Source organism: Xenopus laevis, chromosome 4S (genome assembly GCF_017654675.1).
Source record: "Xenopus laevis strain J_2021 chromosome 4S, Xenopus_laevis_v10.1, whole genome shotgun sequence".
NCBI classification, from domain to species: Eukaryota; Metazoa; Chordata; class Amphibia; order Anura; family Pipidae; genus Xenopus; species Xenopus laevis.
In genome coordinates, this window is record NC_054378.1 from 79498860 (window position 1) to 79787217 (window position 288358).

General features: G+C 39.5%; 5 protein-coding genes across 10 annotated transcripts; 2 read left to right on the forward strand and 3 right to left on the reverse strand.

Moving 5' to 3' along the window:
• Positions 1-5073: 5073 nt before the first annotated feature.
• Positions 5074-11825, forward strand: arpc5.S (MGC83272 protein). Its single transcript, NM_001094415.1, is given in 4 exon segments — positions 5074-5248; positions 6862-6934; positions 8312-8488; positions 10460-11825. Coding segments are annotated over 4 exon segments (453 nt in total). The 5' UTR covers positions 5074-5108; the 3' UTR covers positions 10523-11825.
• A 16099-nt stretch (positions 11826-27924) lies between these two features.
• Positions 27925-69887, reverse strand: smg7.S (SMG7 nonsense mediated mRNA decay factor S homeolog). 5 transcript variants are annotated; one of them, XM_018260966.2, is made up of 23 exons: positions 69681-69887; positions 55693-55724; positions 55106-55223; positions 53477-53609; positions 53210-53381; positions 48672-48743; positions 47605-47755; positions 47381-47516; positions 45918-46080; positions 44214-44370; positions 41816-41886; positions 41187-41247; positions 39993-40112; positions 38254-38680; positions 37977-38121; positions 36819-37177; positions 35451-35822; positions 33379-33528; positions 31036-31113; positions 30759-30918; positions 30484-30654; positions 30230-30387; positions 27925-29573 (listed from the first exon to the last, which is right to left on the reverse strand). In XM_018260966.2, exons 1-23 carry the CDS (start codon positions 69707-69709, stop codon positions 29460-29462), a joined length of 3549 nt encoding a protein of 1182 aa, XP_018116455.1. In that variant the 5' UTR covers positions 69710-69887; the 3' UTR covers positions 27925-29459. The 5 variants fall into 5 exon arrangements, with proteins under 5 accessions (XP_018116455.1, XP_018116454.1, XP_018116457.1 ...); XM_018260965.2 differs by having other exon boundaries at positions 31036-31116; XM_018260968.2 differs by lacking the exon at positions 33379-33528 and having other exon boundaries at positions 69681-69886.
• Positions 69888-77971: 8084 nt separating this feature from the next.
• Positions 77972-118606, forward strand: nmnat2.S (nicotinamide nucleotide adenylyltransferase 2 S homeolog). The gene is made up of 11 exons (XM_041561510.1): positions 77972-78272; positions 94489-94577; positions 96601-96668; positions 100203-100281; positions 106105-106231; positions 107124-107204; positions 113874-113918; positions 114022-114098; positions 114793-114894; positions 115851-115918; positions 116542-118606. The coding sequence occupies exons 1-11, from the start codon at positions 78188-78190 to the stop codon at positions 116642-116644; spliced, it is 924 nt and encodes a 307-aa protein (XP_041417444.1). The 5' UTR covers positions 77972-78187; the 3' UTR covers positions 116645-118606.
• A 16592-nt stretch (positions 118607-135198) lies between these two features.
• Positions 135199-224568, reverse strand: lamc1.S (laminin subunit gamma 1 S homeolog). Its single transcript, XM_018260970.2, has 28 exons — positions 223728-224568; positions 171870-172174; positions 171325-171455; positions 171046-171212; positions 168417-168605; positions 164247-164364; positions 163129-163227; positions 162863-162999; positions 161150-161272; positions 158814-159003; positions 157765-157877; positions 156001-156222; positions 155440-155628; positions 154652-154897; positions 153492-153645; positions 152673-152815; positions 152279-152457; positions 151652-151808; positions 151056-151261; positions 150770-150849; positions 149460-149597; positions 149064-149208; positions 148486-148635; positions 146866-146980; positions 140107-140306; positions 139177-139335; positions 138989-139088; positions 135199-138084 (listed from the first exon to the last, which is right to left on the reverse strand). The coding sequence occupies exons 1-28, from the start codon at positions 224101-224103 to the stop codon at positions 137828-137830; spliced, it is 4788 nt and encodes a 1595-aa protein (XP_018116459.1). The 5' UTR covers positions 224104-224568; the 3' UTR covers positions 135199-137827.
• Positions 224569-258390: 33822 nt separating this feature from the next.
• On the reverse strand, positions 258391-285399 carry LOC108715635 (ATP-dependent RNA helicase A protein-like). 2 transcript variants are annotated; one of them, XM_018260971.2, is made up of 28 exons: positions 285248-285399; positions 284541-284669; positions 283575-283715; positions 283148-283256; positions 282400-282524; positions 281586-281734; positions 277971-278017; positions 277747-277883; positions 277431-277520; positions 277178-277339; positions 276998-277072; positions 276505-276696; positions 276282-276423; positions 276122-276204; positions 275407-275563; positions 273948-274048; positions 273455-273668; positions 273049-273143; positions 272862-272935; positions 271730-271882; positions 271291-271451; positions 265545-265656; positions 265088-265249; positions 264882-265009; positions 263525-263754; positions 260995-261110; positions 260090-260290; positions 258391-259789 (listed from the first exon to the last, which is right to left on the reverse strand). In XM_018260971.2, exons 2-28 carry the CDS (start codon positions 284649-284651, stop codon positions 259498-259500), a joined length of 3759 nt encoding a protein of 1252 aa, XP_018116460.1. In that variant the 5' UTR covers positions 284652-284669; positions 285248-285399; the 3' UTR covers positions 258391-259497. The 2 variants fall into 2 exon arrangements, with proteins under 2 accessions (XP_018116460.1, XP_018116461.1); XM_018260972.2 differs by lacking the exons at positions 281586-281734; positions 282400-282524; positions 283148-283256; ... (1 more) ...; positions 284541-284669; positions 285248-285399 and adding an exon at positions 279907-279964.
• Positions 285400-288358: the final 2959 nt, after the last annotated feature.

Genomic DNA, 288358 nt, shown 5'->3' on the forward strand with positions numbered 1-288358 from the left:
GCAGGTTTAAAAAGATCATCTGCCAATGAATCAAACAGGAGCTCTTTTCAAGAATGACCAATAAAATACTGTACATGGCTGTCATACACTCACTGTCCTTTCTAACAATCATTTCATGTATGGTCACCTGTACACTTTTTATTTATTTGCTAGCTTATTTGTCTCAGAACATGGTTTTAATTAGGATGCATGGCAGCTACAAAAAGAATAACAGTGAATACCCACCCAAATAGCAGGCATACCGGTGAAATTCTCTTAGGTAACACATTCCCGGTAAACCCCACTGAGCTATATCCTGTTGCATTTGATTCTTTAGCTAACATTTTTAGTGACTAGTATAGATAAAATTACACAGCATTAGCTGTTTGATCAGTTAGGTTCTCTGCACACAGCCTTTTGGTTCATTTTCAACGAATCTCGAAAAATTTGTGGTTTTCCTATATTTCTAAAAAGCTCTAAAATTTTGTGCAAAAACCACGAAATTAGGGCTATAGAAGTCAATGACAGCTGCAATTATCATAGTGGACCAGAGAAATTGTCCGAAAAACTTAAATGTTTTCCTATTTTTAACCACCTAGTTTAGCGCTTTTTTTTTGCTCGTACTTTTTATATTCGGATCTTTTAATAAATTTAACAACAATCATGATTTAGAGTTTGTGAGTTTAGTCTAGGTTTCCAAAACTCGTCAACAGCAGAGCAATATAGTAACAGATGCAAAGGAAAATGTGGGGGAGTACAGAATAGGCAATTACATTGCAAAAGTGCTGTTTATGGAGTGCCTTACACTCACACAATGTTTTGCCCCCCCCCATGTGCATTTATCACCTGATAAAATGATCATTAAAAATGATAAAGGGCACATAGGTGGCTCAATACATGTTGTGTAAGGCACTCAATAAACAGCACATTTGCAATGTAATTGCCTATTCTGTGTTCCCCCCGCATTTTCCTTTGTATTTGTATCATTACCTATGTTTATGAAGATTCTCATTCATCCACGTCATTATATACAGTATGTAGTAGAATTTAGTCAAAGGCAACTGGACTTTTAGAGTTTTCTTGAAAACATTTCACCACTCGCTACTTCAGTTCAACTGATTGGTGGGGAATTCCATGGTCTATCTACATCTAAAGGAAAAGGAATACTCCGTTGAGGATAGCAATGTGCGCATTTTGGACAGAGAAGACAGATGGTTTGAAAGAGGTGTGAAAAATAGCCCGTTTATGCCAAACTGGAAAAACTATCCCTGAACAGAGGAGGGGCCTGCGACACCGTTTGTCATCAACATGCAATGCTGCTTTGACATGTACATTGAAATATAAAAGGGCAAGTCAACCCCAAAATAAAAATCTCCCTGATAAAAGAAGACAAACTTCTAAGAAACTTTCCAATATACATTTATTAACATTGCTTATGTAAAAACTATTTTTATTGAAAGCAGAATTTGCCTAACTGGTTCTTAGTTTTTAAACAATGTTGCAAAAGTGAATTCCCCAGCAAAAACAGGACTGATAATCAGCTGCCTTATCTTACATTTATCAACAGTCTGAGTCATCAGGGCAGAGAATAGAAAGTGACAGACAAACACTGCTTTCAATAGCAATCCATATAAAAATACCTTAAAACCCATAGAAAATTGTAATGAAAGTATATTGCTGAATTATTTAGAATTAGGTTTTCTTTTATTAGGAAAAATTATTTCTTGGGTTGAAATTCCCTTTAACTGCTACCTTCATGAGAATCATGGTACCATTGTGACTGGACCACAATTTCACCCATCTGTGAATTTCAGCAAACACCTTAACAAGTTCAATGAAACCATTGTGATGGGATGTCTGTTACTTTACTACTGTCAATGGTTTAAATGCTGGAATTCCCTACTATTTAACTGAAGAAGCAGCTCGGATGAGTGGTGAAATGTTTTCAAGAAACTCTAAGTCCAGTTGTCTTTGAATTTTACTAGATAGTGTAGCAATAGCTGTTTGGTCTCACACATTGTGCGCTTGGTCCAAGAGAGAAAGCAAAATAATACTATCCTTTATTTACATAGTCACAACCAGTGGCAGATTGATGGCACGCGGGACCTCTAGGCTACATCCAAGTTTGCCTGCACCCAACCTTTCTATGCTGGGTTGAGTTCAGCACACACTAATGATGTCAATGGATCCGCACACATCTGGGTGCACGCACACACCTTGCCTGCTTTCTTCTCCTGACTGGTTCTCGGCCGAACCCCCGAATCCTTATCGAAAGATTTGGCCGAATACCGAACCTCTCCACCCCTAATTTGCATATGCAAATTAGGATTCAGTTCGGCCGGGCAGAAGGATTGGGCTGAATCCGAATCTTGCTGAAAAAGGCTGAATCCTGTCCGAATCCCAAACCGAATCCTGGATTCGGTGCATCCCTAATAATAAATATTAAAAAAAAAGAAAATAGAAATAATAAATTAAAGAAAGCTAGAAGGGCCCCTGATTGCACTGGGCCCCAAGCCCTAGCCTGGTCCCAACACATTGCAGTAATCAACTAGTTAATTTCTATTCTTTATGAAGCACAATTAAACATTTAACTTGCACATTCTCCCTTCAGCATCGAAAGCCAGTGTGTAAAAAATTGTGAAGCACTGAGTAATAACCACAAATTGATGTGTGTTCTGATGCAGTCATATGCATTAACACACAAGGCTGCTGTGGTACATTACTGAAACTACTGCTCTGTGTTTTCTCCTTTTATGGTTCTTTCCTTTCTGCTTTCCACAGGGCAATGCAGTAGAAATGCAGCATTTATGTTCTCAGCATATAGAAAACCAGCATGTAACACTATTTTTAAACATCATTATTATAGTGAGTGAGTGGGTGAATTTGACATGCAAGAAATTATTTTAAAATTGATGCTTTTTGTACAGCCAAATGTAAGCTACAAAATCAAGCACAAGTACAGATGGCATGCTGTGAGGAACTGAAAAAATTCTACTTATAGGCTGGAAATGCAATTTTGTTGAAAATTAACTTCACATGGAAATACTGGCCTTTAGGTGTTCAGGAAAACTGCTTTGATGACCAATGAAGAACATTTGTTATGATAGGTTACAATTGGCTGCAAGAACATCAAGCATCTTTTTTTAACCACTTTTAAAATATATTATATATATTATGATATGTGATACACATTTCACATATGATACACATGATATTGAAAGAATGAAACATATATTTCTTAATTCTTAATTAAAATTTACAGGCATAAAAATATGCCTAACATTAACATTAACTAATGTGAAAATGGGGTATATTGCCCATTTAATAAAGTAGAGGGAAAGGTGAAATCACCAAAAGTTGGCACCCCCCCAATGATTGTATTTAGTTACCTGATACTTTTCTCAGCAAGCACCATAGAGCAATCATTTTATTCAACTTCATCTCAAAAATGGAATTACACAAAAACATAACTTATGCTTTTTGAAATAATTTCAAGCAACTTTGTAATATACATCAATTAAAAAATATGCAGATTTTTCATTTTTTGAACAATTCCCTAAGCCTAGCCCCCTGTTCTCCTGCTGATCTGTCTGACTACTTTGCTGAGCTGGCTGACTACTGTTACTTAGTATCAGCAGCCAGCTGTCCAAACCCCACAATTCCCTTTTCAGCTCTCTAACTCTGAATTAAAGGGGGGCCACATGGTACATATCTGTTCAGTGAGTTTGCAATTGATCCTCAGCATTCAACTCAGATTAAAAAGCAACAGATATGATCCATGCGCGCCACCCCCCTTAACTCTCTGATTGATTACTGCCTGGTAAGCAATCATTGGAAACCAAGAGAGCTGCAAAGCAGGAAGCATACTTCTCAACTGTCCCGTTTTTAGAGGGACAGTCCCTCTTTTGACAGCTCAACCCGCAATCCCTCATTTGTACTGGAAAGTCCTGTTTTTCTCTACGCTGAACAGCCAGAAAAAGAAACAACGTTTCTAACTTAATTGGCTTTTGGCAGAGAGCCCAGAACAGCCACAGCTGCTTATAAGATACTTTTGTAACAATTTTGAGATAAGGAAATAAGTAATTGTAACAATATAAGATAACAGGTCCCTTGGGAAAAGTTAGACTCACAGCTTAAAGCCAATTAACCTTCATTAGCAAAACAGTAATAACTGGAAAAAAACACAGAAATATGTTCAAACTTTCATAACCTGCCCGATTTTGTAAAATAAATAGGGATACACCGAATCCACTATTTTGTATTCGGCTGAACCTCTGATTCCTTTGCAAAAGATTCAGGGTGAATACCGAACCGAATCCGCATATGCAAATTAGAGGTGGGACCGGGAAAACATTTTTTACTTCCTTGCTTTGTGCAAAAATTCATGAGATTTCCCTCCCTTAATTTGCATATGCAAAATTAGGATTCGGTTTGGCCAGGCAGATGGATTTGACCGAATCCAAATCCTGGATCCGGCGCATCCCTAAAAATAAACATGGTAATTAGGGGGTGTGACCACAAAAATGGGTGTGGTCACAGAACTTTTCGCAGCGCTATGCACACCAACTTTTTTGTCCCTCTTTTTATTTCCAAAATGATTGGAGGTATGAGGAAGTAGTGTTCGGTTCTGTTAGACATCCAGCATTCCAGCCTTTATACATGACATTTTTGGCTAACTATATTAGAATCATTTTTTATTTTGCACAGCCTATCTATATATACACCCAGTTTTTATATTTATTCTGATCAATTCCTTTAAATGAGCAGCTACTGCCTGTCTATAAAAAAACAGCCCCACCCCTGCATAATTGTGGTACCAATACTCAGGGACTTGATCCTTGAGCCAATAGGGACACCTTTTCTTTTTGGACCGCGGTATTGAAACATGGACTGATGTGACTGGGAGCCCTTCTAGGTAAAGGAACTACCCACTACTACAACCTGAGCGGCCCCGCCTAGAAACTACCGAACTCGCTGACACTGCCCTGGTACTCCAATAGGTACAGGTAGTAGCCACACAGCACAACAAGCGCTCGGTCTCCGGAAGCCGGGAATAAAAGCGGAAGCCGCCGCGCTTGCGCACTGAGTGCGACCGCTCCCTGCCAGCTGCACAGAGTCTCCGGTTCGGGATGGCGAAGAATACGGTGTCCGCCCGCTTCCGGAAAGTAGATGTAGATGAATATGATGAGAACAAGTTCGTGGACGAAGAGGAGGCCGGAGAAGGGCAGCAAGGACCAGACGAGGGGGAGGTTGATAGCGCGATTCGGGGATATCCTTATGTGTCGTGTAAAGTGCCGGCAGGGCCTGTCATTGTATCTTTGTATGAACAGACCGGCTGCTCCCAATGGGGTGACATATGGACAGTGTCACACTCATAACACGCCTCATGGAGACGCTCACTGGCGCTCATTTACACTATTCCTGCCATGCTCCCACTCGTGATAATCTGCACCTCTTAGTCGCTTGGGTGTTGCAGGGAGATGTAGTTCAGCAATATCCAGGTAGGCTTTTTGAAACCCTATAGCAGTATGGGCCCTGCTAAATAGCTGAAGCATGCTTGCGTTTAATAACGAATTTCATGTTTTGTGGGAGATCCTTAATCTCTTTATATGAGCCATTCAGCCATAATTCCTACAGTATTGCATGTATAACTGCATGTGTTTCCCCTTCACCCTTCTCTCTGATCTATTTAAGGTTTAGGAATATCTACTAGAACAAATTACCATAGTTCTCTAAGGGTAGGGCTACACGGACGTTTTCGGCGCGATCCGACGTGCTGCGACAAATCGCACGCGACCTACATAAGGTAAGAAATGACGGATGAAGTCGCAGCGTTGATCCGATTCGTCTGCATCCGACATTCGTGTCAGATCAACGCTGTGACTTCATCAGGAATTTCTATCTACCTTCTTTCCGTCGCATGTGTTTTGTCGCAGCGCGTCGGATCACGCCGAAAACGTCTGTGTAGCCCTACCCTAATAGTAGCCTGATGTTTCAGACACCCCCCAACTGACCAGTGCTTCAAGTTTAGAGATCAGGTTAGAGAAATTAGAGATTTCAGATATAGATAATGTGGTTTGTGGAACAGATTGTGTCTGTTGTGTTGTTGCACATTTGCTTCTGTCCATGCACTTTGTTGTTTGCTGTGTGTGTGTCTGTGCATAAAGCTCTAATTCCAGCCGTATGGATTCTATGTAAAGATTTGTGACAAGTAAAATACACGCACACCTTATATGGAGGATGAAGTGTGTAACAAATGTCAGCATGTTCCTCTTTGTAAGAAAGCAAGACAACTACTGTGTGTGTTGTGAGGCTGTGGGAGTGGTTTGTCCTGTGAATTTTGTTTCTCTCTCTAAACACTCTCCCCATCTCTGTCTCTTTCTCACACACAATCATAGATATGCACGTGGTTTTTTTTTTTTTATATATATCTGTGTTTCCAAGGGTGGATAATACAATAGTGGACTTTGAGCCAAATGACACATAGCTGAGCGCTTTGTTAAACACACCTTGGTTGTTCTGCAGCAGTTATTGACCGGTGTATAATACAACCTGGCTGTGAGGCAAGCTTGGTCTTGCTTCAGGTTTAGGAATGCAGGAAGTGGCTGTCTCAGTCATGGGGAAGTATGGGAACTCCTGTTTAGTTGGCATTTTAAATATTTTGTCTCAGATATATTTTAATCACTATGTTTAATACATTTTTTTTATTCAGACCCTACTTTCAAATTAAAAGCAGAATATGCATTTTCACATTTAAGACACTGGCTGACCAAACACTAGCCATAGAGCCATCTAGGATTATACAGAATAAACTGAAATTGATTTGTATTTATTGCGTGGCACTTCTTTTGTTAGTACTTTATTACCTTAACAGCTTGCTACAGGAAACATGATGGGAGCTCTGCAAGCTGTTCTGAAGAATCCACCTATTAATACCAAGAATCAGTCTGCCAAGGTAATGTGCTTTTAAGAAATCCAAGCTCTCATTTTCTGTTGCATACAACAGAAAAAAAATATTTTATACCGTTGCTCATTATTTGCTGAAGTGTAATTACGGTGGTGTATTGAGTACAGGGTATAAAGCAATATTATATCCTACCTATCTTAAGCCAAGGAACTCCCAAATGTCATGTGGTTGTATTAAACAACACTTTAGTTATTTTCTTTTTTAAATAGTCTTGGTTCCCCTTAAACTGTTGCAAAGTTTAAAACACTTCTTTTCAGCTCAGTCAGTGCTTACTTCCCCATTTCTTTTTCTCCCTCCTACCAAAAGTTGTATTCGCATTAAAAACTGTACCACACACATAGTTCCTATTTATATTCACTGTATTGAATGCAATCTGTATGTTCCCATAGTCAGCCTTAAAGGAGAACAAAACCCCCACCAGTAATAAAAAAAAAACCCTACACACTACCCTACATAGTACCACCTCCCTGCCCCCCCCCCCCCGCATAGGTGATTACCCCTGAAAGTGCCCTTAATTCATTACTCACGTACAGGTGCAAAGTAAGTGCAGTGAAGCTCATGGGTGCCATCTTCTGGCTCTTCGGTCTTCTTCGCGTCCTCTTCTTTCCCTTCAGCACTTTTGGCACATGTGCAGTTGCTCCGAGCCGGAAGACTGCTCCAACTGCACATGCGCCAATACGGCGTTCACTTCCCGAAGAATAAAGAAGAGTCTGAAGATGGTGCCCCTGACGTCCGATGCGCTTACTCTGCACCTATACGTGAGCAATGAATTAGGGGCACTTTCAGATAATCACCTATGCGGGGGGAAGCAGGGAGGCGGGACTATGTAGGGTAGTGGGTAGGGGTTTTTATTATTGGAGGGGGTTTAGTTCTCCTTTAAAGGAACATAAAATGTACTGTTGTGCGCTGGTAAAACTAGTGTGTTGGATTCAGAAACACGACTATAGTTTATATAAACAAGCTGCTGTGTAGCCATGGGGACAGCCATTCAAAGCTGAAAAAGGAGAAAAGACACCGGATATACAGCTGATAACAGATAAGCTCTGCTGTATACAATGGCATTCTTCAGAACTTCTCTGTTATCTACTTTGTATCCTGTGCTTGAATTGCTGCTCCCATGCTAATCAGCAGCTTGTTTATATTTTTCTGAAGCAAATGCACCAATTTTACCAGTGCAGGGCAACAGTACATTAAACTGGCTTTCCTTTAAAACACTTTAATTTCCTTTTTATAGGTTTTATGTTCATATAGGCAAGCTTTTCAATAGCATGTTATAACTTATTTTTTACAGTGTTTGGCATTAAGGCATATACCACCCTCTTAATCTTTGTGTGGATTGTGATTTAAGCATTGCTTTTTATTCAGGATCAAGCTGAGCACCTGGTGCTGAAAGTTCTTATCTCCTTTAAAGCAAATGAAATAGAAAAGGCTGTTCAGTCTTTAGACAAAAATAGCATGGACCTCTTAATGAAATACATCTACAAGGGCTTTGAGAGTCCGTCCGACAACAGCAGTGCTGTCCTGTTGCAGTGGCATGAGAAGGTGAGCAAATTGTTCTGTAACAGCATATTTTTGTATTTTCTTAGGCATTTTGTCTTTCTCTCTTTAGATATGTATATATGATGAAGATCATATACATTCATACATATGTAAATATGTACATAACAAATCTCTTATAGTAATTTGTATACCCATAGTAACAAATGTTAAAAGGCATCGTGCCTTCCAACATAAATCTATACATTCCACGCAAATCTCTGCTACAGAAAAGGAACGTGTTTCAGACCCTGTTGTGCACTTCAGGCAGCAGTAGTCAGGTACAAAATGTGTATAAACGAAAAAACAAAACTAAAAAAAAAATTAACCAGTTTCCCAGCATCTAAAAATATACATTTTGCACTCGCTAATTTATACCCACAAAAACTCTTTGTTTGTAAAGTATTCTTGGATTCTGTAACAATCATAAATTACAAAACACATCAATTAAAATACTTGTGGAGGCCTCAGGTCTTATTAGTGTACATTAAAAAAGAGATCAAAATCCCTTATCAACACAACAAATTTAGAGAGAATAATAAATTGCCACCCTTTTTGGTGGTGATTGCTTTTAAAGGGTTGCACTTAAACTCGCTTTCCCCTCACATCAAAAGTGGTTTCCCTTTATCATCTCTCAAGATAAACAAATTGTGATCAATATATAATGCCCACGTATAGCCTTATGGAGTACAGTATATGCAAAACTTCAAGACCAAATCCGCAGCCAAAGTTGAGCACAGCGCTTCTCTCTCGGTACACTTTAGTAGCTCAGCAACATATGTAGCATACAGTCTTCAATGGATCCAATATCCAGAGAAGCAAGTTGTGCAGTTTGTAAGAAATGCACAGTGGTTCCGCAATTGCACTCGGCTTCACTAGTTTCTGTCCTCAAAAAAACAAACACGCCATGTTTGTTTTTTATGACATAGCTTTATGGAATTTAGTGTATGAAGTACATTAGGACTGCAACCACAACCCATCATTTATTGCAAAGTCCAGCACATAGTTTCTCTTTAGGACCACATTGGCAACACAAAATGAACTGTGAAGCCTGGTTCCATCTTTTTGAGTGGTAGCCATATCTGAGCGGTAGTTTAACACTGGACTTGCTCACTGCACACCTCTTGTCCTCCTCATACTTGCTCAATGAGGGAGCATGTGGATAAACATTGAAACTCCTGGAGTAAAATTAGCAGTACTATGTGAAGAACATGTTTGGGTAATTTTCCTTTTGATAGGGGTAATGATTAATACTAAATATATAATACATGTATGGATGATAAATTAGTGCCAGCTTAAACCCAACATATTGTACTCATTTCCAGTGCATCTATATCTGTGTTGAATAATTAAGTATGAAATGGTATAACTTCCTCAGTGTGACACAGTGGTGGTGTTAATTTCTATGTATGCCATATAGTTCTAAAGAGGCTTTCATTACTCTTATTGCAATTCCTTCTATCTACATGGCCAGTGCAACACAATAGTAGAAAACTTCCATGAGTAGGGGAGACACAGATTGACTTAAAGGAGAAGGAAAGACATATTTAATTGGGGTTGCCAAAAGTTAGGCACCCCTAAATAATTATATATACTTACCTCACACCCCAGGCCGGGGCTTCTATCGGGAGAAAACTGATGGAAGAATCCCGGGCCGGTGCAGTTTTCTGCTGATAGGAGCCCCGGCCTGGGGTGTGAGGTAAGTAAATACAATCACTTGGGGTGCCTAACTTTTGGCACCCCCAAGTAAAGAGCACCTTTCCTTCTCCTTTAAATGTAGAGGTACATGAATACATGGTAGACAGGGCATCCTCTTCTTTATACAGTTGTTATATTTTCCAGGTTGCTAATGAATTGACAAAGCCTTTTAAATAAGCTTCTTGGGTGCTTTTATGTAAAAAGTAAGGCAACACTACTAGGTAGCTGTATACATAACAGCCTCATTTTGACTTTTGCCTATGTTTTTCTTCTCCACAGGCTCTGGCAGTGGCAGGTGTCGGCTCCATAGTCAGAGTTCTGACTGCAAGGAAGACAGTTTGAATGTTCATGTGTTTGTGACAAGGAAGAGCTGGTTCCAAGACCAAAATCCTGAGCCTCAGCTAAGCCAGGGCAAGCCAACCCATAACTCTTCGCTGCCACATTTCTATTCTTTCCTCTGTTTTTTTTTTTTTTTTTTTTTTTTTTTTTTTTTGCAGCTTTCATTTTTTTTTTATAAAGTTTTTAAACAATACAGTACAAATGTGTGCTGTGAGTGCAGTTCTCTGTTGACAGAATTATTAAGTTATCTGCATTTCATTACCTGCCCTTAATGAGCTGGGCTCTTTTGAATAATCACCCTTCCCCAAAAATATGTAGACTGATAGGATATAGAAGCACTTGCAGTGCTCCCTTCACCTACATCTACTGCACCTTCTAACCTCATTTATTCCAGGGCAAAAGCACCAACTTTGTCTTAATCAAAGTCGCTGCCAATTCCTCTGCTTTGCCACTTTCCACTCAGCTAGGAGCATACTCCCAGGAGTGGTGTTTTGTAATCTAAAGCTTTTATATCTCTAAACAGATATCTCAGATACATATCTTGGAGGAATCTGGATTTCATTGCATTACTCCTTCAGGTCCTAAATGTTTAAAAAGGGATATTTTGTGCTTGATGCAACAAGACTGTGCTTACTATGCAGCTATAGCAATTTTTTTCCCAAATCAAAAAAAAGATGACTTGATTACATGTCCGTTAATATCCATTCAGCATTTGTCCATATTTCAGAACTTACCTCTCAATTGCCTGAAAGTACATACTGACACTGTGCAGCCAATTGCCATATATCAAGTGAGGGCCTAATATTAAGTTTAGGGGTTCTACTTTCCTGGTAATGACAATAAAATATTTTAACGGGTTACCTGTTTGTGGATTAAACAGGCATCTCACCATTTCAGGATATAGCTGCTTTAGTTAATGAGGTGAAACTCCTTATGAGGGCTTTTTGACAATCCATAAGTATTCCAAGTGCACAGTAAGCAAATGGCTACTTGTCAGTTACTACAGAGCTAAAGGTTGAAATACTTAATATGATTATCTGGCACCACTGATGCATATAGTTGCATGGTATAGTTTCAGATCTCCTTCCACTGCAAAGCATAATGTGGCGTTCAGATTCTATCATTATAGTTGGGAATTCCAAGGTGGAAAACACTCAACAACCATTTGCCTAAAGGAGTGAGGCCTTAGTCACTTCTGTGCAAGAGTCCTATAACTCTTAAAAATATATTACAGGGCCTTTAGAAATTAAGCTGCTCAACTTTGCTATGTTTTTTATGGATGAAATTAAAAACCTATTGATTTGGACACGTGAGTTCTTCATTTATACCTAGCAGATGTTGTTTTGTGTTGTACAGGTAGGGGATCCCTTATCCAGAAACATCCCGAAAGCTCCAAATTACGTGCAAATTATATTGATTTTCTCTGTAGTTATAAAACCGAACCTTTTACTTAATCCTAACTATGGTATAACATTTTTATTGGAGGCAAAACAGCCCTTTTTGCTTTTTTATCTCTAAATGATTTTCCGTAGACTTCACATTCGTATTATTGTACGAAAACCAGTGCAGATCATGATATCTTCCAATTGTAAATGGGACATCTGCCATTGACTTCTACATTACCTCAGCAGGTTTGAGACTGAGTACTTTTTTATTCAGACTTTTAGCAGCCTTGGGGTTTAATTAATCACTAAAATTTCCCCTTTAAAACTCAGAGGAGAAAAAATCGGACTTTAGTAAATAACCCCCTTAAAGTATGGCATACAAATTGCAGAAATACCTCTTATCTTGAAAACTCTAGGTCCCAAATATACTGAATAACAGGTCCGGTACCTGTACTTGGGTTATGTCAGCATAAAAATGGACATGGAAGTGTGACAGTTAAGGATGTACTTCTGCACAAATAGTCCTGCATAGGTGGAGGGTGAATTTTATATTTGGAGAGGCTACGGTTTAAGGTGGCCATACACGGGCCGATAAAAGCTGCCGACAGACCGTGTCGGCAGTTTATTGGCCCGTGTATGGGGGCCCCCGACGGGCTTCCCCGATCGAGATCTGGCCGAAAGTCGGCCAGATCTCGATCGGATGGGATTAAAAATCCCGTCGGATCGCGGCCGCATCTGTTAGTTGATGCGGTCCCGCGATCCGACCGCCCGTTTGGCGAACGCTAGGATCCGATCGTTGGGCCCTAGGGCCCACGATCGGATCAGCCCGATATTGCCCACCTCAAGGTGGGCATATCGGAGGGAGATCCGCTCGTTTGGCGACATCGCCAAACGAGCGGATCTATCCGTGTATGGCCACCTTAAGTCACATGCAGTGATTTCTCCACGTGCAGTATTTAAAACCATTGGCAAAATAGTTGATTATAGGCCCCCGACCATTCATTGAAAAAAGTTAAGTCAGTCTGTATAAGGGGTGGACATCTCACATGCCAGTAAAATCACAGTAACATATGGTTAATTAGCACTGCATTAACCCCAGACGTGACAGTAAGGGGGAGAGCACCAGGCGGGGAGCACAGAGCAGCAGAGGGGCACATACATGAACTAGCTTTTGAAAAAGTAGCCGGGGGACTACGAAACGCGTCAGTCGTGATGGTCTATATACACATGGCGTTCTTTTGTATTGAATTTTAAATGGATTAAATAAATACTGGATTTTACATAAAATACTCTACGTGGTGCTCCATGCTTTACACATGAACTAGGGTAGGCAGAAGATCCTTTAACAGGTACTTGCACAGTGTCCCCCTATTGTTGCGCCATAGGCAGGTGCCTCTTCTGCCTACCCCAAGTTTCGGCCCTGAGTGGTGGTATTTACTGGTCACTTGCTATGACTTACTAGACATAGGCAAAGTTCGAAGGACTCATTTAACACCACAACTGCAGTTGTAAAAATGGATGCAGATGGTTCACATATTGACTCCATTCATTAAAGGTTCGTCCAAAGGCAAGCCTTGCACTTCCTTACTCTCGCGAATGGCTGCATTTTGTTCAGAATCACGTTCAAGTGCACCTATTGATGCCAGGAGCTACTGCCACTTTCAAGTAGTCCACTACGAGTTATATCAATAGACACAGCTGAATCAACGATCGTGAGTTGGACTTTGCACACTTCATTAAATTTATAACTAGATATATACTGTGAAAGAAGTGAACACAATAGTGTAGAGCATATCAGAAGTAAAAAAGCATTGTCCATTTGGCAAACATAATTTATGTAAGTTACAAAATGAGTGGGAAATTCACCATCTCAGCAACAGAATTCCCCTGCACATTTTGAAACTAGGCAATATCCCCTTCAGACATAAATATTTCATCCTAGGAGCTAATATTATGGTATTCAGCCCTTATTTCTGTGTCACTACACCAATTCCAGTTTACATACTGTTTCTAGTTACTGTTTCTCTATTGACGAGTCCAGGTCTGGACTGAGAATCAAAATAGTCCCTGACATTTTAGGCACACAGAGGCTCAAGCAGCCCTATACCCAAGCCCAAAAAATAGTGACTGTCTATGGCATTTACTGCAGCCCCTCTGGCATTTTCCAGAACCCACAGATTGCAAGTTCGGGCCTGAACGAGTCTCAGAAAATGAGAAATAAGGAATAAAACCTTGTTATAATTATCCTTTGTTTATGTAGAGCGACATATTCCTCCATAGTGCTGTAAAGAGGTTATACATCATTCACATAATTTTCTACTCTGGTGGAGTTTCCAGTCTTAGGTACTTATCTCATTCACAAATAACTACCAATCTGCAGGTAGCATATACGGGTGACTTGATTTAAGGAAAACATCTTATTCGTTGTTAATGACTATTTCATCTGGGCCAACTCTGTCATTAGTAACTGCTGACAAGTCTTAATTTTTTTGAAAAATATGAAATATTGTAGTAAATGGTTGGATCCAAGCCATACATCCTGTAAATGAATGAAAAGAAAATACGAACAATTATATGAAATAGAACTAATACAGTGTATTTAAAATAAAATGAGTTTGGACTAATTGGTGAAAAAAATGAATTAGAACTACAGCAAATGATGCCCAGTAGCTAAATGTCAATGACCGCATGTAAGTTAAAGTGACATAAATAATGCAGTATTTGTAGCATGACTAATAAACAAACATTTTTAATGGAATTCCCCTCAGTAGTCCACATTGATCCTATTATTGATGAATAAAGCAAGAGGGTCTGCCTACATCCAGCATTGTCTCCTGGGCACTCTACAATGATTACTTGCTAGAGGTCCTCAGTACTCAATATGGTCATATTCCTAAATAAATATCTCAGGGCACTGTCACACCAGATCAGGATCAATAAAGTATTGAGTGTCTTTCAAGACATGGTTTTCTACTGCTTTTTTCCAAGATACATAACTTTTGCTTTAAAATATCAAGATAATGGAGTAGTGTGACCTGAAAGCACAAGATCGCTGACCATGTAGAGAATCAGAGAAGTGGAAGAAAGAAATAATAAAGCAATGATTATTAGAAAGCCAAGTTTCAATTAGAGGTTTAATTGTAAGTTGTAAATGGAATGGACTCTATGGGAGGCAGGATTTAAATAGTATAAGATAGGAATCCAACGCCAGGCAATCCCCAGCAGACAGGGGTAAAACAAACAGTGGTTAAAAGGCATACTGTGTGCTATAGATGTTTTTAACCCTTTTGAAGACCAAGTTACAGAGGAATTCTGGCAGAGATACAAAAGGTAATCCTTTTTTCCAGATCATTAACATATTTAGCATGGAACTAATGCAGCCAATGCACACTGGAATAGTGAGTTCTGCATTGTGGGAGACATTTCTTCTTTAGGTGTTACATCATTTCTCTGCTGTTGATGGGGAAAGCTCATCATTTAACTCTGGCAGAAATGTACTCCTCTTATTTTGTTCCATAAAAGAGGAAGGAAATGTTTCTCATCCTCAGCTGATTGCAGAAAGATTTCTAAAGAATCGTATTGTCCCCTTTCCTTATGAGTTTATTTTAACATGGACGCAGTTCCCCAATGCCAAATTAAAGATGACATTTTTTAGGTTCCAAATAATGGTGTTGCCCAACCTGAAAAGTCATAGGTTAAAAAGTCAATTTATATTAATTATGAAGCTGTTTTGCCATAGGTACTGTCCAAAGACACCCCCAAGAACTACTGAAGTAAAACAAAATCATGAGAAAGTGGCTGTAGTATGACAGTGTTATAGCATAGGGCTGCATATTATTCCCAAAGCTTAGAACTCCTATTTAACTCAAAGATCTTACCTGACAGCCCAGCTGGTCATTTTGTCAGGTAACATGATGCATATTTCCAGGCTGACACTGGCATATATACCTGCAGGGCAGGCCCACACTTTTGCCATATTTTACAAGTGCTTCACTGTATGTCCAAAGTGTTGTAGATGACCAAACTGGAAAAGAGAGGAGAATAGAAACAACATCTTTTGTTGTATAGGATTTCTGTACCTGGGTATCCAAACAGCAGTCCGATACCATCTGACAAACATTCCATTACTGTAGTTACTCAACCTGCCTGCAGAAAAAAAGGCAGCCAATCATTTGCACAATTCTCCAGAGACTGTATACCCCTACATATTCATTATGCTTTGTTAGTGGATATGATTCACCTTCCTTTGCTTTCCTCTTAGACAGTAAAATATTAGAATATTTCTAATTTTGTGTCTGCACATACTACATACACCTCAAAGGAATCTGACATAATGCTATCCATGTGAAGCTTTAGCTCCAGCTCATTTACAAATATAACTCTTGCTGTCCTCCTTTCTGCTCCACATATTTACCTATACTTACCGGTAAGTACTACTTTAACAATAAATCCAGTTTATTCTTAGCCAGACTCTACTCATCAAGTGTTTCTTGTAGTTGCTTTCTACTTTTCTCGAGAGAACTGTCCTTAGCTAACATATTCTCTTATAATGGTATTTTAACAACTCTCAATATCTTTCATATAAACTCGCCATTTAAATTATGTTAAAAGAAATACCTTTACGTGGGCCCTGGCCATACTGTGTCTTGTGTGTGCATTTTCTAGAAGAGATAAAAGGAGAATAAAGCCTAGTTTCATGGCCCCTTCCCTCAAAAATCAAGGCAAAAAAGATGGTGTGTAAATAAATGACAATAGTAATATACAGTAGTAGAACTCTCCCAACTAATTAAAACAAAATGTCTGACATTTCTAGAGTACTATTCATTCAAAGTGTAATGCAGGAATGGCTGATGGTGGGCCCATTTTCCCATTTATTAAGGCCATTCGCTATGTAATTACTCAGCCTCACATTAACTTTTTCAGTTCCCATATACCCAACATGAGAGAATTTATCATGTAATTGTATAACAAAACATTTGATATTCTGGGTATTCTGGTGACCCATTTGCTGGTTCATGAAAATGACAGTGTCTGTAGGATAATAACGGCTTCTGGCTATGAAAGGATTCATGACACTGAGCCGGAATAGCAGTGCTTAGGTATTTAGTTAAATGCCATGTTCAAAGAGTTCTCAAACCTTTAGCCCAGGGCCAGTAATACTTCTGGAGGAAAACCCCTTAAACTGGAAGAAAGACTGTTTCACAACAACAAAGGAAATTCTTTCTTTTAGAACTTTACAAGTATGACAACAATGAATAAGCCCAAGGCTATGATCCCTTAGTTGGGCCCCATCACATCTTAAGCTCCCCATAGACGTGACGATTCTTCTTGCCGAACGACCAATTTTAGGGAAGTCCAACCAATCCTTCGAAATTATCGTGCAGTTAGTGGGATTCGAACGTTCGTACATCTTACGATTTTTCAGCCGACATCTGACAGGAAATTGATCGGCCAGGTCAGAAAATCTTTGTCGGTCCCAGTGCAATCTATCTATGTTTGCAGGGCCAAGCAGGCAGCTCCCCTTTGTTTTCCTGGCAAATTGGTCTTTTTAGTTGATGGTAAATTCGTACAATCGTACGATTATTTCGAGAAGATCGTGGTCTCACGATCAGGATCTGATCTTTTAAAAATCTCAACATCTATGGCCAGCTTTACTTCCTAACAACTCCAATCAGACCTTCAACAGTACTGCCCTTACACTATTAATACATGTACACTTCAACAATGCGAGAGAAAGTTGTATTTATTAGGCCTGGCCACATTAAAACCAAATGATATAAGGAATAGCTGCCTGAGCATAAGCCTAAAGGCAGGGAAGTTTCTTCTTCAGGAGACAAATAGTGATACAATGTAATGCATTCAAGTTTGTGTTCTCCGGCTAAATATGTTCCATGTGTGCAGTGACAGGCAGATGCTATTTGTATCACTGCACTCACAGGCATTTATGGCCTTTATCTGTGTTTTCCCCCTGTATTTTTCAACCGGAGCAGAAAACACATTTGGGTAGATTTATTGAGGGGAGAAGTGACTATCGCTATCGAAAATTCGCCTTAAATCCCATCCACAGGGACATCAGCAATTTACTAACAGACGTAGAAGACAATTCGCTACCGAAAGAGTAAATTGCCAACGAAGTTTCGCGCCCTTACGCTAGGTGCATTTTCGCTCAGGCGAAGGATCGTTACTCTGCAAATTCACTAAAGTGCGAATTTTACAGAACGTCACCTCTTTCGCTAGCGTTTCCTTCGCAAGCTTAGACCTGGCGAACTGATAAAATGAAGCTACATCCTCCTCAATCCTATGACAGTGACATCATATCCTGTATGCTGAAAAGTCAAACATTTAAAAAAATGCTGCCGTTTTTTCATATTTTAAAGCAGCATTGTCTTTAAAAGTTGTATTAAAAATTAAAAAATTTTATTTACATTTTTTTTACCATTTGAGGGGCATGCCACATTTGTTTTAGGGTGGGCTCATGTCCAGGGCATTAGATGATCTCTTTTGGCTTTATTTTGCTTCCTTAATAATAAGTGGCCACTTCAAGCATTTGCACCAACATCTCTAATAAAGTCATATATAAGACCAAAATGAACCCACCCTATTCAAATTGACCTAAGTGTAAGTGTACAAACGCAGTTTCGCTAGGCAAAAACAAACGTTAGAAAAAGTTCGATATGAAATGCTCTCGCTGATGAATTAATGCTAGCGCAACTTCGCCAGCATTCGGCTGCAGAGACGCAACTTTGCATTTTACTTAATTAGCATAGTGGTAGCGAAATTGCATCTGGTGGAGTGGCGCGAAGTGTGTGAAGTCTTCGTCCTATTTGGGTGCTGGCACTGTATGGCCATAGAGTACAATGTTTTGAAATATTTACAACTTTGTTATGCTAAAAGAGAGCCATGCCCAAATGCTAGACTAATAAGAGGGCTTTAACTTTAAAGGTGAACTAATCACTAACAATGAATATGGCTAGAAATGCCATATTTTATATGTGCACCTGTCCCTAAGATCAGTAAGTGACAGTGTCAGCATTTAGTATGATAAACTATGACATTTTAAATTGTTGTCGGTTTAGGAGTACTTGTTTTTCTCTTCAGTCTGAAATATAAAGTACCAGCAAACAGAACAGATTAATACTAGATTTTTTATTGCTATGATCACTTCAATTTCTATTAAGATAGCCTCCTACTTTATATTTCACTCTAACATTAAATCCATGGCATGGTTGCAGAGGTAACACCCTAGTAATTAGATAAAAGGCTATACTGAATCTGGATAGCTGGAAAGAAAAATTTATTAATTGCCTTAGAATACCACTGTCCCAATACCACTACCAAGCATTGGTAGTTATAGACTAAAGATGTTTTCCACCAAGTCCAATTACTTCTGATCAATGGATTTCAATAGGAAACTGGAGTATTAACTTAATTGGTATGACACTGGTTCAGATATGGACAAATATGGATCAATATTGTATAATGCCACAATTGGTCAATTTTCCCGGCGGGAAACCGGGAAAAAACCTGGTGGGCCCGACCCTCATGGGCCCCTGCCGTGCCAGACCTCTCTTCCGATATTGGAATGGCGTACGCGCCGCCGTTCCTGCATGCGTTCCGGGAGCACATTCATGCATGTGGGGGGCAGGGGGGGCGGACGGGGCCCTGGACATCGGTCCCAGTGGGCCCCGGGCCCCCCAGTCTGACCCTGGCTCCAGGAAGATCAAAGAAGATCTAAAGTTACCTGTGAGTACTGTTACAATTAGAAGACATCTATGTGAAGCCAAGCTATCGGCAAGAAGCCCCCACAAAGTCCCATTGTGAAAAAAAAGATGTGCTGATGTCCCCTCGCAAGCACCTTTTTTCCCAGAGAAAACAACCCCAACCTTGACAGTCTCCCCTCCTAATTTAAGTCTTCCGTCCCTCTAACCAATTTAGTTGCACATCTCTGCACTCTCTCCAGCTCATTTACTGTATATACTCGAGTATAAGCCGTCCCGAGTATAAGCCGAGGTACCTAATTTTACCTCCAAAAACTGGGAAAGCTTATTGACTCGAGTATAAGCCTAGGGTGAGAAATGCAGCAGCTTCTTGTAAGTTTCAATCAAAAAATTGAGGGTTTCTGTCCCATTGGAGGTGCCGGCGTCTCGTTTTTGGATGCCGGTGACCATTCTTGGACGCCGGTGAATATTCTTGGAAACTATTCTTGGACACCGGCAACTATTCTTGCACGCCAGCGACTATTCTTGGAGACTATTCTTGGACGCCGGCGACTATTCTTAGGCGCCACCGACCGTTTTTGCGCTTGAGTATAAACCGAGGTAGAGTTTTTCAGCATATTTTGGGGGCTGAAAAACTCGGCTTATACTCGAGTATATACGGTATATCCCTCTTAAGGACTGGAGTCTAAAACTGCACTGCATACTCCAGATGAGGCCTTGCCAGGGACCTATAAAGAGGCATAATTATGTTTTCATCCCTTGAGTTAATGCCGTTTTTTTATGCAAGACAGAACTTCATTTGCTTTAGTAGCCACAGAATGACACTGCCCAGAATTAGACAACTTGTTATCTACAAAAAACCCTAGATCCTTCTCATTTAAGGAAACTCCCAACACACTGCCATTTAGTGTATAACTTGCATTTATATTATTTTTGCCAAAGTGCATAACCTTGCATTTATCAACATTGAACCTCATTTTCCAGTTTGCTGCCCAGTTCTCACTCTGCAAAGTGGCAGCATCCTGCATGGAACCTATAGTTCTGCACAATTTAGTATCGTCTGCAAAAATAGAAACAGTACTTTCAATGCCCACCTCCAGGTCATTAATAAACAAGTTGAAAAGCAAGGGACCTAGTACAGAACCCTGTGGTACTCCACTAACAGCACTGGTCCAATTAGAAAATGTTCCATTTACCACCACTCATTGTAGTCTATCTTTCAGCCAGTTCTCCATCCAGGTACAAATACTATGTTCCAGGCCAACATTCCTTAATTTAACCAGTAACCTTTTGTGTGGCACTGTATCAAATGCTTTAGTAAAGTCTAAGTAAATCACATCCACTGCCATCCCAGAATCGAGGTCTCTACTTACCTTCTCATAAAAAGAAATTAAGTTAGTCTGGCAAGATCTATTACGCATAAAACCATGCTGGCACAAACTCGTATTATGATTAGCTATGAAGTCCAGTATCTTATCCTTATAGTTTTGAGGCTGAGAACGGGATCCTTTTTTGAATAGAGGCACCACATTAGCAATTCGCTAGTCTCTTGGCACTATGCCAGACCTCAATGAATCCTGAAAAATTAAGTAAAGAGGTTTGGCAATCACAGAGCTAAGATCGCTAAATACCCTGGGATGAATACCATCTGGCCCCGGACCTTTGTTTATCTTAACATGTTCTAGTTTCTTTTGAATTTCCTCATGTGTGAACCATGCATCATTAGTTGTATTACTAGAATTGGGACTATTAAGAAGGAAACCTTCATTAACTGGTTCCTCATTTGTGTAGACAGACGAAAAATATGAGTTCAGAAACTGCGCTTTTGTTTTGTTTTCATCAACCGGCTGACCCCCCACTGATACTAAAGGTCCCATCCCTTCCTGCTTCATTTTTTTACTATTAACATATTTAAAAAAATAATTTTGGATTCTTTTTACTGCTTGCTGCAATATCCTTTTCCATATCGATTTTAGCTTGCCTTATAGCTTCTTTGCATGATTTATTAGCCTCCTTGTACCTTTTAAATGTTTCGGCTGTACCAGCTAACTTGAAAGCCTTAAAAGAACGTCTTTTCTTACCCACCTCAAAACCAACGCTTTTATTGAAACAAAAAGGTTTTGCTTTGCAACGAAATTCCTTGCTTAAAAGGGGAATATACTGACATGTATATTTATTAAACAGGATTGTAAAGACTTCCCATTTTTGTTCTGTGTTTAACCCTGTGAAAAGCATTTCCCACTTAATATGTTGCAGAGATGCCCTTATACTGTCAAAGTTTGCACGTCTGAAATTTAGTGTTTTAGTTACTCCTTTATAGAATTGCTTCTGCAACAGAATCTCAAAGGAGACCATGTTATGATCACTATTCCCTAAATGCTCACCCACACAAATGCTAGAGATGAGTTCAGTATTGTTAGTTATTACAAGGTCCAAAAGAGAGTTATCCCTAGTAGGTTCTTGAACGAGTTGGAATAAAAAGTTGTCATTCAGCATATTTACAAACCTACTAGGTTTTTCTATCTTAGCAACCCCATTACCCCAGTCAATGTCTGGATAATTGAAGTCACCCATAGAAACAACTTGACCAAGCTGTGAAGCCGCTTCTATCTGCAAGAGTAGCTGGGCCTCATACTCATCATTTATACAAGGTGGTTTATAGCATATACCAATGATAATTCTCTTTGTGACCTTTTGCCCAGTCAAAATCAGTACACCCTCACCATTGCCAGCTATGGTTATTTCTTTAGTGCATGGCTTTAATTCAGGCTTTACATACAAACACACTCCTCCACCATTTTTAATCCCTCTGTTCCTCCTAAAAAGGGTGTAACCATTTTAATTCACAGCCCAGTCACATGTTTCATCCCACCAGGTCTCAGTGATACCAATTATATCATAATATTTTAGAGCATGCAATTAATTCTAGGTCTCCAATTTTACCTGACAAACTCCGTGCATTTGCCAACATACAGCGGAGGTTACTACTTTTACTTTTGAAATTTGCATTACTAAGTGGAGAATTATATGTTAAGTTAGTATTATTCTGTTTTCCTTGTAACAGAGGGACCTCCTAAACTGATTAACTGTATGCCCCCCTCACTCCTCCCCCATGACCCCTTACTAATCCCACTACCCCGTCTACCCTAGCTTCCCCATATTCTTTATCTCACACGCCCACCCCCGTGCCTAGTTTAAACACTCCTCCAACCTCTTAGCCATTCTTTCCCCTAGCACAGTGGACCCCCTTCCATTGAGGTGCAAACCGTCACGACTGTATAGGTTGTACCCCAAGGAAAAATCAGCCCAGTGCTCTAGGTGCGCTGTTTTCCTAAACTTGCACGTGGCACGGGCAAAATTTCAGAAAAGATGACATTGGAAGATCATTCCCTGATCTTAGAGCCTAGATCTCTGAAATCACTTTTTAAGGTCTTCCATCTACCATTTATTTTGTCATTAGTACCGATATTCACTAAGACAGTTGTGTCATGCCCAGTCCCACCCAATAATTTGTCTACCCAATCAACTACATGCCGAACCCTGGCACCAGGTAGATAGCAAACTGTTTGGTTGTAGCGATCCGGACGACAAATTAACCTATCCACTTTCCTAATAATTGAGTCCCCTACAACCACAATCTGTTTAGGCCTGACTCTACTCTCCTCCCCACCACTACTAGAGAAACTGGTCTCCCGGCTGTTAGAGAGATCAGCCCCATCTAGAATTGCAAATCCAGAGTTCATGCTCCCATCATCATCATCACACAATCTGGCAAATTTGTTGCGATGCATAAGCTCCGGATCAGCCTCCATTTTCCTTTTGCCCACCTTCGATTTTCTAACTGTCATCCAGCTAGCTGCCTCAATATCCTGCTGCTGTTCTGTTCCCCCCCCAAAACTATCTGACCCGCTAGGTCCTGCTCAGTGAGCAAAAGACTCCTTTCAAGATTGTCAATTGAGCGCAGTGTTGCAATTTGTTGCTCTAGTGCTCTAACTCGAGCCTACAAAGTGGCAATTTGCTCACAACCACCACAGAGGTAAGCATTTTGGATCTCTTGTATACATATGACAGACTGTGCACTGAGTCAGACTTTCAATCTTGCTAGCACTCTTTATCCCAGTTACAGATCAAAACAGGAATAAAAAAAAAATTAGGGTTTAGAACAAACTTTTGACCTAGTTTGAACCTCCTTTAGTTTAAAACTCCTGAGTTTGTAAATCCACTTAAAGGAATACAGTCATGGGGAAAAAAAAAATTTCAAAATGAATCAGTTAATAGTGCTGCTCCAGCAGAATTCTGCACTGAAATCCATTTCTCAAAAGAGCAAACAGATTTTTTTTATATTCAATTTTGAAATCTGACATGGGGCTAGACATTTTGTCAATCTCCCAGCTGCCCCTGGTCATGTGACTTGTGCCTGCACTTTAGGAGGGAAATGCTTTCTGGCAGGCTGCGGTTTTTCCTTCTCAATGTAACTGAATGTGTCTCAGTGAGACATGGGTTTTTACTATTGAGTGCTGTTCTTAGATCTACCAGGCAGCTGTTATCTTGTGTTAGAGAGCGGTTATCTGGTTACCTTCCCATTGTTCTTTTGTTTGGCTGCTGGGGGGAAAGGGAGGGGGTGATATCACTCCAAATTGCAGTACAGCAGTAAAGAGTGATTGAAGTTTATCAGAGCTCAAGTCACATGACTTGGGGGAGCTGGGAAATTGACAATATGTCTAGCCCCATGTCAGATTTCAAAATTGAATATAAAAAAATCTGTTTGCTCTTTTGAGAAATGGATTTCAGTGCAGAATTCTGCTGGAGCAGCACTATTAACTGATTCATTTTGAAAAAATTTTTTTTCCTATGACAGTATCCCTTTAAAGAATCCCCACTTAACTCCTGTGTTTGTAACTCCACTTACAGATCCCCCACTTTAAGAGCAAACACTTAAGAGCAGCTAAACGCTAGAGCAAGCTCCACTGGTGTCCCAGGGGTTCTATTTATACAGTCTGTTCAGGGGAAACTAATCAAACCCCACCTTCTCAAACGGAGGGAAAACTAAATGCAAAATAAAGCAGGTTCTGAACACAACTGCATGTGTTCAGTAGCAAGACCTTTATTAGCAGCTTGACGTCAGACACTACTGAATATGTATAGTTCCCTTTTGTTCTTATTGTTCATATTTACAGCAATGCTTTCATGTTCACAGTGCAATTTTCTGTTACAACCAGTTTTTATAATATAGCATATATTTAGGCATTAATATGATAATTTGAATGGCTTTGCTTTTTTCAGCTTCTCCATTCTGCTACTAATTATAATAAAACCCTTCCTTGAGACATTTGTGTGAGCAATAGAAACTAGTGGTGCACGTTGGGTGGGTGTGAGCCAACCAGATTGCCCCCAACAGCAGGCAGTATTCACTTCCAGTCCAGCCCCTTCCTGTCCCTTCCATGTCCTTTCCCAACTCCTCTACTGATGTTGCACACCAGTCGCAGAACTTGTTTATCCTGATTTTTAATATTGTTTTCTTTTTTCTCTTATCCTCAAACATTATACAAAATAAATAGTTGTGTGTGCTTCCATCTGGGCTCAATGGAGTAATCCAGTGTTACCACTTTTTTGTAGTGTCTGAGGATTGGTGGGAAGGAGAATTTCAGGGGAAAGTGGAAATCTTCCCCAGAGTCTTTGTGGAGGAAAAGCCAAAGGAGATGAATAAATCTGGTCCTTAACTATTTAATCACCTGAAACACTATAATGCTCTCTGTGAACTTGAGAGGGTCAGTGAATTATGTGTACACATTTTACAGTCAGTGACCTTGTCACCTTTTTTTTTTGTTTGTTTGTTCAACTAGTAAATACTGGAATAAACTCTCATTTTATGGGTATACACCACATATTATTGCCAATTGATATATTCCTATAGATTATATAAACTTGTGGACATTGCAAAGAGTAAATAATGTAGTGATTTCATAAATAACCCTAGGACAATTGTCTTACTTTGTCATTGTGAGAAAAGGCAATATGAATCCACTTGTACTATATTGTAGCTGTGAAGCATCACAATATTTGACTTTAGCCATGTATTTAATCATATTCCTCCACTTAAACAAGGAGCTGTAAAAGGTTACAAAGGGAATGTTTCTGGATCAGCTCATAGCAAAACAAAAAGAAACCAATGGGTTAAGCCTTGTCCTTTTCATTGATAAAATTTTAGATTATGGGGTTGGGAAGGACCTTGTCTGTGTATTTGGAAAGTGCTTGAAAAAAAGGTCTATGTTTAGAAATGTTGCTAAAGGTAAAAAGTGCCCTGGAATCTTTTGAGTTTTAAGAGTATTGGAATGGTGGTGCCACCCCTTCATTCAGGCAAATTTAAAAAAAAACCTTATGTAAAGGTGGTACTTAACGCCGGTAAAAATAGAACAGATCTATCACACTTCCAATAACCACTGCTTTCAGGGATGTATGATTCCTGGCACAATGGCGCATATATGGTGGTCATGCCCAAAGGTAATTAGGTTTTGGGGGAGAGTTTACCAACTGATATTTTCAGTCCTACAGATAAATTTAAGAAAGAATTCTTACGAAGCCTTAATGGGATTACCACCTAAAGATCTCGAAAATTAATTGCAAATTATTGAATAACATATTCCTAGCGGCAAGACAATATCAAAATGCTGGAAATCCCCAAGTGTTAATTACGTTATGTTCAAAAATAAGATCGATTGGATCTATGTCAATAAGAGGCTATCTGGGTTGGCCACAGATAGATTACAGGCGATTAACAAAATTTGGCAACCATGGGTTATATAGGTTTAACGACACAATCTCATGAAGCGATAGACAAATAGCAGAGACAGGGCAGAAATTCACTCCACTTATCTCAATGTAGTAAACAGTATAAAGTCAGATGGTCTTCATTAGTTTGGTTATGACAACCGTTTATTTTTTCCAAATATTTTAACAGGATGTTATATTGTTGATGTTATGGATGAAAAAATTATATGAATTTATTCTCAAAATGTAGTTCTATATCATTGAAAGCATATTGTACTCTGACAACACAAATTGTATTTTGTTCAAAACAAAAAAGTACTTTGCATTATATCTCTGTAAATGAATGCATAAATAAAAATATTTAAAAGACCTTATGTAACTAGTCTTCCAAAAAAAAGAAAAAACTGAACTGGTGAATTAATAATCAAAAAAGCTATGTGTATAATGTACCATGCGCATACAGCCTGTGTGGTTCCATATACTGTACGTGCCTGAGGTTCTACACCACAAGCTAAAGAGCTGAGCTTCTTGGAACAGGACTGACGGAATGCCAGGCAAAACTGCCGGTAACAGGTGTGTCACTACTGTGAGCTTGTTAGGATCTTCTTCCCAATTTCTCTATTAAGTATTTATAGGGGAAAAGATGTTTCAAATCATGATTTTAGCCTGAATCCACCCTGTTCAGGAATTCCTCTGTGCAGCGCCTCATTCTGGGGAAGTACAAGGCAGATGCACTCGGGTCTTAAAATCTATTGATATATTGATGGTACCAAGTGGCTTCTGGCTGGTTCCAATAAACTACAGGCTGTTCTCCTAAACCCTTTGCCACTAAACTGATTGTCTGAACACCCATTCTGCCTGCAATCAAAGGGTTTATAAATTGGCCTAGTGAAAGTGGGATGCTTCTGATACAGAACAAAAGTAACAGCTTTCCTATGTTCCCCTGCAGTTGATTTTTCACGTGTTATACTACAGGCTTTAAAGGAGAACTAAAGAAGCAGAGCAGAAATGTTGTACATTATGTTTTGGGCTTCTGTACCAGCCCAAGGCAACAACAGTCCATAAATATGCAATGAAGATCTGTGTCTCCAAAGATGCCCCAGTAGCTTCCCATCTTCTTTTCGGTTGATTCCCTGCACATGCTCTGCGCATGTGAGTGTCGCAGACACTTTCCAAGATGGTGACCCCCTGTGACAAGTTTGAAGTCCTGGATCATAGCTGCTATTGAGAAGCTGAAGCTTTAGGCTGGTGCATTAAGTTCAGTATATAAAATATGGCATTTTTAGCCACATTCATTTTTAGGAGTTTACAGAACCTCCTTTACAGAACCTGTTCATTTCAAGGAGGTTGCACTCACTCTGCTGAAGGGAAGTGCCAAATGCAGGTGTGATGGCTTGCCAGAGGGAGCGATACGGGAAGATAGTGTCACGATTATGGTTTTCTCCCCATCTTTAATAATGGCTGTTAAACTTAATACCATGTAATACACAATTATGAAAGTTAATTATTGAATAATGTAACACACAAAACTAGGTGTAGAGAAGATGAGTTTATTAATGGTAAAGCAGATCCGAGCACAGTGCTCACACAAGAACACGAGGAAAAGTGGGAGTGAATAAGAGTCTCCACACTCTCTAGATCCTGCTAAAGGAAGGTTGGCCAGATGGTCACCTTACCCCACCTCTTTCCAGTCACAGGGAATAATTTCTCCATTAGTCCAACATTACGAACAAGTCCAGCCCCAAACAGTGTGCAACTTGTGTATTTATGTTTGTTCTATGAAGTGCTGCACATACTAGAGTACATCTGGTACCCTTGCCATACACAAAGACACACCCACACTTAAGGGGAAGCCGATGATAAAGACAAGGCTCAAAGACTTCGTTCATTCATTGAATTTTAAAAGTGAAAGTGCCCCTGCTCCTTATACATAGTTTTTGTATTTGATCACATTTATCCTGGTCACATAATAGCAAAAATGTTCCAAACCTCTCACTGCTTTTGTGCAACCCTTTCATGATGCCGGAGTAGGGAAGGGACAGAACAATTCATGTTCTTGTTTTGTGCTATGAGCTCTGGCTTTTCTAACCAGCACTGCTTTGCTATCTGTCCTGAAAATGGTTACCCCTCTGCCATATGGAAAGGACTTTATAAAGGGTCAGCAGAGAAAAAAAAAACTCCAGCTCTACCTAGCTGTACCAAATGTGAGGCTATAGAGCAGCCTATGGCTGTTAAGCCTCTACTTGTTCTAATTTCTGCCCCACATTAAAAGCACCTCAATTTATATGCCAGCACCCATCCTTCAATACTCAGCCTTAGGGAACATTGAGCTCACACACATTCGCTCACAGACAAGCACATATGACAATAAAGCAGGCAAGGAGAGACAGACAGAGCAGATTAAGGACACTCAGTGGAAACAAGGAGGCATCCTTAACCATGACAGACACTCAACCCCTCACCCATTCCCCCATAAGGGAGAAAGAAAAAAAGCCACCCAAGCAAGTCACACTTCATAAAAGCCAGCAGAAGCCGGTAAATGAGAGTGGACCAGCTCTTGCACTCCTATTGGAGCAAGTTCCTGCCATTCAGCTACGCTACAAATTGGATATTGGGGTGTCCTTGTGCACCCAACACCTGCAAACAGAACCTTAAATAAAAAAAACTTATTACAACTTTGATGTTGAAGGGAAGGTTCGTTTCCCCTTTCTGCTTTGCACTGCTAGGGGACATTCACTAACTGTGTTAGGCAGAAGTTTGGGAGGGTGCTGTGAGAGGCATGCACAAATAACGAGAAAGATGGGGGCAGGTTAACCCCATTCCCCCAACTCAAGAAGTCCCACGCTCCCTCTGGAGAGGAACTTCCTGCTGTGTCCGTCAAGTGACGTTGCCGCCTACGGGGCTTGGGGTTGTCAGACTGGTGGGAGATGCTGGATGCTCTCCCACATGTGCTCCCCCCCAGATCAGTGAGGAGGGGAGAGAGGGCCGCCCTCCTTAGGGCTCAGGACAGGTTATGTCCTGTGCTGACCAGTCATGCCATGTGTCACTGGGTTCTTCTCCCTCTCTTTTTCAGTGCGGAGGGTTCAGTGACCCCTGCCCTCGCTGCTGCTTCTCCTTCTGCTGCATCAAAAGTTGTTCCAAGGCAGAAGGTCCAGGATGCATCATTGTGGTTGACCAAATAGACTGCAGGAGAAAATACAAAATAGGAGGAAATACTGTAAGTTTACATTCAGTATTTTTTTTTGCCTGTTTTTCATGGTATTAGCAAAGTTCCAAACTGAAAATTTAATTAAACTTAAAGAATAGTGCCACTTGCTGGACAGATTGTCCAACTGAGATAAGGTTGGGGGGGGGGGGGGAAAAGATTAGAACAACATCGGGGAACAATGTTTATCATGTCTTTTCTAAGCAGATCATGAGTTCCCTTTCTTGATCATGAGTTACTTTTCTTGAATTTGTAATTTGCAACCATTGGGCACTGTATGTCTTCAGTCTATAGATGAGATTATACAAAATGTATGCTTTTTTCAATGCAGACAAATCAAACAAAAATGCAGATTAACATATACCAATATGGTCACCTTTCACTCAGACATGCCTACAAAATTTGTGCAAATGCTAATGCATTCCACAACAAAGTCCGACTGCCAAAAGACAAAGCCATACAAAAACCCTTACAGAACAACATATTTAAGGCCATGTGGTGTTTTTTTATTACATCTAAAATATGCAGCATTTGGTATAAGGTTGCAGAACAGTAATATTCTTGATTCTCAATCTTTTGTTGTTGTAGCTTCCACTTGTACTACACAATGCAGAAAAGGTCTACTTTTGCCTACCTTTAAACTTTCCATAAGAGCAGCAGAAGAGTCCTCTCGGGTGTTACCTTGAGCAGCCCAAGCATTAGCACTACTTGAATTATTAACTTGGCGCCAGCTATTCTCAGAAGATGGAGTCACAGACAAGTAGTCCAGCCCAAACCCACCCATTGCTGAAACTTTTAAAAAAGACAAAAAAAAAAAAAAAAAGGTTCAGTATCTTGCCTTCTTTTCAATTTCTAACTTTCACTATGCAAAGAAAACAATGGATATACCTGGCTTTTCAGCCTTCCAGCGGTCAGTTCCACGGCGATCTCGGTTATCTGGAGTGCCAATAGGACCAAAGTTAGAGAAGGGCTGGGAGGTATGATTGTGGGTGGGAGGAGAGCTGGGTAGGCTGCTTGGATTTGAAGAATGAGGTGACTGGCTGGCTGGCGTAGAGTGATCTGTCCAAAAAAAGAAAACATATTATGCATATACATATTTTCCTTTCCACTTCTTTCAATAGTCACAGTTAAGAGCTGCTGCATCTTTCTGTCATATGTTTTACCTGAGCTTGCGGGAAGGGAAGGAGACCATGGTTTACCCTCAAAGAGAGAGTACAGGGAAGTCTCCTGTTGTCCCCTGGCTTGGCATGCCTCAGGCTTTATGCTTGTGCAGGTGGATTTTCCATACACCTCGTTAAACATGCTGTTATTTGGGAACCGTTCCTGGAATGAACACACACATCAAAAAAAAAAAAAAAACAACAACAAATTGAATTCAGGTCCAAAACAACCCTCCTCTACCTCACACAAACATCAGCAAGTTATGCAGAACTACCTTACCTGGCTTAGTGAAAATCCAGAGAGTGAGAGGAAAGAGGGGGGCTGGGATATCAGTTCAGATTGCTTTTCCAGGAGAGACTTCTCCAAAAGAAAGAGAGAAAACTTACTGCCAGGCAAATCAAACAGGTACATGTACATACCATAAAAACCAAACCCAACCTTGCCTGGTGGTAAAATAGGGAATAGATGAGAGATTACCAGGAAGTGGCTGAAATGCTTCTGGGTTTACTTGTGGTACTAGAGTTGGATCTAATACCTTTACTGTAGGCAACAATTGAAGGTTGTGAAATTACTTGGAGCTATCTGAGCTGTTAAGTTCTACTAATATTTAGTTCTGGAGACCATGGCATTGTTATAGAAACCAACAATTCAATGGAAATTCAACTAGGGCAACAACAAGTCAAGTTAATGTGCAAAACATTCAACACTTTTATAAACTTAAAACCTGGAAATCAAGACATGATACATATGAAGCACGAGAGAGTCTAACCCAGATCTATTCACTTTACCAGAATTAGAATTTGTGCTTGATCCTAAAACTAGAGGCTTCTAACCTCTTCTGTCCCATTTCTGAAATAACCAAGTTACTCCTCACCATCGCTCCTCTCAGAACCTGTCTCCCTTCATGCAGGTGTTGGAGCCAATACATATTTGATATATGCTCTCTTTACAGTTTACAAGAGCTACTGTTTTCAGTTAACGGTCAACCAGATTCTGATTTCAAACTTGATGTTATAATGGCAAAGCATTTTAATTTTTTTTTACAAAAGAAAGAAAAATCTGTCCCTCCTGTCAGGGTCTGCTTCCTCTGTAGTTACACCACTGTGCACAATAATTTTCCTATAACAGTGGTGAAAGTGTGGTACACCGTCTATCTTGTGCATAGAACAGTCGGAGTACATTGTAAATATTAAAATCATACACATGGAAGATTCAAGCAAAATCAGTGTACTTAATTTGGTGTACTTAATTGCCAAATCCCCAATAAATATTAAACAAACCTAAAATTATATAAATCGGAGTTATCATTAATTGCCAAATCCCCAATAAATATCAATCAAACCTAAAACTATATGGGGTAATTAGAAAAACGCCAAAGAGTGGTGGTAGCACTGATGTAAAAAGTAAATATGACATTGTGGGTAATGTCTCAATAATTGTAAAGAAAATAGTTACCAGTATTATTGAAATACAACATTAAAAGGACAAGGAAAGCCATATTCACGGATGGGTGCCCGAACATTGTGGCACCTATAAACTATTCAAAAATAAACTGCAACTGGTCTTTATATTAAAAAGTGTGGATATGTAGTTAAGGACAATTTGTACATTAAAACAAATATTAGGTGTGTGTAGAGTAAAAAGTCAATGCTTTAAATCAATTGGTGGATTAATGAGAAAATTGCTTGTGCAGAAAGGTTAATCATACACAGAACACAAGATCTAGCCTCATGATCAGTCTTCTTTATGGTCTTAAAATGAACAAAACTAGGTGTATATCTTTAGGCAAATTTCCCTTATTACTCCTTGCCTATTTAATGGCATATTTATTCTTCTATAAACATTTTCCAAAAGGCACAAGGCGCCTTTTATGTTCTAACAGCACTAAACTACCCAAAATCTAAATGAGTCAGTACCATTGTGCCAATGCCATAGATATCCGTGTTTCACCTTGACCGGTTACATGTTTACTGGAAACATGGGGTTTGGAGTGATCTTATTGATATTAAATATCATGCACAGTAATACAAACATCCCAACTACACAGGTAAATACAAGTTAATACAGCAAATAACCAAAGCTACTACTGAGCTTTATCCACCCAGCAACTGTGTGAACAGCTTTCAACTGTGTCTGCTAAAGCTTTCATTTAGAGGGGGGATCTAAATGCACATAAATATTGTAACTGATGTAAAGTTCTTCAGAGTGAAAATTTTATATTTTTATTGATTTATGATAGATTAGCAATTTTAAAATGCCAATAGCAAGCTTTTAGCTAAACAGTTCTCTTTGAACGTGAGAGTGTCAGGGACCCGGTCTATGTACTTTCATTTCATGAAAGTTGTTGATTTGGTGGTTGTTTCTCAGTTGAGCCAATAGCCTGGTATAATCAGTCTAAACATGTAAATATCTAAAAAAAAAACTTAAAATACCTAATGAATGTAAATTTAAAACATGCTTAGAAAAGCACTCTTTCCACTTAAAACTGGCAATAATTTTGATTTTGAGAAGTCTAAAAACTAAGAATACTTGGAAATAACGGACAGAAAACTCAGCCAAAGACACAAAGAATTCACTTGCTGTGAAAGACAAAGCAGAAGCAAAGGGGACAAGAATACATACAAAGAGGCTTCGTCCAGGGAGAGAAGCCAGAGGGCCGAACAGAGCTGGGTAAAGGTCAGGAGGAGGGGAGAATCCCAGCTCTTCCTCCTCCTCTAGAGCAGCCAGACTCTTTAACAGGTCCGGGGGCAGGAGAGGGGAACGCTTGGGTTCCTAGTAATACAGGCAAAAAGAAAGAAGAGGGAAGAAAGAGAAGCAGAGAAATAAAATGGAGAGGACAAAATTACAAGGAATGACAGAAAATATTAGTGAGAAAGCAGGTGGGGCTTTTAAAGATGCTCATGTGCAAATAAGTGAAATGAATGAGACAAGAAATTTATAATAAAGGGGAACCTGCAAAATAGCTGGGAGTGAGCAGATGTCTAACATAACAGAAAACCCAACTTCTTGCTTTTCAGCTCTCTAACTCTTGAGTTAGTCAGCGACTTGAAGGGGAGTCAAATGGGACATAAATGTTCAGTGAGTTTGCAATTGATCCTCAGCATGCAGCTCAGATTCAAAAGCAACCCATCTGGCATTCCCTCAAGTCACTGATTGGTTAGTGTCTGGTAACCAATCAGTGCAAGCCAAGAGAGCTGCAAAGCAGGAAGTAGTGTTCTGGCTATTATGTTACACATCCAGTCACTCCAGCCTTTATACATTTTTGGCTAACTAACTATATTAGAAACATTTTTTTTTATTTTGCACAGCCTATTTACCCAGTTTTTACTTTTATACTGAACAATTCCTTTAAAGGTTAAAGTGCTACTCAACCACATTTTTTCCTGCCTGCAACAAACACACTAATGCTGTGAGTGGTTAACAGATTTTACCTATTCCAAGTGTCTGTAGACTGCAATAATACTGACAATTCCCTTTAAAGGAGAAGGAAAGGTTAAAACTAAGTAAGCCTCATCAGAAAGGTCCATCTAAATATACCAGTAAACCCCCAAAGTAGTGCTGCTCTGAGTCCCCTGTCAAAAGAAACACAGCATTTCTTTCCTTCTATTGTGTACACATGGGCTTCTGTATCAGACTTCCTGCCTTCAGCTTAAACCTCATTGCCCTGGGCAAGAGCATGCTCAGTTTGCTCCCCCCTCCCTTCTCTACTGTAATCTGAGCCCAGAGCAGGGAGAGACTCAGGCAGGAAGTGATGTCACACCATGTTAATACTGCAGCTCCTATCCTAAACAAACAGAGAGTTTCTAGAGCTTTTTACTCAGCTATGGTAAAACATTCTACAGAATAAATATAGCATTCTAGCTTGCACTGTTGCAGCTAATCTATTGGCAATAAAATGCCTCCGTAGCTTTCCTTCTCCTTTAAAGTAGATGTGCATTGTAATACATGGATGCCATTTACTATAGGATCACTAGTGTGACATTATATAGAAAGTTGCTCTGGTCCTTTTGCTACAGGGCTGGCAGCTTTCAGGTCTACTAAGCAGAGCAGCAGCCAATGAGAAATGGATAGTAGATTCTGACTGGGTGCTGCCCTCCGTAGACAGGAATATAGCAAGACAATCTGAGTGACTATATACCTGCATAAAACCTGTCAAGAGCTTACATTGTTTTGAGGAATACATAGAGGCTAATGTGGTAAATACTGCAGTATGCATAAGCCCTGTTTCATGTAGCAGTCTATAAAGGGAAAAATATAAAACTGGAAGTTCACCTACAAATTAGCTTTCAGTATGCTGCAGCCAGTATTAATCGAAGACAATTGTCAATTAGCCTTCATTTGTTATTTCTTTAGATGTCTGAACAATTTAACTATGAATCTCTCCGCTTTATTTTAAAACACAACGGGACAGCTAGGGTCATTGAACAAAAATGAGGCAGTGCATTGAATGAACTACTGGAAAAGACAGGAGAGGATAATGGAAAAAACAAATTCACATCCATCAATATTGTCTTAGATTTCAACTATTTACAACAGTTAATTAAAAAGTGAACCACCGTCTATATGACCCCATTACCACCTAAGTCAGTCATTCTTAAAAAACAAAACACAGAAGTGCAAGGCATTCAACTAAATCAGATACTGCCACAGCTCACAGGCAGAGAATAAAATAACGCTACTGGGGAAATGCATACCTCAAATGGCATTCTAGTCATTTGATCTTGGCCAGAATGGTAGCCTGTGGGCTGGCGTTTGCTCCTTTGGTTATTTACAGATTGTTGTGCCAAGAGAGCCCTGTTGTCACTTAAGTTGTAGGATGGTGGGTCACCCCAGTAGAATTCTGGCATCTTGACATCAGAAGGGTTCTGACCATAGGGTTCCATGGGAAAAGAGGTCATCTTCTTCTCCAGAGGCTGCTGCTGTAGACACTGCTCCAGTATATTTACAGGTTCTGTTGGCAAACAGCCATCCATGTAATATGATTGCTTCATAGGTACCATCTTTCCCAGGGTGTTTGGGACCTGAGAAGTATTCCAGACCTGCTTTGATGCATCCACCTGTTGGTACTACAAAGAAATTGTACACAAATTATTGAAACACATCCAAGTGCTTGCTTAATCTACCATACCAATTTACTTGAGGACAAGCAATTTAAAAAATAAAAATACAAGAACAGAGCATAATAGAAACGTAACCTACTGACAGTATTTGGTGGAGGTTAGATTGCCAATGTGAACCAATACTTCTGTTGAGTATACAGAGCTACAGTAGGCAGGTGTAAACTAAATTTTCTAAATATCACAGCTCAGCTAGTAGATTACCAGGAGCCCAAGAAGCAACAGGAAGGCCTATTATTTGAGAAGCCATCTAATAAGGGAGCTGTGTTGCTAGCAATCAAGAATCACTGTTGTGTGTCTCTCGCTCTCCAAAATGATTGTGAACAGTGATCTCAAACAGTTGGGACAGATTTACAGTGATGAAATGGAAAAAAAAAAATTATATATATATATATATATATATATATATATATATATATACACACACAAAATCCCTCCAATGACGGCACTCCAGAATCAGTCACGCTTGAGTCAGTAGATAAATATCTTAAAGGTTTATTAGGATGAACCAACGTTTCGATACCACACAGGTATCTTCGTCAGGGTGAAGATACCTGTGTGGTATCGAAACGTTGGTTCATCCTAATAAACCTTTAAGATATTTATCTACTGACTCAAGCGTGACTGATTCTGGAGTGCCGTCATTGGAGGGATTTTGTATGTGTTTACAGACTGGCACCCGGCCCTTGCAGCATTCATGGTCGTGCGTTCCTGCTCGTCCGTGTGTGTGTGTGTGTGTGTGTGTGTGTGTGTGTGTGTGTGTGTGTGTGTGTGTGTGTGTGTGTGTATATATATATATATATATATATATATATACACACACACACACACATATACATACATACACACACACACACATATATAAACACATACATAAATACACACACACATATAACTATTTATTCAAAATCACCTCAACAAAGCAAACACAAGAAAGTCACCTACCTGCTGAAGAGATGCATGATGCTTGGGAATGGATTGTATGGGTTTAGTTGGAGACTGCTGCTGAGCAAGTGCTTGGATCTGTAGTTGTGCTGCAGTCTGACTACACGACTGGGTCGGTGAACTGGATGGGGTCTGTGGTTGGATTTGGCCGCTTAACTGGTTAGGAGTCACTGGACCAGAAGGGCGCTGCTGACTGTAAGGAATGTGGGACGGTTTCCCAGGAGGACCCTGGTTCCCAGATGGCGAATGAGATGAAGGCTGCAGGAAAGACCCTGGCACATTAACACCAGTAGGAAAGGAATAGCCAGAGCTCATGGTAAATACAGGAGGTGGTATAACATAAGCTGGTGGGGGAAAACCTGTTAAGTAGGGAAAAAAAAAAATCAACAAAAACCTTACATACAAAGGGGCAAAATCATATATTCCCAAGATAGAAAAAGGCCCTTACCACAATCCCATTTAATTTGCAATGCATTATTAACTAGAAAAAATGGTTTTGCAAAAAAGAAAGAAAAATATATTTTGCATTCCTGCCCATATACAGGGTATTATGGTCAAACGGTGAAAACATCTTTGGTATAAAAACCCGTAAGGTGCACCATTTTTTTTATATACAGATTTGTAATTTGATTTCAATCAACTACAGATTTGTAATTTGATCATCTTTGTTTTCTGTTTGGCAGAACAAGGAAGCAATTCATTTTCAGAAACAGGATATGTATACTACCCCTTTAATGGCTGGAGAAAAAAAAAAAAAGTTATTTAAAAAATAAATCCCATAATTAATAATTTTGGGAAGAACCTTTCTTTAGAACCTTTTACTTTAGGCCATAATTCCACCATTATTTTACTAGGAATGTGCAGAATCCAACATTTTTGGATTAGGCTGAAATCTGAATTCTTCTCTCATTAACGATTTAGTTGAATCCTGAACCAAAGTCAAACCCTAATTTGTACATGGAAACTAGGGTAAGGAAGGATTAAAGAAATCCACGAGTTCCAACATTCCAACTTTCTTTTTTGCGTAAGAAAAAGTCAATAATTCTAGCAGGCATTGGGACTCACATAAAGGTTTGTGATAAAGTGCAAGTCTCAAAAGAGTTTACAACTAGTGAATCTACCCTCTCTTGAACTGAATGCAGAAAACATGAAGCTTACCTGGCCGGCTGGGAAGAGGTGGAAAAGCCCCAGGATGATGAATAGGGATAAACTGTGTGTTACTGCTTGGACTGGATGTTGGAGTCACTGCTGTTTTTCTGGCTTCAGAGACTGGAGTTTTTCTTAACTCTGTTTGAGATTTCGCCTAAAATAGAAACAAATCCCCCCACAATTTAACAAGGTCTGTCCTCAATTTACAATTTATGATAGAACTGCTGCTACAGTTTCAGTATTTTTCAATTGCAAAATAACCACCACATCCCTAAATATGCTATACCTGAACTGCAATGCTTTGCTTCCCAGGTTCTGCAGTCTTCTCAACACAGATTTTCTTAGGATCATTCTTTCTTTTGTTATTGTTGTCTTTTTTGTTAACAGAATTATTTAAACTTTTGATATAGTCTCTCTGATCCTTGGCAACATTTCCCGATCTGGTGTAGCTGCGTGACGGTACATCCCGGTTTACTTCTAGCGGCTTAATGTTCTCTTTAAAAGTAACCACTGGCTTTTCATTTGTGTCACAGCTTAGGCTTCGGCCAGTGGATAATACCGATTTTAAACCTGGGCTTCCTTCAGTTTTCTCTATAAGGTTGGACTCTTGCGGGGAAGATCTGTCCTCGGGATCATCCAAGTCTTCAGTCAAAAGCTCAGGTATGTCAGTAAAGAACAATAGTTCACCCCCAACAGTACGATATTGCATCAACCTGCCAAAGGGCACCATAAAACAGCATTATATTCATATGGAGGAAGTAATAAGATTAACAAAAATACTTGCTAAAGTAAGCATTATATCGCTGAAATAAGTTAGCAATCAGGACCTGTGGTGGGTTGTGGTGGCACCCCCGGTTGGCCCTGCACCCACCAGGGATCAGGGAGAGAAAAAGTGACTAACATATGGAACAGAGTTGCAAAAATAGCCTATGATTAAGTGTTCTGTGGGGACACGAAACGCGTCAGGCTTTTATTTTTTTATACAAGATGTAAATAAAGCTTTTTGTACTACTTTACAAATATTTTGAGACTTCTGGACTTCACTTAACTTGATCACATTTTTGGGGTGTCGGAATAGTGCCAGCTCTATTTTTCATGTTTGGTATGCAAAACTGGGTTGCCTTGTCCTTTAAAGCACAGGCATATTAATGTGCAGTGTTCACCTTTGCTCTCTCAAAAGGACATGTAAACAAAGCCTCTATGAAATCTCTAAATACCTGCCACTCTGGTTGTTCAAAGGTTAATAGTAAGGCTGCAGCATCCCCTTAAGCACTTAGGATTTCTTTTGCTCCTCTAACCCACTCAGCCCCCCTCCTTCGGGAATTTCCTTTGGCTGTTGGCTACTGAGCATGCTCAGTTCTTCTCAACTCAGATTAATAAACACACCCTCCAGTCTAGCAGCCAATGAAGAGATGGCATTGCTGGTTCCCATATAAACCCTACTCTATCTGTCTGCTCATATTTTTAAATCCTAACCCCCATCTCCTGAGCTCAGAGTAACCATTACAGTCCAAGCAGGAATTGTCGCCATAGTAAATCCTGCCTGTGTTAGCCTGCATTCTTCAATTGTGTGAACTTTACATCGCATATGTGCTGTTTGCAGATATAAATGAACTGATGATGTGTGAGAGGGAAATGGGCCGCCGGATGAAAGCTGCTATTTGTTTTAGGGAAATGTAAGGACGCTGGCAAACAGAGGGAATGCATGCTGTACAACTAATGTCATTTGGGTGGAGGAGATGTTCCCAACTTATATACATGGTACGAAAATGTAGGCTTTACATGTCCTTTAATAACGTAAAAAACAACAGCTAGCAACAATGGGAATGTACAGCAGAAAGAATACAGACACTGTGTGGATTGAGGAAAAGTGTGCTTTTCTAAAAGTGAGTGCATTTTCTTTAAAATAAATAAATAAAATAGTGAGGAATGAAGAACCAAAACACCACTTGCATGTGTGAGATGTCTTATGTACCTGCCAACAATCAAGACTAATAATAATAATAATAATAATGATAAACTAACCGAGGCTGATTTTCAGAGATCCATTTTCCAATAGCCACAAGTCGTATTGGTCTTAGTTGCCGGTGCTGGGCATCTCTAACTCCAGTGATGGCTTGGTGTCCTCTAGAGAAATCTAGGTTTCTGTTTAAGATACACATAATAGATACATTATGGTCATGTGCATGAAAGATTCATTAAGAAATGTAAAAAAGATAAGGTTTCCTTTTGAACAAGCGACCACAAGATGTGACATGTTGATTAGTTGCTATGGGTTACTAGACCTGTCAAACGAAGACTTTTAAATAAATATTCCAAAAATGGTTATTAAAATGACAACAGCTGCGCCTATACAATTCAGTTATTTCCTTTTCAATGTCTTTAAAAAAAAACTTAAAACCAAGTGAAGAAGAAGTAAGCATACACTGGCCAAAATACACATATTATATGTTCATTGTCAAATTACACTTATCCAGTCAGTAAGCCTGAAATGGGCTCCTATTCTGCTACAAAGCTCAATGACCTGCCATATGCCCAGATGGAAGTTGCAGAACTTTCTCAGTCTTGACTGACAGCAACCTGACCACAACCCAGACAGACCCTAACTGGGCAAAAACTCAAAGAGAGCACCTACAATCCTTGCAAATGAAAATAAACAAACATATATGCACAATGCAGGTTATTAACATGCTGTACGGGAGTGATTTATTATTGAATTTTACAACAAACTTTTTAAATTTAAAGGGCAATATAAATTGTTGATACGCAAGCAGCGAAACCTCAGCACTGCCAACACTCTCAGCAATACATCTTAAATTTATAATTATATAAAAAAATAAAACACATTTTAAAGTAAGGAAAAATGCCACTAAACAGAGAAAAAGCTCAGTTGGTAAACAATGTCAAAATGGTAATATAAAGCAACATAATCACTATTCCAGAATTTGGCTTCAATAAGGGAGTCTGTTTGAACTATAATAAATACAATGAAAGGTAACATGTTGCCTACATTTGGTAACTATATATTTATGCAATATGGTTATTTTGAAACTCATAATAACTTTAAAATACTTTAAGGTATACTATACAAATATATAGTTAGCAATAAACTAAAGCTATAAGGAGCTATGCTTAAACAGCATATAAATGAAAGAAATGAAAGCGGTAACAGTGTCAATATCAAGATTTAAATTAAAATAACAAAAACACACACAGTACCTAAAAGCAGGTCGAAGTGCCAGAAATCCTTGCAACTCAAACTCCTCTGGGAGAGGCAGCACTTAAAAAAAAATACATACATTAATGAATTGTAGGTGTAAACACAAAGGTTATATATTATATAGCGGGGACAGGAAGGTCACAGAGATATTGCAATGTAAGTGTATTACAACTTGGCTGCACAGGTGGTGGTCTTTAGACAACAAATTATCCTGTTCTAATTATTGCTCGTTGGACACAAGACAGAGATACAGTAATGAAAGAAATTACAAAAATGTTCATGCATTATGGACAGGAGACCGAAAAAACTTAGAAAGAACTACATTTTGCCATCTTGCACGTCACCAAGTATCTTTTAAACTTTCAGCATGAAATAAACTTGACAATAAATAGCTGATAAATGGAAAAAGGCGGTGTAGTTGATTAATAAAAAGGTTGCTTTTGTTTAATAATGGAGCTCAGCACTGCCAGTTATCTCATTAAACAAGTCTCTCAGAATGCCTTGCAATGCTATTTCTCTGTGTGTCCATGAATTCACGTGCATCGCAGGTAACACTTTACTATGGCAGGCTAGTTGTATGCTCCAGTTCAAACAAATAAATAGTCAATTAAAAAATGTGATTCCTTACTGTTAGCACTAGAGACATCTTCATCCAGCACATGGAAACTGTTGAGGAGAGAAATGAGCCATGGCCATACACTGCAGAAACACATAAAAAAGAAGAGGTGTGAAAATAAGGGTAACTATTGTATATCACAAAAGAGACATGCTGCACACACCGCAGATAATGCGCAGATATTACATACAGTTAAGGTTTAGTTTACCTTTAAACTTAACTTTTCGTATGCTTAGATATAGTGATATTCTGAGGAAATTTGCAGCTGGTCTTAAGAACACGAACAGCAATAACTGGAAGTGTATCAAATTGATATCTTTATCCCTGCTGAGCAGAATCCCTGAGTTCCATTAAAGGCAGCTGTTAGAATTGATACAACAGTTGCTAATATTCCACATATATACAGCTAAGAAATGTATCAACTAAATGTAGCAAATTGTAACAGTTCTGAATGCTCCTGGAGCTTCCAGAGTGAAACACAAGAGAAGGAACATTAAACTTATATTTTGGGAAAACGGTAAAAAATAAAAGATGGAAAGCAACAGAAAAATATATATATATTTTTTTGGTGAACAATCTAAAAACAACTGAACTGAAAAAAGTGTTTGGAATTAACCCCTTTAAAGTTACCTAAGAAGGTTCAAAAACATTTTTATAGAAAAATCTAATTTTAATAGCAAAATAGTTCAATTTTATAAATGAAAGCAATTACTCTACAGCAGAAGTGACTTTACAACAGGCATGTCCAAAGTCAGGCCTGGGGGCCAAATGCGGCCCATTTTAAATTTTACACCGGCCCTCAGCCTCGATCATGAAATGCGGCCCACCAGCACAGTGTGATCAGGAATCTTGTAGCCATAGCAGTAATTTTTGGGCACATTAGTGAAATGATCTGCCATTTGGTCTATACTACTGCCTGTGTGCTGAAGGTGTTAACAATAGACACGTACTGGCATGTAGTGATGCACCACTCTCACATACTTCTTTAGGACTGAAGGGGTCAATAGATGTTGTGACGTGCCAGTACAGTAAACTAAAGAGAGCGGTGCATCACTACGTGCCAGTATGTGTCTATTGCTAACACCTTCAGCACACAGACAGCAGTATAGACCAAATGGCAGATCATTTCACTAATGTGGACAAAATTACTGCTACGGCTAAGCAATTCCTTGTTTAAATGAGTTAAATGATATTAATGGTTCAAATAATGTCAGGCTGAATGGTCGGCCCCCACACATTTTCACCTCACCAAATCTGGCCCTCGTTGCAAAAAGTTTGGACACCTCTGCTTTACAACTAATATTATGCTTGTTGATTGACGTCAAAGGGGAAGAGTGTGTTTTCTTTTGCACAAAGTAGAGGGCCTTGTGTTAGAACACAACTGATTCTGTATATAACATGGTAACATTTAATATCAATATAGGCAAGTTATTACACAAATGTAGAGGAAAGCATTGAACTAGTTACTTTCAAATAATGGGCAAAATAAATCTTTACTGTCACAGTTATTTTAAGATGGACCAAGTAAGAATCTAACTTACTTTCTAAGATTTTCAGGTATAGTGACAGTGCTTAGAAAAGAACTGCAGTTCAAAGATACTCCTTATTATCCTTGATGGGCTTATTTATATACCAAATTAGGTCAACCAGTGAAAGGTGATTAAAGGTGTTTTTACCACTACAGAACATGACATCCCTGTTGCCATCAAAATGCCACTTCATAGCCCAATAAAAGCTTTTAAAGAACAACAATAATATGTGTATTTTGAACCTAGACACTAAAAGGTATGGAATCTGTTATCCGGAAACGCGTTATCCAGAAATCACCAAATTATAGGAAGGCTGTCTCCCATAGTCTCCATTGTACCCAAATAATCAAAATTTTTGAAAAATGGATTTTCTTTTTCTCTGTAATAATAAAACAGCACCTTACACTTGATCCAAACAAAGATATAATTAAGTATATTGGCTATCCTTCCGTTCTCAATGTATTAGGTTCATCAAACAGAGTTGGGAGTCACCGAACTTCCTTATCTTCATAAGTCACAATATATCACTCTGGAGAACCACTCCGGTGTTCACTAGCACCCGAGGAAGGATCATTCTGACCCAAATCATGTAGTGCAAATGAATAAAGGATCACATTTTTGAAAAGCATTGGTTCTCCATAGTGATATATTATGACTTATTAAGATATTATTAATCCTTATTGGAGGTAGAACAAGCCTGTTTACTAATGTTTAAATCATTTTCTAGCAGGCTTGAGGTACGAAGATCCGAATAACGGAAAGATCTGTTATCCGGCAACCCTCAGGTCCTGTGCACTCTGGATAACAGGTCCCATACATGTACCAAGTTGTGGTACTTCATACTTATACAGTTAATGCACCCATGAGGTCCAAAAACTCACTATTGTTTTTCCTCAACCGAGTTCTCTTGGAAGACACTGGGACGCAGCTTCATCCAGTCTAACGACACCTTGATAGCAGGTAGTGGGTTGGCACAGGAGGTTTCCTCACAGTGACGGGTCTTTAAGGGAAACCGGCACAGGATGCCTAAGAATGACACTGTGGAAACAATATACCAGAAAGTATATTTTAGTATCCTGATATATAAAGAAAAAAAAACAGAGTACAAAATTTCTCCTATACAAATTCCAAAAAACAAACATCTGGATCATACATCCAGCATGGTAAATATAGACAGCAAAACATTGGAAATCCATTTGAGCCCCAGAGTAATGAAATGATCAGACTCACAGACTGGTAGCTCAGGTATGTTTTATCATATACAAACAAACATAGTGAGTGGAAATAAATACCTGGTGGCCCACAGCCCTGTGACTGCACTGTATTAGAATATAAATTCCTAAAATAGATTGCTTATATAGCCGCACTAGAAGAGAGCTGCTGGTGGTTGAGTGGGAAATACAACACTACAACACACAGTTGTACCAGTGCAGGACAGCAGTACATTATATTTTAATTACTATAAAAAACAGTTTCATTTTTGTGGTGTTACGATTTCTTTAAAGAATGTATTTGAAAACCCTGCAGGAAGATTAGGCAAGAAACAAGGAAAGTAAAAACGGAATGCAAAGAGAAACAAAGAACAGAAATGGAAGGTATAGCAGAACGGTTATATAATAACATGGGATAATAAAGCAATAGAGTTGGGGGGGTCACAATAGAAATAAGTAAGGAAGCAAGGGGGGGGAAAACAGTAATTGATCAATAAGCTTGTTACTTGAGGTGTCCGAGGTTCTGACCAAATGCTGAAGCATTTTAACCCAGGGAGTTGGGGCCTGATGCTAAATGCAAATGAGCAGCAAAGGATTGTTTAAAGCACATTAACTAATCTTGAAAAAAGTGGTTATTAGTTAACATTTCAGTCCCTATGGGGAACGTTCCTCAAGATAAATAAACTGCATACAATATATCAAGCAGTTTGAATGTCTTGTCTAGGGCTCCCCTGAAGGGCTGAAATGACTTAATAGACATTCATATTTGGATGTACAAAGCCAAATCTCTTTTTCAGGTAAATTTACTGCACGCTGAAAGGGCTTCATACATCTATAAATGTACAGTTATTGTTTGTAAAAACTGTGCACTTGCTTGGGAAGTTCCAGTATAAACATTAATATAAATAAGCTCTTTGGTGGCAATGGAGGCAGGTGATCAAAGCCCCAAAGGGCCACTGGGCACACATTTGCAGAGCAGATATTAGTTTATACTTAACTGGTTAAAGACTAGGTCAAATGTTATTTATAGTATGCTATATACCAAAAGATGAAAACTAGTCTTATGCAAAATAGGGTTATAGCAGCCACAAAAAAATGTATTTACATCTACCAAACAAATGTAATTTATACATACATTTTCTTTGCAGTATTACTTGTCTTTTGAGACAAAAATTTTTACTTTCAGATTCTGATCTATGGATCAATATGCAGATTATGAATATTTCTTGTAATTGGCAGTCTCTCTCTGGTGAAGAATTTTGCATTTAAATAAAAAATATAATCATTGGATTTGTTGCATTTAATAGTAGCAACTACAATGGGAAAACCCCACAAACATGTTTATTGTCTGTTGCAATGACCATTCATACTCACTAAAGAGGGCCAAGATTTGGGACCAGCAGAGTTCCTCCTCACTGCTAAAATTCTGTTGCTCTGCCTCAGTGCCAAAGCTTTGCAGATGGTGCAGCTGAAACAGGTTTATCACTGTGATATGAACCAGCTGCTGGGAGTTTAGCGCTTTCTGAAAAAGCAAATTCTGCAGGAACATTAAGAGACACAAATGTGAAGTTTGAAGGCTAAGCTAAAAGCAAAGCTGTAAAGCTGTAAAAAAAAAGGCAAAAGTGCAGTATATTACATTAAACCAAATATGAGAGGCTTTAAACCAGTCTATGGGCAGAAACAAGCAAATTACTTTAAATGTAGTGCACAGGTCCTACAAAGGCAACATTTTGCAGGTCAGGCTCGGGTGTGGTTTAAGGTTTTGCAGATCAGCATCGAAAGGGGTTGAGTTTCCTGACCCGCACATCACTAATAGACATCTATTAAAACTTTACATATGTTATTAATGGAAAAAAAAAGTTCTCTCCTGCTCCCCCAGCATCTTAGTTTGAGAGGGTGAATTGTTTCTACGTGTTGATCAAGAAAAATGCATGTTGAAGATAAACTGCATTTCTTCTGCATTTTGCAAGCAGCTCATATTAAATATTTTCTACCAGAAAGTGCCAAACTCTAGTGAAGTGGAATGTTTGATTTACTGCTCTGTAGACTACTTTCAATATAGCAGGGTAACCATTATACCAATGTTTGTATCGAATTAAACAAGCTAGAAAGTTAAAACGTATGAGTTATGACAGGTAGAGACTGGAATTTGTCATTTGCAGTGTGGTATGTTTGTGATGATTTAGTGACAATAAGAACAGGTCAAACACCTGCAAATCCAAATGGAAAGAAAAAAAATAAAATAAAAAAAGACCCCCCTCCAAACACATGGGCCATGCTAAAGGCTGAATAAGAATGAGTAATGAGCAATTTCCAGAGTATTGTACAACATGAAATAAAGAGCTTTGCCTTTTGAAAATTTGCTTCTCCATACAATATACAGATATCCTATAAAATCTGTGCCATTTGCAAGGGAACCCCTCTTTATAATAACTAAAATGTTTCCAACTCAACACAGATTGTCTGAATGAAGTTTCTCTGTGTTTCCCTGGTAACCTGTCTGCTTGGTTGGTTTAGACGGTTGGATCGAAAAGAGAGGGTAAATAACCTACTATCCCTTCAGAAAAATAAAAAAATAAATAGAATCTCAAACTGGTACTACAGATACACTGAAAAAATCCTACCATTGGAGCTATCAATCTACAAAGTAATATTTTTCAGCAAGGCATCTATGTGGGAATAGTATTATCTTGCAGTCTTTCCCATTTGTACATAAAAACACTTGTATGAATGTATTTCTAATATAAAAAGCTCAGTTTAAAGATTTGTGCGCACAAATATTCATGTTATTTAGTATATGATCTTCTTAAATGCTATGGCAGTAAATGCCAACTAACCTTGAAGTGTTCTTCCAGCTGTTCCCGCAGTATGCTTACTTTTTCTAAGTTCTTTGTTAGGTACACATGTCCATGGAACTTTATGAAAGCCTTTATAAAGTCTGATACACCCCAGCAATTTTTCACCTCTTCACGACTTTAAAACACAAAGTATATATTATCATAACCAAACATGGAGAAGAAGCTACAAATGACAATAGGAACTTGTGCATCAACATATATACCTTTCCAAGGCTTTGGAAAGGGCCTTCTGCAAATTGGTGGAGGCTGCTGGGAAAGGAAACTTGACAGCGATGCTGCGGCAGTAGTAGAAAATAGTGGTCAAATGGTCCCCTTTTGAAGAGGCGAGAATAGCCAGCTGATTATATGGCTGACCTAAAAGAGATTTAAAAAAATTGGTTTACATTTAATAATCAAAGTTATCTGAATTAATTTATGGCAAACTATGCACAGATTTAACAAAACATTGTGCCATGCTACTTTAAACACCTAATTTATAAATATAAATTAAAAAAAATATAAAAATAGTTGCTAGGTAAACCTTAAAGGGATCCTGTCATCGGAAACATGTTTTTTTCAAAACGCATCAGTTAATAGTGCTGCTCCAGCAGACTTGTGCGCTGAAAACCATTTCTCAAAAGAGCAATTTTGAAATCTGACATGGGGCTAGACATTTTGTCAATTTCCCAGCTGCCCCCAGTCATGTGACTTGTGCCTGCACTTTAGGAGAGAAATGCTTTCTGGCAGGCTGCTTCTTTCCTTCTCAATGTAACTGAATGTGTCTCAGTGGGACATGGGTTTTTACTATTGAGCGCTGCTCTACCAGGCAGCTGTTATCTTGTGTTAGGGAGCTGTTATCTGGTTACCTTCCCATTGTTCTTTTGTTTGGCTGCCGGGGAGGGGGGGAGGGAGGGGTGATATCACTCTAACTTGCAGTACAGCAGTAAAGAGTGATTGAAGTTTATCAGAGCACAAGTCACATGACTTGGGGCAGCTGGGAAATTGACAATATGTCTAGCCCCATGTCAGATTTCAAAATTGAATATAAAAAAATCTGTTAGCTCTTTTGAGAAATGGATTTCAGTGCCGAATTCTGCTGGAGCAGCACTATTAACTGATTCATTTTGAATTTTTTTTTCCCATGACAGTATCCCTTTAAATTAATCTCAGGATCTATGGCAAACACTGAATTTGTTTAAGGTATTGTGGCTAGTATTAGACATAGAAAAGAAGGGAGAAAAAAAAAATGTTTCAACACCGACCAGAATAAAAGAAATAACCACACACTCACCATTGGAAGGGACAAGTTGAGCAGCATGTCTGTAATAGGATTCAGCCTGGCTTGTCTGGTTCCTATAGCGAGCTACATTGAAAAAAGAAATATATTTAGACAATTTGATGTGTCACCCTGTTTGATGTATCAGTTTATAAGGTTAATGTTTTTTGATCCTGACTCTATGCTAGATTACAAAACAGCAAACAACTCCGATCTGTACAAGTTCCAGGTGTTCTTTTGCCTTGTAGAGTGTGAGCGAGTGCTACCATTATCCCTTGATCAACTGCAATACAATTTCACCATACAAACCAGTGCCAAATCGATTTTGGATGCATCAGAATTATTACTCCATTACCACTAACCAAATCAGGGATAGACATGATTGCAGATGATTTAATGTTTTTTTTGAGCAACTTAAAACTCTTTCCAGAAAATTAAAAAGTATTTTAAAAACATTTCTGTGAAAGTTCTGCTCGGAGATTTTAGCACATTCCTGTGTGGAGAAAATACAAAGCAATATCTTTAGGTGATCAAAAACAGAAAACTCCTGAATAACGTAACAATCAAGTAAAAGGCCTTGGGTATCAATGATGCAGTGCAACAAATCCTTAGGCTGTGATGAGGTTAAATGGGCAGAAAATGCAAAACACAAACCGATTTCTTTTTTGTGCACTGGAAATGATGGTTGTTTGCCTATAAATGAAATTTTAGTATAATGCAGAGAGTGATGTGTGGTTTTTGAGTTTTTTTATTCAGCGCTTCTCCAGTTTGCAATGTCAGCATTTTGGTTTGCTAGGGTCAAAATTACCCCAGCAAAATGCATTAATAGGAATAAAGAGGAATATAAAAAGGCCATAATAGATGAGTAATATAAAGTAGCAATAACAATACATTTGTAGCCGTATACAGCATTTGCTTTAGATGGACGATGAACTGGTTTCAGACAAGCTATTTTTTCTCCAATCAATGTAACTGGAGGAGTTGCAGTGGGACTTGAAATTTCACTATGGAATGCTAGTCTCACATCTACCAGGCAGCTGTTATTTTGTTACCTTCCTACTGTTCTGTTAAAAGGCTGCTGGGGAAAAGAGAGGGTGTTGAGATCACTCAAACTTGCAGTGCAGCAGTAAAGTGACTCAAGTTTATCAGAGCACAAATAACATGGCTGATGGAACCTGGGAAACTGAGAAAATGTCTAGCCCCATATCAGAAAATCTAAAATCTGTTTGCTCTTTTGAAAAACTGGATTTCAGTGCAGAATTCTGCTGGAGCAGCACTGTTAACTGATGCATGTAATAGAAAAAAACACAACAACTTTTTTTCCCATGACAGAATTGCTTTAAAATAATTCCATATTTAATCGATTACAATTCTGTGGTGAAACAAGCTAAATAAAGTTTTCCCTATCTTTATATTTATTGTAAATAATAAATTCCACTCACTAGTCCTAGGCACCACTGAGCAGTGCAGAATCTAATTAAAAAGAGCTCAAGATACCTATGGCCTCCGCTGGGTGAAGGAATTCAAATACCTTGGGATCCTTCTGAAGTCTGACCCCCTGGCCTATATAGAGGATAATGTTACCCCGGTTATTAACCAATTCAAAACTACTACGGGCATTTGGGCCAACCTGCCCCTAACTCTGTGGGGGAAAGTCAACCTATTCAAGATGATATACCTGCCCAAATTCCTCTACAAACTTCACAATTCCCCGATTTGGCTCCCCAAAACAATCTTTCAAAAAATAAATTCAATTCTCATTCCCTTCCTGTGGGCGAACAAAATACCCCGTTTCTCCTGGAAACTGCTCTCGGCTCCAATATCCAAGGGCGGCCTGGCGCTCCCCCACCTGCATCTCTACTTTCTCGCTAGTCAACTCCAATATATCCACGGCTGGCTGCACTCGGATGATACTGACACTGGCAATGTTCTACTAGCCCTCCGTGTGGGGTCGTGGGAAGCTCTCAGACACCTGCCGTTTAGGAAGCTTGGGGACTACCGATCTTACCCCTCCACTGTCTCGACTCCACATAAAGCCTGGACTCTAGCTTGTCAAATCACTGGCCTGCCATCCCCGGTCATATCCCCCTATCTGGCTCTCTGGAGAAACTCCCATCTTCCCCACCTAAAAAACCTTCAAGATATGCATTACTGGCCCCAAATGGGGATAAAAGTTCTAGGAGATCTGCTGCTAGAGGGAACGTTCCCCACATTGACACAGCTGCAAGCCAAGACGGGGGGGAAGGAGATCCAATTCTACCGATTTCTACAATTGAGACATGCCTTTCAGGCACAATTTAACACACTTAGTGTGGCCTATGCCTCCCCCCCGATGGAAGTGGTTCTCCGTGCTCCCCAAACCTCTAAACTTATATCACGCCTTTATAACTCACTACTAGGCTCTACTCCTGCACCGTTCCTTCAGGCTCGTCACAAATGGGCCCACTGCATCCCCACTCTAACTGACGACCAATGGGAGGATGCCACTGACTCGCTATATCGTGACCTGATCTCCATCAAAGACAGAACGATCCAGTTCAAACTGATACACCAACTGTACAGTACTCCAGTGAAATTAATGAAAATGGGTCTTCGCCCTGATGCAAACTGCCCTAAATGTCACGCTTCGGACGCCTCCTTCTTGCATCTCCTATGGGATTGTCCACCGATCCATCAATACTGGATAGGGGTGATTGGCTATATGGTGGACAATCTAGAGTTCCCGAATGTACGCAATCCGGAAGTGTGCTTATTGAGTCTTATAGATGACCTCCTCCCGCTGAATAAATCTAGATCTCTGGCCAGGACTTTACTCTTTTATGCTAAAAAAGTGATTGTGATGACATGGATGGGTGACAAGTTTCCTACCCTGGATCGTTGGATCAACCTTGTTAATTCAGTGCTCCCCTCGATTAGAATAACTTATGAATCTCGAGGCTCCCCTGCGAAATTTCAGAAGGTGTGGGCCCCCTGGCTTGATACTCACTTAGTTGATGATTAGTGTTGCTTCTGTGGTCACTCTCATTTGTATTACGGCTAGCCCGTCTCTAACCTATTTGTAACAAGATGAGCATTCGTTTATAGAGCAGCTACCTCTTTATATGTAATATGCTAAACACTGTGCATTCTCTCTCCTTCTTTCTTTCCCTCTTTCTTCCCTTCCTTTCTTTCTTGTTTATTGTAAAATGAAAATAAAAACCTTTTAAAAAAAAAAAAGAGCTCAAGATAATGACTTATTTTTGCTCTCTGAACAATCATGCATGACAAGGGGAGGATCACAGCACATTCAAAAGTTTGCATCTTATAGTTTGACATAAAATTTACCCGTACATATACACCGGAGTTTCCAGCTTAGGAGGATATTAGACATTTAGAATTTGGAACTTGTGATACGTTCCAACTTTCCCATATTTCCATATAGGACTGACAATTTCCGTTCTTAGTGTACATAGCTTTTTAAATTTTTGACAGGTCTTTCGCAGATTTATAGCATAGGCCATAGGACAGAGGGTTGGGGTTTTTCCAACAATAAGTTATCCACTTCCTGGCCAGGAATAGCATTCTGTGCAGATACATTACCAGTGGTGGGGAGAGCACAGGGAAGTAGCGATGCAGATGAGACACAACTTGGGATCTCTTGGTAAGGGGGTCCCTATCTGCAGAGATAGGGTTTCTGAATCTAAAAATCCAGCACCTCAGACCTGTCTAGGTTGCATATAAGTCAATGGGAGAAGTCCCAATGATTTTTCGATGGGAGCTGGGTTTCGTGAAATACCCCAAAGTTTTCAGAGTTTTCGGGTGAAAATTCCAAACAAAATAGAGAAATTCGTGAAAATTGGATGAAAAAAATTGTGAAAATCAGATGTTTTTTCCCTGAACAGCAAATTTTTGGGAAAATGTAATAATAAATAAGCGTAAAAAACCCGAGCGGATTTGATCGGAGTTTGTAGCATAAAATACTGAGATAAATTTGGAATTTGATAAAAAAAACCCTAATGTCTATCAAGGGGGTTATTTACTATACTCTGAATGCAAAAATCACGATAAATTTGTGATTTTTTTTTATAAAATCAAAGTTTTAAAAAAATCATGAATTTTTCAAGATTTTAATAAACCCTGAAAAAAAAAAGTCTGAATCTGAAAATACGGCACCTCAGACCTGTCGAGGTTGCATATAAGTCAATGGGAGAAGTCCCAATGATTTTTTTGATGTGCGCTGGGTTTCGTGCAATACCCTGAAGTTTTCGGGTGAAAATTCTGAAGAAAAAAAAAAAATCTTGAAATTTGTGAAAATCAGATGAAAAGCAAATTTTCGGAAAAATGTAATAATAACTAAGAGTAAAAAACCCGAGCAGATTTGATCAGAGTTTGTAGCAGAAAATATTGAGATAAATTTGGACTTTGATATAAACCCCCCCCCCCAAGTGTTACTGAACTGTTAATAACCTTAGCAGATAGGAGCTTAATATTCCATTTGGATGTAAATATTGTTCCACAAAGCATCAATAAAATTTTTATTTATGCACATATGAAGTTTATTGTTCCTGTCTTACCAATGTCTCCAAGATGAACCAGGCAATGCTGACAGATATAAGCGCAGGAACTGGACTGAGGCTTCACAACTGTTCCAGAGTGCAGCTGCTTAATGGTTAAAATGCCCAGCTGGGAGGACTTCACACGACATGGCAGATCCACATTAAACACAGTGCAAAGCTCCTGCAAAAGCTAGACACAGTATCATGAGTGAGCACAGTCTTAAAAAAGTAAAACAAGAACAGGACTAAGATTAAAAAAAAAAAAAAAAAAAGCAAATGCCTCACCTGTGTATAAAAGCCACTAGCTGCCTCTAGGAACAGTGACAAATTGGCCTGTACCTCACTGCGATTTGGATTAGCTCGGTTCTTGGCTTGTCCTTGCAATGTCGTTATCTGATTTTTGAAGGCATGATTCCAGCTGCATGTGGAACAATTTAAAATGGCATTCATAAAATGTTATTTGTGTAGTCTGGATTAATTTGCCATGTCCCTATCGAATTAATTTTTTCCCCCCACCATCCAACAATTTTCAACCAAACAAAAAAGTACGTTTTCAATATGGCAAACAACATTATTATGCATGGCAAAACTGTAATACATTTTCCAGCATTCTATTAAATTCATCATTTTAAAAGTTAATGAAATCATCAACAACAAATGTTCTCTTTCTTTTACTTCATAATTTTACAGGTCCTTTAAACACAACTTTTTCTTAAAGGAGAATTCAACCTGTGGGGAAAAAAACCCGTACCCCCCACCCCAGGTAGACCCTCCTCCCCCCAGGCTAACTACCCCCCCCGGGGAAATGCCCCATACTCTATACTTACCCCTCGCCGCAGATTCTTCCAGCGGAGTTGCACAAATCCATCTTCCGCGTCCTCTGTAAGCTGACTGAGAGATCAGTATTTCTGCACATTCGCAGTTGGAGCAGTTTGCCGGTTTGCGACAACTGTGCATGCGCAGAATTACACGGAAAGTGCCAATCTCTCAGTCAGTTTACAGAGGAGCCGGAAGATGCGTGCAACTCTTCTGGAAGAATCTGCACCGAGAGGCAAGTACAAAGTATGTGGCATTTCCCCGGGGGGGAGGTGGAGGGAGGGAGGTCTACCTGGGGTGGGGGGTTTTATTCCCCCACAGGTTGAATTCTGCTATAAACCTCTGTAAACCCAGACCAGATACCTAGGGATTATCATAATTTATCATGCACAATTTTTGGCAGTAGGGCTAGAGTTTCTGTGTTAATTAAAAATCTTTCCATAGGAAGACCAGATGCAAATCGACAACCAGCACTCAACAGGGAGTTAGGCCTAAATGTTCGTGTGGCTGTCCCACAGAAAATCTAAGAGAGAGGCAAAACAAAAAAATTTGGACAAGGTTATAAGTTTGGGAGAAAAAAAATGTGTCCCTTTTACAAGGTTGTTCACCTTTAAATCAACGTTTAGTATTATGTAGAGAGTGATATTCAGATATGCAATAGGTTTTCATTTTTTATTATGTGTGGTTTTTGAGTTATTTAGCTTTTTAGCCAGTGGCTCTCCTCTCTCTTTGCAATTTTAGCAATCTGGTTGCTAGGGTCCAAGTTACCCTAACAACCATGCATTGATTTGAATGAGACTGGAATACATTTAGGAGAGAGACTGAATAGAAAGATGAGTAATAAAAAGTAGCAATCACAACGAATCCATAGCCTTACAGAACATTTATTTTTAGATGGGGTCAGTGACTGCCTCATTTGATAGCTGGAAGGAAACAAAAGAAGGCAAATAATTCAAAACTATATAAAAGAGAAAAAATGAAATCCAAGTGAAACGTTGCTTAAAATGAGCCATTCTATAACATACTAAAAGTTAACTGAAAGGTGAACAACCCCTTTAAAGCTGGGTGTTACTAAGCAAATGTATGCTTCATACTCACAGATCCTGTTCCACCTTTTTGTCCAGTGCATACTCAAGGTCTGTCACCAGCATCTTCTGGTACAAATCTTGTAGAGCCTGACGGGAAGTCCACACCTCGGCTGTACCGGGCTTGGATTCTGAACATTAAAACACAATGAGATATTGAGACTAAAGTCATACAATGCTTACTGCATGCTTGTACCTGTAGGAACAGCCCAATGGCACATAACCTGCTTGTGAAACATACAAAAAACCTCTATGCCAGTACACACTCTCTATTACGTTAGCTACCCTATTAAGAGGAGATATAGAAATAATACATACAAAGTAACAGGCAAATGATATATTCTCCCTCACAGAGCCACACACATTGAAAGAATTGCCTTTACCATAACATATAACCCTGTAGGAAAAACGCATTGCCTTCCAACATGGTTAAAAGGCTATGGCCAGCATGCAAAAGTCTAACCTTTTTTTCCAGATAACACACAATCAAGCATAGATTAAAAGATAGCTGGACTAGGCAGAATGCAACATAGATCAATGGCAGATATGTAAATATAATGGTACATTTAACAAAATCAAAACAGAAAGAGGCATATTTACCTGTCATATCTGTTTTCAGGACTTCAGCCTGCCTGTAATAAACAAAAGAGCAGCAGGTTACATGACCTACAAAGATAATTTTACAGATATTGTATACAATGCATACTGATCACACCAGAGTGTTGGCATACAGCAATCGAAAGCAACACACCTAGCACCGGGTTTAAACCTGTCCCTGGAAAACTAGCACCACCTTAAAGGAACGGTAACACCAAAAAATTAAAGTGTATTAAAGTAATACCTATCATAAAATATCACGTACACGGATACAACGGGTGTGTTTGATTCAGAAACTCTACTATAGTTTATATAAACAAGCTGCTGTGTAGCCATGGGTCAGCCATTCAAAGCTGATAAAGGAAGAAAGCGCAGAGGTTACAGAGCAGGTATAAACTCTGCTTTAATGGCTGTCCCCATGGTTAGACAACAGCTTGTTTATATGAACTATAGTAGCCTTTCTGAAGCAAACACACTTGTTTTACCATTGTAGGATGACCGTATCCTTTATTGTCATTCCTTTAAAACACTTTCAATTTTTGGTGTTACTGTTCCTTTAAGTTGGAGAGACAAGCACTGCAATCCCCTTTGCGGTCAACAGAAAGTGACAAGCAGAAATCCCAGGCATCAGCTCTACTAGTGATGTAGATCAAAACATATATAGTTATATGTTTGTGCAAAATAAAAAATGTTTCTAATATAGTTAGTCAAAAATGTAATGTATAAAGGCTGGAGTGAATGGATGTCTAACATAATAGCCAGAATCCAACTTCCTGCTTTTCAGCTCTCTAACTCTGAGTTAGTCAGCGACTTGAAGGGGAGCCACATGGGACATAACTGTTCAGTGAGTTTGCAATTGATCCTCGGCATGCAGCTCAGATTCAAAAGCAACAATACACGAGGCCCCCTTCAAGTCTCTGAATGGTTACTGCCTGGTAACCAGTCAGTGGAAACTAAGAGAGCTGCAAAGCAGGAAGTAGGGTTCTGGCTATTATGTTAGACATCCAGTCACTCCAGCCTTTATACATTACATTACTATATTTTATAGTTTTTATTTTTATACTGAAAAATTCCTTTACCTTTAGTGAATATTGGAAACTTAGCTTTTGTATAATGAAAGAAAATAAAATGCCTTTTGGTGGAGGACTCAGTGTATATAACCCCTTAAAAGAAAACGAAATCTCTTCCTAAATGATTTTCCAACTGAACATACAGAAAGATGATTTATTTAAAGGGGGATTCATCTTAAAGGGGTTGTTCCCCTTCAAACACCTAGTTGTTATCCGATAGATCACCAGAAATAAGAACTTTTCCAATTACTTTCTATTTTCTATGTGTCACCGTTTTTCTAATATTGAAGTGTAAAGTGTAATTTTTCACATTCTAAAGCCGCTCTGGGGGGGGGGGTCGCCGATCCTGTAAATTGTCCTAAATCGATTCATTTAGTTGATACATTTTTTTGTCCCTGCTGAGCAGAATCTCTGGGTTTCATTAAAGGGCACCTATCACAGCCAAAATCAAACACATATTAACAATCTGACCAGTACAACATAAACACGTTTAATCAAACTACATATATAGTTTTTTGAAAAAAACTGCAGGTTTTAAAAAAATCCCTTACTTTGTCAAATGGGTTCTTTCACTGAGGGAGTCCATAGTGAGACAATAACAGGGACTATAATATTCAAATTACAGGAGCACGCTTAGCTTTAGTAAACTCCTCCACTAGAAGTATCAGGAGATTTCCCTATCTTGTCCCCTGCAGATGATGTTATTATGCAAATGAAGGGCACACACTAACTTCCAGCAGGTGGCAGCACTACTGAACATCAGCTAACAGAGATTTGGTTGATTTGAAAATAGCTTAGAAGGGTTGATAGGCAACAAGGAATTTCAACTGAGCATGTGCGAGATTTCAGAGCTACAGTTGGCTGGGAAGATATAGGTGGGAGGAGCCAGTGAAATCCAAGATGCCTGCCTCAGCTAGAACTGCAGTGGAGATAGGGAAGATCTTGCAGAAGGAATAGTGAGCTGATTATTAACATTATACAAACAATTCTAACTGTTTTAAAAATCGGTTTCTTGAACTTTCACATAGTATATTTACTTAGGAAATAATAGTTATTATTATGTTATCATTATTATGATTGGTGCCCTTTAAAGGCAGCTGTTAGAATTGATACAATAGTTGCGAATACTTCAGAGATGCTGCTGAGAAATGTATCAACTAAATGTTAAAAAATTGTAACAGTTTAGAGTCTGCAACTGAATTACTGAGCTGCCAGACTCAAACACCAGAGACAGAAACACTAAACTTTAAACTTGGATTTTGGAAAAACAGTAAAAAATAAATAAAGGAAAGTAATTGAAAAAAAAGTCTTTATTTCTGGGGAACAACCTAACAACAACTGAAAAAAGTGTTTGCAAGGTGAACAACCCTTTTAAGTATAGCATAGAATGGCCAACACTAAGCAACTATTTTAATTGGACTTTTTTGTAGTTTTTTTTTTTTAATGATTTGCCTCTTTCTTCTGACTCTTTCCGGCTTTCAAATGGGGGTCACTGACTGCATCTAAAAAACAAATGCTTTGTAAGGCTACAAATGTATAGTTATTGCTACTTATTACTTTCTAGCCAGGCCCTCTTCTATTCATATTCCAGTCTCTTATTCAAATCAATGCAAGGTTGCTAGGGTCATTTGGACCATAGCAACCAGATCATAGAAATGGCAAACCAGAGAGCTATTGTATTAAAAATAGAGCATAATGTACAGTTACATATATATGTTATGCCTCAAACTTTGCTTTATTAAAGGGATATATTTATCCCTTATTAAAGGAATATATTTTATATTCAATTTTGAAATCTGACATGGGACTAGACATTTTGTCAATTTCCCAGCTGCCCCTGGTCATGTGACTTGTGCCTGCACTTTAGGAGAGAAATGCTTTCTGGCAGGCTGCTGTTTTTCCTTCTCAATGTAACTGAAGGAGTCTCAGTGGGACATCGGTTTTTACTATTGAGTGTTGTTCTTAGATCTACCAGGCAGCTGTTATCTTGTGTTAGGGAGCTGTTATCTAGTTACCTTCCCATTGTTCTTTTGTTTGGCTGCTGGGGGGGAAAAGAGAGGAGGGTGATATCACTTAAACTTGCAGTACAGCAGTAAAGAATGATTGAAGTTTATCAGAGCACAAGTCACATGATTAGGGGCAGCTGGGAAATTGACAATTTAACTCTAGCCCCATGTCAGATTTCAAAATTGAATATAAAAAAAAAATCTGTTTGCTCTTTTGAGAAATGGATTTCAGTGCAGAATTCTGCTGGAGCAGCACTATTAACCGATTCATTTTGAAAAAAATATTTTTTCCCATGACAGTATCCCTTTAAGTTTCAGTGCTTTAAAAAAAAAAAAAAATCAATGTAGATTGTTATTCAATACAAATCTGTTAGTAGAGCTGCTCCAGCAGACTTCTGCATTGAAATCCGTTTCTCAAAAGAGCAAACAGATTTTGATATCCGACATGGGTTAGAGTCTAGACATATTGTCAGTTTCCGAGCTGCCCCATTCATGTGACTTGTGCTCTGATAAACTTCAGTCACTCTTTACTGCTGTACTGCATGTTTGAGCACTATTAACTGATTCATTTTTTAAAAAAAAATTTTCCCATGACAGTATCCCTTTAAGTTTCAGTGCTTTAAAAAAAAAAAAAATCAATGTAGATTGTTATTCAATACAAATCTGTTCTCGGATAAATACACGGAACACACAGACTACACACAACATAAAGTAACCCATACAACAGGTAAAGAGGGCCCTGGTCATTTATTGTTACTAATAATTATTTTCTGTGCAAAATACAGCTGTATAGTGCCATTGGAATGTAGATATGTGTAAAGGAAACACCAACATATTATCCCACTGTTCTCTATAATCTGCCTTCTAAAAACCAGATCTTTTTCTTCAGCTACTGTAAATAATAAACTCTAATTTACACATAGATTTCATTCATGAAATAGCTGCTAGTACTAAAGTTCTATTAGTTGGGCATATATGCAATTCATGTGATCAAAATAGCAAGCATATTTATTCGGGATGTCCAAATCAATGATTTGGTTTGGTATTCTGCCTTTTTCAGGATTTGGATTTGACTGAATCTTTAAAATCGTGTGACGTTTTGTTACACATACAAGGAAGTAAAACATTTTTTAACTAAGCATATGGTTCTCATTTCCTCTTAAGCTCAGTATTTTGCCAATGCATTTGGAGTTTGACCAAATCCAAAAATTTGTTACATACCTAATATTTATAAACTATTTACTAAAAATATGAATGTAGTAATGTCATGCATCACAAAAAAAAAAAAGATTTCAAAATACTGAAGACTATAAAGATGGTACAAAACTCAGAATTAAGAGGTGCTCACTATAGGAAATAAGCACATTATACTGTCTAAAGTGAGAAATACAATACAAGTATAGGATCCGTTATCCGGAAACCCATTATCCAGAATGCTCAGAATTTCGGAATGGCCGTCTCCCATAGACTCCATTTTTTCCACATTTTTTAAAATGATTTCCTTTTTCTTTGTAATAATAAAACAGTAGCTTGTACTTGATCGAAACTAAGATATAATTAATCCTTATTGGAAGCAAACCCAGCCTATTGGGTTTATTTAATGTTTACATGATTTTCTAGTGGACTTAAGGTATGAAGATCCAAATTACAGAAAGATCTGTTATCCATAAAACCCCAGGTCCCGAGCATTCTGGATAACAGGTCCCGTACCTGTACTATTGCAACACAAAGTGGATATTATGTGCATCCCTATTAAAATGTGCCAACCTTTGGCAGCTCAGTGCAAGTACAGGTAGTTGAATATGTTTTATTATTAACTTGAGGTTACTGAGGTATCCCAGCAAAGGCAGAGGCCAAAAGTTTCTGTAGCAACACTTCTAAGCAACATAGCTGCATTATTTGCATTCTGGCCCAAAAGCTGCTATCCATAAGAAACCACAGGCTACATAAAATAATGCAATATAAAATTCAATATTGTGCCCCCTGACAGCATACATGTAACCTTAAAGGAAAACTATACTCCCCAAACGGTCTTTATAAAAAGATATTGCATAAATCAGCTCATATGTAAAACCCTGCTTCATGTAAATAAATCATTTTCATAATATACTATTTTAGTAGTATGTGCCATGGAATTTTGAGGTGGCCGAAGCCTCTATCGTTGTGCACCAGGTGATTAACACTTGAAGGGTGGTGTTGGTGTGCGGTTAACTGAATTTCCTTAATCATAACTAGAAATTTGCCATTTTAAAAAACAAGGGCCGCCCCCTGGGATAGTATGATTCACAGTGCACACAAACCATACATGTTAGGTCACATGAGCCAATTAAAAGACAGTTCTGTATTTTGCTTCCACACTTCTTCCTGTTACAGTTAGAGTTGTAGTATTTCTGGTCAGGTGATCTCTGGGGCAGCACATCCATCACGAAATGGTGGTTCAAGGCAAGAAATATAAAAGAGCATATTTACTTAAATATATATTCCAGTTTAGTAAGATTCTTTAATGTCACTTAATTGGATATTAAAAGTTGCTTAAGTATTCACTTTGGGGGTATAGTTTTCCTTTAAATAACCCTTAAAGAGATACTTGTGTTTTGAAAAAAAAAATTCCCATGACAACGGTTAATAGTGCTGCTCCAGCAGAATTCTGAACTGAAATCCGTTTCTCAAAAGAGCAAAACAGATTTTTTTACATTTAATTTTGAAATCTGACATGGGGCAGTTTCAGTTTCCCAGCTGCCCTCAGTCATGTGCTCTGATAAACTTTAGTCTCTCTTTACTGCTGTACTGCAAGTTGGAATGATATCAAGCCCCCCCACCAACAGCCTAAACAACAGAACAAAGGGAAGGTAACCAGATAACTGCTCGCTAACACAAGATAAGCTGCCTGGTAGATCTAAGAACAGCACTCAATAGTAAAATTCAGGTCCCACTGTGACACATTCAGTTACATTGAGTAGGAGAAACAACAGCCTGCCAGTAATGCCATCCTAAAATGCTGGCTCTTTCTGAAAGCACATGACATGGCTGCCTACACACCAAAATTACTACTAAAAAGAAAAAAAAACACACTTGCTGGTTCAGAAATGAAATTTTATAATTTAGAGTAAATTATTTGCAGTGTAAACAGTGTAATTTAGAAATAATTTTAGAAATAAAAATTACATCAAAACATGACAGAATCTCGGGCACCGTTTAAAGATGGCCATTCAAAACCATATGCTCTCATCTGGTGAGGCCTAATACATAGGCAGTTTTCTCTGCCAACAAACATGGGGCCAGATCAGGCTGCAACAGAATTTTTTCCCTGGCAGAAGAAGCATGACGAGCGACATTAGCCTTAGGATTAGACTACAAGGCAGACTTAGTACCCCCCACAAATCATGCAAGTATATGTGACAGCACTAGGATGCCACAACATGGGACCTTTCCTGCTAGAAAAACTGAATTTACATATGTATATTCAACAAAATATAGCTCAAAAGCAGTGTCCGTCGTAGTTTGCAGTAACTACATAGTAGCAGAGATTCGATATGAACAGCACCACAATGTCTTGTTATAATAAAAATGCATTTATTGCAGACTTAGAGGGCATTACCGCAACGTTTCAGACCTCACTTGGCCCTTTTTCAAGCTCACATAGTAACTACATAGTAGTACAATGCAGCCTGGAGTTTAATATCAGTTGTTAATTGCTGATGAAAGAATATGTAAAAAAAAATCTTATGTAGTTTAGCCCTAAGGTTGAAGTACTGCACTAATAAATAATGTAATATTTAACTTTAAACAAGTATTTAAAGTGTGGAAGGAAACCAACACAAAGATGCGGAAAACATACAAAAACAAAGCAATGTTAATTTTCTCCTGATAAAAAGAGCAAATTAGATTGCAAGCTTGACAGGGACCAAGATAGATGCAAATCATTTATCTCTGTAAAACACTGTGAAATGCAAAAACAAAAATTGCAAATACTCCTAAAGAAACAAGAGGTCTGAGAGAGTCAATACAAGTACATTGTAGAAATGTAAAAACAAAGTATGAAATGTCCCAAGTAGTTTACTTTGTACTAGGATTCAAAAGAGTCTTTGGTAATACAGTGGTGTGAAAAACTATTTGCCCCCTTCCTGATTTCTTATTCTTTTGCATGTTTGTCACACCAAGGGGCAGATTTACAAAATTCGAGTGAAGAATTCGAATGTAAAAAACTTCGAATTTCGAAGTATTTTTTGGGTACTTCGACCATGGAATTGGTTAAATTCGTTCGAATTCGAACGATTCGAAGTAAAAATCGTTCGACTATTCGACCATTCGATAATCGAAGTACTGTCTCTTTAAAAAATACTTCGACCACCTACTTCGGTAGATAAAACCTACCGAAGTCAATGTTAGCCTATGGGGATGGTCCCCATAGGCTTGCCTGTGATTTTTTGTTCGAAGGATTTTCCTTCGATCGTTGGATTCAAATCCTTCGAATCGTTCGATTCGAAGGATTTAATCGTTCGATCGAACGAAAAATCCTTCGATCGATCGATCGCAGGATTTGCGCAAAATCGTTCGACTTCGATATTCGAAGTCGAACGATTTTAGTTCCCAGTCGAATATCGAGGGTTAATTAACCCTCGATATTCGACTATTGATGAATCGGCCCCCAAATGTTTCTGATCATCAAACACATTTAACTATTAGTCAAAGATAACACAAGTAAACACAAGTAAACACAAAATGCAGTTTTTAAATGAGGGTTTTTATTATTTAGGGAGAAAAGAAATCCAAACCTGTGTGAAAAAGTAATTGTCCCCTGAACCTAATAACTGGTTGGGCCACCCTTAGCAGCAATAACTGCAATCAAGCGTTTGCGATAACTTGCAACGAGTCTTTTACAGCGCTCTGGAGGAATTTTGGCCCACTCATCTTTGCAGAATTGTTGTAATTCAGCTTTATTTGAGGGTTTTCTAGCATGAACCGCCTTTTTAAGGTCATGCCACAACATCTCAATAGGATTCAGGTCAGGACTAGGCCACTCCAAAGTCTTCATTTTGTTTTTCTTCAGCCATTCAGAGGTGGATTTGCTGGTGTGTTTTGGGTCATTGTCCTGCTGCAGCACCCAAGATCATTCAGCTTGAGTTGACGAACAGATGGCCGGACATTCTCCTTCAGGATTTTTTGGTAGACAGTAGAATTCATGGTTCCATCTATCACAGCAAGTCTTCCAGGTCCTGAAGCAGCAAAACAACCCCAGACCATCACACTACCACCACCATATTTTACTGTTGGTATGATGTTCTTTTTCTGAAATGCTGTGTTACTTTTACGCCAGATGTAACGGGACGCGCACCTTCCAAAAAGTTAAACGTTTGTCTCGTCGGTCCACAAGGTATTTTCCCAAAAGTCTTGGCAATCATTGAGATGTTTTTTAGCAAAATTGAGACGAGCCTTAATGTTCTTTTTGCTTAAAAGTGGTTTGCGCCTTGGAAATCTGCCATGCAGGCCGTTTTTGCCCAGTCTCTTTCTTATGGTGGAGTCGTGAACACTGACCTTAATTGAGGCAAGTGAGGCCTGCAGTTCTTTAGATGTTGTCCTGGGGTCTTCTGTGGCCTCTCGGATGAGTTGTCTCTGCGCTCTTGGGGTAATTTTGGTCGGCCGGCCACTCCTGGGAAGGTTCACCACTGTTCCATGTTTTTGCCATTTGTGGATAATGGCTCTCACTGTGATTCGCTGGAGTCCCAAAGCTTTAGAAATGGCTTTATAACCTTTGAAATTGAACTCAGGTGTGATAAACCACAGTTAAGTTATTTTTTAACAAGGGGGGCAATCACTTTTTCACACAGGCCCATGTAGATTTGGAGTTTTTTTCTCCCTTAATAACGTAAACCTTCATTTAAAAACTGCATTTTGTGTTCAATTATGTTATCTTTGACTAATAGTTAACGGTTTTTGATGAGCAGAAACATTTAAGTGTGACAAACATGCAAAAGAATAAGAAATCAGGAAGGGGCAAATAGTTTTCCACACCACTGTATTTACCAAATGTATGTATATCATAAATTATAAATTCACAATATACATATGTACAGATGAATATTTAGGGGCAGATTTATCAACGTGTGATTTCAGAACTCACATCAGAAAACCCCACACAATTTGTATTCCTATGGGTTTTTTAAAAGCATATTTATCAAATGGTGATCTCCAGTGATGAAAATGGTTATAAAAATCCCATAGGAATGAATAGAACATGGGTGAGTTTTTCTGTGTTGAGTTCTAATCTCAGATTTTGCGATATGCTTGGCCTACCCCTGGAGCAGTCACCACATTTAGCCTATTCTAAAAAGAACAATGGATACTGCATAAACACACATAAAAACATTACCACATGTTCCTCAAAATAAGTGCAATAAGTGCAACCTTCTGGTTGTGTAATGTTCTCCTGACGGAAATCAGGAAAAATCCCAGAATATTTCTACAGAACAGGAACTAATAGACAGGATTCAATACGTCAGAAGGATAGAATATCTGACTCCACAGTTTAATGTTTTGATAATATATGGTATAACGGGGACACCTTGCCCCTTAGGAGACAATAATCCCCTCCAGAACAAAAGTTTTCAGGTAAACTGCAGATAACTTAAAAGATTAAAAAATAAAAAAAGGAATGGACGCATACTCCACATAATCAATGTTTTACCCTGGAAAGGTTACATCCTAACGAACGCTATAACTATCTTTACTATATGCCATTATTTCTAAATGCTTTGGTTCTGATTTTATAAATTTGATTTTTCTTTCTTTTTTGTTGGTCTAAGATGCCTAATGGACAAAAATTGTTAAAACCAAATAAAAAAATAAATAAATAAAAATAAGTGCAATGGTAAAACTTGCCTCCTTCCACGTCTATCTACATCTTGCTTCTTGTCATTGAAACAAGGGTGTTAATAGAAAGTTTATCCTCCCTGCTAGAACAATCTCTACTCTTCTGGAAAAGTTTTCCCATTAGCTGCTGAAACAATACTGGGGGAATTTGCTTCCATTTAGCCACAATAGCATTAGAGAGGTTCATCTCAATGTTGTGAGAATAGGCCTTTAGGCCTGGCTTACAGTTGACATTCCAGTTCATCTAGCATGTTAAATTGGGTCAGATCAGATCTCAGCAAAGGTCACTCATATTCTAACAGTCCTGTCTCGGCAAACTACAAATATCACGATTTCAACTGTCCCAGATCGCAGTGGTGCCATTCTTTACACACCTTCAGCAGGTGCTTGGCATTGTGCATGATGTTGTTAGGCTTCTGCACAACTGCTCACCTTTTACACACTGACACGCTGCAGTCTCATTCTATTCGTTTGCGAGGCCAAACAGTTTGTAGCTCAACCGATGTTCCTCTTAGATAATTCTACTTCACAATTTCTTCACCTAAATATGTCTATGAAGGTTTCATTAATCCAGGTTATGGTATATCTAGTATAAGTAAATCTAGAGCTGGACTTGCTGATTAATCCTTGAAGACATGTCACTACTCATCCGAGCAGCGTCTTCAGTTCCCGTACTAGACGGGTACGGGAAATCTGGGAAACGAAGTTGTCTGGGGCAGAGTAAAAAAAAAAAAAAAAGTGCAGCCAAAATAGCCTATTCCAAGAATAAGGAGGGGCGCCCAGATACATTTTACCCATATATTGTATACACATTATATGATTACCTATATTATGGATGCAAAGTATCAATCTTTTTTTCAGCAGGATATGGCTGAATCTAAATCCAAAGCCGAACCAAATCTGAGCCCGTAAAATGACGTGACTTTTGATTTCACGAACAACGAAGCACCACTAATTATATCTATTCTATATCTTGGAAAACATATGTACTGTACTACTGCACATTAAACAGATGCACACAAATTTTTCATAAGCATTAAGAAATAGCATACAACATTATTTCCTATCACTCTTATTCTATGAATTTTAAGGTTGCTTGTGTTAGCACTTAAACATCCTATGCATGGGGTTACACTTTGTAATTTCTGCTCTACGGAGGACTGTGATTGCAAGGTGATTGGCTAGAGCAGACAAAGTTAAAAGACAAAGATCTATGTATGGGAATATTCTTCATGAGTCTTCCTATCCATGCAAAATATTCTGAATATGGAACTATATGTATAATTTTTACACTTTGCAGTCCTTACCCCCACATCTAATTTCATGCCATGCAGAAACGTGTGGAAAAACATATGCTGGGTCCCATAGACTATTAAATAAACTGTGCATGTTTGGGCCTAAACGGTCTACACTAGGATTGACAAAAGTCTATGAAAGATAAAAAATTCAGGTGTTGCCCTGGAGAACAATCTGCCTGGTATAATATTAGAAATAACTGTTCACTTGTATGACTGCCAGTCCTGCACAAAAAAAATATATCAGGGGATTCAGACAGAACAATTATATTATTTTACAACTGTACTGTAGTCATGAACTCCAATACAGATGCCCTTATCTGTCCTTCCTCACACTTTGTAAGTGCAGCCACTTACATTGTGTCAGCCCTGTATCAGACAGCATATATAGAGCTGCCATTTTTTCTGTGCTTATATGAAGCAGTTTTTTCATTTTTCAGCAGGAATGTGAAGTAGAACAGGTCCTTATTTTAATAACCAACTTATTCCTACACTCACAAATCAAAATTACTTATTTAAACCTACAAGAAATTATTGCTACAATCCTCTGTTGTGTCCCAGCCATTCCTGCTTCAAACATACAGGGAAGCCTATATATCTTGAGAGCTATGGACTGACAAGGCATTTAGCATATAGTCAAGCAATTGGTTACATAAGATCAGCTCATAACTGTCAATGTGGCCATACTGGGCAGCTCTTTAAAGGTAAAGATCTCTGTGGAGACATCAACAAGTATTATCCAATAAGTTAGCTAGAGTTAAGCATTTTAAAGCCCCTCCAAGCTGCACATATAAAGAAAAACTGACCTCCTTGAATTACCATACTTATTCCTTCATTTGGGGGTAAAGAATTTTGTGAGGTCATACCTCACATACCTAGGTTTAAGACTCAAATTACAAACTAGTAAATTTGTTGATGGATTAAATCTATATGTTTACATACATTCTGAGCCAAAAGCAGATGCATATCAAATGCATGACAATGTACCAGTTGTTCCAAAGGATGTACACCAACACTATATTAATCTATTCTGTGGCATTTAATGTATTAAATGAAACTGCTACAAGTGCATCAAATCTGAAGCAATCACTTAAAAATTTTTATTAGAGAACAACATGTGTTATAATTCCCCTGTGATAAAAGCTATTCTTCTATTCACATGGTAATAACTATTCACCTTTAGCAGCATGAGATTCATCTATTCACTCATCAATACGAACTGGCTCACCGAGATGCCTGTTACACATGGCAATGCCGATTTATGCTTCCCAAGAGGGCAGCATTAACATGCCTCTGTGTATGCATTCCTGCCCCCTCTTATTAGCCAGCTTTTGGAAACATCAAGGGCTCAGGATGGTGCAAGCACATAATGCTCCAGACCTGGGCTTTTACAGAGAACAGATCTTTCTGTAATTTGGATCTTCAGACCTTAAGTCTACTAGAAAATCATTTAAACATTAAATAAACCCAATATGCTGATTTTACTTCCAATAATGCTTAATCATAGCTTAGTTTGGATCAAGTACAAGGTACTATTTTACTATTAAAGAGGGAAAGGAAATCATTTAAAAAAAATGGATTATTTGTATAAAATGAAGTTTATGGGAGATGGCCTTTCCGTAATTTGGAGCTTTCTGGATAAAGCTGTAATAAGAGAGAAGTGCGTACTCCTTACCTCTGATCTTAATGTATCACTTCAAAATACACTTGAAGTGCAGATAAAATGCAGAGATATTTATTGACCCTGCAGAGGTGCAATCATTCGGGAATAATGCACCCAAAACATTCCTATACCTGTAAAAAAAGTAGTTAGTAAGGAAAGTTGGTTGAACCTGGACTACTATGCTATTGGTTGGGGTTCACTGCTGCTATAAGCAATTACAGCTACCCACTATTGTCAGTGGTTTTGTGCTGCACAGCTTTCGCTTCTTCTGCGCGTCCGTACACACACAAACACAGATTTGCAGCAGGGAACTTTATAAGTAAGGTTAAGGGGTAACAAATTATTACATTGAAGTGATGCTCACAGCAGCTCATTTGCAGCAGATCTCCACATTTTACTGTGGTGCAGTTGTTCTCAGGATAGTTGGCAGGGTATCTTGCCATTTATTAACAATGAATCCAGTGGCTAGCCTAGTGTTACAGTCGCTCTTAATACTTTTACTATCTCTTTCTTGATACATGCATTCAGTTTCTATTTCCTGACAAATATGACATGGAAGTAGCAAATGTTTACCAACAAGCCCCATTCCATTGGGGTTAAAAAAAGCACATGACTGCTTTCCTTTAGGAAGAACAACAACACCACCAAATAATTTCTCATTATACACATGTAACGGGGAAGGTAACAGAATGCAAGTCAGGAGAAGAGCAAAGGACATAGCAGCAATATAAATCTCGTATGGCTAAAAGCAGCCTGGGCAAAGGGAAAGCTATTCAGTACGTATGGATATTATAAACATAAAATACTCAAAATCAGCTGCAGGTTGGTCCTTGACATAGACTTTAACACATGATAGACTTTTTAGTTCTATTCTTCAAGAAATGCTCTCGTTTATTGTTCACCAACAGCTGGAGGGCCGCAGGTCGGACATGCTGACTATATGACCACATGTATCGGAACAGGCGCACACTATGAGCTCCCACGATAACTTCCCATATGCCCCACTTGCCACTATCCGTGCCTGTCACCAATATGTATACCGGACGATGTCACCAGGTTGTGCCTTCCGTGGGCGACTGTCGCTCACCTGAGATACTGCGCACACAGCAGGCTCATCCTCCTCCGGGCGTTCTCGGTCGGTCTATCCACACGTCTCAGTGCTGAAGCGGTCGTGGAACAGCCATTCTCACCGGTGCCCCCACCACCTAACAGCTCGGGGCACCGGGCCTGTAGTAACCCCCCCAAACCCCCTGACAACCAACCCCCCGGAGAGTCCCACTAATCACCTTCCCCTCCGGAATCAACTATTTCAATAGCGTTTCCGGTTGGTGCGCCTACTATATCCTCCGGCTCCAGCTTCTCAGCACCCTTTAGAACCCCGCCCCCTGAGTGATAATACGCAAGCGCGGCGCGGTTAACGTAGGTAGTGACGACATTACAGGGTAGGAGGTTATGAATGCAGAATAAAAGATTTTGGGTGCCATGGTAACAGGTTTCCTACCGCTGAGCTGTTGCCTTGACGACCAAGCATTGTGGCCCTCGTCCTAGCTAATGCGTCAGCGATTAGCTCGCCCTTCTTGATATTTAAGAGAACGTGTTTATAAGGCCATGCTTTGTCTCATCCGATTGTGGGGCAGCATAACATTTACATTACGGCTCCCCTGATGTATTTTGATTGTTCTATATTTTCCCGCCAAATTCTATTCCATTCTAGAATTTTGCTGATAATTTTATGACGAGGAAGTTGAAGAAACCTACATAGTTCATATATTTGGTGTTAAAAGTGTAGGTTTTGTTTTTCAACTCCTGCAGATTTTGCTGGGGTACAAACTACAGCTTCCATGCTCATGATATGACTACATACCTCCCAACTGTCCCTTTTTCGGAGGGACAGTCCCTCTTTTGACAGCTCACCCTGCAGTACCTCATTTGTACTGGAAAGTCCCTCTTTTCTCTGCACTGAACAGCCAGAAAAAGAAACAAGTTTCTAACTTAATTGGCTTTTAGCAGAGAGCACATAACAGCTAACAGGTGCAAATAAGACTTGTGACTTTGTAACAATTTTGAGACAAAAAAAAACGTTTAGATAAGGAGAATTATTTTCAAACTTTCATAACCTTCCAAATTTTGTAAAATGAACATGGTAATTAGGGGGTGTGGTCACAAAGGGGCGTGGTCAAGAAATTTCGCTGCGTTACGTGCTTGTCCCTCTTTTTACTTCCAAAATGTTGGGAGGTATGTGACTAGTTTAACATAGTGATATAAAACAGAGCAAACTGCAATGTTTCCAGGAGAGACCTCAAGGGGTGGTCCTCTTTGTGTATAGATAATAGCAAAAAAGAAGTTTTCACTACTACCACAATCCATAGTCAACTGTTAACACTTCGACAAATACAAGAGATCCTCTGCACTCAACCCATTATCAATATATTAAAGGGATACTGTCATGGGAAGAAAACTTTTTTTCAAAATGAATCACTTAATATTGCTGCTCCAACAGAATTCTGCACTGAAATCCATTTCTCAAAGGAGCGAACAGTTTTTTTTATATTCAATTTTGAAATCTGACATGGGGCTAGACATTTTTTCAATTTCCCAGCTGCCCCAAGTCATGTGACTTGTGCTCTGATAAACTTCAATCACTCTTTACTGCTGTACTGCAAGTTGGAGTGATTCACCCCCTCCCTTTTCCCCCCCAGCAGCCAAACAAAAGAACAATGGGAAGGTAACCAGATAGCAGCTCCCTAACACAAGATAACAGCCGCTTGATAGATCTAAGAACAACACTCAATAGTAAAAACCCATGTCTCACTGAGACACATTTAGTTACATTGAGAAGGAAAAACAGCAGCCTGCCAGAAAGCATTTCTCTCCTAAAGTGCAGGCACAAGTCACATGACTTGGGGCAGCTTGGAAATTGACAAAATGTCTAGCCCCATGTCAGATTTCAAAATTGAATATAAAAAAATCTGTTTGCTCTTTTGAGAAATGGCTTTCAGTGCAGAATTCTGCTGGGGTAGCACTATTAACCGATTCATTTTGAAAAAAAATTTCCATGACAGTATCCCTTTAAGGACTAATATATGCCTTCCCCTTTAAACAAAACAGGGATTGTTTGTCCATATATCGCAATATATCAAAGCTGGCCGACTAAATCAAAGTCATCCCCTGTTAACACTTCCCATATTGACCTATGGCAGTGCTTTTGCAAATTTGTAAATGCAGTGCGTCAAATATTTGCCATACTGAAGGTTAGAGGAAAAGATTATATGTATTGGATAATGTCATGCAAAGAAGTTTATGGTTATGGAGCCCTTGACCATACTGGAGCATTCCTTTGGAGGGCCACATCCAACTAGGGTTGCCACCTGACCGGTATTTTACCGGCCTGGCCGGTAAAAATGATGGTTGATCCCAATGTTATTAATAGGGAAAATTATAAATATATAGGAAGGCCGGTATTTTTTTCCGGAAAAGGTGGCAACCCTACATCCAACCCATAAATAAGAAACAGGTGTTGTGTTGACAAGATCATTGATTCTGTTTAAGGGTGGCTGCACCTGACCCTGGTGAGTTTCATTTCCTCCAACCTTCAAAGTATTAAAGAGATTGCTTCTAATGCTGGGTTCGGGGGAAATGCACAATGATAAGCTACATTTTAGCTTTGGGACTGGCTGCCTTTTACTTTATGCTCCACCCCAGACCCTTTCAGGCTCTTGTGTAAGTGTGTTATGGTATAGCACTGGTTCCAGTGGGAATAAACTGGAGCAATCTATTTATTGTGTGTTTAATTAAGAGGGTGGTGGCAAATAACCAACACAATTATACTTTTAATTAAACACAGTGGAGCCCCTGTAATTTAGTTTTTTTACTACAGAAACAAAATAGCAAATTATTTTATCAGTGCCAGAAAGGCCTTCCCTGCTTGTGGTGACCAGTTTCTGGGGTCACCATCTCTCTTGCTGAGTTCTGTCAGTGGAGCTTATGGTAACATGAAGAAAAAAATTTAGAAGTTGCAAGACACTTTTGGCCAAATCGTTTTAGCTACCCAGATAGATGCTATCTTTGCAGGCCATCCTAAGAATCTATGGGGTATATATTTATCAAAGAGTGAAGTTAAAGGGATACTGTCATGGGAAAAAAATTTTTTTCAAAATGAATCAGTTAATAGTGCTGCTCCAGCAGAATTCTGCACTGAAATCCATTTCTCAAAAGAGCAAACAGATTTTTTTATATTCAATTTTGAAATCTGACATGGGGCTAGACATTTTGTCAATTTCCCAGCTGCCCCAAGTCATGTGACTTGTGCTCTGATAAACTTTAATCACTCTTTACTGCTGTACTGCAAGTTCGAGTGATCATCCCCCTCCCTTTCCCCACCAGCAGCCAAACAAAAGAACAATGGGAAGGTAACCAGATAACAGCTCCCTAACACAAGATAACAGCTGCCTGGTAGATCTAAGAACAACACTCAATAGTAAAAACCCATGTCCCACTGAGACACATTCAGTTACATTGAGAAGGAAAAACAGCAGCCTGCCAAAAAGCATTTCTCTCCTAAAGTGCAAGCACAAGTCACATGATCAGGGTCAGCTGGGAAATTGACAAAATGTCTAGCCCCATGTCAGATTTCAAAATTGAATATAAAAAAATCTGTTAGCTCTTTTGAGAAATGGATTTCAGTGCAGAATTCTGCTGGAGCAGCACTATTAACTGATTCATTTTGAAAAAAATTTTTTTCCCATGACAGTATCCCTTTAAAGATAACCACAGTCTGCTAGAAAGTTGCTATCTGATTTGGTAAATGTTATGCATTTCTGTCAGTAACCCATTAAGCACATCAACCCTATTCTCAAGCCTCCTTAGAAATTAATTTCTAATGGAAGCATTATAATAGTGTTGCTCTGTTGTTACAATTTGTTTCTGTCTGCCTCTTCTTCCTCATTGATGGTAAGCTATTTGTGTCAGGGACCTCATTTCAATGGTGTATTGCATTTGTTAGCACCTAGAACTGAAACTATTTTCAGTAGTGCATATTGATCATAACCCTGTTTTGTTTATGCCTTGTTAGAGGAAAACTATACCCCCCAAACAATGTAGGTCTCTATAAAAAGATATTGCATAAAACAGCTCATATGTAAAACCCTGCTTCATGTAAATAAACCATTTTCATAATAATATACTTTTTTAGTAGTTTGTGCCATTGGGTAATCATAAATAGAAAATTGCCATTTTAAAAAATAAGGTCGCCCACTGGAATCGTATGATTCACTGTACACACAAACATACCAACAAACATACCAACAAACCATACTTGTTAGGTTACATGAGCCAATTAACAGACAGAGTTCTGTCTTTTGCTTCAACACTTCCTGTTACAGTTGCAGTTGTTGTATTTCTGGTCAGGTGATCTCTGAGGCAGATCATCACAAAAAGGGGGTTCAAGGCAAGAGATGTAAAAGCTAAAGATTTACTTAAATATATATTCCAGTTTGGTAAGATTCTTTAATATGCCATTTAATATGATATACAGTAAAGTATATGTTGCTTAAGTATTCATTTTGGGGGTATAGTTTTCCTTTAAGCACTGTGTACACTTGTAGTACTTTATTATTTAATAGTTAAAGGGATACTGTCATGGGAAAACATGTTTTTTTCAAAACGCATCAGTTCACCCACCAGACTTCTGCACTGAAGCAAACAGATTTTTTTATATTTAATTTTGAAAATTTTCATGGGGCTAGACATGATGTCCATTTCCCATGTAACCCCCAACATGTGACTTGTGCTCTGATAAACTTCAATCACTTTTTACTGGTACACTGCAAGTCAGCGCCAATTCTGCTGCTGCCCATATGCCCCCCCCGCTCTGCACGTAAAAATCAGCATTGGAGCGGGTCAAAGGGGGGCAGCATTGCTAGTGCTTTGAGCGCAATGGTGCTCTCTGCAATAGCGAAGCCGAGGAACGATACTAGATGCGAGTTAGGCAACATTACTACATTTCACAGTCTCACCGTACATCCACCTAATTGGCTCACGGGAGGGGACTCTGGGAGAAGGGGTTGGCACCTGTGGTGGGATATACCAAGTGATTCACTGTGAGTTAGGCAGCATTGCAGAATCTCACCGGTTCATTGCAGATCGGTGAATTTACCTATTGGCTCACGGGAGGGAAGGGCTTGGCACATGCGGTGGGATATACGAAATGACTCCAACAGGCTCATAGATATTACCCAATCTGCAGAACAAGCATATTAGATGAGCTGAAGGGTAAATTGGACATGAACAATCGCTTATTTAATCAACCAACCCACAGTAGTCGGATTTTAAATTATGCACATTGGACAAATTGTTTTAAGCAATGATTTATTAAAAGTTATGTTTTAATATTGTTCATATGAGTCTTCAGATGCAAGGAATGGGAGAGTGCAATGATATAGGTCAGTTCTTTTCTCTTCTCTGTTAATTCTGTTTAAACCACTTGACCCTGCACACCATCCTCTGGACAGTCATTTGTGATGGTCGGTGCTCCCTAATCCCCCTTTTTTGTACATCTAATTAACCTGGGTCTCTTGTGTGCCTTGTACCAGTGCTTGGTCTACTCTACCCATGCATTCTTTATTTTTACAAGGGCATCATGACAAACAGTGTATTGTATTGCCACTTCAGGTAAATGTAAGGTTAGTAAACCAGATCCTAGTCTTAAACCGTTTGAGCCAGCAATATACTGGCCATGTGTAAAAGCTTTAAAGTTCTGGTAAGCCATAATATAATGTATGCAGCACTGAATGTCTTGATTATTCATGAAGAATTCATAAGGCACAATATAAAGTACCTTTTTAACAATACCTGAGGTAATGCATGTACCTTTAACCTTTCATAATAAAGTGATATAAATATCAATAAAATATTAAGGAGCCTATGTATTATACTTTAATATTAAAAATGTAATCTCTCATTTTTCAAATTCAAGTTTTAACCTCCATGTAATAAAATGCACTAAGTTTGCCCAGGAGCAGTAACCAATAGATTGTATGTAGGTGAACAATAAATGCTACCTACTGATTGGTTGCTATGGGTTATTGTTCATGGGCAAATTTAGGGGCCTATTTAGTAAAAGTCGAAATTTAGTGGTACAGGTATGGGATCTGTTATCCGGAAACCCATTATCCGGAAAGCTCCAAATTACGGAAAGGCCTTTTCCAATAGACTCCATTATATCCAAATAATGCAATTTTTTAAATATGATTTTCTTTTTCTCTGTAATAATAAAACAGTAGCTTGTACTTGATCCCAACTAAGATATAATTAATCCTTATTAGAAGCAAAGCCAGTCTTTTGGCTTTATTTAATGTTTATATGATTTTCTAGTAGACTTACGGTATGAAGATCCAATTTACAGAAAGATCCATTCTCTGGAAAACCCCAGGTCCCGAGCATTCTGGATAACAGGTCCCATACCTGTATTAGAACTCACATTCTCTAAAACCATGAATGTCTTGGAATTTATTAAAATATCTGAATATAAAACGTAAGAACAAAAGAAAGAGCTGAACAATGTGCTAAAAAAATACAATTACTTTGAAAACCTCTAAAAGTTAGAATTTTTCAAACAATTCCTAGTGAACACGCAAAATCTGAAAACTTCTAAAAGTCAGAATTTATTAAAAGCAGTCCAATAAGATCAGCACAGCTCCCATTGACTTCTACAGGACCTCAACAACTTTTACTTGGTAATGCATTAGAGGTTTTTGTGGTTTTTACACTTAATAAATCTTTAATTTTTAGAACATTTAAGAAATATAGACAAACCAGGATTTTTTTAGGATTTGTGGAAAAAAATCACAAACACGATTGTTAGTAAATGGGCCATTAGGGGTCCGATTCACTAAGGGTAGAATATCGAGGGTTAATTAACCCTAGATATTCGACTAGGAACTAAAATCCTTCGAATATCGAAGTCGAAGGATTTAGGGCAGATAGTACGATCGAACGAATATCCTTCGATCAAAAAAAGTTAGCCAAGCCTTTGGGGACCTTCCCCATAGGCTAACATTGACTTCGGTAGCTTTTAGATGCCGAAATAGGGGGTCGAAGTTTTTTTTAAAGAGACAGTACTTCGACTATCGAATGGTCGAATAGTCGAACGATTTTTACTTCGAATCCTTCGATTCGAAGTCGTAGTCGAAGGTCGAAGTAGCCCATTCGATGGTCGAAGTAGCCCAAAAAAAACTTTGAAATTCGAAGTTTTTTAACTTCGATGCCTTCACTCGAAGTTAGTGAATCGGCCCCCAAGTGTCTCGTGTTATATAACCCCCTGAAACTTCTAGTTTTTACAATTTATAAATTGAAAAAATATCTGATTTAATTTACTTTGCATTAATATTATTAGTATGCATTCATTGCATCTCAGTTGTCCAGTATTAACCCCCAAAGTTATATCCTGCAGTAAGGTGATAATTTGCTACCTTTTCCACTGGAATCATTTGCAAGGGAAAAAGCTTGATGCTGGTCTTTAGCAATGTATGTTTCTTAATTGGTATTGCCTTTGCCAACAGTAATCCCTACAAAAAACATACAGACTACCAACAAAACTTCTAGCATCTTTACCACTAGTGCCAGCTTGCATATTATTTATAAGAAAATTGATCTGGCTAGCTATTCAATTGTGAAAAGAAAAATGTTTTGCAATAAAACATTGGTACATAAGAGGAGTAATAATAGCCCGGATGCAAGTGGAGGGCGAAAAATCTCACCCTTAGCATCTTGTATCTAGGCACCCTAACTTGGGAGTCTGAATTAGGTGCAAGTTAGGGGGACATGCATTCCCAAAAGCTCAATTTTAATATAGTTTGTATCTGTTCCACTTTGTGCCCTGTGTCATAAATGACCCATAATTTCTTTTATTTAAAACTAGATTTTGGGAGGCTGGTTCACATAAGGCTACGTAGCAGTGGAGGTATTTCAGTCCTAGTTTTGGTTGAAAGGCAAACGTGTTTTTGAGATTTGTATTCACACTAAATCATATGATTTTTCAGATGTTTGGAATCTAAACATCTAAATATTCCTAATGTAAAAATGTAGGACTTACTGTCCAGGTATGTGGTGAGCTTTGAATTCTGAAGAATATTTTGTGCAAAATGTGATAAAGTATATTTAGTTTGAAACCAGGGCCATTACTTTTGAGTGAATAAAGGTCCTGTTACTGTTTCTTATTTATTTCTTGTGAGCTAGATTATTATTATTATTTTTATTGGTGCAAATCATGCTGATAGGCAAGTGTGCAGAATATAATATTATCTTGTAGGGGCACAGAACAGGTGGCAGTGTGGCAATACAATAGTTAAACTGGGAGGTGACAGTGGAGCTGAGGGGGAGGCAGGCTGTGCTGTTACGTTCTGCATCTTGCATTTGTACATCCACTGTTTAGCAGCAAGACTGAGCTCCTTTCTCTGCAGAGGCAAGAAGCATCCACCCACTTGGAGAAATTACTTATCCAAACACTACATATAGACTGTCCCCTGACCACAGACTACCCCCCACCCACTCCTCATCCACCCACCCACATTTCTCCTGTTCTTGGTACCTACCAGCATGGCTGAGACTACTAAAACCCATGTTATACTGCTGGCCTGCGGCAGCTTCAACCCTGTCACAAAAGGACATATTCAGATGTTTGGTGAGTCTTTCTTTAATGAGAACCTGCCTGAATCCTGTCATTACAATTTCTTTCTAATTTTCCTAATTTCTTTATATATATATATATATATATATATATATATATATATATATATATATATATATCCCTCTGTTCTATCTAACTGCTCTATATTTCTGTATCCATTCATCTATATTTTTCATCTTCTCCGTTCTTCCTTTAATGTCTCACTTGTTTTCCTATTAGTCTTGCCTATTATCTTTTTCCCGTTGCCTCTGCGTTGCTGGCATTGCTCCATGATGGAGGATGCAGAGTCAACAGATCCCCTCAAACCGCATACTGTAAAGAAGGGTCAACACAGAGTTAAAAGGATATATATCTTTTCCCTGTGTAGATGTATGAATCAATCATTTTTTCCAGGAGGAGTACATGTGAATGTCAGTGAATTATATTATTTAGAAAAAAGAAACCCCACCAAATGTAATGTCAGTGAATTGCCTTCAGTCATTCATTAGTTAAAAAGGCAATGTCACCAGGGGAAGTGTTAACAGCCTTTGCAGGTCTCCAGGCAGCGAGAGGATAAAGGAAGCAATTCTGAGCATTGATGAATGTATGCATCATTACAGATGATAACAAAGAGATCCCTCTGCTATGGTTATTTGAGTGAAAATGGGGTGGGTGTATGTCTGTGTCGTATTATATCTAGGGATATAATCTATGTGTTATATACAATATGTGTGTGAGGTATATATAGCTGACGAACAAAAATCACAAATTTAAAATCAGTAGCATTGGCCAGAGACAGTCTTTCAGGCTACATATTCTTTTACAAACTCTGATATTGGTCCCAGAAGCCCCCAGTTCCATATGCTGAAATCACTCATTCATTCACCCAGGATGAAACTTATGGTTATTTGAATTTTTACATCTCTTTGCACACATTTTATTTATATACCATCTTGTCAAGCCATAGACCGTACTTCACCGTTGTTTTGTACTGTGCTTTTATCTTCTTAAATCACAGGAATCATATTACACAAACGTTGGGTTTGCTTTTGGATACCATTAGGTTAATATTACATATTACTTTTTCCTGGAAATGTTATGGTGATAAAATGGTACTCCATTTGAATCCTATTGCCAGCTAAAATAGGAATAGGATGGTGTTAATTCTTCATTGCTGTTTGTGAAAAAAAACTTTTTTGTATTGTTGGGACTTTTACAGGAAAAGCAGAAAATAACTAAACAAGGGAAGTACCCAAAGGGCCACTCCTATTATTCTACTAGATAATAATGATTGCATTGTTAGAAAAAATTATTGCTTACATATTTCTTTTTTTTTTCTCTTTAATTTACTTACATATTTCTAAATGTTTATAGAGCATTTCTATGCCCATTATACAATATTTGTTATTGAGATTTGTCATCATAGCTTAGAAATCTAGAATTTTGACAACACCGAGGCAATAATCTGGTGAAATACGAATTTGGAGAGGCTTGGTCATATTGTTACTAGTTAAGATTATTAGAGTATTCTTACTGTGATAACACAGGTATATGTTACCATTTGTTATAAAATATAGGGAAAACTGTATCCCCTATTGTAAAATATTGGGATGTTATACTGTAATTCACAATGAGTTCTATGACCATATAAGTGAATGAGGTAAAAGGTTGAATGTTTTTATACAGGTCACAGAATTCCAAGGTATAGTCCTGCATCGGGTCGGGTACCCGCAGAATACCTGCAATATGATCGTGACTCAGGTGGCGAACACTGCGGGATACAGGCCGGGTTAAGTTGGGTTGGGTTTGAACATGGATAAGCGGGCCGGGTCAGGCTTGGGGAAAGCGGGTATGCGTTGGGTGTGAGTTTTAAAAAACAGACCCGTGTAGGTCTATACTTCAAGGTAACTTCTAATGTCATCTTATTTTACAACACTTGAATCATTATTTTTTTTATAATACATACGTTTTGTTGAGTCATGTGACACAAAAATGACCTAACTAGTCACCAACTGATGACATGAGTTAGCACTGTTTATATAGTGAATAAAGTACCCTTTATTTAAAATATTATATAATAATATATATAAGGATATTATAAGTCACAGAGGCCATATAAAAGAACAAGGCAAAGTCAGAGTGCCTTTATACAGGTTGTGGAACTCCGAGGTTACTTCTAGGGGCCGATTCACTAAATTCGAGTGAAGGATTTCGAAGTAAAAAAACTTCGAATTTTTTGGGCTACTTCGACCTTCGACTACCACTTCGAATCGAGGTATTCGACCTAAAAATCGTTCAACTATTCGACCATTCGATAGTCAAAGTACTGTCTCTTTAAAAAAAACTTCGACCCCCTATTTCGGCAGCTAAAAGCTACCGAACTCAATGTTAGCCTATGGGGAAGGTCCCCATAGGCTTTCCTAAGTTTTTTTGATCGAAGGATATTCCTTCGATCGTTGGATTAAAATCCTTCGAATCGTTCGATTCGAAGGATTTTATCGTTCGATCGAAGGAATAATGCTTCGATCGTACGATCGCAGAATTTGTGCTAAATCCTTCGACTTCGATATTCGAAGTCGAAGGATTTCAATTCCTAGTCGAATATCGAGGGTTAATTAACCCTCGATATTCGACCCTTAATGAATCAGCCCCCTTATATCTTCATATTTTTCAACAAGGGGAAGTTTATTTATTATAATACACACAATGACCTCACTAAGCTCCGCTTATAACTGATGATATCACTAAGAGCCATTTATAAGGATACAATTTACAGGCTATTCATGGCCCTTATCTTGTCATTCTAGCAATAATATAGTATCAGTACTGAAAACCTGAGATATCCTGTATTTAGTTTTTTTGTTGCTTTGCGTTATTCTGAGAGAGAATACATTTTTGTGGGTTTTAAAATAAATGTATGATAATGTGTGGCTTTGCTTTAAAGGGAATGCTAATGTAATAAAAAATATAAGCAACTTTGCAATATACGTCAATTACAATTTTTCTATGGTTTTTAAATTATTTGTATATGCATTGCTATTGAAAGCAGGATTTGTCTGTCCCTTTCTATTCTCTGCCCTGATTGCTCAGACTGTTGATACAATGTAAGAGAAGCCAGCTGATTTACAGGCCTGTTTTTATTGGGGAACTTAGACTTTTGCAACATTGTAGTAACAACCAGGAGTTAAGCAAATGCTGCATTCAATAGCAATTATTTTGACAAATAGCTTTAAAAGCACTGAAAATAAAAGTATATTGGAAACTTGCTTTCAATTATTCTTTTATTAGGCAAATTTTTACTTTGGGATTGACTTGCCCTTCAATCTCTTTTTTTGAGGTGTGTGTCTGTAACTTTACATTAATGTTGTAAAATATGCAAGATACATTTGTATTACTATAATTTCCCTCACATTTCTATAATTTCCTGTAGAACTAAAGGTACAATCACTTAGTGGGTGCCAAATTTTAGGCACCCCCAGTGATTATAATCACTTACCTAATACCCCAGGGCAGTGTTTCTGTTCTGTAGATGCTCCTTGTTACCATCTTCTTAGACTTCTTTGTTCTTCTCTTCCAAGCAGGCACATGGGCAGTAGAGTGAAAGCTGGACTTTTTTCATTCTATTGCACGTTTGCCTGCCAGAGGCTGAAGAAAAAAAGACAGAAGAAGATTGTGGCGAATGAGCTTTTACAGGAGTACTCTGGGCTGTGTAGTTTTTTGCTAACAGGAGCGCCATCCCAGGGTATCATGTAAGTGTAACATTGGGCACTCCCCAGTGATTATACCTTTAGTTTTCCTTTAATTGCTATAGCTGACATCAGAAACCTACCACCATTATCCTACTTATCGACACAAGTAACCTCTTTTAACTTGAGTTATGGGGTTTGTATTTGCATTGCACTCTTCAGTGGTGAAGATGAGAGCTAGAATTTTGAGAGATGTTATTTCAGCTGTATCAGTAGTTGAGTGGTGCATCTGGATAGTGCATTGGTGCACAGTGCACAGGTGATATGAGTGATGCATTTTTCTGTTTCAATAAATTTTTATTCATGTGTTGTACAAACATCAATGTAAATGTCAAATAATAATTGTAATACAATTAAGAAGGTTTTGCATGTACAGTATATCATTTAACACACATCTTATTTCTTTTGGTTTGTGTTACAAACTGTAATCAACAACCGTTTTGTACAAGAAAGGAAAAGGAAAATAAAATAAAGAAAAATACACTAGTGACTTTTGTATATAAAAATCGAGCTTCATAATAAAGGACATTTTTGCATTGCTTTGCTTGTCTTGTGTGACGTATTTAACCTTGCTGACTATACTTTAATATACTATAATGTATTATATAAATCCACCCGCACTGTGGACATATGACCTTTTCCCTACTAGGCTGCTACGATCCCTGACAATTTCTATAAAGAAAGTATATTAGGTGGGAGGGTGCCTTGGTGTCTATAGTCTATCCAGGGTTGCCAAATATCTTGGAAAATCTGACATTAATCAAGGTGGATGCTTGCTAATTTCTCGTTAACAAGAATCCAATCTAGTTTTGTTTTGATATTTTCATGCTTTAAGTATGGCGATTTCCACGCTTTAGCGATTACTTGTCTGGCTGCAAAGAAAATGTGATTCAACAGACGAACTTGTTTTCTAGGTACACCATCAGGAACCGCTCCCAAAAGAGCAACATATGGGTCTCTTTTTAGATTAACACGTAAAACAGAAAAAATAAAGTTATAGACCCTTATCTAATGACTTTTGGGCACGTCCACCATAATAATAACCAGTCCATTTCCCATTTCTTAATATACAGTATCCTAGATCTAATACTTGAGCTGGGTATTAAATTGTATATATAAGATTGAAATAGCCCCTTTAGGGGCTATCCCCCTAGTGCACCACCTTTCATAGATAGAACTAGATATCTTGTGTGCATCGGTAGAATTCCAACAGCTCTGTATGAAATGCATGATTTGATTGGCTTGGAATCTTTCTGTCTGGGAGTTTATATTGATCTATCAGATATTTTATAGTATATGGGCCTCTCGGGGATATTAAAGACTTCACGAATATCAGTCCATTCTGTATCCACCACTGAAATAGGTTTTTCTGCAATCCCGGCGGGAAAGCTGGATTACCTAGTATAGATGTAACCGGAGTGTGTGGGGCAATAAGTGCATGAATACACGAGATTCTATCCCATAGTTGTAAAGAATGCTCTAAACTTGGGCTCAAAGATTTGCGTCAATGTTTTTTGGGTAACCATAGAAATGTTAAGGCATCATATGGGGATGTATAGGCATTCTCAATAGCAACCCACTGAGGGGGGACTAAAGTGTTATGTAGGGAAGGAAGTTGGCTTAGCTGTGCCGCCCAATAATAGCTTCTGAGATTGGGTAAACCTAGTCCTCCTTTAGAGGGAGATCTATATAATACATTTCTAGCAACCCTGGGAGCCTTTTTATTCCATATAAACTTCAGTATCTTAGTTTCAAACCTTTTCAAGTCATGAGGGTTAAGTGGAAGTGGAAGCACTCTAAAGAAGTACAAAAGTTTGGGAAATAACGTAATTTTTATTGGCCATATTCGGCCTATCCACGATATGTGATATTTACTCCAATCTTCTAACCATTTTCCTAATTTATGATATATTTTGGAATAATTTATATCATGTTAGGTGCTATTGTTAGTGATTAGGTGAATACCTAGGAAGGAGACAGATGTTTTCTGCCATTGAAATGCGAAGTTGAGGGTGAACAGTTTAGTGGGAATCGAGTTGCACTCGCACACCCTGGCCTTCAAGTGTGGTAACCCCTGGTGCACAGCAATGGAGGAATCCCCCCTTGTTTCAATGGATCCAACAGAATTCACAGGCACACAGGTACTGCTAGCAGGGTAAACATTGCTAATTTATTAAGTGGATTGCAGCATGCAACGTTTCGGGGCAACCCCCTTTATCGTTGCATGCTGCAATCCACTTAATAAATTAGCAAGGTTTACCCTGCTAGCAGTACCTGTGTGCCAGTGAATTCTGTTGGATCCGGTTAACAGTTTAGGCACATCCTGGGGGAGTCTTATGTTGAGAGCTTCTGTCTTTCCCAGGTTAATTACCAAACCTGAAAGATTCCCAAATTTTGTCAAGATGTTGTATAAATTAGGAAATGATGTCATGGGTTGTTTAGGATGAGAGTCACATCATCAGCAAAAGGCTAATTATTTGTTGTCTGTCATGAATTTTTAGGCCTCTGATGTCTGGATTAGTTCTAATTGCCTCTGCCAGTGGTTCGATAGTTAAATTGAACAATAATGGGGATAAGGGGCATCCCTGTCTGCTGCCCCTTGCAATTGGAAAGGTTTCTGACATGTTATGGCCAATGCGAACTCTGGCTGTAGGATTAGTGTATACGACTGTGAGCCACAGTAAAAAATTATGGATTTCAGAAAAGTCCATAATATCGTATCAAACGCCTTCTTAAAATCTAGTTTAAGGATCATAGCAGGTTGGGCGCTTGACTTGGCTCGGATATCAATAGTATGATTCTCCTGACTGCGTCAGATGCCTGACGGCCTTTCACAAAACCCACTTGATCATTATGGATTAGATGTGACATAATGGAACCTAGTCTAGTAGCTAAGATTTTTGCTAAAAGTTTAATGTCAATATTCAGTACTGAAATGGGCCTGAAATTCTGACACTCTGTTGGTTCTGAAGATTGTTTGGGTATAGGCAAAATATTAGCCAAAAGTGAAACTGGGGTAAAATGTTCTCCCGAAAGTAGTCCATTAAACATACGGGGCTAAGATATGGATACATTTTTTATAATATATGGCGGAGTAGCCATCAGGCCCCGGGTGATGGTTTTAAAGTAGCCACTGCCAAAATCACTTCTTCAATTGTAATTTTAGCCTCAATTAGTCTATGTTGGTCAGGGGTCAAGCAGGGAAGTTTAGATTCCTGTAAAAATGTATGTATCACCATTTCTGAGGGTTTAAATGTGCTGGAATAACATTTGTGATAATAATTTAAGAATTCCTTCACAATAGCTCTCATTGATCTAATTATCTTCCCTGACGGCCCTTTAATCAAAGTGATTGGAGAAAAATCTGTTATTAAGCCGACGAGCTAACCGTGTTGATTTGTTAGTTTGTGTATATAATCTTTGCTGGGACCATCTCAAGGCTTTTTCCGCACGCAAGGTTAAAGCTAAATCCAGTTTGGATTTCAAGGCCTCTATCTGAGCACCCAGAAGTGGAGTAGGCCTATCATTATACCTGGAAGATTCTTGAGCAAGCTCTTTCATTAATTCAACAATTTCAAGAAATCTCCCTTCTGGATAAGAGTAGGTGTCTTGTATCTGTAAAGGTAACCCAGCTCGTATATAAATTGCTACACCTCTGGTTTTATTATCGCCATTTGCTAGATATACCACGGGGTATTTTTTATGAAGAAATTTTGGGAAGGATTTTTTGGAAAAGTGCGTTTCCTGTAGACACAATAAATCAGCTCTGAGAGAATTATAATACATAAATGCTTTTTTCCTTTTCACTGGGCAATTGAACCCTTGTACATTGTGAGATAGGAGTTAACGCCATTGTTAAATAGTGTATAGCATTTTAAACCGGTGAAAGGTGTTAGTAGCAAAAGGCAAAATCTCATAATCACAACATAGTTCAGCAATGTCTTGTGTTTGCAGTTACCGTAAAGCCTGTTAGGTATAGATCTAAACAAAAAATAACTCAGAGTTGTAATAACAATATAAAACAACATTAACCTATCAAGGACGTTAATCCAACGGGTGTCAGACTCGCTGCACACCTTGGATAGCGTCATGTAGGGGAAATCAAACTCCCTGGGTCCTTCCCAATGTTCCGTACAGAGAGGCTCCTAATATCCAGCTGGTATATTAGTCAATAAGTATATGTCAGTTCAGATAAACAGTAGGTCATATTTGGCACATTTTGTTGTAAAGAATTGCTGGCACATGATCTAATTTCAGTTCACATAAGCTCTCAGAAAAGGAATAGCGTTGGTTATTAAATGTGAAGGCCAAGTGAAATGGGAATAGCCATCGATAACGAATGCCGTGATGCTGTAGAACATGGACGATGGCAGCAAAGGATTTGCACCTCTGTAATGAAGCTAGTGCGATATCCACGTAGATTTGGTATTTAAAGGTCTTATATTCCAGGTTCTGTGGAGTGCGTGCTGCTTGAAGGTCCTTCACTTGGGTTTGGTGGTAATATAACCTGAGGATAATGTCCCTAGGTGGGCCTTCTTGTGTTATGGGTCTAAGCGCCCGACGGACCCTGATGCATTCATACCTCTCCGCCGGCAAATCTGGTAATAGGGTGGAGAATATCTAGTGCGTCAAGGCTTGTAGGTCTGTCTCTGATTCCGGAATACTGCAAATGCGCAGGTTATTGTGGCGGGACCTGTTATCCATGTCCTCCATTTTGTCCATAGCTTCTTTAAGTTGCCCTTGAAGCTGTACAATGTCCTGCTCATGAGCGTCCAATACTATTACCACATCATCCATCTTTGTCTCCATTACGCTGGCCCAACTCATGTATTTGACCTGTTATTTTAGTTGTTATATCTGTGGCTGTTTTAGCGAGTTCTTGTTGTAATAAAGCTTTAAACTGCCTTATTAGGTCTGGGCCTTGGGCTACTCCTGAAGGGGGTGGAAATGTTTCAAGTTGTGAGTCTGTGCCCAGCCAAGAGTCTTCCTGCGCCGCCATTTCTGCTGAAGAGAGAGTCGGAGGCCTTTTTAGGAATGACACAATAGAGCCTGTTGCGCCTTTGGCCGACAGAAAAGGTTCCTTTATTATCTTTTTGCCATCTCCTATTAGCCATCCGATTACTGTTTGGTGGTTAGGGGATCTTTCAACATTGATATATTAAGTCCAGCTCTTGTGGAATTGAGGGAAAAGGCTTCCATGGACGAGGAGCAATCTTACAGCACCGCCATCTTGGATTGCGCCTCACGTGACCCCCTCGAGTGATGCATTTTTAAGTAATGATAAAACACTGTACCAGACTGCCCAAAAGTGTCTTTACTAAGTTACATGCCAATTACTGGCAACTGCTTGTACAAACATTTTTCAGATGACAGTTGCCTGGAAAAACAAATTTTCCCCACCTCTATGTCTGAGGCACAACATTTCTTTCAATATTTCTGCAGTTCTTAGATGTCACTAACCTCCCCACATACTCTGTCCTTCTCACCCTTATCCAGATCCCAAGCATTCCAAATAATAATCCTATACCTATAGATCATAATAGTCTTTGTTATTATACTCAAATGTCATCCAAGCCATTCTGAGGTATTAATAGAATCTGCCATCACATAATCACCCAGCAGGGCATTCCACAACCTCACTGTGAAGAACTTCCTTATGCTGCGTGGGAATGAAAACAGTTCCTCAAATCTAAAGTGGTGACCTCTGGTTCTCCGATGTTTTCTATGGAAAAAAAGATCTCCTACTATCTGTCTATAATCCATAGATTAATCTTATGTGCTTGTAAAGATTAATAGTGTTCTCTCATAAGCCCCTTTTCTCCAGAGAAAACAACCCCAACCTTGCCAGTCTTCCCTCATAGTTTGAGTTTGCATTTCTTTTACTAGTCTATTTGCACATCTTTGCGTTCTTTCCAGAACTGCATTGCATAATCAAGGTTTGACCTTACTATGGATCTACAAAGTTATATTTTCTCCCTCAAATACAATAGTATTTGCTTTAGTAGTTTAGTAGTAGTTCACATAGATCACATCCACTGCCATCCTACTATCTACTCACCTCTTCAATTAAATTTGTCTGGCAAAGCCTTAAAATACTTCAATATAAACCTAATAATGTAACATTTTTTTTCACTTCTCTAAAGTCAATATTAGCCATTCTGTCTGGTAGCCAACCACCTTTCACTTATCTTGGACAAAGTTTGGGGGTATAGGTGAGTTTAAGAAGGGGAGCGCAACATTTAAGAACACCAACAATTTCATTAAGAGGGACACATTCTTGAGTTTCCAAGAGATTTCAAGATATTTCCTACATTAGCTATATTTCCTTCCTGCCGATACAATCCCAACCTATGTATTACCATGCCACATGTATTCTGCATTTTGTATATATTATTTTACGTTGTTGCATTGAATTTGAGAACCCATACTCTGACCCACGTGTATTTCATTTATCATTTCTAGAGTGTCAACTCTGCTGCAGTTTATGTTATACAAGCAAGAATTGCATAACAACCTTGACTCAGAATGAGAGCATTTGGATATAGTTTGATATTACCTGTTTTGGTGAGTGTCACAAAAGCTAGAAAATGTTATGTAGGAAGGATAGAAAAAATGTACTATATGTCATATTCAATTTATAGAGTATTCCTTCTTCATTCTGCCTACTCCTAACAATCAAGGTTTTGGAACTGAATGATTTCCTTTGCTAACAAATTTATTTTATCCCAGAACTGTCAATCATAACCAGGCTTTGTCGTCTCTCAGCAATTAAATTATGTGCTTTATTGACGCTGAACGCGGATTGATAGTTCTGCTTCCATAAAGGTTGTTTTGCACCTGGAAGAACCTGTCTTAGGCATGTGACATTCTCTAACTTCCAAAATAATAAAGATGCCATAAATCAAAAGCTAAATTAATTGCCACATTAGTCAGAGTGTTGCAGGGGTACATTGCCTGTGATTTATGGAGGTATATTTCTTTATGGTCTGACATATGTTTGTGAGGATATTGCTCTACTGTACATGAAATCTGTTAAGATAAGTACACTGTTTTCTAGCTTTGGAGCTGAATATTTATCTCTAAAATTATTTAGAATATCTAGAAGTTTCATGGTGTCCTTGTTAGTTCTAGTTATTGACTGGAGGGACTTGTGGAGCTTGACATTTTGATTTTGCAAATGCCCCAGGGAGGTGGGGAAGATAGCAAGGTTGTTATATCAACCTAGCAATAAATCACAAGACACTATTGCTGGATAAGTGCCAGGAAATCAATGATTCAATATCTTACTCCTTGAAGCAGGTGTTTTACTGTAGTAGTAAGTAAACAACCAAATTTAGCTAAAGCCTTTCTTTCCCTACCCCCAACTTGGCATTGCAAGATACTGGTACGACAAAGATACGACAAATGCATATGCATTATTAGAACTCCCTTCTTCTTTGGCAACCATTTCCTTTTCTGATAAATGGAAAACAGCTTTCTTATAGCATATTTCATTTAAGGGAAATATGAGGAGTACGGAAGTCAGGATTCCTGGAGTATAATGGAGTTTGCCTTATGGTAGACATTTCCCATTTAGTAGAAAGGGAAGAAGCTGCTGTTAGAGAAAGACATTATGATTGTGTTTTTTCCTGAAAGGACCACAGAGATTAAATATACTTGTGTGCCAACAACCCAAGTCATTTTCAGATTTGGGAAAGGCGAGAGAGAGAATGCTAATACTCTCCTACAGTACAAGACAAAAAAGTTAATTGCAGGAAACTGTTGCTGCTCTATAAATACACTGAAGATTAACTAAAACTCCTCTATTAAAAATTCTTAGCTTACTAATTGCTTATAAGCGCCAGAACCATAGAGTGTAATACAGATTTTACTTATACACCACTCATGTTAACATACCCTATCCCATAAAAACAAAGCACAGTAATTGTGCTTTAACTATTGAAACAAAGATTTGGTAATTTTCCCAGGACCCAGGACTTTTGAACTGGCCATATATGGGCATATGATATATGTATGAACCTGAGGGGCCCCTCCAATTACTGTGCTTTGTTTTTATGGGATAGGGTATTTTAACATCAGCAATATTGCAGCTCTAACTATAACAGGAAGAAGTATAGATGCAAAAGACAGGATTTTACATATGAGCTGCTTTATGCAATATAATTCTATAGAAACCTACATTGTTCAGGGGTATAGTTTTCATTTAAAGGAGAAGAAAAGCTACAAAGGCAATTTATTGCCAATAGATTAGCCACAATAGTGCAAGCTAGAATGCTATATTTATTCTGTAGAATGTTTTACCATACCCGGGTAAAAGGCTCTAGAAGCTCTCTGTTTGTTTAGTATAGGAGCTGCAGTATTAGGCAAGTAACACCAAGCTGAGTCTCTCCTTGCTCACTTATAGCTCTGGGCTCAGATTACAGCAGAGAAGGGGGGGGGTAGAGGAGCAAACTGAGCATGCTCACGCCCAGGGCAAGGAGGTTTAAGCTGAAGGCAGGAAGTCTGATACAGAAGCCGATGTATACACAATAGAAGGGAAGGAATGCAGTGTTTCTTTTGTACTCAGAGCAGCACTACTTTGAGGGTTTACTGGTATATTTAGGTGGACCTTTCAAATAAGGCTTACTTCGTTTTAACCTTTCCTTCTCCTTTAACTCTAAATTTTTCTCAGTGCTCATCTACTGTGAATATAAAACAGCATGAAAAATCTGTGTTTTAGATAATAAATTATTGATATAATGTGTTGATCCAAATTTCATGTTAAGATTAGTTCTAGATGTGTGCTGTATTAACATAGAAATATAGTAATTTATAATATACACCATTGCCAAATGATGCACTGATATTTTCATTCTATACATTGTAATGTCTGCAGATAGAGCTATAAATCATCTAATGGAACTTGCTACCTGTTTAAAGTAGATTCTGGATTTTTCAGCATGTCTTACCTAGGATGACAATTCCTATTGTACAAGTGCAGCTGAATGTCACCAGTTGGTATCTTTGTGAGAAGACCATAGGAACAGTCTCCTTTATAAATGCAGTCCATGCCCTCATCTTGGTTTCTAGTATGTTAAAGGAACAGTAACACCAACAATGTATGGTTTCCCTGCACTTTCAAAACTGGTATGTTTGCTTCAGAAAAACAATTATAGTTTAACTAAACAAGTGGCTGTGTAGCCATGGAGGCAGCCATTCAAGCATAGAACACAGAGTAGATAACATATGTTCTGAAGAATACCATTTTATACTATAGATCTGTTATCTGTTGTGTATCCTGTGCCTTTTCTCATTTTTCAGCTTTGAATGGCAGCCCCCATGGCTACACAGAAGTGTAATTATATAAACTGTAGTTTTGTTTCTGAAGCATAAATGCCAGTTTTACCAGTGCAGCACAATAGGACATTATATTTCCATTACTTTAGGACACTTCCATTTTTTGGTGTTACTGTTCCTTTAAATCTACAATCAGGAAGCAAATGAGTTAACACGAATTAGCCAGATTATATACAATATGACATGAAATCTGTCATGCTATTAGATTCTTTTGGTATTAATAAATAATGAGATTGGAGTTGTACTCAGCTGTGAAGGAATATGTACAGCAAGCTCAGGTCATCATTTATTAATAACTAAAAATTGGTATAGTTTCATATGTCATATTCCCAAAGATAGGAATCTAGAAAATAATCCTAGATATTTTATATAAATGATTTAAGGGCCACTTAAATTAAATAGATGGCAGAGGGGAAATCAGGGAGGCAGGGCCCCCATCTTTATCAAAAAATGTAATATTTCAGTCTGGGAAGCTCTGCTTTCCTTAATTTGACCATTTCATTTACTATATACCTAGATTTAAGATGGTCATTTGTTTGGATTTCTAGACTAGTTGGCAAGACTTGCATTTCAGACAAATTATGTTAACAACACAATTCTTTTCTTTTGATATGGATTGCTTTTAAAGTGTATGATAGTTGAAAATTTGTATCAGTATCATCAATTAGATGCTATTCCACATGGCAGCCTATAGACTGTGGCCAAATATCAGTCAGTATTCTTATTAAACCTGAGTTTTATCTAGGGATGCACCAAATCCACTATTTTGGGATTCGGACGAATAATGTATACTTTGTGAAAGGTTCGGGCGAATCCGGAACGGAATCCAAGGAAGAGTTAAAGAGAACTGTGCATGTATTGTGTCGTCAAAATTTTTTTACTTTCTTGTTTGTGTGATGAAAAGTCTTTGGTAAAATCTAGGAAGGCTGTAACACTCTTTGTTTCACCTTATCTGTCCCTTATAAAAATGTTAGGATTACTACTTATAATGCCTTTCCCGAGGAAATAATCTTCAGTGAAATCTTTTTAAAAAAAAACTTTAAATAATGTCCCCACTTCATTTGTCAAACTTACAGGCTTGACCGCAGAATCAAATATATTAGGCCTCCAATGCATCAACAAGGAGGAACTGCAGCCAGGTTAAATTGGTTTGCTTGATCTGCTTTTTTGCTTTCATTATATTAATTTATTTATTATTAAAAATATGCTTTAATCAAACATTATGTAAGGAACCAAACGAAAGTTTGTGCTGTCTAAGCACATTGCAGTACTAGCTTACAAGTTTAGCGTTACTCTTATTAAGTCACATATATTTACTCATATATATTTAAATATATACACACACACACAATATTCTATAGTTTATAAATAATAAAAAATTCTGCGGACACAACTGTCTCTGGTAAAATCCTACATGGGATTGCTGCAACTCTCCACACAACATGCCATATCAGCATGCTTATTACCCGCTTCTAGATAAGCAACTATACCATGGGGCAGATTGTTTTTATAGGAGACATATGGGTGGCCACAATTTTTGTAGCCCCCCCCCCATTCTCTCCGATGGCAAAAGCCTAGTTCTCACGCATGTGCTTGTCAGGCAGTCAACTGGAAACATGGCAGTCTGCATTTCCAAACAACAATCTCTTGACAAGTGCTTGAAATATGATGTATTGTAATGTTTTCTTCTGGCATTTATGTTCTTTCTCTAACAAGTGAACCTTTTGTGACCCTACTGAATGCAGGTTTTCTGATTCAAAACTTTCACTGACATTATCTGTCAATTCAGACTATGGGCTAATCAATTAATTGGCAGGCTAATTTCAGCCCCTACCGCTGGCAGTCCCTTCCTCTTCTGTTTGCGTCTGGAACCATTGTGTCTGCTCCAGCGAGAACATGCTTGGTGGATTTTGGCAAAGAAACAGGAGGCTGATTTCAGCCTGTGTGGCGAGGCCAGACATGGCGTTTTTACTGTTGCGTTCTTAAAAAGGAGCGCCTGGGCATAAATACTGAAAACCACACGCGAAAGGCAACCTGTGTTTTTCAGCACGTAGGCTTCTTTTCCCAACATGCACTTCTCATTGTTCTGGTTCCCCAAAATTCTTTTAACTCTACAATGATATGAGGAACAACGAGTGTCCCAAACATTTGGTTGCTCCTCTATTAGGATGATCATTTGTTCTGTATCAAAAAAAGCCTTGGAGGAAGACATCTTGGAAGAATTTCAGCCGAATAGAAAAGCAATTTACATGCAAAATGTACCCAGACTGATCATCAATACACAACATAATTCCGTCACTGGCCTAGTATGCCGTAAAAACGTATATCTCGCGAGAATTTGCCTGCCATATTTAAAGTGGAGTTCCAACCGTGAGGATCCCACAGTAATAATTTGGTATTTTCTTGACGTATTGCCGTTTCTTCTGAAAAATGTGAATACTGGTGTCCCGTGGCAGATTTTAGGCTCGCAAGCCTTATGAGAATTGCCATAGTGCATATTCCATTACTTTCAGTGGTGGTGCATTTTATGCGTATTTCCGCATTGAGAGCACCTTTTTAAATATGCAACGTAAAAACGGCATGTCTAGCCTCGCCCTAACCTAAAATGTAAAGAAACTTGTGATCACTCGTGTTTGGGTTAGGTACTTGACAGAGTAAGCAACCAGTAACAACCTTTAATGCAACTAATTATTGCACAGATCAATCTGTTACATAACTGATAAATAGTATTGCTAGTGTTTTGTACCATGTTGGATCACATCTGAATGTTTCCCCATTTTTCCAGCACTGTGGAATTTGTTAGAGATTTTGTAAATAGATGTTGAATAATATCCTTATAAAGAATGTTTGGGGTAGCAAAAGGCTGCCACGCTTCTATTGCTTTTATAAGCAATGCAATTTCTTGTGCTTGATGCATGAGGCTTGAGTGAGTGTTGCTTACTAGGAGCTATCCACGGTGCTGATCTTTTGAGAAGTGCTTGGCAGGTCATTAGTGAATTTTTATTTTTCATGCTGGAGATTTGGAATACAGAGCAAGTTTGACATTTCATGTGTTTCAGCAGTACTATATATTAATCAATCTGTCTCACAAATGTAAATGATCTTTTATTTGATTTCATTTTCATTCATGTTACAACTTTCTGTTACAGAAAGAGCCCGGGACTATCTGCACAAAACTGGAAAGTTCATTGTGATTGGAGGAATCATCTCCCCTGTTCATGACTCATATGGAAAGCAGGTAAATACTTGACTTACACCCTAATAAATTTGTGAGGGTTGTATTGATGGATTCAGGGCAACCCTTCTACTTAACTGGTGCTCCAACTTGTTTGCCTCAGATTTATAGGCACACTGCACCATCCTGTCAGATTCCAACACATCCAGTTGCTATTAGAAGCTCTACACCCAACAAATTCAACAACCGTAAGGAAATATTTGGTTTGTCAAGTGAAGACTCATTTTGTTATTTACTATAATCAAGTTTAAAACGTGTTTGGCAATGCTGAGAAAAGGAGATTTCTAGTACTTGCAGACCTGTATGTGTATGTAAAGGAACTGGTGTCAAAATGTACAAAAATGTTGTGTCATTTGCACTGAAAAATTAGGGTGCACACCGGAAACACCACCAGACAGACTTTTAAAATATTCAGTGCAACTGCAGCCGAAGTGCGAAGACACACATGCGATGTGTTTATTTTGGTGAATCAGACGCAATTGTGGCAGGTGCAGCATAATTTTGTCAAGAGAGTAATCCCATTGATGCTGGAGTTCAACATCGCATTTTGCTCACTGCGCTTGTGGAAGTACATATGCCCTTTATGCTGTTTGAGATACCTGAGGAATGTTTTTCATTCAAAAAACTACAATTCTGCACAAGAAGTGTGATATATATATATATATATATACTGCCAAAGTGTAATATTGTGCAATGGAATTTTCATTAGACTTTCACAGTGAATGCTAATAAATCACATTCACAACCTCAATTTTTTTTGTATGTATTTTTTTTGTATATTAGGGTACTAATGTGCACATTCTTGTATACTGAGACAAAAAGATATGTGACATTTCTAGATCAGTTGTCCATGCCTCCCCCCTTCCCCCACCTTTGTGTTTCTCCTCTCTGCTTTCCTCTCGTCTTTTTTGTCCAAAAGCATTAAGTGATTGATTTTCTTTGACTACACTGTTTTCAAGCTCCCCTCACAGTATAACTGTACAACATTACAATTTGGTGGAACACAATCCTTGTAAAAGGGAGTAGCCAGCTTAAAGGAATTGTTTGTTATAAAAATAAAAACTGGGTAAATGGATAGGCTGTCCAATATAAAAAAAATTTCAATAAAGTTAGTTAGCCAAAAATGTAATGTATAAAGGCTGGTGTGACTGGATGTGTAACATGATAATCAGAACACTACTTCCTGCTTTGCAGCTCTCTTGGTTTCCACTGATTGGTTACCAGGCAGTAACCGTTCACTGACTTGAGGGGGCCACATGGGTTAGCTATTTGCTTTTGAAACTGAGCTACATGCTAAGGATCAATTGCAAACTCACTGAACAGTTATGTCCCATGTGGCCCCCCTTAAAGGGATACTGTCATGAAAAATTTGTTTTTCAAAATGCATCAGTTCATACTGCTGCTCCAGCAGAATTCTGCACTGAAATTCGTTTCTCAAAAGAACAAACAGATTTTTTTCATTTTGAAATCTGACATGGGGCTAGACATATTGGCAGTATGCCAGCTGCCCCAAGTCATGTGACTTGTGGTTTGATAAACTTCAGTCACTCTTTACTGCTGTCCTGCAAGTTGGGGGGATATCAACCCCCCCCCCCAGCAGCCTAATAACAGAACAATGGGAAGGTAACGAGATAGCAGCTCCCAACACAAGATAACAAATTTTTTTACTTTGAATTTTTAATTCGACCCTTGATAAATCTGCCCCTATCTGTAACATACATTTCCATGTGGTTTGCTATCTAGATGGATGAGCCTAAAAGAGCAAAAATACATAAGAAATATATTTTTGACAACTCTTTAATTATTGTACCATTTATTCAATTTATAGATTTTGATGTGTGGCCACACCCTGCACTTACACTCATATACAGTATTTGTAATAGTAAACCCTTATACATTAGTATTCTGCATTAAAAGCATTCTTTATAGCATTTGGTTTTTGCCCTATTGTTTTATCTCTTATTTCACTTACAAAACATGTTGTTTTGCATTTCTCTAATGATTTTTCTTGCTTCTGTTTTTCCAGGGTCTGGTTTCAAGTCGACACCGTCTTACAATGTGTCAGCTGGCTGTTCAAAACTCAGACTGGATAAGGTATAATGACATTCCTCAACAGGATTACTTCAGCGCACTGCCCAGTTTTTTTATGCAATGGTGCTTCTTTCCTCTTAGACTTCACCACAAGTCTTCAGCATACATATAACTAGTAGAGTGAGGAGAGCAATCCAAGGCAGAAGATCTGCAACAATGTAGTTTATTAGCAGCTACAAAACACACAACATGTTTCGGGCCTCAAACGCCCTTTATCAAGTGTGTATAATGACATTCAGCTGATGTTTTACTGATGTTTAATTTGGAGGTTAAGGGTCTAAAGTGATTAGGCTTGGTTGCTGTTATCAACACACTGAAGAGGAAACCACAAGTTAATACTGCAGATAAAACATAAAGTAATTTAAGTTTGAGTCTGCTTCTTATTATAACTTACCCGGACAGTCACACCACTGCCCATGACAGATATTCATAGGTTTCACTATGATAAGACTCATCAGTTGTTTTTAATTCAGGGGTAATATACAGACTGTAATATTTGCTGACAACTTTTGCTTTGAAAACAATTGTAGAAAGGACTTTGTGGCTCTTTGTGACAGGGACAAACCTTACATTTTACCCCTCCAGTTGGCTATACCTTTACCCCATTCATTTACTTCCTGGGACCCAAATATATTTTAGCTGCATTTAACTTCAAAGTTACACATACTGTATTGTGCGAGTACCTTCAAGGATACATTAAGAAGTGGTTTATTAGACTTCTGCTAGGGTACTATTTTCTTTGTTCAGTAAGAACATGACATCTTGCAGTGCTCTATAGAATATTGGGAATAAAATGAAATCGCTATTAATTGGGTCCTCTACACAGACCTAAAGTCTTTGCAGAATTATGTGAAACTTATTTTGAATTTGGCCCAGGGAAAGTGGAAACAGTCTGTCAAATTTCTTATGATCACAATGAATATCTGGTTTTGCCTTCCAAGCAATGTTCCTGCCATATTCCATAATATTATTATATCTTGATATAATAAAATATATATATATACTGTATCTTCCTTGGCTGCTTCCTTGGATGATATTTTTGTTTTTTTTCCCATTTAAAGAAAGAATTTAAGGGGATAGTTTATATAAAATTAACTTTTAGTATCAAGCAGACAGTGATATTTTTATACACTGTTTTGGTTGGAATTGTATCTATTGTTTTCCTGCTAGGGCTTAATTACCCTAGCAACCGAGCAGCAATGCTGTGCAACTTCTGTGGTACCAAGGGCCAGAATTTGTCTAGCCTTTTGTGGTGGAGGGCCAATAATATAAAACAGTGTTGACCACTCCCCCTTTTAAACCAAACCCATGATATCTCAAAATCTTTTAAAACCATGTCCACATTAACGGTGGTAACACACCAAAATGTTATGGCACTTTCAGTCTGGTCCTGAGGTGTGAACAGTACGTGGCTTTAGGGTTGTGAACAATAGAGGTGTTACAGGTGGGAACAATGCAGGGTGGAATACAAGTGTGAACAAAGGATCTATTTTACTATCTGAATTTGAGGTGTAATGCTGAGCCAATTAATATCAGTATTGATATCTTTTAGGGCGGAGACACACTCTGCTATTTCGGGAGATTTAGTCACCAAGCGACAAATCGCTTCTTCTTAGGGCGACTAAGAAGTTCCCTGAACTGCCTTCCCGCCGGCTAGAATGTAAATCGCCGGAGGGATGGCACTCGGAACGCTTCTTTTTCCGAAGTTGCCTCACGACACTACTTCGGGCAGCATCGGAAAGCTGAAGCGATACGAGTGCCATCCTACCGGCGATTTATATTGTATATTGGTGGGAAGGCAGTTTGGGAAGATTAGTTGCCCAAAGAAGATACAATTTGTCGTCGAGGTAATGCGTATTTTGGTGGATTACATTCTGAGAATACATCAGCCAAGGACTGAGAACCAGAAGCAAAGGGAGGCACTGGCCAACATAATGATCTATATGATACAATATGATATATGACTGTATAATCAGTGCAATTTTTGCATCTGTGAATCTAAAGGCTACAGTGCTTTAAATAAGCCAGTTTCACAAAGGTTCTGTGATATTTGTGGCAATAAAATATTATAATAATGCATTATTCAGAAACAAATGTTTTTACAGTTTTTAATTTTTTAAACGTATTTCTTCCTTGTGAGAAAAGAAGGCAAGGCTTTTTAGGGAAGATTAGTCACCCGAAGAAGAGGAGATTTGTTGCCGGGTGACTAAATCTCCCTGAATCTTAGCATGTACCCTTACTTAAGAACAGCGGTCAATAGTAAAAGCCAGTTCCCACTGTGACACATTGAGTTACATTGAGTAGGAGAAACAACAGCCTGCCAGAAACCAGTTCCATCCTAAAGTGCTGGCTCATTCTGAAAGCACATGACATGATATAAGAAACATTTTACATTTTGCACAGCTTATACATTTACCCAGTTTTTATTTTTACACTGAACTGTTCCTTTAATAGTCTCCCTATTTCTATAAAAACAGATAAAAGAGAAACCAGACTCATCCTAAAAGTTTCTCAACACTACAGAAATTAAGGGGCAGATTTATCAAGGGTCGAATTTCGAAGTAATGGGAGTTTTTTTGAACTCCCATAACTTTGAAATTCCAATAAAAAAGACCAACCGAAATGGGGGGAAGGGTGGCCGCAAGTTGGACAGCCCTGCTCTATAGTACTAAAATCCCCCCTCTCGGAAGGGGGGGGGACTCAACCAGCAGAGTAGCCCGAGGTAATGCGCAGCAGGTCCCTCCAATTTTTTTCAGGCGGGGGGGCCCAGCATGGTTCAGGACACCTGATTCAACCTGATTCATAATAGAAATTCTTGTAAAAAGCCACATTCTTGAGTAATCATTTGAGTATTTTGGTGGAATACATTCTGAGAATATATCAGCCAAGGACTGAGAACCAGAAGCAAAGGGAGGCACTGGCCAACATAATGATCTATATGATACAATATGATATATAACTGTATAATCAGTGTAATGTTTGCATCTGTGAATCTAAAAGCTACAGTGCTTTAAAAAAGCCAGTTTCACAAAGGTTCTGTGATATTTGTGGCAATAAAATATAATAATAATGCATTAACTTATTCAGAAACAAATGTTTTTACAGTTTTTAATTTTTTAAACTTATTTCTACTTTATTACATTCAACTATTTTCCTGTACACATGCAAAGTTTATGTTTAGATGATAGTGTTCCATTAAATGCAACTCCCAAAATTTATTTTATAGATTTGATACAGAATACAGTACTGACTTCATGGGATCTGATACTCTATAAATCAACAAACATTATGTAAAATTGCCTTCACAGTAACAAGTGGGAGTATTTAATCTTGAGGCTGCTTCCTGCTTCCATCATTTGTGGCCTAATGCATAATGCAAAAACAGTTTTTGCACGGATACATTATGGGCTATAAATACATAAATATTGCTGACTGTAAAATAAAATTTTACTAATATAGAATAATTAGAGAACCCATCTCACAGGCCTTTTCAGTGTGTAGAGGATATATGATTCAACAAGAATAATCTATTTACAGGGTGGACCCATGGGAGTGCTATCAGGATACGTGGCAGACAACATGTAGTGTCTTGGAACACCACCGAGACCTGATGAAGGTAAGCCCTACAAACCACTACTTACACTAAATGCTGCAAAACTTGCATTATCTAGTGGAAGTAAATCTAGAGCAACTGGACTTGCGGAGTAATCATTGAAGATATTTCACTACTTATCCGAGCAGCTTCTTCTCTCGGGGAGCAGTTGTTTTGTCTGCCCAATGTATAGATCTGTGCACTCCTTGCTACACTGAAATGCGTATACCATGTTGCTTTGTTATTCTTTTCGGTTTTGGATCCTTTGGGTGTACCCATTTTTGTGTCAGTGTATTGCTAGCTGTGAATCACAAGGGGTGTGGTGTTTGTTGAAAATTCTTCTGAGTTTATCTGACACTCCAGCTACATATGGAATGACTATGTTGTGCCTACTATCTGTCTCCGGGCGGTTATTTCTTTTGTGTTCTTTTTGGGCTTAGTTGCTGTTTTTACAAACGACCAGTCTAGGTAGCCAGTATGTGACAACTGATCACTTGTCTCACTTTCCTCCCTGTGGTGCAGAGTTCTAATGACACCTAGTTTGTATTCCAGCGGATAGTGGGGATCTAATAACTGATATTTTTCCATATGAGTGGTTTTCCTGTGCACTTCTGTTTTCAAATTTTCTCCCTCTATTGGATGAATATCAACAGTCCAAAAAGGCAAGTTTGTTCTCATGGACATTCTCCCTAGTGAACTTGATGTTATTGTCCACGAGTTAATGTGTTCCATTAAGGCCACCACTGATTTTTACCCAGGTGTCTCTATACCTGAACCAGTGACTTGGTGCAATTCCCTTGAATGTATGTAAGGCCCAACTTTCTACTTCCTCCATGTACAAGTTGACCAAGATGGGAGATACTGTAGAACCCATTGTACACTCATGTTTCTGTCTGTAGAAGTGGCCATTATACTTAAAGTATGTGGTGTTTAGGCACTAATCTAATTCTTTGGCATTCTCAATATGGTGCACTATTTTGCCTACTAAAGGGGATTTTGCAATGTTGTATGTCACTGAGTTGATGCTACTGACAATAGGCCTGAGTTGGGCTCCTTCCTTATGTATCTTGGGGAGTCCATGTAGGAATGGGGTAACTTCTTTGGGGTACAGGTAGGGTTGCCACCTGGCTGGTATTTTGCTGGCCTGGCCGGTAAAAATTATGGTTGATCCCAATGTTATTAATAGGGAAAAAAGATAAATCTATAAGAAGGGCAGTATTTTTTTCCAGAAAAGGTGGCAACCCTAGGTACAGGTGGTGGTACATGGCTTGATTGGTTGCTTCCTCGTTTTAAGCAATCTACCACCATTTTCTTGTAACTGCTTGTTGGGTCTCTCCTTAAAGGTTCATACGTATTGCTATCACCGAGTAGTATGGTCATTTTGTAGTGATAATACGCTGCATCACCCTTTATCTGCTGGTAGGATAGAAATGTTTACTAAGAGATGTGAGAGCTCTTCTGTCTTGTGTAGAAAGGTTAAAGAGAGGTATTCTAGCACTCGACAAGGCAGCTGAAACTTTTAGTCAGAATTGTTCAGCTTGCTCCACTGGTATATGACTGTCTTTGATGGAAGATTTTGTGGCTGTGATGAGCGCAACCACTGGGGTGTGTTGTGGTGTCACTGCATAGTTTAAACCCTTGGCTAGCACATCCTTTTCTGGTAAGTTCCCTGGTGTTTCACAACAGTAAGGTGGTGAACTTTGTTTGTCTCTCCTTACTTTTAATGTGTTTGGCCAGCTGTGCATGTTCGATGAAATTAACCACCCTTTCCAGAGTTGGATCAGGTACTTATTTCACCAGACTCTATTTTAGTTATTCAATATTCAGTTTCAGAAAGTCTTCAATGATTACCCTGCAAGTCCAGTTGCTCTAGATTTACTTCCACTAGATAAACCATGACCTGGATGAATGAAAACCTTCATAGACAAAACTTGCATTACTTTCCAGTGCAAGAATTTCCAGTCTGCGTACGGCCATCATTGATAAACAATCCTCTTATTTCATAATTAGGAAGAACACATACATACATTTTGGTGTTTGTATGTTTAGAATAAAGGGACACACCGCTAACAACACTCAGAATATTATACTCAATGAATTAATGTGGCTAAAAATGCCATATTTTATATACTGAACTTAATGCACAAGCCTAAAGCTTCAGCTTGTCAATAGCAGCAATGATCCAGGACTTCAAACTTGTCGCAGGGAGTCACCATCTTGGAAAGTGTCTGCGACACTCACATGCTCAGTGGGCTCTGAGCAGCTGTTGAGAAGCTAAGCTTAGGGATTGGGTTGTCACACATTATCAAGCAGAAAATGAGGTTGGCCTGTAATATACTATAAGCTGAATTTTTAGTTAAGCTTTAGTTCTCCTTTAAGCATTATACTTAATATTCAAAGGGATTTTTATTTTTATTTGAAGAAGTGTAGAGTTGTCTCTATTTTGCTAAAGGTGTAAATAAAAAGTACCTGTATACAGGCCTGGATTTGTGGAAAGGCCACCAAGGCCCGCGCTTAGGACGGCAGGATTTTAGAGGGCGGCATGCTTCCCAACCACGCCCACATTGGTTCAGAAACACTGGGGATCCACAGGATATACAATTAAATTTCCTGTGCACCAATCCCCATTGCTCCAGTCCCAAAGAAAATTTAAACAAATAAAAGGGAGGGGACGGGGGTGACGAACAACAGTGGGCCTAGGGGTGCCCAGTATGTAAATCCAGCCCTGCCTGTATAGGAATCTTTATATGTTCAGTCAAATGATACATTTGTATTTGTGTAATGGAACTATTAAGAGAAGAATGTATACATGTATAAATATTTTCCTCTTGGTGCTCTCTAGGTTCTGTAAAGGTGTTACCAAGTCTACTAGCAGTATCAACATATTTAACCCTTTTTAATCACTTTACTGACTGCCTTGCAAAGACTTCCTTATCATAACCATCCTCTAGCGTGAGCAGAATAGAGCATGCCATAGTTGCTTGTCATTATGGTGAGCTAGATTTTAGTTTGATGTGACAATGAGGTGTCTACATTTCCATTATTTGACGCTGTGAATTCTTTTTAAAGCATCTTATAGATCCTTATAACATTTTTCTTTACAATGTGCTGTAATAGCATACTTATAACTGTATCCTTCTAACTGCCATGTCAGATATATTTTGTGCTCCGCTCTTCCTAGCTTGCCCATCACAGTACCTTGTGCAGTGTATTTGCTTTACATAATATTTTCCAATATGACTGTTTTTTTCTCTCTTTCAATAGGTTTTTGTTTGAGTTTTTCATTTCTTTTTCGTGTACATTGTATATATCAGCAGACAACTGTAACATATTTCAACCTTGTGGCTGCTATAATAAGCGTATGCGTCTACATTTAGAATATACAGTCATGCGATCTGAAACATTAGGTAATAAAACAGGAATATAAATAAGTAAGCAAAAGAGAAGTGAACATAAGAATTACAGAAATGAATACACTGAATATTTAATGAAAAACGAATGGAAAGGGTGGTGTCTCTCTAACAGAAGTCCTGCAGTGATAGCAGGGTGGAAGGAAATGTAGCACCATAGCTATAGGTGATCCAGGGTTGTCAGGTTTTCTTAAATTTGACATGTTTGTCTAAAGTAATGCTAGTCTGTTTCTCTTTAACCATTACACAGTCAACTTTCACTTTGAGGTTTGAAAAATCAATTGACTTTTGTTTTCATGATTTCGCCAGTGTCTGGCAGGCTGGCAATAATATAAAACTGCCCAGTCATAATTGGGCTTTTGATTAATTTGGGACTAGTGAGGGACGAATTTATTCGCAAGGCACAAATTTGTGGCGAATTTATGAGTTTTGCCGCTGGCTAATAAATTCGCAAAAGTTCGCCGGCGTCAATGTTTTGTCTTTTTTTGACGCAGGCAACAATTCGGACACTGGCGACAATTCATACACCAGCAACAAGTAAATGGACGCCCATCGACTTTAATGTCACCGCGCCGGAATTGTCACCGGCCCCGGAATTGTCGGCTGTGTCAATTTTGACGCTGGCATCAAAATTCACGTTTTGAGAATTTTTCGCCTGTTTCACGAATTTCGCATTTCACGAATTTGGAAACGGGACAAATACGCCCATCACTGTTTGGGACTGATGCTTATTCCTACTCCTCCTCCTCCACATTTGTTGTTGAGCTAGTTGATATAACATTTAGGCATCTTTAGAGCTGTGCTGTCAAAGGATACAAACTTTTGTTTGTTATTTCTTTTCAACTCTCTTCCTTTGGTAGATATTTAGCATTGTGATGGCTTACCTTAGACATTGCCTAATATGTATTTAGATTTATTGTGATGTTGTTTTTGAACATGCAATATATATATATATATATATATATATATATATATATATATATATATATATATATATATATATATATATATATATATATATAAAACCAAAGGAATGGTGCACTCCGTAGACAAAATTAATACCTGGGTGCCAGCATGGGAAATAAGCAGTGAACAAGGATTGCGGAACTCACAGGGTTTTAGTGAGAAAACAAAAAAAAAATTATTATTAAGCCTCAATGTTTCGATCCTCCACAGGGATCTTCGTCAGGAGCAAAAACAAACAAACATCCAGCACCCACAACCCCAAAGAGGTAATAAAGCCTTGAAATGGCGCCAAAATCTGTTGCTAGGCAACCATACAGGTGTCAGTGAAAGTGCTCAAATCTTTTAGCCAGTGATATACTCTAAAAGGCACATAGGGAACGGTATAACAGCAGGGTGAAACGCACAAAAAAGATTAAGAGAAAAAGAAAACAAGAGCGCAGTACTGTGAGTGCAGAGTGTCAGTATAAAGGCCACTCCCCCGACTCCTGCTCTAACTGTCAGTGCATGTCAAAGGTAGGCCAGGCGACCTATCACTGAGCAGCGGTGGGTGTATACTGTGCTTCTACCGGGTCTCTGTACTTCTGCATTATCGGGTGCTTTGGGCGAATAGCCATCTCAGTGAGTGTACAGTAATTAAGACATGACCGTTGTCTATATATATAGATCCTTGATAAAGGCCCAGGCATGGGCCGAAACGTTGGATGCACAAGTTTGAATAAAAAAATAATTTTCTTCACTCAACATTGGAGTGCGGGTCCCTGTTTAATTGCTATATATATATATCCTGACGCTTCTTTATCAATCGATTGCTTGATAAAGAAGCGGGAGCTTCGAAACGTTGTACTTATTACTTGCTTGATAAAAGTTTTTTCTTGACCAACAAGCAAGTTGTCTGGACTTTTTTGATTGATATATAATTTGTCCTATGGACTAGGTCACAACAGACCAGGGTTAATCTCCACTCCATTTTGTTGGATTTTATATATATATATATATATATATATATATATATATATATATATATATATATATATATATATATATATATATATATATATATATATATATATATATATAGAAGCATAGAAATATTGGCACTCACGAAAAACAAAGTCCAAAGATGCCTGGGTGCTCGTTTCAAAAAATCAAAATAGTACATCCAAAAAACCGCACTACTCAGGTCTTATACCAAAATGGTAACACGGATGTTCTAATCAGGGGTGAGGGGTTAACACTTTCTACACGTCATTTCACGTTGGTGAGGTCACTGGAGGTTCGCGCCAATACTGTTTATTTTGGTGGTTGTATTCGTTTTCTGTGCTTTGAGAAAGGCTGAAACGTCAGTATGTGCCATTAAAAATGCTTGATTTTAAATTGGTATAAGACCTGAGTAGTGCGTTTTTTTGGATGTACTACATATATATATATATATATATATATATATATATTATTTTTTTTATTTTTTTTACAGAGAGTCACTGGATGTATTCTCTCTAATGTGAACACACCCTCTGTCACACCTGTGATTGGTCAGTCCCTCAACCAGTCAACACAACCTGTCTACCAGAACAGCAACCTCAGCAACAAGCCTACTGCTGGTAAGTATATTCTATCCAAAAGTGTTAATGCAGTCTGTAATAATATATATATATATATACTGTATATATATATATATATATATACTGTATATATATATATATATATATATATATATATATGAAGCTACAATTTAACACTGAAGGGGCAGATTAACAGTTGAACAAAATTTGTAAGGATTAAAAGAAAATAAGTATAGTTTATTATGGCCCCAGATGCAAATGCACCAAAGAAGGGCAAAATTGGGCTCCTTTGTGCTTGTTTGGTAAGCACATATAGACATTGCCTTACTGTGCTCTTTACTGGATTAAAAATCCAGCATGAAGTGCAGCGTGCAGTGCTGTGGCCACAAGGCAGCCCTGTCCTTCACCCTGGCTTTTCTCGAAAGTGCCCCCTCCATACCGGTTCGCCCTTCATGAATAAAGCACTGACAAACACTGGCAGCCCTGTATTCATGGAAAGAGCAAGGGATTTGTGACTATGATGCAAATCGCAGGGCAGGGTGCAAACATGCAGAAAACATGTCAGTTTGTGCCAGTTCTTTTCTCTTTCCACCCTTTCCGCGCTTTGTAAATGAGGCCCAAAGTCTATACAACATATGTGTATTTAGAGTATACTATACCACTCTTTTACACACAAAATTAGCTTTTACAATCTCATATATTAAATAGTTGACAACCTTAACACTTCCAAAACATTCTACATAGGGAATGTTTTTGTAGCTATGGATAAACAGCTACGTTAAGTTTTAGGGGGCAATGTCATTATATTGCTTCTTGCAGTTCTGCAACAAGATATATAATATAATATATAATACGCAAGATACAAGATATATGATATAATATATAATACACATACATATATATATATAGTTAATTTCTCTGCCTTTTTCAGTGAGGATCCTGGGAAAAGTTGGAGAGGGTCTAAGTCGAATGTGTTGTGTCCGTCCAAACTTACAGCGTGTCACTTTTGTGGGTGAGTAGAAAATGTATTTTATATATAACCAGTAGTTCTGTGTTATTTCCTGTATGGTCCCTTGCTGCTAAAGTGGGTGTTATTGTAATAAATTTAATTACATTCTGAGCCATTCAGTTCATGTTTCATTTATATTACCTTTGGTGTTATGAGATTCATTAGCGTTAACAGTATGTTTATTGTGCAGTGTGTGTATTTTATTTTGTATTTATTTCCTGATTTTTATATAACACCAACACATTTATGCAGTACACATCATTCACATCAGCCCCTGCCCCAGAGGAGCTTACAGTCTAAAGTCCCTATTACATTCACACACTATGATTAATTTATTATGTATTATTTTATACACACACACACAGACACACACAATTAAACACCCTGTATGTATACACACATACAAATATATATATATATATATATATATATATATATATATATATATATATATATATATATATATATATATATATATATATATATATATAGAATATGTAAAGAAGAAGCAGCACTCGTCAATTGCAAAAAAGTGTATTAAAAGATCAGAGCATCACTCAAGGCAACGTTTCGGACAACATATGTGCCCTTTGTCAAGCCCAAAAAGAGTTCTCTCAGCTTATCACAGGTATCATACATACATAAGCTGAGAGAACTCTTTTTGGGCTTGACAAAGGGCACATATGTTGTCCGAAACGTTGCCTTGAGTGATGCTCTGATCTTTTAATACACTTTTTTGCAATTGACGAGTGCTGCTTCTTCTTTACATATTCTATTTGATGTGGGGATGTGACGGCGTCTCCTATTGGAGCGAGCACCGACCAACACAGCAAGTATACTTCTAAGAGTGCTGGGGCACCCATTGTATAATTTTCTATATATATATATATATATATGCGTCCTGTGGGTATCAGCACTCGATACTTGTATGAGTTTGAGGTGCAGGATCAAATTAATGATACAGATAATGCAAGGATCAGCACACTCGTTTGTAGAAAAGCAAAGTGTATTTTATTTCAACACAGCATTGTGTCCAACGTTTCGGTTCCTCCTGGGAACCTTTATCAAGGATGCAGTGCCTTACAGTGCAAAGGTTTAAATACCCACCCCCACATGTGGATTTTGGAGCCCTGGTGACGTCATTAGTCCATATACAGATGTTGTTTTCCAAAAAACAAAGTCTTTCCTGTGTATAGAGTGTCCTTTTGTTCCTACACCACTAGGTGTCAGCATAGTGCCTTGTGTCAAATCTTCTGTGCGCATGTGTCCAATTGGTAACATGGTTACACGATTAAAACAGTGTTACAATAAAGCAAAAAAGCAAAAAAAGGAAAAACAAATTACTTACAGATCAAAGGAAGAATACTTTGTATGCATTTCAGATCAAGAGGGGAATATTTTGTATGCATTTCCTGAGGAACAAAAAAAGTTTCAGTCAATATTAGGTGTATATTAAGAAAGTTATTTAACATGTATGTTGTTCATGCCAGGAAACAATTCAATGCTAACTGTCCATTGAGTCCCTTGGGTGTGGCGCAGTCCAGTTCATGTATCCAATACGCCTCACGTTTTCAGCAACAAGGAAGTGAAAATCACACATACAAACACTCCATTTAAATACCCCACTTGGCGCCAAAAAGCTGCTATATGACGTCATAGGTGGGTGTGTACAACCCATCAATCACCACTAGAGTGTGTATACCCATCTCATCGCTTCAAACCAAATGTGCATATAGATTACTGTGACGTAGTGACAACCAGGGTCTATTGATCCATGGCCTCAATGTATAATAGGTGCGCTAAAACCAACACCCCTTCCCATGATGTGTACCCCCCTCCGTGCTCCTCTCTTTGCCATATACGTGGCCATATATAGACAAAATGCAGGGATAGACAGCACTCCAAGGAAATACATCAAGTCAATAATTCAAATGAAAGTGGAGATTTATTGGTGATCCAACGTTTCAGCTCCGCACAGAAGCCTTCGTCAGGGGAAGAAAGGAACGTTTTTCTTTCCCTGACGAAGGCTTCTGTGCGGAGCCGAAACGTTGGATCACCAATAAATCTCCACTTTTATTTGAATTATTGACTTGATGTATTTCCTTGGAGTGCTGTCAATCCCTGCATTTTGTCTACATACTTCTCAGACTAGCACCCAGGTTTCTGCATACTAATGGTTGTGCATTCCATTCTGTTTGATTATATATATATATATATATATATATATATATATATATATACCAGTCTCATGGGTGTCCGCACTCTTTTCTCCTGTTTTGCTGAGGTGCACGATCAAATGTTGTAATGTATATGATAAAGGGTCAGCACACTCATTTGTAGATCAATCAAACGTGATTTTATTCAACACAGCATTGTGTCCAACGTTTCGGTCCCACTTGGGGACCTATATATATATTGTAACGTCACTCGTCCAAGTGGTGCCGTCTCTGGGGGGTTTAGGTAGATTGCGGGGATCGGATTGGTCTCAGAAAACCACAGTTCACACTCAGCTTTGAGTTTTAAGCTGACCGCAATCAGCTTTATTCATATATATATAACCGACACACAGGAGCATATTGAAAAACAAAACATAAAAAGAAATCCTAGCCTGTCCGGCTCTAACTAACATACCGCCGCTCCCTCTCTATACCATAGAGAGGATCTAGCATCCAACTCTACAAAAAAAACAGTAGTTTGTTTGGTTACTCACTGTGTCCGGCTCTCCCCTTACTGCATGCAGGGAGTTCCCCAGGAAGAGAGAGAGAGAGTCCCTCTGGAGACACCATGTTTAAAGGGGTTTCCCCTGAAGTCTCGCGAGGCCACTAATTAGCCAGGCTTCACCAAAAACCTGGATAGCCTGGTGAATGGAAGTCCCACCCGCTCACTTCCATTCACTCCAGGGCCCTTTTTACCGGCTTTTCCATAAGACAAATGCAGTGAAAGAACACTCTTTCACTGCTGACATACTTTCCCTGGAGCTTAGTATATATAAGAGAGAAATCTGGGAGAAATATAAACACCTTCCACCTCTAATCCAGCATTTCTCTCACAATATATATATATATATATATATATATATATATATATATATATATATATATATATATATATATATATATATATAATGATGTGAAGGATCAGCACTCTCCCATTAGTTTAGTGAATGAAGTGTTGTTTTATTGAATACACCCAAAAAACGAAATGCAGCTGCACACCTGGTCCCTCTCATCTACGTTCACGGTGCTTGGAACATCAGAGGACGGCACCTCCACAATTGGACAGAAAATAAAGTGAATCCAGCACACGTATTTTGCTCAAGGGTTATCACCCAAGTTTAATGTCAAGCCAAACGGAATACAACGTTTCGGGGGCGTACCCGGTTATCACCCAAGTTTAATGTCAAGCCAAACGGAATACAACGTTTCGGGGGCGTACCCCTTCGTCGCCTGACGAAGGGGTACGCCCCCGAAACGTTGTATTCCGTTTGGCTTGACATTAAACTTGGGTGATAACCCTTGAGCAAAATACGTTTATTGAATACACAACATTAGATCCCCCAAGTGGGACCGAAACCTCGGATCTAATGTTATGTATTCAATAAAACAACACTTCATTCACTAAACTAATGGGAGAGTGCTGATCCTTCACACCATTATCTACAATATTGATCGTGCACCCCTGCTCTAACAAAAAAAGAGTGCAGACACCAGCAACCATTTTGAATATATATATATATATATATATATATATATATATATATATATATATATATATATATATATATATATATATATATATATCGAATGGAGGATCAGCACACACTGTAGTTGAAGTGAAAAAGTGCTTTATTTTCATATAATGTTACAGGAAGAAGCTCGGACGGCTCGTGTTTAGGAGCCGAAACGTCGAATACACAAGTTTTTTGCTTCACAAGACCCATGAGTGCGGATTCTTTTCTTTATTGATTGTACAATTTCTGTGTTCCAGCACCTGGGCAGTGACCAGTGTTCTGTGTGCACTAGGCCCATTTTTCTTTATATATATATATATATATATATATATATATATATATATATATATACATATATATATATATATATGTATATATATGTATGTATAAGAAGGTGGTCCGCACTCCAAATTCAAATATCCATTTTTCCCAAATTGCTTTATTCCATAAATTACCCAATGTTTCAGCTTCTGCTTTCTGCTTGGGGCTTTTTCCAAAGTTGACTTGTGTCGATTTGATTTGCATGATTCAAATTGGCAATCAATTTTTTCGAAATGTTTTTTCAAGAAAAATTTTTGATAAATAAACGGGATTCAGGTTTGGGAGTTTGGTCTGATTTTTCTTTTTTTAATGAAGTGAGTGAAAAAAATAACCCCCTAAATCATAGGCTCTTCATTGCATTTGTGTCCAGCTATGCTTTACCAAACACAAATCCGTTTACACACTCATCTAGAATTTTCTTGAATTCTTATCTGAATTCATTCTGACAGGCCACTCCATTGCTCCTCTGACAGCAACCTACAAGAGAACATGAACAGTAATTTGGACAGGTAGTGTTCTGTCAGATCTAATATTTTGGGCCGATTCTTAGAGCTTGATTACTAGAGCTTGTCAGCATCTTGGATTCTGTGCCACATTTTCATAGTATTTCATTAGCATTTCATTTTTAGAATGATAGATACTGTAGTATGCATGCTGAAACTGGTATTTGAAATATCTGTGTGTGTGTTACGATGTGACAATGCAGAGTAACCTGGGATATACCCGTAAGTGGCAGAACCAAGTCATAAAGCCATGAAGTAAATGCAGAGTTTAATGGAGACAAAAAACAAAACAGGAATTGGTGCAAGGTGAGTATATAAACAAAATGTACAGGTTAGTGATTGGAGTCGGCAGGCAATGATGTCCAAGAACAGGCAAAAGGTCAAAACCAGGAATTCCACAAAGATAGGACAGGAGCGCAGTACAAAGGCTGGGGGTCATGGAACAAGAAAGGGACTCAAGAACTAGGAACCAGATGGGGTCTCAGGAACAGGATTGTGTAAAGCTTAATGGCCAAGCAAGGAGCTATGGTCAGGAACAGGCATATAAAAGCATGTAATTACATGATAATTACATGATTTCGCCAGTGGCTCAGGTGGTAAGTATACAGTCCCAGAAATAGAAACACCAGAGTTTGAATGCTGGCTGGTCCTGACACTGTGGGGCAGATTTACATAGGGTCGAATATCGAGGGTTAATTAACCCTTGATATTTGACTGTCGAAGTTAAATCCTTCGACTTCGATATTCGAAGTCGAAGGATTTAGCGCTATTCGTACGATCGAGCGATCGAAGGAAAAATCATTCGATTCAAAGGATTTTAATCCATCGATCAAACGATTTTTCTTCGACCTAAAAATACTAAGAAAGCCTATGGGGACCTTCCCCATAGGCTAACATTGATTTCGGTAGCTTTTAGGTGGTGAACTAAGGGGTCGAAGTTTTTTCTTAAAGAGACAGTACTTCGACTATCGAATGGTCGAATAGTCGAATGATATTTGAAGGTCGAAGTAGCCCATTCGATGGTCGAAGTAGCCAAAAAAAACATTCGAAATTTGAAGTTTTTTTCCTCTATTCCTTCACTCAAGCTAAGTAAATGGGCCCCTGTGTGTATTTTGCAAATGAAACACTTTTCACGTGAGGAAATGAAGAGAACCACTATTGATATTTCTAATAAAGAGTTATAATAACCTTAATAAGGCCTACTTACAAATTCAGCTTAATAAAGCAATTTATTGCTTCTTTAACTTTTCTTTTACTATCTGTCTTGGGTTGATTTTGGGAGATGCAGTATCAAAAAACATGAGTTCTTTAAATCTTGTGTTTCTTGCAACATATTATTCTTGCAAAAGATTTTTCCCACGGGAAACAAAAAAAAAATCATTGCTAGAAAATGCTAGAGCAAGAACTAGCTTGTGTTTTCTGATAACTTTTTCCATAACCTGACCCTTAAATGGTAGTAAATATGCCCCCCATGTGCCATATAAAAATGTCTGTTCAGGTATGTACAGTATATCTCAGGGTCTTCTATTGCTTTGGCAAAACAGGATGCAAATAATAATTACTTATGTCAGTACTTAAGCAGATTGGAATGAACAATTGATATATGTTTCCAAAAGAGTCTCTGGGCCATACAACATTTATTAACATTGGAGACAAACATCACTGGTGATATTGCCCATAGCAACCAATCAGATCTTTTCTTTTGTTTCTCAACTTGTAGGTGACTACTCCAATCTAATTACTAATTGGTTACTATGTTTGTCTCCAATGTTAATAAATACCCACTCTGTGTTACGCTTTATGTAAACCAAGCTAATACTAGTAAACATTTCCAGTTTTGCTTCCACAGTCTGGTAAGGATTAATATGATACCTTATAAAAAGGCTTTATTTTATTCAAAACCCAATATTATTATAGAGAGTACTATAATAACCTGGGCAAGCTCGATTGGCTACAGATGGATGGAAGTGTATGAGAATATTCCCCATTGGATTCTGTACACTGTACTGAAGCAGCATTTCTGTTGTCTTTCTGCCAAGAACGTATTTATAGGACTTTTGATGCAATGCAAGTTCTGTCATTCCTAGTTTTTAATGGATTCTAATTTCAATCTTACAGATGAGAATGCCAACTTGGGAACAGTGATGCGATATGAGGAGATTGGTAAGCCCAAATCCATTACAATATAGTCACTTTCATTGGTTTGGAAGAGCATATATATATTTATTTATACTATGTTTTTGTTTCTGTGATCTTTTCTGCTCAGAGCTGCGAATCTTGCTCCTGTGTGGCAGTGACCTGCTTGAATCATTTTGTATCCCTGGTCTGTGGAATGAATCAGATGTAAGTATTCATCTTCATGACTAATTAAACCTTCCTTTGTGCCTTCTCTATTAATGTATCTGGTGGGATGTTGGTGTCATGCGTTTAGGTTCAGAGCATAAAGGAGTGACTATTTAAATTTCTGGAATCACTGAAGCAGTGCTTTTTAGAAACAAAAACACTGGCAATTTTGGGTGCAAATCCCCATGCTTTTTACCCACAATGTTTGATTCCAGTGTAATTGCAGGTGTACCCCAAGTTGCACCCACGGAAACTCACTTAGAATGCATTAATATGGACATAATGTGAATATACGTAATGGATATTACATATGCCACCATCTATAGGTGTAGGAATTAATTTAATGCCAATAAAAATAAAGACTTATAGAATGTCTTGTGTGCTGCTATAATATATATATATATGTGTAACCCTTCCACCATTCAGGACCCCCATTTTTACTAAACACCTTTGTTCCTTGTTACCCGCTAGTGTTGTGCTTAAATCCAGGGGTGATTCTGGGGCTGCTGCTCTCTGTATTCTCTGCACTAGCGGAGCCAAATTTCCAGGTTAAAACCTAGAACTTTGTCTCTTAAAGTTACAAGAGCCAGCCGATCACCTCGTGGCAGTAGCGTTTCTGCTTAGCTCAATTGTGTATATATTAATGGAAAAGAGATAAAGTAAAATAAATAAAAATGCTAAAAATTTCTTATAGATGGAAGTAATTGTGGGAGATTTTGGAATTGTGGTTGTGCCACGTGATAGCGTAGAACCTGAACAAATCATCAACCATTCGTCATTGCTTCGTAAATACAAGGTATGTTTTCTTCATGTATGGTTACAACGGTCCTTAGCATAACCTTCCAGAACTTGCTATCTATATATTTTAGGGATGCACCAAAGCCAGGATTCGGTTCGGGATTCAGCCTTTTTCAGCAGGATTCGGATTCGGCCGAATCCTTCTGCCGGCCGAACCAAATCCTAATTTGCATATGCAAATTGGGGTAGGGAGGCAAATCGCATGACTTTTTGTCACAAAAAGTAAAAAATGTTTTCCCCTTCCCAACCCTAATTTGCATATGCAAATTTGAATTCGGATCGGTATTCGGCCAAATCTTTCACGAAGGATTCTGGGGTTTGGCCGAATCCAAAATAGTGGATTCGGTGCATCCCTAATATATTTCCTAACAGAGATTAGTTAAACAGTTCATTATTGCATACAGTTCAATATTTAACTAACCAATTTATGTAACTGGAGCAAAATAAGCCACACAAGTTATAGGTAAAGCCTAGTATGTTAAGCTGCTTGGTTATATAGTTAATGTATACAATGAAGAAGAAGCAGTTCATGGAGACATAGGTAAAGCCTAGTATGCTAAGCTGTTTGGTTATAAAGTTACAGTATACAATGAAGAAGAAGCAGTTCATGAAGGCCACTGTCCTTAATCAGAATATGCAATTTTTGTAAACTTCCAGAGGAGACTGAAGTATTTCATATAAATAATGGAGCTGCAAATCAGGTCAAGCAGTTTATTTATAAAGAATGTGGAGTTCAATCAGGTTATACAAATGCCTACTTTGAAATAAAGTTAACCTTTGAGACTGAGTAAGACTAATCATCCTTCATAATGTGTGCAATGAGTGGGTAGTCCTGTAATACAGCAGTTAAATATCAGCAAAACCTAGCACAAACATTTTGCTTTATTAATTCTGTGAAGTCATAGGGCTGCTAAAAAATACCTTTACATTTTCTGTCTTTATTTTATTTTACAGAACAACATTCTGATAGTGAAAGATGACAGTAACCATCCAATGGCTGTAGTTAGCTCCACCAAAAGCAGGTACAAAACAGAACTATTCTTATTGCGCTATTGACTATTCATGTACCTAGCCGTTTATAGTCTTTTTTTTTGCTTTTTGGTGACCTCCATATTAAATACTGAAATATATCTTACTTATATTGTATGTGTTTGAAATTAGGTAGCTTTTCAAGGACAATATATATCCAGTTGGAACTATGTTCTGGCAGTTAAACTTGTAATTAATGTATGCATTGAATGCACCGGCACAAATAGGTGATCCTGCAGTCCAAGCCAGATCACATTAATATTTCCTTTTGTTTTATAGTGTGCAAATATCCCAAGGGGTTACATTGCTTCAGCTGAGTATAAAAAAAGGAAAATATATACAGTATAATATATTTATCTTGGACATGAAAATAAAAAGTAGACCAGTTTTATTAAATAGACGCAAAAACAAAATTGCACAGTAGAAATAGAGACATAAATATGGGATAGAAATGCAATACTTATTCTGCAGGTTTGTTTCTTTCATTTTTTTAATTGTAAAAACTGCATAAATATAGAAATTCCTACATTTTAGAAATGTTTTCCATACTGTGTGTATAACTGAAATACTCGCTTCATTTCTTCTTTCCAATTCTGTTCATTTTTCTGTACCCTAGATTGGCCCTGCAGCATGGGGATGGCCATGTAGTGGACTACCTTGTGCAGCCAGTCATTGACTATGTTCTGAAAAGCCAGCTTTATATTAATACATCAGGCTGACACAGACTCCTTTCGCAATTCTGATAAACGTGGCTCTGTGCTCCCCTTGTAAACACAATACCATGTATTTACTGCTCACTGTAATGTTCTCAATGATCATTATACATCTGTCCACCACTAGGCCCTTGTTCTTTGTCGCCTTCACCTGTCTGAACCATGTATCTCACTTCAGCTCTATGACTCCAGGCTGTATCTACTCTGTTGAGAGCTCTACTTGCATTCTACATAAAAAAAGAGTCAGTCTCTGGTGGATTTTACAGTAGACAAAAACATATTTTATGTGGTGAAAGGACAGGGTAATAATTCACCCATTTAGTGTTTTGCATGCCATGCCATACTGAATGGGTATATTTTACTCTCCCTCACTATTAATCACTGTTTTTAAATTGGGGGTTATGTATAGGGTGTTTATTACATTCTTACGACAATTCTCTGTTGCCTTTATGCCGGCTTCTGAAGGGTCATAACTTATCATGTTCTTTCTCTGCCTCGCTTTTCAACACATATAACTATGGGTAATGGTAAACCCATTCCTGTGACACTACCATGTGCAGACTGCACTCAGTTAGCATGTTTTTGCGGTGCTTATATCTGTTTATGTTGTGGTGCATAATATTTATAAATGGCTGACTAGGAGGGAAGTGAAGTGTCGGACTGGAAGGAGAACTTTAAAAGCAACACAAATACAGCGGAGCTATAAGATTCCCTGGCACAAGTATACGTTTATGGTTAAGGTGCAGTTTCATGTCTTAATATAACTACACTCACATTAAAATAGACAGAAGCAAATGCTACAAATTACCCTTTGCAATTCATTATGGACCAATACTTTAATATGCTTTAGAAATCTGTGTAGATATATGATATAAAACTGAAAGTAGGTGCAACAAGGAAAGCAGAATATATAATATACACACTATTCACTAAGGGCTAGTGCTTATTCCATGCAGAGGATAAGAAGTCTCCAAAGATTGCATAGAGATCACACTCTCAGTTTACCACTTTCATAAAACACACTTTTATCATTTTGCAAAGTAATGCTGAAATGAAAGTTGATAAACAATGAACACTTAAAACTGCACCCTGAATTTCTTGATAACAGGTTTTTATAGCACCTATAAAGAATGTCGCATTTTAAAGAATTTGTTGCAGTACAGTCTTCAGTTTGTATGATCGTGCTTTTTTCTAGTCCAAGCGATCACCCAAAAAGACTTGTTGAAGTAGCAGCTAGAGGTGTCTTTTTCATATATAGGTTTGATTGACGGTGCCATTTGTGCATGCAGTGGATTCATTTCTTCCAGGAGAAATAGAATTGATTGATCAATAAACAGTTACTCACCCCCCCCCCCCCAAAAGTTATCATTAACAACCTAAATTCCCTGGTCCCTGCAATAAAAACTCTACCACTGATGTATTGTGTTTTTAGAAATCATATGCACGGCTATAGGAATCTGTATTTATTTATTTGATACTGGTACAGTCATACTCAAATAGCGTGAAATAGTATTGATCTGTAGCAGCAGATCCTACCCCATAGTACTATCCACTCACTGTGATAGACCCCCCTGTTTTCAAGTATTGATTAACTGACTTTTGTTGCTAGTGTGGCCCACTTGGTGTTTGAGCTATGGATTATTATAATATCACTAACAAGCTGAGAGAGTTTATAGAGAACAGAAATTGTTTCACAATACCACATACAAAATGCTCATCAGCTATGTTATCTGCTTTGCAACACAACCAAACACATTCCCATTATGTGCTGTTCTTGCAGCCAAAAAAGAATGATGTGTGTGTTATCTGAGCAATGGATCATTAAGACAAAATGTAAGGGGACTTATATAAACATATGCTTCATCTCTGGGGGGGGTAGATATATTGTAGCAGCTCTTTTACTAGTGTAATATGTTTTGTTCATTTTGATGTTGCCATTTTATCAATAAAATATTGCTTTGCTAGAAATGTAAGTGTTGAAGCCTGATATCACCAGATGGCGGAACAGTTTTGGGTTATATTTTATTAATAAATAAATAGAAATACAATACAGAGATAAAATAATTGGCATAGTCTCTCCTTTCTGCTCCGGAAGAATCTTCAATAAGTTGTGCCCCTGTTCACTTTAATTCCATGTTTCACAGTATGGAAATTTACAAGAGTTCTCTGTTGGTTTATTGCACATTATTTTTTACTGAGTTTTGAGTTCCAGTAATGCTTGAGTCCAGGGAATATTAGTTGTTTTTATACTAAAATCTTTCAAGGCTTCTCAATAGCAGTTGTACTATAACAGCCAGGTGGTAGGTTATCACGAATGTCCCGTAAGTTCTGAATATCAATCAAGGTTTGGCTGATCTTTTTTTCTACCATGATCATATTGTGTTTTTGTAGCTGTGCAGCCAGCTCCAGCTGAGTTGAGACGTCCATGTAAGTGTGAGCAGCTCCCATACTGGCTTCCAAAGCTTTTAGGCCTTCTTCATTAATGTCATGTGACTGATCTACAAGGGACATAGTAATGGAAGGCATTTGTATTATGGAATACTACATAGCAGGATTAGCGTTATACAATGTCTCATAGAGGGATGACATAAAGTGATAACCTGTACTAATGTTGTTTTATCTGTGGCAATAACTTTGAGCTTAAGAACTTTTGAAATGTCTCACAAAGAGGACAATATCACAAGATGGTAAGTGATAAAAATGCTGTACACTTTTCAAGGTTCTTTGGGACCTCCACATACTCACTTACCCAATAGATGAAGCACCCGATCCAAGGTACTAAGAGTTGCAGTTGCAGCATCATGGACTCCCAAGGTACTGGCTTCTGTTGCCACTGCTCTCTTTGCAATCTAAAGAAAATATATCACTAGAGCGAGAAAAGATATAAGAAAAGAACTGTAGCAAAGTAGATGAGGTTGCAAAAAAAGACATGTTTCAATTAAGTTCATTCTTTAGTGCAAATAACAGCTGCATAACATGTGAAGCCCAGTGGCGTAAATGGAGTGTGCCAGGACCCCCTGCAAAAAACCTTCAGAGGGGCCCAGCCCACTCCTATCCCCATCCTCCCGCCCACTCCCCACCCAGACTCTACCCACTCCCCACCCAGACTCTCGCCCTGACTTGTGTCTCTCACCCATAAGGGAGCGGCTGGTCAGGAGGGGGTTTTCTTATTAGCTATAGAGGCTTCCTCTATAGTTACGCCACTGTTGAAGCCTCTCCAAACTGCTGTGGTGGGGAAAAAACCCTTTTTGACTTCAGACCTCTCCCTAAATCAACTTAATACTAACAGTTAACTTCAGTAATTTTTTTATTTTTGCATTACATAAAAAGGCATCCTTTCGGTAAGATTAAGGGGGGTTATTTATCAAAGTCCGATTTTATCTCAACATTTTCTGCTACAAACTCTGATCAAATCCGCTCGGGTTTTTTCACACTTATTTATTATTACTTTTTCCAAAAATTTGCTTTGCAGGGAAAAAAAAAATCTGATTTTCACGATTTTCCAGATTTTTCTCAGGTCTGAGATGCTGGATTTTCTGATTCGGACTTTTCCATCCTCTGGTTTAATAAATTCCGGAAATTTGTGATTTTTTTAAAAGTTTTTTTTATTAAAAAAAAAATCTAATTATTAGGGATTTTTGCATTCAGAGTTTAGTAAATAACCCCCTAAATGTATCTGCCAGTAGCATGTGTACACTTAAAGGCATATTTGGGGGGGGGGAAATATATATATATATATATATATATATATATATATATATATATATATATATATATATATATATACATATATACACACACACACATACATCATAACTTGGTATAAATGGCACCTTTCCATCAGGGTAAGTGTATTCACTTCTTCCCTCATCTGCAGCTGCACTGTCCCTCTCAGCTTCCTGATTCTTGCCATCCAGAGAAGCACCAGTGTTTTTTGCCAGTCTGCGAATCTCAGCAAGATCCTGCTCTAATTCGAGAGCCATCTCTGCTGAATTGTTAGCATCCAGGCCCACCTGCAGCATGTTCTCTGGGAAAACTGTATAAGAGGACATTTGGGGACACTAAAGATGAGGACTGACTAATGCACAAGTGGTGTATAATCAAACTAACTACCTAAATAACTACAATATAGAGGATTTTATTTAATAGGAAGATGAGATTTGCTAGAGATTATATACATATTAACTATGGGTTAGACACTGTCATAAAAGGCATGATATACTGTACCTTTAAACAGGATAAAAACACTTGATTCTGCATACAGGCAAACACAAGTGAAGGCTTAGAACTGGATTTTACTTTTAGTACCAAAAAAGCTATAACCTTTCCGAGTGATAGGCATACTGCAGCACAGGTCAATTACACAGAAAAATAAGTCATGCTCCTTGGAAGAAAAGACTCCATATGTGAATATGAAAGACAGTGGAGACCAGAAGGCAAAGTATAATAGGGTGCATTTACATTAAAGTCCCACAAAGGATAAAACTGCCTGATTATTTTACAGTATCTAGGGGCGTGGCTAGATAATAAGATGGCCATAGACGCATATGATATTCTGTGCATGTATGGTGGGAGACGGGCTGACCGATATCAGCAGAAGACTTGGATATTAGTTGGCTTGTCGATTGGTTCAGCTGGAAAATTTTGCCTTTGAAGGCACCCAAACATCGGCCACTGTTACTGCTGAATCATCAGATACAGGTAGAATTCTATTGTTTCTACCTGTATATCCGATGATTCAGCTCTAATAAAATCTAATAAAATATGTTAGTATGCAAAGACCTCCTTAGGTCTGAAGGTTTGGGCACAGCTATAACAGTACCATCAAAACAACGTTTTCTTATATTTGGAAATGAAACATAATAAAGAATATAAAATAATATAGAATTCTAACAAATGTGAATATGTGCCATTTACCTGGAGCATTAAAATACAAAGGTTCTTGTTGCTATGTAGACTTCCTTATGGTGACGGGACATGCACAAGGGTACAGGTCCTGTGGATCCTTCTCTTCGAACTGAGCTCCAGCCCTCTGTGTCTGCAGAACATATAGAATGCCATTTTATTATAATGAAGCCATGCAAGGATCGTGGAAAGTTCAGGCAGCAGTATGAAAGCTCTATAGTTGGCCAATCAATCAATGGAGAAGCTTGCACAATCCTCAATTATGTAGTTTACCTTTCCGGAAGGAAGAAATAATCGTATGCACACTGTGGTGGGTAGAACTGCTGCAAGAGGCAGAGTGGCCATGGCAGAAACACTGTAAGCATCCTTCTGGCCGGGAAGCATCTGGGTGATAAAATCCTGGTTTACACTTATGGTAGGTGAGACAGAGAAATCACATTTACTTCCCACTGCATTTCTTTTGAAAGTTTCACATCACTGCATTGCCATGGTTCTGAATCTAAACTCCTAGATCTGTGATTGGGGGGGGGGAGAGTAACATGTGTAGAGACCCTGAGGTTTAGATATGTTTTACTCAAGCATTTTCCCCTAAGTGATCCTTTGATTCACCCAGACAGCTATGTCCCTTTTCCTGGGTCCATTGTAGTTCAAGATTTGCCCAGTAGGCGACAGTGTTTAAAAGAAAAAAAAACATGTGTTCAGGGGGTAAGGTGCTTAAAGGGGCCACTACACACTGCTGGGAGTTGTCCATAGCTTCAGGCCTCAGACCACATTTTGCATCAGAGACCCATTAGTTTCACTTTGCACAACTGATTATTTCCTTACAGTGCAGGGCAGTGCTTTGCAAGATCATTTTATATGATAAATGTAAGAGCAATCAAATCCCTGACGGACACATCATTTCCAATAAACTGACACCATACTCCTGTCATCGCATTGCTGATTCAGTTAGCCTTTAATGACAGGAGACCAGAAAACATCCCTTGTGTATTTCCTCAGATTTGTTCCCACAGAGGTGCCCAGTGTCACAATGAATCATCATTGTCTTTTGCTGTTCAGCATTACTGGTTAGTCACGGTGCCTTTACCTGTCACATCTCCTGTCATGGTGGGTTTGCACACACATCTCCCTCCAGCATCACATGTTCCACTGCTACCTGCAGGCTCACAATCACAGCCACCTCTTCTGAGTATTTGTAACGAACACAAGAAATGTGTTACTACAGCACCTAAGAGCTATCCCTCACTGAAATTGTATTTTTACCCTGCATTATATATCTATTATCTTATTAATGTCAAATGTATGTTAATACCTTGTTAATTCTCTGTTTAACTTGAATGCCATTCATTTCTTATTATATGCAAAGTGAACCAATATCCCTGTACAGCAAAGGCTGCAGCGAGGAGTTTAGAGTTTCTCTAGCAACCATACAGTCTTTCAATGGGTATATGAAGAAATGTTAATGACTTCCCTTTTTGCACGCCATCATGTTAGTGTCAATAATGGAGTGTGTGATTCACCAAGTATAACCGTGTTTTTTGTGTAGGCGCAATAGGTTGCCATTATGGCAAATGTTAATTCCAGAGCGCCCCTTTGCAACTTGCTCTCAATTTATCAGAGATGACATTATCATGCACACATTGCAAGGAACATATATAGGTTTATTGGCACCCTATTATGTTCTTTGAACCTGCTTGTGTCCATAAACAAGCTTGTAAGTGCAGTGTAGGTTCTCATAAAATATTATGACTGTAACGTATAAATATCAGCTAAGACCGAGTATGCAGGAAAAGATATGTTTAGTTGCTTGGCTCTCCATTACCCGGCACTGGTCACATTTTCTACCCATCACCCCTGGTTTACAGCGACTCTGTCCATTGTCATTGCATTGCTGATTCAGTGAGCCATTAATGACAGAAGACATGCACAGTCAATCAGCAGTTACCAAAGACTGTTATAGAGCTCATTTGCAGTTTACAGTGTCCAGTTTTCTGCAGGTGGATATGGAGGCCACTCTGTCTCCTGCCAGATATATCAGGGGATTCAGCAGAAATTTTAACAGTGATTTAAGTGATCCATAATTGTAGCTCTCTCACTATAGTCCCATTGTTCAGATAAGGCTCAGCTATAGGTTAGTGGTCTGGTACCCTGTTTAAAGGAACAGTAAAACCAAAAAATGAAAGTGTTCTAAAGCAATGAAAATATTATACACTGTTGTGCTGCACTGGAAAGGTTGTTTGTTTGCTTCAGAAACACTACTATAGTTTATATGAACAAGCTGCTGTGTAGCCATGGGTACAGCCATTCAAAGTGGGATTTCTTAGAACTTATCTGTTATCTACTGTGCATCCTGTGCTTGAATGGCTGCCCCCATGGCTACACAACAGCTTGTTCATATTATAAACTATAGTTGTGTTTCTGAAGCAAACACACAACCTTTCTAATGCAGCAGCACAACAGTATATATTTTCATTACTTTAGAACACTTTCATTTTTTGGTATTACTGTTCCTTTAAACAGGATACCAGACCACTAGTCTTTAGCTGAACCCTATTTGAACAATCAGACTATAGTGAGAAACTATACGTGTGTTTTTGAAGCAAACACCCCAGTTTTACAAGTGCAGGGCAAATACGGTCATTCCTATAAACACTTTTACTTTCATTTTTTGGCGTTACTGTTACTTTAACCTCTTAGGTCATGTCCTGTGCATTCGGGCACAGAATTTTTATTGGCTGCTGTTTTACTTGGTGGAAGTTCTAGGAATATGTGCGTTGGGCAGGGGGTACAAATGAATGAGGTACAGTCACTGCTGTATGTTGCTGCTCTACTCCAGTCAACCTCTTGATATTAAGCCTAACCATCAAACTTTCAGATTAATAACCATTTGGCATAGATATATTTGGGATAGATTTTTATTGGCCATAAACAGACCAATATACTGTAATTGAAATGTCCTCATATTCAGACAGATATCCTAGTGCAAGTGTAAGGATGGGTTTACAGCTAAAAATCATTTCCCCTCTCTTATCGCCTTCTTTTTTTCTCAAACAAAACTGCAGTACAAATATGAACAAGCGATACAAACCCCTGGAGTGAGAATGGTTACAAATAAAACATAATGAGAAAATCATACCTAGAGTGTGGCAAAGGCATGGCCTACATGTGCCGTCTGGCTGGGGCTAATACCTGCCATGCAATGTTCACAGTGGGGACCATCAGTTCCCCCATAACAGTTGATACATCGTAATCCAGAGCCGGTCTGTGCCAGCAAATCTGGGTCAAACACGCACTGCTGGGAGCGGCCATTACAATTGCAGACTGATAACATGCAAAGAAAAGAAATATGGTTACAACTCTCAACCTCAAGCAGTCAAAGCTTAGATTTTCATGTTCCTTCCCTCTGCGTATTGTACATTATACTTATGGCTAAGAGCTGTCATATTACATCCATTTTGTTAACCTACAAAGTAGAGCAGTAACACCAATAATAATTTTAGTAGGCAATATGGCAGCTTCTGCTCATAAATATAAAGGCAAATATGGAGGAAGGGAATGAAGCAGTACACAGATCTGTACACACAATTAAGAGAAGGAAAATGTGAGACACTTATAGGATCATAAGAGCGTGTTTGTATGTAATGTTTACAGGACATTTCCTTTCCAAAAACACATCACTATTTTAGGACAAAGAGCTTGAACCCACAAATGAACACAAAATATTCTTCTAGGGATATAAATAAGCTTTTCATGTATTAAACAGAGCATTTCCTGACGTACCTTCTGCAACTAGTAAATGTGCCCTGAGGGATACACATACCACAGTTTTTGGCTACAGCACAATTGTTCCACATATTTACACTAACAACCTGGTATGCTTTATTCCTGCTTATACAGTCCCATCCTCATATATACAATTATATGTTAGGGACTGGTTTTATATTAAAGGGGATGTAAAACCAAAAATCTAATTTCACGCAATGAAAAAAAAATTATTCTTAATGGAATGTCAAGCATGCTTGACAAAGGGGCGTGCCCCGAAACATTGCACTGCATTATTAAAATTGCTGAACAAACTCCTGTGTGCCGGTGATCTTTCCACGTACCTGGGCTGGGTGGTTTGCCGATTCCCCTACCGCCGAGCACCAGGAAGCTCTGCTCAGGTTTGGGAGGTGTTCGGTCTCTCCAAACTGGCTTGCTTGGCCCTGCAGACATAGATAGATTGCACTGGGGCCGATAAACATTTTTTAACCTTTTTTTAAAAATCATAAGATGTTCGATCGTTCTTATCCCACAAACTGCACGATAATTTCGAAGGATTGGTCAGACTTCGCTAAAATCGGTCGTTTGGCAAGAAAAATCTTTGCGTCTATGGGGACCTTTAGCAGAACTGGAGTCCTTAGATCAATTCTAGCCAGGGCTTTATCTGCAAAGGAGTCTGTCTGTATGTTCTCCCTGTGTTTGTGTGGGTGTCCTCCAAGTGCAGTCAGGGTTGGATTTACATAGCGGGCACCCCTAGGCCCACTGCCGTTTGTCACCCATGTCCCCTTCATTCACGCACATGCACACATTTTCATCATCAGGTTGGGAGCACTGGGGATTGACGCACAAGAAATTTTAAAAACGATTGTATCTCAATGAGCAGCAGTAGAACTTTCAAACCAATGTGGATGTGGTTGGGCAGTATGCTGCCCCCCTAAAATCCTGCTGCTCTAGGCCTGTGCCATGGTGGCCTTACCACAAATCTGGGCCTGACTTGAGTTTCCTCTCACACTCTCACACTACACGCTCCCCCGGTAGTTACGCCACTGGTGAAGAAGAAAATTCACCAGCGAAGAAGCTCAGCTAGAGAGCATTCACGCGGTTTTGCCAGCTAAAGTTTGACTTAGGCAAACAATCGATAAGCCGCAAATTTATCAAAGTGTTACATTTCAAATACGTTACCCTTTTCGCCAAAGTCTACCTCGCCTGGTTCACGCTGGCGAGCTGTTAAAGGATAAGGCAATCCGCTAAATATAGCATGTCAGAAGATAATCATACTTGTACTGAATGCTGACTTCCTTACAAATCTTCTCAGTGATGTAAGTTTTCTCTTTACCAGCTCAATACGGTTGAAAATGTTGCCGCATTAGATGACACGGTTTGCCGATAATTTTTCAGTCTAAGACCTTGCACATGCACACAAACTTTCCATCCTTGCACATATGCATAAGGCTACAGATGGAGCCTCTTCAGCACTATAATCGTGAGGCAATGTCAGCGCATGCGCCTTATCGTCTGCCACTGCCATCTTAGTGACGTCAGTGGGGGAAATGCCAATGAAGGATGCAGTGCAAACTGTTTATTGTAGTATTTTTTAAAAAGTAATTGTCTAAATAAAAAAAAAACCGGTTCAGGAGGCACAAAGGAGCAATTCAAGTGGGAGGCTTGTAGTTGCCATGGGCTGCCTTGTCCTTTAAGATGAAGCTACAGCCTCAACATTACTATGTTAGTGACATCATATCCTGTATTCAAAAAAGTCATACAAATATTTTGATCTGGGACTATGTTTAAAAGTTGTAACTGTTAATTATGTTATTTACACTTTTTTAACCATATGAAGCCACATTTGTTTTAGGGGGGCTCATTTTTAGGACAATAGAGGATCTCTTTTGTCTTTACTTTGCTTCTTTGGACATTTGTAATAATTTGTGGCCACTTCAAGCATTTGCACCAACATCACTAATAAAGACGTATATATGACCTGTATGTACCTGCCATATTTAAATTGGTGCAAGTGTAAGTATTTTAATGAAGTTTCGCTAGAAAGAAAGTAATGCTAGAGAAAATTCGCTAAGAAACTTTGGTGCTAACAAATTTTTTGCTAGAGAAAGTACACCAGCATAAATATTTGCATTTTGATGAATATGCGTAGTCGTAGCGACTTACTGTCTGGCGTAGTTATGCAAAGTATGACGAAGATTTCCGAAGCAAAAATTCAGACCTAGGTAAATGTGCCCCAATGTGCAAAATAGTGGGGATGATATATCCCTGGGATCATCTTCACCCCTGCATTATAATGGGCTGAGAATTATCTTTCCTAAATGCTTGACTGTATAATGTGCTAGTACTTATTGCACACACCGTATCATATGATGGAAATGCTAATATGAACTGTGCCATTACTATGTACTGCCAAACAGGGCCGCCATCAGGGGGGGACAGGGGGGACAAGCGTACCGGGCCCGGGCATGAAGGGGGGCCCGGCAGCGCTAAATTTTTTGAAGATCCGGGCCCCCCTTACGAGCGCCCGAGCCGTACATCCTCCCTCTAAGTTGCCGAATGCGGAAGTGCCGAAAAGCCGAAGCCGATCCGCCGAAAAGACCCGAAGTCACGGAAAGACCCGAAGTCACGAAGCGCTGAAAAGACCCGAAGTCACGAAGCGCCGAAAAGACCCGAAGTCACGAAAACAGCCGAAGCCGAAGTCCTGAAGTGGCGCAAAGACCCGAAGTCACGAATGGAGGCGAAGTTGAAGTACTGAAGCCATGAGTTCAATTCTACTGAACACCAGTTTGTGTATTTTTTTTTTTTTTAATCCCCTGGCCACCAATGTATTATTTTAATATTCTATAGGCCCCTGCCACCAATCTTTTTGTAAAAAAAAATTTTTGGGGCCCCAATTTTTTTTAACTTGTAAGGGGGCCCCTGACACTTTTTTTCTTTTTTTTTTTCAAAAATTTTTTTTTTTTTTAAATTTTTTTTGGGGCCCCAATCTGTTTTTAACTTATAAGGAGGCCCATGCCACCAATGTTTTTTTTAAAAAAAACTTTTTTTTTTTTAATTTTTTGGGGCCCCAATTTGTTTTTAACTTATAAGGGGACCCCTGCCACCAATGTTTTTTTTAAAAAAAAAACATTTTTTTTAATTTTTTTTTTTTTTTAATTTTTTGGGGCCCCAATTTGTTTTTAACTTATAAGGGGGCCCCTGCCACCAATGTTTTTTTTAAAAAAACATTTTTTTTTACATTTTTTTTTTGGGGCCCCAATTTTTTATAAGGGGGCCCTGACCATCAATAGCTTTTTATAACTTGTGTGGGGGGGTTACTTTTTTAGCGATGATGTCTGTGTGGTCTTTTAACTGCGATGTGGAGTGGGCGGCATATGGGGTGGAGCTTGGTCGTTAGTGTGGGCGGGGCCCAGGGGGCCCCAAAAATTTTGTTGTACGGGGCCCCGTGATTTCTAATGGCGGCCCTGCTGCCAAACAAGGATTATATCTATGGTTATGGCATGCCTAATTACTGAACTGTATGGCACTTGAAATGGGGTCAGCCGCTGGTGCTGCATTTGAGCACAAGGGAACCAGCTATGATTTCTCCTCAGAGATTTGTTTTGCCTACAGTGACCTACCCCTGGCCTCAAGTAAATAGAGGTGCCTTGCCTCTCTCTTTGGATGGAATTTCTCTGCCTTGCCTTGGCTTCTAGAGAAATCTCTGTGCATAAGGGACACAATCTTAAAGGCCTTGGCCTTTAATTCTTATACAGTATATTGCTAGTATTGTTATGCATAGCTATACACATCATTTTAAAGGTCCAGTGATTTAGTTAAAGGGAAATCTGACAAAAAAGCTGGGAATCTGACAAAATGTCTAGCCCCATGTCAGATTTCAAAATTGAATATAAAAAAATCTGTTTGCTCTTTTGAGAAATGGATTTCAGTGCAGAATTCTGCTGGAGCAGCGCTATTAACTGATGTGTTTTGTAAAAAAACATGTTTTTCCATGACAGTATCCCTTTAACAAAAGAGCTTAAAATCTATGGGGGTTATGTAATAAAATGAGGAAAGTTCCTCAGCTGCCCCCAGTCATGTGACTTGTGCTATGATAAACTTCAGTCACTCTTTACTGCTGTACTGCAAGTTGGAGTGATATCACCCCCTCCCCCCCAGCAGCCTAACAACAGAACAATGAGACGGTAACCAGATAGCATCTCCCTAACACAAGATAACAGCTCCCTGGTAGCTCTAAGAACAGCACTAAATAGTAAAATCCAGGTCCCACTGCGACACATTCAGTTACATTGAGTTGGAGAAACAACAGCCTGCCAAAAATGAGATGGCTGCCTACACACCAATATTACAGCTAAAAAGAATACACTTGCTGGTTCGGGTATGAAATTTTATATTGTACAGTGAATTATTTGCAGTGTAATTTTGAAATAAAAACTACACCATAAAGATCATGACAGAATCCCTTTAAGGAAGGGCTGATGGATGTTACCCTAGGCTGGACCCATGGGGAATTCTCTAATTGTTTCTGTAATAAACATTGACAAACACATGTAAATCCCAATAGTACCTTAAAATATTTAAATGTAATTAAATTAAATATTTAATGAAATGTTATGTACTGTGTCTAAACTTGCCTGTACCTGAACTAAACCCACACGCAGTCCATTTGTTTCACCTTTCATATCACCTTATTTTACTTTATCCTTTAACTCTTCAGTGTTAAAAAGCAAATTAATGTCACATTCAGAATGAAAATGACTTTTTCTGAATATATGTGTAAAGCATAAAAAAAAAAAAAATGTTTGTGAATATAAAAGCTTTTAGTGCTATAACACACAGGGAATTATGACTAGCACCAGGACCAGCTCTAGGTTAACATGGGCACTGGGTTTCCTTTGGGGTACAGGATTTAGACAAAAATAGAAATGTCAATTAATATGTGCCATTGGAAGGGTCACCATATCAGAACACAAGAATAAAAGAAGCCGTGGGACAGTGGGTATTCAATAGTCATACATACACACACCATACACAATATTTTTATTATCAAATCTTATATTATGAAACAGTATAATAATGCCAGTATTAACCTTTCACCCCCCATCCCCCATTCTATTCCTTCTTTTTTTCTGAATGACTCCTTCCTCGTTTTGTCTTTTGTCATAAGCTTGTCTTGTGCTTCTCTTTTCACTCTCTCCTTATTTATGTATATGCCCTTTTGTTCTCTGTATGTTAGCATCTCATCCATTCCCGGCAAGCTATCGTTCTATCTTCTAGAACCTTTGTTTATTTCTGACTGACGGCTCTAATGTCCATGCAGTGGACGTCTGTAATGTTTATGTTGTCTGAAAAACTGCTATAGACTGGAAGGAGCTTGAAGATTTACCAGGAAGAGTATTTTTGTAGTTATTAAAGCAGTAACAAACATAGGAATGTTGTGCTCACCAATATTTTTTAAACCATTAAGCGGGGGGACTGTGACCACAAAAATACATACAAATACTCAACCCGTTATCAATATACTGAAGACATTGAGACATTTTGTGCCTTAACCCTTTAAGTGCCACAGGTCATTGATTCTACATTGTGTGGATAAAAGTACCCAAGTGCCACAGAACTTAGATTCTACAATCTGCAGCACTTCTGGGTTGGGGAGCAGTGGAGCGGCTTTTAAAACTGCCCACTCCGTCCCCACTTGTTCCTCATCATCAAGGATGGTACACTTCTTCAGCACCAGCGACCCTCCTGCGTCTTCTGCCCGCTTTGGCCAACCCAGAATAACCCAAAAGGAAAGTGATTTTGACTACCGATTACAATAGGTGAAAAAAAAAGTGTTGATTTTAGTGGTTTAATGGATTTTTGTGATGTTATTTCATTCCGCACTGTTCTGTTAGTTGTTCTTGCCCATGGAAATTTTGACCTCTATATATCTTTATGGGTGCCTCTGTGCACCATATAGTTTGGTAAATCTATATATATTGGGTATCAAACTGTTCAGAAGGCCTCTGGCATTCATATTTAGGATGTTTTCTGTTGGTAACTAATGCTATGTGGGAGATTAGATACTAGAAAGTGGAAGCTTTGAGGCGATTCTCAGGTATCTCATCAAAACCAACAAATTTGGGAAAGCATTGTGACACAGCAGTTTTGAGTAGAAAGACAGGGTTACCCATTTTGCATTCAGCTGAATGTGTACTTTCCAAAATATATGATTTTTTTTTGGGGGGGGGGTCCAAAGTATTTTTTTTTTTTACCCCCCACAAATGCAGTAAATGTGCTGAACGTTCAGTAGCTGAGCGACCTCTAGGACAATTTGCATGCGCTAAATTCATTTTGGGGTCTCTAAGTGCCAGATACTTTGCTAATCCTATGCACAATGGTCATCAAACTGTACAGTGGACCTATTTATTTAGGATGGTTCTGTTGATACCTTGTTTTATGGGAAGTATAAACTTACAAAGTTTACATTTTGGGGTGATTTTTCAGAATTTTCATACATTTTTATAAAACTAAGTTCAGAAAAGCTTTGATGCTTGGTAAGTTGGAGTAGAAAGACATGGTTACCCATTTTGGATTCAGTAGAATGTGTACTTTTAAAAAATATACGGTTTCCTTGGGTAATCATTCCAGGATTTTTAGCTCTGGAATCTAATGTATTCCATATTCTGCTGTTGTGCTTTGAAAATGTGGTAATTCACTGCTGGGAATCTTTTGATCTATAGAAGTGAGAAATCTCCATAAAACTATCGATATTTGTCAGAATTGTAGAAGAAACCAGCGCTCATAGCACGAAGTTTTGGACAAGGGGAAAATGGCAAAAATAGTAATATAGTGTAGTACTTCTTATGATATGACACACCACTTAGTGCATAGGAAAAACTGATATCTTGTATAGGTGCCTTTAACCCTCTACTCATCCACACTGTGCACTTTCTGCAACGCCACTTCCCAGCATGCGGTGTGTGAAGAATCAATGGTGGGGTACTTACAAACGTTTAAACGGAATAATTGCGTTATAATAATACTTCAATGGGTCGATGGTTTAACCTTTCCAGGTCCTATGGTTCTATAAAGAGGTACTCGACATAGTGTAAAACCGTAAAGAAAATTTATTTGGTCACAAAACGATTAAAATTGCACTCACAATGTTCTTAGTAAAATACGGGAAGCCCTTGAGAAAGTCGTATAAGACGAAACGCGTCGGGCAGATACGTCATCAGTAGGAGCCCAGGGAACACGAGGCGGAAAGACGCCGGCCAAATACCATCTTTACAAACCGCATGTGAGACCCAGGGAACCAGAGAGACGGTGACTTTTAACTATTTATGCGTATTTTACTAAGAACATTGTGAGTGCAATTTTAATCGTTTTGTGACCAAATAAATTTTCTTTACGGTTTTACACTATGTCGAGTACCTCTTTATAGAACCATAGGACCTGGAAAGGTTAAACCATCGACCCATTGAAGTATTATTATAACGCAATTATTCCGTTTAAACGTTTGTAAGTACCCCACCATTGATTCTTCACACACCGCATGCTGGGAAGTGGCGTTGCAGAAAGTGCACAGTGTGGATGAGTAGAGGGTTAAAGGCACCTATACAAGATATCAGTTTTTCCTATGCACTAAGTGGTGTGTCATATCATAAGAAGTACTACACTATATTACTATTTTTGCCATTTTCCCCTTGTCCAAAACTTCGTGCTATGAGCGCTGGTTTCTTCTACAATTCTGACAAATATCGATTGCAAGTCTGAAGGAGAACAGACATCTCTGAAACCGGCAGAAGAAGCAAACTATTCAAGACCTTAATATATCCTTTTGTGATTTTATTCTCCATAAAACTATACATATCTGGTATTGGCACGTTCAAGAGACATGAAGCTTTCCAAATAATTTGAATGCTTGTGCAAAAAATATTGAACACGTCAAAAGATATATATTTCTGCAACAATACGGTTGCGAAGGTCTTGAGAAAGCTCTTTTCTTTATCCCCATCATGAGATGCTCCTTGTGGGATACCTTGGTAATGAGAAACCTTTTTTTTTTAAAGGAAATCAATTAGGACTAAACCAGCAGATATTAATTTGCACAGGATTTCTTCAGACATATTCCAGCAGGTTTTTTGGCTTTCAATGCCTTTTTGCTCCTCCTTTTCTTCATGTGCTCAATATTTATTCCCAGTGTCATTCCACATAACAATGTATGGACTTATTTGTTGAGTTGTGTGTGTGTGATCTGGTGTAAATTGCATGTCAATAGCACTATTAGAAATTTATTTACTGAGAAAAACACTGACATGTTCAATACCTTGCTGTATAATGAAGCAGTAGAATTCTTAATGAATAAGAGTGTAGGACTGGTCAGATCAGGGATGACTGACGTAGTTGGCCATCTTAAATATTTTGCAATATATGGACAAACAATCCCTGTTTTGTTTAAACGGGAGGGCAATTTTTTTTAACTTAAGGCACAATAAATGTCTCAATGTCTTAAATATAATGATAATGGGTTGAGTGCAGAGGACTCTTGTATTTGTCTGTAGTTACTAAAGCAGGTCATGTAAGACTAGTACAGGTATGGGATCTGTTATTCAGAATGCTCGGGACCTCGGGTTTTCCAGATAATTGGTCTTTCTGTAATTTGGCTCTGAATACCTGGCTTAAAGGAACAGAAAAACCAAAAAATAAAAAAGGGTTTAAAAAAAAAAAAAATACAATGTACTGTTGCTCTGGACTGGTAAAAGTTGTGTGTTTGCTTTAAGAATTGTACAATCATTTATATAAACAAGCTGAAAAAGGACAAAAGGCACAGGATACCCAGCAGATAATAGATAAGCTCTGTAGTATACAGATATGGGATTCTTCAGAACTTATCTGTTCTCTACTGTGTATCCTGTGCTTGAATGGCTGCCCCCATGTCTACACAGCAGCTTGTTTATATAAACGATAGTAGAGTTTCTGAAGCAAACACACCAGCCTTTTTTTACCAGTGCAGGGCAACAGCACATTGTATTTTCATTCATTTGAAATATTTTCATTCTTCGGCATTGCTGTTCTTTTAAGTCTACTAAAAAAACAATGACATGAAATAAGCCCAAAAGACTTGCTTTGCCTCTAACAATGATTAAATATATCTTCGTTAGGATCAATACAAGGTACCGTTTTATTATTTTAGAGAGAAGGGAAATAATTAAAAAAAAATATAAACAATGTCCTTAAAATTGAGTCTAAAGCTGGCCATAGATGCAAAGATCCGATCGTATGAATCATCGTACGATCGGACTTTCCCATCTCCCGACCCGCCACTAACCATTCAGATCAAAGTCTTACCAGTCAGATTAGTTAAAGAACAGATCAGCAATGTTCTGCCCCTGACAGCAATCGTACGATATCTATGTCCAACCAAAGCTAGTGACAGTCTCCCACTGAAAATCGTACGATCGGCAATACACGCAGAGATATTATCGGCAGCCGACAGAAATTTTCTAACCTGTCCGATCGACCAAACGACCAATCTCCGCCGGACGAAAAATGTCGGGACTCTCTCCACACACGGTCCGAAAATCCTCGATTTGTACGATCAGATCTTTGCGTCTATGGCCAGCTTAAGATATGGCCTTACAGTAATTTGTAATGGATACTTTTTTTTGTGAAGGATCCCTAAATTAAGTAACAACTGGACTCAACAAAACAGCACTTGCAACACTGAATGAACATTGATACACAAAACAAAGGCACCTTTATAATACTGGGTTTTAAATAAATGACAAAAATCTATAACTCTGTTCAACTCGTAGTAAACACGACAAGGATTAATTATATAGAAATTCCGAAACATTTTAAGATAAAAAGGTATATTAAATAAAAAAGGCAGGTAGGCTAAGGGGTTACAAATATTCAATTTATTATAAATAAGAAATACTGTTTTATACATATAAAAGGTGGTTTGTTTCTGTTGAACCCCCTTCCCCCCTGGACAAAAATAATGACCACAGATGAACTCTCCTGCATAATCTCATGCCCAATAAAAGTCCAGTATGAGCGGCTGCTAAGCAAGATTGCCAGGGGTAGCGCCTCCTTCATCTGCTTCTTCTGTGTTGGAGCAGAAGCATCTCTGACATAAAAAAGGACTATAATATGGACTTTACAATCAGAGGTAAAAAGGTGTCATAAAAAAGGAAACACAAATCTGGGGTCCGGATGAGCAGAAACTGTGAGTCACTAATGTACTGTCAAGTGTCTAATTTTGGAGGTCTGATTTACATCAAGTTCTGGGGAGATAGACAAAAGGTAGAAAATGGAGAATGGGAGTAGAGGGAGACATGATTGGGGCACAGCTTAGAAAGCAGTGACAGCTACAATAAAGAACCCCTTTCTCCCTCCCCCCTCCCCACTATATAAGAATATATTAACAGAGATAAACTGAAACAAAATAGACATTATAATCTGGATACAAAAAAATAGAACACACATTAATCAAGCAATTTCAAAATCATTAATAGCACCAGTGTAATTAAAAGGGTTCCACCCTCAGCCCTCCCGAGTGCCCCAGGGAGGGGACGTAAAAGTGTGTCCTTAGGAAGAGGGACTGCTGTGTGAGACCAAGTGTAACAGAGGTATGGAGTCTCAGAACTAGAGGGGACACACGCCATTCATTCTTCAGAAAGGAATTTAAGCCTACAGCCATTAAAAGCATAAACCAGGGAAATGTTCACCAATATCTCCATCATTATTTTTAAAAATGTTCTTAGGGTATGTCACTCCGATGCTAGTAACAGTATCATCATACACTCCATTTAAATGGGCAAGTATACCTTCATTCTATAAGCAGTGTTCACTTCAAGGAACACGGTCACTTGTTTTATGGGATAATTCTTTATTTACTACAGTATTTAGTTACTTCTATTAATAATGAATTCTGCATTCTACCACTAGATTAAGCAGATAAAAGTTCTATGGAAGTGGCTCCAGATACCGATGACGCATTCTGCTTTTGTTTTTCTAAAAAGGTGGCAACCCTAGTCACCCCTTCAGATAGCAGACAGGCAGCAGAATAGGATATATTTGTTTTTGTTACGTGAACCATAAAGCTTAACAGATTTTTAATAAAAAAAAGAAGTCTGAAAGTATAGCTTATTTTATACAACCTCTTGTCTTCTGTATATATTGGCTTTTATACACGAGTAGGACGTTTCATACTGCTATAAATGCAAGGTATGTCATCCACCCCAGCAGCTGACAAAGAAGTGATTGGCTTAAAGCTCTGAAGGCGCCCGATGCACAAGGGCACATTTCACATTCGGATACACGTGTGTTACCCTTCCCTTCTGAGAACATAGAATGCTGTACATAACATTATTTACAGCATATTTATTGTCTCAACTAAAGTAACACCACACTGCATGGGGACATTAGTATTATTTATGGGAAAAAGGCAGATTAATATTATTATAAAAAGAAATAGAAGGTCATGTAACCTCCTGTGTTCTTTAAAGCTAAGATCTATATAAAGCAGTATAAAAATAACAGAATGGTGTTTATGGATTGCCTGCAAATAGATGGAACAAAACTGTAATTAGGAAGTCTACGAAATAAATGCTCATCTGCTTTATAGTCCGACATTCCAAACCTTGTTCAAATGAACGGCTAGGTGTAACCCCATGCTGTGCTATGAAGAACACAGTTTAGACAGGAGTACATTCACTCTCCTTTAATCTGCTCATCATGGAATGGGAATGTAGCTGTGTCCCTTTCTTCATTATCAGTTCTGAGATGCCAATACATTTAAATTCACTGTTACATATGATCGGGAAAGGGTTGCTCCAGCATCTGTTCACTAAGGGTGCAGCAGCTACAATAGACTGTTTCTACATTAGTGTGGCTTTTTGTTCTATGGGGGATTATACTGGCTGTGTGGCTAGACTACAGAGTTGGAGTCCAGGCATTGGATAGTGCAGGGAAAGGGAAAAAGGATTGTATTTTTAGAATGGAGAGTTTGCTACATGTTTTTTTATTTATTTTTTTTGAAAAGGGTATCAAAGCAAGTCTCCATTATTCCCATTAGTGCTAGAGCTACAGGCCAATAAAATGCCACCAGAACTGAAGCAATTAATCTCAGGTTTAAGACTTGCTTACACTCACTGTTCCTTCCATGGCACGTGGGAGTTTGGTCTCCTAGCACAGAGGACTTGTTATGCACTGCGGAGTGTTGAGATCTGCAGGCTGCTGTTTCCCTCAGCCACATACAAATTCTAATTTATATCTCCAGAGGAGGAACCAAAGCAATTTCAGAAATGTGCCTCATGGCACACAGGATAAAATGGGTGTTTGATGTTAAAGAGAACAATTTTCAGATGTTGAAACTTTTCATTCAGTTCAACATACAGAGGGCAGGGAGTGAACAGTGTACAGGGCAAGAAGTCTGGGTTGGGTGAGTAATAAGGCACTTCACAGCCAAATGTGGAGGCTGCTGAGGAAAGAAAAATCCTCCAACCTAATTTCCCAAGTGGGTTGGCTTTAAGGCTTTTCGATAATAGGGGTGTTAAAGCAGCCAGCAGGCAAGGTCTTTCTAATATCCTCAAGATTATCTATATCTTGAAGGATCTGCTTAATGTCTTGATCATATGATTCTAGTGCAGCTTTCTGTAGGTTGGAAGACTCCTGAAGTTCTGCTAGTTTTCTGTCCAAATCACTGTCACTTAGTTGGTTCTTTGCATCGTCCAGCGTCCTCTCCAGTTCAGTGAGTTGTCCAACATCCACAGACTCTAGCTGCCCTGTGATCCCAGAGACCGCATGGAGAGAGAGGAGAAGAAAGACTGTGTAAGAGATTGTGGAGGAGATATAGTACAAACATAAAAATCCTTGATGATAGTTCATATGAAGGAGGCTAAAAGCCATGTCAGTCTAAGAAGAATACATTCTGGGTGCCTCCATGTTAACAGCATACAATCTAGCAGTACATGGATTGAGAACTCAAACTTTCCTGTGCGTTTTCCAGTGAGAAGATGAATTAGGAGAGCACAGTCTTAATATCATAGTAATACAGTATGAAAATGTGAGATCAGCTAGGAGTACTGCATTTTAAAAATGATTATGCTTAAATTGTACTCCAAAGCACTTTTGTAATTGAAACTCTTGTGTTTAAAATCTGAATGCAGGGTTCATGGTTTGGGGATACAGCAGCTCGTTAAATTATCTGTTCTGTTCTTCGGCTTAGGAAAAAATGAGAAACCCTTCTCACATCTTTCCTAAGCAGAAGAACATCACATCAGCCTCTTTCTCCTGACAACTTCCTTGACTACTTGGTGGTCAGACTGGTGGGAAACTGGCCAGCAGTTTCATTCATATTAACAGTGAATGTATCCCTTAATATCTCGGGGGAAAAAAAAAATGAATGTACATTGCAAAAGTGCTAAGAATAGCCCCCTCATCAATTTTTACATTCACTTATTTTTAAGTTTTACTTTAAGGTAATGGCACAGGGATAGCTTGCATATAGGATATTGCTTAAATATAGGGCTGTGTATGTTTCTGTGCACAAAATATTAAAGTATATAAGTGCTTTTTTTTTTTAATTCTTGTAGCAAAACCTGGCCAAAAAAAAAAAAAAAATTTTGCTCATCACTAGTTACCAGCCTGTTCAGTTTTTGTCAAGGAGGAAAGAAATCAGACAATTACCGAGTCGGGAGAGCAACTCATCGATCATCACAAGAACCCCATTAACAGACTTTTTGGCCCTGTTGGCATTTGATTCAGCTTCCTGCGTTGCATTAGAGGCCTAAAGACAAAAAAAACATATACAAGATGACTTACTGGCTGTAAAGGGCCAGTCTACACTTCTTAATTTTCTTAAAATGAATACACACCATTTCAGCCATTTTCTCATCATTTTCTGCTTCAGCCTGCTTCTTCTTCAGCTGAGTCTCTGCTTCTTGTAGCTGTTTCAGCATATCTTGGAGCTCCCCATCCAAATCAGTCACTTCCTTGAAGGTGTTATCAGCCTCAGCCCTGGCAGTGGCTGCTTTCTGCAGGCAAAGTTATCATTTATAGAAAATACTATTATACCATTCTGGTTAAAGTACCAGTGTCCCACTATCTGACTCCAACAGAGCTAGACACCATTCAAGAGCATAAGGAGCATCAACAGTCAGATCAAGTTAAAAATGGTAATCGCAACATTTAGACAGCAAGTTGTCCAAGGCAGGAACCAAACTTCTAACATTGCACTTGTGTTTCTTACAATCATTGTATGTTTTTATTGGTTTCTATATGGCCACAGCAAACAGTCTAATAAGTTTCTTGCAAAAATTATAGGAAATCTGGAAGTAGCCAAAGTGGCCTTTTACTCAGCAGCAGAGACACTCAAAAGAAAAAGCTCCAGGCAGTGACTCCCCAGTAGTCACCAGTAGGAGTAGGTGAATGACTTACAGTTGGGGTAATTTCTAAACACTGGGCACCCAAGCAGTAACACATGGCATCACATTTCTGCTTTCATTTGATTACCTGCAGGTGGCTGAAAAAAGTGAATCACTGTTGGTTTCAAAGGTTACTGGTGCACATTTGCCCAGTGTTTATAGACAAACCCATGAGGAGAGTCTGACTGTAGAGGCATAAGCATCACATTAAGACAACCTTGAAAACCTTGCCGAGTGGCTGCAAGACCTCCCAAAGCCCTTTAATCAGTTGGAAACAAGACAATGACCACTAGGCCACAGTACTTGAATTTCAGTGTTACACAGCTCATAACTGATAGCAGCAGCCCACTTGTGAAACTTTTTGTGGCTTTGACAAAATACCTTTTGGACAGTATTGGCTAGTGCTTCTGCCTCCTCTGCCTTGCTCTTTGCCCCCCGTGCATCAGCATTAGCATTGCCCAGTGCACTCTCTGCCTGTCGTGTCTTGTTATTAGCCTCTGCAATGGTCTGGGTGATCATCGGTATCTTGCGTAAAGCAGCTTCTGCTGCGGTCTTATTGTCATTCACTCGCTTGTCAAAATCTAAATGGAGCAAAGCGAAAAGTAACGTTTGAATTACAATTTTCCATTAATAAACCCCCATAAAAGTAACTTCCCAGCATGATAAAGATTCACTTTATGCTGGTGTATAAACAAAAGGAGATTTTGTGTACTCACCGTTAAATCTTTTTCTCTTTAGTCACTTGGGGGACACAGGGACAGTGGGGTATAGCTGGTACATCCAGGAGGGCAGGACACAACAGTAGGAAAAACTAGCCCCTCCTCTACTGGCTATACCCCCAGCAGGCGGAGCTTAGATCAGTTTGTTTCAAAGTCAACAGGTTCAATTTTATAAACCGTAAAACTTAGAATTAAACCAAACATGTCTGACGGAAAATTGCGGGCCTCAGTCCAGGGAGGGAAGCCCTGTGTCCCCCAAGTGACTAAAGAGAAAAAGATTTAACGGTGAGTACACAAAATCTCCTTTTCTCTAAGTCATCTTGGGGGACACAGGGACAGTGGGGACATACCAAAGCTGTCCCCTAATTCCTCCGGGTGGGAGAGTGAGGCTTAGGTGGAAGCAACCACTGCGGCCTGAAGCACCTTTCTGCCAAAACGAGTGTCAGAAGCCACAAAGGTATCGAAATGGTAGAATTTTGAAAAAGAGTGGACAGAGGTCCACGTAGCTGCCTTGCACAGCTGTTCTGCTGATGCTTGGTTCCTGAACGCCCAGGACGTGCTCATTCCCCTAGTAGAGTGAGCTGTAATCCTAGCTGGTGGTGTTTTGCCACGTGCCACGTAGGCTCGTTGAATTGCTTGTTTTATCCAGCATGAAATAGATGATTTTGTAGCTGCCCCTCCTTGGTGGGGGCCTGAAGGAATGACAAGTAAGGAGTCCACCTTGCGAATGTCCCGGACTCTGTGAAGGTAGAACTTTAGGGCTCTAACAGGATCCAGGGTGTGTAGTGCCCTTTCCTTAGGATTGGAAGGAGAAGGGCAAAAGGTTGGTATTGTAATCTCCTGGTTCAGGTGAAATTCAGAAACTACCTTTGGCAAAAAAGATGGAATAGTGCGTAGGACTGCCCTATCATGGTGAAAAACGAGGAAAGGCGGTTTGCATGACAGAGCGCTGAGTTCTGAAACACGTCTTGCAGAGGCAATGGCCAGAAGAAAAACAGTTTTCCAGGTAAGCCAGAGGAGAGGTATAGATCCTAACGGTTCGAAAGGAGGGTCTTGAAGTGCTCGTAGGACTAAGGAGAGGTCCCATAAAGTAAGTGGTGCTCGAACTGGAGGAGCCAAATGTGTTACTCCTTGCATAAAAGTCTTGACATCAGGTAAAAAGGCAAGTCGTTTCTGAAAAAGGACAGATAGAGCAGAGACTTGAGACTTAAGAGAGCCAAGGGATAACCCCGTGGAAAGGCCCTCTTGCAGGAACTCCAGCATGTTAGGAAGGGAGAATCGTTTGAACTGCGTCTTGTGACGTATGCACCACTGGTGATAGGTAGACCAAACCCTATGATAAGCCTTTGCTGATACCGGCTTTCTGGCTGCGCACATAGTGCTAGCTACTGCCTTGGAAAACCCTTTCTGGGTTAGGATCTTGGTTTCACGAGCCATGCCGTCAAATTTAGAATTGTTGGGTTTGGGTGACGGATCGATCCTTGAGATAGAAGGTCCGGGACTTGCGGCAGAGTCCAAGGCTCTGCTACGGACATGTTGAGAAGATCCGTGTACCAGGAACGCCGAGGCCATCTTGGTGCTATGAGGATGAGAGTGGTCTTCTCTCTCTGAAGTTTCCTGAGAGTCCTGGGTACGAGAGGCAGGGGTGGAAAGGCGTAGGCCAGATGGAAGTGCCACCTGGCTGTTAGAGCGTCAGCTGTTATGGCTAGTGGATCCCTGTATCGAGCTACAAACGCTGGGACCTTTCGGTTGTGCCTGGTCGCCATGAGATCCACCTCTGGGGTGCCCCACCTCTGTGTTATCTCGTGGAAGATCTCGTCTTTCAATGACCACTCTCCTGGGTCTAGGGATTGTCTGCTTAGATAGTCCGCTTCCCAGTTTAGCAGCCCTGGTATGTAAATGGCTGACAGATGGGTCTGGTGAGCCTCGGCCCACTTGAAAATGAGATTGACTTCGTCTAGCGCTCCTCTGCTTCTTGTGCCCCCCTGGTGGTTGATATAGGCTATCGCTGTGGCGTTGTCGGACTGTATCTTTACAGCTTGACCTTGTAGAATCTGTTGTCAATAGGTTAGGGCTAGACGGATTGCACGAATTTCTAGTAGGTTGATTTGCAGTTTCACTTCCCGTGAGTTCCACTGACCCTGAGCAGAGTGGCCCTCGAAAACTGCTCCCCAGCCGAATAGACTCGTGTCCGTCGTGAGGATGCGCCAAACTGGTTCTCCCATGGGTTTGCCCAAGGACAGATGGGTGTCTGCTTAGATAGTCCGCTTCCCAGTTTAGCAGCCCTGGTATGTAAATGGCTGACAGATGGGTCTGGTGAGCCTCGGCCCACTTGAAAATGAGATTGACTTCGTCTAGCGCTCCTCTGCTTCTTGTGCCCCCCTGGTGGTTGATATAGGCTACCGCTGTGGCGTTGTCGGACTGTATCTTTACAGCTTGACCTTGTAGAATCTGTTGCCAATGGGTTAGGGCTAGACGGATTGCACGAATTTCTAGTAGGTTGATTTGCAGTTTCACTTCCCGTGAGTTCCACTGACCCTGAGCAGAGTGGCCCTCGAAAACTGCTCCCCAGCCGAATAGACTCGCGTCCGTCGTGAGGATGCGCCAAACTGGTTCTCCCATGGGTTTGCCCAAGGACAGATGGGTGTTGTCTAACCACCAGAGGAGAGATGCTCTTGTCTTGCAGGAGAGTCGGATCTCCTGAAGGAGGGATTTCCTCTTCCAAAACTTCAGAATATTCCACTGGAGCTCCCGTAGATGAAATTGGGCGAAAGGTACCGCTTCTATGGTGGACACCATGACCCCTAACACCCTCATGCAGAACTTGACTGAGTGTTGAGGCCTCTGGAGGAGCGACCTTACCAGTGCCTGAAGATGACTGACCTTCTCCTGAGGAAGGTAAATCCTCTGTGTTTGCGTATTGAATTGCATGCCAAGAAAGACCATGGATTGGCTGGGCGCTAGAGAAGACTTCTCTAGGTTTAGAACCCAACCTAGTTGTTGAAGCTTGTCCATGGATATGTGGAGAGATCTCTGGGCTTCTGAGAAGGAGGGTGCCTTGATTAGCAGGTCGTCCAGGTAGGGTGTGATGGAAACTCTGGTGTTGCGAATCACTGCTGTTGCTGCTGCCATGATTTTTGTAAAGACCCTTGGGGCAGACATTAGACCAAAGGGAAGGCTTGTGAACTGGTAGTGACAATTTTGGAATGCAAATCTCAAATATTTTTGATGCGGAGGGAAAATGGGAACATGAAGGTAAGCATCCTTTATGTCTAGAGAAATCAGAAATTGTCCCGGAGACATCGCCGCAATGACTGATTTGAGAGATTCCATCTTGAATCTTCGTTGACGAAGAAACTTGTTTAGTTCCTTGAGATCCAAAATGGGTCTTACTGTTCCGTCTTTCTTGGGTACTACAAAGAGGTTTGAATAGTAGCCCTTGAAAAGTTCTGTGACTGGTACAGGAACAATTACCTGTGCTCTTAGAAGGCTTGAGATTGCTCCTAGGAAAGCGGTCTTTTTGTTTGAGCCCTGTGGCAGTCTGGACATAAAGAACCGATGGGGGGGAGTTGAAGAAAATTCTAGGTGGTAGCCCCGGGTTACTACCTCGTGGATCCAGGAATCTTGAATGAGTGTGGTCCACACTTTGGCAAAACTGCCGAGCCTGCCCCCTATCGGCCCTATGACTGCCGTAGTGCGGACGCAGTCATGCCGAGGCAGTCTTGTCTCCAGCCTTGGGAGTGTGCTTCTTGCTCTGCCAGGGAGGTCTCTGCTTATTACTAAACCGTCCTCGGTTTGTAAAGGACTGTCGAGGTGGCGATGATCTTGTGTGTTTGGTTTGGGAGCCACGAAAAAATTTTCCCTTGCGGAATGAGGACGAGCCTTAGGCTGAGGCAGAAGGGTACTCTTGCCCCCTGTCGCTTGACTGATAATCTTATCTAGGTCAGGTCCGAACAGAAGCTTGCCTTTAAAGGGAATGGAGGTTAGAGACTTCTTGGAGGAAACGTCTGCTGACCACAGTTTCATCCAAAGAGATCTGCGAGCTGCCACCGAGAGTGCCGATGATCTGCTGATGACCTGAAGTGCATCAAGTGAAGCCTTACACATGTAATCATTTGCTTCCTTAATCTGGGAAACATATTGAGAAATCTCATGGCGGGGTACCCCTGAGGCAATAGCGGTGAGTAGGGTGTCTGACCAGGACTGGATCGCCCTGCTGACCCAAGCCATTGCTAGGACAGGTTGTAGGGAAGTGCCTGAGGCTGAGAACAAGGAGCGTAGAAGGCTCTCTAGCTTCTTATCCATGGAATCCCTGAAAGACGAAGCGTCCGGGACAGGAAGAGCAGTATTCTTAGATAGCCGGGAGACTGGTGGATCAACTGAAGGTGGCATTGACCACTTTTCTGTAAGCTCCTTAGGGAATGGATAGAGCTTCTGAAATTTTCTATTTGTTTGAAAACGTCTCTCTGGAGTATCCCATTCCTGTTGTATGATCTGATCAAGTTGAGAATGAGATGGGAAAACAGGTGAAGTCTTACTATGACATTTGAACAGACTCTTAGCTGTGTCAGATGATGCCCCTGGGTCTTGAAGATGAAGAGTCTCAAGTACCGAGGTAATTAAGGCATCCACCGACTCAGACGAATGCTTGTGTGATTCCTCACCCTCCTTGTCTGAGTCCGATGAAAGCTCACCCTCAGAGCGATCAAAGTCGTCTCTGGAATCAGGTAAGGATGGTGAAAAACCTCTAGGAGGAGAATCGCTGTCTTCCTCGGATGGTGAAGGAGCTCTGCGTTTAGAAACTCTTCCTTTAGGCTTGTCAAGATGAGAAAGCAGTTTGTCAAGTGACTGGGCTAGCTTTGGTATTCCGGAAGCTAGTTGTGATGCCCACTCTGGAGTGGAAGGCTGCTTAGTCGGTGGAGAATTTCTGTGCATAGATGATGATTATTCCCCCTGGCATTCTAGTGCTTCCTGGGGAGGAGCAGGTTCTGGAGGTTCAGGATCAGGCTCAGGTGGTTTGCACTTGCCACATAAGGGCTCTTTGTGCCCAGGAGGCAAACGTTTGCGGCACGTGGCACAGGCTAAATATCTAATCTGGGCAGTAGGTGCCCCCTTGGAAAAAAGCCTGTCAACAGATCCCTCAGACATGATATAGCGTAATACAGGTAGAGCGCGTGTATATATATATATATATATATATATATATATATATATGTATTTAGACTAATTAATATATATATATATATATATATATATGTATTTAGACTAATTAATATATATATATTATATGTATATTTAATTGTCTTAGCTCAACTGAGCTGAGGGGAGCCAGCAGAGGAGGCTGTTCTTATAATAATTGCAGAGACAAGGCTGCTACAGCGTCTCCAAATAATTTGTGGAGTCCCCTGAGTGCGAGGAACTCTCCCCTGCTAGCAGATAACCACTGACGAAGATAGCCCCGCAAGACTCTGGAGGACTTTCGGTGCAGGGAGCGGATGTTTGCGCTTCTGTGCGCACTAAAACTCCGGTGCGGACAATCCAAGATGGCGGCCGCAACTGAGAGAGCGTGCTACGTCGCGCGAGAACTGGGGCGAAATGGCGCCATAAGTAGCGCAGCCCCAGCGTTTCGCTCAGTCAGCACGGGAAAGTCCCCCTGGGCCGCAGACAGCCCGCAAGTCTACAGCTTTACCTCTCTCCTTCCTGTGCCCCACAGAACCAATGGCAGGTAGTGAGCAGCACACCAAAAGGCAAGTCGTCACTGCCAATGGCACGAATCTGTGCTTCCCCCAGCAGGACCCAAACCACAGGGATATCTCCTACTTCACTGTGGTGTGGTAGGGAAGAGGGGCAGGCAGTGTCAGACCCTATGCTGACCCAACAGTGTTAGCCTGCGGATGGGGAATGGCCCCTTAGGAGGCAGACCTCGCTCCTGAAAAGCAGGGAGAGGGGTATGAGAGGAGTGAAGGACAGCTCAATACATACAGAGTCCTGAAACTTCTCCTCTGTCCTCCGGCCAGTCAGTCTCCACCTAAGGGGGGAAACTAGTATGAGACTGGGTGGTCTTGTATGATTTAGGACCCCGGAGTCAGGTCCCACGTTGGGGAATGCCTAAGGGTAACCTCTGCTCAGTGTAGAGGGTCTGGGCATTCCCTGGTGTCAAGCAACTGACAAAAATCAAAATAATAAAGAGAGTAAAAATTTAACGTCCTATCCTCCTGAGGACACAACAAAAACTGATCTAAGCTCCGCCTGCTGGGGGTATAGCCAGTAGAGGAGGGGCTAGTTTTTCCTACTGTTGTGTCCTGCCCTCCTGGATGTACCAGCTATACCCCACTGTCCCTGTGTCCCCCAAGATGACTTAGAGAAAAAGGCATTTAAGGACAATGTATATACATCTTATCCTAATACAACTGAACTTCACCTCTCAGCTTGTTAAGTATATCATTAGCTTCTTGCAGTGTTTCACGTCCCTTCTTTGCAGCCTCCTCTGCTTGTGCTTTTGCTGCATCAGCTCGGGCAAGTAGCTGGTCGGCGGTCTATAAGGAAATGAGACAACATAATTATAAAGCCACGGAGCCACATGAGAAACTCTTAAGGACACAGCGACTAGTCAGAGATATAATATTTCTAGAACATTTGGTTACTTCTATTTACTTTGCACTGAAGGGACATTGCACTTACTTATCAGGGATTATGGATGCAGAAAATGTGTACAGCTTTTCTAAATACTAATGCAAGTGCACTTACTAGGTCTGAAAGGTGAAGAATATAATAGTTATCAAACATTTAAACTTAGTTACTACTGAAACAGTATGATTGCAGCCTGAATCTTGTTTTTTGTGTTTATTACACACAAATATTGGGTTTTTAGCATTAATCTTTTCAATAAAACAGTAATCCCTAACCAGTGGCTCTTAAGCAACATGTTGCTCACCATACCCTTTGATTTTGCTCCCAGTGGCCTCAAAGTAAGTGAACATGCTAAAATTCCTGGCTTGGAAGCAAGCTTTGGAAGCATAAAGACACAGTTTTACTTGATGCAGAGCCTCCTGCAGGTTAGCAGCCCCCACATGGGGCTACCAAATAGCCTATCACAGCCCTTATTTGGCACCCTCAAGAAACTTTTTCATGCATGTATGGCTCACCAACACTCAGTGAGTAAAAAAAGGTTGGGGATCCCAGCAATAAGGGATAGCAGGAGTATAGGGGTTTTCTGTTATATAGAATTCATTTTGGATTCTGGATTGTTAATATGAAGCCACTGTAAATACGCCAAGCATTTATTATAGCCTATATCTGTTACCTAATGGGAAGCAAATAATGTGTAAATTTAAGCCTTCCTGTTGCATTTATGGTAAATGTTTTTATTCTTTATTTATAAAGCAACAATACATAGGCAACACAATTGTTAACACTTCAGAAATGGGAAAGAGACACATATATTTACCTGTAGGGTGTTGCAAGCAAATATAAAAACACTATGTGGGTGGATATACCTGTATGGGAACATTTATTAATAGTATTTGTTTTGTTACTATACTGTCTTTTGGAGGAAGGGACTGGAGTAATATGATAAAAACCTGTAGTACCACAACAAATACAAAAGAGTGACTAAAGCTGGCCATAGACATAAAGATCTTTTCGTTATCGTGAGACCACGATTATCTCGAAACGATCATTTACGTGTACGATTTGCCATCAACTAAAAAGACCATTTCAGCGATATTGCCAAGAAAACAGAGGGTAGCTGCCTGCTTGGCCCTGCAAACATAGATAGATTGCACTGGGACCCATACATTTTTTTTTTAACCTGGCCAATCAATTTTCTGACAGATGTCGGACGAAAAATCGTAAGATGTACAATTGTTCGATTCCCACTAACTTCACGATAATTTGACGGATTTGTCGGATTTCGCTAAAATCGGCCGTTCCCCAAAGAAAAATCCTTGCGTCTATGGGAACCTTAAGTGTTTAGTGTTCATTAATTATCAGCCGAGGTGTTTTATCATAAATGACGGTAATACAGAGAGTACAAACTGACCTGCTGCTCAGTCTTTCCTTTATCTAACAGATTTTTGACTTCCATTTCTCTACCCCTCATGTCCTCTCGCAGATCCTCATAGTCTCGCATCTTTCTGTCAATCAAAGAATCCAGCTCTTCTGCCTCTTTCTGGATCTTGTCTGCTTCATTCTGGAAGAGAAGGGGAAGAGTTCAAAGTGCTTCCAACACACATATTTGTCAGACTCAGTCCATTCATGTTGGATATTTAGTTGAGGTGTGTTTAGATTGCTACATAAATTATTTGTGTCCCGTTGACCCCTCTACTGCCAGATGCTCTAGCAAACTAGCATTAAATACATTTGGTGCCTACAAGGCATTTCTCTAAATTATTCCCTCTCTAGTACTAGGTAGAGTACAACATCACCTCATAATCTGAACAGCATATGTCTAGCACTTCATTTCAACGAATTGGCACAGCAGGTTTCATTTATAGCAGCAAATTCTATGAAACTTTTAGTACAATCTTGTAATTGAAAAGTGATATACAGTATATAACAACTATTAAAACCTATAATAAAACCTACTAAATATTTAAGCCAATCAGTGATAGGTTTTACCTGTAAAGCAGTGGTATCGATTTGGGGAAGTGATGTCAAATTGGCATAAATCTGCAGCGCTCTGTTGCCAGCCTCCTCAGCCTCTGCATGCACCTTACTAGCCTGCTTTTCCAGCTCCCGGGCTATGTCTTTAGCCTGTGCATACCTAAGGGTAAAACATAAAGTGAACGAAAAGTGAATCGTTTATTTTACATTCAGTTTATAATATACAAGACTGCAAATATGTACTGTAAGTAAATCAACTAAAGGTACAGTGTGATAAAGAGGAACTTGTATTTGTACTACAACCCCAGCAAACAGGACAGCCTGCAGCTGTGGGAGGGATGTTTGATGGAACAATCTGGAGGTCCGCATTTTTTCCATTGTTGTCATAACACTTTCATTCCCACTACTTACTTGCGATTTAGTTCTTCAATATCTAAGGCTGTCTGATTCTCTGCAGCAAGAGTTTTTTGTAACAAGCGAAGTGCTTCATTTGCAGTGTCATTGGCCTCCTTAGCAGCCTTCTCAATCTCCCGAGCTTCCTGCATATGCCTACCGGAAGAGAACACAAATTGCACCGTTGAAAGGGTAGAGTAGCATTAGAGCCATTTTCGGTATGTTTGATCTGAATGTCTTTATGAGGATTAGAGGCGGGGCAGACAATTACTTTCACTTTCCAGTCAGCACTTCCTAAATGTCACTGCTCTCCACACATTCCCCCGTTCTCTTCACCATTTAATTGTGTAGCCAGGACATGGGGAGGGACATCAGGTCCCCCATTCTGGTGCACAAACAAGATTCTGAGATGATGCAAGGCTTGTTTTAATAACAGTGCCCATAAAATGACTCCTGCCTGCTTGCTATAATTATGAATTCCCAGACTGAAGGAAACAAGATTCAAATAATTTATATAATGTAATTAAAGTTCATTTTGCTTGACTAATGTGATAAAATAGGATTTTGAATAATTTTGTTGGGTGACGGGTCCCCTTTAATGGCATTTACAACAACCTGGGCATGGTAGTGCCCTGCAATGAGGTAAATCATGTGTCTGAGGGATAAGATTGCTTCTGTGTTATTCTCTTTAATAAGAGAAACTTTACATTATGGTGGGTTATGAGAGAGAAAATAATCCTAAATGTGTATGTATGGTTATCGTTTTATAAGGTGTAATACAAACACATACATTTACACACACCCTTCAGGCATGTGGCAATCTTTGACTGCAGTTTTCAGCCAGCAGACAAATGGCTGAACAAGGCCGAAAACACAATTTCAGTTTGCAGAGAAGAGCATGAACAAGTCTGTATCACCTCTTCTTGACTTTATTGTGCTATTAGCCTTGCAGGTCAGAAAACAGAAATGTTACAAAGAATAGGCTCATTTTATAACAAACTAAAATTTAACATAAAGATGAACTACCCCTTTACAGAAGTCTATGGAGCAAGATGGTCCGATCTATTGTAGTTTATCTGGAGGAGAATGCTAAGAATACTGACTGGCTTTGGTTCGATTCAGTGTAATCTAAAGCCTTTGCAGCAATGCCATTTTTCAGGGATTACAGCAGAAAAGTTGTTCACTGCATGTCCCCTTAGTGGAAGGACTTTTCTTGCAATAAGTATTAATACATTGTGAGCTTGGTTAAAATGTGTGCCCCCACAGGAAAAATAAATGTTGACTAAAATGTAAGTGTCATTTGAGGTGAAGTCCTCACGCCTTCTCACCTTTCAGCTAGCTTCCTTGCTTCTTCTGCAAGCAGTGTCATATTGTTTGGATCTCCAGTTGTCTCTGGTGGGGTAATTGACTGAAGAAAGAAGTCATTAACAAAGCAATAATCAGTTGGGATCCTTGGAAAAATAATGGCACAAAATATTTGACATACACAAGTCACCTTTGAAATCATGCTTAACCTAATTATAGAGACATGCGACTTGAACAGTATGTGTTTGTGAAGTAAATTAAGCCTCGCCTAGGCCCCAACACCAATGCAACAAAAATATTTTTACATACCACATTGGCAATGGCCACCTTGGCTCTTTCTAGTTGTGCTCTTGCAGATTCAATGATTAGTTCTGTGCCCTCTACTCGATCTCTGGCTTCCTGTGCCTGCTTGTCTGTGTCACGGATCATATCTCTTATGTTCTGCAGACGTTCTAACTGGAAGCTCAAAGTAGTGTTTATCTCTGCAAGTCTATCCAGCATGCCCTGATCTACATCTGGAGAAAGAGACAAATAATCCTGTAGTTAGAAAATATAGGGAATTCTCAGAGTGGTAGAGAGTCCAGATTATTGTCAAACCAAACTGATCCAGTTACTTTTACTAGCTACCCTACAGATGCACTGCTCAATCTCAGCCAGTTTTGGGGACTCTAGCTGGCCCCATCCTATTGTAAATAAAACATAGCCAAAAATTAAACAATCCAACACAACACATTTACTTTACATTTGTAATTTAATGAAAACCTGACAGTTTGCCACTGCACAAAAAAAGGACAATACCTTCTCTCCCCTTCTTGTTGCCAGGAGTATACAAAGTTTTAGTGTACTGTGCTAAACATAAGCTATGGTATCTTCATAGCTATAATTTGCTGCTCATCCAAACTTACCTTTACTGCTCTGGGCATCCAGGAGAAGGTCAGTCACAGCTTTTTCAGCCTCTCTGAGCCTCTCCTCAAAAGCCTGGTCGGTAATGGTTTCCTCTCCTGTACCCAAGTTCTTCAGGAGATCCTCTAGTTCCTGCAACTTTGCCCGTTGCTCATTCACCTAAAGAGAGAGAGATAGAGAAAAGAATTTGGCTTGGCAATAAACCGTTTTTACTCATGCCTCAATGTTTGGATACTAAGAGGTTTTATGTGATCCCTTTAAACTGCTGTGCAACTGAAAACTTGGCATAGCATATCCCAATTTATAAATATTTCAATAGAGATATCTGTAAAGCATTGACTGGAAATAAGGTTTATTCATTTTTAAAACCAGAAGCCATCTGCTGATTATAATTGTTTAGTGAGAAAACTAACAGTCCTCCTCTCCTATTGCTGCAGGCTAAGATTCCATGAAAAAGCTGGAAATTGGGCTGTGACAGGTCAGTATCACCTGCAGCCGTAATGATTGTTTATAACTGGGTGATTAATTTTTAAATACTGAAATAAGAGCAATACTAAACCACTAATGGCACAGTTGCATCTAATGCTCATGAAGCACAGATGGAATATGGGGAAAGGTTTAAATCTCACCTTATCTTTAACCAACCGATAGCAAGCGGGACACTCCTGGCACCCTGGACCAGATCTGTTATAGAAGTAATTTTCCTCACACTGATCACAGCGGATGCCGACAAATCCACTGTTGCACTCACAGTGGCCATCCTCTTTACATTGAAGAGAACTGGAGCCTTCAGGATCACAGTCACAGGCTGTGAAAATAATAATAATAATAATAATAATTATATATATATATATATATATATATATATATATATATATATATATATACACATACACACACATACAATACAGCAAATTCAGAACTGATTCAGCCAGAAGCACACACCATCCCACATTTCATATGTACATCCTTCTATAACCAAAGCAGCTGATGCACAAAGACTTGTATAGTTATATTACTCACGTTTGCAGCCTTCTGGGCCGAATCCAAAGTGGTTTGGCTCACACTGCTGGCATTGTTGGCCACTAATGCCAGGATGGCACTCACACTGTCCTGTATGAACATCACACTGACCATTGGTGGAGCCTAGGGGATGGCAATCACATCTAAAGAAGCAAAGTAGAAGTTAGAATCGGCCATATTAAAAGAGAATTCTATCCTTTAGCAAAAAAACCCTACTCCCCACCCCACGTAGACCCCCTTCCTCCTCCCCCCAGCCTAATTGCTGCCCCGAGGAGAATTCAACCCTTTAGCAAAAAAACCCGTAAACCCCTCCTCCCCCCAGCCTAGAAGCTCCCCCCCCCCGGGAAATGCCCTTAACTTTTTACTTACCCCTCAGCACAGATTCAGACTTCGGAGTTCCACGCAGCCATCTTCCAGGTCTTCTGTAAGCTGAGACGGAGACCAGCAAAGCAACGCATGCGCAGTGCAATTTATCGGTTTGAGACAACTGTGAAATGGACGGAAATTGCAGAAGCGCCGGAAGAGGACTCGAAGACCCGGAAGATGGCTGCAGTGAACTCCGATGCCTGAATTTGTGCCGAGGGGTAAGTAAAAAGTTAGGGGCATTTCCCTGGGGGGGGAGATTCTAGGCTGGGGGGAGGAGGGGGTTACGGGTTTTTTTGCTAAAGGGTTGAATTCTCCTTTAAGAGCAGATTTATCAAGAGCTCTCTGAAGTTGTTTAAAGCCTTCTCATGAATGTGATTTCAAGTATCTGTCTTGCTCAATAATACTACTAAACTTATCAATGGAGCCTCAGAGAAAACTATTTTGTGTTCTCACCTTTCACAGCCACCGCCACTCAGCAGGTTGTAGAATCCTGGCTCACAAGCTGAACAATCCCGTTCTGTGACATGAGGCAGGCACTCACACTGTCCAGTCACCTGGTTGCAGCCACTTTGTCCCTTGACAGTTCCATACTGGTTACAACTGCAAGCTGAAAGGAAGGTTCTTATTTATAATATGAGAACCTGAAGTAAAATGCTAATTTACTTTTAATTTCAGATTTTATCCTGCTTAGTGCAAAAAGGTGCACTTCTTGTGTGTACCTATATAATGCTTACTTGTCTTTCTTATGCAAATATGCTTAGACCTATAATGTGGAATGAACAAATCCAAAGTATAAAGGCACGGTGTGCGGATTACCCACCTTTCTTTCTGTTTTGTTCTGTTTGTTTGCACTTTGTTAAAATTAATATAAAAAAAAGAAATAAAAATGCATGTTTCCTATTTAAAACAATCGGCAAAAAGTATGTTCAGCACAAGCCCTATTTAGTGCACCAAGTAATATAAAAATTAAAGGGGCTTCTCAATAGTTTTGTGACTTATTTTGTTTGTAAGAATCTAAAAGCAGAATATTAATTTGCTTATTAATAATATTCAAAAAGACATTTAAGCAGCGGTTATTTTGTGTGCTGAACAATTTATCAAGGGAGCACTGTACATACATGTCATTCAACTTTATCATAATACTATTTTGAAGTACAATGGGGTTCTTATGGTTGATGGAAATAACTGGCGTGATATACTGTTAAATGATATAGCATTTAAAACGAGGAGAATAGAATAAGGACAGCAATATTTTGGGCCAATGCCACAGGGGCTTAAATAAACTCATCAGGACTCCCTTTATATTTTATGAATAAGTTAATTGAACTTAAGCTTGACCGGACAGAGCAGAAGACAGCAAATCCTAGGCAGGTTCATGAACAAACCCTTTGGAAGAAATGTTTTTGGATGAAACATATTATGCGCTTCAAGCCAGACTGCACATCTTTTTAAAAAAAAAACAAAAAAACAAAGAACAAAACTTAACATGCTCTGGGTTAATTTATCATACAATGTTAAATATGTATTTACAGAATATTTGAATCTCTTCAGGGCAGACAAATGATCTTCTTTTGCTATAAATAATCATAAAATAATTTAGAAAAATATCATACCTCTGCATTTAATGTCAGGGTTTTGGGCCAGAGGGTTCCCATAAAAGCCATCTTGGCATCGGTCACAGTAAAATCCACCCGTGTTGTAGATACATTTCAGACACTCTCCAGTCAGACGATCACAGTTACCAACAGCATTGGGGTCGATGTTGTTGCTGCACTCACAAATACGACATGGTCGGGGGGCTCCATCTGCACCAAGTGGGTCTCCAAAGTAGCCATCATCACACAGCTCACAACGCTTTCCTGAAGATGAGAAGGTAAATATAAAATGTTTTTACTTATGATTAAACACTACTATGGTGGATGTTTAATCTGTATTTATAATGGTTGGTCACCGTTATAGTCACACTTGCCAACATTTAAATATATGTTACAGCAATACTTTGATATTTTTGGCTGGTGTGCAGTTGAGACTTGCTCTAAAGCAGTGCACTGGGTGGTGATGGGAGAAGCAACCGTGTGAAATGTAAGACTTTCCATGACCCAACAGAAAATATGCTTACTTTCTCATGAAGCATCTTTTATTTTTTTTGCCAAATCTAACCTCAGCTGTAGGGTGCTGAAACAACCCCCAAAATGTTATTTTTCCAGGAAGGGCAAGTGGTTACTTAATGGTAAGATCTCACAACCCAACACTTCATCAAATGTTAAAATAACCTCCCATAGAATGTTTAGATCTCAGGACAAAGTTCATTCATTTTGCTTTTTTGTGGGTGCAGGGGATTGTTTTATGTTTTGCTTAAACTGCAACATAGCAACTTACATATGAGACAGAAAAGACTCACCTGTAGTCCCCAGGGGGCAGTTAGTACAAACGACCTCCTTTGTCCTTGGTACAACAGCACAGCTTGACCCTCCTGGGCATGGACAGGGTTGGCAGTCGGATGCGCTACCAGTTGTGCTGTCTCCATAATAACCTTCACTGCATCTCTCACAGTGAGTACCTGCGGTGTTATGTTGGCAGTCACAGACACCTAAAGACACACAAATAATTGATCAAGTTAGCAATATATATATTATATAAACAAAGTCCAAGGCTAATGCACACACTCTTCTCAGTAACATGCCCTATATAGAAACATACATATGAATACTTCTTCATCTGCATTACTGTTTTTATTTTGGCAAAACCTACAGACTATTTATTCCTTTCCATCATCGCCTTCCAGAATCATACCGAAAAAATTGTTTCTGATCAGAAGAGAACCAAAGACAAGCAAAACACAAAGCAAATATCTGGTATGTGGAAAGTTTGCTGCTCCACCACTTGAGAGCAACATTGACAGTTCATATATGGGTATGATGCTAATTTGTGGCATTTTCTAAAAGGTCCCTTTTACACTCACCAGACTCAGGGTCACATGTGTCACTGTGGCCATTACATGTACACAGCACACAAGGACTGTAAGGTCCCAGGCTTGGGTTCTCTCTTCGGTAGCCAGAAGCACACCTCTCACAGAACTGCCCAATATAGCCAATGGGACAGCTGCACATCTCCACCCATGAGGCAGAAGGACCAACACCTGCCTCAGCAGTTACCAGGCTGACCTCCTCTAGAAATCCAGCACCTAATAAAATAAATAAATAATTATTGCCATATCTTACTGTTTTAGAGATAACAAAAAGAAAAAACAATCATAACACTTTAGAATGTGGGTATGAAGTACATAACGATTGTTCTTTGAGTAGTTGATATTTAATGCATCTAGTTATCTTATTTAAGTAAAGAAAAATCAAAGCAATTGTTTATACTAAAGGATTGTTCTTTGAGTAGTTCATATTTAATGCATTTAGTTATCTTATTTAGGGAAAGAGAAATCAAAGCAATTGTTTATACTACAGGATTTCTCTCTAGAAAAGCTATAAGAGACATGGTCTAGATCATAACTGAGCAACACCTCAAAATAATTCTGAATATCACTTAATATCGGCCTTCCCCTTAAATGTAGAGGGAAGGATGCAAAAGAGGCAGATAAATACTGCTTTCAATAGCAATTACACTAAAAAACAATTGTAAAATGACTAAAAATATATAATGAATGCATATAGGAAAGTTGATTACTGTATGCAAAAAAAATGTTTTTTTGAGGGGAGGACCATTATAAAGTAAGACTGCATATTGAAATTATAGGAAAAATGGTCAGTAAACCACCATGTGTTGCACAACAGGGAAAAATTTGGTTTTTATATCTTGCATTAAAGGGGTTGTTCACCTTCCAAACACCTTTTTCTGTTCTGTTGTTTTCAGATTGTTCAACATAAACAAAGACTTTTTTCAATTGCTTTCCACCATTTATTTTTTTACCATTTTCCCAAAATATAAGTTTAAAGTTCATATAGTGTTTCAGTCTGGCAGCTCAGTGATCCAGGTGCATTTTGAACAGTTGCAATTTGCTACATTTAGTTGATTAGCTGATTCATCTGATTCATCAAAGGAATCTCTAGAATATTAGCAACTATTGTATCAATTCTAACAGCTGCCTTTAATGAAACTCAGGGCTTAAGATAACAATGTATCAATTAATTGTATCACTTTAGAACAGTTAAGAGTCGATGAAGAAGGCATAACCTAAAAATGAAAGTAAAGGTGGCCATAGTCACACAGATACTATCGTACGAATCGAGGATTTGTACGATTTTCGGATCGTGTGTGGCGTGTGCCGACATCTTTCGTCCAGCGGAGATCGGTCGTTTGGTGAGGTTTGATTTTGACCCGACCAATCCCGCCGGAGCCCACGGCACATCGTAATCGGATCGTTCTGCCATACGGCCGAACAATCAGATTACCCCAGATATAGCCATGTTTGTTAACGGCATATCTGGGAAAGATCCGCTCGTTTGGCAATGTGGCCAAACAAGCGGATCTTTGCATCTATGGCCACCTTAAAACAAGTTCTACTTCCTGCTGAGCAAATTCAAAACCAGTCCACTGAAACAGCCACTGTATAAGAGAATCTCCTTATCTAAAAGGCTGTAGCTGGGGGTGGAGGGTTTCTATATTCTCAGTGGGCTAAAAAAAACAAACATGTCATGATTAAAACAATAGGTAAAAAAGTATGTTCAGCACAAGCCCAAATCCAGCTAAAAGACTGTGTGGAAAAAGGACTCACTGCGTTCACTGTAGGTTCCTCTGATCTTGATTGCTGTAAGATTCTGCAACAACTTCTGAAATTCAAAAGGTGAAACTGATGGTCTCCATGGATAGTCAGTGGCTTCATGCATCCTAAGCAAAGACAATCATAAAGAATATATACATTGTGCATTTATAATGTCCTAGAAAACATAATAATATATACGTAAAAAATAACTTATAAGTATCAGCAGAAGAGTTAAGTGCAATGGGAGGCAGATGCAATCTTAAATCCCTATCCCTTTTTCCTCAGCTTCCAATCCTTAGCATAACTATGAAAGAAAATAAAGTTCCCAATTCTATAAAAAGGGAAATACTTGCATGTGCCTGTCTACATCACTACACTTGATTTCAAAGACAATCATTTTTCAGTTTTATTCCAGATGTTTTCCATACATTGCATTCAATGGCAAAGGTTGCAATAACTGAACATCTGCAAATACGAAACCTAATGGCCTCCTCCCCTGTGGATAACACAGCACCCCCCCCAGCACATGACTAAACACAGGGAGCATAGAGCAGGCAGAGTATGGCGCACACGCACACACAGGGAGCATAGGGCAGGCAGAATAGAGCAGGAGACAGGGAAACCTATCAGAACTCTAAGATGGACAGTTCATACTGTGCTACATACAGTTACACAATGTTGGTGCCCCTCCAGCAGATTTTCTGAGGTGTGAACAGGTGAACAATGTGGGCACTTTCAGTCTGAGATGTAAACAGTACAGGGCTTTAGGGGTGTGAAAAATGCAGGAGCTTAATGTCTGAATATGAGATGTAAACAATACAGGGGCCAGTTACTTTCAGTACTGATACCTTTTAAAGCTTACACAAGGTAAGGAATCGCAGCAAGAATACTTTCATGTGTGTGTGGGGGGGCACACAAGGAAGGGGGTCGCGGGTTGCCCATTAATGCATTTTTTTTCTTTGCCACAAGTTTTTAACTAACTGACAAGACAGAATAACAAAAAGACAAAACCCTACTTTTAAATATCTATGTATGTAATCTCTCTTTAAGACTAAACTTACCTGAACACATAGGGTTGAGTACTTTCACTGGGATAGGAGTTTCCCTGGGCAATGAGAGGCACAGATACCCTGAGTCCGGCACCTTCTAGCACAAGATCCTCTGCAGAAAGTCGAGTATCCCGGCGTTCCACACGGAAGCTAAAAGTGAGGTTCTGCCCATAACTTGCACCTTGGTTTCCTAAAAATTTTGCTGTTAAAAAAAAGAAAAATCTAATGCGCATGTAGTAAATGGAAGGTTTATTTTTTATGAGACAAATGAAAACATTTACAAATCATCTCATAAAGTCACAAAAATAATAAAGGCCCATAAGGCCACTGACAGAAGCGGAGATTAGTTGCCCCGTGATTAATCTCCTCTAGCATGGGCAACTATTCTCCTCAGCAATAATGTAAATTACCTGTGGGGTATCAAACAAGAAGCTTCACCTCTTGCTTTAAAACATCTGCCTATAAAATCAACATGCTACAGGTCTAACAAGGTTTTTAAAGAACCGAGGCTCAATTTCAACCAATATAACATTTTATTTAGAAGGTTTAAAAAAGCTGAAGAGATACACACAAAGATAAAAATGTCCAAACACACTTTTAGTGATGGAAAAGTAGGGCCTATGCAATATTTCTACATTTTGGGGGTTCAGAGTTTTAAAAAGGAAAATAAGTATCCCGAGGCTGCTAAAAGTCCAAATCTGGAAAAGTCGTATGATTCAGATTTTTTTGCTACATATGGTACATATGGTAAAAATGTGGATGGGAGTTTGAGCAAAGTGGTTTTAAGAAAACAATGAGAAATTTTCGGATTTTAGTAAATAACTCCTTTTATGTTATGGAATGTAGGATTATTTTAGTGGTTTTTCTGTGCTGTATTAGGCACCAAGATGAATTTTATTGTACTGTTTTTAGCTGTTTAGCTACTTTCAAATGAATGAGTGAGCCACAAATCAAATGAAAACATGGATCTTTATTCTTTGCAGCATTTCAATCATTTATACATTTACCACCTACATTTTGTAGAATTATTCCAAAAGTGACACCAACTCGGATACAACTTCACAACTTAGATACAAATATTAATAATGAATTTGATGTTGAAGTGGTGCAGCACTGCTAGTAGCCACCAGATGTCCTAAAGTACAAGAGCAATTGTGACCCTTTATGCTGACCTCTAGCAAACCAATGTTCCATAAACAATCACTACTGAATATTCATGTGCTTCATTAAAAAGTTTTTAACTTTCAGAGCCACAAGTAGGCCTCTGCTAGCACTCTAGTAATCACTGAAAAACTGTGTCTCCTATAGAATGCTTTTTTTCCTTTTTATAAATAAACCAAATATGTTTTCTCATACATATTTTACCCTTCAATCCATCCTATTGTTCCAAATTATTTCTCTCTACATGTCCCATTCTCCCTGGTTAAGCCTTTACTCTTTCCCAGTGTGCAGCTCTCTGTTCCTTCACCCCTTCTGCCTTTTGTCCCTTTTCAGCATTTGCCATTTAATTTGCAACCCCCAGTGTCACTTCCATATGAGCTTTCACGCTCTGCCTCCCTCAGCCCACTTTATTCTGTTTACTGGCCAATGCTTTCTACTGTATCACTAAAACAGATATTCAAAACTGTGACTGAGGAAGATGCTTGTTTACATTTAATGTGTTGTGGCACTTTCATACTGGATATTTTGTACAAGGAGAAACTTCTGTGATCAGGTTTCTCAGAAAGTAGCTCTCACTTCCACTTGTTTCTGCAAAGTTTTTGCCAACTAACTGTCATTCATACTAATGTCACCTCCCCTGACTCATGTATGCTGTGTTTGGTGGCACAAAGCACATAGTAATATTAAACTTCAGTGCACAGGTCAACCACCATTATCTATGAGGCATGCACAGTAAATCATCTTAGTCTAACTCCTATGGTTCATATAAGAACAAGAGATTTTCAAGGAGAAGCAGGTACTTCAAACATGTAATCAGTGTCACTGGAGCAGGTCTGCTCATTGTTATTATACATTAACCTCCAAAATTGAAAAGGGAGATGATGCCTTAATGTGTGGTGGGGTTAACATGAACAAATATTTATCTTCCCCGACAATGCAGAACTTTCACTGCATGTACTGTTCCTAGAGAGAAACTGTAAAACCAAAGTCTTAATGAAAACTAGGGTGCTGTTGCTATTATAAGTATGTACCACAGGTGAAAACAAAAACCTAACTGCCACTTCAACTGCTTGAGACCCTAATTCCTGGGAATACAGAGGCTGGCATGTCACTTTTTTATTAGGATTCCCACTGATGACTATAGTAGGTTTAGCCTGGCTTCAATATGGGCAAATGTTACCACTTACCTGGTGCAATGAAATAAATGGGAAAGTAGCTCTCAGAAATGACAGAAACTGCACTGCTTTCAGAAACCCAGGATAGTGAATATTCAGATCCATCCCTCTGTTGTGCCGTCCAGGCCTCCACGCCTAAAAGCAACCCCGAAAAAAAAAGATTGTTAAGCCTCATTCATTAATGCCTCCAAAATCTGCAATCTCCAAAATATTTTCAATTAGGGAATGTCAACTGCATCCAGAATATTTAGCAATTAATTGGGTGGATGTAAAGTCTAATATGAATTGCTTTGGTGAAATCACTTTGCTTTATTAATTAGGTGAATTTTTTGCCAATTTGTCCAATGTAACAGATTTTCAGTAAAGAGGCTGAAAGATCAGATATTACCATGCATTAGTAGTGTACCCTTTAACAGCCACAACCCAAACAAGCTCCATTCGTCATTTATAATCAACAGGTTAACATATCGATCAAGTGATTTCATATTTAAAATGGGATGGTTAATGTTTGTCTGAAATAGTTTAAAGGCTGTGACACAATGCATTAATCAAAAAAGTACAACAGGTTTTAGCCACTGGAGTACCAGGAAGAACACAGAATTTTAATGAATGTATAATACATTAATGTTGCACAAATAAAAGGGCAAAATACTGGCAGATCTGTACAAGTGTGTCTGAGATACTAAAGCTGGCCATAGACGCAAAGATCCAATCGTACGAATCAACGTACGATCGGACTTTCCCATCTCCCGACCCTCCACTAACCATTCAGATCAAAGTCTTTACCATTCCGATCAAATAAGAACAGATCACCCAATGTTCTGCCCCTGACAGCAATAGTACGATACTTATGTCTGACAACACTAGTGACAGTCTCCCACTGAAAATCGTACGATCGGCAATGCACGCAGAGATATTATCGGCAGGCGACAGAAATTTTCTAACCTGTCCGATCGACCAAACGACCAATCTCCGACGGACGAAAAATGTCGGGACTCTCCACACATGGTCCAAAAATCGTACGAATCCACGATTCGTACGATCGGATCTTTGCGTCTATGGCCAGCTTAAATCAGAGAATGTCATGCATACTGCTGCACACCTCAAATTCTCATAGCTCAGATGGCTGCAATTGTAATCAGACTTACTTTCCTACACCAACTGCATCACCAACACACTAATGTTTGTAGTATGCCTTAGGTCTTACCAAAAAGCAGTTTCCTTTAATGGTGTGTATGAAATGCATTGATTTATCTATGAAATTCCATTTACTGTATGTTTATCTTACAGTACAAATGACAGTGTAAAAGTAATAATCAACATACCAAAGGTGTCTTAATAGCAATTAAAACACTTCACTAAAATAACAACACAAAATTTCCTTTCAAATTTGCATTCCACTATTCATCTAGTACGGAAGGCATTTATCATTGGGAATAGCAAAATCATCACAGTAAGTATGAACTACCATACTATATTCCTCTGTTTAAGGAGACAAGATTTTGCTCTAAACTAAAAACAAGTTCTATAGACAGTATGCAAAATAGTGAAATTTTGTAAGAGCTGAAGGTGCTGTAGAAGGAAAAAGCAGAAACCTAAGAATGGAATGCAGCATGTAAGTCCATGTAAAGGTGGCAAGATCTTTTAAAAGGGCTTATTTATGGTTTGATTACATTGGAGGACTGGGGGGAAGTGTTAAGACTAGAATCCTGGGAAGATACACACCACTCTCAAATGTGGAGACAATGCTGCTGACACGGTATCCTTCTGCACTGCTACACACCGAGGAATGGCCATAGCAGAAGCATGGAGTACAGCCTCGTGGGTTAGCCTCATCCAGGTGGAAGAATCCTGGTTTACATCTATTGAATGGAAAAGTAAATAAATGGCTTATAAAAAAATTAAACACTTTCTAGTATAAGTGCTAGTTTATAACTAATCACTGGTTTACACTATGGATTATGCAGCTCTGCATAAAACTAACTCATTACCTCTCACAGTTGAATCCTTCCACGTTATCCTTACAGCTGCAGCGGCCTGTCTCTACATTGCATTCGTCTGTGCTGCCTGCCGGATTACATGCACAGGGCCTGAAAAATGCAACATGAATAGATTTTAGTGTGGTCATGCAGCTGCTGCTAAACTATAGGGTCCTCCTTCGAATCACGGAATGTGTTATTTATATTTAGTTGCTTCTGTGTATGTTTTAACCCAAGAGTGCAAATACTTTACTAATGCGAGCTCTACTTTTAGTGATGATGCCCCATTATGATCTACATCCATAAAAGCATTTTTAGCATTCTGTTCCATGGAAAATATTACTTAAATATTATATTGATTTGAGAGAATTTATATTGCTATATTTAACAAACAACTATTTCTATGTAACAGTAACATAATAAATATCTGAATGAAAAGCATGAAATAGGACAGTGATTTAGACAATCTGTTTGTTGCCAGTGTCTTGAGATCTACTGATCATCAGCTAAAGGTCTACTGGTAGATCCCAATCTACATTTTGGGCACCCCTGTTTTAACTTATTGCTCTCTATAAAAACCTTGTAAAGAAAGCTGCATAGTCTAGGTGAGCTAAAAATACCTCTATACATATACTCAACTCTGACCATTCAAAGATGCATTGAGCATGACCATGTAAAGCCACTACTTTCAAGCCATCCTTTGCCCATTGAATTTGTTTTTTCATGATCCAGATCACTCTTAGATCCCACAATGAATGAATCTTCCTGCATCAGAGTTGCCCGTACACCATTGGCAGGGTAGCCATCAGGCTGCAGAAGGATCTCATCATCAGCTGTGTAAGGGCAAGACTAATGCAGGAAGGTTAATTCATTTCCTGTGTGAACTAAGCCAAGTCATCTCAGTGTCTCTGTGACTGAAAACAAGTTTAGCAGGCAAAATACTGCTTAAAATTACTGAATGTATATAGAAATGTTCTATTACCTTCAGGTTCAGGTATCAAAAACAGCTTGCTATATGAACAGAATGCAACCAAATTCAGAGAATTTATAATTTGATTATAAGTAATCAAGCTTAAGAAATTGCAATAAAAAAAAGTAAAAATAAGTACATCCTAGCCTTTGGAGCTTACCTGCAACCAGCTTCAGTAAGCGAATGGAAGCCAGGCTGGCATCTGTCACATTTCTCCCCCATCACACCAGGTTTGCAGCTACAGCGTCCAAAGTTGTCACACTGAGTACTGAGAGAGCCTGTAAAAACAGCAGAGCAGTGTAAGTACTTTGTTAATGGGCAGCAGCCAGGGCTTAGCCAGGGCCTGCCAACCCTCTGCAGCTCTCAGTAACAATTTCTCAAAAACCAATGAAAATAAATACAAATCATAACATTGAAGTAAACATATCCACAGCAGGGCCCAGAATAAAGATCAAATAAGCACATTAATAAGTTGCAATTGCAAAATTGTGCCCGATCCTCGGAGTGAGAACAGCCACTGTTGCCCTAATGAGAAACCTTTGATTATAAAAATGCAGCTTTAAAGGGATCCTGTCATCAGAAAACATGTTTTTTTCAAAACGCATCAGTTAATAGTGCTACTCCAGCAGAATTCTGCACTGAAATCAATTTCTCAAAAGAGCAAACAGATTTTTTTATATTCAATTTTGAAATCTGACATGGGGCTAGACGTTTTGTCAATTTCCCAGCTGCCCCTGGTCATGTGACTTGTGCCTGCACGTTAGGAGAGAAATGCTTTCTGGCAGGCTGCTGTTTTTCCTTCTCAATGTAACTGAATGTGTCTCAGTGGGACATGGGTTTTTACTATTGAGCGTTGTTCTTAGATCTACCAGGCAGCTGTTATCTTGTGTAGGGAGCTGTTATCTGGTTACCTTCCCATTGTTCTTTTGTTTGGCTGCTGGGGGGGGGGGGGGGTGATATCACTACAACTTGCAGTACAGCAGTAAAGAGTGATTGAAGTTTATCAGAGCACAAGTCACATGACTTGGGGGCAGCTGGGAAATTGGCAATATGTCTAGCCCCATATCAGATTTCAAAATTGAATATAAAAAAAATCTGTTTGCTCTTTTGAGAAATGGATTTCAGTGCAGAATTCTACTGGAGCACTATTAACTGATGCGATTTGAAGAAATTTTTTTTCCCCCCATGACAGTATCCCTTTAAGGGGCATTTCTGTTCTATATTCAGTATTGAAAGTACTAAAACCAAATCACAAATTTGGCCATTGTTTTATCTAACAATTCTTTGAAGGTATAAATAAAACCCAGTATAAAAACTGTTGCTGTCAACCCACAGCACACGGAAGATTTTCCAAACTGTATGTTTTCTCTATAGCAGTTTTAGACTCCATAGTGATTATGTTAAAATAGACTAATCTTAAAAATCACAAGAGGCTTATCTATAGTAAAAAATATGTTACTATATAATTTTGCTTATGTTATTATATAATTTATGATTGTCTTTGTGGGTAATATTGTACCGCCTTTTTTTTTTTTGAGAGACATGTGAAATAAGTTCATGCCAATGTATAATGTATGGGGTGTTCAGACTTACAAATCCTCCCATCTCCTACAGGCTAGCAGTAAATATTTCCTCCCATTTAATTCAAGACAACTAAAATAACAATTTGTGTTTGTTTAAACTAGACATACCCTATGTGTATTGTATTTCTTATTTGGGAACACCATAGACCAGGGTTCCCCAACCTTAAGAACCCATGAGCAACGTTCAGAAGTAAAAGGAGTTGGGGAACAACACTAGCATGAAAAATGTTCCTGGGGTGCCAAATAAGGGCTGTGATTGGTCATTTAGTAGCCCCTATGTGGACTGTCAACCTACATTGAGGCTCTGTTTGGCAGTGCACCTGGTTTTTATGCAACCAAAACTTGCCTCCAAGCCTAGAATTCAAAAATAAGCACCTGCTTTGAGACCACTGGGAGCAACATCCAAGGGGTTGGAGCGCAACATGTTGCTCACGAGCTACTGGTTGGGGATCACTGCCATAGACACTGCTACATTTCATGCATATTGGTTCACTAAGCTGCACAAAGTAGTATTTTATGGAGTGCTAAGATCTGTGGAACACTGGGCATTGAATGCTGCTGTAATGGCTGTAATCAGTTTTCCAAACAATTTGTCCTTTCTGTGGTCCAATATGTGGTCAAACTTTCTTTTAGTTTATATTAGGGTTACAGATATATAAAAACAATGGCCTTTTGCAACACAAATCCTAATTGGATTCTCAATATAAGGAAAAACATTGGTAAATCTACAGATGACTCTGCTCATTTACCTTTCATTCTTTGTATTTTATGTCCCCTCCCCCTGTTCCTATTTGTTGATGAATGTCGATCTGATTGTTGGGTTAGGGGTATAAATGTGTTTTGCCTGTGTGCATGAAACGTGTAAGGCTGTGTGCTTTTTCACTCACTGCCTGAAATAAAGTCTGCAGTTCTATTACTTTGCCTGTGCTCTCTCCATGGTTGAATACCTCCACCTTGAGCTTTAGGTCTGGGGCATGTGCAACTAGACCCCATGAGTAAACTGGTGAGATCCTATACTCTAGTTGGAAACCAGGAATTTTATTTAATTTCCTTCAATACAAATTACACCATCAAGTGTTTTGGGCCTGTGTGTTGGGGCAAAAGTTTAGAAGCATGTAAAGTAGGCCAATATCACATCAGTATTTTTGATCACAGTATGAAAAATATATTGTGTATAAGTTGCACACAGTTCTACTGTACATCCCTATGTTGACACTTTATAAATACCTGTTATTAGTAAGAATGGTAATGATGGCATTTTTGTTCTTTCATACTCTCTTTTAGGGTCAGGGCACACAGGCAGATTCAGGGAGATGAGTTGCCAGCAACAAATCTCCTCTTCTCTCAACTCTCCCCAAACTGCCTCCCCGTCGGCTAAAATGTAAATCGCCGGTGGGATGGCACTCAATGTGATTCGTTTTCCGAAGTCGCCTCACGAGGAAACTTCAGGCATCTTTGGAAAACGAATTGTGCCAAGTGCCATCCTGCTGGCGATTTATATTTTAGCCGGCAGGAAGGCAGGGGAGGTAGTTCGAGGAGATTAGTCGCCCCGAAGAAGTCGCTGGGTGAATAATCTCCCTGAATCTGCCTGTGTGCCCTGACCCTTAAGGTGGCCATACACGGATAGATCCGCTCGTTTGGCGATGTCGCCAAACGAGCGGATCTCCCTCCGATATGCCCACCTTGAGGTGGGCAATATCGGGCTGATCCGATCGTGGGCCCTAGGGCCCAACGATCGGATCCTAGCGTTCGCCAAACGGGCGGTCGGGTCGCGGGACCGCATCAACGAACAGATGCGGCCGCGATCCGACGGGATTTTTAATCCCATCCGATCAAGATCTGGCCGACTTTCGGCCAGATCTCGATCGGGGAAGCCCGTCGGGGGCCCCCATACACGGGCCAATAAGCTGCCGACACGGTCTGTCGGCAGCTTTTATCGGCCCGTGTATGGCCACCTTTAGGTACTATAGACAGCACAATTTCCATACATTATAATGGCAAGACAGATTAAGGCATTTTGATTGAGTGCCATAGTGTTCTATGGGACCACCAAAAAAGAGGATATGATCTGGCTATTTTCAGGGAGGGCCCATACACAGCCAGATAAGATGCTGGCTTTGAATTACTACTTAGGTGGCCTATATATGGTCAGATAACGAGACCAAACAACAGGTTATTTTAACAGAAATCATTTAAAATAAGTTAAATAACTATTCAACATGGTAATTTAACAGGGCCTCATGCTTAGTTTTCCCTTAGCCAAGGGCTTACTAATGTTACAAAGCGGATAATCATGCTGTGAGGTTTCTTTGTTTAAAAGACAGCAGGAGGCTTATTTACAGTTTTGTGTAATCCTTGACACCATCCACTCAACAGGTCTGTTTACTGTGGAGTTTGTTTGAGGACCCAAGGGACTTTTTATCATTTGGGAAGTGAAAATAAACTTCATGTACAATCACATCAGAGGAAAAAAACACATAAAAGGCCAGCGTAAAAAGGATGAATAGAGATAACATCTGAGCGAGACACAAACGGAATGTGATCGACCAGGGCTGACAATTTAAAGTACGTTATCCTGAGAGATGTTTTGTTTGTCTAACATTTTATTATATGTCTAGGCAGTGTGGTAAAAATGGTTAAGCATATGGATAATTTCATAACTAGTTGCATTATTTAATCTTGCGTAGGTTAGTATAAGAGGGTGTACAACCAAAAAAACCTGACTTTATACTAATCATAACACTTACCAACAGGGTTGCATTGACAGGCATGGCAGGGCTCATTGCTATTCTGACGATAATAATTCTCACGGCACCGCTCACAGTTTGGCCCATCAGTATTGTCAATACAGCCAATGCAATGTCCACCATGTCCTGTAGAGCGGTACAGTTCCGGATCGAAGTAGCACTCCTGGGAGCGTCCATTACAATTACAGGCTGGTAGTTAAAAAGAGGGGGGAAAGGTTAGCAGGTTGTCAGTAATGTACATCGAACAAACAACAACAATTAGGTTATCAGCACAATTATTAATCCTGGAAATCGAGTGTATGTCCTTACAATTATCATCCTAAAACACTAAAGGGCATATTTAAAAAGATGTATATGCAATTTTATGGGGGGGGGGACGTGGTCAAATTAAATCTCTTAATTCGTTGACACATATTAGAATGCTGAACATTGGCATCAATATGTATGCTGGAATCTAAACCAAAAATGTTGAACTTCAGTGGACTTAATGAAGGCTACTGAAGTGTAATGAAATAAAGATGAAGTCCAGTAAATATGTGCAACAATTACTACAGTTAGTTAAATTATATGATATATTTTTTCGAACAATGACAATTTCATACAATTTTATTGAACCTGTGTGTCGTTTTGCTTAAAAATGTCATTTGAACCTTTAAGTTTATTTACTACACTGTGTTTCACATGGAGCTTTATTTAAAAATAAACACACATTTTTATTTATTTAAAGAAAAAAAAAGCCATATTGGTCTAGCAGTTGCATGTTGCACAGAACCTCTATAAAAAAAAGAGAAAAGATAATGAAAAAAATCAATGTTTCTGATTAGTAATAAATCAGTGTGAGGTGTTGTACTGATATTTGGTTAATCTTTGATAACAGCAGAAAGCTTCCACGTAACAACAATATATACAAAGAAAGGACAGTCTGAATTCTGGTATCCATCGAAAAACAACTTAAGGTGGCCATAGACGTAACAATTACGTTCTTTCTTGGAAAAGATCTTTCCAAGAAAGATCGTTCATTTCAATACACACGTGTAGAGCTGAATCGTCAGATATACAGGTAGAAACAACAGAATTCTACCTGTATCCGACGATTCAGCACTAAAACAATGGCCAATGTTTGGATGCCTTCAAAGGCACCGATCAAAATTTTCCATCCAGCCCGATCAACGAGCCGACCGATATCCAAGTCTTCTGCCAATATCGGTCAGCTCTTTTCCCACCATATACGCACCGAATATCGGATGGAAATTCGTTTCGTACTAAATTATCAGTAACCAATTTAGAGAAATGCCTCAAACCAGGCAGATCTGAGATGTTTCATGAGTGCACGCATGGTGCACATTAGGATGGATACCGGAATGATGGGGGGTGGTCTTTGAAACTGAATTTTTGCCTCCCCAAGCTGTAGGCTCAGGTCTTAGAACATGGACCCACAGAACTATTGGGTAAACCAATTTCACTTCAGTTTATGTATAAATGTAGATCTAGGACATCCAGCGTGGCCTTACATGAAGGTTCAGGTCAGGAGTTACATCTGTAAGGGGGCAGCAACTCTTGGTGTTATTGACGACACTGGGGATAGGCCAAAATGAATTGGCTACATCTGCAAGTACTGTGGTGTACTCAAGCTCTGGTATGCCTTTAAGGTAAATTTGGATTTAAGAAGCATATCTTGCCAAGACATTTATACATTTACCGTAACATAAATGTGTTACACATTTCCACACATCTATGTATACAAAAAGAGAAGCACTGCTAGTAAGAGCAGCATTTTGTTTTATTTTGTCAACTTTCAGTCAGTGATGCTAGAAGGGTGAACTGTGGCAGGGTTCTTTAAGGGAGTCACATACAATCCAATGCTTATATGCTGTGATTAAAGGGCACCTGTTGGGCTAAAATGTTATCCTCAAACAAAGGTGTGGGTGAATAGAGCCCGCACTCAGGTTGGGGATAGCAGTAGTTTTTTTTTTTCAAAAAATTGCCCCCCCCCCCCCCGCCAAAGCTAGGACACTTGGAGGGAGCTCCAGGTGAGAGCTATAGAAACAAAGGATAAAAATACAGTAGAAATGTCATGTGACTCCAAACAGATAGGGCCTAAATCGCTAGTTAGCTACCTGGACACCCCTGGTTTAAAGAAAAGACAATATAATGTACTTGTGTCCACTGGTTTGTTTGCTTCCGAAAAACAGCTATAATTTATATGAACAAACTGTTGTGTAGCCAGGGGGCAGCTGTTCAAGCACAGGACAGGTAGCAGATAACAAGCTCTGAAGAATCCCACTGTATGCTTCAATGCTTATCAGTTATCTGCTGTGTATCCTGTGCCTTTTCTCCTTTTTCAGATTGAATGGCTGCCCCCATGTCTACACAGCAGCTTGTTTATATAAACTGCAGTTGTGTTTCTGAAGCAAACACACCAGTTGTACCAGTGCAGGGCAACACTACATTATATTTTCATGACGCTAGGACACGGTTTTTTGGTGTTACTGTTCCTTTAAGTGTTTTTATTTGGCCTTAATTTTAGTGTCTGGGAAAACACATCAAAACTATTTAGAATGGTCAATTCTAAGAGTAGACAGTCACGAAGAACAAACTTTTGCATTCTGTACTATTATCAGTCACTTACGAAGACACTCGTTAGGACTGTCAGCAGTTGATCTCCTCCAGGGCCGGTCATTATAGAAGGGTAAGCATTTCTCACAGTCACTGCCAAAAGTGTTGTGTTTACAGTTGCACACAAGCTTCTCAAACTCATTACGCACGCACTCGCTGGCATGGCCATTACATTTACACCTAAATGAAAGAGACATAAGTCAATAAGGCGCAACATGCACAATAACTAATATCTCAGAAAATATGTCTGTTTCAATATTTTTAGTTTAGTTCAGAGACTAAAGGCACTTACCTGCCCCCGACAGCAAAGTCAGAAATGGCATAATAGTAAGATTTGAGCACTTTAGGGTCACTAAAAACTTCATCTCCAAACGTGTTCAATCTGTTCAGGGTCACACGAATATCTGTAGCAGTCACCCACTCCTAAAACGATGAAGAGACTACATTCAACATAATGGCCATCATTTTGGTTCCATCAAACTTTTAGTAATATAATGGTAAACTTAAATTAGATTATATTGTTTTATTATTTATCTTGTTGGTTATCCTATTTGTCTTCATTCTTAACACACTTCAACTGAAGTTTAGCAAAAGGGTTGTACCAACCAGCTGGAATGCGTTAGCTTACAGCAGCATTTTTCTCATATATAGATATACTCCCTTTATTAGACATTACTGGTGGGCATTTAATAAGCCAACTCTCTTTTTAACTGAATCAAGCACACAGCACACACTTTGTGATCTTTTGTCTTTGCAGACAGTACATTTGCATTATGAAACATTCTACTCCATTAAAAAACATGGAAAGCGTTAGTAGACATTTGTGCTCTAGTTTACCTGTAATACAGGGCTGTTGTCAAAATTGTAAGCACTGGGTCGTCCCTCGAGGGTAGAAAAGGCCACGTTGCCCCCTGTTAATGGTGAGATATCACTGAATTCATCAGTACACAATGCTTGCTGTTCATCCTCTCCAGTGCGGATGAAGCCTCTATTGAACTTTTGGTAGGTTTTCTCGCATGAGCCACTGTAATACTGGTATGGAATCCACGGCCCATCCTCTCGCGTTCGCTTGTAGAGGGTAAAGCTTTCAGGGCGACTTGTGTGGAACTTCAACCGCACATAAGTGATGTCAAAGGCCTTTCCTGCAGATACAAAAATTTAACAGTGAGAGAGTTGCTAGAAAGCTAAGAGTTATATAGGTGAACATGGTAAGAAAGATAAGACATTCCAAAAATACTTTTTTTTTTTTTTAATAATGCTGGAGAGCACTGGATGGAAAAGAAAACATAAAACTGCTCACTAATTTAAAGGTACACAAGCAAACTAATGACAGATGAGAAAGAGATTCAGACAGGGTGTAAGCTGGGAAGGCTTTCAGCCCCCACACAGTTATTTCACAGAACATCTGGAACAATGGGTCAGCACGAATGTTCCCAGGATGAGCAGAACAGCTGCAAACCAGCTGCTGTATTGTTGATTTATGAAACAAAATAGACAAACAAACAAACTCATACGAGTTCCTGATATTAAAGCTATAATGTACAAACTACAGCTCTGCTCGAGACTAATTACCAGTTACATTTCTTCCTGCTCTGGGGCAGTACAGAAAGGACTATTTATGAGCACATTACATTTCTAATAATGTAATATTACTTTTTCAGACAAACCTTAGAAAATCTTGTTTTACCACAGACTGGGCAATCTACATCAAAGGATTTTGGGTAAGTTGGTGTGACAAAAAAGAAGGTAAACAAAAAAAGATTTTCCCAGGCGGTAACTGATCAAACAATTAAACAACTCCCCAGGAGTGGCCCGTATCCCGACGTAACCTCTTTATAACCCCTCACAATATGATTCTAATTAATGGCTCCTTTACTATGTTCATAGCCCTGATCACACAAACTGGCTCCCCGCAGGTATCGAATCCTAGCTCCTACTTACAGTGCAAATAATCCCTTCTGGTGCTGGAAGTGTACTATTCCTAAACAATATTCCAGCCACTTCACAGAAAAATGGGGGTGGAGAAGGAAAGAGAAAAAAGTAAACAGGTGCAGAAAAAAATAAGTGTGAGAAAGGATAGGGAAGATACAATTACATAGAAATTGTTCAGTGATGCTAGTAATGTTGCTTGGATCTGTCAAGCTTAGTTCTGAATCATTGAGTCTAATGGCAGGGGTGAGATTTTGGATTAACTTGCTTTCCTTCCCTCTGTATTCTTTGTATTTATAGGCAGATGCAATTCCTAATTGAATAATACACTGCTTGAGACAGGTGCTGGCAGATGACATAGCAAAGAGAGAAAACAGAATATTAAACAAATGCAGTAAGTGGACAACAAAACCTTTAAAAATATGAAAGTAGTATTTACATTGCGGACATTAGTTGTCACATTGAGGCCTTGTCTTTTCAGGAAGGCACACAGATAACACACATTGCACAGTTTGTAGCTTACTGGTTTACGGATAGTGGCATGGCAGCCAAGGTTGTGTTATTATATTTCTGACAGCCCTTCAGACCTCATAGGCTAAAAAACACAAATTAGCAATCATACAGTGGGGTTTGTCTGTACAAGTATATCCAGAAGCACTGAATTATGGAAAGGCCATCTCCCATAGACTTATATCCAAATAACCTACATTTTAAAAAGTGATTTCCTTTTTAGCTATAATAATAAAACAGTACCTTGTACTTGATCCCAACAAAGATATAATTAATCCTTATTGGAAGCAAAACCAGCTTATTTGTTTTATTTAATATTTACATGATTTTCTAGTAGACATAAGGTATGAAGATGCGGAAAGATACGTTATCTGGAAAACCCAAGGTCCTGAACATTCTGCTGGAAAGTGTTGAGTGGCCCTTTAAGAAAGCATTTTCAATGTTTTATAAACCACTTTTTTTTTCCCAATAATCCTTATAGCAAGCTGCATGAAGCCTTGTGGGCAAATGTGGTCCCTCAAAAGAAATTTTAAATGTTTAATACTGGAATACAGTACATACGAAATTATATTCTAGCTGACAAAACATGAAGCACCCAAGATAATCAGCTCCATGCAAAGATAATTTGGAAGAACCGAGGTTGACAGGCTGATGAAAGGTGTAGTAAGCTGCAGTCTAAGCATCTGGATCCAGACTGTATTCAGCAGTGAGGGTTCTTACTGCAGTTTTGTGCCACCCAACACATTTTCTTATTTCAAGCAAAACAGCATTTCAGCTCCAATGAAAGATTATGTATTAGAAAAAACCCAGAACCCTGAAACATTTTGATCACGAAGGCTTGAAATAGTTCCATGAAAAGAACACCACAGTAATGGTACAATAGTGGATACATGTTCACTGGGATTCAGAACAGAGCATGGAAATTATTTTTATATCACGGAAACAGCCAGTATAATTCACATCATGTCAGGTCTTGTACAGACAGCGCTAGCACCCTTGTTAAGAGACACTTGCCTTTTAATGTGCTTTTTGTGGAATCTGAAACAGCCGGCTCCTCACATCTACCTCATGAGCTATTCGCTCACATGTCTGCTATTTTCTGAGGCAGAATTATTAAAGGAACACTGGCACATGGTGCACCGGAAATACAGTATGACTGCTCCATCAGCAAATTATTTGTAGTTGTACAATGAAAATGTACAAACAGATCATTTAGATTAAACTCTAAACTGTATGCGGCAAGGTACACCTTGAGTGGTATTGTTTGTTTTTGATGCCCTAAAATGTGTGTATTATAATAAAGCACCATCTACTGTAAAATATTAGGCTAAGTCACTGAGGTGTTACATGACCCTTATAAAACCACTCGGCCTTCACAGACTTTTAATGTGGTCATGGAACTATAATATAATATCCTTATATCTTCTGATAGGTGGTACATTATTCAATAAATATATTTATATGCACACATAGACATTTTGAAATGGAAACACAATATCAAGTCCTGCTTAAACATGTTTGGTCTTAGTGTTGCCTAAAAGTTTCCTTTTTTAGGCAATGCATCACTTTATAATTACTATATACAATAGAACCGAATTTTTTTCAAAAGGTGAAAATTCTGGGGAAATAAATTCTCAGCTGTTTGCCTGTACAGGGCTGTGAAAAAATGTTATCGATTTTGGGAATTAGTAAAATCTGGGTATGTAAAACCGTGATCCTATTGTAATATGAATAGAAAGCTACTTACTACATGGCTATATTGAGGAAGTCCTAACAATTATTGGGGATGTGCATTTTTGTTGGCTTTCCAAACAGATAAATAATTGTCATCATTTATACACACACACAAATCAACTATGTAGTAAGGCAGCACTTAACAAGACTTTAAATGAAAACTTTGCATAGCAGGAGGAGGTCATACAAATGTTCAAACAGGAATGTCAACTCAATAAATAAATTATTGGCACCCTGTTACGGAAGACTGTTTTCCACTGAAATATGAACAGTTGCTGGCTTTGTGTGTATAGACTGTGTAGTATTACTTTAGTATATAAAACTTATCAAACTTCATTATATAAGTTCTAAATCAGGGCCAAAATGTTTAGAAAATAAAAAAGCCTTCTACAGCCAAAAATCAACACCAGAACAAGCATTTCCCAATAAGTTCTGAGGTTGCAGCTTGCCTATAAAGCCAGAAAGGCTTTTGCAAACATAAACTGTATATCACATAGAACAAATAATGACACTGCAGAAATTAGGCTTTATTGGCAAGCTCTCTCATGCACTAAAACACACATACCAATCAGTTTCCATAGATCTAGAAAACCCCTTATTCTTCATATACAAATATCATAACATGGTAAATATGAGCAAGACATGGCAATTTAATTCAGAGTGTTAAAGGATCAGTCACATTAAAGGAGAACTAAAGGTTAACTAAAGAAGTAGGCTAGAAATGTTGTACATCATGTTTTGTGCTTCTGTATCAGTCCAAGGCAACCAAAGCCCTTTAGCAGTAATGATCTGTCTCCCCAAAGATGCCCCAGTAGCTCCATCTTCTTTTCTGCTGATTCACTGCACATGCTCTGTACTGCTATTACTTACTGAGCTTAGGGACCGACTCACAATATACAGTATACATAGAATATAAATGTCACAATATAAGGCTGATTAGTAATTAATACAGATAATTTCTACATGGCAGCTCAGAAATCAGTGCAATTAGCATCAGAAGTTAATAATCAGTCTTGTAGCATCAGCTTTTATAACAGACAAACCTAATTTTCTGCTTGATAATTTGCAATAACCCCTGAGTTTAGCTTCTCAACAGCTGCTCAGAGCCCACTGATCATGTTGGTGTTGCAGACACTTTCCTAGATGGTGACCCCCTGTGACAAAGTTTGAAGTCCTAGATCATTGCGGCTATTGAGATGTTGAAACTTTAGGCTGGTGCAACAAGTTCAGTATATAAAATATGGCATTTTTAGCTATATTAATTTTTAGGGTTTAGTTCTCCTTTAAGGAGTTAAAATACTACTAAAGGCCTTACATCAAGGCCTGGCATCAGTGCGACCAAGAAGATTTTTCATATAAATCTATAGAACCTGTACTGCAGTGTTTGAAGCAAAAAAAACAATTATGATAGCAGGAATATACCATATTCTTATTTGATAATTGCTCCCATTCTCCTGTGGGAAGCACTCATAAAGCACCCCTCCCCCTTAAATATTTTAACTTTTGTGAACACTGGAGCTGAAATCAACCGTTTCAAGAAATAAAGAGTGTAAAGACAGATGTACACAACTCATATACAAGTATGCAGCATGGAAATGTACATTATCTGCAAATTTAGGGGAACAAATTCCACCAACTCTTTAAAACATGTGGTGGTGTAATGCAATAGCATGTAAATTATACTCATTCAGCAAAATCATTCTTTTAAAGCAATAGATCTAGCAATCCTTTTTCTTGATAAAAAAAAAATACATTCTGGAGGTCTGAGAAAAGCATCAGTTTTCTCTAATACCGTGCAACATTAATAGATATGTGCACCATAGACAAATCCATTTATCATCTGGGGTCCCAACATGGCTCTCTCTCTGTAACAACCATGTGTAAACCAGTAAATCCTCCATGGAGGACTAAAAATGCTTTCTTCAAGATGCAGTAGTTTTAGTGCAGCGATAGTAGAAACCTGCAGGGTTTAGAGAATTTTTTCCACCATTAATATCTCACGTTTTCTACCTGGCTCAGACCCTAAGGGAAATTTTACAACAAAATATATTCAGACCTGTCCCCCCGTGCATGAAAGTAATTTTCTTACACATGTGTTTAAGGATTATGGCTTGAGCTGAACATAATTAAAACGGACAAAAAGTATGAAAAAGAATCAATGTTCTTTCTTTTGAGCTGAAGTTAAATTAATTGTGAGGAAAATTAATGAGATACCAGTCCAGATAACACCCCCCCCTGCATAAAAGACTTCTGCTTATCTGTTAAAGGGGTGGTTCACCTTTAGGGCTGGGACACACTGGGCGATTTGGGGAGATTTAGTCGCCTGGCGACTAATCGCCGCGACTTTCCACGACCAATCTTCCCCGAATGCCTCCCCTCGCTCTGCGCCTGGCTAAAATGAAAAATCGCCTGCGCTAATCACACGCGGCGATTTGTTTTCCAAAGTCGCCGAAGTTTCCTCGTGAGGCAACTTCGGAAAACGAATCGCCACGTGTGATTAGCGCAGGTGATTTTTCATTTTAGCCAGGAGCAGAGCGAGGGGAGGCATTCGGGGAGAAAAGTCGCGGCGATTAGTCGCCAGGCGACTAAATCTCCCCAAATCGCCCAGTGTGTCCCAGCCCTTAAGTTAACTTTTAGTATGTTATATAGAATGGTCAATTCTAAGCAACTTTTCAATTGGTTTAAATTATTTATTTGTTATAGTTTTATAGTTATTTGCCTTTTTCCTCTGAATCTTTGCAGCTTTCAAATGGGCGACGCTGACCCCTTCTAAAAAGCAAATGCTCTGTAAGGCTACAAATGTATTGTTATTGCTACTTTTTATTATTTATTTTGATTGCTTAAAATGCAAATTGAAGAGTTAAAAAAGAGTTAAAACCAATTGCAAATTGTCTCAGAATATCCCTCTCTACATCATACTAATTATCAAAGGTGAACAACCCCTTTAAGTGAAAACAATGACAACATGTTGAGGGATGTTGTTTATACAAAGCTCTGTATCTTTAATTTATGAATTACTGGTAAGATAGAAACTTGTAAGCAATGCAATGCTCTATTACTGTTTTTAATTTTAAAAACTAAAAACTAAAATAACAGAAAAGGCTTCTTTGGAAGAAGCTTTTCTGTATACATAGATGTTTATGAAGATATAATAAATAGATCTGGCTCTGACTCTGTTCTGGCTCTGTTCCAAACCTTTATCAATACATGGTGATTAGTGAATTGTGTTAGGAACTGCTTCTTGCATGTCTTGAAATATGTAGGAAAGATGCAGGCAACTCCTTATACAAATATTCCTGTAACCTAGTTGTTCACAGAGAATGACACAAATGTATGAATCCAAGAAAATAACTTTTCCAAAGGCACTGTTTAGCGTAAAAACCTAGGATTCATGATCAATGGTCACATCTGAAATTTAATGTATACATTTTTTTTGCTGCCAGTGTGCAGTAATTGGGCAATTACTGGTGCTAGTCTTAACTAACAGCCATAGCACTATAGACAGTCCTGTGCCCAACATATTTTTGAGACAAGGAAACCCCTGGTTAAGCTTTGGGAAAGCCTTGCCTTTTTTTTTTTTTTTTAAGTATATATAGCATCACCCCATCCTGTTTGGTAGAGCCATGAGACGTCTGTCGTTCCCTTATTCATAATTCATTTGAATATAACAGAAGTAAAAAGCCTCATTATTCTAGATTATGCAAATTGTATTCAGCATTAAATCATAAAACCACATTATTATAATGCTGTCACCATTGTCACAAGGGTACGTTCAGCTGGCATAATTTAACAGGCTGATAAGCACTTGTGATCACCTATTGCCTTAGGGCTATGGACAGACATACATTTTACCGTGCCGGCTGGCATTGTGGTTTTTAAAAGCCGACCATTACGTAAATACGCTAGCGGAAGTGCCATAGCCTTAACTTAAAACCGCTATGTAAGGGTTAAACGTACGTGTGGCCATAGCCTTATGCTCTTGAATTGGGCATTGGGGCTTTTTGATGTGAAAATTCTCAAGACCAATGTGCCAAAGGCCTTCTGGGTAGCAACTGTTAGAAGCAGTCTGAGGGCTACATAGTTTTGATGAGCAACAAGGGATTCTTGTATATCAATGTTCCTTTAAGTTTAGAGTAATCTTTAAGTTCATCAAAACTGTTTGGCAGGAAGCCGCACAGGAAACACATTAAACTTAAACCATTCAACCGCAGACTAAGCTAACATCTTGTGTGCAGCTGCAGGTCTCAAGAGGTGGGAGAACAATTAAACATTACGAAAGAAAAGACGCAAAGCAGCACAGTCCTCTCCTGTCACTGTCAGCACAGAGGGAGGCAGCCGATGCTAGCAGCATTCTTTTGGCAAGACAGCCAGGAGCACAGCAGATCATCAAGGGGGACATCTGCAGAGTCCTCTGAGCTGGGAATGTAAACTACAGCATATACAGTAAGCTTATGGGACATTTCCTTCTACTGTCTGCCTTTACAGACCTGGATTTGTGGAAAGGCCACCAAGGCCCGGGCCTAGGGTGGCAGGATTAGAGGGGGCAGCATGAAGCCAAACCATATCCACATTGGTTCGGAAACTATGGGGCTGATCATGAGATACAATAGTTTTTTTAAATTTCCCATGTGCCCTGTGCTTACGCCTGGAGACTGAATATGTGGTTTTATTTATTAACAACAATCATGCCATAAAAAGCATAAAAGTCTTTTGCATGGTAAATGTCTGGCGGCATCAAAATGCAAATGCCACACAGCATGTTCAAAAGAACTACTGGAGTTTTAATATAGGTTTTTGCCATATTTTTAAACAACTTCTGGTGAAGTTACGCACAGTCTTAAACCACACATTGAACAGCACTCTGTGCCCCACATTTAGCCCAATGAAGGGGCATTTAGGACAGAGTGCTGGCAAGCACAGTCATGTGCCACTGCCCTAAGCTGCATTAGTGACCTGGTGACTAATATAAAGTGAAAGCTGTAGGTGCCAGAGTGCAGTTGCTCTCGTAAGTAGCACAGAAGAAACTTAACCACAAGGTCAAAGCAGGGACAAGTTAAACAGTAAGCTGGCTCACATCTCACTCGCTTCCTAGCTCAGTTAAAGGAGAAGGAAAGATACCAAATCCCTTTATTGCCAATAGATTATATAGCCATAATAGTGCAAGATAAAACACTATATTTATTCTGCAGAATGCTTTACCATACCCGTGTAAACAGCTCTAGAAGCTCTGTTTGTTTAGGATAGCAGCTGCCATATTAGCTTGGTGTGACATCACTTCCTGCCTGAGTTTCTCCCTGCTCACTCATAGCTCTGGGCTCAGATTACAGCAGGGAGGGGAGGAGGGAGGGGGAAAAGCAGGGGGAGGCAGAGAAAAGCAAACTGAGCATGCTCAAGCCCTAACCCTGGAGGTTTATGCTGAAAACAGGAAGTCTGATACAGAAGCCCATGTGTACACAATAGAAGGAAAGAAATGCTGAATTTCTTTTGACAGAGGACTCAGAGCAGCATTACTTTGAGGGTTTACTGGTATATTTATATAGACCTTTCTGGCAAAGCTTACTTAATTTTAGCCTTTCTTTCTCCTTTGAAAACACATTGGCTCATGTCACTATTACCTTATGAGCATTATTGACAGCAATACAGTATCACATTCACCAAGGCACAACATTTTCACACATTACTACTACAGAGGTTCGGACTTTACAACAAGACAACCTACCAAGTTAAAGTGATACTGACACTAAAAAATGTATTTTCAAAATATTAATCTACATTAAAAGCTACCTATAGGTCATGCTGATAATTTTCCACTGATAGTTCTACTTTTGTAAGTAATTGTTACTTGAAGTTCATAAACCAGACTGTTTTGCCAACATGTCCCTTCTTAACTTGTCAGTTAAGAGTTTCTAATGCTAACAGACTGCACAAATATGGCAGACCCCTCATAGAGCAACATGGAGGTAAGAAAGGTAATGTAAAAGCATCAGGCAAATATCTTTATTATAAATAAAAATTATAAATAACATTGAAAGGCAATGTCATTATAGATATAAAAAACTATTATTTTCTGGTCTCAGTATCTCTTTAAGAAGCATGTATAAATAAATGCATTCCATTATGTTTTGTCTAACCTTTTAAGTGGTATAGAACATAGAATCTACAAAGCCCATATAAAAAGACCATAGTGCTGTGCTTTGTGAAGCCCCAGCAGCCTGTGTAGGGTGGCACAAACCAGAGAAAAAGTACATTTTAGCTAATGAAAGTCACATGCCAAATACTACAGCCAAAATCTCTGCAGCTGTTAAAAAAGTACAAGACAGTTAAAAGATCAGCTTTTGTGTAGGTGTAAGGGACCTTTAAAGCATTCTTAGGAAAAACACCACCACTTCACAGATGAATCTCAGATTCCTGGAGTGTCACTATTACTTTAGTAGCCCAGGTCAATAACAACTAGGAATTTGTTACTGGATGTCCCTTCCATATGGGAAAAGGATGCCCCTTTTAGTTCTGCTTACCATAGTATAGTGATGCACAGTATATCCAGCTCACACACAAGCTCACCAAAGCACTTATACTTGTATGTAGACACTCTGACATGTTGCTGAACTCAAACTATTTCCAGTCTATATCCCAAAAGGATTTATGTTTCCAGATCGCTCTAATCCCTACGCACTTGTTCATTTTGCATCAACTCAAAAACTTCCCTTAGACTGTAGCGTGCAAGCCTTTTGTACCTCTGTGTAATGCACTGTCATCACTTTGTGTTTATTTGGTGGTGTATGGTCTAGCCCTTTGTTATATGCTTGCTTGCATTCATCATTATATTATCATATTTTTAATACTATCCCACAATTCACAGTTTTGTGCAAGGTTTACTCTGCTCCTTGTGCTCGTCCAACTATGCCAGATTTAATAACAAATAAGGTACAAACAGCACTAATGCACATGAGCCCCTGTCTTGTGGCTCTCACACACAGTCATTTATACTTGAATTCTTGTGAATACTGCATTCCATTGCATGGGAAAAAATGATTCAGTGGCCATTATTCATATGGAACCTATAGCAACAACACCCCAATGTTGCTTTTCATGTGGGGTTCAGAGCTTCATCAGTGTCCTATCAGCCCCTGTAAATGTGTAAACGTGTTTTTGTTTGGTGAAACAAACAAAAAATCCACTGCCCCTGAATGCATGTAAAATGCACAAGAGACAACGAAACATTTCGGTCAAGTTCCATCACAAAAAGAAGATTTTGCTTTGTGCATAGTTAATAAATGGCCTCTGAATGCACTACTTCTCAACCACCAATAAGAATTGTCATATTGTCATTTGCACAATGTGTGTGCAGGTATAGGATCTGTTATTCAGAGACCTGTTATCCAGAAAACTCGAAATTAAAGGAAGGCCGTCTGCCATAGACTCCATTTTATTCAAATAATTCAAAATTTTAAAAATTATTCCCTTTTTCTCTGTAATGTAATAAAACAGTACATTGTACTTGATCCAAACACATAAAATTAGGCAAAAATTAGGCAAAACAAGGGTTTATTTAATATTTAAATTATTCTTTAGTAGACCAAATTACAGAAAGATCTGTTATCTGGAAAATCCCAGGTCCCAAGGATAATGGCTAACAGGTCCCATACCTGTATAATAAAATGCCTTATCAAAACAAAATTTACTTTGGTCCTAAAAAACTTATATAAAAAATAACTGGCGTTGGAACACCCTTTTAAGTGTAAATGTAAATTTGTTAATTTACTCTTCTGTTCAAATCGTGTATTACACACAGAATTTAACTTTTAATTTCACTCTAAAATATTTGTCCTGTACATTCCACAGGGTTGTGTGTCCACGAATCTGGAAGGAAGTGAACAAAATGTGGCAGATTTACAAATGAATTCAATACAATAAGCAGCTTTACAAAAAAGAAAAAAAAGACTGAAAAAATGATTTAGTGCAAAAACAGTGTGGGGCTACGTTTATAGTTCAAACCCAAATGGTACTTTTGACACAAACACTCCTTAAGGTTTGTTCAGCAAATATTTGGCGTGACATTTCTCACTGAATGTGCTTTAGCCTGGCAAATGCCATAATGGTCACAGAAGCACAAAATTAAGACCCTAACAGGTTGGTGTAAATAAAAAGGAAAACATATTCTTTCATGAACTGTAACCTTTGTTTAAACAAACCTACATTCTGCGGGTAAGGACATACCTTAGGTACACAATGCTCACATCAATTTCTACTGAAAGCATCAGCTGAGCATATACTATCTATCCCTCATCCTATTCCTCAGAAATCCCAATAAAGTCATTTATGCTTATGTAAGATTCTTTAGCTTCTTATTTTATAGTATAAAGAAATCCAAAATAAAAATGCAACACAACCAAATAAAACGAGTTTGCACATGAACTTTTTAGTGTCACCCAAACAGATAAAATATTGTTTTTTGTAATTGTTGTTAAATGTCCACACTATAAATTATTTTTAGTACAATGAAGGCAGCATGAATACATGTTGTTGAAGCTGCAAATCTGTAGTTTTATCAATCAGATTTGCTCTCCGGATTTCTATGGGTCAGTTATAATAAAGAAAAATACCCTTTTGGCCCTCTACTCTTTATTTTTCCTTCTTTTGACATTCATGAAAAGCTACACAACAGGAAACCGGGGGAAGGAGTTAAACACACAGCCAGTGGCTACATTCTTTTCAGATGTAGGGAGAGGTGAAAGCAGCTTGCCTGAGGTCATAATATCTGCAAAGACAGGTCGGAAGTCTACTGTGAGGGTAGCTAAAATAGCCAGAACTTTATTATGCTGCTCACTGCTACAAATCCGCAGCTAGCCCTTCTCCATCATCAGCTCATATTCATTGAACATTTGTTTTTGATACTAAATATTACTTCTTAACCTAAAAAGGAAATTAGAAACAGAAGTATAATTATTTGTCTTTGTATCTTTACAATCTATGGAAATAAATGTCCAGGTTTGAAGAAGCAAAATTGAAACAGTATGAATGTGCAATCTCTCAATAATACTCTCATCTGCTTTATATTTGACTAATAAACTCATTTTGGAAAGTAGTTTAAAATGTAAGAGGTTCCAGTTGTGTGCATATGCTATCAAGTTATTTTGAAGGTTTTGAAGGTTTGCAGCGGTAAACATATATGTTGTAGATAGCCAGAACTATTCTATTCTATGCCATTACATATGGCTTTTCTAAAACCCTTGAGGCAACATTGGGCGACTATTGAAAACACATCGCCGCGTGTGCATTAGCGACTTTTCATTCTAGCCTATGGGCAAAAACGCCGAGGCAGTTCGGGGAGATAGTCGCGCAAAAGACGCAGCGATTAGTCGCCAGGCAACAAAATCTCGCCTAATCTCCTCGTGTGGCCTTACCCTAAAACCATATAAAAAAAAGGCCGTAATCTCTCAGATTTTCAATAAATAGTTTGTCCTGAACATACTTGTTAATTATTGTTTTAATTAGGAGATTTTTTTTTATTTCTTACACTAAACAGTTATAAAACTGAAATTAAAGTCACAGTCTACTTACTGTTCATCTGAAAAATCCGCTGTATGTAGAAACCACTTTATTCAACAAGCTGCAGCCTGTTAAGCTTTCAGACATGGAGTAGCCCAATATACAGCAGGCTACTCAGTGGAATGGTAATTTGCTACCACTGTACTCGGACTAACAAAATAGAACAAGACTTAAGCATTAATTAATTTCAAAATTTGCTTTGTTTGGTGCAAGACATAAACCCCATACTTAATTTCTCATTTATTGAACTAATCTTGAAAAAGAGGGTATACTGTCCTTTTATTAAAAAAGATCTCACATATATCTTAGTCAGTCCTGGTTGTTTCTATCTGGATTGAATTGTCAGGTCACCTCAAAGTTAATATAATAAAATATGTTTTATTTCCCTAACAAGTAACGCAAATATTCAGATATTTTAGGAGTCACTCCAGTGCAACAATGGCTGGTTCAGGGCTCGAACTGCAGCCAAAATCCATTCCCATTAATGGAGTAGACTTTGTGTTGCTATTTACCATTACCATATATGCAAATTTACAAATATCATATACAAAAACAAATTCAAATATACAACCATTTAACGTATTTGGATGAAAACTGGAAAAAGGCAGAATAAAATAAAAAATTCACATTTTAATTGATACAGATGAAGTCTTTGCATTGACAACAATATGGATGACCACTTCTGAGAACATGACACTTAAAATAAGTTTGCTTTAGAATTTGCTGGAAGACAAGCAGAAACAATTTATTTGTTAATTCTGGAATGATCAACATGACATCTCAATAGCTCCCTGATATAGGAAAACAATGGATGTTGCTACTTCACTAACTCCTTTAGCCAGAGATACCAAAGTTTGGGGAAGGGTCTAAAGGTCCCCATAGAGGATAATCCAGTAACTGCAGCACTCTGATAATTATAGTGATATTTCAGCATTGTGATTTTATTGGCTCATTAGCTCAAGTAGACAAAGAAAGTGGCAACGTTTCTGACCTCACAGGGCCCTTTATCAAGCCTCCCCATAATGGATCCTGCAGTGTATGGGGACCTCCGACAGGCTTCCCCCATCTATATTTGGCTGAAAGTAGGCCAGATGTCGATCGGGCAGTTATAAAAATCCCGTAGGATCGAGGACATAATCATTTCACTGATGCGGTTCTTGATCCGACCGCTGTGACCCGATCAATGGATCAGCCCCATATTTCCCGGCTCAAAGTGGGTGGATCGAGGAGAGAGCCTCTCATTTGGCAACTACGCCAAACAAGCAGATTTAGGGCCACCTTTAGAGTGGCCACACAGGATGACTTAAAATCTAACCACAGGACAAATAGTATGCTTTTTTGTGTCTGACTGGGTCATAAAAGAATCATAACCAATAAAATAAGTCCTCTGCATCTTAACAGAGTTACAAAAACGGACTTCACCAGGTGTATAAGTTCACTGACTAAATTCCAATCATCTTTGCTTATAGCAAGCATAAGATTGGCAGGTGATGACAGGACCTGCCATCTTTTGATGTCACTGCAGGTGAGCACAATGTAATTCTCCTACCGTAATCCTGATGTAGGGTGGGTGTTTCCCCCCCGAAACGTTGATGTTTGGTGGCTGAATAAAAGGGGATATTCCCCGACTGCATTAATCAGCGTGTGTGCGGATCTGTTTTTTATACACATCGACTGCAGGTAAGCAGACACCTTTGGAAAATAAACCTCCACTATACAGCAAAAGGTACTCCCTTAACTCTTACTGAGAAATGATACATCATCCAGCACAGAAAGCCTTAATAATAATAAAAAAAAAAAAAAGCAAATGAAGAGACATTAATTAAGATAAGTTATAGGCATGAAAGGAAAAACACTGAACTTCCTGTGCGTAAGCTCCATTCCAAAATTGTAAACATGAAATTGGATATAGATCTCGTGGGAGTCCTAAGAAAAACACTGCACATAGATGCCAAAGACATGTAGTATGACATCAACATGGTTCTCACAGATTCCAAAAGGCAAGAAGCCAGCAGAACACAAAATTTATCCATTTACAATGTAAGTGGTTCTGAGGGGCAATGTTATAAATCAGACATAACACTGGCAAACAAAGCTGAACCATTTACAAAATAAAAGGAAATGGGAGAAGACAAAAAATGCATTAAAATGTATAGTCCATGAGAATCACTCTACAGGAAGTTTACAGAGGTAACATTAATGTAGGAGCTTAATCAGCCTTAAAGGCTCTGTTTTGATTTTCTATTCATCAAAAAATAGACTACAAATAATAAAAATAGATTTTTTTACTGTTTTTCTAAAATTGTTGGTTTAAAGAATTCTTCATTTCCTCCCACACGTTTCCCATGAATGGTTCATTAAGCCAAATCACTGACTCTCCAAACTTTTACCATTTGATACATTACTTACGCTGATTTCTCTTAACAGCACAGACACACTGAATGTATTGTTGCCGTTACTTCGGGCTCGTATTCACTTGATATTGGTCCAGTTAGCGCAGGCTAGTGCAGCCCAAAACTCAAGTGAGTACAAGCCCTGTCTCTCCTCCAGCACATGCCAATGTTCACTTCCCACTTGCATTAATTTAAATGGCAGGTGGGAAAACTTAAGCATCACCAGTGTTTTCTGCAGTAGCCTGAAGTTGTCTAGTGGAAAGGTTATCATCAGCACTGGAGAAGATTAATATTGGTGACAAAACCTCCCATGTGCCATAGCCCTAAATATGTAATTCTATATCAAAAAGTGTATCTCAAAATACTCAATTATATTACATAGAGATATTCTTTGTTTTTCACCATTAAAAATATTGTCTAGCTCTTCTGCTAAGTCTACTGTACAAGATTATTGCACCTCAGGTCTGTTCCCCTTACTCCTTTTATTATTGAAAATAAGCATCTGCTTAATATACTTAAATCTATGACACAGCAACAGAAAAAATGTTGGTCTGATTCCTTATGCCCCAAAACCACTGTGTATTGATAGGCACAGCATCAGTCTGTTAGTGCACAAATGCAAAGTATGCATCTGTTGGCAAAAGTAACTTGTCTGTCCACGTTGTAATGATGTACCTGTCAATACAAAATGATTTAGAAAAGGATGTAAAATGATTGGTGTAGATACACTAGCAGAGATAGATGAATTTGCAAATATTCGCCAGCAGTGTAAAAGCCATGTGCAACATAGTCATTAGAATTTGGTTAAAGAAAAAACAATACCCCCCAAACAATGTAGGGCTCTATAAAAATATTTTGCATAAAACAGCTCATATGTAAAACCCTGCTTCATGTAAATAAACCATTTTCATAATAATATACTTTTTTAGTTATATGTGCCGTTTTAAAAATAAAAATAATATACTTTTTTAGTTATATGTGCGATTTTAAAAAATAAGGGCCACCCCATGTTTTCAGTTTACTATGAACAAAGACATTTTCCAATTGCTTTTCATGTTTTAGTTTTTAACATTCTCCCAAAATGTAAGTTTAAAGTCCATGTCTCTATTGTTTCCTGGCAGCTCAGTGATCCAGAGCATCTGAACTGTTACAATTTGCTACATTTAGTTGATACAATTAGTTTCTTAGCAGTATCTGTGGAATATCAGCAACTTTTGTATCAATTCTAACAGCTGTCATTGATGAAACTCAGGGTTGTGGCACATGGGGAGATTTAGTTGCATGCAATAAATCTTCACTTCTGCGGGCGACTAATCTTACCGAAATGCCTTCTGACCGGCAAGAATGTGAATCAGATGGGATGGCATAACTGTTGCTCCGGTTTTCTGAGGTCAACAAGGAAACTTCAGGTGACTTTGGAAAACGGTAGCGACTCTTATGCCATCCCATAGCGGTGGCGCTATGACAAATGTGATTTTTTTTTTTCCCAAAACTTGTTGCTTGGATTTTTTTCTTTAAGCTAAATCACACAGGTCAACTGGGAGTGAAGTGTGCTGCTTCATTGGTTACTCTAGTCTGCTGGTCACTAATTAAACCAGTTTGAAGAGATCAGTTCTACCGGTGTGCAAAGCCATCTGCTTATAAATGTGGGAGCTACTGGGAGATACTCACTGAGCCACCGTATTGCAGCTGAAGGGGAGTTTAGTGATCCCAAAAGTTACAGCATTTTACGAATGGCTGGATTTCTGCTTTCTAAGCAAATTCAGAACATGGTCACTCCACACACAAATTTACCATTCACTGAAGACGGGAACATAAACCCTACTTTCTCAAGGATTCAGTAATTGGGTATGGTTTTAACATGTATGTTAGCCCTGCTCTAAAATAAAAAATATCTTAATGCTTGTAAGATACCAAAGCCAGAAGTGTGTAGGCACACGCCGTCCCTGCAGCTCAGTAAGCGAGTCTCCAAGCCTGAGGTCAGAACTCTTTGTCCGGAACCAAATACCAACCAAAGCCATACTGTCAAAGATTTTATTACTCATTATTTATTATTTTTAATATTAATGAAAAAATGCCATGGTTATTTCACAAGAGCTGCACAAAGCTTTATATATGTGGTCCACTAGCTTTGTCAAAATACAACTTATAACAGATCAAATTGGAACAGTTTATTTTATAGTTTAAAAAAAATTGACATAAACTTAAAAGTAAAGTAAAAGCACAATTTCCCTTTACTCTTATTTATCTGCACAAGAGAGAAGCTATAGCGTACGCACCAATGACTGAAAATGACATACCACCCACAGACTCTAGTGAAACAGCGTTCAAGTTCTCATGATGTAGTTTGCTTGCTCGGCCTTATTAAGTTATATGTGTGAAGATAGCATCTCTTGGCCATGGGAGGATGCATTAAAGAAAGGAAAAAAGGCAGCTTTTACAATACATCTATTGTGTTCCAAATCTATTTCTGGCCAGTATAATGTCCATTAAACTATTAGGAGTAATTAAAAGTATTAGCTCTTTTATCATTTAGTTTGAAATATATTGTCAAGTTTTAATATGCTCTCATGGGTTTAAAAGGCACACAGACACACATGCAATTAATGATGCAGTGCTTTGAGCATTTTTACAGTGAATTCTTTTACATGATTAAAAGATTACACAAAAGACACACTGTGTGCCATGAATCTTTGAAGAGAACATCAGAACAGACTGATGCTCTATCTACACCACAAACAGACCATTCTGTTGGTTAACCACAGCAATTACTCCCCCCAGCAATGGCTTCCTAATCTTCTTATATTGTCTGGGGGAAAGAAAATAAAGGTGATGTCACACTTCTTGCTTTAGGGCAATGTCAAACAACGAGATTTGTCGTCTGCAGAAAATCTGTACTAGCCAAGGGCGACCAATCTCCTAAAAATAGTGATGCAGAAGAAGGCATCTTCCGGCTAGTAAGGCAGCTTACCAGATGTAATGTGTTTTATACCCAGAGATCTGAATCTTTATGAATGGGAAAGGATTTTCAAAAGATGTGTGTCTCATGATGGCACATATATTCCATTTTCCACTACATTTAAGATTTCAGGGGTCCTTTTTTAGTGTTTTGCATCATAAAACATTATAACATATTTTGATGTCTATCAACTATGGCAGTTAATACAGGAAACATGTGCTTAGCCTGCCATTGAGACAGTGCCTCTTCAGGCAAGGCTTAAACATCAAACTTAGCCAGGAAAACTGTCATAGAAACTTGGGTAAACAAAGCAAATGAGAATAAATATAACTTCACATTTCCATAAGACAAACCCAGAAAGCTAGTCACTACGTGCAACAACTTTAGGTAGAAAAAATGTTATTTGAGAATATCTTTACAAGCCGCCAATAATAATTGATGGGAGCTTGTCCCTGCACCTGGGTAAATACAAGATGAAGGCTTATCCTCCACAACTACATTTATATTACTATAGCAGATTTGCACCTAATAATTACATATTTCCCACAATTATCCCCCCCAAGTTATTGCCCTTACCTTGCATATTTCCACATAACTGGGTGTAATCTGCAGGTCTTCCTCATATAATACCTTATATTTGTTGTATGTGGCATTCACTTGATTGTATTCTTTAATTCTGACATGTTAATGGAATGGATTTAAAGGAACAGTAAATGAAAGTGTTTTAAAGTAATGAAACTGGTAAAACAGATCTATTTGCTTCAGAAACACAGCTATAGTTCATATAAACAAGCTGCTGTGTAACAATGGCAGACATTTTTTTAAAAAAAAGGCTATATGGCACAGGATAAATAATGGATAACAGATAAAATTATGTTCTACAGAACTTATCTCCTCTTCGGGGCGACTTCGGAAAACAAAGCACTGCATGTGCCTTCCACCAGTCGATTTTCATTTTAGCCGGCAGAGGGCAGGGGGTAGGCAGTTTGGAGAGATTAGTAGCCCCGAAGAAGAGGATATTTGTCGCCAGGCGACTAATCTCCCCGAATCTGCCAGTGTGCCCTGACCCTTAGGGTAGTGACACACAGGGAAATTTGTTGCCCGTGTTTTTTTAAAAGCCAGTTTCGGCAACAAGTCGTTCGTTTTGTTGTGCTTAGAAAAAAATGTAAATTGCCAGCTACTACACACACAATGCTATTTTAAATCACCTGTAGTCCAAAACGCACAGAGACCCTTTTTGGAGTGATTTATCAGAAATAGCAAGGCTATTCAGAAGTAATGAAAATCTGCTCTAGCAAAACACACAAGGAGATTAGTAGCCACAATAGTATGCAAATTCTTGTGTGCATGGGATTGTACGTAAGAACATATGGACGCAATTTCTAGGGTGGCAATTTTGCATTCTTTGTTCCAGCGGCTACATGCTTATTCATCATTCGCATATGAAGATACGCACAATACTCGTGTGACAATACGCTGCAGAAAATGCCTTTTTTAAAGTATTTCTTTGACACCAATAGGCCCATTGATCTTGTTGAAGAACTTCTAGCACGTGTGGGCGGAGAAAGCACCGTGGTGCACTATGGGATGAAAATCGACGAAACCAAAGTTGTCTGAAATCTTTGCTTGCAAAAAGACGACCGCCTTGTCGCCGAAACTCGCTTTTTAAAAATCGCAGGTGACAAATCTCCCCCTGTGTCACTACCTAACTCACGGTTTGTCACCACATCAGGAAAAAATTGCCTCAAATAGATAATCCTTAGTCCAATAGAACAATTTTCTATTTTCTCCATCAATGCATTCAGTCATCTGAAAGGTAAAGGAAACAATCCCTGCAAGCTCCGATTGCACACGTTTGCGTTTCTGCACAAATATTCGCTATACGACACCCTGACTGTCAGTACAGTTACAGCAAGGAGCCATCAGCTGCGGAGAGAAGCAGATGCACAGCCTCCCCATGCCCAATAGGCCTGACAGACAACTGGAATCTCAGTTGTGCAAAAACAGCAAAAAGCTTGTGCACCTTACTTGAAAAAAGGGATTGTGGTATACACTGTAATCATAAAATCATTTTCAGTGCTCCTTTTTTTTTTTTTTTAAGAAAACAATTTTTATTCGAGCAAAAGTTAGATACATTTTCTACAGCTCCGAAAGTGCACAATGATATTTTCGTTACAACAGTTGGCATAATATAGGTGTAGAGAATAACAGTGTCATACGACAAATAGAAACACAGGAAGCATTATGCATTGACATTGATGGTAGTTACTATCTTGTACAAATAAAGTTACCAAAACGTCAAGTAGAAATGGAGATGTAGGCAGTGGTACATGACATGAAGCCATGCGAATGGTCACCGCAAGTATTCATGGACTGTTCAACATATATAACATCTAAACCATTTTAACAACCAGTGTGGAAGTGATGACCAGTACCGGATCTCTATGTTTGTCGCTATGTCTCAGAAGTGCTAGGTGTCGCAGTGCCGGAGGTGCCAGTTACCCACGTTGTGGATGTTCGTCACAAGCTAATAGGAGGATCCCCACTTATAGTTCTCAAGGAAAACCATTCTGTGTGTTGGAAGCATTCTTGTAGCCTAACCTTTATTGCCTGTGGAATGATGTCAATAAACGTCTCCCACGTTTCGAAAAATCGTTGAACTATTGTGTTTTTATTTAAGGACGATTCTACCCAGTCCATATAAAAAACTCTGACTAATTTCTCCAGAAATATCTTGACAGTGGGCGGTGTATTCAATATCCAGACCTGAAGGATCGTTTTCTTAGCTACTGCGGATATAATTAGTAGTAATCTCCGAGCACCCCGTGTGACTCTGGTATGGGTGTCAGGGATTATTCCCCAGAGTGCCCACGCAGCTGAAAGTGGGATATAGTTAACCAGGTGTCTTGTTGCATAGTCCCTTATCTGATTCCAAAACCTTCGAATGAGGGGACATGCCCATAGACAATGTATAAGGTCAGCCTTGGTTTGCCCACATTTCGGACAATCACTATTCTCTCGTCTATGCATTTTGAAAAGTACGTCTGGGGTCAAGTAGGTTCTATGCAATAAGTTAAGGAACATTTCTCTATAAATGCTTGAGGGTAAGGTAAACCATAGCCTTTTATACAGCTTGAAGACGTCCTCCAATCTCAAGTCTGGTATGTCAATTGTCCACTGTTTGGGTCCTGTGGGTAAGCTGTCATAGTCAATGATGTCCTGAAGGAATCTATAATTTTGCGATATAGCTCCTTTGGTGGAACCAAGTCGCAGAAGGTACCTGTCCAAAGAATTATCCCAGTCATTCCCTGTTAAAAGTCTCAAAGTCCTGCTAGTGTATGACTGAGCTTGTAGGAAGGCAAAGATATTGCTCTGTGCATTTGGAAATTCGGTCTGGAATTGTGCAAGAGTTAAGGGTTTTCGAGTGTCAGTCTTGGACAAGTGACGTACAGTTGTCACCCCTTCAAGTCTCCAATTTTGGTATATTGCTAAGGCTCGTCCGCTCTGAAAGTCAGGGTTCAGTAAGAGGGGCAGGTATAGAGAATGATGGCTATTCAGATTATACTGTTTTCTCAGTTCCTTCCAGGTTTGCCATGTGGAGTATAGTAGGGGGTTGTCTATGACGGCAGGTGGAAGTTCTGCTTTGTGCAGGTGTAGAATATGCAGTAAATTGGTCTGTGGGATAAACTGTTGTTCCTGATGTGTATTAGTATAAGTGCTGGAATTGTGAATCCAGTCTTTTAAGTGTCTAATAGTAGCTGCCATATTATAGTGTTTGACGTTTGGAAAATTAAGGCCTCCATTTAGGGTGTTTTGTTGGAGTTTCTTCAGACTAACTCGCAGTGCTCCTTTTTTATGTTTTGCGTTACAAAAAAAAGGGTAGAGGTTGCTGAGCATTCGACAAATTTTCTCTCCAGGAAATTTCACAGCAGGGAAGATGCCTCCAGGGATTGGGGGGGGGCAAATTGCGGCAACAAAGGATAAGTAATGAGCTACCCCAGTAGCAACAGATATGCACTTGAAAAACAAAAATGTAATTTCCTGACTAGATGGAAGGGGTGGGGGGCTGCTCATCCCCACACACCTGGAAGAGTGTGTACAGGTAACAAAAACCAGACTTGAAACCACAATTCATTTATCTGAAGAAAAGACAGGTCAGTGTCATCACAAGAACAACCCTAGAAACACAGGATGTTTGGAGATCAAAAAACTCAAATGAGCAAAACAAAAACAAGCTCCATTCAACATAAGAACATCACAAGTTTGTTAAGAATCCTTTTCTAGTTGGATTATGGGAAATTTGTTCAAAAACGACAAAGGAATTTTGGCTGAATGGCTGCAGTTTATCAGTGCAGCTGCAGTACAGAATACAGGCACGCACGTGCATAGCCCATGCCTGAACCCCAGCATATTTACAATGGGTGGAATCTGAAGGTCTAACTGTAAAAGCAAAAAACGAATATACTACAAACTGGCACACCTACTTTCTTTAGCAAATCTTTCACTATACTGCTGATTGGTGAAAAATACATCTGTACATCAAAGAATGTGCTCAGGCCAAAGCAGTCCATTATTTTAGCATATAAAGGGAAGGGACATGGAACTTTTTTTTCCACTAGATGTGTGTGAGAACGCATGCTTGCGTCCTGTCCGGCGCGGACGCGCTAATGCGCGTCGGCGTCTGACGCGGGACGCCGGCGCCGGTCGCGGAGGCGCCGGTCGCGGGCGCAAGGACGTAGGCGGAAACGCCTGTGACGGACGTGCTGGCGTCAGCTCCGCGACGTCAGCGCAATGACGCCAGTTTGGCGCCAAAACTCCTGTATTTAAACCCAAACCAGATTAACATGCATTGCCTGGTTATTAGGTTATTTCGACTGAAACCCTAGCGACTCTGAACTTTGGATTCCGATTATTGACCCTTGCCTGAACCCGGACTATGATTACTGCCGCCTGTCTCGACCTTCTTGCCTGTTTATCGACTACGAATATTTCTGCCTGCCTTTTGACCTCGGATCTCCTGACTACGACTTTTGCCTCATCTTTTGTACTTCGCTGATCGTCTCACTGGCTACTCTCCACAACCCTGCTCCCTGTTCCACTCCAGGTGGGTAGCGGTTGTGTGAGGCGCTTGTGGGTTCATTTACTTCTGCTCCAGCCTCTTCTACGTCTGGATTATACTGGTAAGTCCTGACAGTATAACCAGGCCAAAGATGGATCCAGCTGAAGGGGCGTCCCCGTTTGCAGTCCTGACGCAACAACTATCCTCTCTTACGCAAGCCGTCCGGGAGCTGCAAAGTGGCTATGCTCAGCTACAGGAGCACATTAGGACCCAACCACCGGTTGTTCTTCCTTCCACGGCAGCTGCAACTCCTCCGGTTCCAGCGGAAGTCCAGGTGATCACTTCTGAGATTTCGGAACCTAAGGTGGCCTTTCCGGAGAAGTTTGCGGGTGATCGGAAGTTGTTCCGGAATTTTAGGAGCAATTGTAAGCTACTGTTTACTCTCAAGCCTCACACCTATCCCTCTGAGCAGACCCGGGTCGGGGTGATCATCTCTTTTCTGACGGGAGAACCACAGACGTGGGCCTTTCGTCTTATGGATCGCCATAGTCCTGCATTGTCCACAGTTGACTCCTTCTTTGATGCCATGGCAGTTCTTTTTGACGATCCACACAGAGCCACTACTGCTGAAGCCGCCCTGCGTGCCTTGAAGCAAGGTAACCGTCCAGCGGAAGACTACACCCTGGAATTCCGGCAATGGGCAGATGACACGGAGTGGAATCCGGCTGCGCTTAAGAACCAGTTTCGCTTCGGCCTCTCTTCTGAACTAAAAAATGAATTGGCCCGTACTGGCATTCCCGACAGTCTGGAGGACTTCATCTGTCTGGCCATCCAACTCGATCGGAGGCTCAGGGAGCGCAGAGAGGAAGAAGAGGCAGAAAGAGCGGGTCTTCCACCTCAGTCTTGGATGCTACCAACCGCTCCACCTCCTATACGAATGCCGTCCACTTTTCCTCCAGCTGTTCCACCACCCGTCTTCAGTGCAGCCCCAGAGCCGATGCAGATTGGAGCCATTAGATCTGCGTTAACTCCAGAGGAACGGATCAGACGTCGCAGACTCTGCCTTTATTGTGGACAGGCAGGTCACTAGCTTCGGGGTTGTCCGATTCGTCCAACGGGTAAGAGGATTTTCGAAAGAGACTTTTCCAGTTGCCATGTCTCTGTGCCTCTCCTGACTGTCTCTTTATCATTGCAGTGGGGAGACAAGCGGGTAGAGCTTCAAGCAATCCTTGATTCTGGGGCCAGCGGGTGTTTCCTGGACAATAAAGTGGCGCTACAGTTCCAGATCCCACTCCAGTCCAAAAAAAACCCCATAGCCCTCCGTGTGGCAGATGGTTCCCTGATTACCTCGGGCCCTGTGGTGCAAGAGACCGTCTCACTTTTTGTTGTGTTAAATAAAGGGCATACTGAAGTCATGAACTTTGATGTGGTTTCTTCGCCTCTATTTCCCGTCATTCTGGGTCTACCCTGGTTGCAGAAACACAACCCGTCCATCAACTGGACTACCGGTGAAGTGAACTTTCTTTCAAATTTTTGTTCCTCTCAATGCATTTTCTCTTTCAACAGAGTCTGTTCTTTATCTCCTGCTTCCGAAATTCATAATCTTCTTCCTCAAGCTTACTGGGAATTTACGGACGTTTTCAATAAGAAAGGGGCAGACAAGTTGCCTCCTCATCGTATTTATGATTGCCCTATTAATCTTCTTCCAGGGGCTCAGATTCCTTTTGGACGAGTTTATCCATTGTCCGAGTCTGAACTATCGGAACTTCGTTCTTATTTAGATGAGAATCTGGCCAAAGGCTTCATTCGACAATCTTCTTCTCCAGCAGGAGCTGGGATCTTCTTTGTTGAAAAAAAAGATCATTCTTTAAGGCCGTGTATTGATTACCGGGATCTGAACAAGATCACTGTTAAGAATCGTTATCCACTTCCTCTTATTCCTGAACTTTTTCAACGTTTAGCGGAGGCTAAGATCTTTTCTAAACTGGATCTCCGTGGCGCATACAATCTCGTCAGAATAAGAGAAGGTGATGAGTGGAAAACGGCTTTTCGTACTCGTTATGGGCATTTTGAATACCTGGTCATGCCCTTTGGTCTTTGCAACGCTCCTGCAACGTTTCAACATTTTGTCAATGATGTTTTCAGAGACTTCCTCGACATATTCGTTATCATATATTTGGATGATATCCTTGTTTTTTCTAATTCTTTGGAGGAACACAGATCACATTTAAAAAAGGTGCTGGCTCGTCTACGTATTCATCAGCTTTATGCTAAAATTGAGAAATGTGTCTTTGAACAAACATCTGTGGACTTTTTGGGTTTTCTCCTTTCTCCGCAGGGAATTCAGATGGACTCCAGGAAGATCTCCGCAATTCTTGACTGGCCAATTCCTTCTTCCAAGAAAGCTGTCCAACGTTTTATTGGTTTTGCAAATTTTTATAGGAAATTTAAAAAAAAATTTCCCAGGTTATTCTTCCAATTACTGAATTGACTCGTAACAATCAAAAGTTTTGTTGGTCACCACAAGCCCAGACGGCCTTTGAGAAATTGAAGACACTCTTCACTTCAGGCCCAATTCTTCATCATCCTGACGTTTCCCTTCCCTTCATCCTGGAAGTTGACGCTTCAGAGCTTGCGGTGGGTGCCGTGTTATCGCAAAGAGCTGGGTTTCAGGAGGATCTGCATCCTGTCGCTTTTTTTTCTCGTAAACTGGCCAAGAGCGAATGTAACTATGATGTTGCGGATGGTGAATTACTTGCCATTAAGTTAGCACTTGAAGAGTGGAGGTATCTCCTTGAAGGATCTAAACATCCAATCCTCATCTTTACGGATCATAGGAATCTGGAGTACTTACGTTCGGCCAAGAGGTTGAGACCCAGACAAGCAAGGTGGGCTTTATTCTTCATGAGATTCAATTTTCATCTTACATATCGACCTGGGTCTAAGAATGTTAAAGCAGATGCATTGTCCCGTATGTTTTCTTCTGAAGACGAGCCGTCCTTGGTTCCTGAAACAATTTTAAACTCTAATAATTTTCTCCTGCTACAGTCTACCCTGGTTGATGGAATTAAAGACGCTTCCTTAAATCTCTCTGAACCATCGTTAGTTTCCAAGGAGGGTCTTCTTCTTCATCAAGGTAAAATTTTTGTTCCTGAACCTATGCGCTTAGAGGTCCTCAAGAATGTTCATGATTCAAAATTGGCAGGTCATCCAGGTATCAAGAAAACTATTATCCTGGCTAAGAGACTATTTTGGTGGCCTGGGTTGGCTAAGGACTGTTTTCAATTTGTTTCGTCTTGTGAAGTCTGCTCTAGGTCCAAGGACTCTCATTCTCGGCCTATTGGTCTTCTACAACCTCTGCCGGTGCCTTCTCGTCCATGGGGTTCGGTTTCCTTGGATTTCATTTCTGATTTGCCGTTGTCTTGTGATTGTTCCACGATTGTCGTTTTTGTGGACCGTTTAACAAAAATGGCTCATTTCAAGTCGTTACCTAGACTTCCTTCTGCTTCTGAGACTGCTGATACCTTCATTAAGGAAGTGGTAAGGCTCCATGGTCTTCCGGATGAGGTGGTGTCGGATCGAGGACCACAATTCACTTCTCAGTTTTGGAGATCGTTGTGTGGAGCACTCAAGGTTTCGGTGTCCCTTTCCTCTGCCTTTCATCCCCAGTCCAATGGTCAGACCGAACAAACTAATCAGACTCTCGAGCAATATCTGAGATGTTATTCTTCATACCTCCAAGATGACTGGGTGAATCTTCTTCCCTTAGCCGAGTTCGCCTATAATAATTCCCATCATTCTTCAATCAATCAGTCCCCCTTCTTCGCAAACTATGGTTTTCATCCAGTAACTTTTCCCTCTGCCATTGTTTCTGCCATTTTAGTTCCTGCTGTCAAAGACCGATTAACCTTCTTATCCAATAATTTCCAAAAGATCCAGGAAAACATGAAGCAGGCCCAACAAAATTTCAAGATGTATGCCGATCGGAGACGGAGAGGGGACCCAGAGTTCAAGGTGGGTGACCGTGTTTGGTTATCAACTGTTAACCTTAAGCTTTCTTGTCCCAGTAGGAAGTTGGGTCAGCGTTTCCTGGGTCCCTTTCCTATTATTCGCCAAGTCAATTCTGTGGCCTTTCAACTCAAACTTCCAGCTTCCTGGCACATCCATCCAGTGTTTCATGCTGCTCTTCTAAAACCAGCCTCAACATTCCGATTTCCTGGGCGTTCGGCTCCTCCTCCGCTACCTGTGGTGGTCAACGGTCAGGAAGAATTTGTGGTTGAGGAGATCCTGGATTCCAGACTAAGAGGCAAGCGGCTCCAGTACCTGGTGAGATGGAAGGGTTACGGTCCGGAAGAGAATTCTTGGGAACCAACGTCGAATATCCACGCTCCTGAGTTGCTGGAGAAATTCCATAGAACTCACCCTGGTAAGCCTTCTGGTGGTCGCGTCCTGAGGCCGCTCCTTGATGGGGGGCAATGTGAGAACGCATGCTTGCGTCCTGTCCGGCGCAGGCGCGGACGCGCTAATGCGCGTCGGCATCTGACGCGGGATGCCGGTGACGGTCGCGGAGGCGCCGGTCGCGGGCGCAAGGACGTAGGCGGAAACGCCTGTGACGGACGTGCTGGCGTCAGCTCCGCGACGTCAGCGCAATGACGCCAGTTTGGCGCCAAAACTCCTGTATTTAAACCCAAACCAGATTAACATGCATTGCCTGGTTATTAGGTTATTTCGACTGAAACCCTAGCGACTCTGAACTTTGGATTCCGATTATTGACCCTTGCCTGAACCCGGACTTTGATTACTGCCGCCTGTCTCGACCTTCTTGCCTGTTTATCGACTAAGAATATTTCTGCCTGTCTTTTGACCTCGGATCTCCTGACTACGACTTTTGCCTCATCCCTTGTACTTCGCTGATCGTCTCACTGGCTACTCTCCACAACCCTGCTCCCTGTTCCACTCCAGGTGGGTAGCGGTTGTGTGAGGCGCTTGTGGGTTCATTTACTTCTGCTCCAGCCTCTTCTACGTCTGGATTATACTGGTAAGTCCTGACAATGTGGAACATTCATCTTTTTAATCAGTCACTTCACAGATGGGGTAGATTTCAAGCAGAAAACACTTGTCTTAGCATTTTTTGACTGTAATCACCCCATGTGCAGTGACAGGAGGGTGGAGTTTGGTCCTGAAACTACACACACTGGTGGAGTCTGCTTTTCTTCCCTGGAATTTTTACACTGGCAAAGAAAGTACAACAGTGTCATTAGGCTCAAAATGAAGGCCAGAGACACACACTGTGTTTTTTTCTGCTGGCATAGAAATACCAGTGTAGGAAAGGGTGATCTGCTCTCATCCTCTCCCTATAGTGAAGGCAAAAAGGCACAGCATCAGCCGTGGGTGCACACATTGGCCAGATTTTGGTGTGAAAAATGATACACTCCACTAAGTGCAGATTGGAGAATATCATCCTTTTTTCTCTACACCAGAAGAGAAAATGCTACATATGTCACTGGACTAAGAATGTGTCATCTAATGTAAGCTCTTGTGTGTGGTAAGTGATGGTCGGCATACACATAAAGATATGAATAGATATTTGCCAGATTTGGCCACCTACATATGGGCCCAATGATCAGGCTATGAGACAGGTCTATAAACACCTTTCAGGGGAGGAACACATTAACAGGCCAATGGCATATTCTAACATACCCAGTAGATTTCTAAAGTGTTTTAGCCAAATATCACTTGAGCAGTCTATCGGGAAGGTCCCATATACAATCTGTTGGCTTGGTTTGTAGGGGCAGAGTCAGCAGCTTATATTAGCCTGAGTAGGCCAGCCTGACAATGGACAACAAGGAACAGTTTAGGGGCAGAGCCAGATACAGTATCTGATATTTTATGCATTACATGGACTGTAAGCATAGTGAGGGAGGTAATGGTGTGGGAGAAGTGAAAACTCAATGTAAAATTGATGTGTATACATAGGAATGGTAAAAATGTTTAAAGATGAATGTTGTGCTTTAAAAGACAAGAGGATTATCGGAGAAGAATATTGACCAAGAAACAGTGGCTTATGGAAGAGGAATGTTGAGCAATATAGAGCCAGTCTGTAAAAATAAGTCATGTAAGAGGTGAAGAGGGAGATTTGGGAATTGTTTTCTCCAGTTCTGCAGTTGCTGAATTTATTTGAGTATATGCACCAATATCTTAACGGGTTTTAACGGCAGCGCCACGATTGGCAGCGGCTAACTGTGCTCCAGTCTGTACTAGCTGGAGCCACGTCGTCTCGTCTCACTGTGTATTCATATACTGCTGAGATGACAATAAAGTTTACTTTGACTTTTGAACTATTCCATGTGTCTGCACACAGGCTCATGCAGAGCAGAGATATGAAATGGCGGATGGGAGAACATGGACTTCTCTCTGCCTGCAGAAAAAAACTCATATGGAGAGAATTCAAAGATCAGCCAAGTGTGCCTTTAGCCTAACACACAGGAACCAGGCATATGCTTTCTCATTTCACCTGCACTAGGAAACCTTGCTGATTACAAGCTTGACGTTCAAGAACTGGAACAAATCAGCACTACTGTTGTTAAATGAGCCCCTAAATATTTCTGGCATTATATAAATAAAGGATAAGAACTACAAGAATTTATGCCTTTGTAGCATGTGTGGCCAGATTAACAATCTATTTGTCATTCACACCAAATCAATGTTCTGTGCAAACTAACTGTGAAATGCCCTTGGCTTTCGCTATACACCAAATGTAAGATAAAAATAAAAGACCTATGACACTATACAAGTAAAATTCATATTATTTATTACAAACATTTATATACACACAGACAATTTGTCTTCCCAAGCAGAATGGTACTTGTCTTTATTTATATAGAACGCAACTTGGTCATTTGGAGAGCAACAGTCGCTTTACTTGAAAGAGATCTGCAGGTATGCACAGGATATGGTTCAGAAGTGGATGTATCTGTGGCGTCAGGGTGGTGGAGGAGGACAGTACCTATAAATCAACCACCCCCCAATCCACTTCAGTCTGCCTGCAAATAGCAGCAACATGCCATACAATCCAGAGCCTGGCAGTTCCCTAAAATAAGCACAGGACTCAATGGATAAGCTTCCAGGGCAGCTTTCTCAAATGAAAGAGGGAAGGTTGCAAAAGGAAGCTGTACAAAGGGTGGGAGTGTAGGAGAGACAAAATAAAGGTATGAGTTGAGAAGAAAGGAAGCTAAACAGACAAAAGAGAAAGACAAAAGAAAAAGGCATTAGCGGTGGTGTAAGAGAAGGGTGCCCCTTCTATGAGATGAAAGTGTGCTATAACTTCCTCTAGCCCAGACATGCACAGATATAAATGAAGCTCTTTGTGAGCCTGATGCAGGCAGCACTCTAGGCTAGAACCCTTATGTTTGCACTGGAGGGAATAACATATTTTAAAACATTAAACATTTTTACAAATTTTAGGCAATACTGCATAGCAACAGAAGAAAAATCCAAAATACAAGCTACATTGACGATATTTCACTATTATATAACAATACACTGCTACCTTGTAACACTTTAGGTCTAAGGTTGCCACCTGGCCGGTAAAAATGATGGCTGATCCCAATGTTATTAATAGGGAAAAAAGATAAATATATAGGAAGGCCGGTATTTTTTTCCAGAAAAGGTGGCAACCCTATTTAGGCCTGACATTGCATCAGTCCTGGACACCACCTGCAAGAACTTTTTATGTTGTTTTCATATCTGTGTGGATTTCTTCCCAAACCAAAGGGAACCCAAATCCAAATGAAGATTCATATTCTGCCAAACAACAGGAACCATTGCATTGGTCTGAGTGCAGGCACAAGCAGCGTATTTCAGTGCCAAAACACAAAAGCTGGCATTTCGCGAGACAAAATACACACCATGAGGCTGCACCCAGGCTAACGCAACGGTTCTGGGCAGACAAGGAGAAAGGCTGATGTGAGCACATGGAAAGATTCTCGACCTGCCTTTTTTCAGCAGGCCAAGATTGGCTACTGGTGGAAATGGCCATAGTGCATGTGTGTTGTGTGAATTTTAGACAGTTTATTTATCTTTTATGTAGCACCTACATAACTAATAATATCCACACTAGTTTAACTAGAAAACGTATAATCTACAAACCACCAAACACACAACAAAATGTATGCAAGTGCTACTTACAAGGGCAGTAAACAGCTTGTTAAAAAAATAAAAAAAAAAAAAAACTATATATATATATATATATATATATATATATATATATGTAGAAAGAAGATCAGCACTCTCTGTAGTTTAGGTGAAAATTGTGTTGATTTATTAATCAAAAATCACATCTTATATTTTTGATTAATAAATCAACACAATTTTCACCTAAACTACAGAGAGTGCTGATCTTCTTTCTACATATGCATTATACTTGGACCGTGCACCTCTGGCTTCGACTTTTACTTTACAACAGAGCTGTGAGTGTATATATATATATATATATATATATATATATATATTCCAGTAGATGAAAGCACTCACAGCTCTGTTGTAAAGTTAAAGTTTAAAAGGTTTCTTTATTGAACCCACATCAGATCAACGCGTTTCAACCCCCACAGGGCCGTCATCAGGATAGTGCAACCAAGTGAAACACCCATTTTAACTAGTGATAATCCAATCAGTGATGTGTGATCGTGATTACATCATCATTTATCTATTTAACCCATGGCATACCAACTTTAACACCAGTAAATCCATATTTTAAATCTCAATCATTATTTAGTCAGATTCATTTCTGTTATTAAAAGACACAATTCATCATATAAATACCCATATAAATACGGACCTATTAAATACAACAATATAGATAATAAATTAACTAGAGATATGATAGACTGGGAATTAATATCTCGAGAGTGATTAAATACAATTAAAAGTGATTAAAAAATGATTAAAAATTTGAAAACCATTTCATTATAAGATGAAATGAATAAGAGAACCCAATCCCACTGATGGTCTCTAAGTTAAAACCCAAGTACCATCCGTGAGATAGTCCTATAAGATACACTGTGTATAATCCCTACTGTGCAATGTTGAGAAAGTGCCATGTGCCCACATCGAAACATAATATAATATATCATATGGCATCATCTGGAGACCCAGATGATTCACCGTAAAAATTCACACAATTACATTAAAAAGTCTTCTCGACTCAATAGTCCTTAATTTCAAACATTTAGGGGAGATCATTTTCAATTTACGGAGATTCTGGAATACATGGCAATATCCAAGAATAATAGTTACTATAGTCGGATATAGATTACAGTCGATTATTAATATTTTCACCCTTACTAGGGCCAACAGTATCGGTGGTGTAGGAGGCATTACGGCCATCTTATAGGAAGCATGATAGAGATTGCATCTCATTTAACCCCTTAGGGGAAATAGTGTCCAAGGTTCCGATCCATCTGGCTTCCTTCTGTAGTAGGATCTTACCCCTATCACCCCCTCTTCTGGGGGGTGGAACACAGTCAATTAACATTGCTCGCAATGAGGGGAGTGAGTGATTATTAGTCAAAAAATGCCTAGCAAGAGGGGTGTCAGCTTTCCCATTACTCAAAGCCATGCGGATCACTGATCGATGATTGTTCATCCTTATCCGAAAGGATGTAACACATTTGCCAATGTAGTATAGGCCACACGGGCACATAATACAGTATACTACATATTCAGAGAGGCATGTCAAATTATGACGTATCGGAATTCTCTTACCGGTGTGGGGGTGAGGGAAGGTCCCCCCTGTCAGTAGGCACCCACAGGTTTTACACCCACCACAGCGGTAGCACCCAAGTTTACCCGCCTTAAGCCAGGTTTCACTTTTCTCCTTCCGCAGATCCGTCTCCATTAATATGTTTTTCAGAGATCGTCCCCGCCTGTAAGCACATATAGGAGGAGACATATCCGTAAATGGTAGATTTGTATCCAATTGCAATATTGGCCAATGTTTTCTCATCACTGAATTCACCTGTTTGCTCACAGGCATAAAATTAGTCACAAAAACCATTTTGTCATCCCTTTTCACATTAGTCACCTCACCCACTTGTCCAACTCCAGCATTTTTGCATGCTCTCTCGAGTTCTCCATTGAGGAAGTCCCATTCATATCCCCTTGTAAGGAATCTATCTCTCATTTCCAAGGCTTGTGTTCTAGCTGTGTCCCCATTTGTGTTAACCCTATAAACTCTTAGGAACTGGGTGTACGGGATTGATTTCAGCACTGCAGGCGGATGAAAACTCTGAGCGTGTAGCACCGTGTTACGGTCTGTATGCTTGCGAAAAAGTGTAGTCCCCACACCTTTAGGGGTACGGAATAACCTGACATCCAAGAAATCAACCATGTCACTGTGACAGTTAGCTGTAAATCTGACCGGGGTCGACAACTGGTTCAAATGGGTTACAAAGCCCTGGGCACTACTGAGGTCCCCTCGCCAAATAATCAGAATATCATCGATGAATCTCCGATATAAAAGGAGATATTGACTGAAATTGGGATAAATATATTGGTGCTCAAAAGAGTCCATATATAGATTGGCATAAGAGGGGGCCACATTAGAGCCCATGGCGGTCCCTGTCTTCTGTAGATAAAATGTCTGTTCGAATCGAAAATAATTACACTTTAAGACCAACTCTAATAGAGTACATAAGAAGTCGATTGGTGGATTCCCACTGTGTGTAGCCTCTAGTGCTCTCCTACATGCCAGCACGCCCTCCTCAGTAGGAATAATTGTATATAAACTACAGACATCTATTGTCATAAAAGTAGTGTCTTCTGGCAATGTGTCAATTTGTTTCAATGTTTCCAATAGTGCTGCCGTATCTGCCACATAAGAGTTCATGCCAGTACATAAGGGCTGCAAATGACTATCTAGAAAGCATGCAACATTGGAAAACAGAGATTCCCTTGCTGATATGATCGGTCGGCCGGGTGGAAAGGTGGAGTCCTTATGTATTTTCGGTAACGTATAGATTATAGGACATTTCGGATATTTATTCATCATATATTCGCCACAATTTCCACTAATCCACCCGGCCGAAACCGCCATCTGCAGATGAACATCCAGCATAGCTTTGAACCTATTAGTGGGATCTCCAGACAATCTCTCATATACATTACCATCAGACAATTGTTGTAACAATTCCTCCCTATAATAGGATTTATCTAATAGTACCACTGCACCTCCCTTGTCCGCAGGGCGTATTATCAGCTCACTATCATTTCGCAGTGAAGTCATGCCATCCCTCTCATGTTTGGTCAAATTGGAAAAATACTTATTGGTTCCTTTAAGTATCTCCGAGTTCTCCCTCTGCACTATGCCACAGTATGTCTTAATCGAGGTTGCTGTATTAGGGGGATCGAATACGCTCACTGGTCGAAATCTCTCCTTCTGTTCAAGTTTAGGTTTGTCTTTAAAATGATCACGCAATTTCAATTTGCGCTGTAATCTATACATATCAACCTCCAAATCAAAGGCATCATTCTTTGTCACTGGTACAAAAGACAAACCACGAGACAGGAGGGAAATTTCACCTGGATTAAGAGCGTGCTTACTCAGGTTGAAAATTACTGTAGGGGCTTCCTCGGGGGTCTGCCCCTGCGGTTTGCCACCCCCGCGCCTGATATGTTTTCTCCTCCTACCGCTCCTAAAAAAGGAGTTTGTGAACGACCAGCCACCGGTGTCGCCTCCCGTGTGGCACATGGTAAAGAGTGTTGAGGAGTATCAGGATCGGAGTTAGCAGAATCGCCAGAACTATCGACCGTGACTAAATCTCTTGGTTTCCTAAATTTACGTCTGTATCTTCTGTCTGTATCCGACCTCCCTATCAGCCAACCATAGACCCTCCGGTCTTTGTAATCCTGATTTACTTTTACCACCTTAGTTTGTTTAAACAAAATCAGTTCCTGCCGATATTGCTGAATACTAGTTTCCAATTTCCGTGGCCAATTAATTGTCTGGTCCGCCCTTAAAACAGATAAAGAGCGTCCCTCTATTTCATCAATTTCAGCCTTTACTCTAGCAAGTTCCCTGCCCGACTCCTCTATTACCAACAACATAAGGTCGAGGGAGCATTTATTCAATATACCGCACCAGCGGCTACAGAATTCTCCATTGGAGCGCCCAACCGTTGGGACATTTTTAATCCTAAAACCCCTCGGTATCTTACGCTGACGGTAATAGTCTGAAAGATATAGGCCATGCAGATTGAAATCAACCTCGCGCTTCTTAAGAGTATTCAACTGATTATATATGTCTTTGGGGAGCTTACCAGCCTGCTGCAAAACGACTGAATCCGTGAATAGAATCCGTGTAGCGTCTTCCTGTGTGAACGCGAACTTTCGCGTTGTATCGACGTCAAATGCGGTCGTTCTAAGCGCTTCCTCCATTTAGCGATCGTCTCTGATTGTAATGATCTCCCCAAAAGAAAAATTTTTTGGTTAGCACCCAGCCTTGACGCAAATGAGTGGTGAGTGCAGTGACGGCAAGTATTTTTGTATATATGACCGAGAGGTCTAGAACATGCACCCCAGTTTAAATACCCTATTGAATTAATTGGCCACAAGATTACATACTTTGTACGACCGCATACTCAGTGGAACGGAAATTGGGACATCCTTCTTTTGGGGAGATCATTACAATCGGAGACGATCGCTAAATGGAGGAAGCGCTTAGAACGACCGCATTTGACGTCGATACAACGCGAGAGTTCGCGTTCACACAGGAAGACGCTACACGGATTCTATTCACGGATTCAGTCGTTTTGCAGCAGGCTGGTAAGCTCCCCAAAGACATATATAATCAGTTGAATACTCTTAAGAAGCGCGAGGTTGATTTCAATCTGCATGGCCTATATCTTTCAGACTATTACCGTCAGCGTAAGATACCGAGGGGTTTTAGGATTAAAAATGTCCCAACGGTTGGGCGCTCCAATGGAGAATTCTGTAGCCGCTGGTGCGGTATATTGAATAAATGCTCCCTCGACCTTATGTTGTTGGTAATAGAGGAGTCGGGCAGGGAACTTGCTAGAGTAAAGTCTGAAATTGATGAAATAGAGGGACGCTCTTTATCTGTTTTAAGGGCGGACCAGACAATTAATTGGCCACGGAAATTGGAAACTAGTATTCAGCAATATCGGCAGGAACTGATTTTGTTTAAACAAACTAAGGTGGTAAAAGTAAATCAGGATTACAAAGACCGGAGGGTCTATGGTTGGCTGATAGGGAGGTCGGATACAGACAGAAGATACAGACGTAAATTTAGGAAACCAAGAGATTTAGTCACGGTCGATAGTTCTGGCGATTCTGCTAACTCCGATCCTGATACTCCTCAACACTCTTTACCATGTGCCACACGGGAGGCGACACCGGTGGCTGGTCGTTCACAAACTCCTTTTTTAGGAGCGGTAGGAGGAGAAAACATATCAGGCGCGGGGGTGGCAAACCGCAGGGGCAGACCCCCGAGGAAGCCCCTACAGTAATTTTCAACCTGAGTAAGCACGCTCTTAATCCAGGTGAAATTTCCCTCCTGTCTCGTGGTTTGTCTTTTGTACCAGTGACAAAGAATGATGCCTTTGATTTGGAGGTTGATATGTATAGATTACAGCGCAAATTGAAATTGCGTGATCATTTTAAAGACAAACCTAAACTTGAACAGAAGGAGAGATTTCGACCAGTGAGCGTATTCGATCCCCCTAATACAGCAACCTCGATTAAGACATACTGTGGCATAGTGCAGAGGGAGAACTCGGAGATACTTAAAGGAACCAATAAGTATTTTTCCAATTTGACCAAACATGAGAGGGATGGCATGACTTCACTGCGAAATGATAGTGAGCTGATAATACGCCCTGCGGACAAGGGAGGTGCAGTGGTACTATTAGATAAATCCTATTATAGGGAGGAATTGTTACAACAATTGTCTGATGGTAATGTATATGAGAGATTGTCTGGAGATCCCACTAATAGGTTCAAAGCTATGCTGGATGTTCATCTGCAGATGGCGGTTTCGGCCGGGTGGATTAGTGGAAATTGTGGCGAATATATGATGAATAAATATCCGAAATGTCCTATAATCTATACGTTACCGAAAATACATAAGGACTCCACCTTTCCACCCGGCCGACCGATCATATCAGCAAGGGAATCTCTGTTTTCCAATGTTGCATGCTTTCTAGATAGTCATTTGCAGCCCTTATGTACTGGCATGAACTCTTATGTGGCAGATACGGCAGCACTATTGGAAACATTGAAACAAATTGACACATTGCCAGAAGACACTACTTTTATGACAATAGATGTCTGTAGTTTATATACAATTATTCCTACTGAGGAGGGCGTGCTGGCATGTAGGAGAGCACTAGAGGCTACACACAGTGGGAATCCACCAATCGACTTCTTATGTACTCTATTAGAGTTGGTCTTAAAGTGTAATTATTTTCGATTCGAACAGACATTTTATCTACAGAAGACAGGGACCGCCATGGGCTCTAATGTGGCCCCCTCTTATGCCAATCTATATATGGACTCTTTTGAGCACCAATATATTTATCCCAATTTCAGTCAATATCTCCTTTTATATCGGAGATTCATCGATGATATTCTGATTATTTGGCGAGGGGACCTCAGTAGCGCCCAGGGCTTTGTAACCCATTTGAACCAGTTGTCGACCCCGGTCAGATTTACAGCTAACTGTCACAGTGACATGGTTGATTTCTTGGATGTCAGGTTATTCCGTACCCCTAAAGGTGTGGGGACTACACTTTTTCGCAAGCATACAGACCGTAACACGGTGCTACACGCTCAGAGTTTTCATCCGCCTGCAGTGCTGAAATCAATCCCGTACACCCAGTTCCTAAGAGTTTATAGGGTTAACACAAATGGGGACACAGCTAGAACACAAGCCTTGGAAATGAGAGATAGATTCCTTACAAGGGGATATGAATGGGACTTCCTCAATGGAGAACTCGAGAGAGCATGCAAAAATGCTGGAGTTGGACAAGTGGGTGAGGTGACTAATGTGAAAAGGGATGACAAAATGGTTTTTGTGACTAATTTTATGCCTGTGAGCAAACAGGTGAATTCAGTGATGAGAAAACATTGGCCAATATTGCAATTGGATACAAATCTACCATTTACGGATATGTCTCCTCCTATATGTGCTTACAGGCGGGGACGATCTCTGAAAAACATATTAATGGAGACGGATCTGCGGAAGGAGAAAAGTGAAACCTGGCTTAAGGCGGGTAAACTTGGGTGCTACCGCTGTGGTGGGTGTAAAACCTGTGGGTGCCTACTGACAGGGGGGACCTTCCCTCACCCCCACACCGGTAAGAGAATTCCGATACGTCATAATTTGACATGCCTCTCTGAATATGTAGTATACTGTATTATGTGCCCGTGTGGCCTATACTACATTGGCAAATGTGTTACATCCTTTCGGATAAGGATGAACAATCATCGATCAGTGATCCGCATGGCTTTGAGTAATGGGAAAGCTGACACCCCTCTTGCTAGGCATTTTTTGACTAATAATCACTCACTCCCCTCATTGCGAGCAATGTTAATTGACTGTGTTCCACCCCCCAGAAGAGGGGGTGATAGGGGTAAGATCCTACTACAGAAGGAAGCCAGATGGATCGGAACCTTGGACACTATTTCCCCTAAGGGGTTAAATGAGATGCAATCTCTATCATGCTTCCTATAAGATGGCCGTAATGCCTCCTACACCACCGATACTGTTGGCCCTAGTAAGGGTGAAAATATTAATAATCGACTGTAATCTATATCCGACTATAGTAACTATTATTCTTGGATATTGCCATGTATTCCAGAATCTCCGTAAATTGAAAATGATCTCCCCTAAATGTTTGAAATTAAGGACTATTGAGTCGAGAAGACTTTTTAATGTAATTGTGTGAATTTTTACGGTGAATCATCTGGGTCTCCAGATGATGCCATATGATATATTATATTATGTTTCGATGTGGGCACATGGCACTTTCTCAACATTGCACAGTAGGGATTATACACAGTGTATCTTATAGGACTATCTCACGGATGGTACTTGGGTTTTAACTTAGAGACCATCAGTGGGATTGGGTTCTCTTATTCATTTCATCTTATAATGAAATGGTTTTCACATTTTTAATCATTTTTTAATCACTTTTAATTGTATTTAATCACTCTCGAGATATTAATTCCCAGTCTATCATATCTCTAGTTAATTTATTATCTATATTGTTGTATTTAATAGGTCCGTATTTATATGGGTATTTATATGATGAATTGTGTCTTTTAATAACAGAAATGAATCTGACTAAATAATGATTGAGATTTAAAATATGAATTTACTGGTGTTAAAGTTGGTATGCCATGGGTTAAATAGATAAATGATGATGTAATCACGATCACACATCACTGATTGGATTATCACTAGTTAAAATGGGTGTTTCACTTGGTTGCACTATCCTGATGACGGCCCTGTGGGGGTTGAAACGCGTTGATCTGATGTGGGTTCAATAAAGAAACCTTTTAAACTTTAACTTTACAACAGAGCTGTGAGTGCTTTCATCTACTGGACTTTATAATTTTTTGGTTAGCACCCAGCCTTGACGCAAATGAGTGGTGAGTGCAGTGACGGCAAGTATTTTTATATATATATATACACACACACACACACACACACACACACACACACACACACACACACACACACACACACACACACACACACACACACACACACACACACACACACACACACACACACACACACACACACACACACCAATCAATGAACATGTAATTAGCTCCATAAATATTCTCACCCTAAGTATGATAGTTTAAAAAAGAAAATACCAAGATTGCCTAGCACATAGCTGGATCAGCAATAGTGCCCTTAAAGCTCCCCATAGACGCGACGATTCTTCTTGCCGAACGACCGATTTTAGGGAAGCCCGACCGATCCTTCAAATTATCGTGCGGTTAGTGGGATTTGAACGATCGTACATCTTACGATTTTTCGGCCGACATCTGTCAAGAAATTGATCGGTCAGGTCAAAAATCTTTGTCGGTCCCAGTGCAATCTATCTATGTTTGCAGGGCCAAGCAGGCAGCTCCCCTTTGTTTTCCTGGCAAATTGGTCTTTTTAGTTGATGGTAAATTCGTAATAATAAAACAGTACCTTGTACTTGATTATAATGAAGTTGCAAAAACTCATATTACAGCAACACAATTGTATTGGGTTGATTCAATATGTCACTACTTCTTTAGTAGGCTTAAAGGAGAACCAACGCCGCCACCACCAAAGCCCCCCTAATCTTCCGGACATCGGCCCCCTCCCAGCGATGTGCTTTCTGAGCCTTAAATGCAGAGAAACGCAGTGAAGCTCCAGGTTGCCATCTTCCAGATCTTCATGTAGTCTTCGGGTCTCTTCGCAATTACAAAGCCTGCCGGCGCATGCGCAGTTGGGCCAAGTCAGGAATCAGCATCAACTGTGCACACACAAATTGGCATTGAGACCAGAAGACTACACGAAAATCCGGAAGATGGATGGTAGTATGAATATGGGGATTCAAACCCAAGACCCAAGCATTCTTATGCATATTTGTGTATATACTGTGATGAACCATCCTTACCACTAAGAGATAGGATGCTTACGTAAAGAGATACTGACACATGAAATGAAATTGTATTTCAATGTATCATATTTTTGTCCTTGCATGAGCATTATAATTTTTCCATAAAAGTACTTCCTGATGCTTTTACATTACCTATTTATTTTTCCTCATGTCTCTCTATGAGGGGGCTGCCATATTTGTGCTGCAGTAGTCCATTTACATTAGAATCTCAGGTTAAAAAGGAATAGACAGGTTTAGGAACTTCAGGAAACAATTACTTACAAAAGCAAGACTATCAGTGAAAAATTACCAATATTACCTATTGGTAACTTTTTGTATACATTAATATTTGCAAAGTAGTTTTTTGTGTTAGTATCACTTTATGGGAATAATGTACATTAAGTTATAGGTAGAGCATAATAGAGGTTAGCTGCAATACACTTTGGCCTTGTAGTAACTACTCGCGTACAGACTTTTCAATTAGAAAGCAAATTTGTATTTTAGGTAAAAGCAGATAACATTACAAAGTCTCAGTCTCTCCTTCTTCAAAACTAACAAACCGTGGGTAGAAATCACATATCAGGAAAATGCAGTAAAGTAACATTATCTATGGGCCGGAAAGAACAATGATAGCAGAGGATTCTTAACACCACGGAAGGAACAGAACTTCCAGGGAGATTTATTACAAGAAGCCACAACTTGGCTAACATCCCCTTCAGACAGAATGCCAAGGCAGATTCTTTCTAAATGACTAAGAGGAGTGTGGAGTAAACACTACAGAAACCATGTTTGCCTGAAAGTCTATGAAGATTCTTGGAAATTTGGTTAAGAGATTGACAAGACAAGATACAAGAAAGTGCATGCCTTGCAAATTACTGCTTGAGTGACATCACCAATAGGATTTCTGGAATTCCTTCAAAATACTTGTCTTTAACAAGAATAAAACCTGGAGACAAAAACTAATGAGCACAAAGAATAACCATAACTTGTTATCATTCAACTGGACACATTCTTTGTGCCTACTCAAACAGAACATCAAGCCAAAGAGAGGTACACCTTCCAAATTACAACTGTATAAATGTTCTGCGGACTGAGCAGATGCAACAACAGGCACCAAATCTCTTCTTATTTGCCAGCTTCCCCACAAGAAATATGCTAGCCAGAAACAGATTGGTTAATATCAGGCGTGGGAGCAATGTAAAGATATGCAAGGAAAAAAACATCTTGCTAGTCAACAAAACTGGAGGAAATACAGATGTTATGATGTTAACATGATTAATTGTCTCCAGAGACCTGTGTTCCGCCTCTGAGTACTTGCACGTTGGAAATTTCATCTCATTAAACAGAACAAGGACACATGCTTTGAATCGGTCTCAACATTTGTGAGCAACTGTAAACAGCATGCTCTTTGTCTTAACTGTTTCTCCTTGGATGAGACTGCATTTTATCTCTTTACAAAGAGGCTGGAGCCTGGAATGCCACAAAAAGGACTTTAGTCCAAGACTTGGAAACTCCCAATGCTTACTAAATTAGAAGACACAGACTGAAAAATCCTTGTGTATTTTCATCCCATCCATCTTTTCTCCAAAAATACACAACATATTCCCTGTCCCTGACCCAGGCCTTTGCTTCCTGATGTTTTTCCTAGTTCCGGCCAAGAAACATGGCTGGTTTCTAATGACTGATTTCACGCAAAAACAAAGAAATATTTGCAACTTCTCAGCGCTTTCCTGCCTAAAATACTGTGATGCATCCATTATAAAATCCTATACAGAAACAAGTAAGCAGATGCCCAAGTAGGAAACAATAACATTCAGTGTTTGAAAATTAAAAGGTTTGTTGATAAAAAGGTGTTCTAATATCTATACTAGTTTAAAACAAATGCCCAACAAGTGACCCTTTTTTGTGGCAAGGTTAAAGAGCAGCCAATTGGTTCCCCCCAGCCTTTATAAACAGTGAAAAATTAACTAGCCTGGCACTAGCCTACTACTTCTGTGACTACCTCTAAGAACAGAGACATACTCGAAGATTTGGGGAGATTTAGTCGCCCAATGACAAATCGCCTCTTCAGGCGGCTAATCTCCCCGAACTGTCTTACAAGCAGCTAGAATCTAACTCGCCAACGGGATGACACTTGGAGCGCTTTGTTTTGCAATTTCCTCACGAGGAAACTTCAGGCGGCATTGGAAAAAGAAGCGCTCCGAGTACCATACCACCGGTGATTTAGATTCTAAATCGAAATCAGGGAGATTAGTCACCCGAAGAAGAGGCGATTTGTCGCCAGGCGACTAATCTCCCCGAATCTTCGCATGTGTCTCTGCCCTAACTGACTAAGGGACAACCTCTGCTTAGCTTCACCCTTGAAGATTGGCAAAATCTGTCTTGGACAGCACATATTGTTGCAATGAACATGGTGTTGTAGCCAATGCTTAATCTCTTCAAGGTAGGGTTGCCACCTAACTGGTATTTTACTGGCCTGGCCGGTAAAAATGATGGTTGATCCCAATGTTAATAGGGAAAAAAGATAAATATAAACAAAGGCCGGTATTTTTTATCCAGAAAAGGTAACAACCCTACTTCCTGGACATGTAACAAACCATCAGAAAACATTTTTGTGTTTGTATCACTGTGGCTCACTGGTGGCAAAATATCTGAACAACGTAAGTGCCAAAAACTGCCTTTTTGCTTACACAATTCAAATCTTTTGGCACCAGAAAGCCACACTGACACTAATGCAAAGGTATTTTCTGATGTTTTGTTGCACGCTTTTGAGGAGATCCAAACATGCTGTGTGTCACTGCCCTTACAGAGCAGATGGGACTTTGCCTCTTCAAAATAAATTTTAAAGTGGTGGAAGATACAACTGATTTGTCAGTTCAAATATTTTCTGGAAGCAGTTTAATAAATGTATATGGTATACTTCTGTACAGAATTTTCCTGTACTGCACAAAACAGTACTATCCTTTTTTGCTTGAAGAACGGTGTTTGATACAGGACAGCACCAATGTTGGAAAGGCAAAACAGGCTAGACTTCGAGGTCTCCCTTCTATGGAGATCGGCTAACCAGCTTAGGTTCTCTACTTCGTTACTCTCCAAGTTCTACCCACTCAGAAGCCATGTTCAATATCTTGCACTGTTGAGATCTAACAAGATCCAAACAGGCTGTTTGCAAGTTTGGATATATGGTGTTGAACTATTAGGCTGTATCGGTGCTATAAAACCAGCGGTTGGCATAGTTGGCCAAAGGGACATAAAGGAGTGATTTGCATGTCTCCTCCCATAATGCCTTATGTGAGATTTAAACTCTCATTTTTGGTATTAAGGCAGCGCTATACATAGTAACATAGTAAGTAAGGTTGAAAAAAGACACACGTCCATCAAGTTCAACCTTTTAGTTATTTATTTTTTTATTTTTTTATCTGCCTAACTGCTACACAATCCAGAGGAAGGCAAAAAAATGCTATGTATATGGCAATCAAATACCTTCTGTTTTCGGAAAGGCTTTACGCTGCTTTTATGGAGATTTAATTTTATGGCCCCATTCAGCTGAATAATCCCCAGTGACATCAAGTCATGGCCCCTTTTTTATGTAAATTAAAGGAAACATATTGGATAAATGAAAAAAAAACCTAATTTTGTAGGCAATTATAATTAAGTATATGGTGTTGCTTTTACATGGTACTAAAAATTAATATTATCTTTAAAAATAGCCCCTTTATTGGAGCTCTCTGGTCCCGGTCTGTTTCAAATGAGGGGCGGGAATGTCATAACGGTCCCTGCCAGAAGTACAGTAGGAGGGGGACAGCCAATCATAGCCCTGCAGTCTCACAAGCACAGACAGGTTTCAGTTCCCTATCAGGTCCTGCTAGCTGCTGATTGGTTCATGGCCTACAGTGCAGTGAGCTGAGAGCCGCCGGTTCCCCTGCACAGTCTGGGAATTTAGGGAGCAGGAAGTGGAAGAGAAGGGAGGGATTATTAGGGTTTTTGCAATATTCAATGAATCAGCCTGAAACATTACTTTTTAAAGCACAATTCTTCTATATCTAAATGAGTATAATGCGCTGGTACATTCTTATTTTTTACACAAAATGTCTCCTTTAAGAATTTAACGGATGAATAAATTCCATAACATTTGATGCAGTTTTAGCGAGCACCGCTTTTAACAAATGCAGTATGCAAAGACTTGTTGGCATGTTATACCAAGCTTGCAACTTTATTCTGATTTGACCAGGTACATGGATGATACAAAATGATTCAGCCAGTCACTCTTTTGAGAACTGGACAGAAGTCTGCAGTGTGTATGAGCCCTGGAATCTTTGATTCATAAAACGATCTAAAGAAGGCAACAAAAAAGCTTTGCCTGTCTGAATTAGTTTCCGCTTTGGAATGGCTAACACAATCACAGAAGCTTGGGAAAACCAAACCATAAGAAAATTATCATACAATAACTCTTTAATATGCAATTTAGCGTAATACATAGTGAATAAAAATATTCCCAGAGGATGTTTTATTAAATGCTCCTTTGCAGTGCCTGCTGCTGTGAAAACAAACAATTTTGTGTCATTAGACTACAGGCAGTCATTCTGTTCAGCCCAGGTTAACACAACCAACATTTCTAATGCATGTGAAAAAAAGACAATGTAGAAAATGTAGGAGTGTATATAGCCGTTTCTTCTCCCAGGCATACCAGAGACATCACTTAATAGCCTGAGGCTGCTCGAATAATCTCCTATTTACAGGCACATAAACAATAGCCAATGAGGCCTGCAGTGGGTGTCTGCACAGAAAACATACTGCACTGTTTGACATACAGTTGTTCCATCATTAAATGAACAGTAAAGCTTTAAGACAAGTTCTTATATGAAAGGGCATGTTGTGGCATTTAGAAATACATATGCATGTGCTGCCACAGTTTAACACAAAATCACACTTACATCAAATTGTCTGTGCATCTTTCTAAGGGTAAGGGCACACGGGCAGATTTGGGGAGATTATTCGTCCACCATCCCACCGGCTATAATGAGAAATCGCCAGTGGGATGGCACTCGCGGAGCTTTGTTTTCTGAAGTCGCCCGAAGTTTCCTCGTGAGGCAACTTTGGAAAACGAAGCGCAGAGAGTTCCATCCCACTGGCGATTTCTCATTATAGCCGGCGGAAGGTAGGGGAAGATTGTCACCAAAAAGAATAGGCAATTTGTCATTTGGGCGACTAATCTCCCCGAATCTGCCCGTGTGCCCTTAACAGGCTGTGGTAACTGATAAAGCAAATTGGATTAGTAATATGTTTTATTTTTTTTAAATACCAATTTGAATTAATGTAAAATAAAACAAGTTGTATTATTTAATAGATATAAGTGTTTGCAACTTGTGTGACTATTTCAGATTTATTTCAATTACATAATTTAAGTTTAACACCTTATAATTGGTTTTTTTCAAATACAGTGAAAGCACTTCTTAAGGTAGAAAACAGTAGTTAAAATCAGGCAAAGAAATTATTCTAAGTCAACGTGTGGGGTCTCTGACCTGATTCACAAGCTTTATCCGGTTTCCTAGAGAAAGAGGCCACCAATCAATAATCTAAGTCTAAATTCCCTGAGGAAGATTACTATGATGTGATGGAAACGTTGGTCAATTTGCAGCTTGGTTGCAGGGTACTAATTGGCCCAGTCTATAAACACTACTGTAAGTACAAACAGCACAGGGAGGAGGATCCTAGTACTTGTCTATAGTTACTTCAAAGTGTCAAAGAGAGACAAAAATAATAACAGTGTAGCACTGTCATTTTAAGATGTAACTTACATCGGTCCTTCAAAGCCATGCATATCAGCAAGTAGCCTCTGATGTGCACAAATTTAAGCATAGGGCATGGACACACATGCGGATCTTAGCGATCGGATTGTGTTAAAAACCAAGCTGAAAACTTGGCTAACATCCGCATGTGTGTCAATCACAGTTCTTGATAGCTTCTGAATTAACCACAGGGCAGTATGGGAGTTTGTGAGAATGGAATTACAGGCTGCTCTTTGTCGTGATTTGTGCCAAACAAGCTTATGTAATAGTCACATTGAAGATGATTTTGAGGAAACTGATCATTAAACCAAACAGACAAAACATATTTAATGAACGTCAAATAATATTACTGATTTGTTTTCAGCTTTACAACTGCTTACAGGTTGCAAATACAATGAAAGAAATTAAAGAATAAATGTACTAAAAAATGATGGGTGCTGGAGGGCCTAAGCCAATTCAATATCTAAAATATAAGACATTTTGATCAGCAGTAAGTTGCACCGCATTCCAACAAAGTTATTCAGATCTGAGATTTGTTTCAAAGGTTTTTCACTAGACTGTGGAAACCAAGTAATTGTCAACCAGACATAACTTTACAAAACTGTGTCATGATGTCTAACGTTTCATCTCATCAGACAGAACATGTGTGTTGAGATTTGTACTCCTGAACACTTTTGCCATAAACTTTATGTGAAGTCCAGAGTTCACACAAGCAGATAAAGTCCAAAAGCTCAGTCTGCATTTAATAGCAGGTTGTGATAACAGCTGGTGTGCTCACTTGCACGGCCCGGAGGTACTAATTTCTGCACCAGTCAGTCATTCATTTTTAAGGGGGTGTGGTGAAGAGGGAAAAATCCATTAAAGGGCTCTTTAAAAAAATTGTTAAGCCCTTGGATAACAGAGAATGCTATTCATGTTTGCAATCGCCCTACAGAGCCAATCCTTTAGAAAGTCACACCTAGAAATACTATAGATACAGCCAGAATAACCTGATAGTAGAACACTAGTCATTTTGGCTATACCAGTTCACAGAATAAATCTGTAAGAAAGACACTAATGTATTCAGACTATGATGACTTATATGCACAAATATATTCATCTACTAACATGCCCCGTCAAAATCTGAATTATCTAAGATCAAGTAAGGTTGCTTAGGTCCTATTTTCTCCTCTGCTTGAAAACGGTCTATACTAGTAGATTTTAAGCCTGTGAGTATACAGCTTAAGTACAAGTGCTGAAACTGATTAAGAAAAATCACTGCCTATATAGAGAACACATGTAAAATTAGGCATTTACCATTACAGTAAGGCTTTGTTAACTCTGATGATCATCTACTCCAGGGATCCCCCAACCTTTTTTACGCATGAGCCACGTTCAAATATAAAAATGTTGAGGAGCAACACAAGCATGAAAAAAGTTCATTGGGATGCCAGTTATGGACTGTGATTGACTATTGGTAGCCTCTACGAGGACTGGCAGCCTATAGGAGACGTCTTTGGCTCACCTGATTTTTATATAACCAAAATTCGCCTTCAGTCAAGGAATTCAGAAATAAAGAGCTGCTTTAAGGCCTCTGGGATCAAAAGGGGCCAAGAGCTACATGTTGCTGGCAAGCCACTGGTTTGGGGATCACTGATCTACTCCAGCAAAGCCTAATACTACTACTAGAGCAACACTGAGCTAAAACTTTATGGAACAAGAGCAGTCAGTCGCACACCCATTCACATCAATAATATTATTTTAATATGCTCATTTTGCTCAATTGCAATACAATTTCATAAGGAGGATAATTTTCACTCATCCTCATAGTCAGACCAATAAAATCTCTAGTGAAAATATTGATAAAGGGTGCAGAGGGTGTTTGGACTGCCTGAATTGCAGGCTTGGCAGCTGGGCAAATGTCTTCTACCAATTGCTTCCCATGGGTTGCCCTTAATAGGTGAATATCACATACAAACACAGCTGTTCGCTACTCACAACAAGAAGGGGTTAGTTAGGCACCTCCAACAAGTGACAGCAATCCTAACAAAATATTTACCCTCATGGCTACTTTTTTACTGCGAGTGTGACAGCGATGGGTCACAGAATTTGTTGCACATTGTGTTCCCAGGACATTATGTCAGGGAGTTCCATGGAGCTGAATACAACTGCTAAACAATCCTTTGTTATTTTTCTTAAGCACATTAAGCAGTTCTAGAATTCAAATGAGAAATCATGTGTTCCTAGAAAATTAATTTAAGACATAAATCGACCATACGGGTATAGGACCTGTTATCCAGAATGCTTGAGATCTAGGACTTTCCATAATTTGGGTCACAAACATACTTTAGGTCTACTATAAATCATTTAAATATTAAATAACCCCAATTTTTGTTTTGCCTCCAATATGGAGTAATTATATCGACTACAAGGCACTGTTGTTACTACAGAGAAAAGGGGAGTAAATGACAAATATGAATTATTGGTTTAAATTTAAGTCTACGGGAGATGGCCCTTCAGAAATTTGGAGCTTACAAGATAATGTGTTTCTGGCTATTATACCTGTACCTGTTTTCCACTGGAAATTTACAGTAATATTGGTGGGAAGGGAATATCAAACATTTTGTCTCCTGCACTGAAGAAGAAAGTGCAGGTGCAAAACATCCCAAGCGATTGTGCCCTCAAAGTTGTAGGCTGTTGTAACTTAGCTACAACTGGTCAATCATTTAGGTCTTTTCAGCAAGAGCGCTGACTTATTAATCATTTTCATTCACAAATGCATCAATGAAAGTTAGCGAAGAGGAAACCTGCTAATACGCTGCTCTGTGGCATTCACCTGTCACTAGGCACACAAAATATATTTCAGACAGAAACCTTTTCGGTACACTAGAATGGTTGTCACAAAGCAATGCAGATAGTTTGTCCTATTGGCATTTCCTCTACCAACATATTCCCATCAGCAGAGGAAAGAGTGTGTCACATCAGCTGTAAAAGACAGACTATCGCCAGACTGCACTTTTCCTAAGTGTTTGCCTGTCCCTAGACAACGGAATATTATTTTTAAACCAAATAAAGTTTTGTGATCATTCCCATCCACAAGAAAGTCTTGTTTGGGACAGAACACATTTTTGAACTTTTTTTTCCCCCCCATATATAAAAAAATATATAAAGAATAAGAATTTATTGCAAGGAAAAAAAAACAGTAAACAGCGTAAACAAAGTACAAAAGTGTCTGAAAAGGCCTTATACGGACCATACAAACACAGGACAAGTTACCACAATACAATGCTTGCAGGAGCTGAAAAACTGAAATTGCAATTGTGTCAGAGGAAGGATACAATAAAGGCACAGTTAATGCTTATTCAGACTAAAATCACTAGGCTCCCTATGGTTGGGTTACCACATTCAACTCCATGTGTTGAAAAGAGCTGTTGCTGTGCAGCCACAGATAGCAAGGCAAACTGCATTCCCATTCATATCTATGTAATCAAGTGTAAATCAGATGATCATTTAGGGTAAGGTCACACCTGGAGATTTGGGGAGATTTAGTCGCCCGGCGACTAATCGCCTCTTCTTTGCCTCATGAGGAAACTTCGGAAAACGAAGCGCCACGAGTGCCATGCCACAGGCATTTTTTCATTCTAGCAGGCGGAAGACAGGGGGAAGCAGTTCGGGGAGATTAGTCGCCCCAAAGAAGAGGCCATTAGTTGCCCCAAAGAAGAGGCTATTACCCTCACAGTGTGACATTACCGTTAAGGGCAGGGGCATACGGGCAGATTCCGGGAGATTTAGTTGCATGGCGACTAATCGCCTCTTCTGCGGGTGACAATCTCCCTAAACTGCCTTCCGCCTGCTATAATGAGAAAATGCCAGCACAATGGCACTCGCGGCGCTTAGATTTCCGAAGTCGCCTCATGAGTAAACTTCAGGCGACTTTGGAAATCGAAGCGCGCGAGAGTGCATTGGCACAGGCGATTTTCCATTTTAGCAGGTGGAAGGCAGTTCGGGGAGATTGATGCCCCGCAGAAGAGGCGATTAGTCACCAGGCGACTAGATCTCCCCGAATCTGCCCTTGTGCACCTGACCTCAGCAGAGATAACTGGTCTGGATTTTGCCCCACTTACAGATAAAAAGTGACTATCACAATAACGTCACAAAGCCACATAATTGGCATGTTAAGCAATGGTCAGGCCCACATCCTTCCAGAATCCCAGACTATAGTCAGAACAATCCCTTCAACTTGAGTTTATAGGCCTTGCTTACACCAAAAATCTTCATTGGACTTTAGCTAAATTAGGTGAATTTATCTCACAAACAGAACCAACCCCTGCAGCTAATAACTACGCAAAAGGTGGTAGGTGGATGGCTTCGCACTAGGCAATCAGAACTGAATTTGGTGGTCAAGAAAAGTGCAGGCAGCAATTTTTGTCCAACTTTAACAGATGGAGCTCCACAAATAAATGTGTGTCTTTGATCAACCAGAAGACATTAGACATGCTGAAACATCTTTTTAGCCCAAAATCACACTGGTTCACTAATGCAGTTATTGAACAAACAGCCCACTACAGCAGTGACTAGGGTTGCCACCTGGCCAAAGGTGGCAACCCTAGCAGTGGCCCAGTGCAGGGTCACAGACATACCTGAACTGGGCCGCCGAGCCTGCACTTGACATGCTGAATTGGACGCGGACGCACCCAAATTTGATGCTCCTTTGGTCCTTGCAAAAATTCGGGTTTTACACTTGTCCCTGGGCCAAAAAAGGTTGGGGACTGTTGCACTAGAGTTTTTTCCCTCCAAACCCAGTGGGCTGAATATGAGAATATTATTATGAGAAGGGTCAGGAGAGGCACTAGCCATGACTAAATAGGACATGTATGGAGTAAGGCCTGGGAAGCAAGGTGGCTGCTGATATTGGACACTAGACTAGTAAAGTTTACAGTGTGTGAGAGAGACAAGTCTGGGCTATTACTGGTGCCTTACAGGACTATAATGTATATATTTAGCCCCACTGGTTATAGAAGCTGCAACATGTTGTTCACCTGATGTTACTGGATTGCAATGGCCTCCAGGAATGATGGGAAGTGTCATTAAAGGAGACCAATGGCATGGGCGCTAAACACGCATAACTCACCGAGGTGCAGGGTCAGGTTGATGGAGTTGGGGTACTGGATCCCGGCCAGCATAGTCTGGCTCTGCCACCACGTGATTTCCGCCTGGTTGTTATAGTCAGTCAGGTAGTCGGCGCCGTGTTGCAGGTGAAAGTTGTTGGCGTCGCAGGTGTGGCACGACTTGGTTACGCCGGTGACTCCGGTCTGCACGCAGTACTCCTCCGGGGGAGAGCCGCACGTGTTGGTGGCTACAACTGTCACGTTAAACGCCGCATTCACAAACTCGGGCATGCAGCGCTGGGGTCTCCCTTCCTCATAACATTCATCCATTGCGGCCCGCACTGTCCCGAGCAGTAGCAGCATCACGGCCACCACCGGGGCCCGCATCCTCCAGCACATAAGGGCTCGGCCGCTCCCTCCTCCTGGAGCCGACTTGGAACTTCCCGACTGAAGGTCAGAGATGGGAGGGTCGCGCCTTACTCCGCGGGAGGGGAGGGCTATTCCTGGGTGTGGGAGCTGGAGATCCCCCAAAGCAAAGTTTGAAGGCGTCGGTAAGTGTTCAGCCTATTGCACATGCGGAGAAGTCACTTGCGATCAATCCGGGCTGCCTCCTTGGCCGTGTCGCGTCTCACTTGGATCCCTTGTTGCCGTCACTCGTCCCCTGGAAGTTTTGTTCCCTGCGCAGCTGCTGGAGCGGGACACTTCTCACAGCGGATCCTTCTGGGGCACAGGGATATTGCCTAATAGTGCGGGGCGGAATCAGGTTCCGGTAGGGGGGACTCAATCCTAATACTTGTTCCCTGTTCCTACTGGGCATGAGGGGCCGGCCGAGGGCTCGGGGTGGGAGTACGCAAGGCATGGTGGGGAAGAGATGCAAATGAGACGCTCACATTAAATCCTTCCTCCTCCTCCTCGTACTTTCCGTCACTCGCAATGAGACGGCGACTGGAAAAGTGCAGCTCCCGGAATTCTTTTCACACGGACTTTTTCTTGTTGGAAGAGCGAAAGTGTAATTGTGCCGGGAGGCCGGGGTGCGAGTGGCTTGTACTAGGGCGCAGGCTCACTTGGCTGTTTATGGGGGGCTACAAGAAGACTGGCCTTGCGCAGGGATACAGGCGGAAAGCAAACTGTGAATTATCAATTTATTGGCAGATTATTAGTCAGACAATGGACCGGCGGAGGGTCTTTATTAACAAGCCTTGTTTAATTCGGTTTCAAACCAAAGTGGCGCCGGCACAATACACTAATGCCACAGCAACACATTATTGGGGCTCATTTATCAACACGGGGCAAATTTGCCCATAGCAACCAATCAGTGATTCGCATTTTGAAGCCAGCGGCAAGTAGAACAATGAATGCAGCAATTTGATTGGATGCCACGGGCTACTGCCCATGTGCAAATTTGCCCAGCGTTGATCAATGACCCCTATTGTCTTTATATTGCATATCAGCTCTGGAACACTGGATTCTCTTTTGCAGTTAACACCTTTTGGGGAACAACATAATAGGCCCACATTTGGGTTTTGTAATCCTTTCTGAACCAATTGATATATCCCAAAATTGACTGCTAGGTAGTAGTTAATATATAGATCTAATATATAGGTATTGTAGCCCCAGATATTCCCTAGCAGAGGGAGCTGGATTATTAAAAGATATTATGGGAGTTTTGCTCTTTGACTGTTATAATTGCTTTTATGAAGTGGCATTTTTCCTTGGATTACTACTGGGGAGTTATATAAACCATAGAAGCATTTAGACAAAATAGCATTTTTATTTGATTACTTTTACTGGTATAGTAAGCGGTCGGCTTTTCCATGTGGCTATAGATGATTTCAATTTCCTATATCTTGATACAAATTGTTTAGTATTAGAATTAATTTGTTTTACCAGATATTGAGAGGCAGTTACTCCTTGAAGGTAGGCATCTGTCAAATCCTTGGGTTAAAAGTATCTAGAGAGATGCAATTAATGCACAGATCGGCTTATTTAGGTAAATAAGAAAATAACTTTTAATATAGGGGGAGTCTAGTCCACACAGGGCAACCGAAGCTCCAGGACTTTGCCACATTTCCCAAGGCACTTTAAGGTAATTACTCAAAAACAATATCCCGGAAGCTACTAAATATAAAAGTAAAAAAACATTTTATCAAGTAAACATAATAAAAAAAAAATTATACATACTGACCCTCCAATAATCCCTCCTACGCGTTTCGTACCCTCACGTATTTAGTCATAAGTGCCTTTTATGACTAACTATCGGAGGGTACGAAATGCATAGAGTGGATTATTGGAGGGTCAGTATGTACCATTTTTTTTTTTATTATGTTTACTTAATCAAATATTTTTTGACTTTTATATTTTGTAGCTTCCAGGATATTGTTTTTGAGTAATTATTTACATAGGAACTCAGACAACTCTGTTTACAAACTTCCCAATGATTCCAGTGGAAGCAGTACAGTTATGAATCACAGGCCTGAAAGGGCCAGAACTTAACTAGTGGCACATGGAAGATTTGTCAATCGCAATGACAATGACGCGGCTGCAGATGACAAATCTCTCAAATGCCTCTCCATTGCTGGTAATTGAAATTTCTGGCAGTATGTCCAACATACCGATCACCTGTAATTAATCTAGTGATATGTCGTAGGCACTGTCAGCGATTTGAATTACCGGCAATGGAGAGGACAAATCTTACCGAAATATCGAGCGACAAATCTTCCTTTGTGCCACTACCCTTAAAGGACCAATAACATCAAAAAAATTGAAAAAAAATGTGTTAGTATACATTGAAAAAAAAAACAACACCAAGACAAATTAAACTTGCAGAAACAATGCTTCCACTCCTATTCAGAAAAGGCGACAGGGAGATGATCCATCATGCGGCGCTGGATTTCTCCTCCCTGGCTATCTGCCATATTCTACTGACAGCATCTGAAGGAGCGTGGTCCTTGGTAAGAAACAGGCAGCCAACCAGATGTCTAGGATACAAGGGTAGACGGAACCATGGGGTAAAGCCGTGTGCCACTACTGTTCCTGAGCACTGGGCCAGTGGAAGTGTTGGGTGGCAAGGACTGCACCAGTGCTGTTAGCGCTTCTCTGCTCCTGGTTCCCCTCACGTATAGGGGAATACTCGAAAGCAAAGAGAATGCAGCCCGTGCCGAACCCAACTTTTGCTCCAAAATGTTCTTATGGTTAAAGAGGCAGCGAGTCTTTTTCACTACCGGCTCCTCTCCTCTCTCGTCCTGCTCTTCCAGGTCCAGGCAGGACAACCAGCTGAACGTCAATGAGCTCACTCCTTCCAGCCATGCCAGTTCATCCCGACACTCCAGTATTAGTTTTAGTGCCACAGCCGGCTGCAGGCAAGTCCGAGCATCAGCCAGCACCAGGAGAGTAACGCTCTCACGAAAATAGCCATGAGCAGCTGCAGGTACAACGGTCATGCGACCCCTCAGCAACTAGAGTCACAGTCCTTACAGCCGCTGTCTAGTGGCAGCGCTGCTCCGGAGATAGTGTTGTCCAAGTTCTAGCACAACTCCAACAGTCTGGCCCCATATGGCTCCGGTAATCGGTCAGATGGGCAGCAGAACAGTGGGTCTAAGTCCGGGAAGAATTCTTGCGAATCTGCACTGACCGGCAAGCAGAGCTCCGTGGAGAATGACACCTGAGTTCTGCAGTTCGCAGAGGCGGAGAACCGCTTGCTGCAGGAGGATGCCGGTTGTTCACCTTACAACACTTTTCCCCGTTCAGTTGGTTTAAGATAGTTTTCCAGAAATAAAGACTTTTTTCAATTACTTTCTATTTTCTATGTGTGACTGTTTTTCTAATATTGAAGTGTAAATTTTCATGTTCCTTCTAAAGCATCTCGGAGGGGGATCACCGACCCTGTAAACTGTTCTAAACTGATACATTAATTGATACATTTCTTATCATTGTCCCTACTGAGCAGAATCCCTGAGTTTTATTACAGCCAACTGTTATAATTGATACAATAGTTCCTTATACTCCAGAGATGCTGCTGAGAAATGTATCAACTAAATGTAGCAAAATTATAACCATTAAAGTCTGCACCTGAATTACTGACCTGACCGACTGAAACACCAGACACAGGAACATTAAACTTAGATTTTGGAAAAAAGGTAAAAATTAAAAACTGAAAAGCAATTAAAAAAAAGTAGTTATTTCTTGAGAATAATCTGAAAACAACTCAACTGAAAAAATGTCTGGAAGGTGAAAAACCCCTTTAAGCTGGCCATAGACGTGCAGATTTAAAATAAGTAGGAAAAATCAAATCGGACAATGTTGTGGCCATTAATTGACAGAGCAATCATACAAGAGTCATGCCAGACAAATCTAGGAAATACATGCAGAGATATTATCATTACTGGACAGAAACTTTCTTACCTGTCCAATTGATGACAGATTGGCATGTTATGAAAAATGTCAGGACACTTCACATACGGTGTGAAAATTGTGCAAATCTTCTTTTTGTATGACTTTATCTTGTGGGCAGCTTTAGAGAGTGTTATAGTCTATAGACCAACAGGTCTATCAGGAAGCATCTGTAAGAGATCTGTAACAGAACTGGAAATGAGGATTTCTTTTCATGATGTTCAGCATCAAAATATAGAAATTGTACTTTAGGGCAATGATACTCATAGTGATACCAGTCATTGTGTTGAACAACCAATTAATGACTCAGTGGGCTTCCTGTTCAAAACAGGGGTGAGAGATTTCCTAGGATTTGTGTGGTAAAAGCAATATACTGTATATGCCATTGCATAGATGTATGTTTTTGCTTTATTACAATCATTATTTCTATACACAACCCAACAGTTCCATATTTTTTCAAATGATTTGCAAGTTTGTTCAAGATGTGAACAGTGGGCTTGTTATTGTGTAAGGAGGAAAGGGATGCTTACTATAAGGCAGAAGGCCAACTATAAGTCTAGAATTTCTTTAAAGGAGAAGGAAAGATTAAAACTAAGTAAGCCTTATCAGAAAGGTCCATCTAAATATACCAGTAAACCCCCAAAGTAATGTTGCTCCGTGTCCCCTGTCAAAAGAAACACTGCATTTCTTTCCTTCTATTGTGTACACATGGGCTTCTGTATCAGACTTCCTGCCTTCAGCTTAAACCTCATTGCCCTGGGCAAGAGCATGCTCAGTTTGCTCCTCTTCCCTCCCCCCTCCCTTCTCTACTGTAATCTGAGCCCAGAGCAGGGAGAGACTCATGCAGGAAGTGATGTCACACCATGTTAGTACTGCAGCTCCTATCTTAAACAAACAGAGAGTTTCTAAGGATTTTTACTCAGGTATGGTAAAACATTCTACAGAATAAATATAGCATTCTTGCTTGCACTATTGCAGCTAATCTATTGGCAATAAAATGCCTCCGTAGCTTTCCTTCTCCTTTAAGCCTTTATGAGGCAAGATACAATAAGAAGTGTCAATTTAGTGTTTTCCTAGCAACACAGAACAGAAAGATTTGAATCTGCATTACTATGAGTCACAGCTGCAGGATGACAGATCAGCAGGGAGAGGGTCCGTCTGGCCTCCCTTTCTCTAACATAAACAATGCATGTTGCAGGATTTCTTAAATTTATGCAGACATAAGTTTTCTTCTTCAAAGAAAGTTTGTGATGTTAATATATGTCCTATGATCTGGTATAGCGTTACTAACACACACAGTTTAAATAGAGAAGCAACATGATGTGCAAACATAAACACAACTATCAATTGATACATATAATGTATAAAATACTGTAGTACACTGTCATTTGTGTATGCAGTTCATGTGGGCTGTGAGAACAATTCCGTCTGCACAGCTCTGGCTTTGTCAAATAGGCCCCAATAATTATCTTTCCTAAAGGTGGCCATACATGGGCAGATCTGCTTGTTTGGAGAAGTTGGCATACAAGTGTATCTTGCCCCAATATGCCCACCTTAAGTTGGGCTAATACGATCATGGGCGCTAGGGCCGAATGCTTGGGTCACAAGGCCTGGAATGCAGGCAGTGGGTGTGAGGATTGCATCAATAAAACCAATGCGGTCCTTGATCTTACTGGATTTTAAAGCCTGTCCAATTGACATCTGTCTTATTTTCGGCCATGTATCAGTTGAAGTCTGTCAGAGGGCCCTCTACACCGGCTAATAAGCTGCCTCTGACAGGGGCCCCTGACCGATATCTGGACAAAAGTCGGCCATATTCGGGCAGGTTTAATGTTCACATCGGATCAAGGATCCCATTGGCTTGTTGATGTTGTCCTTGCCCTGACAGACCCTATTCTGGTTGTTGTAATCCAATCGTTTGGACTATGTTAGTCTGGTATGACCCACCTTTGGTCACTGATGTGCAATAGTTTCTGGATGAAAACTGTTATTTTAAAATGTAATGGTACTGGAAAACAGAGGGGATATATGCAGTCAAGTGATGCTGTTTGGAAGAGGGAGATGTGCCCAACTTATTCACATGGTAGAAGAAAGTAGGGTTTACATGTCCTTTAAGCCAGTGATCCAAATGAGCAGATAGAAACAGACTTGTGGGGGAATGTACCTTCTCTCTCACTAGAACTACTTAAGGGTTGTTCTGTGTCAAGATGAAGAATTGTCCGAATGGATTTTCTATATATCCAGACCAACTGCCATTCCTCATCATCCTTTCAAAACTGCTGACGAGCATAGCTTTGTTGGAATGCAAATGCATAAATACGCAGTATGTATTGGAATTATATTAGCTGTTGGCAGCATTAAATTACAAGGAAAGAATAGTAATTGCTACCTCTTTTCCCCTGGTTGAATGAGCTGTTGGTTCTTGTAAACCTTCATTTGTTCCCTCACTAAGGCATCTGCCTGCCTTTGAAGCTTGGATAATGTCCCTAAAATGATGATTTATCATTTAACCACAAAAGCAAGTCTCCAGAATATAGTAACAGGAAGCACCAGCATAAGTATGATTATCACTGATTTTCTAGTCTACCACTTCAAGCCACTCTCCTGAAGTCACTAGGACTTATCAAATGCATATGTAAAACACTTTACATGCAGTGATCTGGTGCAATTGCTAAATAAAATGACTTCTTCCTTCAGTGATAACACCAATTTCTGCATGTAGCGATCCGCATATTAGTAAAGGGGAAGCAATTTAAGGTGATTTAGTTTTCCTGCAGGCAACACATCTCCTTGTGTGCCTCTAGGAAGAAGATAACTACTATTTATACTGAAAACTGTTTCCCTTTCAATTATAATTAGGCCTTGAAAGGCAATTACTTACATTAGAACTGTATATAAACTTAATTAGGGTAAGGGCACGAATGCAGATTCAGGGAGATTAGTCGCCCGGCGTAAAATTTCCTCTTCTTCAGGGTGACAATCTCCCTGAACTGCCTTCCTCTACCTTCCCGGAAAATTTGTCTTCATGCTTTTCATACAACTGACTATGTAATGAGGGACATATACTCACTTTTCCATTTCAGCAGCTAATGTATAAGAGGAGTCAAAAGCTGGGGCACTAACTAAAAAAACTTTCAAATGCAATCTAAAACCCCAAAAAAAACAAGTGGGCACCAAATTCCAATTTACACTAGACCAGGAATGCAATGGGAAATGCAGGGCTACCATCACTTAAGGAAATTCCTAGAATGTTACTCTGTGTTAGTTGTTTGTATTAAGGAAAGGACCATGGGAAAATGTATAATGTTATGCCAGGAACAAACAGAAGTCAGAGAAAACGGATTTGCTGTCTAATAATTGGGTAGGGGGTTCTCTCCCACTTCTCTTCTCATAGACATGCCCTGGCCTGACCTATACAGTGTGTAGGCTTCCCACATGCTCATCTGCTGTATTCAGTGAGCTCAATGATAATAATGCTAATGACTCCATACACCTGCAGTCCGCCCAGTAAATAAAAAGAAGCATTACAGACAAAAGAAAACCCCTCATTGTAAAAAGCAGATGAAAGCAGAAATTCTGGTTGGGTGGGGTCGGTGCTTCTTCTGTAGAGAGTTTGAACATCATACTATAGGAGGGTGGCTGAAATGGTTGTTGCGGAGTACTAAATCTGAAACTACTAATCTAACTGCTGTTAGTAAAATAATAAACTTTAGCTTCATTTTAGCTTAGACCAATAGCTCGGTTCCAATAGATGGGGCCAATTCCTAGCATTTTTACACCCATTGAGCTGAACACTGCCCGCAAAAAAATAGTCCTGGATGTATGAGGAATCAAGTGATACCCCATTGTTTGTTGAATAACAATTCAGAAGTGACCGTATGCAAAAATATTGAAAGTCATGTCTTAGTTGCATGCTTTTCTGAGCTGTATTTAATTCCAACTACAGTATATAACATATATAATAAATGTATAATATAAATCACAGGGATCACTTTGGGTTAAAGGTGGTAACAGAGAAGCTAAAGTGCAGATTTGCAATCAAAATACAAATTGTTAAGAAACAATGTTTCAGACATATTTGGGGATTCCTGATGCTGGAATTCTATTTAAAGGGGAAGTAAAGTTTAAAATAGAATAAGGCTAGAAATGCTGTATTTTATATACTAAACATAAACTTACTGCACCACAAGCCTAATCAAACATGTGATGTATGCTTTCAAAGTTGGCCACAGAGGGTCACAATACTGTAACTTTGATAAACATCTTTGCAAGACCAAGACTGTGCACATGCTCAGTGTGGGCTGGGCTGCTTAGGGATCATCAATTATCAAAACACAAGTCAAATAATATCTGCCAGAAGCTGATACAGCAAGACAATTAATTAATTAATAATCAGAATATGCAAACTGCGCTGGGTCCTGTGTTGTCCTGTAATCTAATGTGGATTTTATAGTCTTTGTATTGTTTAATACAAACTTTCTCCAACTCTGCAGAACCATTGGCTGCAGCAAAATAATCCTCCAAATAGAATCCAAGTTTATCTGTTCAAATCTGGCTCCATGATCTTTGTCCCTGCAGATGGAGTTGGAAACAGTAAAGAAGTTGTAAAGCAAAAATTAAATTAAATACAAATCTCTACACCGTTGCCGACTGTTCTGCGGGAAAAAAGCAAAGCTGCTTACATTCTGCATGGCTGGGAAGTAAGGATGGGCTCCCCCTGCTGTTCATAAGTATGATTGTTTCCCTGCTCAGCAGTTAGGGACCGTCTGATAATTCCTATCCACAGCAGTAAATGAAGGGAAAACTTCACTGCATACAGTCAGGTTTCATATGAAAATGGTACACATTTTTTAATTAAAGTATATCGGAGGTAGGTTTCTTTTTTATTAAAGAAAGTAAAATTTGGATTTTATTTTTTTGCCTTTATGTGCCCTTTAAATATTAATCCACAAGAGGTCAGTGTGCACTTCAAATCCTATTTGTCCAGTATAGCAGAGCCCCCCCCCCATAATTTCCATTGGATAGTGTTCAGTTTGCCTTCCTGCTTTTCCACCAGGGGACTTGCCAGTACTGCCCTGCTATAAAAGCCCAAAGATGCAAGCAAGTTTCAATAGTTGGAAATTACCCAACGAAATCATGTGGAAAATAAAGATGTTCCAAAATAAATGGAGACACAATAATGCATTTACAGGCTTGTCCAGTTTTTAAGTCTTCAAAAATTATGTATGTGTCAGATAATACCTCATCTAAGACAATGTTCTGCAATGTGTACAATGTTTTCACCTTTTTAAATTACAGTAAAACCCCCATTTTATGTTTTTCAGGGGACCAAAAAAAAATGGTGTAAAATCAGGGAAATGTATTATGCATAATATGTAGGTGGGACCACAAAACAACAATGTAAAATGAGGGAAAACTTAAAATCAGGGGATGTAAAATGGGGGTTCTACTGTATCTGGTAACTTATATAAGTCATAGGTTTAACACAGCTCCTCGGTTATAGTGAACCAGTATATTCAGGAGGTTCCAAGACAGAAGGTAAGTGCTATTGTAATGAACAGTTAGTTACCATGGACTAAACAGGCATTGACTTCTCACTGATCCCAAATTAGCCGATCTTTTTCTTATTTAGAAAACTGTATCTAAGTTTTTGGTTGGCATTATCATTTTTTGATAACGTGCAATCCGTATGATAGACACTTGCAAATCGCATCTGTCTCTACCCCTGACTGAATAAAGTTGGCTACTTCTGAAGTCGGCAGGTGATGGGCACATGTATGCTGCCAAAACTATGGCCTCACCAATAGATATATGGAGCACCTCCAAGCATCATTCGAGTCAGATCATGGGTGTGGTCCACTCTCAGTGGGTCTGCCCAGACTCTTAGGGGCAGATTCACTAAAGGGCGAATTGTCACCAACGACCGCTTCTCACATATCTCACCACTTCGAAAGGTGCAAATTCGCTGCCACCACACTAAATCACTAACATGCGAAGTTGTGCCCTGGGTGCTGAATGCTGGAAACTTTATACGCTAGCGTTACTTCGGCAGTGCGAGCATTTCATAGCGAAGATGTGCTAGCATTCATTTGTGCCTAGCGAAAATTCGCTAGTGATCTTGCGCTTAGGTCAGTTTGCATACGGCAGGTAATTTAAAGTTGTATAGAGGTCTTTATTATAAATGTTGGTGCAAATGCTTGAAGATACCACTTTTTAATTCAAATGTATTACATATGTTATGAAATGTCTGGAGAAAACCGGTTACCCAAAAAAAGTTAAAGTTAGGACTTTTACAGGCAATCCTGCTTCAAAAAAGGAAAAGTCGCCAGCATTTTTGTAACTTTAATGCATTTTTAGCACACAGGATATGATGTAAGTGAGAGAAGATTGAGGAAGATCTAGTTTCTTTTTAGCACTTTGCCTGGTCTGAGGTGAAGTGAACTCTGGCAAAAGAGATAACGTTCAGTAAAATTTGCAGAAAGTCGCCTGGCGATAGAGTGTGAATGAAAGATAGCAACGGTCTCGTTCGCTAGCGAATTTGCGCCTGTTAGTGAATTGGCGATGTCCCTGCGGGTGGCAACGCTCGCATATTGTCGCTAGTGTTAGCCACTTCGTCCAGTGAATCTGCCCCATAGTGTTATCCAGTCTCAGGAGCCAAACAATTGGATCATCCTAATTTGACCCACCACTAGACTTACCAAACTGATCAAACCTCCAACTATTTAGTGACCTTGGCAATTGAGAAGATCTTACTTAGCAGAAGAGATTATTTTATTGTCTAGCTGTCGGTGATCTTGGAACAACTTTTTCTCTTCAGCTTATGGTAGTTATGTGTGGGGCAAATTCTATTTAGGGCATCAAAACATTGGTAAGTTAACCTTTTCCAGCAACAGGGTCTGCTTCCTGTGTAGTGAGGCCCCTGACTAGAGACAGAAGAATGCTGGTAAAAGAGGTCAAAGCCCTGAACTGTTTTAAAGCAATGTGGTGCATATAAATCCTGACTAGACTACCATAAAATCAATTTGCTGACTTATACTTCATAGATATATTAACTTTTTAAGGTACACTTAACACTGTTTTTTAATCTTCAGGATATGTTTGAGAACTTCCTCTATTGATATTGCACTGATGGCTACACTATGAACTTTAGAAACATTGTATTCACTTTGAATTGAAACTGTTTAATGGTTACTTGTTAACTCATCAGGTGGGAGGGGGTGTGGTAACATACCTCTGTGTGGCTATATATTTTACTTGTATTCACACTTGAAAAAGGGCATATGTTGTCCGAAACATGTCTATTCTATCCTTATTCTTTTTAGGCCAATGTTTACTCTTTTTCGTGCTTCATAATTAAAAATATAACAAAAGTTATATTTACATTCTTCATATTCATTCCCTACCATATTTCCTATCCATTTCAGAATTTCAACCAATAGCAATCGGACTTCACTGTTTCTCTTAAATAATGCCGTTTTTTTTATTCAGATTCAAGTATAATTTTACATTGTAACTGCTGCTCCACATGCTGATTGCACATAAGTGTTTTAGACATCTATCTCTCTCAGTTAAACTTGTTTCCTTTGTTATTGTAGATTGTCCCAGAGGAACAACATATACATACTTTGTTTCCTGCTATTGCCAGAGTGATGTTTGCTTTCCTGCAAAAGGAGCCTTTAGAAACAAATAATAACAGAGCTATACAGAAACAGCAACCTATACAATCATAGAACATAAATAAATACATATTATATATTAAATTGCATGTAAGTGCTAAATGACACACGGGTCAAGAGATTCCTGTCCCATAAAGCTTACAAAGTAAGTGGAGAGCTGGTATATACACAAATTCGATTTCTTCATTAGTGAAGTTATACAGATAAGAGATTGGATGAAACTTCCTAGATAACTTAACTAGATTGTTGCATTAACAGCAAATCATTACTGGAGCAAGTAGAGGAGGAATTGGAAAAAAAAAACTAATAAATCAAAGGGTTATTTCACTGATATGATAATTTATGAAAGCAAAATGGGTATTCTCCTTGTGGAAAATGTGGCCATAGATGTGCAGATTTTAGCCTCATATCGGACATATGATTGTACGTCACACTCTTCCGACCTACAACTAACTAACTGAATAAAGTAGTAAAAGAACAAATCAGATGATGTTCTGGCGTGACAGCAATCGTATGAAAGTTATGTCTGACAAATAGTAGTGACAGTCACCCATTGATATTGACAGATAGGCAATATAAGCCGAGATATTATATGTAGTCGACATAAATCTTTTAACTTGTCCGATCGATTAAACAACTAATAACCATGATAACAAAAATGTCAGGACCATCCACGCGGTTTGAAAATCGTACAAACTTTGATTTGCATGACTTTATCTTTGCATCTATGGCCATCTTAAGTCTCATCTGCTGTGAGTAGTTTTAAGCTGGCCATAGACGCAAAGATCCAATCGTACGAATTGAGGATTCGTATGATTTTCGGACCGTGTGTGGAGAGTCCCGACATTTTTCGTCTGGCGGAGATCGGTAGTTCAATCAATCGGACAGGTAAAAAAATTTCTGTCGGCTGCCGATAATATCTCTGCATGTATTGACGATCGTACGATTTTCAGTGGGAGACTGTCACTAGCTTTTGTCGGACATAACTTTCGTACGATTGCTGTCAGGGGCAGAACATCGGCTGATCTGTTCTGTTCTACTTTATTTGATCTGAATGGTTAGTGGCAGGTCGGGAGATGGGGAAGTCCGATCAGGATTCGAACGATCAGATCTTTGCATCTATGGGCAGCTTAAGTCGTCTGAGTGTATACTGTGAGATTGCGGTATGTTCTGGTCTTTACATGCTATTATCCTCTCTGTTTCTTGTGAGCACATGTGTGAGGAAATTGCATTTTGATAACTTTGGTTATTTTGTTCTGGGGTCTAGGTTAAACTAGTTGTGTATGTACATCAGGGCCGCCATCAGGGGGGCACAGGGGGTACAAGTGGGTCCCCATGAAAGTTTAATCTGTAATGGGAATGGCCAGAGTGCACCATAGGCATATATTGAAAGTATTGTAGCTGCTGTGCAAAAGCTAGAGATATCTATTCTAGATAAAGCACAGCGGGTAGTGGAGTGGCATGAATACTGTCTCTCTGCGGAATGTTTAATGCTCCATAGGTCGCTTAGGGCTAAGGCCTTCATCCATCCCTTCGGATGATTTGAGGCTGGGTCCACCCCTGTTAATCTATAAAGAGATGGATTTACAGTGCAACTAAAAACTTGTAGGTTTTGATTGAATCTGGTGTATTGGAGTAAAATGTAGTGGCATTGGGGGAGTTGTCACAAGACACAAGAATGCCTGGATAAGGGACTCTTCCTACCCCTCCCTTTTTTGCTTTTTTTTGTTGTTTACCTTGTCATTGTTATGTACAGTATTGTCTTGAAATTAATCAAATATCAAAAGGAAATGAAACCAGTCTGGCATACAAATAATGCTCAGGATACACTGTACCAAGAGTTTTGTGATCTAACGAAAACAATGCTTGACCAATATAAGACTATTAATATCACAATTAAAGCACACCAAAACAGTAAGGCTTTGTCCATGCAAAATCTGCATGAATGTGTTATAACTGATGTATGGGGTTTTAAAGTTGACCTTTCCCTATTATGAGAAATTCCCCAGTGTTAGACGTGCCCTGTGGGAGATGGTAAATCCTATTGGCCCAGAGGTGTCATATGGTACATCCATGTGAATAAAAGGGAGAGGATTTTAAATCTAGGATCTTTGATCTCACTTTTTTGGAGGATGATGGATGGCACCTTAGAGTTTAAGGCCCAGGGAAGTGGATATCACCTCTGAGGTAACGCCAGTGTGACTTTTGTCCCTGTATTAAGGGAAGTAGCTGTCTGATAAACGTTCCAGTTACTGTTTTTTTAGAACGCCTGGCACTCAAATAATTATAAAGGGTGTGAATTAGCTTGGAAACACTCTTCCTTCTACTCTGCAATAGCATTTTTTCTGGTCCAGAGAATCCAAATTTTAGTTAATACACAAATGAAAATAATCAGAATGCTATTTGCATGGTAAAAAATAAAAAATAAATATTTTAAAACTCAAAATTGTGTGTATATTTAAATACTGTAAATATACAAAGATTAAGCGCTATGTGGTAAGGTGCACCAGATGCCCTGTAAAGTGTACAGTCTAAGTCAATGGATAACATACATGCACAGTTAGGAAGGCAGACATGCACAAAGGTTGATGGTAACATCCAATGAATGGTGATGTGAGCAGAGAAGAATGTTTTCTATGATACCACTCTCTGTGTTACCCTATGTGCAAGGGGTACCATAGCTCTCTTTGGAGCTAAACTGATTAACAACTCTTTTCTTTAAAGGGGATCTCCTTTGGCAGCTTTCTATTATGCACTGATTAAACAGTTCTTGTTATTTGAAAGTATTGTTATTGCAATTGGAAACAGTATTTGAAACCTTTCAGTTCTCTGGGTCTGACCCTTCAAGAAAGGAAAGGAAACTCCAAAAATAGATAATATTTACCCAAAAAGGGTGCATTGAATAAGATGTCAAGGCTCTGTCTATCATTGTCACAGCTCCACACTTTCCCCTGCAGTACATAATCAAATGAATGGGCTTCATTCTACACTAAAAGGGCAGCCATGTTTGAAAGCAAAAAAAAAAGTTTTAACCTTGAAAGCAAAAAGTAAGTTGCAGGTAAAACTTAGTCCCTTTGTAAAATGTATAATGAAGCAATAGAATTCTTAATGAATCAGATGCAAGTTGAGTGTAAGACTGGCCAGATATGGGATGACTTTGATGTAGTTGGCCAGCTTAAATATATTGCAATATATGGACAAACAATCCCTGTTTTGTTTAAAGGGTAAGGCATTTTTTAGTAGCTGTATGCACAAAATGTCTCCATGTCTTAAATATATTGATAATGGGGTGAGTGCAGAGGACCTCTTGTATTTGTTTATACTTCATTTTATACTACTCAGAATTAATACGTGATGCAGAAGACTTTGCACATTTGTATTAAATCCACAGGCAGTGTTCAGTCTGAGGGTTGGGGGTAGGAGTGCATGTGCACACAAATATTTGTGACAAAGACAGGCACGTTGACTGATCATACATGGTGGCTGCAATGCATGGAAGATTTTCAGACATCAATTTACCTTAAAATTAAGGGTTATATTTACACATAAAATTTGTGGTTTGCAAGGGATAAAACTTTTGTTACAGTTGGGGAAAGTGATTTTGGAAATTTCCTTGTTCTTTAAAACAATGTAGAAGTAGATAGTTCTCCTCCAGGTTTGTTAATCAGCTGGTGATATGACTATGAAGATTTTCATTCATTCAGGTCATGGTATATCGAGTAATCATTGAAGACGTTTCACTACTCATCCGAGCAGCTTCTTCAGTTCAACTGGTGATAGTGCTGCTGCTGAACATCTGAATCCTTGATCCCTCATGCAAACCACATACGGGGTGAAACCACTCAGGCAATTATTTTGATAAAAATTGTTATAATTGGTAATGTTTTACCCAGTCGTAACCAATTTACTGATTGTTAATAGTGATGAGCAAAATTTTTTGCCTAGTATCATTGTGACTATAGAGGAAGCAGGCGCTGCTGTTGTGGTTGTGCCCAGACTGTGGGGTTGGCATTCACTAAAGCATTAAAATTCCTCTTCTCCTTTAAATTGTTGCTTTTGTGCCCCTGAGCAAGCATGTGGTGGGGGAGGGGCATTGAGGATGGGGCAGCTATGCAGCTATGAAGATTTTTTTGGTGGAGGGGTCCGACGTGTGCTCATTACGCAACTAACCATGAAAAATGCCCATAGACTCGAATGTATTGTAAAATGTTGCTACAAAAAAATGTAGATTGATTGACAATGCTTTTCACAATTTTTTGGGCTAAACAAAATGGAACAGATTCACCCATCACTAATTGTTAATTTTAAAAAAATGTTGCCGTATATCTAAAAATATAATCTGATCATTATCTAAAAGCCAATTTGGAACCCGTGCTTTCCAGAATCAGCAGTCAAATGATGGCATGGAGATCTCTCCCCCTGTCGCCACCGGGCAGAGTAGCTATTTGTAAAATGATTTTCCTCCCACAACTATTGTATATATTCACAAACTCCCCAATTTATATACCCAATTGCAACACTTCTTGCCATGGATTCGGGGGGTACCAAGCAGATGCTTCCTATAAGATATTACGCACCTGCTGGGGTAGTGAGGCAGTACCCCTATTGATCTTTCTAGAAGCAGCAGAAAATGTTGCTCTCCCACTCCCAATGATTAAAACACTTTTTAAAGATTGGCAGGCAACACACCTACTTATACAATACCAGGGGATCTCATCAAATACCACTCTGTGGGAGAATGACAGACTTCCGCATCTGAAAAATGTAGAACTGCAGGAATACTGGCACCCATAGGCAGTCTGTGGGTTCTGGCAATTGCCAGAGGGGCTGCTGTAAGATGCCATAGAAAGTGACTATTAAGTGGGCGGTTGGGGTCTGTTTGGGCCTCTATGTACTAGGAATGGCAGGGCCTATTTTGAATCCCAGTCCAGTCCTGCCCACAGGGTATCCAAATAGTAGAGGACTTGTTTATCAAGGGAGTATTTAAATCCTTTGGCCAAATACAGGCTGACTTTGATGTCACACCTAAGGTTTCAGAACTATCAGCTTAAACATGCTACCAAGGCACAATGGCCAACTTCACCTGTTATAATTGTTAAATCACCAGTGGAAAATATATTGGATTACCTGGTTAACATATGTAGAACCCATCCCCTGGTGTGGATTTATTTATTTAAAAACAAGACGCACACGGTCAGTACTACTAGGGGTAAATGGGAGATTAATATCTCTGATTTGGAGGATGAGGAATGGGAGGAGACATTAGAGGCCCCTAGCTTAGTATCATTTAATGTTAGGAGCAGAGTCTCACAGATACTCATTCTGCATCAGGCTTACATTAGTCCCACTAGTATGTATAAAGCTAAATTAAGGCCGGATGACTGATGACTGTCCAAAATGTCAGTTACCTGGCGCTGATTTTTTTCATTTGACGTGGACCTGCCCTAATATAGCAACATTCTGGGTAAATATTTGTGAGGTACTCACCAGAATTACTATGCTGCAGATTACTGTTTTTCCAAAGACATTTTCTGGGGGTTGTAACACATTTTACCAATCTCATTATATGCTTATATTAATTAAGGAAGCAATGTTCCTTGCACAAAATGTATTGCTCTGAAATGGCTTGCAGGGGAATCTCCTAATATTGCGGTGTGGAGAAATCTGCTACGGAAACACCTAACGATAGCCCAACTGGTATACATACAATGGGACAATCTGGCCAAATTTGAATTTGTATGGCAACCCTGGCTGGACTCTCCCGAGCCCAAGGACTGTAACCTGTAACTTGGCTAATATGCAGCAGGCCCTTTAAAGGTTATTTGATTGGAGTAGTCTCACTATGACCTGTATGTTCTGTAAAGCTGTCAGAGAAAAATGTTCTATTAATAATACCCACAAATGGTTAATTTGTAATTTTTTTTAACTTCTTTTTATTTCTGTGTTTGATATGTTTGTTAAAAACAAAAAAAATGATTTAAAAAAATAAAATGTAATCTGATATTCTAATGCAAACTTTTCAGGTTAAGCATGTCTTATCTTATGGATGTTGACATTTATACTTGAAATTCAATTCCTGCACTTGTGCAGATGCTGCCCTTCCATGTCAGTGCTATAAAATGTTCTGTTCAAATGCATAGCTCTGCTCTACATTACCTATATAAACACAGCTATGTGTACATAAATCTCAGTAGAAATGCTCTTGGCTTTTAGATTTCATTTTCCCATGAATGTATTAAGGATGTTCCAGCTGTGGCAGAATTCTTATGTCAGACTGACATATGCCATCTTGATCCTTGCTAATGGGAAGTTACCATATCTTACAAGGCTTTCCCCAGAGACATTCTTTTCATATTTCTATCTGGTGAAGCCCACGGGGAGGCTCCCACAGCTACAAGATAAAGGGAGGTGGTGGGGGAAGGGATAGAAATATCTTAAGAAGGATAAGGAGTGAGAGAAGAGTAGACATGAGGAGTAAGGGCAGAGACAGACAAGAAGATTCAGGGATATTAGTCACCTGGCGACAAATCGCCTCTTCTTAGGATGACTAATCTCGCGGCTACAATCGAAATCGCCAGCAGGATGGCAATCTGATCATTTAGTTTTCCGAAGTTTATAACACATTCAGTCATGTCCCCACAGCAGCCCCTAGGGTATATGTGATATGTTGCACACCTACAACCAAACGAATAACACTGATAAAGGAAGTATAATGTCTGCTGTGCTTTATTGTCAGGTGGGAATAGTTCATATTTAGTACTTCTGCACATACTTTTCTATGGAGATATGAGCCTAGCGACCAACATGTGATTTGCAATAGTTATTTAAAAAAAAAAAAAAAATATTTTAACATCTTTGGATACGTCTGTATAGTTTGTGCCTGTCCCTATACAAAAACTAGGCAACAATACAAGTGCAATATTTGCCTCCCTCATGCAGTTCACGAGTGCCAATGTGTGCCTCAGTTTGTTTGTATAGTATGGAGGTGGTACATGCAGGCACATAGCACTAAAAGCAACTCAAGTAAGTTAACGGCTACAATGTTGCATTTTGGAACTCAATCATGTAGTTCCTATGGAATAGGTGTGACAGGTGCAACAAAATTGACACTAATCATTCATTTTCTGCATGACATTATTATTGATTCAAAACTGTACCTTGCTGCACTTTGCACCTACAAAGCAGTGTAGTGAATACAGCATCTGCCCTCAACTTACTTACCAGGTACATATTAGGACATCTCTTAGCAATGTGATTATTCCACATGCAGTTTTTACAGTGTCAGGTCTTTATAAGCTCATAATCAAAAAAAGCTTTCAGATCATATAAGTTTCCTTTTCCAAATCACCTTTGAAAAAGGAACTGAAATGTTATTCAATGTTATCCAATAAAGGTATCACATTGGACAAGAGCACTGGGAAAATATTTACGATATAACCACAAATAACAAGTCAAAATGAAAAGCTGAAAAAAAGGTCACAAAATGCCAATTTTTGGGCTTTTCTTCAGCCTTTCTCCAATTCATAGATCACAAATTTGATTGGAGAACTCAGTTCCAGACCGTCATGAATATTAATTAACGGTGTTATATAATCAAGATGGCTGGACCCCAGAAAAGAAAGTATTGCTTGTGTGTGAAGCCTTGGGGAGGGCACAGTGAAGCTGTATTTGGGGCTCCTGAAGCTACACCAGTTTCAAGCTAATTTGTTTATTCTTCACATGTTAGATAGGAGTTGTAAAGCTTGAGCCAGTAGCCAGGTCTGGATCCAAACCAGGCAGAAGGCAGGGCAGGTGGTAGATTAAACAACAGACTAAGCAGAAGCCAGGTCAGAGCAGGTGTCAAACAAAGCAGGTGACCAGTTTCCAGGCAGAGATCAGCAACATGACACATTTTAGACATTGTATATACTAATTTACAAGAGTATATTATTGCTCATATAAAGTTCTGGGCATAAATAATTATCTAGATACATTGACTATGTATGTGTGTGCATATTATATCCATACTGAGCATTGTATTGTTTGCACAGGTCCACTCTGCACAAAGCTAACCTTAGGCTGAGGACAGACAGCAGACGGAGCTTTGGTTTAGCCTCAACTGCTCTCAGTCTGCACTTTTTCTGCAGGCTCAGCTTTGTCTGTACTGAAAAGTAAATTTTCTGCTTGAGTGCAGGTACATGGGACACAGATTGGCCTGAAAATGCCTGCTTTCATGTTTTTTGTGCCAATCTCCACTCCTTGAGCCTGCACTAAAGTGGTAGCTGTAGTTTTCAGTGCAGATAAGCGGAGCTGTGGAAGGGAGTGGATTCACTTATCCTGCAGAAAAAATGCAGACTGAGAGGAGCAGAGCCAGTGCTCTGTGTGCCTTCAGCTTTATGTTTTAGTATACACTTATTATTACTTATACAATTGTTTTCATTATCTTATTCCTCTGGTTTTCCTATGACTTTATTGTAAGTGAAGTAGCTGGAGGCTTGCAGACCAATTGCAGTCCAATAGTGACCCTCTAATGAATATTTATTCAAGCTGCCCAAAAGACAAACATTTCTGTGTATGATAAGATGGTTACTCTTAAACTAAACAGATTCTTTCAGAGCAAACCAATAGCTGAGCCAATGACTACTTGTCCGCTACAGCATCTAATCCTTTTCCCTCCTCCCCTCCTTTACATACACCCTACCCTTACCCTACCTTCTCCCTAACATTTTTGCCCCCTATCACATCTTTCATTTACATCTCACGTTCCTACTTTTCTGAGAGAAGATAAACCAACATTATTTTACTAAGGGGCTTATTTATCAAAATCCAAATTGAACTCAATATTTTCTGAAAAAAACTCCGACCAATCTGCATGGGTTTTTTTGGCTTATTTATTAATGCACTTTCCTGAATATTTTGTTTGCGGGAAAAAATTGTGAAAAATACTAATTTTTCGGAATTTTCCCTGAAAACTCTGATTTTTCCATGAAAACCCAGAAAACTCAAGCAGAAAAAAATCTTTGGCACTCCTCCTATTGATTTATATGCAACCTCGGCAGGTCTGAGATGCCAGATTTTTCCGATTCTGGCTTTTTCCATCCTCGGGGTATAATAAATTCAGAATAAATTTAGAAAAATTTGTGATTTTTTTTGCACTAAAAATTTGGATTTTATACTAAAAGGTCCCTAAATTACATTTATGTGTTACTAATGACTGTTCATTCTTACCCATGTATTGTTAGATTAGCTGTTAAAGAAAACATTTATGTGTATGACATTATCATTGCTATATAATATAGCCATATAGAATTTGTGGTATTCAGATAATTGGCCCATGTTATACAAAAGTTGGATGGGACTGAACTTGACCCATAAAAAATTGTTTCAATTCCAGGTTGCTTCTGAATACAATATCTTTTTTTTAGGTTAAACGTCATATTAACAAAAGGCCAACGTCCCCTTTAACATGATTAGGGCTCAGGGGTTGCAGAATAAGCCAAGGCTTGGTGCCGTAAGGGCTAATATAATATCCAAGCCATTTTTCAGATGTAAATGTACAGTAGCATTTTTAAAGATGAGTGATGGGTGCAACTTGACATTCAGCACTGGAGGAATCTTGAGAGGGTGTATTTGCTTAGGATGACCCTGAGGGGGTACCTATATAGGAATATGGTGTGGTCAATTTTAATTGTGTGCTTTTTGTAATTCTTTAGATTAGAAGTGCAGAGTTCTGTATACAGGGAACTATGCTAAACTAGGGTCTTCACTTTGCTGTTCTTCCTACAATTCATATACAGGTATGGGATCCATTATCAGGGAAACCCGTTATCCAGAAAGCTCTGAATTATGGAAAGGTTGTCTCCCATTGATTCCATTTTATCCAAATAATAATCCATTTTTTTTAAAAATGATTTCCTTTTTCCTCTGTAATAATAAAAGTGTTGTTAACTTGATCCAAACTAAGATATAATTAATCCCTATTGAAAGCAAAACCAGCCTATTGGGTTTATTTAATGTTTACATGATTTTCTAGGAGACTTAAGGTATGAAGATCCAAATTACACAAAGATCTGTTATCCGGCAAGCCTCAGGTCCCGAGAAATCTGGATAAGACCTGTAATATAGTATATTGCTTCACATCATAAATACAGCAACAGCATAAACAAAAGTTATTTTCTTTAATACAGTGTTTCAGATGCCAAATTTCTGTTGCAGAGAACTGGAGGTTTTTTACACTGAAACTTCATTTTGTGGCAAAAGAAAGACCATTAAAACCCAAACCAAGAGACCTTGGTATGTGAAAGATTGTGATGCCAACAGTTTACAAAAGCTGGACCTGACCAGTGTCACAAAAGTTGCTTGTGGATATGAGAATGCACTGGCAGGTGTTGTCTAGAACTATTCCATCTGTCCTCTCTTGCAGTCTACACGGCCAAATTAATTAAGTAAACAAGGGTGGGTACATCAGGCTGTTTGCAGTGTTCTCTATTCGCAGATGAAATTCAACCCATTTGAAATTGTTTGTAGCAGCTACAAAGATGGCTACGGTATTAATAGATGATACTTCTTTCTGGCTTTACTTCCTTAATTTTTATGACTTTGAATTCAGAAAGTTGGCGCTAGAGGTTTTGACTGCCTGGGAAACAAGGTATAGACTACAGAAACCTTGGGCCAGTGTAATAACATGTTCCAGACACACAACTAAACTCTTTGTACTACAGAGAAGGCAGAACTTTATAAAATAAGCTCATGTATATTTTAATAATGGCAGCGCTAGTCCTTGCAGCAAAAAACTTGGCAGTGTCATTTCATTGCGCAGGAGTAAAACTGAGGAGGTGATAGGACATTCTAAGCATGACAAGTAACACAATGGATGGTTTATTGGTTCAATTGTTTGCAATTTGGCTGAATACAAGGATCAATATAGCATGGTTTTATGTTTGTGCCAATCTGCTGCTCCAAATTCTTTATTTGAGAACCACCGCCTTATATGTCTGCAGCTGATGGGGCAAATTAATAGAAGCTGGCTGAAGTTTATGAGCTGTCATTGTGAGTGTAGTCCAACATTCTCATTCCTTAAAGTAAACCTGTCATCCAGACCTAAAAAGCTGTATAACAGAAGTCCTTTTCAAACTAAACATGAAATCCAAATTCTTTTTTTAATTTAAGCATTCATAGCTGTTCATTTAAATATCTCAGCTGTCAATCAAATAGTGTCTGCCCCTCTTCTATGCCTTAGGCATAAGACAATTACTTTCACTTTCCAGTCAGCACTTCCTAGATGTCACTGCTCTCCCCACATTCCCCCGTTCTCTTCACCATTTAATTGTGTAGCCAGGGCAAGGAAATGGACATCAGGTCCCCCATTCTGGTGCACAAACAAGATTCTGAGATGATACAAGGCTTGTCTTAATAACAGTGTCCACAAAATGGCTGCTGCCTGCTTGCTATAATTATGAATTCCCAGACTGATGGAAACAACTTCAAATCTTTTCTATAGTGTAATTAAAGTTCATTTTGCTTGACTAATGTGATAAAATAGGATTTGGAATCATTTTTTTGGGTGACGGGTCCCCTTTAAACTTAGGTTCCATCTAGAAAAAAAAAAAGACATGTTCACTGCGGCAGGGACTCTGAATGAAGAAATAAGGGAAAGCATTAATAATACAACAGAAACTAATTGACACACGTCTCCAAACAGAGTTGTTACAGGTGGTCTATACCACAATATTGCAAATATCATGCATTTCATAGTCAAATATGCTTTTGAAGAAAAACCAGCACTTGAAGCTTGGACATGGGGAATAAAATGGGGGGGGGGATGTATAGTGTAGTAGATTTGGTTTACTGACTTATGATCATATATTGAAAATGATTTGTAGCAACACAATCTATAAGCGGTGTAAATAGTGATAGTTCAACAACTACTTCAGCTGTTGACACCAGAAAATGTTAATCTTGTTGCTGTCAATGGCAAGCTGCACAGTTAAGCAGTGGAAATTTTATCTTTCAGATTTTATCTTTCATGTAGTTTTTTTTATTAGAATTCATATTTAGCTCTTCCCTTACATGGTAATCTGTCATCAAGTAATTCTCACATGTGAAGGTGAACAACAACTTTAAATAGTCTGCAACAACCCCTCCCAGAGCTGCTTTAGAAGGTGAAAAATGAAACTTTACACTGCAATATCAGAACGATAGTCACATATACAAAGTAATTGGAAAAAGTCTTATTTCTGGTAAAACCAACTGAACTGAAAAAATAAATGTTTGAAGGTGAACAACTCCTTTAGCATAGGGAGAATAAGTGAGTCACATGGGTAGAAGAAACAAGTTGACATTGGGAGAAGGCATGAGTGAAAATGGGAAGACATAAGTTGACATGGAAAGAAGAAATGGGCTGACATTGGGGGAGAGGAGTTACCGGGAGCTTAACTACATTTAGAAAATGTTTGTAAGTTTTGCCCTCTTAAAAATCATATAACTATAAGGGGTAGATTTATCAAAGGTCGAAGTAATACGAATTTGAAAAAGTTTGAATTTCAAGCTAATTTTTGTGTACTTCGGAAAAGTCCAAATTTGATTGGAATTTGAAAAAAATTAAAAAATGTGAATTTCGAAATCATGTACTGTCTCGTTAAACCGTTGACTTCGACCATTAGCTATCTAAAACCTGCCGAATTGCTGTTTTAGCCTATGGGGGACCTCTTGGAGTCAATTGGTGAACTTTGAAAAATCAAAGTTTTTTTTTTTTTTTGGAAAAACTTTGAGTCGTATGATAAGAATGCACTGTTACTTTGATCCGGACGACGGACCTATTCAGCCAAAAAAAAAACGTTGATTTTTTAAAATAAATTTCTGTTGATCATTTTGAATTCGAAGTTTTTTCAATTTGAAATTAGACCCTTGATAAACCTGCCAAGAGCCGGATTTCTGGGGTTTAACCTGGAAATTCAGCTCCGCTATACGTTGACAATGCTTTCTCCACTTTTGGAACATAGGCTGAATTTAGTTGTCTTGGTGGCAGACAGTAGCTTGTGAGATGGACCAGAACACCCTAAATTGACTGCAACCAAGCCTAGAGCAACCACTTGAAATTTAATAACAATTTGTCAGGCACTTGGTACTTTTTGCCTGACAAACTCTTGCTTTTGGGCAATTGAAGTAGAGGTGAATTGGGGCAGTGGTCAGGGACTCTATCTATTTGCATGTAATAATCCTTTACAGCTTAGACTGAGCATCCAAGAGAGATAAAAGCTACGATATTAGCTGGTGCTCACTGACCCTATACATGAGAATGTAGGAATATCATTTTGAGGAGGAGGGAATTACTGTAGCTAAACTGCTCCAATAGGCTACATTAATGCTTATAGTGCAAGTGACCCATATATTGTAATTAGCGGATTAATTAATAACTAATATTCTTAACCAGCATCTTTTACAATAAATGAACAAAGATTGTAGTTGTGCAGGTGTGCCCATTGTAATTTGTGTTTCTCCATGATTAGTGCCTGCCTAAATGGAATCTGATCTAAACAAGAACACAAGTAAGCACCTGTTCCTTATTTATACTTGGTTATAATTTTTGACTGGTTGCCTTGAAAATAAAAAATGTATAGTTGTGCTTTCCCTGGAGATACCTTATGTCTTACATTCATTCAGGAGCCAGAAGACAAGTTCCATTTAAACAGCTGTGCTTTGTCTTAAACTTTTTGCCCTCTACATAAAATTTCAGGAGGGGTTGATTTTTTGCATAAAAAAAATATATCCGTAAAAACAGTTTTGGAGAAATTTGGAGACATCTTTTAAAAATGTGAAAGAAAACAACATGGCAATTTTACTACAAGGTTTCTGCAAAAACAACAGCCCCCCTTGAACTGTATAAAGGACATCTGTGTAGGATACTGTTCGGATATAACGAAGGGGCTTTTTCTGATGCTTGTGTGGAGTGAAAGAGATTCTGGGCCTGCTGGAGTCCAATCAAGTTTAAATGAGCCTATTTAATTGTAGCTGGAAACAGACACAACATTAATTAAGTGTTACAGATACCCATAGGATTTCACTACTGACTTGCCTACAGAAACAACTCGAAACTGTACCGACATGAAACTGTCAGTTATGAACATAGAAGGAAACAAAAATACGGTATGCCTTTTGTAACCTAAACAATATTGGCATGGATTTTCCAGCAGCTGGCAGCGGCCAATCTGTTGCGTCTCCGCTTGGCACTATTCCCCGCATGTATTTTCTCTAGCTGCGTAGGCTAAGTGCTAAGGAATGTGAATTACTCCAATGAGAAAGTACTCCGTGTGCTTGACAGAATGGTAAGCATTTAGAGCTTGGAATGTTTTGTGATTCAATACATTTTTTGGAGTCTCTTATGTATAAGGCCATTGTTTAACATACTATCTGGAACAGATTGGTTCCCTCTTAGGAAAGGAAAAATGTATCTTGGCCATGCAGAGAAAAGCAAAGTCAAATGTATCCTTGGTTTACTAGTCCTATACTGTATAACCGTAACTACAGTTACAGAAGCATCTTTCTCTAAACACTGAGGGGGTGGAAAGATCCTTCAGCAAAGTTAATCACACTGAGCTGAAATGGGGAATGCAGAGATGGCAATGAGTATAGTGCATTACAAATTGCATGCACTGCTGTTTTTCATTTTCTAGAACAAGGAATACAGTTCATATCAGCAGTTTCTCAGACATATATATGGAGGTGTTCATATAGATATGTCACCAACCAGTGGCTCGCAAGCAACATGTTGCTCAATAAAACCCTTGGATTTTGCATCTAGTGGCCTCAAAGCCTCGCTTTTGAATTTCTGGATTGGGGGCATGTTTTGGTTGCTTAAAAACAGATGTACTGCCAAGCAGAGCCTCCTGTAGGTTGCAAGTCCACATTGGAGCAACGAAATAGCCAATCACAGCACCTATTTGGTCCCCCCCCCCCCCCTAACTTTTTTCACGCTCGACAACTCTTTTTATATTTGGATGTGGCTTACAGTTAAAAGAGGTTGGTGTCCCCTGATCAAGAGATTATTCTGCACAATCCCACCTTTTCTTAATAATGTATTGTAAGTATTGTATATGCTATAAGAGCCACAGGTTGTCAAAACAAAGTCTGATCCATCTATAGGTGTATTCTAGCTTCATAATCGCTATGCTTGTGATCTTTTTAACAATCACAAATATGGAGCGCTCACCTCCCAACTCATCTCACAGTTGTTGTGCCAGGTGCTGAACCGGAAGACCCCAATCCTGTCGAAGGGTCACATCAGTACTCCAAGAAATTACCAGCAGCACACTGTTAGTCTTGCATAAGTGCTCAAGTGCAGATTTATTGTGTAGCCCATAGCATATAAAGGCAACGTTTCGGACCTCCCAGGTCCTTTGTCAAGCGTGTGATCTTTTTAACAGTCTGCAATAGATGGCACAGGCATTTGGAAAGTAATATGTGTTCCTACCGCACACTCGCCTTTCCTCTCACTGCGTTGGTGGTGCTGGTTCTCCGTCGACCCCGGCCAGGTCCCTTAGCAACAGCAAACAAGAAACGGATCCGCACACACGCTATTATCAGCAGTTGGGGGGACACCCCTCTTTATTATATCACCTCGTGATCAACGTTTCGGGGGGATAAACCTCCCTTCATCAGGATAAAAATACAAATGTGAACAGTCCCTATATTGGTGAAACCCCTCCCCTTCCTAGGGTGGGTTAATTAATCAATTAACAAACTGTGAAACTTTCAATATAGCCAGTTACAATACTGTGCAAATATATACTTAATTTATCCAGTTTTACCTTATACAATCAGGTTAAAAAAAATTTTTTTCATAAGAAATTTTTTTTATATAAGAAATTTTTTTTTTAAAACCAGTGATAAATATTTAAACAATTCTCCATACAAATAGTAAAACGTGAAAAATGCATATGTGCTTACTAAATATTACAGGATTACTCACTGTATAAATAATGTTCTATTATGTATTGATACTCTGTTTATTCTCCATGTGCCTCATCTATAAAGGTAAAACAAGAAAAGGGGTAAGAACAAAGGAAAGAGAAAACTGAAAATGAGAAAGAACCACCATCTTTAAAAACATCCATAAAAACATTATAAAAAACATGTTAAGCTGTAATTTTCATTGAGGCCCCTTGGATTCAGTGTTGCTAGTTTCCAAATCCAAAAGGCCTCACGTTTTAATAAAAATTTCTTAATGTCATTACCTTGTTGCCTTTCCACTACTTCCAGAACCTGCCATCTCAACTGGGACACATTATGTTTGGTTTCAAAAAAGTGCTTTGCTAATAAAGTTTCTTTTTTATATTTTTCTTTGCCTTTTTGTTTCTTTGTCTCCATTTCTTCACTCCCTGTCATATTCTCTGGTTTGAAATTCCTAATTACACTTTTATGTTCATTTAAACGTATTTTAACAGTCCTCGAGGTCTGTCCCACATATGCCAGTCCACATGGGCACTTTAATAAATACACCACCCCTTCAGTGTCACATGTTGAAAAGGATTTTAATTTAATGTCATATCCCTGACTAGGATGTTTACAAGTCTCCCCCTTTATAATGCCAGTACAATGCCCACACTTATGGCATGGGTAAGTTCCTATAAGGTTGTGCAATCGTCTTTTAACTGGTTTCCCCTTAAAATCAGTTCTCACCAGTCCGTCTGATATAGTTCTCCCTCTTTTATAACTGAACAGGGGATGCTCCTTAAACAATTTTCCATAAGTCCTATCCTTTTGCAATATTGGCCAGTGTCGCATAATGACCTTTTTTAAAAAGGCTGAATGGGGACCATATGTAGTGACACGTTTTAAGGAGATCTTTTTTTTTTTTCATCCAGCAGGGGTCACCAGAGGTCTACCTAAAAGCCAATTTATAAGGGCACGGAGAATAACATCTTCTGATATAGCCTATGTACAACAAGCTAATGACCTAGTTGATAAATTTGAGGAACGAGGATATAAAAAGATAGAACTAAATGAGGTTAAAGAAGAGGTATTACAAGTTAAAAGGAAAGATCTCCTTAAAACGAAAGACCAGATACATAAAAAACATAATACTGTATGTGTCACTACATATGGTCCCCATTCAGCCTTTTTAAAAAAGGTCATTATGCGACACTGGCCAATATTGCAAAAGGATAGGACTTATGGAAAATTGTTTAAGGAGCATCCCCTGTTCAGTTATAAAAGAGGGAGAACTATATCAGACGGACTGGTGAGAACTGATTTTAAGGGGAAACCAGTTAAAAGACGATTGCACAACCTTATAGGAACTTACCCATGCCATAAGTGTGGGCATTGTACTGGCATTATAAAGGGGGAGACTTGTAAACATCCTAGTCAGGGATATGACATTAAATTAAAATCCTTTTCAACATGTGACACTGAAGGGGTGGTGTATTTATTAAAGTGCCCATGTGGACTGGCATATGTGGGACAGACCTCGAGGACTGTTAAAATACGTTTAAATGAACATAAAAGTGTAATTAGGAATTTCAAACCAGAGAATATGACAGGGAGTGAAGAAATGGAGACAAAGAAACAAAAAGGCAAAGAAAAATATAAAAAAGAAACTATTAGCAAAGCACTTTTTTGAAACCAAACATAATGTGTCCCAGTTGAGATGGCAGGTTCTGGAAGTAGTGGAAAGGCAACAAGGTAATGACATTAAGAAATTTTTATTAAAACGTGAGGCCTTTTGGATTTGGAAACTAGCAACACTGAATCCAAGGGGCCTCAATGAAAATTACAGCTTAACATGTTTTTTATAATGTTTTTATGGATGTTTTTAAAGATGGTGGTTCTTTCTCATTTTCAGTTTTCTCTTTCCTTTGTTCTTACCCCTTTTCTTGTTTTACCTTTATAGATGAGGCACATGGAGAATAAACAGAGTATCAATACATAATAGAACATTATTTATACAGTGAGTAATTGATCCTGTAATATTTAGTAAGCACATATGCATTTTTCACGTTTTACTATTTGTATGGAGAATTGTTTAAATATTTATCACTGGTTTTAAAAAAAATTTCTTATATAAAAAAACAATTTCTTATGAAAAATTTTTTTTTTAACCTGATTGTATAAGGTAAAACTGGATAAATTAAGTATATATTTGCACAGTATTGTAACTGGCTATATTGAAAGTTTCACAGTTGTTTGTTAATTGATTAATTAACCCACCCTAGGAAGGGGAGGGGTTTCACCAATATAGGGACTGTTCACATTTGTATTTTTATCCTGATGAAGGGAGGTTTATCCCCCCGAAACGTTGATCACGAGGTGATATAATAAAGAGGGGTGTCCCCCCAACAGGCATTTGGAAAACACAATACAATGACTATACAGTATATTGCTGCTTTATAAATACATTTCATTATTATAAATAATTTAATCTGGTGTAGATGGTAGAAGCCTGAACCCTACATGGCTGCTGTGTTTTGTGTCATGAAGGAAAGTCTTGCTCAGACACTAGGGGGGGCATTCAGTGCATGGATAAGACTCCACTAAATATAGGGCTCTCGGGTGTTTTGTCACAATCACTGGCATTTAATTCAGGCATTTTTATTTGAGCAGCACAAAAGTCATTACAGAGTTACAATGATATCATATCAATAAACGTATGCATCTGAAGTGTACATAGATTTGTGATCAAGTACAACAGTAGGTCGTAACATTGGAGTCCAGAGATGTGAGAATACAGTAGGAAGCATTAATCTTATAGTATACAGCCGTACAATAAGTTGTTACCCAGTCTGTCCATTTATCCCAGATGTTCTCATATTTGAGGGGCATACCTATGGCCTTGTAGATAAGTGCTTCTAGAGCACAGAGATTTTTAACTTCAAGCACCCACTGTGGACCAGGAGGGGGAAGAGAGTCTTTCCACCTCCTCGTAATCATTTTCTTGGCTACAAAGACACATTTATTGACAAATAAACATTGATGGAAGGTAAGTAGATCTTTGAGCCCCACACCAAATAAGCATACCTTTATATTCCTGGGAAGCTGTACCTCTAGAATTGTGTCAAACGTATTCCCACAGCATATATGCAAAGGAGGCTTGGTCATTGTGACATCTAGGACATTCAGGGGAGCCCGAAGGAAAAATACTGTGTAGCCTCGCGGGGTTAATAGTACGCTCTGTGTATACAATACAGTTGGATAAGTATATCCCTATAACTTAAGGAAACAGAGAGGATAGAGGCTAACAGTTCATCCCACTCTTCATCCTCTAGCTGACCCATATCCCCTTCCCATTTTGTTCTAAGTGTGACCAGCGGGGTCTCAAACATCTTAGTGTGAAGACATGTATATTTTTAATATAAGGCCCCTTGAGGAGCCTTGGGAGATTTGTTCTATCAAATCCAACTGAACAATACGAACGGGTGGTTTACTGTGCTGTATATGTAAGCATCTTTTAACCTGTGCATAGTGCAACCATTAATGGGCAGAGAGTTGGAACAAGTGTCTCACCTCTTCAAAGGGGACCATTCCATCCTCACATCAAACAGCCTTTATATCAGATATGCCACATCTCTCCCACATGGGGTTGCCACCTTTTTAAAAACCTTTTACTGGCTGATGGGGGGCAGGGACACAAAGGGGCTGTCCGTGACGTCAAAAGGGGCGGGTCGTGATGTCAAAGTGGGCGGGGCCACAACGCGGACGCTAGAAGTAAGAGAAAAGGTAAGTTTCAGGGGATGTTCCAGGGGATTTGGGGCAGGCCGAGGGCTCCTTTTAATCGCATTACAAATTTACCGGCAGCTACATTGCCGGTATTACAATTACAATTTGTAATACCGGCCCCGGCAGGTATTTTACCGGCTAGGCCGGTAAAATACCGGCCGGGTGGCAACCCTACTCCCACACCAAGTTAGGCTTCAGCATAGCTACCCCAGGAAAGCCTTGCTTTCGCCATAGTGGGGTTTGCTGAAAATGTCAGTGCACTGAATCACCTGCATTGCTTTCCGCCAGATCACCCTCATACCAAGTAGGACTAGGTTTCGATAAGTCATGGGCTGAGGTTGTTTACTAAGCAGCCATTGGAGAGGGGAATGACCCACCACCAGCAAGGTCTTATGTGTTGGGGAGCAACACAATAAGGGCTGTGCTTGGCTATTTGGTAGCCCCTATGTGGAATTGCAGCCTACAAGAGGCTCTACTTGGCACTATACTTAGTTTTTATGCAATTAAAAATTGCTTCCAAGCCTGGAATTCAAAAATCAACACCTGCTTTGAGGACACAGAGCAACATCCAAGGGGTTGGAGAGCAACATGTTGCTCACGAGCTACTGGTTGGGGATCACTGCTCTAGGGAGTAGTCCGGATATATGGCATCATTCACGTTCTCAAATGGTAGCTGGCCTTTAGCACAGGCCATGGTGAGAATTTTCTCTATATCCCTTGCATTTAACACTCTGGCGATGAGGAGCCTAGCTGGGGCACCTGGAGGTGGAGCTCGCATGGGGACCCGGTGAGCCCTTTCTATTGAAAACGTGGTCATGAGGGAGTCTACCCCAAACAAATTGATCAACCATTTTTGCACAAAGTTCTCAGGGGACTTATCCTCCACTCGTTCTGGGAATCCAAGGAGTCGAATGTTATTACGCCTCAGCAGATTTTCGAGGTCATCTGCTTTGCCTTGCCATGAGCGGACTGCTGTTTGGAGTTCTCTTACTTGGTTCGGTATAGGCCCAGTGTTGCCTTCGAGGTCACTGACCCGTTGCTCAGTCGCGGCAGCTCTTTCTCTTATCCGTTGCATGTCATGTCGGAAAAGACATTTTGACTTTAATTTCGTCCACCTTGGTTGTAATCAGCCCGGTGCAGGCATCCCGAGCAGGCCAGGAGGTCAGCTAACGACGGCTCCTCCACAAGTGCTGCTTCGTCCGGGGCGGCATCTGTTGACAAGGCCTCGGCGCCATCTTGTCTGTCTTCGCACGCATACAGTTCAAATCTGATTGCGGCCTCCAATGCTCATCTTTAAGCTTTAGTTAGCCCCATAAGTGTTCTCTGTGGCTGGGGTTGCCGTTCTTGCGTCTTAGCTTGTAGGTATCACAAATTGAAGCCACCGGAGCGGAGCTAACGCGTGACCTCTCACATCAAGCTGGTGGCCACACCCCCAACAACCAAATAACTTTAGTACCTGTATAGACTTCATAGGTTTATAGAACGCATAGTAACAAAATAAAGCAAGATATTTTTTAATGAATCAGATAAAATTGAGTGTAGGACTGGCCAGATATGGGATGACTTTGACGCAGTTGGCAGCTTAAATATATTGCAATATATGAACAAACAATCCCTGTTTTGTTTAGGGTAAGGCATTTTTCAGTAGCAGTATGCACAAAATGTCTGTCTTAAATATATTGATGATGGGTTGAGTGCAGAGGACCTCTAGTATTTGCCTGTATGAATTTTGTGGTCACAGCCTCATTGCACCCCACTAAATGGTCTAAAAATGTTTGGCGAGCACAACTTTCCCTTGTTTTTTTATACAACACATACTATTTGGGCTGTTTTGCATGTTAAACATGCAAGCTGCATAACCTTCATTTTTTCTTATCTTCTCCTCAGGCCATAAACCTTACTTCATGAAGATCATATGTGCTTCAATCACTTTACTTACATACTTATATACACTATTTATACACTTTCAGAAGCCTTGCCAATCTAAATAAGACCTGTAACTGTAGTGCTCCCTGGCAAGTGTTGGAAATGGAAAGGTATACATGAATATTTGAGACGTGCATATCAGTGGAAGTTCCCAGAAGCTAAAGCAAAGCAGAGAGATTTCTTTCATATTAAAAGCTTGAACTGAAAATAACCAGTCGAAGCCTTTGAGTTCTAGAACCGGTATAAAAGAATCTAGAACAAGGCATGCATTTTAAGAGGAACCTTCATTATTCTGCTAAAATAATACACTTTTATAACACAAGAAAGGAGATTGCATGCACTTGTGAGCAGGTCGTAGGATCCTTTTTTTCTTTTTAATTTCTTTCCCCTGGTAACCACTCTGCTGTAACTTTAAGGGGTGGTTCGTCTTTGTTACAGCTTTTTAAAAAAATGAGGTCATTTACATGATATGAATTTGGTTTAATTTAAAAATAAACAAAAAAACCAAAACATTTTTAATATATCTACTTGCAGTGGTAGTGCTGCATATAGTATCTTTGCTTTGTAAGCCAGGGGACTCACATCGCAGGGAGGCTCTTGCATTATTCGCTTCTGTGCACGCCTCTTCTGTTGCAGTTTTCACGGATCCGATTGGCTGAATCATGTCAAGACCAAAGTCCATCAAGTTCAACCCCTTCAAATGAAACCCAGCATCCATACATACACACACTGACCCCTCCATACACTCACATAAATGATATACCAATATCTATACTAACTATAGATTTTAGTCAATTATTTTAATTATTGATGCCAAGTCTCCCCAGCATAAATATATTTGCATAACAGGAAAACATTTCAGAACCCATATCTATTTTAAAAGAGACTCACCACGTGAAAGAGGAGGCCCAGATGCTCTGCCCCGAGCCTTCAACATAAGGGAGTGGACATCACCTTATTGTTTGTAGGGTAGGCAATCAAAAAGCAATCCTCCAGGCAGTTGTAGTAAAAATTGGTCTTTATTGAAGTACAGGTGTGGATAACAGCCTTACATGTTTAGTGTTTCCACAACATTTAATCATAGGCCTTTACAAACTCAAACATTCACTGTATAAACTTGTTTCAAGATGTTGCTTTCCTTTGAATCACTGAACTAAAATTTATCTAAGGTCAAATTTTGAAGTTATGTGAATTTTTCGAATAAATTCAAACGCACTCACAACTCGAATGGGGGTTATTTATGTAAAAACTCAAGCTTCGTATGGTATTTGGGTCTCTTCGCCAACATGAAGCCTGCTGGAGCCAAGCGTAGTTGGGCTAAGTCAGGAATCGTCTTCATGCGCAAATGGTTGTGAAGAGGCAAAGACAATACAAAGAGATGGAAGATGGCGACTGGGAGCTCAGATGTGCTTCTCTGCATTTAAGGGTCCGATTTTTTTTTTTTTTAAAGGGTTTTGTTTATTTCTTTACTAATGCTCATCGCGAGGGAAGCAATGCCAGGGAGTTTAGGGGGGTTTTGATGGGGGGAGGGGGCCTTTAAATAAGGGCTGTAATTTACACCTGTTTTTTTCACAGAATGAATGACCTCACTAATTGAACTCCACACTGCTACTATTTGGAACAAGCTATTATTATTTTGAAGAAGCCTCAATTAATGATTCAATTTCACAGAATCAGCAGCATGCATGTCATGACTGTTGATTTTCTATTATTCTACGACACCTACTAGTAAATGTAGAAATATAATTCATACCAAAAACAATGATAAATCAGGTTAGTGATATCGGACTGTTATTATTCTGAACACAACTGTACATACATTTGTGACGGGACCACGGGGAGAAATGACTTACAGGCAGAGAGATGTATGCATTAATAATGCATGTGGACTAGGACCCAGAACGGCAGGTTTTATAGCAATATGCCTGCCCTGATTTGTAAAGTCTTTTAAGGTCACATATACAGATCTACTACTTTAATCAGTTTAAACATAAACCTGGTTTCTTTTATTTGTACAAAGTACTGCTATGCTAAGCATGCATAAACCGCATCATACACATAATCCTGCACAGAGACAAATACATATATATATAAAAAAAAAATAAAGTCCTTAGAATCCACCTCTGAATCCTCCTCTCCCTTGGAAGTTACCTCCATATCCACCACCACCACCACCACCTCGACTTTGGTAGCCACCTCTGAATCCCCCACCTTGATTTCCTCCCCTATAGCCACCACCTTGGTTGCCACCCCAAGTGCTGCTACCACCTCTAAATCCTCGATTGCCAGAACCTCTGAAGCCACCACCTGAGTTATAGCCTCCATGGTAGCCTCTCCCTCTGTTACCCTGGAAACCGCTATCAAAACGAGCCATTTTAGGGGGTCGAGGTCCATCTCCAAATCTGCAAACAAGAGAGTTAAAATATTAAGGCTGAGGGACAAAACTTTAATTAAATTGATTAATTGATTAATATAAATTCAGTTAAGCAACACTTCTTCACCAGGGCTGCTGCACCAGTGCATTAAGTTTTGGGGCCTGGCAAACAGTTAGGGAACAGGTAGGGAAGCTTATACTGCTTTGCAAATAGTTCTGAATGTTAAGTTTTAAGGCTAATTAGTGTCGACTAAGTAACATACAATTGCTCTAGTCCAATGTAAATGTGTTTCTGGCTTCAGCTGAAATGTTTCTGGCTTCAACCCACCTGGAATTTCCCATCACAAGACTTATTCCAGCAGTGGAAGGTTTAGAGATCAGTCGGATCATGTTCAACATCTTTTCATTTACTTGATCCAACTGTGACAAGATTTCCGGTTCTTTTGTGACTTCCACAACAAGGGCCTCCAGTGCAGCCCTTAATGCAGTAATACAGGCTGCTTCTTCATGTGCCAATGAAAGTCGTATCCTGGGGGGGAAAGACAAAGCACTTTAGCAACACAGAGTATTAGTAAAGCAGCACACTGTAAAAATGCACTTAGTTAGCAAAAGGCGATATTTCATGGTTTCCAAGCAGTTTTTCCACAAAAGGTATGCACTTGTTTTATATATGTTCCTCTGTTTTATTATTTCTAATCTGGAATTTACAAAATGTGGTTGCAGGAATTACCGACTGACTAACCAGATAGCATACTGATTATTACTATTTTAATATCCCTATAAGTTCAGATCCTCTCGTGCTGGCTAATAACCTCTGCTGACACTCACCCCTTCCAGAGTTCTTGCTACAATATTAATGATGTGGTGGCTACTGAAAGTGATAAGTATTAAAGCCTGCCACTACCTGAAAATACGGAACACTGCTTTAACAGAATCCTTGATGGTGGGGGAAGATAATTCATATTTAAAAACTCAAAAAGCAACAATTCATACAAATTAACCGAAAGGGGATACAAGAATTAATTGCATCTGGGCATACAAGTAGCGATAGTCAAGTGACCAGATCACTAATGCAGACCATACATTGTAACTATAATTTTACTATAGTAGATTCCAGGTTTCATATTCACTGTCCCAAGTCCATTATCTACATTTGTACCATTCTGCTACTGTTCTGACAGCTTTCACAACTGGAGTTTACCAAAACTCCATTTGCCATATTATTATACATACCAGTCATCCAAGTGTATAAACTCCCCGTCTGACATGACTTTCTTGGAGGCGAATAGGAGAAGCTGCAAAGGACTCACCATGGTCATACCTTTAGCTGATATTGCTCTTGTGCGGATCTGCAATACAGGAAGGAGAAGGTTATGTATGTGAAATTTTCTGAAATCTTTTTCAGCAATACAATTTTATTTATACACAACAGTATCAAAAAGGAGAGAATTGCAACCAAATCTGGTCCCCATACAAAAAAAAAAAAAAGGGACACCAGTAAGGATACCAGTATTTTAGCAGCATCTGAATTTGTCTAACCCTGCTAACTGATATTGGCCAGGTAACAGTGAGCCTAAAATTCTAGTCTAGCACTAGGTTAGAGGGGGGAAACACTGCAAAAATAAAAACATCATAAATGTAACATTTAATATTTTAAGGGCCAGATTTATCAAGGGTCTAATCGAAAATTTGGAATTTTTTTATGGTCAAAACTGTTAAATTAGACTGGGGAGTAATTCAAATTCAATTTGAGTTATTTTTTAAAAATTCGAATTTCGAGATTTTTCTGGCCCTTTAAGAACTCAAATTTGACTATTCGCCACCTAAAGCCTGCCGAATTGCTGTTTAAGTTAATAAGAGAGGTCAAGGGATCAATTTGGAGTTGTTTGCAGCCTTCCTGAATCGAGTTTTTTAAAATTTGAATCGTATTCAATTCAAGTATTCAATTCAATTCTATTTATAAATTATGATTTGATTTCGATTTTGAGAGTTTTTAAAAATTCACATGAATTTGACCTTTGATAATTGTGCCTCTAAATGTACAACTATAACAGAATTATGTAGTATTCAAACAAACAAAAAGTTCAAAATAAGGAACATAAATAGAAGTTAAAATAGAGGTTAAAAAAACCCAAAACACTAGGTAACTAGTTTTTAGTCTGCAATATAGCAAGCCATGTGTGGTTGAAGAGGCCCTTCTGAGCACTACAGCACAAGACAATGCATGAAACAAGTCACATTATTGTGTACACACTTTTTTCATTTCGGCGCTCAGGACTGCCTCAAGTACAAAAAGCAATGCTGAGCAGCTAAACACCTGCGAATAGGAGCACAAAACTATTTATATAACGTATGTGCAAAATATATTTTGCTGGAGGTTAAAATGCAACACGTATTACTATTTTATGCCGTCCTTTGTGTTTGTGGGTTTTACCTTGGTAAGCACAAGCCATTTTTTTTTTTTTTTGCATTGTTAGAATTTGCTTAGTATTTTAGTGTATTAAAGGACAAGGAAAGTATTTGAATAAATACCACAATTTGAAAGAGTGCTCCATGCTGTACTTGATCTAACTATTTTAATATGCTCTTTTGTACTGTTCTGCCTTATTGAATGAAATGGTATTTCTTTCTAATTGGCACCGACATTTTCTATTTTCTGACTTGGCATGTGCCAAAATTATTCCTTCCACAGATGTACCTATTAACCCTCTGGGTAAAAGAATCCTGTCTCCACACCACTACCCATCTAACTTTATTTTCCTAAAATACTGTTCCACCTTGTTGAATGAAATGGTATTTCTTCCTAATTGGCACTGACATTTTCTATTTTCTGACTTAATAAAGATGGCACGGGTGAATCTAGTACTCATGTGCCAAAATTACTCCTCCCACAGATGTGCCCATTAAGCCTCTGGTTAAAGGAATCCTGTCTCCACACCACTACCCAAGGTATAGATCTGATTCTCTGTACTTCTTGCTCCAAGGATAAAGCAGGTCTTGCTCTCAAGTAAGAATTCATCTAGAGGGAAATACCATTCAATTGTCCTCTAGGCACCATAAAAAGAAGTTTGTACTCCATCTAACTACACAGCTTCACAGGCTTCCATGCTATGTAAGAAAGTCCTTTCAGTCCACTTATGGTGTGACCACAGGATAAAGCAGCAGCCATTTAGAAAGACAAAGAATCAGAGCTCTGTATCATGGTAAGGGAAAGTGAGCCAGAAGGTGGCTCCTGTTGGGTTCATGTAAATGAGTCAATTTGTAAGACAAAGTTGATTACCCTGTACAAATGTTTTTTTTTACACTGGGCCTTTTTATTTAAAAAGAGCAAAACTCTCAAAAGTGTCACTGCAATAAACTGCAGCATCAGAAGAAGTAAAAACCACCCTTTAATAGAAAGGTAACAGTTCAGAACGCTATTGCAGTTTACAAAGGCTTTGGTATATATCAAAATGCAACTAAAGCTAGCAAAACAACCACCAAATATAAAATGTGACTGGAAAGACACTGGCTGCAGTCATGCAAAGGCACCAGTCGTCCAAAAATAATGCATGTAACATAATGGGTAAAAGTAAAACGAGCCCCAAAAATCCAATATCTACAAGTTGTAACAGCATAGACTCTATTGCCTCTATTCCACAGGTTGTCTTTACTAATGCGCATGAATAGCATTTAAATCAGGTTGCTCTTCACCTATTTCCAACGCATTTTACAGGAACACCAACATTGTATGTGAAAACAAATGCAAAGTGCATAATTGTACCTTTTCACTGAAGACAAAGAATGGGGATGGATACTTCATATCTTGGTTGCTGAAGGGACAATTCACAGACGACTTATGAATCAGAGCATTTCTGCCCTCTGTAGTAAGAATTTTGCGCTTCTCTTTGTGGAAGCAAACATTTGGGTAAACACCAAAGGCCAGCAAAGAAATCATCACATCCAGATTATTGTCTGGCCCAGTGTTGTTAAAAACTTGATTCATCAGACATTCTGTAAAACAAAATACTGACAGTTTACACATGAAATATTCCAAAATATTTAAAAGCTTAATAAAGTACACTTGTGAAATGCTAAATACCACTACAGTTTCAAGCTTCACAACTCAAACTGCCTAAAGCAGCATTGCTTTTGTAATGTATTCTACTTCACCAAATCTACCTCCACCAATCACTAGCCCCAAACATTTTTGTTTTACCAAAAATGCACATATTTAAAACACAAATATATATGTGCATCGCCACTGCTGAATCTTTCACTCCCACAATTCTTTCATTTAAATTGCCTCCTTTCTTCCTGTCAGGTGATCAGCAAATGACACATATCAAAAAATGTAAAAGGGCAATATTACTGAACTGTATATGCTGATTTGATAAGATTCTTTGAAAAACCACCTATTTTATGTATTGTTTCAGAACATATAGTCCTTTTTTAATAAGCATGACAGGTAGAAGCAGATTAGAGCACAATGAGCCAGTGAAGAGTTCAGTGTTTATCTATAAATGCAGTCTGAAGAGGCTTAAAAGTCTGGGACATACTGCTCGGAGGGAATATAAGACATTAATAAAATGTAAGAGCTGTATATTTATAAGCAGTGTAATATTTTTTAAGGTCTAGGCAACATATTATAAAGCAACCCAGGAACCTCATAAGATTGAAAACTAGTATTCTAAAAGCGCTTAATGTGTGTATAACTAATAGGGATGCACCGAATCCACTATTTTGGATTCGTCCGAACCCCCGTGAAAGATTCGACCAAATACCGAACCCAAATTTGCATATGCAAATTAGGGGTGGGAAGGGGAAACATGTTTTACTTTCTTTTAAATCAAGCTATTTCCCTCCCCTTTCCTAAATTGCATATGCAAATTCGGGTTCTCGAACCGGATCCTGGATTCGGTGCATCACTAATAACGAAGTAGTGAGAAACTAACACAGGAATTCTGCAACATGTATAGGGGAGCATTAGGCAAGAGAAAAAAAAAAAAAAGAAGAAGATTCTGATCATTGTTCCCCCTTAGCTGTGGCCAGTACACGCACTATGTATTGTAGTCAGCTCAAAGAGAAATCTGCATTAATCAATTTAACAATGAAGCAAGTGTCAAGATATGGTGTACTACCTTCTGGGAAACCAGCATTTACAAGAATGTCTTTGAGCTGCACTTTTGCCTCCCAAGTCATTCGTAGTGTGGCCATGTTAAGACGTTTGTGCTCACAGAATCGAGTTTCTGCATCCTCTCCACCCATCCTGTGAAAAAACAGAAAGTGGCTGAACACTGCCTTTACAATGTTACGATCTTACTAGTTCTATTTCAAAATGGCATACCTTGCATCATCCCAGGCCTGGAAAACTGATAATAATGCCACATGGTCAGAAAACCGGTTTCCGGCAAAGTTCCTATGAACGTATCCTAACCTTCGCCCCTCGCTAATAAAAGGCTCTGGGAAACAGGTGGCAGCAGAAATGGTGCAGAGTGCATCGCCAACGCTAGAATAATAATAACAACAAAACAAAGAAATAAATGAAAAACAACAGATTCAGTACCATGTGGATATCCCATATTGTCTTCAAACAGCTAGGAAATTCCAGTCAAGTTACATTTTCATATACTGCTAGTTTGTCACATGTAAAGTGACACTACCAATACATTCAGCTACAAACAATAAGGACATCTACTATACATTCACTAGCTCAGTGAACAGGAATCGGGGAAACACATTATAGTACATCTTTTGGAGGTTCTTAATATTGAATTTTCCCGTTATAAAATTTGCACACTTACTAGAAGATGCAACCCATAATCATCATCTTCCCCAATCGTGGTTCAATAGGCAGTTTAGCCAATATTCTTCCTAGTGGAGTTAACTCATCATTGGAATCCAGTGCATCCAGTTCTAAGAAGAAAAGGTGTAACTTGTTATTGTTAAGTTATACTTTCAATATCTTTTGAATTCGCTTTCCCTAAATGGTTGCTGCTTCTGTTTTAAAAATACATTACCCTTGGTAAAAATCAGTATTTATCTTGGACCCATGGAGAATAATAATACCTAGTGAAGAGGATGTTTTTATAAGGAATTCAAAGTAATATGAAACATTGAGAAAACTATTATTACTCCCCCCAAATGGTAAAAAGGAGATTTTGTGTACTCACCGTTAAATCTCTTTCTCTTCAGTCGCTTGGGGGACACAGGGACAGTGGGGTATAGCTGGAACCACTAGGAGGCAGGACACAATAAAAAAAAATAGAAACTTGACCCCTCCTCCTCCTGCTATAACCCTCCTCTGTAGGCAGAGACACTCAGTTCGTACCAAAGGAGAAACAGGAGGTTATTAATAATCAACAGAAAATCTGATAACTAATTACAAGAAGAACAGAGTCAACCAAGTCTGAAGCCAAGAGAAGGCCTCTATCCAGGGAGGGAAGCCCTGTGTCCCCCAAGCGACTGAAGAGAAAGAGATTTAACGGTGAGTACACAAAACCTCCTTTTCTCTAGGTCTGCTTGGGGGACACAGGGACAGTGGGGACGTACCAAAGCTGTCCCCTGAATCTAGGGCGGGAAGTAGAGGCCTACGTGGAACCAGCCAATGCAGCCTGAAGTACCTTCCTGCCGTAGCGGGTGTCAGATCCCATAAGGTGCCAAACTGGTAAAATTTGGCAAAAGTATGGATTGAAGTCCACGTTGCAGCCTTGTTCCGCTGAGGCTTGGTTTCGAAAAGCCCTCTGGTGGAATGTGCCTTGATTGATCTGGGGGAACCTGAACCTGTGATGAATAGGATCTCTGGATGGCCTGTTTTATCCATCGGTCTAAGTAGCTGGTGTGCCTCTAGGGAAGGACGAACAAGGAGTCCGATAGACTGATGTCCTCGACCCGGTGCAGGAAAACTTGAGGGCCCTAACGGAGTCGAGGATGTGTAGTGCTGCTTCCTTCGCATTGGAAAGGGATGGGCAGAAGGTAGGAATCGTAATTTCCTGGTTGAGGTGGAAAGTGGAAACCACCTTGGGAAGAAAAGAGGGAGAAGTATGAAGTACTGCCATGTCGTTGTGGTAGGTCAACAGAGGAGACCTACAGGAGAGGGCAGAGATCTCGGATACTCTCCATGCTGAGGCAATAGCCAGCAGAAAAAACTTTTCCATGTGAGCCACTGAAGTGGAATAGAATCCATGGGTTTAAAGGGAGCGTGTTGCAGGGCACGTAGGACTAGGGTTAAGTCCCAATTTGGCACCGGTGAAAGTACCAGGCACTTTATGTGGGCCATTCCCTGAAGAAAAATCCTAACATCTGGGAACAAGGCGAGAGGTCTTTGGAACAGGATGGAAGTGCCGAAAACTGAGATTTCAGTGATCCGAGGGACATGTCCAGGAACAGTGCCTCCTGTATAAGGCCAGAAGGAGTGGAGTGGAAAACTTCAGTGAATTGAAACCATTACATTGGCACCACCAATGGTAAGTGAACCAGACCAAATGGTACGTCTTGGCGGAGACCGGTTTGCGGGCTGCACGCATGGTAGAATGACAGTGTCAGAGAACCCCTTCCGTCTCAGGATAGCGGTTTCAGTAGCCACGCAATCAAATTGAGGTTGGCAGGACAGTGGTGAAGGATTGGACCCTGAGAGAGAAGGTCCAGGATGAGAGGCCAAGGTTCCTCTACTGAGAGATGTACTAGATCCGAGACCCAGGATCGACGGGGCCATGTTGGAGCTATGAGGATGAGAGTAATGAGTTCTCTCTGAAGCTTCTTGATCTTTCTTGGAATGAACGCAAGATGGAAGTCCCAGGGAGAGGTGAGGGTGTCTGCCGCCAGAGGGTCCCTGGACCCTGCAAAGAAGAGAGGAACTTTACGATTGTGATGTGATTGACCTCTGGCGTCCCCCATCTTTGAGTGATCTTGTGGAAGATGTTGTCCTTTACAGGCCACACGCAGGGATCTAGGGATTGTCTGCTGAGATAATCTGCTTCCCAGTTTAAGAGACCTGGAATGAAGATGGCTGACAGGCGAGTCAGATTGTCCGTATCTCAAGAAGGTTGATGTGAAGACATTGTTCCGATAGAGACAAGCGACCCTGCGCTGACCGATCCTCTGCACTGCTCATATACTGATGCACTGCTCCCCAACCGGAGAGGCTTGCATCTGTGGTGAGCAGTCACCATTGTGGATCCCCTAGGGGTCTGCCCCTGGTCAGGTGACTGGTTTGCATCAACCAGAGAAGAGAGACTCTAGTCCTGCGGGATAAACGAAATTCCAGGAGAAGGGATTTGTGCCTCCAGGCCACAAGAATATTCCACTGAAGCTCCCTGAGGTGACGCTGGGTGAAGGGAGCTGATTCTATCATCAAAACCATGACTCCCAACACCTTCATGTAGAATCTCGCGGTGTGGGACTTAGAGAGGAGAGACCGCACGAGGGTCCGTAGATGCTGGACCTTGTCACTGGGACAGTTTGTGTCTGGGTGTTGAACTGCATCCAGAGGAAGACCATGGATTGGCTTGGGGTTAACGAGGACTTGTCCAGGTTGATGAACCAACAAAACTCCTGTAATCGAACCATGGTGAAGTGCAACGCCTGCTGGGCCACTGCAAATTAAGGTGCCTTGATCAGGAGATCGTCCAGATAAGGAGTTATGGAGATCCCCCTGGTGCGGATTAGAGCAGTGGCCACCAACATGATCTTGGTAAAGACACGAGGGGCCGAATTCAGGCCAAGGGGAAGGTCCGTGAGTTGGAAGTGGCAATTTTGGAAGGCAAATAGCAAGAATCTCTGATGGGGACAGAAAATTGGGGCCGCGATGACAGACCAGAGGGATTCCAACTTGAACCTTCGCGGTCAAATGAAAGTATGGAGTTCCTTGAGGTCCAGGATTGGCCGAACAGATCCATCCTTCTTGGGAACCACAAACAAGTTTGAGCCACGGAATCTCTCCTCAGTCGGAAAAGGGATGATGACCTCTGAATGGATAAGCTTGCTGAATGCGTCGTGCAGCGCCTGAGCCTTTTGATGCCCCTGAGGATATCTGGACATGAAGAACCGGCGGGGCGGGAGAGAAGCGGATTCTAGGTGGTAGCCCTGACTCACGACCTTGTGTACCCAGGCGTCGAGTCAGATTCTTCCAGGAGTCGGCAAACCTGCAAAGTCTCCCCCTCCCTACGGCTGAGTCTCTGAAGGGAAGAAGGGGAGAGTAATGCAGATGTTGGGACTGCAAGGATGGCCTGGACCTTCCGTTGAAGCATCCTCTGTAGGTGGTGGAGTGTCGTGAGAGACTTTTATGAAGACAAGTCCGCAGTTTCATCCAGAGAGATCTGCAAACCGTTACCGACAAGTCAAGTCGGCTGAAGTTCTGCTAATCACCTGTAGCGCATCGAGGGAGGCTTCACATAGGTAGTCAGCCTCCTTGATTTGCGAGGCCAAATGAGCGAGTTCTTCACGGGGGACCCTTGTGGCAATCGCTCGGCATAAGGCGTCCGACAAGGTTTGGACGGCTCTACTTACCCAAGCCGAGTCTAGAACCGGCCGAAGGGAGGTACCTGAAGCAGAGAAGAGGGAACTTAGAATGCCCTCAAGCTTCTTGTCCATGGAGTCCTTGAAGGAGGCTGCATCAGGAACTGGTAAAGCAGTGTCCTTAGATAGTCAAGAGACAGGCGCGTCCACTGAAGGTGGGGAGGTCCACTTTTCCGTTAGATCCTGTGGAAAAGGATATAGTTTGAGAAAACAGCGGTTAGCCTGGAAACATCCCTCTGGCTTGTACCATTCCTGTTGGATACTTTGCTTGAGTTGAGCATGAGAGGGGAAAGGAAGGTGAGGACCTGCTGCAGCGCTTTAACAAGGAGGTACTGCAACTAGGTTCAGGCTCCTTTAAGTGAAGGGTCTCTAATACTGAAATGAGGGAATCAGTGTCCTCAGAGGAGAGTTTGGGGGGGATTCCCCTTCCTCTGGGTCGGAACTGTGAGATAGTTCGCCATCAGACAGAGCCGGATCCTCCCCGGAGTCAGGCGGCAGGGATGAAGTAGTGATGGACTCCGCCTCACACTCATCCTCGGAAGGAGAGAGGGCTCTACATTTTGGAGGCTTAGGCCGAGGCTTATCTGGCAATGCTAGCAGACTCTCTTGCGCTGCTGACAGTGAAGACAGTAGGAAACATAAGTGCCATTCCCATTCTGGACAATTTGTAGAGATGATTTGGCAGCTGTGCTCTCAATCTCAGTAAGCCACACCCGCTCCAGGTGTAGGAAATTAACCAATTAGTTAGAGAACTGAGAGAAAGCAAGTGAAAAGGCAGAACTTGCTACTAGGTGCTCTTTATTGCACACAACATGTTTCGGGCCAGAAGCCCTTTATCAAGTGCCTGTGTGTTTGCTGGAGGCTGATTAACATACTGCCTGGGTATGAACTAGTGACCTGCAGGTTGCAACAAAGTCTCCTATACTGCTGTGCAAGGCAGATGGTTTGTGCAGAGGGGGAGGGGGCTCAGAGAGTGAATAGGCTGCTATTAAGGATATATGCTTACCTTAAATGAGCCACGGCAGGAGTTCCCAGACTGTAGTGTAGGGATCCTTGGGGCATATAAGGAGGATTGAGCAACAGGATGAACCTGGCTATACCTCAGCCCTGTGTCCCGGCCAGCGCATCCTCTCTCTGTATGTCAGAGGGAGGGAATCAATGCTGGATGGTCAGTGCAGAGCACAAGAGACCCCGGTGACATCCTCAAGTAATGGATCAGACTACTCAGTGTAGCTGTCCAGCTCCATATCATGTGAAGGAATTGTAATGAAATAAAAATAAGAGCAAAATAAATAGTAAAATACTCCTGAATGCAGGAGACGGTCCTAACCTCCTGAGGACACAACGAAACTGAGTGTCTCTGCCTACAGAGGAGGGTTATAGCAGGAGGAGGAGGGGTCAAGTTTCTATTTTTTTTTATTGTGTCCTGCCTCCTAGTGGTTCCAGCTATACCCACTGTCCCTGTGTCCCCCAAGCAGACCTAGAGAAAATACATATACCCAAGTAGGGAGAAAACAAGGCTCTCCCATATAGGGATTTGGAGAGCATTCTAAAGGAGTGTCTCAATTTGGATATACTTTTTGGTTTTCAAAAACAATAGCCGATTTATCATTTTGCAAAAGAAAAAACAAAACACACACGTCCAAATATTTTACACACCAGAAATACTAACCCAAGTAAATAAGGTAAAATAAAATTAAACATAACCTAAGGTCAGTACATGTCCCCAAACTTTTTGCATGCTTCTCAGTGGTTGCGTGCTAGCCACAGATTATAGGCAGACATGAACTGACTTCTCATTCAGAGGTCCAGAGGTTAAGTGCACATTTCACAATGAAAACAAGCATCAAGGCTTGAAATCTTATCTAAAACCTTGGGTATGTTTGAGGTGTGCAATACTGTCTAGGCAGACTAACTAGCTCACTAACTGCAGGGCTGTTAAAATGGGAGCCTTCCCAATAAGTTCCTGTAATAGATAATTAAGTTAACTGAATTGCTTCAAATGCCCATTTTAATATTCAGCGTTCAATGTACCTCGTAGGGTATGCTCTGCTTCTATAACGGCATCCAAGGGGGGAGGCTCTATAGCTTTTGACAAGAAATGCCCAATGCCACCCAATCGAAGAAGTTTTATGCTCAGAGCCACCTCGTGCAATGGAGTACGGAATATCTCTGGGGTAAGGTGAGTTTCCAATCTGGGGAGAGCAAGGAGGGAAAAAAAGTAGTAAAGCCAGAGTACATATAAATTACAGGCTCCATGCACTGATTTGAAGAACAATGCAAAGCAATTTAAACCACAGCAAAACTGCCAAGATAAAACTATATGGCTGTCCACGTACAGGAGTAAACATTTTACTGTGAGCATAAATAGAAGTTTTTGATAGGTTTGCTTGTGCTCCTAGTAACTCTTTACCAAAAACTATTTTAGTCACTAAAAATATAAAAAGAAGTTTGCCAGCAGTCATTTGCTCACCGTTCAAATCGTGCTCTGCTACACAAATGGAAGCAAAAACCAGGTCTCACACGACCTGCTCTGCCTTTGCGCTGCTCCAGATTGGTTTTTGAAGCCCAGACGGTTGCATAGTTTGTCATATTGTTGTGCGATGTAAATAGCTTCACCTTTTGCCTGTTATGGTGTGGTAAGAGAGGGAGAGTTTATTTTCTGAAGGGTAAGTCCTATCCAAACCAAAAAACAGAACTTATAATAAAAAAACCACAAATAAAAATAAAAAAAAAAACACAACAATGTACTGGCCAACTCTTAGGGGCAGATTTATCAAAGTGTGAGATTAGAACAACACAAAAAAAAAACTCGCTCACTTTCTAGTCATGCCTATGGGAACATATTTATCAAATAGTGAACTCCATTGATAAATGAGATTCTAAAAATCCCAAAGGAATTAATAGAAAGTGAGGGAGTTTTTTTGTGGCGAGTTCTAATCTCACACTTGATGAATCTGCCCCTTAATGTCAGTCTGTAAATAAGGGTTTATTATGTATTATGACGTCAGCTAAATTCTTAAGATAGCTTATATTTCTTTACATGTTGATCAAACTCTACTGCAGTATTAACAAATAAGCCTTGCAATTTGTACATCAGGAACGTGCAACAATAAATTTAGCATAGACAGGTATTCCAAAAATACTGCCCATTTATAAAATAAGTTAATCATCTGAGATAAAGACCTCAAAACAAAAATCTATACAGTACTAAAGTTTAACCTCCTAATTTCCCAGATCTTCGGTATAAATAACTAAAGCAATGACATGTTTTAAACAAAATGGTTCCATGTAGTGGCATGGGCAAGACTTTCAAAAATAACCTCTTGGTAAACCAAATAGAACAAAACTGTGCTTGGCTGCTTACATTTACACCTGGTTCTGAATCACCCTAGCTAAATGCTTTATATGCAAGACATATACCACTATGAGATTTTTTTACAATACATGAAGAACAATGATTTATTAAGATGATAAGACACTAAGTAATTGTCTAAGCGTAATCTTTTACATACACACAGCAGAAACATCTATAAAAGAGAATTCCCTTTTTACATGCTTTTTCTATTCCACTTAGATAAGTTACATATACAAACTCAACTTACTTGCAAGAGTCTATGACGTATACTACATCGTTTATTGTAATGCTGCTCTCAGCTATATTAGTTGACAATATAACCTGTAGCAGGAAGATGGAAAAAACAAAAGTTCAATGACTAAAATACAAAGCCACAAATAACTAAACTAGTTCATACATGCCTGGTTAAGCAAGCATTCATTCATAAATCTTACCTTGATGATCCCATCAGGTACTGGGTCAAACACTCTCCGCTGTTCCTCTCGGGGGATCTGTGAATGCAGGGGTAGGATGCAGTAACTGTGGCTTCCTGTAAACAAAAATTCAATAAATTTACATCATAAAAAGATTGTATATGGACATGCAAAGTATGTTCAGGGTCAATATGGTAAACAAGCAAATTCACTCCATGTACCCAACTGCGTCACTGAAGCAGCAGCAAGTGGCAGAATTAAAAAGAATTTCAGCAGTTTGAAATTACTCAAAAATCAGACCTGGTAGTACATTGTTTGACAAAAATAATTTTAATATTCCTAGCTGCCTTGTTAAGACAAAAAGTAGAAAAAAAAAACTCCAAAAAACGGTGAAGCCATAGGATAGAAATAACTACCGATTAATTACCAAAGTGTGGGTTCATCTCCAAATGTTTCTGCATGGCATAAATAAGATTCCAGCCTGGCAAAAAGACAAGTACAGCCCCTGGGACATTCAAGGTTTCAATATATTTTAGCAAAGCTTCAATGAGTTCCAAGGGAGTCTCCTTTTCACTGAGTTGAGACAATGAACGCCGAGTTTCAGGACCATAATCGTCTCCACACACAAGGTTACAATTTGCCTGCGAACATACAAGAGTTTAATAAGAACAAATGTAAAAAATTTCATTGAAATCAACACATTACAACAAAATTTTCTGGGCTCCAGGCTGTACATTGAACCTGTGTAAACACTGCTCGAAAACAGAAAAGACATGTTGCCGCCAACACCTGTTCTAAGTACTCTTGGATACAAGGTACTGATAACAGTGATGTAGACGATGGGACATGAAATTAGTGAAGTATGAAAAGTTTATTTGCTCCTGGAAAAAACTTCTAAATAGCGGTTCTGCACCACTCACCTCTTCATCATCTCCTCCTTCCTCATCTTTATCCTTTTTCTTCTTATCCCTTGGAGGTGGTATGAACTGAGTCATCTGTACGCAGTCTTCTAGATAGTATTCTGCAAACAAATATTACAGAGTACTAAATGCATTTGATAGAACTATTTTTAATACATTTCCTTAGATATCTGTTTTGTGAAAAGTGTTTCATGTAGGGATGCACCGAATCCACTATTTTGGATTCGGCCGAACCCCCGAATCCTTCGTGAAAGATTCGGCCGAATACCGAATCCTGCTGAAAAAGGCCGAATCCCGAACCGAATCCTGGATTTGGTGCATCCCTATTTTCATGTATACAGTTTCTCATTCTCATTACAGCTAGGTTTTAACATATCAAATGATGCTTTTAAGCCTAGAAACGTACATTTCATATTTCCTCTGCCCTAACCCAAAATACACAGTCATATGAAAAAGTTTGGGAACCCCTCTTAATTCTTTGGAGTTTTGCATATCATTGGCTGAGCTTCAAAGTAGCAAAGTAGAGGAAATTGAAAAAGGCATTTGACAATTAAGGAACAGTTCTAGTCCAGGCCCAGATGGTTTCCCTCCTTCCTATTATAAAAAAAATCCAGAGGCTCTTGATAAGTCACCTACTAGTACTTTTCAATTAGATGTTACTAGGTCACTCCCTAGTTAATTTCTTTTTTTGTTTGCCTTTTCTTATGTCTTATTATGATTTTATTTAAAACCCTTTTCTCATGATTGGACTCACCTGCCGATGAAGTTCAAGGCTTAACAAGCTAATCCAACCAATTTGGTGTTGCCAGTAATCAGTATTGAGCAGTTACATGCATTCAAATTAGCAAAATTACAAGGGTACTCAAATTTTTGCACAGCCAGTTTTTCAAATTTAATTGCATACAACTGAATACTGCTTCACTAAAAATCTTTGCTCAGAAAACACCCCAGTACTCAGATGTTCCTTGGAAATAAAAGACATACCACTGTTATCGTTTTTGTTGAAAGTGGAGTAAATTATTATGAAGGCTGAGGGGTTCCCAAACGTTTTCATAGGACTGTATGTACATCCTCCTGAAATGCTTGCATTTAAATACAACTTTGCCCATCTATGAAAACAAATAATCATCCAGTAATAAAAAAATATACCCTGAAGACTAAATTACTGAGCTACTGTATCTGATATGACATTTACAGAATGTTAAAGTGATACATTTTACAATCTCTCTCTCTTCCTTTCATGTACAAAATAAATGTCATTATCAGTGAAACCTGCTGACAGGTCTCTCTACTTCCCTACTTTTTTTTCCCAGGAACATCCGTATCATTTTTAGAAAGCTGCTTATGTGCGTGGGTTTTTTTTTTTGTTACCCCCACCCTGCAACAAAACAGAGAATTTTTTATAAAACCTATATTTCTAAAATGATATGGACATTTCTGTTAGGAAAACATGGATTACCTTGCACAGGAAATGTCCGGCCGAAAACTTCAATAACAGGGCAGTTAAAGAAATATTCGCAGAACATGCTAGTGTCAATAGTAGCAGACATGAGTATAATGCGGACATCTGGGAAAGCCTGAATCACATCACGAAGTACCACCAGAAGAAAGTCAGTCTAAAAAATAAAACAGAAACTTTGCATTTTTGTTGCCAAGACATTATCTCTACATGACCTAAAATTCAGGTTATGGAAGACAACATACAAAATCTAAAATAAGGACTATTACTGCCAATAGTCCCTCTGTGATGCTTACAATATCCAAATCACTGGGGGTGCCGGCTTGTTAGATATTTCCCAGGGATTATAAATATTTACAAAACCCGGGCCAGCACTTCTTTCTCGATAAATACACTAGTCCGAGGTATTAATGTAGAAAGCATAGCACTGCCATGGCTGCTTTTTTGCAATGCCTTTCTGTGGCCCCAGGCAGATGTATATGTGCAGTTGATTTAAAGCTGACTCCAAGCTTCTAAGTTTGTGCTTTCACCAGCCTAGGGTAGGAGGTAAGTGACTAGAATCTTTAGGGGGTGCCTAACACTCGTTATCATGGGCATGACATGGCTAGCGAGCCTGATGGTCCTAAGATATTAAAGGGGAAATGTACCTTAACTTAGTATGTTATAGATGGCCATACCCAAGCAACCTTTCAATGGTTTTCAATGAGTAACTTACATTAATATCACGCTCATGAATTTCATCCACAATCACATGGCTAATTCCTCTTATCCCAGCCTCTAGTTTCCTCAAAAGGACTCCTGAAAATTTGAATAATTTTGTCAAGAGAAGAATAAACTAAAAGTACAGGAAAATTGATAAGTAATACAGTACATACCCACAGTGCAAAAAAGCATACTGGCATGAGGACGAGGAAGTACAGATTCAAAACGCACACTGTAACCACAGCTTTTTCCAATCTCTTCCCCTCTCTCAAAAGCCACACGTTCTGCAACAGATACTGCACTGATCCTTCTAGGCTAAAGAACAGGGAAAAATAACTCACAACCTGCTGCTTAATCATTTATCAAGTTACATGGAATGTATTTCTAAAACTATACCTGTGTAACCACAATGTTACACTGTGCTGCACGGTCATTGCAGATATATTCATCCAGAATGTATTGTGGGACTTGTGTTGTTTTGCCACAGCCTGTTGCTCCACGGATAATTACAACAGGGCTGCTATGCACAGCATGCAGAATCTCCTCTTCAAATTTTTTAACAGGAAGAGACTCTCGATCAATCAAGACCTGAAAAATGAAAAACAAGTCTAGTGCCAAAGCTTGTATTTTAAAAAACGCAGCAAGAACTCTGTTTATTATCAAGCAGGGCACATATTCACATACATGTGTACACAATAGGGAAAAGTCTTTACGTTTTCTCTCTGGAACAGCTCAAAAAATACATTTTAAATAGCCTTGAATATATCTTAATGTTTAAAGTTTTTACTTAATGATCCTAAGAACTGTTACACAGTAGCTCTAGGCTTAGCCACAGCCAGATATGCCAATGCAAAATATTTTGCCTATTCTAGGAACTAAATCAACAAACCTGCTTAATGTTAGGATCTTCCATGTGATACATGTGTTCATTCTTTAATTCAGTGCTGATCTGCTCCTGGGTAGCCTTAAAAAGAAACAACAACAGACAATTTAACAAATATACCCCCAAATAGCAGGCAAATTCAAAACTAATTTTATTTCTTAACCTAGAAAAACAAAAAAAACGTACAAATGCCAGAGGTCCCTCATCAATGTTGCTGCTTGTCCATGGGTTCCAGTTATCCTGTGGGGGAGACCATGGCACCACACCGGAGTGACTCTGCTTCTGTGAAGGCTCAAAGTGTACCAGTTTTCCCAAATTAAGGGACACAGGTTGGCTAGGATCTTCAGGCTATTACGTGAAGAACAAAACAATTATATTAAAAAAACAAAACAAACTACACCAAACAGGCAAAGAAACCACTACACTACAAAACACTTACAGGACATGGTAATTCAATGCCCAGTTCCTGAACAGTACTCTGCAGTTGTTTCACGACATCGGGATTTAAGTTCACTTGATAAGGTTCCACCTGCCAGATAGAAACTTTATTATTACCTTAGTAATAGCATTTTTAGAAGAAGCAGGACCTGTGTTTGTCTCAGCGGGTCTTAGAGGTTAATTGCTGCATTCTTAATTCAATTATTTGGATAACTCAACTAAAGACTACCCACAAACACCAATACAATTATGATTCTATGATTATTTAAGAAACAAAAACAATATTAAAATGTAAATGTTATCAACAAGGTACTTACAGCCTCTCCTTCCTTTTTCTTTGTCAGTCCAGAGTACGGTTCAATTACACCCAAATGATACAGCTGCCGCACAATTGAAAGAGCACAAGACTGTGCTGCCAATTTCTTATTAGAACCATGTTCTCTTGCAGTTATTCCTGCATATTAAATTCAAGGTTTAGAGCGTACAAAAGTAAGTTTTATTTCTTTAAAAAAAATGTGGCATTTTCAGTTGGGGAACTTACTTCTTCCAAGCTGCTTAACATACAGGATCATTTCTGCAATAAAGCTCCTGCCGAAACATTCATGAGAATTTTTTAAGCAAGAATGTACAAATGTTAACATTTAATTTTCATCTGAGAGGGGTCAAAGTTCCAGACCAGGAATGTAATTTCTACAATGTGTAAAAATATCAATACACGGATACAACTGTGCAGCAAGTAAAATGAATAACAGGTTGTTGCTGTGCACACAGGCAGATTTTGCCAGAAAATGTTTATGTGCACAGCGACAAGTAGATGGCATTCATAGCACTGCACACACAAACATTGCTTTGTTTCAATCTGTATATGCATCTTCTCTGCTAGTAGAGAAAATGCATCAAGTGGCATTAGCTTTATAGATGGCGAATTACATCTACGAGCACCTCCAATTTTGACATTCCTGCTCTAGATAATATTCAAAATATGTTATTGTAACCCAAAGTACAAGATACAAATATTGCAAGCAGGAAGAATGCTTACATATTTTCCAGTAAAGTCAATAATGTCAAGTTATTATGGATTAAGGGCTGTTTTTAGTATAGAATAAAGAGGGCATGTTGTTCAGGGCCTCTATTTTCTAAGGAGGCCACTGACCAATTGTGATCCTTATAATATTTGTAAATTGTGCACTAAATATTCTCTCTAGGCACTGGGGGGAAACAGGAACCATAGGGTTAAGCTCCTCCCTCCAGGAGGCAGGACACTGATAATATAAATTATCCTCCTCCTCTCTATAGCCCTCCTGCTTAACTCCCATATCTCAGTTTGAAGTGGAAAGATTTGCAATTCCCTGCAGGTTAGCCAGGGATTGGGACAGCTGTAACGCCTAGGGTGGAGGGTTGTCCCCCACAGTATAGGTCTGGGATGCTGTAGCGCCCACTGAGCCCCCAGAGGCAGATGGAGCGAGGGTACTGGAAGAACCATCTGGCTCTTTCCCTTTGGTCTGTGACCTCGGGTGCAATGGCAGGGGTAGATGATTCCCCTGAAGCTGAGCATACTGCACAGATAGGGTCCCCCTGTCCCTTGATACATTTTGCACTGCATAAAGTGCAGGCAAGGTAGGTCACAGCAGTAGCCTTCGCCTTCCCTCCCCTGGAAAACATGTTTCCGTGCAGCCTTGGCCCCTGGAATGTGTGCTCCTAAATTGCGTGGTGTATGTACCCCACAGACCTGGTTCTAGAGGAAGGAGCTACTCTACCGAAGTCCGCGTCCCTGGAGGGAGCGAGGAGAGTGTCTTAGTTGTCCCAGCGTGAAGAGCCAAGAGCATAGTTTCTGCCGTGTCGGCAGGTCCTGGGATGTTGGGTGGTCATCTTGTAACAAGACTGTAAACCCCAGACGAGGCGTCCCGCGATGGGAGCTCATCTTAGAGTACAGGATTCTACATGACTCCTGTCTCTTACCCCGGGTGTCAACGCTAAGCATTGACCGTAGAATCCTTGTGTGGGGCCTCCTAGAGTCCAAGCCCTACCTCCTTGGATGCAGGACACTGAAAAACTGAGTTTTTTGTGGGAGTTAAGCAAGAGGGCTATAGAGAGGAGGAAGAGACCAGCATTTTTTTTTTGTTATCAGTGTCCTGCCTCCTGGAGCTTAACCCTATGGTTCTGTGTTCCCGAGGCCATAAGAGAAATATACATTAGGAGGTCACTTCAACGCTGCTGGTAAACTACTGCTCCAAGCATCATATTGACTTTCAAAGATGATTGGGAATGCTGGCGTTTGCTCAAAAATAGCAAAATGGTGACAGGTTGGAACTATTTTTTTTTTTAATAATTTCCTCAGGTTTGGGGTCACCATATTTCTGCATCAACCAGGATCCCTTCTCCTCCTACCCCAGCCCTGGCAAAATGACATTATAGAACAATTGTTAATCAAGCTTTCATTACTTTATAAAACTAAAATAAGCTCAGAAGTCACTGACCTGCAGAACACGCCCTAGCAGCCTGTGAATGTGTTTCTCAGCCAGCCTTTTTGGTCACCTGGAGAAAGTGACACCAGGAATCAGTAGTCAGTAACAGACTTTACATGGGATAGCTTAGTACAGCCTAAACTCCACCCCATGTGTTAAGAAAAGATTCCTGATGTCACACCTTGCACTCAATAATTTCAGCATTCTGTACAAATTTTAATTTTTTTTCAAACCATGCTGTAACAGTTAACATAGACATTTGAATTAACCCATCCCACAAAAAATTTTTCCATATACGAGCTTTACTGGGAGTAAGCTTTATACTCTCTGTAATGCTCTATTCCACATCAGCTGGCTGAGAAACACATATACATGTATAACAGCAAATAAAATTTTAATTTTCAAAAACACCCAGCAAGATACAAGGGCTACTGCAGTCAGAATTTAGCACATTTTGCATTTGGTCTTAATTATCATCTTGTTATGTTATCATATGGTAAGTGTAAATAAGCTGCCAGTCTGCAGATCAAAGGCAGACCAGTACTACAGACCCAATAAGTTTTACAGAATATTGTCAAGTACACAGAACTGTACAAAATTTTCAAAAATGTCTCATTGCTTTTTTTATTGCCAACTTTTATAAGTAGCTTCGTATTAGGATTGGCCAAATATCAAAAGAGGAAAAAAAAAAAAAAAAAATCAGGCTCAAACAAATTGTACTAGAATTTCACTGACAATTTTCAATTTTAAAACAAATTCCCCTTTAAAATGTATATCAGTTTTTGGAATAGTTAAACTAAAAAAATAAGTGGCTTAAAGTAATTAAAGTATAATGTTCTGTAGACGTCAGAAACACAACTCTACTTTATATAAACAAGCTGCTGTGTAGATAGGGGACAGCCATAACTACATATTGTTTCATATTTATGGATTGAAACAATAGTTGCTAATACTTCAGAGATGCTGCCGAGAAATGTTGCAAAATTGTAACAGTTTAGAGTCTGCACCTGAATTACTGAGCTGCTAGACTCAAACATGAGAAAGAGGAACATTCAACTTTTAACTTAGATTTTTGAAAAACAGTAAAAAATAAATAATGGAAAGTAATTGAAAAAAGTCTTTATTTCTGGGGAACAATCTAAAAACAGCTGAACTGAAAAAAGTGTTTGGAAGGTGAACAACCCCTTTAAGGGAAGGTTGCATTACATCTGGAGCCTAAGGATTGCGAGAAACTGGTCACAGCAAGCAGAGCCAGACTATCATGGTTCTGTGAAAACCGGGTATGTCTATAGATTTAAAACAATTATTTTTGGAGGATCAAATATTGTTTTTGCCCCTTACATAAGCCAAAATTAACGAGTTTCTGTCAAATATGGGGTATATTTAATCTTTCCATCAAAGACTCACTATCTTGCTTTATGTTTGTGAAGTAGAACACTTGGTCCCATTCTTAGGCACAAAAAAAAAAGTTATATTATACAATTCTTATCTGCAGGCTTGACAAACTATAGCCAATAATACCAGTTCTGTAACGTTCATTCACAATTTGCTTTTGACTATATAAATAAATAGATCTAACCCACTATTAGGAATGAAGTAATATAATGGAAGATATTTCCATACTCTTATCAGCCTTCTGTTATTGCAACTAGAATAAAAATACTAAAACTAACCAACTTACACACACTAACCTGTTGTGGTCAGGCCCAACTTGTGAATACTTGTATTCCCCTTGTGTCTTCTCTTTCTGGAAGAACTGATTAAGACGTGCCTTTGCATTTTCAAGGGTCCAATTTCCATGCAAACCAGCATTCAAGTCGACCTCTTCTGACTCTAGAGTCTGCACAAATAGGAGGTGGGAGCTTTAAATTAGTTACATGTTCTAGATATCAAAAAATGTTAACCGAGAGAAAAATTAAAAAGTTATAGGAGGAACAGTAGTGTGGAATTTAGTAAGACATATGGAGTAAATGGCCATTTGATCTGCTAGATGATCCTGGAATCCTTACTAGTTTACTTAGGTGTATATTTATCAAAGAGTGAAGTTAGAGATCACCCCAGCCCGCTAGAGTGAAATTCTGTCACTCTCCATTCATTCTATGGAATTTTTAAAAGAGTATCTATCAATGGGTGAAAGTTCACCCCTGTTAAATATGCTTTTCAAAATCCAATAGAAATTAATGGAGCGTGGCAGAATTTCACTCTTTTTCCTGTTTTAGTTACCCTTTACGCTGAAACCTTCTGAAAGCTTTTCATTCTGAAAGCCATTGATCTAACAGGACACTATTTGCCAAAATGCATCTGGTATGTGTATATATAGCCTCGATAAAAATGAAAAGCTATACTGCCTCCATGGTGCACCCCTCACAAATACCATCAGTAAGCAAAACATATTGTAGTAGTCAACCACAGCAGCAAACTGCATTTAATAAGTATATACACTAGACATAATGGGTCTGATTTACCAAGATAAATCTATACATATTTTGTATAATAAAGTCTTACAGCCTGAGCCTCCTGTTCCTCCCTCTTAGCATAATAATCTTTCAAGTTAGCTCCACGTTCCCACTGGGCACCTCCACCATACGCAGGAGGGTTATATCCTGTATTACTTCCCATAGGTGCAGCACCTAAAGAAAAACAAAAAGGCATGGATTAAATAAAATGAAAGGAACACGCGCAAAGTAAACATAAGAGGCAATTCTGACATTTATGCTTTTTTTGTACAGATTTTCCAGTTTTAAATTAAACACAAGTGATAAAGGAAATTATGTTAGGCCTGAGAAGAGAAAAGATGTAGAAGCTGGAGCAGATGGATGGTTTAGTTGGTCAAAATGATGCAGGTGTCTTTAGGTTCTCTCTAGCTTAAATACCATTTTAATAAAGAAGGACAGTGTCAGGCAGTCATCTGTCCCATATTATCCCAAACCTCATTTTCTGAGCTGGGATTTCATGCGGACCAGGAGCACTCTCTGAGGAGGATTGTTGTTTAGGATAGATCCAGAGATGCTTTGGCATCTAGTTAGCTACCTCTCCAAATCGGTTTATATAAATTGGTGTTAACAATGGGCTGCACAGGATGATGATCCGTGGAGCTCCTGAAACATGCTGCCTACTGGCTCAGCATTTGGATCCTCCCACTGACACATTTGGATATCTATTTGTGAACCCCATTCAATTTAAACTCTATTCAAGTCTTCCCACATCACATAACATTCTCAGCATTTGCAGTCGTAACCTTGTGAGCACTTACCACTGGATTCAGCTTGGAGGCTCAAGTGGGGAGGCAATGGCCCCCCAGTTGGACCAGAAAATCCTTCAGATTTAATAGGTGCTCCATCTATTGAATCTCCCTGTTCAGCCTGTAATAAGTAAAATATGGCAATTAATAAAAATACAAAATGATGCTAAAGGCTGGAAAAGTCTAGTGGTTCTCAAAGCTGTAATTATACAGTAAACTATACAGTAGAACTTCCAGTTTACTTTTTTTCAGGCGACCAAAGGGAAAAAAAAAAAAAAAAAAAAAAAATATAAAACGAGGGAAAATTAAATCAGGTGATGAAAAAAGGAGGTTTTACTGTATATTCTGCAGTGAATGGATTTTTACAGCACACAGCAACATCAGACAAGTCTCCTCAGTCTCAATTGATTATTACAAAAATTAATCAAGTTAAACAAACCCCTAGTAACGGCACTTCATCACTTCTCATTTCCCCAATTCGAACAAGATAGTTAACAAAATCCCGGCCTGCATTTGTCTGAGCATCCTTTTTGTTTGTGGAGTTCCCCATGCCAGTGTAGTTGAAGCCATCCACTCTGACCTAGGAAGAATAATAAGCATTTTGAATAATCAGATTGTGCAAACCAAAATGATTATTTTTTTTAATAAAAACCAAACAATATTAGGGAAATATAAGACAAGTAAATTAAAGAAAAATGACCTTGAAAGGATAATTATATATAGATATATGGGCTTAAGAGAAGTCACTGACTGAATCCAACAAGACTTGAATTCATACCATTTTTTAAAAAAAAGTCACACCATCTGGTTTATCATCTTTAACTGCAGGGGATTAATTTACTAGCTATAGCTGTTAATTTGTATCATAGTATTTGAAATCAATCAGCAATCAGACAGTTGAACAAACAGTCTAAGGAGGCTATTCCAGCATCTGAAATTCTCAAATAATAGAAAGCATTGATCAAGTAGGATGGCATTAGTGTTACCAGGCCTATAAAATACCGGCCAGGTCGCAACACTAGATGACATACAGTGCCAACAGATGCATTATCTGGCTGTCCGTCCCATCTGACAGATAGAAAAGACAAAAATCACCCAAATCAAATATTTAGCCTGAACAGAGATACCAGTTATCTTGTGACTTAAACACATTCTATACCTACATTAGTACTAGTAGTGCAGCTCATTATGAGCAATGCAAGATGTGCAGAAAACCCCAAACTGTTCAGCAACACTGACTGTGAGCTAGCAGCAACTAGAGGAAGAAGCAATCCATGCAGATCCATGGAGATAATACAAACACATCTCCTTTATAGTACCTCGGTCACAACTGAACCATGGTGGTACAATGGTTAGCACTGCGATCAAAATATATGCAAATTATGGATTATAAAATAGAACATACCTCACACGTGAACTTTTGACGATTCTTGTTTCCTGCTGCACGGATTTCATAGTTTGGGGTTAGTTTCTTCTTGCCACACCAGGCGTATAATAAGTTCTTGATATCAGCCATGATGGAATGTTAGTGGCGCTGCATTGAACACACACACAGACTTTTATGAGAATTACAGTTGTAACCAAGTCAAGTCATGAAGATCAGTAATACATGGTGTTATCACTTCAGGGCCAGTATTTTGCTTCCAAAAGGTATAGTTTGAAGCTTATTGGCAATATCATTCTATCCAGTCAATACACAATATTCTTTAGCTGATACTCATTATCTATCAATTTTACTGCTTTCCATTGTTGCTCTGTTTATCGCAGAGTTTAATTGATATGAAGAAAAACACTTTTTCCTCTAGGGCCCAGAACAAGAGAAACACACGGAGGCCCTTGTAACATAATGAACAGTTCTACATTTCAGTCTGCAGCAGGATACATTGGGCCATTTTACCAGCGTGACCTGTGCCCGGGGCCCTGACTGTACCTGTAAAACAAAATACCCACTTGCTTCACATAAATAAAGTATTACGCACTAAAATAAGCGCCATGTTTTGCGTGCAGAGTAAACCAAGCACAACAGAGGGGTGGTAGAAAAAAACAAATATTGTTCGCTGAATATACCAAAATGATTAAAAACAAAAGACTACGAGCTGTATAGAACTCTACCTGTAACTTTAACTTCCTCCCAGCACCAAAACGAAGATGTACAATATAGCAACGCCGTGGAGAAAATGGACGCTATTTGCTGTACGTCATAATATGCGACAAAAAGCGCCAGCCGCTACTGACCAATCACATGCGTTAAAGTGGGAGGGGCGGGGAGAGGGGCGGGGAGAGGGGCGTGCAGCCCTTTGACTCAAACATTTTTCAATACTTGGCGGTAAGACAGAGTTGCTGATGAATTAGAAGATTTAGTAATCACGCACTACAGAAATGATCTGTCCTTTCACCTAAAACGTGTACGTATTCTTTTTAAGACATGATCATTTTTGGGAATTTCCAGCAATAAATATGGCCGCCGAGCAACAGTGCGGGTCGACTCTTAATTAAAGGGAAAGTAGTTAGGTAATAATAAATATATAGATGCAGTAGAAAACGCTGCGGCAAAGCCTGTATGCGCTGGAAATGCCCACGGATTCCTAATTAACAATGGCGAAGGATGTCAATTACATTATGCACAGAAATGTGCTTGTTATTGTTTATAGCACCAACATATTCCACCTGTACAGATATTATACACTTTCCTGGAGCTTTCATCAACATCAAAACATGAAATTGATTTAAAATATAATGCAGTGTTGTCCTGCACTAGTAAAACTGCCATATTTGCTTCAGAAACATTACTATTGTTTATATAAATAAGCTGCTGTGTAGCAATGGGGGCAGCTATTCCAAGGAGAAAAGGCTCAAATTACACAGCAGATAAGCTCTGTAGAACATAATGTAATCTAATATCCATTATTTATCCTGTGCCATATAGGCTTTTTTCAATTTCCGCCATTGCTACTCAGCAGCTTGTTTATATGAACTATAGTAGTGTTTCTGAAGCAAACAGATCAGTTTTACTAGTGTAGGGCAGCAGTACATGATATTTTCATTACTTTAAAACACTCGTTTTTTTGATGTTACTGGTCTTTTAAGTCTTTGTCACATTCATGATTTATCATTCATTTTCTCATCCATTCATGGTCAGTTATATCAGGACAAAACAGGAACCGCCTGATGTAGCATCCAGTTGCCGATACAACCCACTATGCCGGTCCGGTACGGCATTAAATAGTAATCACATGCACTTCACGTAGGGGGTGGCATCCGGATAAATATCAGCCGTGGAGCCAAAAGTAAATTAAATTTTATTGTGACGTTTTAATTGGTGTGTCCATTCCTTTATTGGTGGTGGTTTTAAAGGTGTTTTGAGGGGAGGTGCTTAAGCTTCTGATGAAGTGACGTATTGGTCACGAAACGCGTCAAGCTACACTCTCCCTGCCCGCTTGTATATACTGTTTTAATATGGATCGAATAAAGTTGAACTTTTAATTTACTTTTGGCTCCACCGCTGATGATATTTATCCGGATGCCACCCCCTACGTGAAGTGCATGTCACCCCTACGTGAAGTGCATGTGATGTCAGTTATATCAGGAGCCAATTAAGATGTCTGTATGTTTTTGGAGTGTGGGAGGTATCAAGAGAAAACCACAAAAGCATGGGAGGAATATAAAACTCCACTTGCTCTGGCTAGAATTGAGTATGGGACTAGGCTTGCCACCTTTTCTGGAAAAAAATACCGGCCTTCCTATATTTTTATTTTTTTCCCCCTATAAATAACATTGGCATCAAGCAACATTTTTACTGACCAGGTGGCAACCCTATATGGGACTGGGGTGTAGCAAACCTGCCTGATCTTTCTGCTTCTGAAAACTGTTCCTACCACTGACAGGTAGCAGGCCTGGGCTATGCGCCTACTGGGATTTTTTAAAGTGTCTCATTGGCCCTGCTAGAATCCAATCTAGGAACCCAGCAATGATAGGCAAGTGCTGTTTACTATACAACTATTTTCAACCTTTGCTTTCACTCAGTGTTACTGCGATGAGGATGTCCTTTATTATGACCAGTTTTAGCACAACAAGAAAGTGATTTGCCAATCTTTACCGCTATGGGAATATTAAGTTAAACACTAAGATATCTTTACTCAATTTCTTTATTGAGTACCCTTCTTCAATAAACACACCAGCTCATGGTACTGTTTGAGGAACAACACAATTACCTAATTTCCCCTGAGTCTCTCCTGAGGATAATTGCCCGGTGCTGGCTGGAGGGGTCGGCGCCTCTCCCAACGAATTCAGTAAAGAAGGTTTAGCCAAACAACACAGGTCAGTGTAGCGGGGATCTCCCCTGCACGTTTATTTTGTCAAATGATGTAACGTTTCGGGGGCGTGCCCCTTCATCAGACATCATGATGTCTGATGAAGGGGCACGCCCCCGAAACGTTACATCATTTGACGAAATAAACGTGCAGGGGAGATCCCCGCTACACTGACCTGTGTTGTTTGGCTAAACCTTCTTTACTGTTTGAGGAACAGCATGCTGGAAAGAATATTCACCACAAACTTTTATTATGACTTTGTATCACTACTTTCTAATAAATGCAATCTGCAGACATTTGGCATGTGGTCTTCTAACGGTATAAATGAATATGACTGTATGAGCATATTTGCAGAAGTGTCTATATATGCAATTGTTACAAGTGTGACACTTGTATCAAAAACAAGAATACCATAATTGGGCATGGTCACTAATACAAAGTATCACAGCATCAATAACAGCCGGAAACAGTGTTAAAAGCAAAAACATTGTATCTGGTATTATAAGAAGACACTGAGAAGTATGTCCTATTAACCCTTTGCTGCACCCTGAAATTGAGCATGAAAATCCATTTGCTTTCTTTACAAAAGGAGGGTTTTTTTCCTCAATATCTCCTTTATATATTGATTTTTCCTTCAGTAAACATTACTGGCCTAGACTGGAAAATTGCAGTAACTAATTGCATGTCCTACTACAAGATGACTGCATATTACATTCTCCAGATTGGGATGAGTTTAGCGAACATGCTTAGTAAGCAGAAATACCAGCTAAGTCTGAGGGGCACATTTACTTAGCTCGAGTGAAGGATTGGAATGAAAAAAATTTCGAATCTCAAAGTTTTTTTGGCTACTTCGACCTTCGACTACGACTTTGAATCGAACGATTTAAACTAAAAATTGTTAGACTATTCGACC

What these genes read in the sequence shown, in the direction of transcription:
- smg7.S (XM_018260965.2), bottom strand. Translation starts at nt 69,709, where the DNA reads ATGAGCCTGCTGTGTGCGCAGTATCTCAG. An exon ending in ACCTCTTCCCAGCCGGCCAG is followed by an intron (nt 37,178 to 37,976) that starts GTAAGCTTCATG and finishes CCTACTTAACAG; the next exon opens with GTTTTCCCCCACCAGCTTAT. An exon ending in ATCATGCATCTCTTCAGCAG is followed by an intron (nt 35,823 to 36,818) that starts GTAGGTGACTTT and finishes ATTTCTTTGTAG; the next exon opens with TACCAACAGGTGGATGCATC.
- LOC108715635 (XM_018260971.2), bottom strand. Translation starts at nt 284,651, where the DNA reads ATGGCTGATATCAAGAACTTATTATACGCCTGGTGTGGCAAGAAGAAA. An exon ending in ATGAGGGACCTCTGGCATTT is followed by an intron (nt 277,073 to 277,177) that starts GTACGTTTTTTT and finishes TTTCTTTTTAAG; the next exon opens with GCTACCCAGGAGCAGATCAG. An exon ending in GGAGATGAACCCACACTTTG is followed by an intron (nt 273,144 to 273,454) that starts GTAATTAATCGG and finishes TTTTGTTTACAG; the next exon opens with GAAGCCACAGTTACTGCATC.
- nmnat2.S (XM_041561510.1), top strand. Translation starts at nt 78,188, where the DNA reads ATGGCTGAGACTACTAAAACCCATGTTATACTGCTGGCCTGCGGCAGC. An exon ending in ATGACTCATATGGAAAGCAG is followed by an intron (nt 94,578 to 96,600) that starts GTAAATACTTGA and finishes CTGTTTTTCCAG; the next exon opens with GGTCTGGTTTCAAGTCGACA. An exon ending in CAGCAACAAGCCTACTGCTG is followed by an intron (nt 106,232 to 107,123) that starts GTAAGTATATTC and finishes TGCCTTTTTCAG; the next exon opens with TGAGGATCCTGGGAAAAGTT.
- lamc1.S (XM_018260970.2), bottom strand. Translation starts at nt 224,103, where the DNA reads ATGTGCTGGAGGATGCGGGCCCCGGTGGTGGCCGTGATGCTGCTACTG. An exon ending in ACTCAACCCTATGTGTTCAG is followed by an intron (nt 157,878 to 158,813) that starts GTAAGTTTAGTC and finishes GTCTTTGCTTAG; the next exon opens with GATGCATGAAGCCACTGACT. An exon ending in CGGCCCAGAAGGCTGCAAAC is followed by an intron (nt 152,458 to 152,672) that starts GTGAGTAATATA and finishes TTATTTTCACAG; the next exon opens with CCTGTGACTGTGATCCTGAA.